The following is a 252,892-nucleotide window of genomic DNA, read 5'->3' as shown; positions in this document are numbered from 1 at the left end:
CAAGACCCACCTCAGTGGGCCTTGCTGTGCCCGGATACAAATTCCTCACATTACAATTTCCTCAAATATAATTTCCTTAAAACCATTAAGATCTTGACGACCTAGTGAGTTTGAGGAAATTTTAACTTTGCTCGCCTCAGCTAAAGTGTGGCTGAAGTGTTTTATTGTTTGTGACTTATTATTCTTCAGGTGAACTTCAGGTGAAATGGGCCCTACCATGCTGAATACGCCGGTTCTCGTCCGATCCCCGAAGCTAAGCAGCATTGGGCTCGGTCAGTACTTGGGAGGGAGACCACCTGGGAACACCGAGTGCTGATGGCACCCTTCTTTTTTTTTTGCGTGCTTCTGTGACGTTTTTTTTTCTTTTACACAACGTGTGGGTGGTGGCTGGTTGCATTCACTGTAACTTACGTTCAACTGGAGCCAACGCCGAAGTGTAAAAACAATACGCAGGCCACTACACGATATTGCACGCGGAATGACGGTCGTAAGCGGTATACATAATGATGGAAAATTTAGTCGCACAAGCTTCTAACCGCTTACCTATGACACCCGCATACAGCTCAATGACAACTCCTCAATAAATTAGCACATTTTGGGCTGCAACGCACGCCAAATGTTGCGCTCGCCCTCTTGTTTTTGTGAGCACGACTAGCACGCACGCATGCAGCGAACAACCACAAACGGAGTAATCTACGTACACGACGTGTGCGCGTATTGTTCGCGGAAAGACTGCCGCGTGCGTGCTGTAGCAATACATTCGGCGACTGCACATAGCACGATACAGGTGCAGTCATAAACAACGCATCCTTGCCATTTTTCGTTCTACAACAACGAGTGGCGTATTGTGTGCTTGTACGCGCCCCGTAAGGTGGAATTAAGGGCTCAGGTTTTTCACCACATTGAAGAGCGTCTATGCAAGGGAAGACAGCTCATAATAATGGGCAATTTCAACTGTGTCCTCAGTGCGCGGCATAAAACAAGCGTTCGTGGGTTTAGAGAAAAAAGCACTCAAGTGTTGTCGCGAATTGTAGAGAACTGGGACCTTGACGATGTGGCAAAGTGCCTTAAAAGAGCGCGTGCTGTGAAGTTGTGATAGGAGTTTAGAATGTTTGAATGTCGCGGCCGAATGCGCGTGATTGCTGTGCGGCGGCGACGGACGAAGAGGAAGAGAAGGACCGTTGGCTGGGCGGAGACGGCAGCCATGCGATCTGCATGAGCTGCCTGGGCTGGCCTTCCGAACGAGCCGAGCAGTCATCTACCCAAGGCCGGTGTTCCTGGGTGTGCTGGCAGAACAGGCCGGGCTGTCCTTGGTCGTCAACCGGCCTGCTCCACTGCTGGGCGTGCATCCGACACTGGCGTGTTCCGGTGCAGCTAAGCCTTCCGAACGGTCTACCCTGTGGCGGGCCGACGTCCCGACCCTGCTCTCGCGCGAGTGGCTCGTCGTGTGCCGGGCACCCGCCCCGGCCTCCAGCACCTGCGCCACTCGCCGCTCGAGATTCATCTCTGCGCCTCTTCGTGCCGTGAGTGTGTGATACCGACGCGCTATCGGACGCCTTCCTACATTGACGCTGAGCGTGACGATACTTACGCGACAGACATTTATGAAAGGAACTGTGTGTGTGTTATCGTGTACGTTATCCTAGTCCCGTCCCCGTGTCATTAAAGCCTCTCTGTGTTCATTGTGCCATCCCTGTGTGCTTGAGGCCTGGGCCCACATCTTCCTATCACAAATTTTGGCGAGCCTGCCAGGATTTTCTAACGCACAGGAGGAGCGATGGAGATCGAGAGGTTGTATGTCATAGGGAAGGAGCTAGGAATGACAGGGGCGGAGTTAAGGCGTTGGATTGATACAGAAATCGTGAGGGAACGCGACCAGCGCGCCCAACATCGGGAAGACGCGAAAGCGCAGGCAGAACAAGAGGTTCTACGATTAGATGCGGAAGAACGAGTGCTAAAGCTCAAGATCGAGCTCCAGAAAAAGACTGCTGGCGCACAAAGCGCACAGAGTGGCAGCACTACGGAACAGTCGATTACCAGGGCAGCTCCTGAGCTATTCAGTCCTCATAAGTTGATCCCGCCGTTTAACGAAGCCCGGGATGATTTAGACGCCTACTTGCAACGTTTTGAGCGAGTGGCAACAAGTCAGGAATGGCCCCGCACAAAATGGGCACTCTCCCTCAGCCTCTGCCTGACAGGAGAAGCGTTGATGGTCATAGGACGGCTTGATTCTAATGCAGCCTTAGACTATGACAAGCTGAAGACTACTCTCCTTCAGCGCTTTCGGTGCATTGCTGAGGGATACCGAGAAAAGTTTCGAAACGCAAGGCCCGAAGACAATGAGACTGGCCTACAATATGCAGGTAGAATATCGGGCTACTTTGACCACTGGCTTGAAATGTCCTATATTGACAGGACCTTCGACTCCCTCAGGGACACCATGATTGCTGAACAGTTTTTGAGAAGATGTTCTGCGTCGCTGCGAGTGTTCCTGAAAGAAAGGAACTGTAAGACCCTCGCTATGTAGTCAAAGAATGCCGATTGTTTTATAGAGGCACAAAGCCTGACCAATCTGGGTAGAGAAAAGTTATCCAAGGAGGTCGTGTTAGACTCTGCTCGCAATACTGAACCTCCAACAGCGATGCCGCGTGCAACTAATCGGTGCTTCCTTTGTGATAAAGCAGGACATCGAGCTTCGGAGTGCTGGTCCCGGACTAAAGAGAACTCTACAGGTCGCGGATGGTCCGGCAGAAAGAGACAACGAGGTGAAGCCTCAAGAAGGGAAAATCAAGGACAAGCTTCGTGTATTCTGGCTCCGTCGCAAGCCGAAAAGCCGACAGAAGAGAGTGGCGGATACGTAGTGCTTCAAGGTGGCGAAACGGTCCCAATAGTCAACATGACGTTAATGCGACAAGTTCCCAGATGTGACAGTGGAAATCTGCCAGTGGGAAGAGGCCTTCTCGAATCACAACCGGTGTCTGTCTTACGAGATACTGGCTGCAATACCGTGGTAGTGCGACTGTCTTTGGTACCTGAGGACAAAATGACAGGAACAAAAAGTCCAGTGTTCTTGCTGGACCGCTCAATCCACTACTTACCGGAAGCGATAGTTTACTTAGACAGTCCATTCTTTACCGGCGTCGCGCGAGTTAAATGTATGCGAGATCCCCTGTATGATGTGGTATTGGGAAACATTTAAGGTGCCCGTGCACCTGATGACCCGGCCAATTCATGGTCTCAGCAGAAACACAACAGCGACAAGACAAGTTACCCTGCCAACAGGATGTCATCCGCCGCTCAAGCAGAGCTACCAGACGTAGAGGGCCAAACGTCCACAGCAGCTAAAAACGCAGCCGCCTCCTCGAGACATATAGAAGACTACGAATCTGTTACCGAGCTCGTTGCTGTGACAAAGGAAACGAAGATACGGTCCCTGCCTACATGGGCTGTCCCGCAACCCGCATTCACTGGAATAGAGCAAGGCAAATTAAAAGCTTTACAGAGGGACTATGGGTCTCTGAGGACATGCTTCGAAAAGGTTGGCAAGATGATGGTCGCAGATGGTCGCGCAAGCGAATATTACTTAAAGGATGACATTTTATACAGGAAGCACACAGTGTCAGGTAGGAAAATACTAGATCAGCTAGTGGTGCCAAAAGACCTCAGGGAGATGGTGATGAAGTTGGCTCATGAAGGGATCCTCGCCGGTCACCAGGGTGTGACGAGAACGGTGGATCAAATTGTTGCTGAATTTTACTGGCCAGGGGTCCAGTCGGAGACGAAACGGTTTGTTAAATCGTGCGACGTCTGTCAACGAACGGTGCCGCGCCATTTAGTCGGACGCGTCCCACTGGGTACAGATGGCGCGACAGGTCTACAGCTTGGAGAGACAACGCCGCTTTACCCATCACTCGTCGGAACGCAGACATCAAAAGACATCGCCATTTCGAACCAACTGGCTATGGATCAGCACTCAAAGTTAAAGTCGAGAAGTCTCGGAGCAGTTCTTTTGCAAGAACCCGACGGGCGTTTCCATCCCGTGTCCTACGCTAGCCGGAAGCTTTTGCCACGTGAAGCTGCCTACTCCATAATTGAGAGGGAGTGCCTCGCCATAGTGTGGGCTGTACGAAAATTTCATGTGTACCTTTACGGTAAATCGTTCATCCTTCAGTCCGACCACCAACCGCTGCGATACCTAAATTCGGCGACGCACGTCAACAGTCGCGTACTAGGTTGGAGTTTACTCCTTATGGATTATGACTTTCATGTGGAGTATATTGGTGGATGTGATAACGTTGGTGCAGACTATTTAAGTAGAATAGCTACGGACCCGGACTAATGTGCCGTGAGACTAGTAGTTTGAACTGTGTGACTTGTGATACTCCATAGTGCTACCCTCCTCGACTTCTTGAACTTGGGGGGAAATGTGAGAGGAGTTTAGACTGTTTGAATGTCGCGGCCGAATGCGCGTGATTGCTGTGCGGCGGCGACGGACGAAGAGGAAGAGAAGGACCGTTGGCTGGGCGGATACGGCAGCCATGCGATCTGCCTGAGCTGCCTGGGCTGGCCTTCCGAACGAGCTGAGCAGTCATCTACCCAAGGCCGGTGTTCCTGGGTGTGCTGGCAGAACAGGCCGGGCTGTCCTTGGTCGTCAACCGGCCTGCTCCACTGCTGGGCGAGCATCCGACACCGGCATGTTCCGGTGCAGCTAAGCCTTCCGAACGGTCTACCCTGTGGCGGGCCGACGTCCCGACCCTGCTGTCGCGCGAGTGGCTCGTCGTGTGCCGGGCACCCGCCCCGGCCTCCAACACCTGCGCCACTCGCCGCTCGAGATTCATCTCTGCGCCTCTTCGTGCCGTGAGTGTGTGATACCGACGCGCTATCGGACGCCTTCCTACATTGACGCTGAGCGTGACGATACTTACGCGACAGACATTTATGAAAGGAACTGTGTGTGTGTTATCGTGTACGGTATCCTAGTCCCGTCCCCATGTCATTAAAGCCTCTCTGTGTTCATTGTGCCATCCCTGTGTGCTTGAGGCCTGGGCCCACATCTTCCTATCACAGAAGTACACACGGTTTGAGGGCTCCAGTCACGCACCCCAGGACCGCATTTATGCGTCTGTTGACATCCTTCCGGAATGTAACGGTTACGAAGTAGTGCTAGTGTCGTTTTTTGACCATTGTTTAGTTCAGTGCTGCATAGGAATTCCAAAGCGAGGTAACACTTTCTCATTGGAAACGTGGAAATTAAATAACAAGCTTCTTCAGGATGAACCGTTTAACCGAGCAGTAAGAGAAGAAATAAGGAAAATAGACCCCAGTAAAAACCTTCACGTATGGCAACAGTGGGAGCTGAGTAAGGAAACACTAAAAATAAAGGCAATAGAGAGGGCTACCTGTATTCGTGACGCAGAGAAACAAAAAGAGACCGAGTTAAAGACGCTTCTTCGTAAACTGCTCAGGCAGGAATCTCAGGCGCCGGGCAAATGGATAGAAGACATAAGAAAAGTGAAACAAGAGAGCAACTCGAAGAGCAACGCTATCGGGAAGCCCTGGTGAGGGCGAGGGCTGAAGACACAGCTGCAGGTGAAGCGCCTTCGAAGCGAGCGCTAGGGTGAGAAAAAGCACGCGCTGAAAGGAACCACGTCGACGGAATAGAATGGCGTGGGACCTTATCAACAGACACTGACGAAATCAAAGCAGCTTTTCATGAGTATTACCAGGCGCTATTCTCGTACCACAAAGTAGCCGCTACCACATTTGAGAATGAGTTTTTGCGTGCTATACCCCGACTGGATGACGAAAGAAAACAAAGATTGGAACTAGAGACAACAGTAACCGAAGTTGAACAGGCCATAGACCGCTTAAACCTCGGAAAATCGCCTGGAGCAGAAGGCTTTAGCGCCGGTATTTATGAAGAATTTAAGCACGAAATTAGCCCTGTATTGAATGTAATCCTTAACGAAGCTTAGAAATGGAACAAATCGCCTCCGTCTTATGGGTCGTCACACACAGTACTCATTCCTAAAACAGATAATGCAGCGAAATTAGGATATGTTACGGCGTATCGTGCCATAGCACTCACCAATATCGAGTATAATATCTTTATGAAGTTATTGGCGCGAAGTTTGCAGTCAGTAATACAGGACATCGTCGGGCCTCACCAGACATGTGGGATTAAAGGCCGGACTATTGTTACTAATATTCACAAAGCGCGCACTGTAGTTGGGTGCTGTGATGATTGTAATAGTCGGATTGCCATTTTACAGATTGACCTCGAGAAGGCTTTTGATTGCGTGGCTCATGAAATCTTGTTTGCCGTTTTAGGCTATGCCAATCTCGGATCTGTAATCTGCGAGGGTGTCACCCTGCGTACCGTCACTGCACGACCAGATTGATCGTGAATAAGAGTTTGGGGGCTCCCATTAGCCTGCAACGTTCTGTGCGTCAGGGCTGCCCACTCAGCCCTCTGTTGTTTTGTATCTACATGGAAACCCTGTGTATGAGATTGATTGAAAACAACAGACTTACGGGATTTAAGCTTCAAGCAGTTGAAGTGAAGCTGCTGGCTTATGCAGATGATGTCACTGTTGTTGCGGAGGATCAGGGGAGCATAATTGAGGCTGTCAAATGTGTCCGTAAATTTAGCCATGTCACTGGTAGTGGAGTTAACTGGTCAAAGTGCCTCGGCCTCTGGCATGGATCGTGGCCAACGATGCCAGATCATTTTGCTGGCGTGCATTGGGTGACGACCCCAGGCGAGTACTTGGGCGTACCGCTCGATACCTATCGTGATAGCGAGCAGTACTGGAAAGGGCAGGTCAAAGACACGGGAGAGAGCTGAGAAGTGGAAAGGCACTAACCTTTCTATTTTTGCCAGAGCCACCGTTTGTAACCTCTTCTTTTTCAGCAAGGTTTGGTACGTACTGCAAGTATTGCACTGTTCACGGTCAAATGTTCAGAAGCTACACAGGATTTTCGCCGCCTTTGTCTGGGAGTCGGAATGGGAGCGCTGCAGCCGGACCAACTTGTTCCGGCGGGTAAAAGACTGGGACTGGGCCATCTCTTTGTACGGCAGTTGGTAAACCGGTTCTGGTTCTTTAGGGACGCAACCGACCCTTTCTTGCGCACGGTATGTCAAATGAGGCTGAGTAGACGGCTGACAGAGTATGTGGTTTCAACCGAAGGGATTTCGGGAGAGATTCGAAGGTTTAACAAGGAAGTTGTATCGAGTGTCCGATTTCTTTGAGTGCGCTTCTCGAATGATTACCTGTCCGGTTTGAACAAAAAGAAACTGTATTGTGCTTTGTGCGACGTTCTTTTCCCAGTGCCATTGTGCAGGTCCTTGTACGGTGGAAGCCCAAGCACCGATGTTTTAAAGAGAGTAAAGAAAATGCAGATCCCGCCAGGAACCAAAACCTTCTTTTTCAAATTACACACGGGAACGTTACCAGTTAAGAAGTTTTTGGAGAGAAAAGGTGTATATTTAGCGTGGGGAACGCACTGTATAATTTGCAAGCAGACAGAGACAATAGATCATGTTTTTTTAAACTGTTGGGAAAGCGTGTTCTTCTGGGATGTATTGCAGAGGACACTAAAGAAAGAAGTTCCACTGGACCCGTATGGCATCCGTTACTTAAGCATTGATAATGAGGGTGGGGTGCCTTTTTATTTACTTATGCTCTTGGGCCTCCATTGTATTTGGCGTGCGAGAATGGCAGGATACCATGTCGATAAAGATGCGCAGCCTGCACGTATGTATTTCAGGGAAAACATGCACTGGTTTGTCGCTATCCATAAAGCGGCAGGGGAACCACCCGAGTGGCTCCCAAGAGTAGAAGCGTTGGTAGCATTGCGCGAATTTTGATTAGACTGAGCCAGAACAATGATGGCTAAATATGTGCACATAGAGAAAATGTATATTCTACTTTTGTATTCGTTTTGGTGAGCGTTGCCTCTTGTGAAACTATGTACCACAGCCAGGCAATAAAGAACAAAAATCGGCCATACCATGCTGAATACGCCAGTTCTCGTCCGATCTCCGAAGCTATGCAGCATTGGGCTCGGTCATTGGGCTTGGGAGGGAGACCACCTAGGAACGCCGAGTGCTGATGGCACCCATCTTTTTCCTTTTTTTTTGCGTGCTTCTGTGAAGTTTCTTTCTTCTTTTACACTAACGTGTGGGTGGTTGCATTTACTGTTACTTACGTTCAACTGGAGGCTGCTGGTAGAGCCAACGCCGAAGTGTAAAAACAATATGCAGGCCACTACGCGATATTGTACGCGGAATGACGGTGGTAAGCGGTATACGTAATGATGCAAAATTTAGTCGCGCAAGCTTCTAACCGCTTACCTATCAGACCCGCATACAGCGCAATGACAACACATCAATAAAGTGGCACATCGTGGGCTGCAACGCTCGCAAAATGTTGCGCTCGCCCTCTTGTTTTTGTGAGCACGACTAGCACGTACACATGCAGCGAACAACCACAAACGGAGTAATCCACGTACACGACGTGTGCGTATATTGTTCACGGAAAGACTGCCGCGTACGTGCTGTAGCAATACATTCGGCGAATGCACATCGCACGATAAAGGTGCAGTCATAAACAACGCATCCTTGCCAGCGGCCATACCACACATTCCGCGTTTGGCTTTCGAGGAGGACGGACGCGTGATGGCTCGCTCCGTGCGAGGTTCTTTGGCGGCCGCTGTTGGCCACGGTGACAGCTTTCCTTCTGCGCCCTCAGATTATACGATTTTGCTGCCAACACTGCCTTCAGGCGAGAGCATGCAACAGTGCGTTTTTTTTCGCACGGTGACCTGGCAAGGAGACCATATCGGCTGGAAGGTTTTTGAGAGCCATTGCAGGAAGCTAGTATCGTCAAGAATATCACGGGTATAGGAGCCTTCCAGATGAATCACATCTGGCTAGTGAAGTTGCGCAGCAAGGCGGACAAGGATGCTCTGGTGAAAACGGGTGGACTTCAGGTCAAGGGCGGCTTTTGCGCTGTCATTGACCCCGTCCAACAAGACGTCACCGTGGAAGTGCACGGGGTCGACTTTGCTGTCCAAAATGAGAGCTTTCGACAAGCGTTGAGCAGCTTTGGTGACATCCTTGACGTGTCGAATGACAACTGGTCCGTCGCCGGTTTTGGACATGCGACATCCACGACGAGAGTCGTGCGAATGAGACTTAAGGAAGGGGTTGAGCTTGATGACCTGCCTCATCTTTTCAAGTTGGGAAGTGGCACCGTCCTTCTTGTGGCCCCGGGCCGGTGCCCGCTATGTTTGAGGTGCCGCAGGCAAGGACACATTCGACGGGACTGCCAGACGACACGTTGTGGTGTGTGCCCGGCGTTCGGACACGAAAGCAATGATTGTGCGAGGAGCTACGCTAGAGTAACTAAAAGGCTTCTCCCAACAGAAGAAGTACAAGAGAACGTAATGGACGCGGAGGAGGCCTAACGGTCTGCCCCGAAAAGCAACGCCAAGGAATGCGAAGACAAGGCCCGGGAGACTGATGCCGAGAAAACTGGAGGGACGACACCTGACAGTCGGGACTTCACGAAGGCAACTGATGAACGCGCCGAAATAGGCTGCACGCAAGAGCCACTGCCCTTAAGTCAAGCAAGTGAAGAAGAAGACATGACAGCACCGAGATCACTACAGCCGAAGATCAGGCAGACGCTACAGGGGCGACCGCGAGACGCGGGAAGCGTCCCAGAACAGGCATTCCGAAGTTGGCGGGAACAGCACCGAACGCAAGGTTAAACGCCTGGGGCGTCAGTGGCACCGCGTTGCTGGCGCCAAGGGCAAAAAATATGTCCCCAAAGTCCCGTCGGCGTCATCGTCGCCGGTTCGGGGTCAAGGACGCGATAAGTAATACCCTGGTATTCCCATTGCAAGGTAGAGTCACGGTTAGCGTTGTACTGGTGGTTCGTGCTTACAATCACCATGATTAGTATACCTGCACCATTACGTGTCGGTACGCTCAATGTACGGGGTCTAGGGGCAGTCACAAGCAATATCAGGTCAAACGCATAATGCAAGAGACCTAGATTTGCTTGCGGTCCAGGAGACGAAGGTTAGCAGAGAGGAGGCTACCGAAGGCTTGGTAGCAAAATTTTCTTTAAGGTACAATGTATGCGTGAGCCATGCGGTGGGAACATCAGCCGGGTGTATGTTGTTTGTTAAAAATTCAATTGGTATTGTCGTTGAAACGGTTACAAATTGCTTGCAAGGACGCTTTGTTTTGTGCGATCTTTACTACGGGGAAGCGAAATTTATATTTATTTGTGTCTATGCAACTACAAAGCCGCATGAAAGATGTCTGTTCTTTCGCGAATTCAGTATGTATTTTGATTGTGAGAGGTTTTTGATTGTATTGGGTGACTACAATTGTGTCTTTAATCAGGAAGACCGTTCAACCACCGCTAGTGTAAATGGTGAAAGTGCTGCGTATCTTAAAGAATGCGTGAGCAAATTCTCTTTAAATGATGTGGCACAGTTCGCAAGAGGTGGAAATCACCAGCATTTCACGCACTTTCAAGGCACCAGCCATACACGACTACATCGAGTGTATGTGTGTTCCGAGATTGCGCCTTTGTGTCAGAACCACGATGTTGATGCTGTTTCTCTCAGTGATCATTGTTTAGTGACCTTCGAGATAGGCCAAAAGCAAAAAAGGAAACTTGAATGGGAAAGATGGAAATTGAATGCCAAGCTTATCAAGGATGACGTGTTCTTGGATAAAACCAAAAAAAGGAATACATCATTTTTTTAATGACACACTACGCAGTGCCGCAAAGAAATGGGAGTTATTTAAACAAAGGGTAAAATTGAACGCAATAGAAAGAGGTGGGCATATGAAGTATAAGGCTCAAAAACATGAACAAAGGCTGCGGCAGGAGCTCGAAGACTTGGTGCGAATCGAAACAGCTAATCCGGGTTTGGTGACACAAGAACTGCAATACATTAAAAGAAAACTAGAAAGCTTAGAGGAGGATAAATACAGAGGTGCAATCATACGAGCACGAGCTAAAAAATATCTCGCGGGGGATACCTACATCAGCCGGGTGTATGTTGTTCGTTAAAAATTCAATTAGTATTGTCGTTGAAAGCGGCGAAGGCGCGTCGGCACGAAAAGCAACTTCTCGACGACGATGGTATGAATGGTGCGAGAATCTTGGATGGGGCATTGGAAACCGAGCGCTTTGGCGTACGTTCCGATCAATGGAACGCGGTCATAAGCAACCTGACCCTGCAACGAGCGTTAGGTTAGCGATGCAGAGTTCGCCACAACAATTTGCAGAACACGCTGCTAGAACCTTTTTCCCGAAGTATGATCACGCGTCACCTATAAACTGCCCCGAAATTGATGAGTCTGACAGAACTTCCAAATCCGAAATATCCAGCCCTTTCAGCATGGCCGAACTAATAGCGGCGATTGAAACTTCGAAGCAACGAACACCTGGTCCCGATGGTATTCCTTATGAGGTTTTCAAGAACATGGAAGGAGCAGCTCTCGACGCACTTCTTCAGGCTATTAGCAAAGTATGGGAGACTGGAAACGTTCCACCTGATTGGAAGCATTCAATTGTTGTCGCGATTCCGAAACCAGGAAAGTCTCCAAATATCCTGCAGTCTTTACGCCCGATTTCATTAACCTCAACTGTCTGCAAGCTCGCTGAAAAGATGCTGGGCACACGTGTTTCCTGGTGGCTTGAACGCCACGATAAATATCATCCTGCTCAAATTGGATTCCGTTCTTACTTGGGAACTGAAGACGGACTTTCTATCTTATCAGACGATGTTTTACAGGTTTCACCATACAGTCACACTGTTCGCACGGTAGAAGCAACAGACATAATGAAAGCTTGTGACAATATAGACCATGAAATCATTATAGCCAACCTCATCAACCTGGGACTTCCACCGCGGGTGATAAGATTCATCTACTCTTCCTTCAGAATCGCACATTTGCGATTAGAGTAGATGGAAGGCAAGAAAGATACTTCACATCGAACAGAGGAGTTCCACAAGGTTCGGTTTTGGCTCCTCTTCTCTTCAACGTTGCTCTAATACCTCTAGCCTGGCAACTACATCGAATTCCAGACGTGAGGTTTTTAATCTATGCGGATTACGTCACTTTGTGGTCCGTGCATGAAGATATATCTAGACAAACTCAACAGCTTCAAGAAGCCCTTGATGTTCTGAACAACTACGCTCAGAAAGCAGGGTTGGACATTTCCGCCCAAACATCAAGCTATGTTGCCGTGGCCAACAAGAAAGGACTCACAAGAATCACGCAGCACCCCTTTACATTTAGACTCGGCGCAGTGACATTCTCTGAGGCTTCTGAGCTCCGCATACTGGGTCTCGATATTCACCTCTCCGGCAGTGGTGCACACTGGCTCCGTAAAACCAGACAGAGTTCGACAAAAACCCTTCACCCTATTCTTCGCATTGCAGCAAAAGCAGCTGGAGATCGTACTGACGTAGCTCGACGGTTGGTGCGTGGAGTCTTGCAGCCACGAATTTTATATCAGGCACAATTTCAACGGCTGATTTTGGCACAGCTGGCACACTTGGAGACGATTAATCGCGATGCTAAGCGCACAATCACATCACTGCCCCGCATCACCCAGATACTAACCTTACAGGAACATGCCCAGCTCAACACAATTGCGGAGCTAATTTTGCAAGCTGAAAAAGCACGTGAAATAAGAAAGCAACTTGTTCCAGCTGTCGCTGCGTTGCATGCTCATTTTCAACGCGGCTCTCGGATTGACAATCAGCCCTAACCAATGCCTGCCTGGGAATTCACCAGCGTCACAAGTAATAAGCCAACGAAGTTACGACGCAGCAATACAACAGGTATTATTGAGGAACACAATATCGTCGAAGCATCATGCGCTAACATCTGCAAAGCCTATACGGATGCTGCCGTTCTCCCAGACGGCGGAAGGACATTCCTGATTACTACACATAATTTCATCAACGGCCACCAGCGCTATTTATCTACGGAAGCCAGCGCTCTAGTAATGGAAGTTCAAGCCATCCACGACGCTGTGCAAGATGCGACATCTAAGCTGCCTACCATCAAGCAACTAGATATCTTCACTGATTCTTTAGCGGCTATTCAGAAACTCAAGAAGGTTGATAAGGCGATGGAAATCTGCGAGACAATACACACTATGAATAGTAGAACAGCTACTTGCGTCAAGGTACACTGGATTCAAGGCCATTCAGCGAACCCTCACAACATTGCTGCTGACCAGCAGGCACACTGCCCTCCTAATCCTGATCCTCCACCTATTCCCCTCCCACCCCAACCACGTAACTCGCTCCGAGCCCGTAAAAATGTTCTCCGGCAGGACACACACGCAGTTATCCCACCGTGTGTCTGCTTCCTCCCCCTTCACCTTACTAGGGCGCAGGAAGTTGTGCTTAGGAGGCTTCGGGCCGGGGTGGCCCTAACACCGGCTGTTGTCTCAAGGTGGTAACTGTTTAAGGCTAGTAGTGCCGCTCAGGACGAGCAAAAAAGGTAAGAGGTAGGGGTAATCAAAGGGAGCGGAAAACAGCGCTCACCCTGTTTTCCGCTCCCTTTGATTACCCCTACCTCTTACCTTTTTTGCTCGTCCTGAGCGGCGCAACTAGCCTTAAACAGTTATGACATACCAACTCGCCCAAACTGCCACGCGTTTGGTCTCAAGGTGGAACTGGTCGCATTTACCACTGGGTGCTACATGTCCATACTGCTCCGTTCCTGTGGTGGAAGCAGATGCATACCACCCAATATGGACATGTACGGGTTTACAATAGGAACGCTCGCGTCTCCTACTGCAAGCCGACCTGCGCTACAGTGTGACAAGCAGCTATGACCGCTGGATACATGACAACAGATTCCACAAAACACTACTTCAATTCATACCAACACAGGCCTCACAGCACACATATAATACACATATACGCTCCAAGAATTATGCCTTAAGGGCAAGTCTTTATCGCAATAAAAAAAGTACCTACAAAGCGAGCTTTGTCAGATGAAAAGGCGTACGCTCGAGCAAATGAAATATTGGAAATAGTATATAATGGTAAGATATTCAGAGAACAGAAAGTTATCATGACGGTATTTGAAGGTTACTATAGAGATTTGTTTGCTTGTCGTGAGCCAAAGGTGCCGGGCTACGAGGATGACTTTCTGGCAGAAATGTCGACGCTAGGCAAAGAGGAAACGAATTTATTAGAAATGAATATTAGTATGGAAGAGATTGAGAGGGCTATTGAGGAACTAAGCTCGGGCAAATCTCCTGGTCCGGATGCCATTACCACGGCATTTTACAAGGCGTTCAAGACGGACATGACAACAGCATTGCATGAAGTATTTTCAGACGCACTCGAGCGGGGGACTTTACCTCCATCGTTCAATCGTGCGCACACAGTACGAATCCCAAAAGGCAAAGCAAAAAATATACTACGTAAGGTAACGGGATACAGGCCAATTACGTTGAGTAATGTTAACTACAAGATTTTCATTAAAGTTCTTGCAGCAAGGCTGCAGGGAGTTATACGGAAGTTAGTTGGGCCGCATCATACATGCGGCATCAGAGGTAGGAAAATATTTACAAATATTCATACAGCTAGAAGCATTTTCGAATATTGCGATAGCGCTCTCCTCAAAGTAGCAATGCTGCAAATAGATCTAGGTAAGGCTTTTCATATGGTACCACATAGTGTTCTCTTTTTATTAAAAAATTATGAGGGGCTTGGTTCCGTCATGTATGAAGGTATCAAAATGGCATATCAAAGCTCATGTACCAATTTAATTGGTAATGGTGAACTATCACAACGCATACAAATACTCTCTTCCGTTCGACAGGGTGGTCCGTTAAGTCCTTTACTTTTTGCTTTATTTTTGGAGCCACTCTGTAGAAAAATAGTTAATAGTACAGAAATCAGGGGGTTTAAGATACAGACCTGTGAAGTACGTTTTCGAGCTCATGCCGATGACGTTGCCCTATTTGCTCCATATAGGGAGAGTGTTAGCTCATTATTAAGAATTACTGAAAGGTTTTGCGAGAAAAGCGGCAGTGAAATCAATAAGCAAAAGAGTATTGGTCTCTGGCATGGCCATTAGAATGCCACGCCCGGTGTTTTTGAAAATATTCGGTGGCTCACGACACCTAGCACTTACCTGGGGGTAGCTTTGGATGGGTATTGTGAGAACTAGTCACTCTGGCTCGAAAAAACGGATGAAATGCGTGCGATGGCCGAAGCATGGGGTGGCCGTGAATTGTAGATTTTTGCACGTGCCACTATTTGTAACGTTCGACTCGTTGCGAAAATTATGCATCTTCTGCAGGCACTGTATTGTACACTAAAGCACATTCAAAAATTTCACCAAATCTTTGCTACCTTTATCTGGTGTTCTACGTGGGAGCGAACATCAAGGACAAATTTGTTTCGTCAATTAAAGAAAGGTGGTTTGTCGGTGTGCCACCTGTTCCTTCAGCAAGTTGTATCAAGTTTTATATTGATAAGGGACGAAAGAGACCCGTTTCTGTGTTGTTGTTTTTTTCAAACTATGTTAACAATTTCTATGCCAGATTTTTTTGTTTCTTCAGCCATTGGCCCTCACTACACAATTTCAAGGTTCTTGCGTGAAGTTGTAACGTCCTATCGTTTCCTTAGGGTGAGATTTTCCCTTGAGTACCTCTCCAATGTAAAAAGAAAGCGTCTTATGAAGGATCTCATTGAAAGTGTGTTCCCTGTTCCATTGCAACCTTTAAGTTTTCAAGAAGGGCCTGGGCAAGACGTACTTAAAAGGGTTAAAAATATGTGTACGCCGGCGAACGTTAAAACATTCTTCTTCAAGCTTCACACGGGAACCTTGCCTGTTAAAACGTGGCTAGAGGAAAGAGGGATTTGTGTGCCATGGGGAAGCAGATGCTTTCTGTGCAACAAAGCTGAAACGATTGACCATGTTTTCATTCATTGTAATAATGCCATATTCTTTTGGGATATATTACAGAGGACGCTAAAGATAAACCTACTCCGCAATCCACATGGCATTCGTTTTTTATCCCCTGAACGCGATTTTGAACATATGGATGGAAATAAGACAAAAAAAGTCGGCCGTATGCTGAATACGCCGTTTCTCGTCCGATCCCCGAAGCTAAGCAGCATTGGGCTCGGTCAGTACATGGGAGGGAGACCACCTGGGAACACCGAGTGCTGACGGCACCCGTCTTTTTGCTTTTTTATTGCATGCTGCTGTGACGTATTTTAACGCGACAGCGTTAAGGAGCTCGTGTCGCAGAAAAGCCGGTGTCGTCGGCGTCGGTGTCAGTGTCGGCGTCGGCGGCGTTGGCCGTGAGCGATAAATCCTAGCAGGCACTTCATGAATAAAAAACAACTTGCAAGATGGGCTGGGTGGGAATCGAACCAGGGTCTCCGGAGTGTGAGACGGAGACGTTACCACTGAGCCACGAGTTTTTTTTTCGTTATTGCCGGAAGTTTCACCAAGCTAACAAAAAGGGCATCATTTCTTGAAATAAGGTAAGCGATATATAAATATACACTCACACACATTCAACTTTGTGCGCATGCATATTGTGCGGTCAGTCACATTGTGGCTGGCCATGTCAAGTTTAAAATTCCTTTAATGTGGCGAGGGGCTCAATCTTCGCCAGCCAATCCGGAGGACATTCTTGTTCTTTAATTACATCAATGAACTTGGAAATAGCTTCCCGGAAGAGCAGCCGCGTAGGCCGGCAGTCAGGCACACAAAAGAAACCGGCCATTCGAGCCCTCCATAAACAGTGGAGGCCCATTAGCATAATTAAGTCCAATGACATGCCATCCTCATTTTCTACCGTCAAAAATCTAATACCTAATGGGCTTAAAGGCAATTCTTTCTGTAGTGTTCTTTGAAGAACGTCCCAAAAGAAAACCCCTGCCCAACAATGCAAAAAAACATGGTCAATTGTTTCTAATTGTTTACATATAAGGCAGTTTGCTCCCCATGGTAAATAAAAACCCTTCTCTTGTAAAAAGGCCCGTACCGGCAAAGTTCCGGTATGGAACTTAAAGAAAAAGGATTTAGTGCTTGGCTGCACCTGCATTTTCTTAACACGCTTTAACACGTCGTTTCCCTGTCCTCCACTGTTTATGGCTCTGTACATCGGAACTGGCATAGTCATGTCAACTACATCCCTGTACAATTTCTTCCGCGACACCGAAAAGAGATAAGCATTAGAAAAATGTACGGACAGAAAACGGACACTGTCAACGACTTCCCTTAGGTACCCTCGAAGAGCACCAGGCATACTTAAATTGCAGACCACGTACATCGGCAGATGCTTGCTCAGTCGTAACTGGCACATTGTGCGCAGAAAGGGGTCATGCACGTCTCGAAAGAAAGAAAACCGGGTTACTAGCTGCTTCACAACAAGATGTCACAGGCCTAAGCCCCCGTCCTTGACTCTCCTAAACAAGTTCGTGCGGCTGCAGCTCTCCCATTCTGATGCCCAAATGAACACAGCAAAAACTCTGTGGAACCTTTGCACATTTAAACGAGAGCAACAGAAAACTTGCATAACGTACCATATTTTGCTTATTAAAAACAAGTTACATACAGTAGCTCTCGCAAACATCGAGAGATGAGCACCTTTTCAATCTGTTGTTTTTCCTTGAGTCGTTTGGCCTCTTCTAGCCAATAGTCCTCATTCCGCCGGTAATGGTCGAGCGGAACGCCCAAGTATTTAGCTGGCGCTTTAATCCATCCAATGTTGGCGAACATTTCCGGTGTTGACTGCCATTCACTATGCCGAAAACCGAGACACTTATTCCAATTTGCAAAGCTCCCTGTTGTGTTTCCGAAATGTTTAACAATGGTTGTTACCTCTGTAATGTTTTCTTTAGTTATACAGCACACCGCTACATCGTCTGCATATGCCAGGAGTTTCACTTCGGCTTCCATGAGTTTGAAGCCCTTTATGTTACTGTTTTGAATAATTGCCAAACATAAGCTTTCTAGATAGATGGCAAACAAAAGCGGGCTGAGAGGACACCTCTGGCGCACGGAATGCTCTATCTTAATGGGGCCCCCAGTGTCTTGTTAATAATCAGCCGTGTTGAGCAGTTCCGGTACGCAGAGCTACCCCATCAGCGATGATTGATCCTACATTCACGTACTCAAGAACTAATAACAAAATTTCATGTGGGACAAAATCAAAGGCTTCTTCTAAATCTATCTGCAGGATGGCAACGGCATATTGAAAATCGTCACAGCATTCCAAGACGCCTCTCATCGTGTGTACATTTGTCGCAATAGTGCGTCCCTTTATACCACAAGTCTGGTGTGGTCCTACAAGATACTTAATTATTGACTGTAATCGGCTTGCAAGAACTTTCATGAAAACTTTGTAATCCGTGTTGGTCAATGAAATGGGTCTGTATGCTGTGACTAGCCTCAGCATTGCTTTTTGGTTCGTCTTAGTAATAAGGACGGTATGGGCTTCAGAGAAAGACGGTGGTAATCTGTTGGTAGTAAAAACTTCGTCAAACAACACTTTCATCAAAGGCACCAACTCGTTCTTGAACGCTTTATAAAAGGCCGCGCCTAGACCATCCGGGCCTGGCGACTTATTAGGGCTCAGGTTATCTATAGCACTTTCTACTTCAGCATGCGTAATGGGTGCTTCTAGAAGTGACTTCGTTTCCGCTGATAGTTGAGGTATACGGGAAAGATAGTTTGCTCTGTATGCCTCGATATCGACTGGCTGGTATGCAAAGAGCCGCTCGTAATGCCGGTGAAAAGCACCTGCGATGCTCTCCCGGTCATTCAGTTCTTGGCCATTCTCTTCAATCACTTCTATTTCGCTTCGCCGCGCATGCGTCTTCTCGATACCTAGCGCCCGTATCGTGGGCGTTTCACCCACGGCCCATGATTGTGCTCTGGCTCGAACGAGCGCCCCGCGATAGCGGTTCTCCTCGAATTGTTCCAGCTGTTGCTTTATCCTAAGTAGGTCTTCTTTAAAAAGACGTGGCGCTTTGCTTTCCAGCGCAGTTAGATTCCGCAATGTTTCCTTCAGCCCGTTCTCATTTTTTCACGGTATTTCAAGACGCTGCTTCTTTCGATTGCCTTTACTTTAAAACTTTGTTTCAGTAATTCCCAATCAACACCTATCAGCTTATTACCGTCCAGTTTAACCTCGTTTATTTCTTCTGACACAAAACGGATAAAGTGCTCGTCGCGTAGTAGCGTCGCGTTAAATTTCCACAGATCCCAGTTAAAGCTATTACATCTTTTTTTTTTTCACCCACATTGCATTTCACTAAGCAATGGTCCGAGAAAGAGATGGGTAGTACAGTGTAAGTATTGCATGCAGGTATGATTTGAAGGGACACATAAATCCTGTCTAGCCGAGCATGGCTAGAGCCCTGAAAATGCGTGTACTGCACCTCGCGTTCCCCTTCCAGACATTCGGCAACGTCGGCAATATCATGCTCCTCTATCAGTTCTTTTAACAATACGGTGCTCTTGTCGTTCGGTCTCTTTTTTGTCGCTGTATCCCTCCCACTCAATACGCAATTAAAATCCCCTAGCAAAACCAGTTGTTTCGTGACATTGAGATGCTTCTTAATCTCCGAAAAGAAAAAGGTTCGGTCTTTATCCGCGTTTGGTGCATAAATACAAATGACCCGCCAGTCACGCTCGCCCAACGAAAAATCGCACCACACAATCCTACCCGACACACATGAGAAATAATTTTGTATCACAAGGCTTTGCAATTTTTTAACAAAAATGATGCAGCCAGCAGATGTTCCCACGGCATGGCTAACAAACACAAAATACTTAGACGTGAAACGAAGCACCATGCCTCCGGTTTCCTCCTCCCATTCAACTTTTGTTTCTTGTACTGCCAACACGTCAATGTCCTGGTCCACCAAGAGTCGATAGACCTGACTCTGCTTTTTCTTGGCAGCCAGTCATCGCACATTAAGTGTGGCGTAACTAAAAGACAGGTTGGAAGCCATCATTCACTAATATTTTTGAAGGGAAACCCGAAGCATGGTGCTTACCTTTAACGTCTAGCACAACGCTAGACGTCACCATGCTTGTCCGGTTGCCCAGTGTTGTTTTGTTGCGGCGCCGGATTGTCCCCGACACGCCTCCCTGCCCCGACGTTCGGCACTGGCTTGTAGCCGGAGCGTCTCCCCAGAGGCGCCTTTGCAGGCGGTTCATCCATCTTGTTTGCCTCATGGCTACCTTTGAGGTCTTCTTTTTCCAGCGGTCGCTTGACGGCCGCGCCAGCAACCGATGTATTGGTGGTCCCGTCAGCTGCCTCGTCCTTGCAGTCGGTCAGCGCGCCGACCACAACTTACGGAAAATACTCCCCTTTCTCAACGTCTTTCTCTGCCGTTGCCGGTGTCCTCGGAGATTTATTCGGGAGTTTAGGGGGGCGATTTGTCTTCTCTGCAGCACGTGCCACTGTAGTGGTGGTCTCCTGCAGTTTGGCCACGTCTCCTGTACCTCTGGCAGCTTCCTCAGCTTCAGCCACGTCCATGGCTTCCTCTGCTGTCTTCTCACCTTCAGGCTGACCTACCGCTGCGGCATCAGAACGCTCACATTTGGCGTCAACATGCCCGAAACGACGGCACAGAGAACATCGGGGTACTTTACAGTCGCGGCGTACGTGACCGTTTCCTTTGCAGCGCAAACACTGCAGCGGCCGTCCAGGGGCGACGACGAGGGCCAGCTCACCGGCGACCCGGATCTGATGGGGCAGGTCATCCACGGTGACACCACTCTTGAAGTTCAACAGCACGGTCCTCGTCGTCGAGCCTTTGTCACTGATGCCTTCAACGCGCCAGCGCTCCCGGCTGACCTCCAGCACCTTGCCGAAGCCCGCAAATGCCGTCTTCACATCCTCGTCGTCGACACCGTGGAGTAGCCAGTGCAGCCGCAACTTCACCGTCCGGCCCTGCGAATCGATGATGAGGCAGCGCCGCCCCTTCACCTGAAGCTCCCTGAAGGCCTGCAGACGCTTTGTTGCATCAGCGCCACACATGGTGACCGCCCAGACATGGTTTATCTGGTACGCTCCGAGCGCAACGACTTCAGGCAGCAATCCGGTAGGGCGCAGGGCGTCACGAAAATCTTCAACCTTAAAAGGCCTCGCCTGGATGTCGCCGTGTAAAAACACGGTGTTCAAAGCGACACGACCCGTAGGCAGCTGCGGCAAAACAATCTTATAATCACTATCATCGTTCTCGTTGAGCCTGTTACCGCGGGACACGCCCGCCTGAGCCGCTCCATAGGAGCTCATGATTGCACGTCCGTTCGCTGTGGTGGCCGGAAGTGGAATGACTGAGCCACGAGTTCGATGCTTCAAAGCGGTACAAAAGCGCGTCTAGTGAACGCGGTGTTGCCTTAGAAACGAGCTGTTTTTAAGGCTCAGGCGTGCGTCGCTTGCTCAGGCGCACATTTCGTTCTCGCGCCGAACGCTGCGTTGCTCCACGCTCACCGCGTCCCATGCGGGACGCGTAGTCGCTGCGCCGTAGCCCATTGTCTTACACCACTTGGTGGGTCGACGGGAACGCTGTCGCGCTCCACTCTTGAAGGCGAAGCTTAAGCGTCCTCTATTAACGCGATAGCGTTAAGGAGCTCGTGTCGCAGAAAAGCCGGTGTCGTCGGCGTCGGTGTCGGCGTCCGCGGCGTTGGCCGTGAGCGATAAATCCCGGCAGGCACTTCATAAATAAAAAGCAACTTCCAAGATCGGCTGGGTGGGAATCGAACCAGGGTCTCCGGAGTGTGAGACGGAGACGTTACCACTGAGCCACGAGTTCGATGCTTCAAAGCGGTACAAAAGCGCCTCTAGTGAACGCGGTGTTACCTTAGAAACGAGCTGTTTCTAAGGCTCAGGCGTGCGTCGCTTGCTGAGGCGCACATTTCGTTGTCGCGCCGAACGCTGCGTTTCTCGACGCTCACCGCGTCCGATGCGGGGCGCGTAGTCGCTGCGCCGTAGCCCAATACCCCTTGGTGGGTCGACGGGAACGCTGTCGCGTTCCACTCTTGAAGGCGAAGCTTAAGCGTCCTCCAATTTTTTTTTCTTTTGCACTAACGTGTGGGTGGTTGCATTTGCTGTTACTTACGTTCAACTGGAGCCTGCTGCTAGAGCCAACGCCGAAGTGCAAAAACAATATGCAGGCCACTACGCGATATTGTACGCGGAATGACGGTGGTAAGCAGTATACGTAATGATGCAAAATTTAGTCGCACAAGCTTCTAACCGCTTACCTATCACACCCGCATACAGCTCAATGACAACACATCAATAAAGTGGCCCATTGTGGGCTGCAACGCACGCAAAATGTTGCGCTCGCCCTCTTGTTTTTGTGAGCACGACCAGCACGCACGCATGCAGCGAACAACAAACGGAGTAACCCACGTACACGAAGTGTGCGTGTATTCTTCACAGAAATTATCTACATTCAGAGAATGCACATAGTACGATACAGGTGCAGTCGTAAACAGCGCATCCTTGCCATCGGCCATACCATGCTCATTCTACTTCCCGACGCTCTAGCAAACGGACGCAGGATCATGAGCTCCGCTGGAGCGGCGTTTGCGGCCCTTGCCGGCCGCGGAAACAGGAGCTGCGTCGAAGACGAAAAGGACTATGAGATCGTGCTGCCTACTCTGCCCACCGGTCCTGTTGCTTCAAACACGTTGTTTTTGCACGGCGACGTGCGGGTGAGGCCCTACAGGGTCGACGATTTCGGAGACGCCCTCGCCTACTCTGGTTTGCTCCCCGAGGTCGTGGCGTTGGGAGCGTACCAGATCAACCATGTGTGGGCGGTGACGTTCAACAGCGCAGAAGCCACAAGGAAACTGGCTGCTTTCAAGGAGCTGCAACTTAAAAGCCGCCGCTGCATTGTTATTGACCCTGACGACCTGAGTGCAAGATGAAGACATCCGTACTGCTTTTGCGGCGTTCGGGAATGTAACCGAGGTGACACGGCGACGCTGGCGCGTCCAAGGCATGAGAGAGAAGGGCTCAACCACAAGAACCGTGACGCTAAGCTCAAGCCGCGAATGAAGGTGGACGACCTGCCCCACCAGGTTCGAGTCGCCGGTGAGTTGGCACTTGTGGTGGTACCAGGGCGGCCCGTGCCTTGGCCTGCGCTGCCAAGGCTCGGGCCATGTTCGCCGCGACTGCAAGGTGCCCAGTTGCTCGAAGTGCAGACGCTACGGACACTCGGACGCTGACTGCGTCCGTACCTACGCACGGCTACCGGGCTGGGAAAGACAGACGAGTACGCGGAACTCATGGACGTCATTGAAGCCGAGGATGCAGCGAGGGGAATGGACGAGGCAGGCAAGCAGACGGGGCCACTCGATTCGTAAGCGTCTGCCGGCGGAGACGCCCTCAGTCGGGATGGTTCAGCGAGCCAACAACCAGCCAATGACTTGCCCAGGTCAATCGAGACAACCGGAAAGGATGAGGAGAACAATCCGGAGCCCAAGCTCGTCGAGCCCAAGGGTCCGAACGAGCTGCAACCGGACAAGAGTAGTGCCCGCACGCCGACCAGCGTCTCCGCTGCGGCGAAGCGTTCCCACGCCCAAACCAGCGCCGACGGTGACCAGATGGCGACGCCTGGAGCCGAGGGGCCCCCGGCAAAGGCGCCGCAAGGCTGGCGTTCATCGTTTCGGCTGCGCCCTAACGTTCCGGTAGAGAAGCGTGCCGGAAATTTGGAGTCGCTAGGACACGCTCACGTTCGTCCGCCGGACCGCACTGGCGGTGATGGCGGCGTCTAGCCTCGTGCTAGACGCGAGAGGTAAGCACCATATTGCCGGTCTCTTCCCCTACTGTTAAAAGGGCTCCAACACGTCCGTTGAAAGTCGCTACTCTAAATGTTCGACGACTGGCAGGGAAAAGAAAGCAAGGCCAGCTTTACCGGATTATAACGGAGCACGACATTGATGTTCTAGCCGTGCAGGAGACGAAAGTCGATGGTGAAGAAGAGACCGGCGTTATGGTGCCGCGTTTCACGTCTAGGTTTTCTGCCGTAGTCAGTCATGCGGTGGGCACAAACGCTGGCTGTGTCCTTTTTCTTAAGAAGTTGCCGGGGCTAGTGGTGCATGTAATTTATCCGTGTGTGTCGGTCCGGTGTGTTGTCGTCGATTTTTCGCTCAACAACGACGAGTGGCGTATTGTGTGCTTGTACGCGCCCAATAAGGTGGATGAAAGGGCTCAGTTTTTTCACCACATTGAAGAGCGTCGATGCAAGGAAAGACAGCTCATAGTAATGGGCGATTTCAACTGTGTCCTTAGTGCGCAGGCTAAAACAAGCGTTCGTGGGTTTAGAGGCAAAACCACTGATGTGTTGTCGCGAATTGTAGAGAACTGGAACATTGAGGATGTGGCAGAGTGCCTCGAAGGAGCGCGTCCTGTGAAGTACACACGGTTTGAGGGCTCTAGTCTCGCACGGCTCGATCGCATTTAGGCGTCTGTTGACATCCTTCCGGAATGTAACAGTTACGAAGTAGTGCCAGTGTCGTTTTCTGACCATTGTTTAGTTCAGTGCTGCATAGGAATTCCAAAGCGAGGTAACGTTTTCTCGTGGGAAACGTGGAAATTAAATAACAAGCTTCATCAGGATGAATCGTTTAACCGAGCAGTAAGAGAAGCAATAAGGAAAATAAACCGCAGTAAAAACCTTCACGTATGACAACAGTGGGAACTGAGTAAGGAAACCCTAAAAATAAAGGCAATAGAGAGGACTACTTGTATTCGTTACGCAGAGAAACCAAAAGGGACAGAGTTAATGACGCTTCTTCATAAACTGCTCAGGCAGGAATCTCAGGCCCTGGGCAAATGCATAGAAGACATAAGAAAAGTGAATCAACAGTTAGAGCTACTTCAAGAGCAACGCTATCGGGGAGCCCTGGTGAGGGCAAGGGCTGAAGACAGCTGCACTTGAAGCGCCTTCGAAAAGAGCGCTAGGGTTAGAAAAAGCACGCGCTGAAAGGAACCACCTCGACGGAATAGACTGCGTGGGACCTTATCAACAGACACTGACGACATCAAAGCAGATTTTCATGAGCATTACAAGGCGCTATTCTTGTACCACAAACTAGACGCTACCACATTTGGGAATGAGTTTTTGCGTGCTATACCCCGACTGGACGACGAAATAAAACGAAGATTGGAACTAGAGATAACAGAATCCGAAGTTGAACAGGCCATAGACAACTTAAACCCAGGAAAATCGCCTGGACCAGATGGCTTTAGCGCCGGTTTTTATAAAGAATTTAAGCACGAAATTAGCCCTGTATTGAATGTTATCATTAACGAAGCTTACAAATGGAACACATTGCCTCCGTCCTATGGGTCGTCACACGCAGTACTCAATACTAAAACTGATGATACAGCGAAAATAAGATATGTTACAGCGTATCGTCCCATAGCGCTCACCAATATCGAGTATAAGATGTTTATGAAGATGTTGGCGCGAAGATTGCAGTCAGTGATACAGGACATCCTCGGGCCTCACCAGACATGTGGGATAAAAGGCCGGACTTTGTTACTAATATTCACAAAGCGCGAAGTGTACTTGAGTGCTGTGATGATTGTAATAGTCGGATTGCCTTTTTACAGATTGACCTCGAGAAGGCTTTTGATTGCGTGGCTCAAGAAATCTTGTTTGCCGTTTTAGGCTATGCCAATCTCAGATCTGAAATCTGCGAGGGGGTTGCCCTGGCGTACCTTAACTGAACGACCATATTCATCGTGAATAAGAGTTTGGGGGCTCCCATTAGCCTGCAACGTTCTGTGCGTCAGGGTTGCCCCCTCAGCCCTCTGTTGTTTTCTATCTACATTGAAACCCTGTGTATGAGATTGATTGAAAACAACAGAATTACGGGATTTAAGCTTCAAGCAGTTGAAGTGAAGCTGCTGACTTATGCAGATGATGTCGCTGTTGTTGCGGAGGATCAGGTGAGCATAACTGAGGCTGTCAAATCTGTCCGTAAATTTAGCCATTTCACTGGTAATGGAGTTAACTGGTTGAAGTGCCTCGGGCTCTGGCATGGATCGTGGCCAACGAAGCCAGATCATTTTGCCAACGTGCATTGGGTGACGACCCCAGGCAAGTACTTGGGCGTCCCGCTCGATGCCTATCGTGATAGCGAGCAGTACTGGAAAGGGCAGGTCAAAGACACACGGGAGAGAGCTGAGAAGTGGAAAGGCACTAACCTTTCTATTTTTGCCAGAGCCACCGTTTGTAACCTTTTCTTTTTCAGCTAGCTTTGGAACGTAATGCAAGTATTGCAATGTTCACGGTCAAATGTTGAGAAGCTACACAGGATTTTTGCCGTCTTTATCTGGGCGTCGGAATGGGAGCGCTGCAGCCGGACCAACTTGTTCCGGCGGGTAAACGACGGGGCGCTGGGATTGGGCCATCTCTTTGTACGGCAGTTGGTAAACCGGTTCTTGTTCTTTAGGGACGCAACGGACCCTATCTCGCGCGATATGTCAAATGAGGCTGAGTAGACGGCTGCCAGAGTATGTGGTTTCAACGATGAGTTTTCGGGAGGGATTAGAGGTTATTGCAAAGAAGTTGTATCGAGTGTCCGATTTCTTTCAGCGCGCTTCTCGAATAATTGTCTGTTCGGTGTGGACAAAAAGAAACTGCATTGTGCATTGTGCGACGTTCTTTTCCCAGTGCCATTGTACAGGTCCGTGTACGGTGGAGGCCCAAGCAACGATGTTTTAAAGAGAATAAAGAAAATGCAGGTCCCGCCAGGAACAAAATCCTTCTTTTTTGAATTACACACCAGAACATTACCAGTTAAGAAGGTTTTGGAGGGAAAGGGAGTATTTTTACCATGGGGAACGCATTGTTTAATTTGTAAGCAGCCAGAGACAATAGATCACGTTTTTTTTTAAATGTTGGGAAGGCGTGTTCTTCTGGGATGTATTGCAGAGGACACAAAGGAAAGAATTTCCACTAGACCCGTATGGCATTCGTTACTTAGGCATAGATAATGAGGATGGGGTGCCTTTTGATCTAATTATGCTCTTTGCCCCCGACTTTATTTGGCGCGCGAGAATGGCGGGATATCATGTTGATAAAGGTGCGCGGCCTGCACGAATGTATTTCAGGGAACAGATAGACTGGTTTGTCGCTCTCCATAAAGCGACAGAGGAAACAACCCAGTGGCTCCCAAGAGTAGAGCCGTTGGTTGACTTGCGCGAATTTTGATTAGACTAAGCCAGTACGATACTGGTTGAATACGTGCACAACAGCAAATGTATGTTGTACTTTCTGTTTTGTGACGGTGGTTGTTTTCTCTTGTAAAAAGTTATGTACCAAAAATCAGGCAATAAAGAAAAAAATCGGCTATACCATGCTGAATACGCCAGTTCTCGTCCGATCCCCGAAGCTAAGCAGCATTGGGCTGGGTCAGTACTTGAGAGGGAGTCCACCTGGGAACACCGAGTGCTGATGGCACCCATCTTTTTTCTTTTTTATTGCGTGCTTCTGTGACTTTTTTTCTCTTTTACACTAAGGTGTGGGTGGTTGCATTTACTGTTAGTTACGTTCAAGTGGCGCCTGCTGGTAGAGCCAACGCCGAAATGTAAACACAGTATGCAGGCCACTACGCGATATTGTACGCGGAATGACGGTGGTAAGCGGTATACGTAATGTTGCAAAATTTAGTCGCTCAAGCCTCTAACCGCTTACCTATTGCACCCGCATACAGCTCAATGACAACACATCAATAAAGTAGCACATTGTGGGCTGCAACGCACGCAAAATGTTGCGCTCGCCCTCTTGTTTTTGTGAGCACGACTAGCACGCACGCATGCAGCGAACAACCACAAATGGAGTTACCCACGTACACGACGTGTGCGTGTATTGTTCAAGGAAATTATAATGTTACGTGTAGCTGATGTACAAGTCTATTTACAATATATTTACATGTAGACCAACGGTGGCAAAGATGGAGACGCTATATCAAGCTGGGCCACGTCGTCTTCTTTCTCCTCAAAGCAGCCACAATGGCGGCTTGAGGAGAAATGGCGGCTGTTCCGTTGCATCACCCCCGGCAGTAGAAGCACCGTCCCGGTGCTTAATCTACACATCGGCGATGAATGGTGTGTGGTATGGCTTTAGTCTCGCCACGTGAACGATGTCACTTACAGCTGATGATGACACTGAGAGATCGGCGGGGATGATTTCATACGTGAGGTTGGTCACTTGTCGAACCACACGGTAAGGGCCAGTGTAGCGCAACAGCAGCTTTTCGGAAAGGGCCACACGTCGAATGGGTGACCAGAGAAGCACCAGAGAACCCGGAGTAAAGCGCACGTCGCGATGGTGGCAATCATAGAGGCGTCTCTGATGCTCCTGTGAGGCCTCGAGACGGGTGCGGGCGGGCTGGTGCGCGTGGTCGGCGTGTGCGATCGCGTCGCGGGCGTATTCAGTGGCTGAACGTGTGGCCGAGGGCAACAAAGTGTCTAAGCATAACGCGGGTTCTCGGCCATATAGGAGATAGAATGGTGAATAGACGGCGGTATCGTGACGCGATGAATTATACGCGAACGTCACATATGGTAACTGAAGATCCCAGTCGTGGTGGCCGGTCGCAACGTACTTCGAAAGCATGTCGGTGATGGTCCGGTTGAGGCGCTCCGTGAGGCCGTTGGTCTGTGGGTGGTAGGACGCGCTGAACTTGTGTGTGTGTTGTGTTGTGTTTTGTTTTATGGCACATAGGCAACTAAGGCCATCATGCGCCAAGCTCGATGTATAGGGGAATTTTCCGTGTAATTTTATAAAAATGTAAATAACAGTCGGTGGTGTTGAGTGCTTAAATAGTTAGAGTTACCTCATGATGGAGTAAGAAAAAGCTAGTAACAATGGGTACAGGTAAAAATTTTTTAAAAGGGGTCGGGTAAGCTCAGCAGCCATCTTTGCCACAGCAAGGATCTCGAGGCTCCTAACCAATCAAATAAAGTCCTCTGCCTTTTTCTCAGGAATGAGAAATGGCAGTGGTGTATGAGGTGATGTACGGCGTGATGATTTACATATTTTTAAGAAAACCAGCTTCTGTTAAAAATCTAAAAACGCTAGACATATCCACAATTGCATTATCACTCAAGAGCAGTGCTCGGTGAAAAGGGATGCATTGGTTATAAAACGGGGAAAGGCAGTTTTTCCGTAGCTTTTTCAGTTTACAACATGAAATTAAGATGTTATTGACGGTAAGTTCATGTCCGCAAGTGCAAATTGGTTTGTCTTCTTTCTTCAGCAGAAAGTTGTGTGTAATGTGTGTGTGACGTATACGGAGACGGCAGATAATAACTTCCTTGAAACGCTTCTGGTGCACGCATGACTTCCGTTCACCTAGAACTGGTTTTATTAATTGTAGCTTGTTATTTAGTTAGCTGTTCCAAGTGGACTGCCATTTTTTCCTTGCGTTACTATGCAGTAAGTTCATGGAATCTCTATAGGGCATATTTACATTCTTAATTTGTTTACCGTAAGCTTGAGCGGCGCACAAATCCGCTCTTTCATTGCCTTTTATGCCGACATGACTTGGTACCCAGCATAGCCTGATGTTTTGGCCTTAAGCTGTGGCTGCTGTAATGCTGTGTATGAGGTCTCCAAGCAGAGGAGCCATTGTATTTCCAGAATGAAAGGCCCTGAGCACACTCAGTGAGTCTGTGTAAATAACACTGTTGGTGAGTCTCTCATTTACTATTTCTTCTATGGCTACACAGATGGCATAACATTCCGCACTGAAGATGGAAGCACACTGTGGAAGTCTTACTATTTAGTCTAATTCTCCTGTACAGCTGCGCTTCCTACATAAGCATCTGTTTTTGGACCGTCTGTGTAAAAAGCTGCAAAATTGCTCTACTTTTCCTCAAGTGCGAGGAACTCTTGTATTATATGTTGTTGCGGAATTTCTTTTTTACGGAAGTGTGTTAGAGTGAAATGACAGCTTTCAGGAAAATTGTGCCATGGCGGCAGTGGACCTCGCCTTTGGGCAATGTTTGGCAATATGTTTAGCATGCCGAGATTTTGGCACATCTTTTCGAAACGCAGGAGGAGTGGCCTAATAGTTTGTGGTTTGTTGTTAAACAGTGTTCTTGATGGGCACTTTGTAGCTGTGGGGAAACATAGGTGTTTGGGAAGCGAACGGATTTTTAGAATGTACGAGCTTGTGAGCATGGCTCTTCTATCTGTAAGTGATGGTTCATTGGTTTCTACATGGAGACTGTTTATGGGTGATGTCCTGTATGCACCAGTGGAGAGACACAAACCTAAATTATGTACAGGATCTAGCCGTTTCAGGTACGATGGTCTTGCTGACCCATACACTATACATCCATAATCCAGGGTAGAGCGTACTACAGAGCGGTAAATTTGTAAGAGACAAGTCCTATCGGCGCCCCAGTGTTTTCCCGATAGCACTTTGAGTATGTTCAGGGACTGACAAGCTTTCTTTTTCAAAGCATTTATGTGAGGCAGGAAGGTGAGCTTCCTGTCAAACGTTACACCTAGAAATTTATGTTCAATTTTTACAGGTAGATCTATTTCGTTCAGGTGTAGGGTGGGATCTATTTGTATGCCTCGTCTGAGTGAGAAAAGAACGGCCACCGGTTTCTGTGGGGAAAAACGGAAACCATTTCTGTCTGCCCATGTTGCTAGTTTGTTTATTGTTAGCTGTATTTGTCGTTCGCATGTTGATATGTTCGAGGATGTGCAAGCTATCTGGAGATCATCTACATAGAGAGAATACATAACGGATCTTGGAATTATTTTCCTGATAGAATTCATTTGTACAATGAAGGGTGTTGTGCTCAAAATACATCCCTGAGTACTCCATTTGCCAGGATAAAATTCCTTGAAAAGGTTGAGCCAAGGCGGACATGAAATGTACGGTTAGACAAGAAGTCCTTCAGACAGTTCAACATCCTGCCGCGGATGCCTAGTTCAGCCAGGTCCTGAATGATCCCAAACCTCCACGTTGTATCATATGCCCTCTCTAAATCGAAGAAGACAGATAGACAGTGTTGCCTGTGTATAAAAGCTTCACGAACAGTGTTTTCAAGACGGACAAGGTGGTCGGTGGTGGAGCAAGCCTTTTTAAAACCGCATTGATGGACATCTAGGAGCTCCCGGTCTTCTAACACAAATGTTAATCTGATATTCAACAGACTTTCAAAGCACTTTGCTAGGCAGCTAGTCAGAGCTATGGGCCTATAGCTGCTAGGAAGGGTGAATGGTTTTCCGGGTTTTAATAAAGGAACAATAATGGCCATCTTCCAGGCTTCGGGAAGTTTCCCCGATACCCAAACTTTGTTAAAAAATTTTAAAAGTGCTTCCACAGCCGGTTCAGAGAGATGAGCTAACATATGATAATGTATTTCGTCTGGGCCAGGTGCAGTTTGCTTACCAGCGGACAGTACTCTATTAATTTCCTGAACTGTAAGTAACTTATTATAGGATTCATTTGTACAGCCACTTGTCGGCAGTCTTTGTCTTTCAGCTGTGTTTTCGTATTTCAGGAATGATTCTGAATAGTGAGATGAACTGGAGACCGCAGAAAAATATTCACCCAGAATATCTGCCTGTTCTTCTATATTTGTCTGTGAACCAGGGTCAGAGAGAAATGGAACCGTGAATGGGGAGTAGCTGCCATTTATCTTTTTTACCATCTCCCACATTAGTTTTGATGTAATTGTGCTATTTATTGAGGACATGTAACCTTCCCATGAAGTTTTTTCTGCATTACGGCGAATATATCGGGCTTTTGCTCTGAACTTCGTGAACTTGATGAAATTTTCCTGTGTTGGGTACCTACGAAAAATTCTCCAGGCTTTGTTTTGTCTCCTTTTTGCGTCTCGGCATTTTTGTGTGTACCAAATTTTGTGATTCTCTTTTACTACTCCTGAAGACTGAGGAATTGCCAGGCGTGCAGCGGTTAAAATACAGTTGGTGATAGCTCCATTCAGTTCGTCTATGCTTAGATCATCTGAAACTATTTTATCCAAGCTGGCCCTTTCTTTAAAAAGTGCCCAGTCGGCTAAATGTAACTTCCACCGTCGTGGTTTTGTTGGGATGACTTGCGGTGGAGAGGTTAGGCTGATTAATACAGGCAGGTGATCGCTGCCGTATGGGTTGTCGATGACATCCCATTTAATATCGCTAAAAACAGAGGATGAACTAAAAGACAAATCTATGGAGCTCATTTTCCCGTGCTCGGAGAGCAGTATGTACTTTTGCCGGTGTTTAGGAGGCAAACATTATTACTTAAAATAAAATCTTCTAAAACACGGCCTCTCGCATCAGTGTGTGCACTTCCCCAAAAACCGGAGTGGGCGTTAAAATCACCAACTAGCAGGTACGGCTCCGGTAGCTGTTCTAAAAGGGTTTCTAAATCATTAAGTGTTACTGTTAGGTGTGGCTCAAGATATATATCGCATATTGTGATCGTCTTAAAATGCATGACAGTGACAGCCACAGCTTCGTATTTGGTTTTAAGTTTGATTTCTTGGGTTGCAACACCAGTCTTAATTACAATAGCAACACCTCCAGACAGTCTACTTGCGTGTTCTTGGTCAGACGGAAAGACATTGTACTTGTTTAAAATGTTTTTCTGTTTGGGACCTAAGTTGGTCTCCTGTAAGCATAAAGCCACCGGGGACAGTGTGTTTAACAGTTCTTTTATGTCACTGTAGTTATCTATTAGTCCTCGACAGTTCCACTGTATAAGGAACGCCATGTTTGATGAGTATAGTTAAAAATTAGGATGCTGTTTTTCGGGGTGACAATACTGGGGTTTTTTCTTTTCTTTTTCGCTCCAGGGAGCTGTGCTTCTGCTGCAGCAGAGGCGAGTTTTGTGTTATATCCATTGCCTCGCTAGAGGCTCTGGACTTCCGCGGTGAACCCGCGGGTGTACGATTTGTGGGCTTCTCTCGACTGGGGGAAGCCTTGCGGGCGGCTGACTGAGAGGCCGGCGCGCCTTTGTTCAGAGGTGGCAGAGCAGCATTCGCTGCGTCTGCCGGGGGCGGGAGTGGCCCTGCCTCAGGCTTTGCCTGGGCGGTGGCCGAGGCCTGGTGTGGTGCGCCGCCCCTGCGCACCACATCGGCGAAATTTGTTTTTGCTTTGAATTGAAATGTTGAGGAGTGTCGTTTTCGTGCCTCTTGATAAGTTATGTTTTCCTTGGTCTTGATCGTTATGATTTCTTTCTCTTTCTTCCAGATCGGACATGATCTCGAGTACGCGGGGTGATCCCCTTCACAGTTCGCGCACAGTGGTGCAGCGGTACAGTCCACAGATTCATGAGCATTTGAGGAACATTTGGCACATGCTTGGCGGCCACGACAGCTCTGAGAGCCATGGCCGAGTCTTTGACATTTGAAACATCGTCTCGGATTTGGAATGTATGGTCTTACAGTTATTCTAAGATAGCCTACTTCTATGGATTCAGGGAGTTGGCTGGAGGCAAAGGTCAGGATTACGTGTTTTGTAGGTATTTCCTTGTTGTCTTTTCGGATTTTGATACGACGGACTTCAGTGACATTCTGGTCTTTCAGACCATCCAACATCTCTTCTTCAGAAAGGTTCAGGAAATCGTGCTCAGATATTACTCCTTTGACTGTGTTTAGTGAGCGGTGAGTAGTTACGGTTACCCGGACGTCTCCAAAGGACACTACGGTTGGGAGTTTCGAGTATTGTGCTTTGTCTCGGATTTGGAGGAGTAGGTCGCCACTGGCTAGCTTCGTCACCTTGTAGCCAAGACCCAGGGCGTAAGTCAGAGATTTTGATACTATGCATGGGGACATTTTTCGAGCTGGTTGATCTGGATCTTCACTATGTATGACATGATACCTGGGGAAATGTTCGTTTGTTTTTTGGAAGCATTGGGAAGTTATGTCCTCGGTCCGCACTCTTTTTGGAGTGCGATCATTTTCTGAGAGAGGTGGAGCCATAAAGTGCGTTTAATGTTCGGTCATGGTGCCAGCCGCCCACCGTGGAGCCCAACGAGGGGACGGGACAGGAACTCGCAAGCAAGTCCTGCCGACGCCAGCTGTACACCTCAACTATAACCTAATACGACATAACCAAGGTAGGTTAGTCACACAAGGTTAACCCTTGCCACCTACGAAAAATTGAAGTGAACAGAAGATACAAGAAGACAGGACAGGTGTGAAAGACGAGGGTAAAGTAAAAGCGTTTAGAGGGAGAAGACAGGAAAAGGTGACTGCCGATTTCCCCCGGGTGGGTCAGTCCGGGGGTGCCGTCTACGTGAAGCAGAGGCCAAAGAGGTGTGTTGCCTCCGCCAGGGGACCTTAAAGGTCCAAACACCCGGCCTCAGCTCAAACCCCAGGATCCCCTTTTCCCCGGACACGGCTAAACCGCGCACGGCTACAAGCGGGAAGGTCCAACCCTCGTGTGCTCGGGTACGTGGTGTCGAAACACACCAAACGCCTGCTGACGCAGACGCCCCTGCGGGGCGCTGAACTTGTGCTTTGTCGAGCAGGAGCGGAGGATGTCCTCAACGACTGCCGGCAGAAAGCTGCGGCCACGGTCTGTGAGTAATTGGCGCGGAGCACCGTGCACTATAATGATGTCATAGAGCAGAAAGTCAGCAACGTCAGTAGCGCAACTTGTCGGGAGGGCTCTGGTGATTGCGTACCGCGTAGCATAATCAGTAGCGACGGCGACCCATTTATTTCCGGAGCCCTATAGAGGAAACGGTCCAAGAAGGTCTAGCCAACAAGGAAAAAGGGTTCCGGTGGGATGTCCAGCGGCTGGAGACATCCAGCTGGAGGTGTGGAGGGCTTCTTCCGGCGCTGACAGGCAGTGGCGTAGCCAGAAATCTCGTTCGCGGGGGGGCTCATGTTGCAGCTTGGCCTTCTCCTTAAGGGGAAGCTTTAGCTCATGCGCTCCTATCTAAATACATGGAGAAGGAGAATTCGCTTTTGTTGGCAACCACTGTACCAAATTTGGCGAAGTTTCTTGCATTTAAAAAACAGAAACTTAAATTCTAGGGACTGTTTGTTTTGAATTTTTTATTTAGGTTGTCAATTCTTTATTAAAATATGTCAAAAACCGCTAATTTTCAGTAAACGATACAGTCAAGTTTAAAACATTGTAACTCAACAAGAAAATATCATATCACAATTCTGCGAATTGCATCTAACAGTACATATAAAGCGGCAAAAAACTGATATGTTACACATGGATCTCAAAAAATTTAGTATTATGGAAATACGACTTTTGCAGAACCCTTGCTCACAACGTAACCAATTCACGTAAGAAACAAATTGACACACCAAATTTGTGGGCTTGGACTGTTATAATAGATGGCGCTTACAGAAGCGCGATATGTGTTCGTGATGCAGAGCTATTAGTTTGTAAACGCCGTGGTTCCATTTTTTCCCGAACTTTCGAATTTTTCAAAATATTTTATTCAAAATTCAGCCCCTAAATCAAAATTCCGCTTTCAACAGACACTACAATTCAAATTTCTCTCTCAATGCAACAAATTTTATTAAAAGCGATCCAGAGGTTATCTCAGAAAAGCGTTTCTGCGTTTTACATGTATTTGAATAAGCCGCGCCGGAGTTGGGCCCGAGGTACAGCTTCCTCATAAGCAAGTTGACGAGAGATCAAATAGATTAATAATAACTGAATTGCAATTGCCGAAGATGCTGCAACCGAATTTTTGAACGCTAGGCACTGTCAAAACAAGTAAGATATGTACTTTTGCCATAAAGGAATATACCCGTATGTGCCAAAAATTGTGTCCAAAATAACTGATATCAATGCTTTTATGTTTTGTCTATTTAATAACTAAATAAAATATCACACGAACTTTAGAACTATATAAGTTCGAAACCAGCTAAGCTGTGCATGCCGCTGATACGAAAAATTTAAAGCCCATGAAATGAACAAGCCTAGGACAAATATGGTAATGAAACTGTCATTGAACCACTTTGTTTACATTTTTGTACACATGAAACGGCCAGTGAAAAATCTCAATGACGCTGTCATTTGTTCCTATGTATTACGCAGGAGCAGCTGTCACCAGTCGTGTATCGTGAGTATCCCGAGGTTGCGTTATCACAGCGAGTATCATAGTCGCAACAGAGAGCACGTATAAGAAGCAGGATTCTGCGTAATATACGAGGGTGAGTCCAATGAAAGTGAGCCAATGCGAATATATGACAAACGGGGTACTTTATTTAAAGGTAGTCTCCATGAGCAGTCAAACATTTGTCCCATTGAGTAACGAGTTGCGCGATTCCCGTCTTACGATACTCCTTGGGTTGCTGCTTGAAAAAGTCTCCCACTAACTCTTTCACGTCATCGTGCGGCACGAATCTGGTTCCCTTGACCTGTTTCTTCAGGTGCCCCAAAATGTGGAATTCGCAAGGCGACAGCTTTGAGGTGTATGGCGGATGTTTCAGCGTTTCCCATTTAAGCTTTGCCAGTTTTGTATTAACCCCATCAGCGCCACGGGGACGGGCATTGTCGTGAAACAAGATGACCCCATTCGTCGATTTTTCACGTCCTTTGTTCTTAATTGCGACACGCAGTCGATCCGGCGTTTCACAATATCGGAAACAATTGATAGTCTCTTAAGATTTAGCAAATTCTATCAGTAATGGACCCTGATGATCGGAAAAAAAAGTCAACAACACCTTTCCGGCGGAAATGACTGCCTTTGCTTTCTTGGGGGTGGTAAATTCGGATGTTTCCACTGTAAGTTTTCCCATCGTGTTTCAGGCTCGTAGAAGTGGCACCATGGTTTGTCTCCGATCACAAGTGGAGACAAGAAATCGTCACCCTAATTCTCATACCGGATCGGATGAGTCAAGGAAGCGCCGAACTTCTCTTTCTTCTGGCGGTTGTTCAAAATCTTGGGCATCCATTGCGCACACGAGCCGATGACCAAGATGTTCATAAATTACGGCGTGCACCGAACCGTGACTGATGTTTACAAGCTCTGCCAGTTCACCAATTCTTATCTCCGTTCTTGTCTCATCAGCTCATCAACATTTGCAATCTTTGTTGGGGGTGATTGCCTGGTGGCTTTAGCCCCGCCTTAGATCGTCTTTGCAACTTTCACGTCCTTCTTTCAACCGTTTGCTCCAACGCTTCATAGTGGCCAGTGAAGTGCAATGTTCAATGTACACGGCAGCCATACGGCGACTAATTTCTTTCTGGGAAACACCTTCAGCTGTCAAAAACTTCACCGCTCCACGCTGCTCAACCTCTGGGGCGTGCATTGCGTGCCTAAATCATGTTACACCCAATGTATGAGAGCATTAAAGAACATTTATCCTCACACCTGTGTGTGACTTTTATATATGAGAGATGCCTGTGTGCTGCGCGCATGCCTCGCATATGACGAACCGAACCATTATTGCGCGGCGTGGGTAGGCTCACTTTCATTTGACTCATCCTCGTACATTATATATGCGAAAATACAATGGAATATAAAATGCGAAGATACAGCTTGATAGAGGGCAAACAATTGTCACTGCAAACAAAGTTCACTGTACGTATACACAAAACCTCGCAACAAGATATTTAAATATACGTATAAGTCGCCAATATACGTATGTAAGAAAAAGTCACTGTATATGATGCGCCAAACAAGGCTAATAAACATGTTGCTCAATCACACATTCGCAGAATCCTAGATCCTGCCCCCATTCCATTCACTCCCCCCGATGTTTCGCGTGCGACGAAAGGCGGCGCGTTTCCTTCCCGCTTCTTTCCTTTGCGCACACAAGACTGAGCCACATTGTCGACAGTCGCACATACAGCATGCGGCGCGCGGTCACAATGTTATCGCCCTTGGACTTTATACAGAACATGATGGCGACGACAGCAATCCACCTGGAGTGTCCATATAGTTGCAATGTCAATAATATAATAAATGTGTCCGGCAATTGAAGTGTCCCATGGCCCATTATTTTCCGCAAAAGAAGTAAAAAAAATCGAACTTTCACCATACGACAATTCGCTGCGCCGCAACATGCTTTTTATTTCCTTTTGTGGGCCTTGGCACCAAAATAAAGAATGCAAAGGAAAGTATCTTGGCCACAATAGAATGCGTATTTTGGGCACCTAATGTGGCTACCGAAGGAGGAATGAACGTTTATGGTGACAAACAGCGAGAAAGTGTACTTTCTTCGCCCAATAGGTGGGCGGCTCTCTTAGTCGAGAAACCCTTTGGCTAATGCCGCAGCCTGGGCCCGGTCCACCAGACTTCGCTAATCTTTTGCAGGCTCTGTGCCTTTAACATTGTCTCCCACGTTTCTTCTATCGCTTGTAGCGGTTCTGAGGCATCGTGTTGACTGTTTTTCTTGCGGTGTGGGCACACGAACACCACGTGTTGGAGGGTGTCTGCTACATCACAATATCGGCATGCGTATTATAATTTAGTGGAGTGTATCCGGTGCATGATAATTCCAAGGACATATCGAAGAAAACGTAAGCCGCTTGGTCCACCAAAAACCTTACGCACACTGCTTGGTATCCTGCACCGGCAAGACTAGACTTTCCGGAGAGGTTGCGCTTTAGCGAACACCGTGCAATCCGTCGAGTCCCCACAATGATGGCGGCGAGCGACCATTGTTTCTTTTTCTCGTCTGCTAGCCAGAAAGCGTCCGAAACTCTTCCCGGCGAAAATCCACTCGGCCAGAGACAACTGAACGCTCACCCAAGTACGCCGTGGGGTGGTCGGGGAAACACGATAAAAACGCATGCGCTCTGGTTGGCTCTGGCAGCCCGTGGGTAAGGTAGCCAGAACAAAACAAAATTGGGGAGGCTCAAGGTGTCCTCGCGAATTAAAGTGAACGTAGAAAAAATAAATAAGAGCATAGTTACCCTTGTTGGCTATATTATCTTCACATGGATGCTCTGGCGTAGGTAAAAAAAATTTTTGATAATTTTTTGTGTGATATGAGGGCGCAAATGAACCACCGCAACGCTTCGTCTCATCGGACCTAGATGCGTGCTTTGGCAACTTGTCTGATAATGCGATAATTTGGTTGGTCTCGTTGTATGTTCCTATGTACAACTTTAGAAAAGTTAATCACCTTCGGCGTGAAATTTTTATAACAACAATAAACCACGAAAGTTCCGCAAATGAATATCTAAAGCACAACTTTGAAAATTCCAATGCACCTTCAGCTGTCAAAAACTTCACCGCACAACGCTGCTCAACTTCTGGGGCGTGCATTACGTGCCTAAATCATGTTACACCCAGTGTATGAGAGCATTAAAGAACATGTATCCTCACACCTGCGTGTGACTTTTGTAAATGAAAGATGCCTGTGTGCTACGCGCATGCCTCGCATATAATGAACCGAACCACTATTGCGCGCGGGGGAGGGGGGGAGGGTAGAGAACTTTACCCATAAAGTTTCGGAATTGACATCCATGCGCTCCGTAGGTTCCGAGGACTCCGCGAGATGCCGCGGCGAACCAGTTCGCCATCAAAACGCCCTTGAAACTTTGTGCTCGGACGTGACTCGTTACGGACGTGACTTGCGTTACGTGACTCCCTGTGCATGGGCGTTGCCGTGAAATCCAGCTTGAGTTCGCAATGTTCGCGGTGAAATGTTTTTTCGAGCGTGAAAAAGACCATTTTAGACAAAATCCAGAATGATTTCCAGCGCCGGGGGTTGCTTTGGTCAGCGGTGCATGAACAGCACGGAAAAATTTCGGGGGGTGCTGAAGCCCCACAAGCCCCCCCCCCCTCCTCTGGCTACGCCCCTGCTGAGAGGACTCAAAAGCGGCAACGTAGTGCCGCACGGAGCGGACGAGACCCGGCCAAAAGAATCGACGGCGTACACGGTCGTATGTGCGCGAGACGCCCAAGTTTCCAGCCACGGGAGCGTCGTGAAGTAGTTGGAGGACAGTCGAACGCAGGTGTGAAGGAATTAGAAGCAGAAGGTCAAGGCCATGTGGATCGAGATTGCGGCGGTATAGTGTCCCCTTCTTAAGGAGAAACATCCGGACAGAGGCGTCGCCAGGCGTTGACTCCAGATGGTCGATGAGGGCTCGTAATGAAGGATTGCGGCATTGCTCGTTGCCGATTTGAAGTAACTAGGACACAGAGAAAACGCAAGCGATGGCGTCCGCATCTTCCGGGTCGTCGACGGGGTAGCGGAACAAACAATCGGCATCCTGGTGCAAGCGTCCCGTCTTATATACCACGGAGAAGGTATATTCTTGCAGGCGTAACGTCCAGCGAGCGAATCGTCCCGTGGGGTCCTTGAGCGAGGATAACCAGCAGAGAGCGTGGTGATCAGTGATGACAAAGAAGGGGCGTCCGTACAAGTATGGACGAAATTTCGCAACAGCCCACACAAGAGCGAGGCACTCGCGCTCTGTGATTGAATAATTGGGCTCGGCGGGTGATAGAAGTCGGCTGGCATAGGCTATAACGCGATCATGTCCACGCTGGCGTTGTGCTAACACTGCTCCTATGCCGTGACCACTGGCATCAGTTCGAACTTCCGTTGAGGCAGACGGGTCAAAATGGGCCAGAATTGGAGGCGTGGTAAGAAGAGTAGTGAGCTGCGAAAAAGATGCGGCATGGTCAGGACCCCAAGAAGAAGGGGCGTCTTTTTTCAAAGGTCGGTAAGGGGGCGTGCGATGGTCGCAAAATCCTACACAAAGGGTCGGAAATAAGAGCACAGCCCTACGAAACTACGAACGTCGTTGGTAGACTTCGGAACAGGAAAGTTCGTAACGGCGCGAATTTTGTCCGGATCAGGTCGCACGCCTCTGGCGTCCGCGAGGTGTCCAAGGACGGTGATTTGGCGGCGAGCGAAGTGACATTTTGACGAGTTCAACTGGAGAAAGGCGCGGCGGAACATGTCAAGAATCGCTGAAAGACTGTCTAGATGCGTGTCAAATGTGGGCGAATAAACGATGACATCGTCCAGATAGCACTAACAGATGGACCACTTGAACCCCTAAAGCAAAGAGTCTATCATTCGTTCGAAGGTGGCGGGCGCGTTACAGAGACCGAAAGGCATCACCTTGAACTGATAAAAGCCGTCAGCGCTAATAAATGCAGTCTTCTCTCGGTCCATGTCGTCGACGGATACCTGCCAGTAGCCGGACCGTAAGCCAATAGAAGAAAAATGGGTGGCACCGTACAGGCAATCGAGAGCGTCATTAATACTTGGCAGAGGGTACACGTCCTTTTTTGTGATTTTGTTAAGGTGGCAATAATCTACACAAAAACGCCACGTGCCATCCTTCTTTTTGACAAGTACGACGGGAGAAGCCCAGGGACTACAGGAAGGCTCGATAATGTCCTTTGCAAGCATCTTTCTGACTTCCTGTTGGATGACAGCTCGTTCGAACGCAGAAACACGATATGGACGTCGGTGAATAGGGTTCGCATCGCCAGTGTTTATGCGATGGGTGACGACGGACGTTTGACCTAAGGGTCGATTCTCAAAGTGAACAAATGTCGCGATAGCCTTCAAGAACGCGGCAAAGGGCTTCAGTTTGCACAGGTGTAAGGTCAGAGGAAACCATCTTTTCAATGTCGACGTCAGTACCATGCGATGCCGTCACGGTATGGGCTGAGCTTTCACCATCTTCCACTGTAAATGGCTCGATCTCACCATCCTGCAAAGCGCTAATTATAGCCAATTATAGTCAATAATTACAGCCCTGAGGCAGAACTTGCGCGGTTAGCGCGAAATTTACAAGGGGAAGGCAGGTGCGGTTACCAGTAATTGCCAGCACAGTGTGTGGCACGGTAACACCATGTGTAAGTACAACTGCCGGAATTGGTGCGACCACGTAATTACCGTCAGGTACAGCTGGTGAGCACAACAAGTCGACGTGTGTCACAAATTGAAGCAGTAGGCTAATAAAATCCATGCAGCTCAAACGGTTTGGAGGCGGGTACACAGGGTCGGCGAGAAGAGGCAAGTCAAGGCGAAGTGAGCAGGCCGAACAGTGAATGAGGGCAGAATGATTGGCAAGGAAATCTAGACCGAGAATGAGTTCGTGAGGGCTCGATGACGGTGAAGAGAACGACGGTTTGTCTCTCAGCAATGGTGAGGCGGGCAGAGCACGTGCCAACAATAGCGACAGTCCATCCGTCGACGACTTGTGCAGCTCGGTCCGGGGCGGGCGTAAGAACTTTCTTGAGCGACGGCGAAGAGCAGCACTCATAATGGACACATGCGCCCCGGTGTCAATCAACGCGCACACAGGAACATTGTCGACGAGAACGTCCAAAAGATTCTTGTTCGTGGGTAAAGTGAAGCGAGGATTTCGTGCCATTTTCGTCATTGCAGCTTCACCTCCAGAAGCTGCACTGTCTAGTTTTCCGGTCGGGGGTGCGGCGAGTAGGTCGGAGAAGGAGCAAGGCGTGACGTGGGCGAACGAGATTGACGACGGGAGGGAGAAGGCGAGCGGGAGTAGCGGTGTCATGTCAAAGGTGTCGCAGGGTCGGATGATGGAGCGGGCATAGAAGGGGAGAAGGAAAAGGACGCGCTAGAGGGGCGAGGGTGGTAATTAGGAGAATAGCGCACCGGAGAAGTCCAGCGGCTGCGGGAGTGGCGAGCGACATGTCCTATGCGTCGGCAGTTAAAACAGATCAGCTTGTCGTCCACGGTTCGCCATTCGGAGGGGTTGCGCTGTCCGTAAGAGGAGTAAGAAGAACGCGGGGGGTACTTGCGTGTAGAAAGAGGTTCCGAGCCTAAGGAACGAATGGATTGCAGGCCGACATTGGACTACTCTTGACGGACGACGGTCTGGATCAAGGAGACTGTCACCGGAGAATGATCAGGTGACGGGAATGAAGGGGCCGCCAGTTGTGCCGCTTCGACCTCACGACGAATGATGCGGGTGAAGTTGTCACATCGCGATGACTGATGGAAGAGGTCGTCACAGGATGACGTAGCAGCTGTGTTGCGAAGTCGCGTGATGTGCTGGGATACCCGGCGGCTTTTAGCATGCTCGAGACGGCGGCACTCCTTGAGCATGGTGGTGACGTTCGTAAACAGCAGTAAATTGAAGGCGTCGTCAGCAATGCCTTTGAGGACGTGATTAACCTTATCGTCCTCAGACATGGTCGGGTCAGCCTTGCGACAAAGGGCCAAGACGTCGAGAATGTAGGACACGTAGGATTCGGTCGACGTCTGTACACGTGTGGCAAGGGCTTTCTTGTCATGGACTTGAAGACCGAAAGGATTGCCAAAAATGTCGCGGAGCTTCTCTTTGAAGAGATCCCAGCTCGATATCTCCTCTTCGTGAGTCTGGAACCATGCAAGTGGAGCTCCGTCGAGGTAGAAAAGAACGTTCGCAAGCATAATAGTCGGATCCCACGTGTGACTGGTGCTGACACGTTCGTATAAGCGGAGCCAGTGGTCAACATCAGGATTGCCGACTCCGTTGAAAACACCAGGATCCTGAGGGGGGGAAACGGCGACGTAGGTCGGGGCTGCAGGCGGAGACCGTTGCGTAGATGAAGTGCCGCCAGCAGGAGACGAAGTTGCACTGTCGCCGTTGCGACCGCTGCGAAGCTCCATGACGGGTACGGGGAACGTCCACCTCCACCAAATAATGTTACGTGTAGCTGATGTACCAGTCTGTTTACAATATATTTACACGTAGACCAACGGTGGCAAAGATACCGACGCTATATCAAGCGGGCCTACGTCGTCTTCTTTCTCCTCAAAGCAGCCACAATGTGGCGGCTGTTCCGTAGCAATATACATTCGGCGAATACACATGGCACGATACAGGTGCAGTCGTAAACAACGCATCCTTGCCATCGGCCATACCATGCTCATTCTGCTTCCGGAAGCCGAGCTGTTCGGTCAGCAGAATCATGGGCTCCAGTGGAGCAGCGACAGCGGCCACTTTTGGTCGCGGAAACAGGATTACCGACGACGATAATGATTATCCGTTTATTCTGCCTCAGCTGCCGAAAGGACGAGTGGAATTGAACACCGTGTTTTTACACGGTGATGTACGCGCCAGACCTTACAAGGTCGAAGATTTTAGAGACGCCTTACTGCCGACGGGACTGATGCCTTAAGTGCTTTGCATAGGGGCGTACCAGATAAACCACGTCTGGGCACTGACCCTGACTGGTGCCACTACGACGAAACGCCTTCTGGCTTTCAAGGAAGTGCAAGTGAAGGGACGGCGGTGCGTCATCGTGGACCCGCAGGACCAGCAGGTGAAGCTTAGGCTTCACTGGCTGCTGTATGGCGTTGCAGACGAGGACATACGGGAGCCGAAGCCACTTCTGTACTCTTGTGTCCTGTCTATTTGCACTTCTATTTTGCATAATGAATCCTTACCAACTAGCTCAGCTTTCTGTCGTTCTAAGACATACGGACGGCGTTCATGGCTTTCGGCAAGGTGGAGGAGGTAAGCCCGGAACGGTGGCGCGCCCATGGCATGGGCGACAAGACATCGACTACAGGGACGGCGCTTCTCAAGCTAAAAAGCGGCGTCAAAGTGGAAGACCTTCCTCATCAGGTCCGCGTCGGCGGAGAGCTGGCCTTGGTGGTCGTCCCAGGTCGACCAATGCAGTGCCTGCGCTGCCAAGGCACGGGACGCGTTCGCCGTGAGTCTAAAGTCCCGCGTTGTTCACGCTGCAGAAGGTTCGGTCATGTTGACGCTGACTGCGTTAAATCCTACGCTGCCGTGACAGGCCCAGCTGAGAGCGACGTGGCCGCAGAGCACGTCATGAACGTGGTCGAGACGGAGGACGCCGCTAAGGGCACCGGAGACCTGGTACCGACAGCGACTGCCAGCGAGACGTCGACCGTCGGCGCAGAAGGCATGGGTGCTGAAGCTACCCAGAAGCCGAATGGAAAGGCGCATGGCCCGACTGCTGTGAGCCGGGCGACGGGGACCATTAGTGAAGACCCGCCCGACAGCGGCATGACGGCAATGGAGCAGGACGAGGCCGTCAAAGACGGCGACCGGACTGAGACTCTTGGTGCTCCGGTCAAACGCCCCCACGACGAGACCAAGGACCGGGGAGATGGTGCGACCAGCGCCAGCGAAGGGCCACCGACGAAGACGCCTCTCGGGAGGAGGATGGGCTTGAAAGCAAAGCCAAATGTGCCACCTGAGAGAAAGCCTGTGTTCAAAGCGTCGACGACAAGCAATGCCGGGAAGCCGGAAGGCCCCGGAGGCGGCTACCCGAAGGCTGGTCGTGAGCGGTAAGCACCATGCTCCGGGCCTACTTTTCTCATTAGATAAAGAAGTCTCAAATACCGTCTCTTAGTATTGCCACACTAAACGTGCGAGGGTTGGCGGCTAGTCGTAGACAATGTCAGGTCCTACGCTTGGTAACTGACCATGACATAGACGTACTAGCCGTCCAGGCAACTAAGGTTGACGGAAAGGAGGAGCATGGTGCGACGATTCACGACCAGGTATTTTGTGGTGGTCAGTCAAGCGGTAGGCACCTCCGGGGGGTGCATGCTTTTGGTGGAGAAGCTGCCTGGAGTACATATTCAAAGTGTGTGGTCGTGTCAGTCTGGAAGAATTGTTTTATGTGAGTTTACGATCTGTGACTTTGAGTTTCGGGTCATATGCGTATATGCGCCGAATTCTGTAGACGAGCGCGTCCTCTTTCTTTTGAACCCCTCACAATATGTTTGTTGTAATAAGCGCGTTTTGTTATTAGGGGACATCAATTGTGTTTTGAGTGCTAGAGACAGAGCCAACAATGCCGGCGTGCGTGATGGAAGTAGGGACGTTCTGTCAAAATTAATTAATGAAAATGAACTAGATGATGTTTTTCAGTGTCTGGAAGGGGGGCGGCAAGTGATATTTACGCGTTTTCAAGGCAATAGTCATGCGCGACTGGATCGCATGTACATTTCGTAGGACACGATTCCAAGATGCCACGGTTATTGCGTTGTACCCGTGTCATTTTCGGATCACTGCCTGGTAAAATGTAACATAGGTATAAGGAAGAGGGAACGTGCTTTTAATTCGCATCTATGGAAACTGAATGACTTGTTATTAAATGATGCATCTTTTGTAAAGGCAGTACGGGATGCGGTTAATGAAATACGCGAAGATGCAGCTGATACAACAGCAAAAAAGTGGGAATGTTTTAAACGAAAAGTTAAAATGAAAGCCTTAGAAAGGACAAAATGCCTGAAATTTGAGAGGGAAAATAAAGAAAAGGGTTTGCGAAGACTACTTCAGCAGCTGATAACGCTTGAGAGCAGAGAGCCTGGTCTGCACAAAGATGATATGCCGAACGTCAAGGAAAAACTCAAACAGTTCCACAAAGAGCGTTATCATGGTGCCATCGTGCGAGCAAGAGCAGATGCATCAGCGGCAGGGGAGACGCCCACTAAAAGTGCGCACAGTTTAGAGAAGGCGCACGGACGACGAAGCCATGTCGATCATCTTTGGAGCTGTTGTTGAAGACAACGAGAGTATAGCACACGCCTTCTTCCAGTACTACCAGTCGCTCTTGGCATTTCAGGAAGCGAATTTAGAGGGTTTCAAAGCAGACTCTCTGCACCGCATGCCGCGTTTGAGCGATGAAGCTAAGGAGCGATTACAAGAGAAAATAATGGAGAGGGAAGTCGAAAAAGCAATCGACGATTTGAACTTGGGAAAGTCACCGGGACCAGATGGACACAGCCCTGTGTTATATAAGGCATTTAGAAGAGAACTGGCCCCTTTATTAGTAGAAGTATTTAGTGGAGCGTACGAGCAGAAATCATTGCTACCTTCTTTTGGGAAAGCGCACACCATTCGAATTCCGAAGAACGATAAATTAGATAAACTGAGTTTCGTATCATCCTACGGGCCCATATCACTAACAAACATTGATTACAAGATATTTATGAAGATTTTTGCGACCAGACTTCAAGGTGTCATAAAGGAAATCGTCGCAGACCATCAAACTTGTGGAATCAAAAGGCGAACAATTTTTTCTAACATCCATAAGATGCGGTGTGTGCTCGAGTGCTGTGACGTCACCGGTGGCGGCGTTGCAGTTCTTCAGCTTGATCTTGAGAAAGCGTTCGATTGTGTCGCTCACGTTATTTTGTTTTCCATATTGGATCATGTTAATGTCGGTACCATCATCACTGAGGGTGTGGCCTTGGCGTACCAGAACTGCACTACAAGGTTAATTGTTAATAAGTCTGTGGGGGCCCCCATTAACATCATGCGGTCAGTGCGCCAATCCTGTCCCCTCAGCCCTATATTATTTGCTATCTACATAGAAGCAATGTGTGCGGCCATTACCGCAAATAACAATATACGTGGTTTTAGATTAGCAGAAACCGAAGTGAAGCTGCTAGCGTATGCTGATGACGTTGCAGTGTGGTGCACAGACAAACCAAGTGTGACCGAAACAATTGCTGTGGTAAAACATTTCTGTGACGTCACGGGCAGCAGAGTAAATTGGGGCAAATCGGTCGGGTTGCGGCACGGGGAGTGGTTTTCGGCACCGGAATACTTCGCGAATGTCAACTGGGTGAAAACTGCGACGATGTATCTGGGTGTTCCCCTCGACAGGTACAAGAGCAGCGATGAGTACTGGAGGAACCTAACTAATGAAACGAAAAAAAAAGTGGACAGATGGACAAGCACTAAAAAGAATATTTTTTCAAGAGCAACAAATTTTTATATGTTTTTTATAGCGAAGTTATGTTATGCAAGTGCCGCATTGTTCCAGGGTAAATGCGCAAAGGCTGCACAGAGTGTTTGCGGTCTTCATCTGGGGATCAGCATGGGAGAGATGAAGCCGAACCAATTTGTTTAGAAGAGTGAAGGACGTGGTTGGGGCTTGGCGCATCATTTTGCTCTTGCACTACTTTTTTTGTTTTTTCTAGATGTGCGCGTTCCTTTTCTGCGCACCGTATGTCAACTCAGGTTGAGCAACGCATTGCCTGCAAATGTTGTTAGTACGGCAAGCATGACCGTAACACTTCGTGGTTATCTTAAGGAGGTGGTCGACAGTGTGCGCTCCTTTTCAGTTCGTTTTTCAAACGATTATCTGTGTCACGTGAAAAGGAAAACACTGTATTATTATGTGTGCGACATTGTGTTCCCAGTGCCGTTATGCAGAGGCATATACAGTGGAGGGCCAGGACAGGACGTCCTTAAACGAGTGAAACGTATGCAGGTGCCACCAGGGATAAAAACGTTCTTTTTTTAAGCTCCACACGCAAACTCTCTCTCTGAAAACATTTGTGGCAGAACGAGGCTGTCTTGTGCTGTGGGGATCACACTGCTTCATCTGCAAGAAGCCGGAGAACATAGATCATGTTTTCTTGCATTGCTGGGCAGCAGTTTTCTTATGGGACGTATTAAAGCGAACGCTGAAATGGAGTTACTGTTCAACCCCCAAGGGATCAGGTATCTGTTAATTAAGGATGAAGACGGAGTTCCGTATGATTTTATTATGTTGACTGCTCTCCACTGCATATGGCGGGCTCGCATGGCCGCGTACCACTGCGATGCTGATGCGCGGCCTGCGCGTATATATTTCAGAGAGTGTATGTCGCAATTAATGAACTGCAGAAAATGCAAGAATGTGTACCGGATTGGCTGCTGAGGCTCGAACCTCTGACAGTCATGAAGGAATTTCAATATGACAACGTCAGTCCTATGCGGAGGGACCGCTTAAGTGCCCCCCTTCTTTTTCGTGCGTTTTCTTTTTCTTTGGCAGAGGCTTGCATTTGTGATATGAGTGCTGAACTTATATGTTCGATGTTATATTGAAAACCGCCAATAAGTAAAAAAGAAAAAAATCGACCATACCATGCTGATTACGGCGGTTTTCGTCCGATCCCCGAAGCTAAGCAGCATTGGGCTCGGTCAGTACTTGGAGGGAGACTACCTGGAAACACCGCGTGCTGATGGCACCCATCATTCTTCCTTTTTTATTGCGTGCTTCTGTGACGTTTCTTTTCTTCTACACTACCGTGTGGGTGGTTGCATTTACTGTAAATTACGTTCAACTGGAGCCTGCTGGTATGGTTAACGCCAAAGTGTAAAAACAATATGCAGGCCACTACGCGACATTGTACGCGGAATGACGGTGGTAAGCGGTATACGTAATGATGCAAAATTTAGTCGCACAAGCTTCTAACCGCTTACGTATCACACCCGCATACAGCTCAATGACAGCACATCAATAAAGTGGCACCTTGTGGGCTGCAACACGCGCAAAATGTTGCGCTCGCCCTCTTGTTTTTTTGCGCACTAGCACGCACGCATGCAGCGAACAACCACAAACGGAGTAATCAACGTACACGACGCGTGCGTGTATTGTTCACGGAAAGACTGCCGCGTACGTGCTGTAGCAATATATTCGGCGACTGCACAACATAGCACGATACAGGTGCAGTCGTAAACAACGCATCCTTGCCATCGGCCATACCATGCACGCATTTCATCCGTTTTTTCGAGCCAGAGTTTTTTTGAGCCCGATGGCCGAAGCATGGGGTGGCCGTGTATTGTCGATTTTTTTCCAGAGTTTTTTCGAGCCAGATGGCCGAAGCATGGGGTGGCCGTGAATTGTAGATTTTTGCACGTGCCACTATTTGTAACGTTCGTCTCGTTGCGAAAATTATGTATCGTCTGCAGGCACTGTATTGTACACGTAAGCACATTTAAAAATTTCACCGAATATTTGCCACCTTTATCTGGTGTTCTACGTGGGAGCGAACATCAAGGACAAATTTGTTTCGTCGATTTAAAGAAAGGTGGTTTGTCGGTGTGCCACCTGTTCCTTCAGCAAGTTGTATGACGTTTCATATTGATAAGGGACAAAAGAGACCCATTTCTGTGCTGTTTTTTTTTTTCAAACCATGTTAACAGTTTCTATGCCAGATTTCTTTGTTTCATCAGCCATTGGCCCTCACTACACAATTTCAAGGTTCTTGCATGAAGTTGTAAGGTCCTATCGTTTCCTTAGGGCGAGATTTTCCCTTGAGTACCTCTCCAATGTAAAAAGAAAGCTTCTTATGAAGGATCTGATTGAAAGTGTGTTCCCTGTTCCATTGAATCGGTTAATTCTTCAAGAAGGGCCTGGGCAAGACGTACTTAAAAGGGTTAAAAATATGTGTATACCGGCGAACGTTAAAACATTCTTCTTCAAGCTTCGCACGGGAGCCCTGCCTGTTAAAACGTGGCTAGAGGAAAGAGGGATTTATGTGCCATGGGGAAGCAGATGCTTTGTGTGCAACAAAGCTGAAACGATTGAACATGTTTTCATGGATTGTAGTAATGCCATATTCTTTTGGGATATATAACAGAGAACGCTAAAGATAGACGTACCCCTCAATCCACATGGCATTCGTTTTTTACCCCCTGAAGGCGATTTTCAACAGATGGATGTTATCTTTTTACTTGGACTGCACGCAGTACGGCGTAGTGTGCTGGCATATACACATTGTGATGTTAAAGGCCGAACTGTGTATGAATATTTTGTGGAAATGTTTGTGAAGGTACGTGACGTGTACAAGATGAATGACTGTGATGAAGCTGTGGTGTCATTGCTTGATACTTTGACACATATAACACGAATGTGGTCTATGATCACAAACACTTTTGAGGCTTGTAGCCAAGCTGGAAATAAGGGAAAAAAAAGTCGGCCATACCATGCTGAATATGCCGGTTCTCGTCCGATCCCCTAGGCTAAGCAGCACTGGTATCGGTCAGCACTTGGGAGTGAGACCACCTGGGAACAACGAGTGCTGATGGCACCCATCTTTTTGCTTTTCTATTGCGTGCTTCTGTGACGTTTTTTTTTTCTTTTACACTAACGTGTGGGTGGTTGCATTTACTGTTACTTACGTTCAACTGGAGCCTGCTGGTAGGGCCAACGCCGAAGTGTAAAAACAATATGCAGGCCACTACCCGATATTGTACGCGAAATGACGGTGGTAAGCGGTATACGTAATGATGCGAAATTGAGTCGCACAAGCTTCTAACCGCTTACCTATCACTCCCGCATACAGCTCCATGACAACGCATCAATAAAGTGGCCCATTGTGGGCTGCAACGCACGCAAAATGTTGCGCTCACCCTCTTGTTTTTGTGAGCACGACTAGCACGCACGCATGCAGCGAGCAACCACAAACCGCGTAATCCACGTACCCGACGTGTGCGTGTATTGTTCACGGAAATTATATACATTCGGCGAATGCACATAGCACGATACAGGTGCAGTCGTAAACAACGTTCTGGACTGGTCTTCCAGAGTGAAATCATGAGCGAAATGCTAAGGTTGGATGACGACGTTATAGAAAGTCTTGAGAGACCAATAGCTGTGTCCGAGATCGAAAGGGCGATAAAAGAATTGCTATCAGGCAAATCGTCAGGGCCGGACGGCCTAGGCGCCGCTTTTCACAAGGCATTCAGTCAGGAGTTTGCGTGTATATTGCACCGACTACTCTCAGAGGCGTATGAATTTAAAGGAGTACCACCGTCATTCCGGACTACACACATAGTATTAATTCCGAAAACCGATGACCTGGAAAAGCTCCTTTCAGTAGGTTCACACAGACAGATAAGTCTAACCAACACATGATCACAAAATATTTATGAAAGTACTGGCTCAACCATTTCAAAGCGTGATTCAGCAGCTTGTAGGGCCACACCAGACGCGTGGCATTAAAGGCCGCACCACTTTCACGAACACCCACATTGCAAGGAACTTGCTCGGATGTTGTGATGCCATTGGGAGTCGGGTGGCCATGATGCAGCTAGAACTTGCGAAGGCGTTCGACCGAGTGTTACATGAGGTGCTTTTCGCTATACTGCAGTACTGTAATGTTGGGAGCATCATTGTAGATGGCGTTAAAATGGCTTATGAAGACTGTTACACGCAGCTTATAGTTAATAAGTGTCTTAGTTCGCGGGTGCCAGTCCGCTCGTCTGTACGGCAAGACTGTCCCTTGTCTCCTTTGCTTTTTGCCCTGTACTTCGAACCCTTTTGTATGGCAGTCATACACGATGAAAACATTCGTGGTTTTAGGCTGCACGCCGCAGAAATTAAAATGCTAGCTTATGCAGATGACGTCGCCGTCTTTTGTGAAGACAGGGAAAGCGTGGTCGAGGCTGTCCGCCTTGCAAGATCCTTTTGTAGGTGCACTGGTGCCCAGATAAACTTCGAAAAAAGTGTTGGGATATAACATGGAAGCTGGGACGCGACACCCACAAAATTCGCCCGTATGCAGTGGACTACAGGGCCTTCACTGTATCTAGGAATGCCCCTCGAGCACTATAGGGACTCGACGCAGATGTGGACCGGACAAATAGAATCAATGAAAGAAAAGATAAAAGGATGGCAGGGCCAGGGATTGTCAGTGTTTGCACGTGCTTCAGCTGGCAATGTTTTTTTTATTGCCAAAGTTTGGTACATACTGCAAGTTATATTCATGTCCCGTGTAAAGGTTCAAAAATGCATCGAGTGTTTGCTATCCTCATCTGGAACTCCACTTGGGAGCGATCCAGCCGAACAAAGCTTTTTCGCACAGTTCGAAATATCGGCCTTGGGCTCTCACACATGTTCATTAGATAGATCGTATCGCGGTTCATGTTCCTGCGAGATGAAAGAAATGTTTTTCTCCGTACAGTCATTCAGGCGAAAATGGCAACAGAACTGCCTGAATTTGATGTGTCCACATCTAGTGTTATCATTAGAAGAGCGACTGGTTACTATCGTGAAGTCGTTGAATCTTTTAGAATACTCTGCGCACGTTTTTCGCTGGAGTATTTGTGCTCAGTGAGAAGAAAGAAACTGTACGCAGATTTAGTTGACACCATCTTACCTGTCCAACTGTATAGGAGTGTTCACTGTGAAGGCCCCGGAAAAGATGTACTGAAACGAGTCAAAAGCATGCCTGTAAGACCTGCTGCGAAAACTTTCATTTTCCACCTACACAAGAACACCCTCCACGTTAAAGTATCGCTAGAACAGAAAGGAATGTTCGTACCCTGGTCTACCAATTGCCTGTTGTGTAAAAAGCCTGAAATAATTGAACACGCCTTCATTGAGTGTTGGGACGCTGTGTTTCACTGGGACATCTTGCAGCGCACTCTTAAAAAAGAACTCCCCATAAACCCCTATGGAATTTGGTTCCTTCCAGTTGAAATTGATGACGGGCCACCGTTCGACATGTTCATGTTGCTGGGCCTCCACAGTTTGTGGAAGACAAGAATGGTTGTACGTCGTGCTGATGTGAATGTGTGCTCTGCGCCAGAGAACCTCATTGAAAGTATGTCACTATTACGAGAAGTGTATCGTGCACTAGGCGAAACACCAGACTGGGTTAATATCCTTGATGAGCTGGTGTGCTTCAAGAAATTTTAGCTACCATCCCACCTGATGTGATGTGGGTGCACTGTGTATATGAATTTGTTTTTTTGTGTGTTAGTGTCTAAGCAGGCAATAAAGAAAAAAAAATCGGCCATACCATGCTGAATACACCGGTTCTCGTCCGATCACCGAAGCTAAGCAGCATTGGGCTCGGTCAGTACATGGGAGGGAGACCACCTGGGAACATCGAGTGCTGATGGCACCCTTCTTTTTGCTTTTTTATTGGGTGCTTCTGTGACGTTCTTTTTTTTTCATTTACACAACGTGTGGGCGGTTGCATTTACTGTAACTTAGGTTCAACTGGAGCCTGCTGGTAGAGCCAACGCCGAAGTGTAAAACCAATATTCAGGCCACTACACGATATTGTGCGCGGAATGATGACGGTGGTAAGCGGTATACGTAATGATGCAAAATTTAGTCGCACAAGCTTCTAACCGCTTACCTGTCACACCTGCATACAGCTCAATGACAACGCCTCAATAAAGTGGCACTTTGTGGGCTGCAACGCGCGCAAAAAGAAATGTTGCGCTCGCCCTCTTGTTTTTGTGAGCACGACTAGCACGCACGCATGTGCAGCGAACAACCACAAACGGAGTAATCCACGTACACGACGTGTGCGTGTATTGTTCACGGAAATTATATACACTCGGCGAATGCACATAGCACGATACAGGTGCAGTCGTAAACAGCGCATCCTTGCCATCGGCCATACCATGCATTCTGCTTCCGTCAGCCGAGCTCAGCGGTCAGCAGGATCACGGGCTTCAGTGGAGCAGCGACAGCGGCCACTTTCGGCCGTGGAAACAGGCTCAACGACGATAAGGATTATGCATTTATTTAGCCGCAATTGCCTGAAGGACAAGTTGTGATTAATACCGTATTTTTGCACGGTGATGTACGTTCGAGACCGTACAAGGTGGAAGATTTCCTGGACGCCCTTCTGTAGACGGGCCTGCTGCCTGATGTGGTATGCATAGGGGCGTACTAGATCAACCACGTCTAGGCAGTGACCCTCAGGGATGCGACTGCCACAAAAAGGATGCTGGACCTCAAGGAACTTCAAGTCAAAGGACGACGGTGCGTCATCGTTGACCCGCAGGATCAACGGATGAAGCTAAGGCTTCACTGGCTGTACGGCGTTGCCGACGAGGACGTCCGGACGGCATTCGCGGCTTTTGGCAAGGTGGAGGAGATGAGCCGGGAGAGGTGGCGCGTCGAAGGCATGGCAACGAAGACCTCGACCACCAGGACCGTCATTCTCCAATTGAAAAGCGGCGTGAAAATGGAGGACCTGCCCCATCAGATCCGCGTCGTGGGAGAGTTGGCCTTGGTTGTCGTTCCCGGTCGACCGATGCAGTGCCTGCGTTGCCATGGCACGGGACACGTATGCCGCGACTGCAGAGTCCCCAGCTGTTCTCGATGCAGACTTTTCGTCCACGTCGACACAGACTGCGTAAAATCTTATGCCACCGTAACAGGCCCAGTAACTTGTGACGTTACGGCAGAGCACGTCATGGACGTGGCCGAGGCGGAGGACGCTGCTAAAGGAACTGTAGAGACGGTGTCGACAGCGAAGGCCAGTGGGACGACGACTTTGGGCGTGGACAGCAAGGTGGCTGAAACTACCCTGTAGGCGAATGGGACAGTACAGGTCGCGACTGCTATGAGCCAGTCTACGCGGAGCAGTAATGAAGACCCGCCCGACAACGGCACGACGGCGATGCAACTGGACGAGGCCGTCCACGACGGTGACCGGACAGCGACTCTTCGTGCCCTAGTCAAGCGCCCCCATGACCAGACAAAGGACCGAAACGAGGGTGCGGCCAGCACCAGCGAAGGGCCGCCGACAAAGACCCCTCTTGGGAGGCGGATGGGCTTAAAACCGAAGCCGAATGTCCCACCTAAGAGAAAGTCTGTTGACAAAGCGCCGCCCACAAACAATGCCGCGAAGCCGGGAGGTCCCGCAGACGGCTAGCCGAGGGCTAGTCGTGACTGGTGAGCACCAAGCTCCGGGCCTACTTTTCTCTTTAGCTCAACATGGCTCAGATACCGTCGCTTAATATTGCCACTTTAAACCTGAGAGTGTTGGCAGCTAGTCGTAGGCAAAGTCAGGTTCTACGGTTGGTCACTGACCACGATGTCGACGTACTAGCCGTCCAGGAAACTAAGGTTGACGCGGAGGAGGAGACCGGGAGCATGGCGCGCCGTTTCACGACTAGGTATTTTGCCGTGGTAAGCCATGCGTTAGGCACGGCTGGGGGGTGCATTCTTCTTGTGAAGAAACTGCCGGGACTGCACATTCAAAGTTTCTTTTCTTGTCAGTCTGGAAGGATGGTTTTTTGTGATATTGTTTTGTGTGATGTTGAGTTCCGCGTCATACGCGTATATGCGCCCAATTCAGTAGATGAGCGTGCCCTTTTCTTTTCGAATCTCTCGCAGTATGTTCGATGCGATAAGCGCGTTATGGTGCTAGGAGATTTTAATTGTGTAATGAGCGCTAGAGACAGAACCAATAATGCCGGTGTGCGTGGCAGACGCTGTGAAGTCTTATTAAAACTAATTAGTGAAAATGAACTCGACGACGTTGTTGAGTGTCTGGAAGGGGGGCGTGACGTGACTTTTACATGTTTTCAGGGCAGTAGCCATGCGCGATTGGACCCAATATACATTTCGCTGGGCTCAATTCCAAAATGCCACAGTTATCCTGTAGTGACCGTGTCGTTCTCAGATCATTGTCTCGTAAAATGTAGCGTAGGTATAGGGAAACGGAAACATGCGTTTAATTGGGAGATGTGGAAAATGAATGCCTTGTTACTTAATGATCAGTGGTTTTTAAAAGCAGTAGGGGATGCGGTTAATGAAATATTCGATGATGCAACGGAAACAATAACAGAGAAGTGGGAATGGTTTAAACAGAAGGTTAAAATTAAAGCTATAGAAAGATCGAGTTGCATAAAATTCGGGAGCGAAATGAAAGAAAAGGGCATAAGAAGACTGCATGAGCAGCTGCTAACGCTTGAGTGCAGAGAGCCTGGTGTGTACAAAGACGATGTGCGAAACATCAAGGAAAAACTTGAACAGTTCGACAAAGAGCGCTATCTAGGTGACATCGTGCGTGCGCGAGCAGATTCTCTAGCTGCAGGGGAGACGGCCACTAAAAGGGCGCTTGGTCTAGAAAAGGCGCAGGGAAGGCGAAACCACATCGATAAAATTCCAATGAACGGGGCTGTCGTAGAAGACAGTGAGAGCATTGGTCGCGCCTTCTTCGAGAACTACCAGTCCCTCTTTGCATATCAGGATACGAATATAGAGGGTTTTAAAGCGGATTTTCTTAATCGCATGCCACGAATAAGTGATGATACCAAAGAAGGGTTAGAAGCCAAAATAACCGAGAGGGAATTCGAAAAGGCAATCGACGATTTGAACCAGGGAAAGTCGCCCGGACCTGATGGCCTCTGCGCTGGATGGTATAAGGCGTTTAAGAGAGAATTGGCTCCATTGTTGGCAAAGGTATTCAATGACGCGTATGAGCAGAAATGTTTGCCCCCATCCTTTGGAAAAGCGCACACTATACTAATACCTAAGTTTATCTATTTGATCGCTCTTAAGTTAGTGTCACCCTATAGGCTAATTTCACTAACAAACGTCGATTATAAGACATTTATGAAGATTTTAGCTAGCAGGCTTCAAGGCGTCATCAAGGAAATAGTCGGAGACCATCAAACTTGTGGCATCAGAGAGCGAACTATATTTTCTAGTATTCATAAGATGCGATGTGTGCTAGAGTGCAGTGACGTCACCGGAGGCGGCGTTGCAATTCTTCAGCTCGATCTCGAGAAAGCTTTCGATTGTGTCGCTCACGTTATTTTGTTTGCCACCTTGGATGACGTTAATGTCGGTTCCATCATCACTGAGGGCGTAGCCTTGGCGTACCAGAACTGCACAACCAGATTAATTGTTAATAAGTCACTAAGGGCCGCCAATAATATCATGCGCTCAGTGCGCCAAGTCTGTCCCTTCAGCCCACTTTTGTTTGCTATCTACATAGAGGCCATGTGTGTGGCCATCAATAAAAATGACAAAATACGTGGTTTTAGATTGACAGCGACAGAACTGAAGCTACTGGCGTATGCCGACGACATTGCAGTGTGTTGCATAGATAAACCATACGTAACCCAAGCAATATCTGTAGTAAATAATTTCTGCGAAATTACGGGTGGCAGAGTGCATTGAGGCAAATCCCTCGGGCTGTGGCACGGGGACTGGGTTTCCGCACCGGACAATTTCGCGAGAGTGACCTGGGTGAAAACTCCGACGAGGTATCTCGGTGTTCCCCTAGACATGAAAGAAAACGTAGACAAATGGAAAGGTACTAACTTGTCTGTTCTTGCAAGAGCAACAGTTTGTAACATCTTTTAATTCGCCAAGTTATACTACGTTATGCAAGCGTTGGATTGTGCTAGAGTAAATGTGCAAAGACTGCACAGAGTGTTTGCGGTGTTCATCTGTGGTTCCACATGGGAAAGGTGCAGCCGAACAAATTTGTTCAGAAGAGTGGAAGACGGGGACATGGGGTTTGGCGCATCTGTTTGTTCGACAACTGGTCAACCGATTTTTCCTTTTCCGCGATGTGCGCGATCCTTTTCTTCGCACCGTATGTCAACTCAGATTGACCGACGCATTGCCGGCACATGTTGTCAGCACGGCCGGCATGAACGGAAGACTTCGTGGCTATTTGAAGGCAGTGGTAGACAGTGTGCGTTTTCTTACTGTTCGTTTCTCAAGCGATTACCTGTGTCAAGTGAAAAAGAAAACGCTGTATAAAGATGTGTGTGACATTGTTTTCCCAGTGCCATTATACAGAGCCATGTACAGTGGAGGGCCAAGTCAGGACGTCCTTAAACGGGTTAAACGCATGGAGGTGCCACCAGGGGTAAAATCCTTCTTTTTTAAGCTCCACACTGGAACCCTGTCCGTGAAGGCGTTTATGGAAGAACGACGCTGTCTCGTACCATGGGGTTCTCGCTGTTTGATTTGCAAGAAGCCCGAAACAATAGATCAAGCGTTCTTGCACTGCTGGGCTGCTGTGTTCTTCTCGCACGTCTTGAAGCGAACCCTGAAGAAAGAATTACCTGTAAATCCCCAAGGGATCAGGTATCTGCCTATTAAGGATGAACACGGGGTCCCATATGACTTCATTATGTTGAATGCTCTCCACTGTATATGGCGGTATCGGATGGCTGGGTACCACTGCTATCCCGACGCACGCCCGGTTCATATATATTTCAGAGAATGTATGTCGCGGTTTGTTGATGTACAGAAAATGCAAGAATGTGCACCGGATTGGCTGTCGAGGCTAGAAGCTCTGACAGCCATGAAGGAATTTTAATTTGACAACGCCGATCCCATGCGGACAGTCGGCATTATCGTAATTTTTTTCTTTTTTTCTTTTCCCCCTCAAGCTTGTATTCGTGACATTTGTGTAGTATTTGTACATTCAGTGTCATATCGAAGACCGGCAATAAATAAAGAAAGAATCGGCCATACCATGCTGAATACGCCGGTTCTCGTGCGATCCCCGAAGCTAAGCAGCATTGGATTCGGTCAGTACTTGGGAGGGAGTCCACCTGGGAACACCAAGTGCTGATCGCACCCATCTTTTTCCTTTTTTATTGCGTGCTTCTGTGACGGTTTTTTTACACTAACCGGTGGGTGGTTGCATTTACTGTTACTTCCATTCAACTGGAGCCTGCTGGTAGAGCCAACGCCGAAGTGTAAAATCAATATGCAGGTCACTACGCGATAATCTACGCAGAATGACGGTGCTAAGCGATATACGTAATGATGCAAAATTTAATCGCACAAGCTTCTAACCCCTTACCCATCACACCCGCATACAACTCAATGACAACACATCAATAATGTGGCACATTGTGGGCTGCAACGCACGCGAAATGTTGCGCTCGCCCTCTTGTTTTTGTGAGCACGACTAGCACGCGCGCATGCAGCGAACAACCACAAACGGAGCAATGAACGTACACGACGCGTGCGTCTATTGTTCACGGAAAGACTGCCGCGTACGTGCTGTAGCAATACATTCGGCGATTGCATGTAGCACGATAGAGGTGCAGTCGTAAACAACGCATCCTTGCCATCGGCCATACCATGCTGGATTCTAGTTCCGGCTACCGTACGGTACGGTCGCAGAATGTCTTGCTCCGTTGGGGCGGTTGAAGCGGCCCAGCAGGGCCGTGGAATCAGGCTTACGGATTCGACTACACAGGAATACCAGCTTCTTTTGCCTCATCTGCCTTCAGGTATGACGGTTTCTAAGACAGTGTTTTTGCACGGAGACTTAAAAGCAAGACCGTATCGCTTAGAACATTTTCGCGATGCGCTTGTCAGAGTATAGCTTATGCCGAAAGTGCTGGCCTTTGGGGCCTATCAAATGAATCATGTGTGGGCGATAACCTTCAAGGATGAAGACGCAAAGAAAAAGATACTTTCACTCGAGGCGTTCAGCGTCAAGGAGCACCGGTGCGTAGTTATTGACCCGTGCAAACAGGATTTGCGAATGAAGCTGCACTGGCTCATGCACACCATGCCCGACGACGAAGTTCGAACGGCTTTGGCACCTTTGAAAAAGTTACTGAAATTTCCAAAGAGAAGTGGCGTGTCTCAGGCTGTTACGAGAAGGGCTCTCACACACGTTTGATGTCCTTGCGCCTGAAGTCCGGTTTGACGGTCGAACACCTGCTGCACCAGTTGCGCGTAGGCGAAGACAGCGCACTTGTATTCGTATCTAGTAGAGCGCCGCTCTGCCACCGGTGCCACGGCACCGGTCACATACGGCGCGAGTGCCGGGTACCGCGCTGCGGTGCCTGCCGCCGCTATGGCCACGGGGAGAGCCAGCGTGTACGCAGCTATGCCAATGTAACCGGAACAGGTGGAAGCGACATTGTGCAAGAGCACCTTATGGACCAGGCCGACGCCGAAGAAGCTTCTGTGGGAAGTGGGCATCAGGCGAGCAGGCAAGAGAACCAGCCTGTAGCGTCTTCTTTTAAGGACAAAGAATTAGGAACGGAGTACGAAAAACAACATCCGGCTCACCCAAGTACACCCGAAAGAACTCCCGAGATGGAAACAAATCTTGGAGGTGGCGCATCGACTTCGCAGAATGACTCTGAGAACAAGGCACTCCCGAAAAGTGAAATACAAAGTCAACCTGCAACAGCTGTTACTAAGAGACCTCATGAGAAGGTGGCTAGCGACGAGGATTGCTCCGACCCAACGAGCGCTGTGGGACCACCGCCGCTGAAGTCAACGACCACTCGTAGGAGGAGCTTCAAGCCCAAGCCGACGGTCCCACCAGACCGGTGGCAAGGGCCGCGAGTGCCTCCGCGCTAGCGGGGGTATTTTTTTGTCTTCTTGTTCAACTGTATGCACGGGGAAAATCATGTAGAGACTTTGGTTGAGCTGAGTGTCTTCAAGGTAGAAGCCGGGTAATTACCACTGTGGACGAATCCGCCTGCTGTGCACACTGACCAGTGATGTAAGTCACCCTCTCCTGTCTTTGCGTAGCGTATTAGGTATAGTGAAAAAAAAATGAGACAATGGACCCAAATCTTTCTGCACTTCGTATTGCAACGTTGAATGTACGGGGATTGACAGCAAGACGACGGAAAGTGCAAGTTAGTCGCCTAATGCTCGATAATGACATAGATATTTTGGCAATTCAGGAGACAAAAATGGAGAGTCAGGAAGCAACAGAACGGATGTTCAAGACCTTTAAAGCAAGATATAACGTTTGTGTGTGTCATGCTGCTGGCAAGTGCGGAGGATGTGCCCTTTTTTTGCGCGATAGTATCAGAATATTAGAGGAAGCAGTCCTCACCAATGAAAATGGTCGGCTAGTCCTGTGGGATTTTTTTTTAATGAAGCTGAGTGGGGCCTTCTGTGCATCTACGCCCCGAATAGAGAGAGAGAGCGCAAGGTTTTCTTCGAGCATGTTGAACCGGTTTTGTCTTGTGAAAGGAAAGCTGTGCTTCTTGGTGATTTTAATTGTGTATGCTTGCCTGAAGACACAGTGAAAAATGTGCCTATTCGAGATGCGAGCGCTGACCTATTGAACACAATTACACAAGAAAAATATATGTTTGATGCGGGGGATGCACTACGTGGTAATTGTGTGTAGTATACGCATTTCCAAGGTGCGAGTCATGCCAGGTTAGATCGCGCATACATTTCAGCAAGCCTTATGCCATTATGCTTCAAATACATGGTAAAGCATGTAAGCTTCAGCGACCATAGCCTGGTCATGTTTGGAATAGGCACGAAACGAAAAATTTCACAGTTTAATTGGAATCTTTGGAAGCTTAACGAAAAGTTGCTACATGATGAAACTTTTATGCGGGCAGTGACAGAAAAAATTGAAGCTGTTAACTCTGATAAGTCTGACAGGATTGGTGTGTTGTGGGAACAATTTAAAATCGATGTTAAAATTACTGCTATTGATAGAGCATGCGCACTGCGACACAAATCTAAACAAGAAGAAAAAGGACTGCGAAATACTCTGGACTATCTTTTAAACGCTGAAACCGCAATACCTGGACTGTTCTCAAAAGAGATTAAAGAAGTTAAAGAAAAGATAGAAGCCATGGAAGCTGAAAAATATGGAGGGGCCGTGATAAGAGCGCGGGCTGAACGACTCTGGCTGGGGGAACCCCAACCAAGCGTGCACTGGGAGACGAAAGATGCTACGGCGCAAAGAACGAAATCAAAAGAGTTTGCCATCGTGATGAAGTCACTACTGATCAAAATGTGATCCAGAAAGCATTTGTTGAAAGATACACGAGTTTGCTGGGGTGTAAGACACCTGTATATGAAGGCTTCTTTACAGAATTTATGCCACTAATGCCGAGGTTGGACGACGATGCGAAAAAGACACTGGAAGCTCCCATTAGTGTTAATGAAATCAAAACAGCAATAAAGGAGTTAAGTGTAGGAAAGTCGCCTGGGCCTGATGGTCTTGGCGCGTAATTCTACAAAGCTTTTAAACAGGAATTGCCTGAAGTACTCTGCCATGTTATTTAATGAAGCGCATGATAGCCATGGAATGCCTCCATCTTTTAAAACAAGCAATATTGTACTAATACCTACAACAGATGACCCCTCGAAATTACTTTCAGTGGAAGCATATCGGCCGATAAGTCATGCAAATGTTGATTGCAGGATATTCATGAAAGTGTTAGCTAAAAGAGTGCAAAGTGTAATAACATTGGTAGTTGGTAAACACCAAACATGTGGCATAAAGGGGAGGACAATTTTACGAATGTTCATACAGCTCGAAGTGACTGGAGTGCTGTGATATGGTATGCGGGCACGTGGCTGGACCTTGAGAAAGCCTTTGATAGGGTAGCACACGAGGCGATCTTTAGAAAACTGGAATATGCTAACGTTGGCAAGGTAGTCCAAGATGGGGTAAAAATTGCATACACTGATTGTACTACGAATATATTAATTAATAAGGCATTAAGTGATCGAATATCAGTTCTAACTGTTGTGAAACAGGGAGATCCGATTTCAGCATTATTATTTGCAATGTTCTTCGAACCTTTTTGTCTTAAGGTGCAAAACAACCAGAATATACGAGGTTTCCGTTTCTTCACACATGAAATTAAAATCTTGTCTTACGCAGATGACATTGCAATATTTTGTGGAGACAACACAAGCATTAAAGAAGCCGTAAAAGATGCGAAAGAATTATGTAGCCTTACTGGCAGTGCCATAAACTGGCAGAAGCGTTCAGGTTTCTGGCACGGAGAATGGGAAGATAAGCCAGAATGCTATGAAAGCATAAAGTTCACAACTGTGCCATCCAGCTGCCTTGGTGTTCCGCTTCGATATTATAAATATGCAACGAGCCAGTGGTCAGAGCCAACTGAAAAAATGAAAGCACAAACATCAAAGTGCGGCGGACGAAGTATGTCTATATTCACCCGTGCGACGGTGTGTAACTTGTTTTTGGTAGCGAAGATGTTTTATATGTTACAAGTGTTGTGTGTGTCAAGGATTTGTGTGCAGAAATTGCACAGAATATTTGCTGTTTTTTTGTGGGCATCTGGTTGGGAAAGGATGAGTCGTGTAAAGTTGTTTCATGCGGTGGTGAATGGAGGCGTAGGTTTATCTCCTTTGTTCTTGAAACAGGTCGTGTCGAGATCTGTGTTTTTCAGCGACCAAAGAGACTCGTTCTTGCGCACTGTTATTCAAGTGCGATTGTGTGATGCATTGCCTGATTTTATTGTTACGTCACACACGCTTCGTAATGTAGCTGTGAAAGGATTTATATGTAAAGTTGTGGACAGTGTCCGTTTTCTCAGAGCGCATTTTTCAGTAGATTATCTTTCAAATGTTTCCAGAAAGAAGCTTTACAAGGACCTTATTTATGTCATGTGCCCTACACCGATTAATCGTTCAGCATATTATTTAGGACAAAAGCGGAATGTGCTGAAACGTGTAAAAGGTTTCCCTGTGAAGGCTTCTACATAAACATTCTTCTTTATGTTAGATTGTGGCGCACTCCCTGTCAAACCTTGGCTCCAGGAAAAAGGTATCTTTGTGCCTGGGAGCGTCAACTGCGTCATTTGTGAAAAGTCAGAGACAATAAACCACATTTTCTTGAATTCCTGGGCTTCCATATTCTTATGGGACATCCTACCGAGAACTCTTAAAAAAGATTTCCCATTAACACCTTTCGGGATAAGGTTTCTGCCTTTTGACCAAACAGAGATGGTGCCGTATGACATAATAATGTTGCTGTTCATGCACAGTCTCCGGAGGACGCGAATGGCGGTCAGAAATGCAGACCAAGTTACACGACCAGCAAAGCATTTTTATGTTGACAATATTGTATATATACGTGACGCATATAGGTCTTTATGCGAGCCCCCAGAATGACTATGGATCTTTGACCACCTCACAACAAAATACCTTTAACCAAGCTGTATATTATATAATACAGCCGGTGTTTCTGTCGCTTTTTTTTTCATTGTGAATGTGGTTTTCCTTTGAATTCAAAATTGTGAATTGAGCCATACCATGTTTTTTCGTATTGTATCGCTTACAGGCAATAAATAAATAAATAAATAAATGAAGATTGGCCATACCATGCTGAATACGCCGGTTCTCATCCAATCCCCGAAGCTAAGCAGCATTGGGCTCTGTCAGTACTTGGGAGGGAGACCACCTGGGAACACCGACTGCTGATGGCACCCATCTTTATTAGTGCGTGCTTCTGTGACGTTTTTTTTTATTTTACGCTAACGTGTGGGTGGTTGCATTTACTGTTTATTACGTTCAAATGGAGCCTGCTGGTAGAGCCAGCGCCGAAGTGTAAAAACAATATGCAAGCCACTACGCGATATTGTACGCGGAATGACGGAGGTAAGCGGTATACGTAATGAAGCAAAATTTAGTCGCACAAGCTTCTAACCATTTACCTATCACACCCGCATACAGCTCAATGACAACACATCAGTAAAGTGGCTCATTGTGGGCTGCAACGCACGCAAAATGTTTCGCTCGCCCTCTTGTTTTTGTGAGCACGACTAGTACGCACGCATGCAGCGAACAACCACAAACGGAGTAATACACGTACATGACGTGTGCGTGTATTCTTCATGGAAATTACCTACATTCAGAGAATGCACATAGCACGATACAGGTGCAGTCGTAAACAACGCATCCTTGCCATCGGCCATACCATGCTCATTCTGCATCCGGCAGCCGATCTGTTCGGATCGTAGGGTCATGGCCGCTTCCGGGGCAGCGTCAGCGGCCACTTTTGGTCGCGGAAACAGGAACACTAATCACGATATGGAGTATCCGTTTATTTTGCCTCAGCTGCCGAAAGGACAAGTGGCCTTTAACACCCAGTTTTTACACGGTGATGTATGCGCCAGACCTTACATGGTCGAGGATTTTAGAGACACCCTACTGCCGACGGGACTGCTGCCTGACGTGGTATGTATAGGGGCGTACCAGATAAACCACGTCTGGGCGGTGACTGTCTGACGCCAATGCGACGAAACGCCTCATGGCCCTTAAAGAACTGCAAGTGAAGGGAAGGCGCTGCGTCATCGTGGACCCGCAAGACCAGCAGGTGAAGCTTAGGCTTCACTGGCTGCTGTATGGCGTTGCAGACGAGAACATACGGACGGCGTTCATGGCTTTCGGCAAGGTGGAGGAGGTAAGCCGGGAAAGGTGGCGCGTCCATGGTATGGGCGACAAGACGTCCACAAGCAGGAATGTGCTTCTAAAGCTGAAAAGCGGCGTCAAAGTGGAAGACCTTCCCCACTAGGTAAGTGTCGGCGGAGAGCTGGCCTTGGTCGTCGTTCCTGGTCGACCCATGCAGTGCCTGCGCTGCCAAGGCATGGGGCACGTCCGCCGTGATTGTAATGTTCCGCGCTGTTCTCGCTGCAAACGTTTCGGTCATGCTGACGCCGACGGCGTCACGTCCTACGCAACTGTGACAGGCCCAGCAGTAAATTCCGTGGCCGCAGAGCACGTCATGGACGTGGTTGAGACGGAGGAAGCCTCTAAAGGTATCGGCGACCTGGTACCGACAGCGACAGTCAGCGAGACGCCGACCGTCGGCGCAGACGGCACGCCTGCTCAAAGTACAGAGAAGCGGAGTGTGAAGGCGCAGGTCGAGACTGCTCTCGGACCCGCGACAGGAATCATTAGTGAAGACCCATCCGACAACGGTATGACGGCAATGCAGCAGGACGAGGCCGTTAAAGACGGCGACCGGACTGAGACTCTTGGTGCTCCGGTCAAACGCCCCCACGACGAGACCAAGGACCGGGGCGAGGGTTCGACCAGTGCCAGCGAGGGGCCACCGACAAAGACGCCTCTTGGGAGAAGGATGGCCTTGAACCCAAAGCCGAATGTCCCACCTGAAAGAAAGCCTGTGGTCAAAGCGTCGACGAAAAACAACGCCGGGAAGTCGGACAGCCCCGGAGGCGGCTAGCCGAGGGCTAGTCGTGAACGGTAAGCACCATGCTCCAGGTCTACTTTTTTTTCGTTAGATGAAGATGGCTGGAATACCATCTCTAAGTATTGCCACACTAAATGTGCGAGGGTTGGCGGCAAGTCGTAGGCAATATCAGGTCCTACGCTTGGTAACTGACCATGACATAGACGTACTACCCGTCCAGGAAACCAATGTTGACTGAGAGAAGGAGACTGGGAGCATGGTGCGACGATTCACGGCTAGCTATTTTGTGGTGGTCAGTCATGCGGTAGGCAGCTCCGGGGGATGCATTCTTTTGGTGAAGAATGTGCCGGGGCTACATATTCAAAGAGTGTGGTCCTGTCTGTCTGGAAGAATTGTTTTATGTGAGTTTACGATCTGTGACTTTGAGTTTGTCCTCATATCCATATATGCGCCGAATTCTGTAGATGAGTGCGTCCTTTTTTTTCGAACCTCGCACAGTATGTTTGTTGTAATAGGCGCGTTGTATTATTAGGGGACTTCAATTGTGTGTAGAGTGCTAGAGACACAGCCAACAATGCCGGTACGCGTGATAGAAGTAGTGAGGTTTTGTCAACATTAATTAATGAAAATGAAATCGATGATGCTTTTGATTGTCTGGAAGGGGGGCGTCAAGTGACATTTACGCGTTTTCAAGGCAGTAGTCATGCGCGACTGGATCGCGTATGCATTTCGTTGGACACGATTCCAAGATGCCACGGTTATTGCATTGTACCCGCGTCATTTTCGGATCACTGCCTGGTAATATGTAATATAGGTATAAGGAAGAGGAAACATGCTTTTAGTTGGAATCTGTGAAAAATGAATACCTTGTTTTTAAATGACGAATATTTTGTAGAGGCAGTACGGGATGCGGTTAATGAAATACGGGAAGATGCAGCTGAAACAATAGCAGAAAAATTGGAATGTTTTAAACAAAAAGGTAAAATGAAAGCCTGAGAAAGGTCAAGCTGTCTCAAATTTGAAAGGGAATATAAAGAAAAGGGTTTGCGAAGACTACTTCAGCAGCTGATAACGCTTGAGTGCAGACAGCCTGGTCTGTACAAAGATGATGTGCGGAGCGTCAAGGAAAAGCTTGAAGAATTCGACAAAGAACGTTATCAAGGTGCCATCGTGCGATCAATAGCAGACGCGCTAGCGGCAGGGGAGACGCCCACTAAAAGGGCGCTCGGGTTAGAGAAGGCTCACGGACGACAAAACCACGTCGATAACCTTTTAATCAATGGAGCCGTTGTTGACGACAACGAGAGCATAGCACACGCCTTCTTCCAGTACTACCAGTCGCTCTTTGCATTTTAGGAAGCCAATTTAGAGGATTTCAAAGCAGACTTTCTGCACCGCATGCCACGTTTGAGTGACGAAGCTAAGGAGCGATTAGAAGGGAAAATAATGGAGAGCGAAGTCAAAAAGGCAATCGACGATTTGAACTTGGGCAAGTCACCGGGACCAGATGGACTCAGGGCTGCGTTATATAAGGCATTTAAAAGAGAACTGGCCCCTTTATTAGTAGAAGTATTTAGTGAAGCGTACGAGCAGAAATCATTGCCACCTTCTTTTGGGAAAGCGCACGCCATTCGAATTCCGAAGAACGATAAATTAGATAAACAGAGTTTCGTATCGTGCTACGGGCCCATATCACTAACAAACATTGATTACAAGAAATTGATGAAGATTTTAGCGACCAGACTGCAAGGAGTCATAAAGAAAATCGTCGAAGACCATCTAACTTGTGGAATCAAAGGACGATCAATTTTTTCGAACATCCATAATATGCGGTGTGTGCTCGAGTGCTGTGACGTCACCGGTGGTGGCGTTGCAGTTCTTCAGGTTGATCTTGAGAAAGCGTTCGATTGTGTCGCTCAGGTTATTTTGTTCGCCATACTGGATCATGTTAATGTCGGTACCATCATCACTGAGGGCGTGGCCTTAGCGTACTAGAGCTGCACTACAAGGTTAATTGTTAATAAGTCTCTGGGGGCCCCCATTAACATCATGCGGTCAGTGCGCCAAGGCTGTCCCCTCAGTCCTCTGTTATTTGCTATCTACATAGAAGCAATGTGTGTGGCCATTACCGCAAATAACAATATACGTGGTTTTAGATTAGCAGAAGCCGAAGTGAAGCTGCAAGCGTATGCTGATGATGTTGCAGTGTGTTGCACAGACAAACCAAGTGTAACCGAAACAATAGCTGTAGTAAAACATTTCTGTGACGTCAGGGGCAGCAGAGTAAATTGGGGCAAATCCCTCAGGCTATGGCACACGGAGTGGTTTCCGGCACCGGACTACTTCGCGAATGTTAACTGGGTGAAAACTCCAACGAGATACCTGGGTGTTCCCCACGAAAGGTACAAGAGCAGCGATGAGTACTGGAGGAACCAAACTAATGAAACGAAAGAAAAAGTGGACAGATGGAGAAGCACTAACCTGTCTATTTTCTCAAGAGCAACTATTTGTAATATGTTTATTATAGCGAAGTTATATTACGTTATGCAGGTGCTGCATTGTTCTAGAGCAAATGTGCAAAGGCTGCACAGAGCTTTTGCTGTATTCATCTGGGGTTTAGCATGGGAGTGATGCAGCTGAACACTTTTGTTCAAAAGAGTGAAAGATGGGGGTGTTGGCTTGGCGCATCTTTTTGTTCGACAACTTCTCAATCGCTTTTTATTTTTTCGCGATGTGCGCGATCCTTTTCTGCGCACGATATGTCAGCTCAGGTTGAGCAACGCATTGCCTGCAAATGTTAGTACGGCAAGCATGACCGGAACACTTCGTGGTTATTTTAAGGAAGTGGTACACAGTGGGGCGCTTCCTTTCAGTTCGTTTTTCAAATGACTATCTGTGTCACGTGAAAAGGAAAACACTGTATAAAGACGTGTGCGACATTGTGCTCCCACTGCCATTATACAGAGCAATGTGCAGTGGAGGGCCAGGACAGGACGACCTTAAACGAGTGAAACGCATGCAGGTGCCACCAGGGGGAAAACATTTTTTTTTAAGCTCCACACCGGAACGCTCCATGTCAAGACATTTGTGGACGAACGAGGGTTTCTTGTGCCGTGGGGATCACACTGCTTTATCTGCAAGAAGCCGGAGAACATAGATCATGTTTTCTTGCATTGCTGGGCGGCGGTTTTCTTATGGGACGTGTTAAAGCGAACGCTGAAGAAGGAGTTACCGGTGGACCCGCAAGGATCAGATATCTGCCAATTAAAGATGAAGACGGAGTGCCGTATGATTTTATTATGTTGAATGCTCTCCACTGTACATGGCGGGCTCGCATGGCCGGGTATCACTGTGACGCCGACGCTCGGCCAGTGCGTATATATTTCAGAGAGTGTATGTCAGTATTTACTGAACTGCAGAAAATGCAAGAGTGTGTACCGGATTGGCTGTCGAGGCTCCAACCTCGGACTGTCATGACGGAATTTTAGTTCGACGTCAGCACTATGTGGATGGACGCCTTCGTCGCGCCTTTTTTTTTCCTTGCCCTCTTTTTCCCTTTGCCAGAGGTTTACATTGGTGTCATGACTGTGAAATTCACTTGTGCGATGTTATATTGAAAACCGGCAATAAATAAAAAAAATCGGCCATACCATGCTGAATACGCCGGTTCTCGTCCGATCCCCGAAGCTAAGCAGCTTTGGGCTCGGTCAGTACTTGGGAGGGAGACCACCTGGGAACACCGAGTGCTGATGGCACCCATCTTTCTTCCTTTTTTATTGCGTGCTTCTGTGACGTTTCTTTTCTTTTACACTAACGTGTGGGTGGTTGCATTTACTGTTACTTACGTTCAACTGGAGCCTGCTGGTAGAGCCAACGCCGAAGTGTAAAAACAATATGCCGGCCACTACGCGATATTGTATGTGGAATGACGGTGGTAAGCGGTATACGTAATGATGCAAAAGTTAGTCGCACAAGCTTGTAACCGCTTACCTATCACACCCGCATACAGTTCAATGACAAGACATCAATAAAATGGCACTTTGTGGGCTGCAACGGGCGCAAAATGTTGCCATCGCCCTCTTGTTTTTGTGAGCACGGCTAGCACGCACGCATGAAGCCAACAACCACAAACGGAGTAATCCGCGTACACGACGTGTGCGTGTATTGTTCACGGAAATTATATACATTCGGCGAATGCACATAGCACGATACAGGTGCAGTCGTAAACAACGCATCCTTGCCATCGGCCATACCATGCTTAATACGCCGGTTCTCGTCTGATCCCCGAAGCTAAGCAGCATTGGGCTCGGTCAGTACATGGGAGGGAGACCACCTGGGAACAAACACCGAGCGCTGATGGCACCCTTCCTTTTAATGCGTGCTTCTGTGACGTTTGTTTGTTTTTTTCTTTTACACTAACGTGTGGGTTTTTGCACCGCGACGTGCGGGTGAGGCCCTACAGGGTCGAAGATTTCCGAGACACCCTCGCCAACGCCGGTGTGCTCCCTGAGGTCGTGGCGTTGGGAGCGTACCAGATCAACCATGTGTGGGCGGTGACGTTCAACAGCGCGGAAGCCACAAGCAAACTAGCTGCTTTCAAGGAGCTGCAAGCTAAAGGCCGCCGCTGCATTGTTATTGACTCTGAGGACCAGCAGGTTAAACTGCGCCTGCATTGGAAGCTCCCCGGAGTGCAAGATGAAGACATCCGGACTGCTTTTCCGGCGTTCGGGAACGTAACCGACGTGACGCGGGAGCGTTGGCGCGTCCAAGGCATGAGAGAGAAGGGCTCAACCACGAGAACCGTGCTGCTCAAGCTCAAGCCGGGAATGAAGGTGGACGACCTGCCCCACCAGGTTCGAGTCGCCGGTGAGTTGGCCCTTGTGGTGGTACCCGGGAGGCCGATGCAGTGCCTGCGCTGCCATGGCACGGGCCATGTTCGCCGCGACTGCAAGGTGCGCAGTTGCTCGAAGTGCAGACGCTACGGACACTCGGACGCTGACTGCGTCCGTACCTACGCGTCGGCTACCGGGCTGGGAAAGACCGACGAGAACGCGGAACTCATGGACGTCATTGAAGCCGAGGATGCAGCGAGGGGAACGGACGAGGCAGGCAAGCAGACGGGGCCACTCGATTCGTAAGCGTCTACCGGCGGAGACGCCCTCACTGGGGATGGTTCAGCGAGCCAACAACCAGCGGAAGCCTTGCCTAGGTCAAACGAGACAACCGGAAGGGATGAGGAGAACAATCCGGAGCCCATGGTCGTCGAGCCCAAGGGTACGAACGAACCGCAACCGGACAAGAGTGGTGCCCGCACGCCGACCAGCGTCTCCGCTGCGGCGAAGCATTCCCACGCCCAAACCAGCGCCGACGGTGACCAGATGGCGACGCCTGGAGCCAAGGAGCCCCGGCAAAGGCGCCTCAAGGCCGGCGTTCATCGTTTCGGCCGCGCCCTAACGTTCCGGTAGGCAAGCGTGCCGGAAATTCAGAGTCCCTAGGACACGCTCACGTTCTTCCGTCGGACCGCACTGGCGGCGATGGCGCGGTCTAGCCTAGTGCTAGACGCGAGAGGTAAGCACCAATTGCCGGTCTCTTCCCCTATTGTTAAAATGGCTCCAATGTGTCCGTTGAAAGTCGCTACTCTAAATGTTCGAGGACTGGCAGGGAAAAGAAAGCAAGGCCAGCTTTACCGGCTTGTAACGGAGCACGACATTGATGTACTAGCCGTGCAGGAGGCGAAAGTCGATGGTGAAGAAGAGACCGGCGTTATGGGGCCGCGTTTCACGTCTAGGTTTTCTGCCGTAGTCAATCATGCGGTTGGCACATCCGCTGGCTGTGTCCTTTTTAACGCGACAGCGGTAAGGAGCTCGTGTCGCAGAAAAGCCGGTGTCGTCGGCGTGGGCGTCTGCGGCGTTGGCCGTGAGCTATAAATCCCGGCAGGCACTTCATGAATAAAAAAGAACTTGCAAGATGGGCTGGGGGGTAATCGAACCAGTATCTCCGGAGTGTGAGACTGAGACGCTTCCACTCAGCCAAGAATTCGATGCTTCAAAGCGGTACAAAAGCGCCTCTAGTGAATGCGGTGTTGCCTTAGAAACGAGCCGTAGAAAGTTATACTGCGGTGTATATCGGTAAATATGAACATGTAACTTACAGAAGTCGCAGTTACACGAGTAGCGAAGTGCGTTTCCGCTACATTTCTTCTGCGCTTTCCGCACACACAGAGCCATCTTGGGGCAAACACAGAAGACCCCCACCTCTGAATGTACGGCGCTGCCCCGACAAATGGCGCGCCACGCGTGCATTGGGGTTGTGCGGGGACCGGTGCGAGGCGCGTCGCCGCCTGGACTCCCTCTCCCCTGACGACGTTTCGCCTTGCTCCCTCACGGGTTGCATAATCAAGCGTCCTTCCTTTCTTTAGATCACTATCTGTCTGTCTCTCTGCCCGTGCCGATCACGACGTTTGGCTGGCGTGCATCGTTTCCCCCTCCGAGACACTGAGTTCTTTGGTTCGTTCCGCTTGCTCAGGCGCACGTTTCGTTGCGCGCCGAACGCTGCGTTGCTCGACGGTCACCGCGTCCGATGCGGGGCGCCTCGTAAGTGATTGCTGCGCAGTAGCCCATTGTCTTACACACCTTGGCGGGTCGACGGGAACGCTGTCGCGTTCCCCTCTTGAAGGCGAAGCTTAAGCGTCCTCCAATTTTTGTTAACAAGATGCCGGTGCTAGAAGTGCATACAATTTATTCGTGTGTGTCGGGCCGGTGTGTCGTCGATTTTTCGTTCAACAACTAGTGGCGTATTGTGTGCTTGTACGCGCCCAATAAGGTGTATGAAAGGGCTCAGTTTTTTCACCACATTGAAGAGCGTCTATGCAAGGGAAGACAGCTCATAGTAATGGGCGATTACAACTGTGTGCTCAGTGCCCGGGATAAAACAAGCGTTCGTGGGTTTAGAGACAAAAGCACTGAAGTGTTGTCGCGAATTGTAGAGAACTGGGACCTTGAGGATGTGTCAGAGTGCCTCGAAGGAGCGCGTGCTGTGAAGTACACATGGTTTGAGGGCTGTAGTCACGCACGGCTCAACCGCATTTATGCGTCTGTTGACACCCTTCCGGAATGTAACAGTTACGAAGTAGTGCCAGTGTCGTTTTCTGACCATTGTTTAGTTCAGTGCTGCATAGCAATTCCAAAGCGAGGTAACGCTTTCTCATGGGAAACATGGAAATTAAATAACAAGCTTCTTCAGGATGAACCGTATAACCGAGCAGTAAGAGAAGAAATAAGGAAAATAGACCCCAGTAAAAACCTTCACGTATGGCAACAGTGGGAGCTGAGTAAGGAAACCCTAAAAATAAAGGCAATAGAGAGGGCTACCTGTATTCGTTACGCAGAGACACAAAAAGAGACCGAGTTAAAGACGCTTCTTCATAAACTGCTCAGGCAGGAATCTCAGGCACTGGGCAAATGGATAGAAGACATAAGAAAAGTGAAACAACAGTTGGAGCAACTCGAAGAGCAACGCTATCGGGGAGCCCTGCTAAGGGCGAGGGCTGAAGACACAGCTGCAGGTGAAGCTCCTTCGAAGCGAGCGCTAGGGTTAGAAAAAGGAGGCGCTGAAAGGAACCACATCGACGGAATAGAATGGCGTGGGACCTTATCAACAGACACTCACGACATCAAAGCAGCTTTTCATGAGCATTACCAGGCGCGATTCTCGTACCACAAAGTAGACGCTACCACATTTGGGAATGAATTTTTGCGTGCTATACCCCGACTGGATGACGAAAGAAAACGAAGATTGGAACTTGAGATAACAGAATCCGAAGTTGAACAGGCCATAGACAACTTAAACCCCGGAAAATCGCCTGTTCCAGACGGCTTTAGCGCCGGTTTTTATAAAGAACTTGAGCACGAAATCAGCCCTGTATTGAATGCAATCTTTAACGAAGCTTACAAATGGAACACATTGCCTCCGTCTTATGGGTCCATCACACACAGTACTCATTCCTAAAACTGATGATGCAGCGAAATTAAGATATGTTACGGCGTATCGTCCCATAGCACTCACCAATATCCAGTATAATATCTTTATTAAGATATTGGCGCGAAGATTGCTGTCAGTGATACAGGACATCGTCGGGCCTCACGAGACATGTGGGATTAAAGGCCTGACTATTGTTAATAATATTCACAAAGCGCGCAGTGTACTTGAGTGCTGTGATGATTGTAATAGTCGGATTGCCATTTTACAGATTGACCTCGAGGAGGCTTTAGATTGCGTGGCTCAAGAAATCTTGTTTGCCGTTTTAGGCTATGCCAATCTCAGATCTGAAATCTGCGAGGGGGTCGCCCTGGCGTACCGTAACTGCACGACCAGACTGATCGTGAATAAAAGTTTGGGGGCTCCCATTAGGCTGCAACGTTCTGTGCGTCAGGGCTGCGCCCTCAGCCCTCTGTTGTTTTCTATCTACATTGAAACCCTGTGTATGAGATTGATTGAAAACAACAGAATTACGGGATGTAAGCTTCAAGCAGTTGAAGTGAAGCTGCTGGCTTATGCAGATGATGTCGCTGTTGTAGCAAGGATCAGGTGAGCATAATTGAGGCTGTCAAATCTGTCCGTAAACTTAGCCATGTCACTGGTAGTGGAGTTAACTGGTTGAAGTGCCTCGGGCTCTGGCATGGATCGTGGCCGACGAAGCCACATCATTTTGCCAACGTGCATTGGGTGACGACCCCAGGCAAGTACTTGGGCGTCCCGCTCGATACCTATCGTGATAGCGAGCAGTACTGGAAAGGGCAGGTCAAAGAAACACGGGAGAGAGCTGAGAAGTGGAAAGGCACTAACCTTTCTATTTTTGCCAGAGCCACCGTTTGTAACGTTTTCTTTATCAGCAAGCTTTGGTACGTAATGCAGGTATTGCACTGTTCACGGTCAAATGTTCAGAAGCTACACAGTATTTTCGCCGCCTTTGTCTGGGAGTCGGAATGGGAGCGCGGCAGCCGGACCAACTTTTTCCGGCGGGTAAAAGACGGGGGGCTGGGATTGGGCCACCTTTTTGTACGGCAGTTGGAAAACCAGTTCTTGTTCTTTAGGGACGCAACGTACCCTTTCTCGCGCACGGTATGTCAAATGAGGCTGAGTAGACGGCTGCCAGAGTATGTGGTTTCAACCGAAGAGTTTTCGGGAGGGATTCGAGGGTTTTACAACGAAGTCGTATTGACTGTCAGATTTCTTTTAGTGCGCTTCTCGAATGATTACCTGTGCGGTGTGAACAAAAAGAAAGTGTATTGTGCATTGTGCGGCGTTCTTTTCCCAGTGCCATTGTACAGGTCCGTGTACGGTGGAGGCTCAAGCAGCGATGTTTTATAGAGAGTAAAGAAAATGCAGGTCCCGCCAGGAACAAAGTCCTCCTTTTTTTAAATTACACACGAGAACATTACCAGATAAGAAGTTTTTGGAGGGAAAGGGAGTATTTTTACCGTGGGGAACGCATTGTTTAATTTGCAAGCAGCCAGAGACAATAGATCATGTTTTTTTTAAACTCTTGGGAAGGCGTGTTCTTGTAGGATGTATTGCAGAGGACACTAAAGAAAGAATTTCTACTAGACCCGTATGGCATTCGTTACTTAAGCATAGATAACGAGCACGGAGTGCATTTTGATCTAATTATGCTCTTCGGCCTCAACTGTAGTTGGCGCGCGAGAATGGCGGGATACCATGTTGATAAAGATGCGTGGCCTGCACGAATGTATTTCAGGGAACAGATGCACTGGTTTGTCGCTCTCCATAAAGCGACAGATGAAACCCGAGTACCTCCCAAGAGTAGAGCCGTTGGTGGATTTGCGCGAATTTTGATTAGACTAAGCCAGAACGATACTGGTTGAATACGTGCACAACAGCAAATGTATGTTGTACTTTGTGTTTTGTTAAGGTGATTGTTTTCTCTTGTAAAAAGTTATGTACCGAAAATCAGGTAATAAAGAAAAAAAAATCGGCCATACCATGCTGAATACGCCAGTTCTCGTCCGATCCTCGAAGCTAAGCAGCATTGGGCTCGGTCAGTACTTGGGAGGGAGACCACCTGGGAACACCAAGTGCTGATTGCACCCTTGTTTTTGCTATTTTATTGCATGTTTCTGTGACCTCTTTTTTTTCTTTTACACTAACGTGCGGGTGGTTGCATTTACTGTTACTTACGTTCAACTGGAGCCTGCTGGTAGAGCCAACGCCGAAGCGTAAAAACAAAATGAAGGCGACTACGCGATATTGTACGCGGAATGACGGCGGTAAGCGGTATACGTTATGATGCAAAATTTAGTCGCACAAGCTTGTAACCGCTTACCTATCACAATCACACCCGCATACAGCTCAATGACAACACATCAATAAAGTGGCACATTGTGGTCTGCAACGCGCGCAAAAAAATGTTGCGCTCGGCCTCTTGTTTTTGTGAGCACCACCAGCACGCACACATACAGCGAACAACCACAAACGGAGTAGTCCACGTACACGACGTGTGCGTGTATTGTTCACGGAAAGACTGCCACGTACGTGCTGTAGCTATACATTCGGCGAATGCATATAGCACGATACAGGTGCTGTCGTAAACAACGCATCTTTGCCATCGGCCATACCATGCAGTTGACTTCCGATCACCGTAATGTACGGACGTGGCTGATTTGAGCTCCGTCGGAGCGGATGTAGCGGTCCACCATAGCCGCGGTGCAAGAAATGGAATGTCGCAGGGTTATGCAATCGTTTTGCCCCCACTGTCAACTGGGTACGTTGTTCAATATACCGTTTTTCTGCATGCTGATGTAAAAGGTAGACCATATCGCGCAGAACATTTTTGTGCGCCACTGTTTCAACCTCTTCCGCCCACCGAGGTTCCTGCGCTCGGCGCCTATCAAATGAATCATGTGTGGGCGGTTACCTACAAGACTACTGAAGGCGCGAAGAAGTTTTTGGCCGAAGCGGAATTGACGGTCAAGGGTCGGAGATGTATCGTAATTGTTCCAAGTCACCGCGACGTCCGTCTGAAGCTTCACTGGCTGCTCTACCATGTGCGCTAAGAAGACGTGCGAAACGCCCTGAACCCCTACGGAACCGTCTTGGTAATAGGACTGGATAAATGGCGTCTTGACGGCTACAGCCAACAGAACACCATGACACGCACAGTTGTGGTGCGACTGAAGGCTCACGTTACGTTGGATAATAAACCACATCAGCTGCGCGTCGGAGGTGAGCTAGCCCTTGTCGTAGCGCCCGGAAGAGCGCCAAGGTTGGCCACAACCGATTGGCCAGATAAGCAAGGACTGCCGCGTGCCGCGGTGCAGCGTCTGCAAACACTACGGACACGCCGTAGAAAACTGCTCGAGGACGTATGCGGCAGGTGCCATGGCCACGTTGAGCACGGAGAAATCCGAGTTCACCATGGACGAAGCGGAAGCAGGAGAATGCACGCATTCTGCAACAACATCAGGAGTACAAGGCACCAGCACCAAAGGAAGTAAGCAATCAGAAAATACTACTGCGGAAAATTTGACAGCCACTGTACAGGTAGAAATTGCAGCAGACGCAAAAGCCAAGATACAGGGCTCCGACTTCATCGAGGGTGGTGCCAACAACACAAGTGGAAATAAAGAGACAGCGGGAATTCACCAGAAGAGTGCCGAAGTGGACTCCATGGATTGCCGTGAAGCAGAAGACAGCAGTGCGCTGGGAAAGAGACCACGAGACGACGCCGGTGCAGAGACAAAGGAAGCCAACAGCAGTGAACCGCCGACGAAAGCGTTCACTATTCGCCGGCTGCGGCCCACCCCAAAGCCGAAGGTTCCGGAGAAGGAAAAGAGGGCGGCTAAGCTGCCCACTGGACAACACGGCTAACGCACCGAGGGTGTACCCCAATATCGGGGCACAGACTGTTTGGTGAGCGCATCCTTTTTAAAGATGAAGATGGCTGTTATACTTGAGAGAGCAGTTCGTTTCGCCACTCTAAATGTGCGCGGGCCTTCGTCTAGAAGACGCCAATACCAATTAAGTAGGCTATTTGCAGAACATGATTTAGAAGTGATCGCCATACAAGAAACAAAAATACACAGGGAGGACGAAACTGATTGAATGGTAGCGCCTTTCAGCACAACGTATAATGTTTGTGTGTCACATGCCGGTGGCTTATCGGGAGGGTGTGCAATTTTCACAAAAAGGTCGATTGACGCAATTGAGACAAGTATAAGAAGCAGTGAGAGCGGACGCTTCGTGGTTTGTGATTTTTCGTTAATCAATTTTGAATGGCACGTGATTTGCTTGTACGCCCCAAATCGTGACAACGAAAGAAAAGCATTCTTTGAAGAGATTGGTGGTTTCCTTGATTGTAGTAGATATGTGATATTAATTGGTGACTTCAACTGTGTGTGCGCAATTGAGGACCGCTCTAAACGTGTAAATTTGCGCGATCAAAGCGCACTGTTTTTGACGGAATTGATTGCAGAGAATGGACTAGAAGATGTGGCCCTCTGCAAGTCTAACGGCGGAGTTGATTTCACACATTTTCAGGGCCAAAGTCACGCGCGTTTGGATAGAGCCTACATCCCACTTGACCTTGTGATGTGTTGTGACGAATACGTTGTTATGCCAGTGTATTTTAGCGACCACTGTTTGGTAAAATTTGCGCTTGGGACAAAGGAAAGAATGCCTAAGGTCAACTGGCACCGCTGGAAATTCAATAATAGCATCATGAAAGATAAAATTTTTTCTCCCCGCAGGGGCGTCTGCGTAAGCAGGCGTTTGGTGTGTTGCGACACCACGTACCCGAGCACATGGGGGCTGGACGCTCCCGCGTCTAACCGTGCACGAATTAGCCATGTCCGGGGAAAGGGGGATCCTGGAGGTTGAGCCGATGCCGGGTGTTCGGACCTTTAAGGCCCCCCGGCGGAGCTAACACACCTCTTTGGCCTCTGCTTCACGCAGACGGCACCCCCGGACTGACCCACCCGGGGGAAATCGGTAGTTGCCTTTTCCTGTCTCTCTCTCACTACAACCTTCGTCTTTTCCTTAGTTTCCACCTTTCCTGTCTCCTTCTCATTTCTTTATTACTTCCGACCTTCCTGGCAGCAAGGGTTAACCTTGTGTGAGTAACCAACCTTGGTTATGTCATATTGGGTTATAGTGGCAACGTACAGCTGGCGTTTTCAGGCCCTGCAGCGTCCCCATGTTGGACTCCATGGTGGGTGGCTCGCATTCCTGCCGAAAACTACACGTCCACACATGGCTACTTCCTGCCCTCTGCAACCTGATCGCCCTCAGAAAAGAGGGCGCACCGATGAAGTCTTCCAGTTTTTTGGCCGCCAAAAAGAATCCTTCCCGCGTTTCCATGGGATTCATTCTGCAAAACCAGATAAACCAGTACCAACAATATCACCCTTCCTTGTTTCCAAGTCATTGACTGAAGTCCTTGGTCTTGGTTATAAGGCGTCGAGGATGGCAAGCGGGGATCTCCTCTTGGAGCTCCGCGATCAAAAACAATATGAAAAATTGTCAAAACTAGTGTCCTTTGGGGAAACCCAAATATATATAACCCCGCACCGCACGATGAACACCACCCCTGGTGTTGTCTCTGACGATGATTTGATGGAGCTCACTGAGGCTGAACTCTTGGAGGGCTGCAGTGACCAGAATGTTATCAATGTTAAACGAATTAAGATGAGGCGAGATGCAAAAGAGGTCAAGACGAAACACCTGATACTCACCTTCGGCTCAAGTGTCCTTCCCGAGTCCATCGAGGCCGGTTATATCAAACTTCGTGTTCGGCCATACGTACCCAATCCTCTCAGATGCTTTAAGTGCCAACGTTTCGGCCACAGTTCACAGAACTGTCGAGGGCGGCTGACTTGTGCCAAGTGCAGTGACAATGAACATTCCTCGGAAACGTGCCAAAACACTCCACATTGTGTTAATTGTGATGGCGAGCATGCCGCATACTCGCGGTCGTGCCCGTCTTGGAAAAGAGAAAAGGAAATCGTAACATTTAAAGTAAAGGAAAACATAAGTTTCAAGGAGGCACGCAGGCAGGTATCCTACCTGCCAAAGAAAACCTTTGCCGATGTGGCGCGTCAGGGGGCAGCGTCACAACGGCCTCCGGCGGCTGCCCGACCCACAAGCATTGAGTCGGCAGTTACACGATCTGCCCCCGCGGCGGTTGCAGCTAGCGCTGCTCCGCCAACCGAGGAGAAGGGACCATCGACCCCGAAGGTGGGCGCAGGCGAGGCTGCCTCAACCTCCCAGGTCCTTTCCAGTGCTGGCAACGGCCGGCGCAGCCAAATTTCCCAGGGAGCCCCATCGACCTCCGGGCTGTTGGGCGCAGGGTCTTGCCCTCCAAGGCGGGACCTTCCCTGGTAACTTCTCGCTCACAATAGCACGTGTGCGGCGCCTCACAAGAGGCAATGGACACTACAACTATCTCCACGGCGCGCCAAGCGCCTAAGGAGCGGCGAGGCTCCCTGGAACGCTCCAGAAAGGGCAAAACCCCAATTACAGGGCCTCGAAAGAGCTCTGGAATCTAACCTCTGAAACCTCTAATTAACACTTCTGTTTCTGTACACACAGCACCTATTGACTTCCAATATGGATACATAAATAATTCAATGGAACGTCAGATGTCTTTTTAGAAACCTTGATGATGTGCAGGAACTCATCCAAAAACAGACTCCGAAAGTGCTGAGTTTACAAGAAACACACTTGAAATCCAAACACAAACTTTCTCCGACAGTATATAACTTTTCGTAACAATCGCGATGATGCTGTCCCATCATCGGGCGGTGTCGCCATTGCTATCCATAAGAGCATTGCGTGTCAACTTTTACAGCTACTAACGCCTCTCGAAGCAGTGGTGGTTCGAGCTGTTCTCCTAAACAAACTCATCACCATTAGCTCTCTTTACATACCCCCATATTACAAATTAATGAAACATGAATTCCAATCCTTTATAGATCAATTGCCAGGACCTTATGTTGTTCTTGGCGATTTCAATGCGCACAGCTCCCTGTGGGGCGACTCTCGTATAGATGCGCGAGGTCGTCTTGTTGAACAGTTCCTTTTTTCTTCTGGTGCGTGCCTTCTGAATAAGAAGAAACACACATATTACTGTCTTGCAAACAATACGTTTTCTTCAATTGATCTGAGCATAGTTTCCCCGTCCATACTGCCTGAACTCGAATAGGAAGTTACGAACAATCCTTACGGAAGTGACCACTTCCTCATACTATTAAGAACACTTGAAGAAAACGAAAATCCACCACAGGCTACTAGGTGGAAGACTGACACAGCAGACAGGGAGAAATTCCGAAACTTACCTAGTATATCATGGGATGACATGTCTTCTTTAGAAATCGATACTGCTGTGAAGTACGTTACAGCCTTCATAATAGATGCCGCATCTAAATGCATACGTGAAGTAAGTGGGTCTGCATGCAAACGGCATGTCCCGTGGTGGAACAATGAATGCAGAATCGCACGTAGGAATGAGAACAAAGCGTGGGGGTTGCTACGCGCTTCGCCCACTGCAGAAAATCTTGTCAACGTTAAAAAAGTAAAGTCCCAAGGTAGGAGAACCCGCCGACAGGCCAGAAGAGAAAGCTGGCAGAAGTATTTATCGAGTATTAACTCGTTTACAGATGAGGCCAAAGTCTGGAACAGGGTAAACAGAATTAGAGGGCGACAAACTTATTCACTCCCTCTGGTAAATACACAGGGCGGTACACTGCAAGATCAGGCAGACTCACTTGGGGAGCACTTTGAGAGCGTATCAAGTTCAAATCATTATTCGCAATCCTCCCTGAAATATAAACAAATAGAAGATCGTAAGCCATTAACAAGAAAAAGTCGAGAGAATGAGCCTTACAACCGTCCTTTTAGTATTGCCGAATTGAGAACTCCCTTGAGCGTATGCAAGAGCTCCGCACCAGGATCTGATAGATTCATGTACGAAATGCTCAAAAACTTACACAATGACACGCAAGTTACACTACTCACACTTTTCAACACCATCTGGGATGCAGGGTACCTTCCAATCGCATGGAAGGAAGCCATTGTGGTCCCTGTTTTGAAACAAGGCAAGACCCTTCCTCAGTGGCAAGTTACCGCCCGATAGCCCTCACAAGTTGCATTTGTAAGGTGTTTGAAAAAATGATAAATCGGCGACTCATGCATTTTCTTGAATAGAGCAAAATTCTTGAACCTTATCAGTGCGGCTTCCGAGAAGGGCGCTCCAGAACTGATCACCTTGTAAGTATTGAAGCAAACATCCGTGACGCATTTGTACACAAACAGTTTTTCCTATCCATATTCCTCGATATGGAGAAGGCATACGACACAACTTGGCGCTATGGAATCTTGAGAGACTTGTCGAGAATGGGCATCCGTGGCAATATGCTAAATCTGATAGAAAGTTACCCGTCCAACCGCACCTTCCGCGTGAAAGTCTGGAATGTACTTTCACGTCCTTTTACGCAAGAAACGGGTGTACCCCAAGGAGGCGTGCTCAGCTGCACGCTCTTTATCGTGAAGATGGACACGCTTCGTGCTTCATTTGCGCCGGCCATCTTTTACTCTGTCTACGCGGATGACATTGAAATAGCTTTCAAATCTTGTAACCTCGCAGTCTGCGAGAGACAGGTACAGCATGGCCTGAACAAAAGTGTCGATGTGGGCAGACAAAAATCGTTATAAGATCAATCCTAACAAAAGTTGTTGTGTTCTTTTTACAAGAAAGAGAGGCCTGATCCCAGATCCTTGCTTAAAACTATGTGGACAACAAATAACTGTAAACAAATAACACAAATTTCTAGGTGTTATACTTGACTATAGAGTCACTTTCGTCCCCCACATTAAACAACATAAAGAAAAATGTCTGAAAACAATGAGCCTAATGAAACTTCTATCCCAGACTACGTGGGTTAGCGACAGGAAGTGCTTAATTAATCTCTATAAGTGCCTGATTCGTTCACGATTAGATTATGGTGCCGTGATCTATCATTCTGCCGCCCCGAGTGCGCTAAAGATGCTAGACCCTGTTCACCATCTAGATATCCGCTTACCCACGGGCGCTTTCAGGACAAGTCCCGTTGAAAGTTTATATGCAGAATCGAATGAGTGGGCACTTCATATCCAGAGAACATACATCAGCCAAACATATTTTCTAAAGGTCCACTCTAATCCTCAACATCCGTGTTATAATGCCGTTAACGAGATGACATATGCTACACTCTTTCATAATCGTCCCTCCGTAAGACAGCCTTTCTCGCTGCGTGTGAGGGAGCTTAGTCATGAAATGCATATTCCACTCCTCCAGCTTCGCCCAATGCATCCAGCCAAGCTGCTACCTCCTTGGGAGTGGCAGCTGATACAATGCGATATAATTTTCATGCAAGTTACAAAACACGCTCCAGAGATTGAAATCCAAATGCATTTCCGGGAACTCCAGCACAAATACTCCTGTAAGGAGTTCTACACAGACGCATCGAAGTCACACGACGGGGTGTCCTATGCAGCCGTCGGTCCATCCTTCTCGGAAGCCGATGTACTACATTCGGAAACTAGTAAGTTACGGCTGAGGCCTACGCACTGCTGTTGATCGTAAAGCATATAAATAAATCAAAACTCCCGAAATCAGTTATATATACGGACTCCCTTAGTGTTGTGAAGGCCTTGATGTCTCTGTAACCACAAAAATCCAACTGAAGCATAACTGCGAGTCAGCCTAGTTGGAACAGATTCATCTTAAAACTTTTTGTTCGCAAACAACCAGGGACGAAGAATAGGGGCAACACAAGGACGAGCGTTTTCTAACTGGTTTTATTTTTGAAGAACTGCCTGCTTAAATACCCACAGATCTGCGCGATCTAGTCAACAGAGCACGCCTATAGCGCATATGATACCCGCAGGTATCATATCATCATATGCGCTATAGGCGTGCTCTGTTGACTAGATCGCGCAGATCTGTGGGTATTTGAGCAGGTAGTTCTTCAAAAGTAAAAACCAGTTGTTAGAACGCTCTCGTCCTTGTGTTGCCCCTACTCTTTGTCCCTGTTTGCGCACAAGAAGTTTTAACACAAAAATCCGGTAATTAATGAACTCTACTCCGTCCTTTGTAAAGCATATATATCTAACCAACGTGTGATTATATGCTGGGTGCCTGGACATAGGCGCATCGAGGGTAACGTTCTAGCGTACCAGATGGCCACATCAATTTCATTGCATGCAGTTAATCCTACTGTTTCGGCCCCTGTCACAGACCTGAAGCCTTTCTTAAGAAGGAAACTGCGAAAACACTGGCAACGTATGTGGGACGCAGAAGTAAATTACAAACTGCACGTGATAAAGCCACCGTTAGGTTCTTGGCCCTCCGTAACAAAATCACGGCGAACAGATGTCCTATTCTGTCGCCTCAGAATAGGACACACATTTGGCACGCATAACTTCTTACTCACTGAAAATGATCCTCCAACCTGCGGTACATGCGGGGAGAGGCTGACCGTCCTCCACGTCCTCCTGGAGTGTCGGGCAGCCGAATCTGAGAGAAGGAAACATTTTTCTCTAGCATACCAGCAGCACATCCCCCTACATCCCGTAATGCTACTCGGCCCAGAACCTTTATTTGACACCAACGCAGTCCTAAGTTTTCTGAAAGATGCTGTCTTGCATGTTGTTAGCCCCACATGTTCGTAGCGGGTCCTCTCTTCAGGGGATGCCGCTGTGATAGCTCTTTCGTATAGCACATGCCTCTAGGCCCTTGTGTTTCAAGGGCTCTGGCGATGCATCAGTGCTCCAAGTAATTTTAACATCTTATATATTTTCTATTTTGCATCATTCTTCTACGATGGATTTTAATGTTCATAGTATTCGTCATTAGTGTCATCCCAATTATTTCATAGCACGTAGATTTTCCGCACTTTACAGCGACTATTTTAAGCCACTTTACAGCCAAGTCACACCTTCCATAATACATCGTCAACATTACCACTTGTCATGGCGCTCTTTGGCCAAACCTGGCCCTTACGCCATAAAACACCACACATCATCATCATCAAAATTTTTTCTAGAAAAGTAAGTGAAGCGTTAACGATGCTGTATGAAGTTGGAAAAGACGAGTGGGAAACGAGGTGGGAAGCTTTTAAACAAGATGGTAAATTGAGTGCTATATAGAACGTATGACTATCCTTAATTTTGAGAAGAAACAAGACGAGAAGAAATTGCAGTCGCAACTGCAAGCACTATTAAAGGAAGAGAGTGCGAAACCGGGCTCTTTCACTGAAGAAATCAAAAATACCAAAAACAAGCTGGAACTTTTCGATAAAGAAAAGCACAGAGGTGCTATTATTAGGTCAAGAACAGAAAAGCTTTGGATGGGCGAAACACCGACAAAGCGGGCACTAAGTGATGAAAAGCAATATGCACAAAGAAAAGAAGTTAAGGAAATAATGTACAATGGCAGACTGACGAAAGGAAAAAGTCAGATAATGAACGCGTTTGTTGAATAATATCCCGATTTGCTTGGAAAACGTATTCCAATGGCGAGTGCATTTAGTGAAGATTTCCTTTCATTAGTGCCCAAGTTTGACGACGAAACTAAAAAATGTTTGGAGGCCCGTATCAATATACAGGAGATTAAAAACGCTATTGATGACTTAAGCACTGGAAAGACACCTGGCCCAGATAGAATCGGAGCAGAATTCTATAAAATGTTTAAAGAAGAGATTGCCAGCGAGCTGTTCGAAGTTATCGAAGAGGGGTATAAAAAGAAGAAGCTACCACGGTCTTTCACTGAAGCGCACACTACTTTAATCCCCAAATCGGACGATTACATCAAACTTCAGTCAGTGATGTCATATCGCCCCATTAGCCTCTTGAATACGGATTACAAAATTTTCATGAAGGTGCTGGCCAAAAGAATGCAGAATGTCGTTCAAAACATTCTAGGACCGCACCAGACATGTGGCATAAAAGGTCGTAGCATTACGACAAACATACACGTAGTAAGAAGTGTCTTAGAGATTTGCGATGACTTTGGAGACCGAATAGCAATGATGCAATTAGACTTACAAAAAGTTTTTAACCGTGTCCCCCATGAAGTGTTGTTCAACGTGTTAGAACATGTTCAAGTTGGTACTGTGTTTCTTGATGGATTAAAGATGGCGTACTCGCAGTGCGTAACACGCCAGGTAGTTAATAGGACGCTCGGTGAAGAAATTGACATACTCAGTTCCATCTGACAAGGATGCCCGGCCTCAGCCTTACTTTTTGCCATATACCTAGAACCTTTTTGCTTATCAATTATGCAAAATTCAAACGTGCACGGATTTAGATTACAGAGTACTGAAGTAAAGATTCTTGGATATGCTGACGATGTGGCCGTACTCTGTCATGATAGGCAGAGGATATGTGAAGTTTTTCATACAGCCAAACAATTTTGTTTCATGACAGGTAGCATGATTAACTGGGTTTTGGTATGGTAATTGCGATATGAAGCCTGATGTATACGTAAATGTAAGATGGGAAACCCGCCCACCGAAGTACCTAGGGTTGCCACTCGAGGTTTATCGTGACAACAACGAGTACTGGAAGGACGAAGCAGAAACAATCAGGCAAAAAACAAACGCCTGGGGTGGGCGGGAGCTCTCTATTTTTTCACGGGCGTATGTATGCAACCTGTTTTTAATAGCCATAATATGGTATGTGTTCCAAGTCCTTTGTTGGTTGGTTGGTTGGTTAGTTTGGGTTTAATGGCACAAAGGCAACTAAGGCCATGCTGCGCCAGACACAAAACAAAATGAAATACAACGTTAGAGTAGGTAAACCTGTATTATACTATAGTTGGTGTAAATTGCCAGTTTTTTATAAAAAGTATAACAGGTTAGCAAATGGCACTAGGCGGTCATCTGCTAGTAATAGGGCAGAGTGTAATGGAGTGTGGGAATTATATAGGCTGTGTAAAAACCTCCGTCTCAGTGTGTCGATGTGTGGACATGTTATTAGGATGCGCATGACTGTGAGAGGTTCAAGGCATTTTTCGCAGGTTGGCGGGTTTTCTTTTCGGAGGAGAAAATTGTGCGTCAAATGTGTCTGTCCAATTCGAAGTCGACACAAGATCACCTCGTAGAACCGTTGTTGGTGCCTGCATGATTTCCACTCGCCGATTACAGGTTTATTAAAATGTAGCTTGTTTTCTGTACAACAGTCCCATTCGTGTTGCCACTTTGATGTTAAGGCCTTCTTAATGGCACGGATACTATCTTGATATGGAAGTGTTGTGTTTATTATGTCTTTGTGCGCTGCCATTGATGCGCACCTATGCGCTGCTTCGTTACCCGGTATACCAACATGGCTTGGTACCCAGCAAAACCTAATTCACCTGCCGTATTTGTTTATTATTATCATGTTTAACATATCCCCTATCAGAGGTTCACATTCGGATTTCATGTGAAGAGCCTTCAGCGTGCTTAATGAATCTGTGTATATGATTGTGTTTTAGTGTTTTCCAGCGATGATCTTTTTAACCACAGTCCACAATGCATAGACTTCAGCTGTGTAGACAGAGGCGTGCTGTGACGAACGAATACTTCTTTCCCAATGTTCTGTTACGACCTCCACACCCACGTGTTCTTTTGTTTTAGAGCCATCAGTGTAAAATTCCTCGTAATTTTGATATTTGTCCTGTAGAAAACGGAATTCTTGTTTAATGTGTTCGTGTGGGGTGTCTTTTTTCTTTAAATGTGTCAATGTCCAATCACATAACGGTGCGAAATCGTGCCACGGGGGCAAACGCTGTGGTTTTCTCGCAACCTGAAGGACTTCGCGAGGAATGTTATAATGCCGAATATATTCCTCACATCGTAGGATAAGCGGTTTAATCGTGTTTGGTTTGTTTGTGTAGTCTAAGCGTGAGTTACACTGTGTGACAATGTTGAAGCATATGTGTTGTGGTGAGCACTGAATTCTTAGTACGTAAGAAAAAGTTAGTAGCACTCTGCGTTGCTGTAGAGGAGGTTCATTACAGTCAACATACAAACTCTGGACAGGCGATGTTTTGTAAGCACCGCTTGCCAGTCGTAGTCCAAAGTTATGAACTGGATCAAGTCGTCGAACGTAAGATTGTCTGGCTGAACCGTATATGATGCTACCATAATCTAATATGCTGCGCACCAAAGTACGGTAGATGCGTAGCAGGCATCCACGGTCAGAGCCCCAGAGCTTCCCGGACGGGACTTTGAGGACGTTAAGTGCATTGTTCGCTTTTATTTTAAGGCTCTTCACGTGTGCCAGGAAGTTTAACTTTTTATCAAACAGAACACCCTGAAACTTGTGTTCTTGTTTTACTGGTAGTGTGGCTTCTTGTAGCTTAAGTGTGGGTTCTGGTTGTAGGCCCCTTTTTTGTGTAAAGACAACACATACTTTTTTCACTTGAGAAACTAAAACCGTTTTCAAACGCCCACTGTGTTAGCTTGTTTAATGTAATTTGAATTTGCCGCTCGCAGGATGTCAGGTTGGATGCACGACACGCAATTTGTAGATCATCCACAAATAACGAATGCATTACAGAGGATGGAATTACCCTATTGATCGAGTTCATTTTCAGCACAAACAATGTTCTGCTCAATACGCATCCTTGTGGCACACCATTTTCCTGAATGAACACACGTGATATGGTCGTACCTAAACGCACCTGGAATGTTCGGTCCGAAATGAAATCGGCTAGACATTTGAGCATTCTCCCTCAGATTCCTAAATCTGCTAAGTCCCTTAAGATACCAAACCTCCATGTTGTGTCCATACGCCTTTTCTAAATCAAAGAAAACAGTGAGACAATATTGTTTCTGTGGAAAGGTCGCACGTATCTCGTCTTCTAGTCGGACTAGGTGATCTGTTGTGGAGCAACCTTTCTTGTATCCACACTGATGGTTATCTAGCATGTTCTCTGATTCAAGGACGTATGTCAATCTTATGTTGATGACGGCTCCATAGGACTTTGCAAGACAACTTGTGAGTGCTATGGGTCTATAGCTGGTTGCTGTTGTGGGAGGTTTTCCAGCTTTCAAGAAAGGGATAATGATGGCTTTCTTCCACTCTTTCGTCATTTTCCCGTTCCCAGATTATATTAAAAAACCGAAGCAAGATTTCCACTGCATTAAGAGATAGATGAGCGAGCATCGCGTAATGTACTCTGTCTGGACCAGGTGTTGTCTTTTTGTCAGTTGTGAGTACTCTATTTATTTCCGGTAGTGTTAAAGCCGCATTATACAGTCTTTCTGAACTTCCTGTGGTCGCAAGCTTTAGTTTTTCTGTTGATTGCTAATGTTTTAGAAATGCAGCTGAATAGTTTACCGAGCTTGATATATCATGGAAATGTTGCCCTAATATGTCTGCTTGTTCTTCTATATTTGTTTGCGTGCCTGGAGGTGATAGTATGGGGATAGTGTAAGAAGCGTAATCACCTGTAAACTTACGAACCTGATCCGACATTCGTTTGGATGCTAATGAGCTATTTATAGACGAGACATAATTTTTCCAGGACTGTCTTTCGGCTTGTCTGCGCGTGTACCTGGCTTTCGCTTTTGCTTTTTTGAAAGAAAGTAGATTATCTTGTGTTGGGGTATCGCCGAAAGATACCCCCCGCTTTGTTTTGTAGTTTTTTTGTTTGTGTACATTCCTTCGTCCACCAGGGTTTCAGGTTTTTTTCTTAAGAATCCAGAGGATTGTGGGATTGTCTGTTCTGCTGCAGCGAGTATGCAGGCGGTAATCTTCTCATTCATTTCGTCTATTGGTAGCTCATCTGATATGTTATCCAGAGTGGCATTTTCAGTAAAGAGAGGCCAGTCTGCTAGATGGAGTTTCCAACGGGGTGGCCTCAGTGGGATGGTAGGAAAAGGAGATGTTCTTTTTATGATAACAGGCATATGGTCACTACCATAGGGGTTCTCAATAGTACCCCACTGAAAATCGCCAAAAAAAGATGGAGAGCACAGTGACAGATCTAAGCAACTCATAGCTCCTGTGCTTGGGCAATAGTAAGTTGCCGCACCAGTGTTTAAAAGGCATATGTTGTTTGTTAGAATAAAATCTTCAAGTGTTTGGCACCTGGTGTCAGTAGTTTTACTACCCCATAACGTGTTATGTGAATTAAAATCACCGCCTATTAAAAATGGTTCTGGTAGCAGGTCTAAAATTATTTCTAGATCTCTTACGGTAAAATGTGAGTATGGTGGAATGTACATTGAACAAATGGTGATGGTTTTATGAGATAAAACGGTGACTGCAACGGCTTCTATGTGAGTGGTAATGGGAACTTCTCTGGCTGCTATACCGCCTGGCAGAACAATGGCTACACCACCTGACAGCCGGTTTGCCTGAGTACGGTCGCGCCGTACAACAGTGAAACCTTTTAAAATGTTTTGTATTTTTCGCCTAGGTTTGTTTCCTGTAAACGCAGGGCCAGAGGAGAGAAGTTACTTAACAAGTCTTTGATGTCACTTAAGTTGTGTAAAAGCCCTCCACAATTCCAGTGCATAATAAAAGCCATCTCAAAATGGAAAGATCAGAAATGGCACCACGGAAAATTTAGGAGGTGAGGTATAGGTGACATGGGGGGGGAGGATTTAATAAGGCTAATGCAAATTAGCGATAACCTTTAGGTTAACACTTTCTTATTTTGAGTTGTTATTGGGATTTTGTCCCTCTTACCACGCTCGAGAGAGCGCTTGTCCTTCGGTGTCAATGACGCCGGGCTTTTTGTGTCGACCTCCATCGCTCTCTCTGAGGCGCTGAAGGAACGAGAGTTAGGCGCCGCGGAACTGCGGCGCCTAACTGCGGGACTGCGGCGCCGATTTTAGGGCCCTGCGGGACTGATGTCTGCAGGGCCGTCGAAGAGGGTGGAGCAGTACTGACTGCTTCCACCACGGGGGCGGGAGGAGTCACTGCGGCACCACTGTGCGTGGGCTCAGAGGACTCCGGAGGCCTCTGTGACGCTGCCCCTGCCTGCGTCACATCGGCATAACTTCTTCGCGGAAGATATGATAGCCGCTTTCTGGCTTCAAAGAAGGATATTTTTTTCTTTTACAATTAGTGCTATGATTTCCTTTTTCCAGCATGGGCAAGACCTCGAGTAAGCTGAATGATCTCCTTTACAGTTAACACAGTGTGGCGAAGAGGTGCAGTTGTCAGATTGGTGATCATTTGAGCTGCATTTAGCACAGGTTGCTTGGCCTCGGCATGCATGTGAAGCATGTCCGAACCTTTGACACTTGAAACATCGTCTGGGGTGCGGGATATATGGCCTTACATTGACTTTAACATAATCTGCATCGAGTGAAGTAGGCATTACGCTTGTTCCGAAGGTGAGTATAGCATGTTTGGTGGGGATTTCTTGGTCTTTTCGGCGGATTACTATTCTTTGTACCTTTGTCACATTTTGTTCTTGGAAACCCTCAAGGAGTTCCTCATCGCTCAAACCAATAAAGTCTTCTTCAGAAATCACTCCCCTGCTTGTGTTAAGTGTTCTGTGAGCTGAAACTGTCACTGTCGCGTCACCAATACTGGCAAGGTCAGAGAGCTTCTCTGCTTGATCTTTATCATTTAGTTATAGGAGGAGGTCCCCGCTAGACATTTTGGAGGCTTTGTATGTCGCTCCAATTTTTTCTTTCAGGCATTTGGCTACTAGGAACGGAGAGAGTTTTCTTACTGGCATGTTGCTTTCGATGTGTACTACATAGTAATTGGGGAAGGATGGAGCGTTGCTCCGAAAGGAGAAATGAAATGGTACTTCGTTGCGGCATCTTTTCAGACGCCGATCATAAACGATAGAGGTTTGTGCTGCCATAGAAAATGTATATGTTCGGTAACAGCGCCGACCGCCCACCACAGAGCCCAACGAGGGGACGCGGCAGGGCTGGTGTTCAAGCCTGCACGACGCCAGCCGTACGCCGTCACTATAACCCAATATGTGGTGTACCCAAGGTAGGATAGCCACACAAGGTTAACCCTTGCCGCCGTGGATAAGGAAGTAAATGGAAGAGAGAAGAAGACAGGAAAGATCAAAAAGTGAGCGAGAAAGACAAAGATTCGAGGAGAAAGAGAGAGGAAGAGGCGACTGCCGATTTCCCCCGGGTGGGTCTGTCCGGGGGTGCCGTTTACGTGAAGCAGAGGCCAAAGAGGTGTGTTGCCTCCGCCGGGGGACCTTAAAGGTCCAAACGCCCGGCATCGGCTCAACCCCCAGGATCCCCCTTTCCCCGGACACGGGTAAGCCGCGCACGGTTAGACGAGGGAGGGTCCAACCCTCGTGTGCTCGGGTACGTGGTGTCGCAACGCACCAAACGCCTGCTGACGCAGACGCCCGTGCGGGGCCAAGTCCTTTGTATTTCGCGGGTGAATGTGCAGAAATTTCACAGGATTTTCGCCGTGTTTGTGTGGAGATAGGCCTGGGGACGAACAAGTCGCTCAAATTTATTCTTACCGGTCCGAAACGGTGGATTGGGTTTTTTGTCATTTATTTATTAGGCAAGTTGTGTCTCGTTTTATTTGTCTCCGCGACCAAAGAAATTGCTTTTTACAAACTGTAATGAAATTAAGGCTGTGTTCACACGTTCCAGAATTTGTTGTGTCATCGAATAACAATATGTACCATTGTGTGACTGGATTCTTGCGTGAAGTAGTGCATTCTTTTCAATTTCTGAAAGTGCGCTTTTCACTAGAGTATTTGTCCTCTGCAAAATGGAAAACACTTTACAAAGACCTTGTCGACTGTTTGTTGCCAACACCGCGGTACAGAACTTTATTCAATGTCGGACCCGGCCAAGAGGTGCTAAGAAGGGTTAAAAAGATGAACGCAAAACTGGGAACAAAAACTTTCTTTATTAAACTTCAGTTTGGGACGCTCCCAGTAAAACAATGGTTAGCTGATAAGAGACTCTACGCTCCATGGACGACAAACTGTCTACTTTGTAAGACGCCCGAAACGGCAGAACACGTCTTTCTTTAGTGCTGGGACGCCGTTTTCCATTGGGACATTCTGCCGCGGACATTGAAAAAGGACCTACCCATCACGAGTTATGGCATTTGTTTTCTGAGTGTGGACAACGAAGACGGTGTCCCGTACGACATGTTCATGCTGATAGCACTTCACAGCATCTGGCAGACTACACGCACGTCCTGTCAGGGCAAATTTCATTGTAAACATGGATTATATACGCGAAATGTATAAAGCGCAACCAGAGCCTCCTGACTGGCTACCTCTCTTGGACGCATTGCTTAACTTGAAGAAATTTTAATGTGAACACACCGGATCAAGGCTTGGTCCAAGTGTCTCCTTTTATCATTCATATTTCTCTGTTTCCACGACCTGTAAAAGAAAACAGGCAATAAAGAAAAAAAATCGGCCATACCATGCTCAATACGCCGGTTCTCGTCCGATCCCCGAAGCTAAGCAGCATTGGGCTCCATCAGTACTTGAGAGGGAGACCACCTGGGAACACCGAGTGCTGATGGCACCCTTCTTTTTGCTTTTTTTATTGCGTGCTTCCCTGACCTTTTTTTTTCTTTCACACTAACGTGTGAGTGGTTGCATTTACTGTTACTTCCATTCAACTGGAGCCTGCTGGTAGAGACAACGTCTAAGTGCAAAAACAACATGCAGGCGACTACGCGAGTGTACGCGGAGTGACGGTGGTAACCGGTATGAGTAATGGGGCAACATTTACTCGCAGGAACTGCTAACCGCTTACCTATTACACCTGTATACAGCTCAATGAGAATACATCAATAAATTGACACATTGTTAGCGCCAAACGTGGGCTGCAACGCACGCCAAACATTGCGCTCGCCCTCTTGTTTTTGCGACAACGACTAGCACGCACGCATGCAACGAACAACCACAAACGGAGGAATGCACGTGCACGACGTGTGCTTGTATTCTCCACGGAAAGACTGTCGCGTATGCGCTGGAGCAATGTATTCGGCGAATGCACATAGGACGATATAGGTGCAGTCGTAAACAACGCATCCTTGCCATTGGCCATACCATGCGGTCGGTAGCACTCACGCGGCGTGGTGCAGATTTCCACTTCCGGCCGCCACAGCGTGCGGACGCGGAATGTCGGCTCCCGCAAGGGCGGCTTTTGCGGCCCAAAAGGGCCGCGGTATCAGATTTATGGATGCTGCTACACAGGACTACCAGATTATTTTAAGGTACGACCGTCTCTAATACCGTCTTTTTGCACGGGGATGTCAAGGCGAGGCCCTATAGCGTAGAACATTTTCGATACGCGCTAGGTCGTCTGAAGCTGATGCCGGAAGTGTTGGCTTTAGGAACCTATCAAATGAATGACGTATGGGCTATCACCTTCAAAGATGGAAAAGGAAAGCAGAAGTTGCTGTCTACGGAAGCGTTACTGTGAAGGGTAAGCGATGTTTGGTGATTGACCCACGCAACCAAGACGCACGGATGCAGCACTACTGGCTGCTGTACGCCACACCAGATGAGGATGTGCTAGCGGCGTTGGCACCCTTCGGAACAGTGACCGAGATGTCAAAGGAAAAGTGGCGCGTAGTCGGATGCAGTGACAAAGGGTCGCACACAAGACTCGTGTCCTTATGGTTGAAACCTGGCCTCACCACAGAAGATCTTGCGCATCAGCTACGTGTCGGCGAGGACCATCATGCACTCGTGTTGGTGCCTGGCAGAGCACCGCTCTGCCTCCGGTGTCACGGCACCGGTCATATACGGCGCGAGTGCCGCGTTCCACGTTGCGGGATCTGTCGTCGCTCCTGCCACAAAGATACCCAGTGCGTGCGAAGTTACGCGAACGTGACAGGGTTTGGCAAGAGCGACGTCGTAAACGAGCACCTAATGGACCAAGCTGACGCGGAGGACACCTATGGGGAAAGCGGGGCCCCGCCTAACTCTGACGATGCGCCAGCAGCAACGAGCCACGACAAAGAGCAGAATGAGGAAGCCCGCAAAAAAGACAACATGGCACAGGAGCAGGTGACAGAAAGCTGCAAAGATGGCGAGGATGTGCAGGGAAACGGCGCGGAAACTATGGACAACAGCCATGGAAGCGTCGGGCGCAGCGCGGAGGCGGTGAATAGCGCCCATTCAACCGCTGTCTCAAAAAGGCCGCGTGATGAAAGCGTGGAAATTGCTGGAAAAGAAGACCGTAGTGAAGCTGAAGGACCGCCTGCCACGACTACCACCTCTCGGCGGCTTTCGCTGAAGGCCAAACCGAACGTGCCACCGGACAAGAAGACACCGCCAGCAATGCCCCCGCCTTAGGGGACTGCTGGTTTGGTAGCAAAGAACGAATTAACTCAGTTTGGACGTGCCGGTTGCAGTTTCCGTGATGTGTGCCGACAGGGAAGACGCGAGAGCTTCGACCGGTGTGGCGGAGCCATTTAACGATTTCGTGCTGTCCAGGGATGTCAGTCCGTTAGCACTAAACCTGCATCAGTCGCCAAGCAGCCCGTCTATCCGCCAGCTTTCTAAACACGGCTTCAGAATAGGAACGCTCAATGTGCGTGGCCTGTCGACTAGAAAGCGGCAGGCTCAGATTAAACGGCTGTTAATTGACCATGATATTGATATTCTTGCAGTTCAGGAAACGAAAATTGAAAGTGAGGAACAGACGGATAGAATGGTTGAAATGTTTAAATCAAATCACAATGTTTGTGTTCTTGCTAATGGGAAGTCCGGTGGATGTGCTATTTTTCTGCGTAACACTGTCGGTATAATTGAGGAGACTGTAGTAGCGCTCGATAATGGCCTATTAGTTATGTGTGACCTATCTTGCAATGATGTAGCCTGGAGAATTATCTCTATTTACGCCCCGAACAAAGCAAGCGAACGAGAAGTGCATTTTGAATATATGGCCACCTTCGTAAATTGTAGTAGGAGTATTCATTTATTAGGTGATTTTAATTGTGTGTATTTGCCCGAGGACACCTCTAAAGATGTGTTGATGAAAGATAACAGTGCAGAAATGCTCAGATCCACCGTTCAAGAATATGACCTTGTTGATGTGGGTGACGTACTACGTGAAAACCGAGGAATTTTCACTCATTTTCAAGGGCGCAGCCACGCAAGGCTCGATAGAGTGTATGTGTCCGCGGAACTGCTACCAGCTTGTAATAAATATACTGTTAAGCATGTTAGCTTTCGTGACCACAGTTTGTGATGTTCACGATTGGTTCTAAAAAGAAGGAGTGCCGTTTTAATTGGCAGCTGTGGAAGCTGAATGAAAAGTTGCTACAGGACGGAAGATTCGTGGACGAAGTAACAGAAAAAATTTAAGAATTGCGCGCGAGGGAACCTACAAAACGGTTCTATGCTTGGGATCAATTCAAAAGTGAGGTAAAAATATAGCAATTCAAAGGGCGTGTGTATTAAGCGGTCAGGGTAAACAGCGCGAAAAGGAACTAAATAGTACGTTGAGGTATCTTGTAGATGTTGAAAGCGCAGTCCCTGGGCATTTTACAACTGAAATCAAAGAAACAAAACAGCAGCTGGAAGCAATTTAGGCTTAAAAATACGAGGCAGCTGTGATAAGATCACGCGCCGAGCGCATCTGGTTAGATGAAGCCCCGACGAAACGGGCACTCGGAGATGAAAAGAGATATGCGACAAAGAAACAAATTAAAGAAATTTGCCATCACGACGTTTTTTCACGTGATCAAGAAACCATTCAAAGCGCTTTTGAAGAAAGGCATTCTAATTCGTTTAACAGTAAAGTAGAAATAAATGAGGAATTCAAGGCGCACCTTTGGCCACTCGTGCCTGTACTGCAGGACGAAGTAAAGACGGGACTCTAGAGACCTATAAGTATTCAAGAGTTAGAACGAGTAATTGATGAGCTTGGTACCGCAAAGGCACCGGGGCCCGATGGCCTAGGGCCTAGCTTCTACAAGTTTTTCAAGCGTCAAATGGCGGAAATACTCTACACCATCATAACTCAAGCGTACGAAGTCAAACAACTACCTCCATCCTTCAGGTCCAGCCACATCGTCCTGATACCAAACACCGATGAACCAGCCAAGTTGCAGTCGGTGGAAGCATATCGACCAATTAGTCTCACGAATGTAGACTATAAGGTGTACATGAAGGTCCTGGCCAAAAGGTTCAGTCAGTTATTACATCTGTTCATGACCCACATCAGACGTGTCAAGGGAAGAACGATATTAACCACCATCCACACAGCGAGAAGCGTTCTTGAGTGCTGCGACGTAACCTTTGGACACGTGGCAATGGTACAGTTAGACCTCGAGAAAGCCTTTCATAAGGTTGCCCACAGCATATTGTTCGCTCTGCTTCAACACATCAACATCGGAGAAGTTCTTTAAGAAGGGGTGCGAATGGCATACGCCGACTCCAGTGCAAGGCTCATAATTAACAACAAGCTGAGTGCTAGTATACCGGTCCCCCGCACGGGCGTCTGCGAAAGCAGGCGTTTGGTGTGTTGCGACACCACGTACCCGAGCACACGAGGGTTGGCCCCTCCCGCGTGTAGGCATGCACGGCTTAGCCGTGTCTGGGGAAGGGGGGATCCTGGGGGTTGAGCCGATGCTGGGTGTTTGGACCTTTAAGGCCCCCCGGCGGAGGCAACACACCTCTTCGGCCTCGGCTTCACATAGACGGCACCTCCAGACTGACCCACCTGGAGGAAATCGGCAGTCGTATTTTCCTGTCCTCCTCTCCAATCTTCGTCTTTCTCTCTCGCCTTTTTCATCTTTCCTGTCTTCTCATCACTTCTCTTCACTTCCTAGTTTCGCGGCGGCAAGGGTTAAGCTTGTGTGGCTAGCCAGCCTTGGTTATGCTGTATTTGGTTATAGCAGCGATGTACGGCTGGCGTTGGCAGGGTTTCTCTAGCAGGAATTTCTGTCACGTCCTCCTGTTGGGCTCCAAGGTGGGCGGTCCGCATTGCGGCCAAAAACTCAACTGTACCTATGGAAAACGCTTTTCCTAAACTCCCTGAAAGCCCTCAGAAACGAGGGCGCACCGAAGAGGTCTTTCAGTTTTTCGAACGCCAAGTCCACAATTTCCCTCGTTTTCACGTGATCCACGTAGAAAAACCAGCTAAACAAGTGCGAACAATCTCACCGCTCCTTGTATTGAAGACTCTTACCGAAGTTTTTGGTCCAGGATATAAGGCGTCGAGGATGGCTAGCGGTAACCTCCTCTTGGGGCTCCGCGATCAGAAGCAATTTGAGAAACTGCCTAAACTAGTATCATTTGTGGAGACCCAAGTAGTAGTAACCCCGCACCGCACGATGAATACCTCCCGCGGCGTTTTTTCGGACGATGATTTGCTGGAGCTCACTGCGGCTGAGCTCTTGGAGGGCTTCAGTGAACAGAATGTCATAAATGTGAAAAGAATTAAGATGAGGCGAGATGGAAAAGAAATCCAAACCAAACACTCAATAATCACCTTCGGTTCGAGTGTCCTGCCCGAGTCAAGCGAAGCCGGGTACATAAAGCTCCGTGTTAGGCCGTACGTGCCAAATCCTCTCCGATGTTTCAAGTGCCGGCGTTTTGGCCACAATTCGCAGAGCAATTCGAGGCCGCCAAACTTGTGCGACATGCATCGCGCATGAACACACCTCTGAAGTTTGTGAGAATTCTCTCCACCATGTAAACTGTGATGGGGAGCACGCCGCGTACTCGCGGTCGTGTCCATCCTGGCAGAAAGGGACAGAAATCGTAACGATCAAAGTAAAAGAGAATATCTCATTCAAGGAGGCACGCAGACGGGTTTCATATCTGCCCAAGAAAAGTTTTGCCGATGTGACGCGTCAGGGGGCAGCGACACAACGGCCACCTGCGGCTGTCCGACCCACAACCAGCGAGTCGGCAGTTACGCCATCCGCCCCCGCGGCGGTTGCAGCTAGCGCTGCTCCGTCAACCCAGCACACGGGGCCACAGACCCCGAAGGTGGGCGCAGCCGAGGCTGCCCAACCTCCCCGGCCCCTTCCTGCGCTGGCAACAGCCGGCGCAGCCAAATCCCCCAGGGAGCCCCATCGACCTCCGGGCTGGTGGGCGCAGGGGTCTTGCCCTCCAAGGCGGGACCCTCGCTGGTAAATTCTCGCTCGCAAGAGCACGTGTACGGCGCCTCACTAGAGGCAATGGACACTACACCTATCCTCAAGGCGCACCAAGCGCCTAAGGAGCGGCGAGGCTCCCTCGAACGCTCCAGAAAGGGCAAAACCCCGATTACAGGGCCTCGAAAGAGCTCTGTAATCTCAGGCATAACTTCCGGTCCGTACACACAGCACTAATTTACGTTAAATATGTATACACAAATGTTACAATGTAACGTCAGGGGACTCCTACATAACCTCGATGATGTCAAGGAACTCCTGCTTAAATATAATCCAAAAGTGCTGTGCGTCCAAGAGGCCCGTTTAAAACCTACACAGACAGGCTTCCTACCACAATTTAACATTTTCCGCAAAGACCGGCACGATGCTCTCGCTTCGTCCGGTGGTGCCGCTATTATAGTGGATAAGCGTTTAGCATGTCAGGGCTTGGAACTCCGAACGCCTCTTGAGGCAGTTTCGGTCCGAGCTTTAATTTTAGAACTCGGTACAATCTCCTCTGTGTACATACCACCCCACTATTGACTCCAAAGAACAGAATTTCTTAGCCTAATCGATGACTTTCCTGAGCCCTACGTACTCGTTGCGGATTTCAACGCGCACCAATCTCTCTGGGGAGACTTTCGTTGCGATGTAAAAGGCCACTTAATAGAAAATTTTCTTGTTCCTTCAGGCGCATGCTTATTAAATAAAAAGGAGCCGACATTCTATAGCATAGCTCATGTCACGTCCTCTTCGACATATTTAGCTATCTGCTCGGCTACACTTGTACCATGCCTAGAATGGGAGGCGGTTCAAAACCGATATGGGAGTGATCATTTTCCCATCTGCCTCGAAACTTTAGAACAAAATGAATTCCTACCACAACCCCCTCAATCGAAAGTTGCATCCGCAGATTGGAAAAAAATTTGAGGAAATCACCCAGATGCAGCGAAACACTTTTAAAGATTTTAGTGTGAACGATGCTATTGCTTATTTTACCGTTTTTATAATTGACGCTGCAATAGAGTGCATTCCACAAACGAAGGGGACTACAAAAAAGAGGCGCGTGCCATGGTGGAATGAGCAATGCAAGAATGCGCGTAAGGAGCAAAACAAAGCCTGACGTTTACTACGTCAATCTCCAACGGCAGAAAACCTCATCAACTTAAGCACGTGAAATCCAAAGGCAGACGAACGCGTCGTATCGCTAAAAGAGAAAGCTGGGAAAAATACGTCACAAGCATAAATTCCTATACACAAGAAGCAAAAGTCCGGAACAGATTAAGAAAATTAATTTCTCGACAAACCTACAACATGCCATTGGCTGATGATGAAGGCCACAGCCTTCAAGACCTGGCGAACACTCTGGGAGAACACTTCGAGCGAGTTCCTAGCTCTGCGAACTACTCGCAATCATTCCAGCAACATAAACAGATAGCTGAAAGGAAGGCACTGAACCGTAAAGCTAGCGAAAGTGAACCGTACAATCATCCTTTTAGCATTGCTGAGTTCCGAGCTTCCTTGAACGGCTGCACGAAATCGGCACCAGGAGCCGACAGAGTCATGTACATAATGACATAACATCTTCACCCTGACACGCAGATGGCTCTATTGTCTATTTTCAACACTATCTGGGAAACAAACACAAGATATGACAGTCGTGTGTCGCCCCTTTATGGTACGTCTGCTCCATAGCGCAAAAATTGCACCTCTAACATAATGATAAAACATCTTCACCCTGACACGCAGATGGCTCTACTGTCTATTTTCAACACTATCTGGGAAACAGGAGAAATTCCATTGGCATGGAAAGAGGCGATTGTAGTCCCTGTCTTGAAACAAGGTAAAGATCCATCCTCTGTGGCAAGCTACCAGCCCATAGCGCTCACAAGTTGTCTATGTAAGCTATTTGAGAAAATCATAAATCGCAGGCTCTTGCACTTTCTTGAATCAAGAAAGCTCCTTGACCCATATCAGTGTCGTTTTAGGGAAGGACGATCGACGACAGACCACCTCGTTCGCATTGAAGCATATATTCACGACGCGTTCATACATAAACAGTTCTTCCTTTCTGTATTCTTAGACATGGAAAAGGCTTATGATACCTCGTAGCGGTATGGAACTCTACGTGATTTATCGGAAATAGGCATCCGTGGGAAAACGTTTTATGTAACAGAAAGCTATTTATCAAATCGCACGTTCCGTGTTAAAATTGGTAACATCCTCTCGAGGCTATTTCTACAGGAAACTAGGGTACCGCAGGGTGGCGTGCTTAGCTGCACACTTTTCATCATAAAAATGAGTTCTTTGCGCTCATCAATACCACGTAATATATCTTATTCGGTATATGTTGATGACGTTCAGAATGGATTTAAGTCATGTAATCTCGCTATCTGTGAGCGACAAGTACAGCTTTGTCTAAAGAAGGTGTCTAAGTGGGCCGATGAAAATGGCTTTACGTTCAATGTCAGCAAGAGTACCTGTCTTCTTTTTACACAAAAAAGAGGTCTTATAGCAAATCCTGAAGTTGAACTTCAGGGGCAGCACATACCTGTGAGCACAGAACCCAAATTTTTAGGCGTAATTTGAGACACGAAATTAACCTTTATTTCACACCTTAAATACCTCAGAAACAAATGCCTAAAAACCATAAACATTCTTAAAATTTTGTCACACACAACGTGGGGTAGTGATAGGAGATGCATAATGAACCTTTACAAGAGCCCCATTCGAACACGCTTAGATTATGGGGCAATCGTTCATCAATCGGCTAGCCCGAGTGCATTGAAGATGCTAGATCTGGTACATCACCAAGGTATCCGCCTGGCGACCGGTGCCTTCAGTACAAGTCCTGTGGAGAGTCTATACGTTGAAGCTAATGAGTGGTCGCTTTATCTTCAGAGGTCGTATTCAAGTTTTATGTATTTTCTGAAGGTAAATGCAAACCGTGGACTTCGCTCTTACTTAAGTGTAAGCAACATGACATCTGCAACTCTATTTAATAATCGACGGGCACTTAGAGAACCTTTCTCACTGCGCGTACAGAAACTGAGTCAAGAAATGGATATTCCACTTTTTGAAAACCCTCTAATGGCTCCTGTCACGCTATGTCCGCCGTGACAATGGCAGCTCGTTGAGTGTGATACTTCGTTCGTTGAAATAACGAAGAACGCTCCCCAGGTACACATTGAAATGCACCTTCTTGAACTTCAATCGAAGTAATCTTGCCAGGAATTTTACACAGATGCCTAAAAGTCGCATGCCGGCGTTTAGTATGCAGCCGTCGGTCCATCGTTTTCAGACTCTAACGTACTGCACCCAGAAACAAGCATATTCACTGCTGAGGCATATGCTGTACTGACAGCTGTTAAACATATCAAGAAAATGAAATTGCAGAAGGCCATTATATTCACAACTCCTCTACCACATGGTATGGGAATGTCAAGAAAACCCATCGACACCGCCTATCACCGGACCAACCGTCGAGCAGTGGGAGGCACAGCTGACAAGCTCGACCCCTGAAGACCAGCATCGCCTGGTGAGCAGGGCCAAGCTATCAGCTCAGGCCAACGGCATCCTGGACTAGGGACGCCGCCCACCTCGGACGATTTTACCGTCGGCTCATTTCAACTAATAAAGTTTATTCCTCCTCCTCCTCCCTTAGTGTCGTAAGATCTCTAATGTCACTCCAGAAACGCAACAATCCTGCACTCAATGAGCTATATTCGGTCCTGTGCACAGCATATACATCTAATGAGCACGTCATAGTATGTTGGGTACCTGGGCACAGAGGCATTAAGGGCAACATGCTTGCAGATCAAATTGCCACATCCATTGCAACGAAAGCTGGCAGCTGTTCCGTAGGTATCCCTGCCTCAGACTTAAAGCCGTTTTTGCGCAAAAAACTTCGAAGGCATTGGCAACACAAGTGGGACACCGAAACCTCGAGTAAACTCCATTTGATCGAGCCACAATTAGGAAACTTGCCGCCGATAACGAAAATAAGGCGAATCGAGGTCATTTTCTGCCGCCTTCGGATAGGTCATGCGTATGGCACACACTCTTATCTCTTGACCGGTAACGAACCTCCCATATACTGTAGATGTGGCGAGACACTAACCGTCCTCCATGTCTTGCTGGAGTATAGAGAAATGGAAACTGAAAGGAAAAAACACTTCCCTCTAGCCTACCAACAGAACATTCCTTTTCATCCTGCAATGTTGCTTGGTGCTGACCCATTTTTTCACAGAAAGTCAGTTTTTAACTTTCTGCAAGATGTTAATTCATTGCAAGTTATAGGCCGAAGAGATTCGTAGCACAGCATCTTACCAGACGCTGCTGCTGCGATAATAGTATTTTGTAGAGCACGTGCCTACAGGCCCTTGCATTTAAGGGCACCTTGAGGCAATAGTGCTATTGGCATTTACATATTTTATTTCCTCCTTCCATCAGAACATATCTTTTAAATTCATAGTACATCTGAAAAGTCATTGTGACAATTTTAATAGATATATATTTATTTTACGATTGTTTTAGGTCCCTATACAGCCAGGTTCCATTGTTATAGCCAACCACGACGTCATTGATCATTATTTGCGTCACTGACTCCATTAAAACATTGCTTGGCGCTCTTTGGCCATGGGTGGCCCTTGCGCCATAAAAACCCACATATAATCATCATCATCATCAGTATACCGGTTCGGTCGAATGTGCGTCAGGGATGCCCGGCCTCGCCCTTGCTTTTGGCCATATTTTTAGAGCCATTCTGTCTAAAGGTGTTGCACAATGAGAAGGTCAATTGATTACAACTTTATTTGCACGAAGTTAAAATCCTGTCATATGCTGATGACATGGCGATCTTTTGTGGCGACCTAGACAGCATTGTGGCGGAAGCGAAAGATGCAAAAAGGTTCTGTAGACTTACTGGCAGTGCCATAAGCTGGCAGAACAGCATCGGTTTTTGGCACGGAGAATGGGAAAGTACGCCAGCTTTTGTGGAAAACATCAAATTCATTGAGAGGCCGTCTATTTATCTCGGAGTCCCATTTGAACACTACCACCATGCAAATACGCATTGGGCAGGTGAAATAGAATAAGTCAAAGCACAGACGGTGAAGTGGGGTGGGCACAACCTGTCTATGTTCGGATGCGCAACAGTGTGTAATTTGTTTCTGGTAGCAAAGGTGTTCTACCTACGGCAAGTTCTATGTATGTCTAGAGTATGCGTGCAGGGATCGTGGGGATCGTCATGGGAGCGGACAACTCGTTTAAATTTGTTCTATCCATTGCGCAAAGGGGGATTGGGCCTATCTCATTTATTTCTGAAGCAGCTAGTTTCAAAGTTTGCTTTTCTACGACAACAAAGAGATGTTTTTGCGGTCCGTAATTCAATGGCGATTGCGTGATGCGTTGCTTGATTACATTGTGACGTCACATGCTGGACCTAAGGAAGCGATTAAAGGTTTCTGGTCAGAGGTGGTGAACGCTTATCTCCTCCTCAGGGCCCATTTTCCCGTAGATTACTTGCATACTGCAAAACGAAAACGATTGTATAAAGACTCACTAGATATTATGTGCCCAGTGCCTGTGTACCGAGCTCTGTATCATTTAGGCCGAGAAAAGGATGTATTGAACCTGGTCAAAAAGATGCCTGTGAAGGCGACCACGAAATAATTTTTCTTAATAATTTTTCTTCTGTTTACACACTGTTTTGTACGCTCCCTGTCAAGCCGTGGCTCCAAGAGAAAGAATTCTTCCTTCCCTGGGGCGTTAACTGCAACATTAGCCAAAAGCCTGAAACAATGGGGCACGTATTCCTAGACTGCTGGGATTCAGTATTTCTGTGGGACATTCTCTAGCGAACAATTCAGAAGAATTTTCCATTAACGAATTTTGGTATTAAATTCCTGCCGCTGACTGACCTAGAGGGCGTGCCGTGTGATATGGTGATGCTCCTCTGTATGCACAGCGTGTGGAAGACTTGGATGGCTGCAAGAAATCAGGAGATAGATCCTAGACCAGCCAGAGGTTATTTCATTGAAAATATTACTTATGTGCGCGAAGTGTTAAAAACCCAAACAGAGCCACCACACTGGCTGCCTATCTTTGATCAGCAAGCGACGATTAAGCAATTTTAACCAAGCTCTACATTTGAATATTCAGCGATTTCATTTTTTTTTACATCACAGCATCTGTTGAATTCAGAGATTGAATACGTGTCTTGCATATCAGTATATGTACATTTCTCAAAACAGGAAATAAAGGAAAGAAAATCGGCCATACCATGCTCAATACGCCGGTTCTCGTCCAATCCCCGAAGCTAAGCAGCATTGGGCTCGGTCAGTACTTGGGAGGGAGACCACCTGGGAACACCGAGTGCTGATGGCACCCTTCTTTTTGCTTTTTATTGCCTGATTGTGTGACCATTTTTTTTCTTTTACACTAGCGTGTGGGTGGTTGCATTTACTGTTACTTACGTTCAACTGGAGCCGGCTGGTAGAGCCAACGTCGAACTGCAAAAACAACATGCAGGCCACTACGCGATTGTACGCGGAGTGACGGTTGTAACCGCGAGCTGAGCGGTCAGCAGAATCGTGGGCTCCAGTGGAGTAGCGACAGCGGCCACTTTTGGCCGCAGAAACAGCCTAAACGACGATAAGGATGATGCATTAATTTTGCCGCAACTGCCTAAAGAACAAGTGGTGATTAATACGTCTTTTTGCACGGTGATGTACGTTCGAGACAGTACAAGGTGGAAGATTTCAGGGACGCCCTTCTGCCGACGTGCCTACTGCCTGTGATATGCATAGGGGCGTACCAGATCAACCACGTCTGGGCAGTGACCATCAGCGATGCGACTGCCACAAAAAGGATGCTGGACTTAAGGAACTTCAAGTTAAGGGACGATGGTGTGTCATCGTTCACCCGTAAGATCAGTAGGTGAAGCTAAGGCTTCACTGGCTGCTCTATGGCGTTGCCGACGAGGACGTCCGGACGGCATTCGCGGCTTTCGGCAAGGTGGAGGAGGTGAGCGGGGAGCGGTGGCGCTTCGAAGGCATGGGAACAAAGACCTCAACCACCAGGACCGTCATTCTGAAATTGAAAAGTGGCGTGAAAATGGAAGACCTGCCTCATCAGATCGGCGTCGGCGGGGAGTTGGCCTTGGTCGTCGTGCCCGGTCGAACAATGCAGTGCCTGCGCTGTCATGGCACGGGACACGTCCGCCGTGAGTGCAGAGTCCCCGGCTGTTCTCTATGCAGACGTTTCTGCCATGTCGACGCTGACTGCGTCAAGTCCTATGCCGCTGTGACAGGCCCACCAGCGATTGACGTGGCGGTAGAGCACGTGAAGGACGTGGCCGAGGCGGAGGAAGCGGCTAAAGGAACCAGTGACATGGTGTCGAAAGCGACAAGTAGTGGGACGACGACTCTGGAGGTAGACGGCAACGTGGCTGAGGCTACTCAAAAGCCGAGTAGAACAGAACACGTCGCTACGACCGTGGGGGCAGGCCACGGGAAGCGTCAGTGAAGACGCACCTGACGACGCGACCGCAATGCAGTAGGGCGAGGTCGTCACCGACGATGACCGTACTGGGGCTCTTCCTGCTTCCATCAAGCGCACCTACGACCAGACGAGGACCACGAGGATCGGGCGACGAGCACCAGGGAGGGACCGCCGACGGAGGCGCCTCATGGGAGGCGGATGGACTACAAACCAAAGCCCAATGTAACGCCTGAAAAGAAGCCTGTCGAGAAAGCGGCCACGCCTAAGGACACCAACAAGACGGGATGACCCGGAGGCGGCTAGCCGAGGGCTAGTCGTGAGCGGTAAGCACCATGCTACGGGCGTACTTTCCTTTTAGATCAAGATGGCTCAAATACCGTCCTTTAGTAATGCCACATTAAACGTGAGAGGGCTGGTGGCTCTACGGTTGGTCAGGTCCTATGGTTGGTCACTGACCACGACATAGACATACTAGCCATCCAGGAAACTAAGGTTGAAGGAGCGGAGGACACAGGGAGCATGGTGCGACGTTTCACGACTACATATTTTGCGCTGGTTAGCCATGCGGTAGGCACGGCTGGAGGGTGCGTTCTTCTTGTGAAGAAGCTGCCTGGACGCCAGATTCAAAGTATTTTTTCTTGTCAGGAAGGATTGTCGTTTGTGATAATGTTATGTGTGATGCTGAGTTCCGCGTCACATGCGTATATGCGCCGAATTCAGCAGATAAGCGCGTGCTCTCTTTTTCGAACCTTTCACAATATGTTTGTTGTAATATTGACACGTGTACTTATCTTTATCGGGCGACCACGTTTCGCCGACTAACAAATGTAATCGAACAGCGCGGGACGCGCCTGCATGTATACGAAATTTCTGGAAAGTTATCGATGCTTCTACCCGGCTGTCTGTTGTCGCCGAACCTTATGTTATCTGATTTCATCACCTGACGCGAATGGTATAGAACTTTGTGGAAGGCCCGTGGGTCCGAACGATTAGTCTGGAACATTCGACGACTGCTCTATAAGAGCCGACGCACTTGACCCGCTGATCAGATTTTCGACGATCGCCGACCGTGTTCGGCGCTATCGTTGTGCTATAAGTGTAGCCTGTTTTGTGGGCACAGGTTCGCCCAATAAAAGTTAGTTTTGTCGTTCACAGTATTGCTACTGTGTTATTCAACGTCACCACCACGTGACATCTGGTGGAGGTGCTTGTGCGTTCATGTACCGAACGCCCCCGCAAAGCCGCAGAATGCAAGGACTGCCTCCAGAGCACGGACTTCTACCTGAGTCGACAAAGAAGATCGTGGTCAAAGCAACCGCAATGGCTGCCCCAGCGTCCCCCGTTATCCTACAACAACCTCGGGACCCACCGACCTTCCATGGAGGAGCGACTGAAGACCCAGAATGCTGGCTGGAGACCAACGAGCGAATCGCGACGTTTAACAACTGGGACTCCGACGACAAGCTGCGGCATGTATACTTTGCCTTAAAAGATGCCGCCAGAACGTGGTTTGAGAACCAGGAGTCGACCTTGACGACATGGGACCTCTTCCGTAGCGGCGTCCTGCGCACCTTTACGAGCGTCGTGCGCAAGGATAGGGCCGAAGCCATGCTGGACGCCCGAGTGCAGCTACCTAACGAGAACGTTGCCATCTTCACGGAAGAAATGAACCGTCTCTTCCGCCACGCCGACCCGGATATGCCCGAGGAGAAGAAAGTCCGCCTTCTCATGCGTGGTGTGAAGGAAGAACTCTTCGGCGCAATGATACGAAGCCCACCTAAGACCGTAGAATAGTTCCTTCGCGAGGCCACTAGCATTGAGAAGACACTCGAAATGCGCAACCGGAAATTCAACCACCGTACAAGCTCTACCCACTACGCCGGAATTCAATCACTGGCCACGGACGATCTGCGCGAGGCCATCAGGGCGAGTGTTCGCGAAGAACTGCGCAAGTTCTTGCCTTCGTCGCAGCCTCAAGTGGCCTCGATCGCCGACATCGTGAAAGAAGAGGTGAACCGATCGCTTGGAGTTCCTGAGGTGCAACCAGAATCACCACAGCCCCAGCCGGAAGCGATGACCTACGCCGCCGTCGCACGCCGTCAAGGCACCCCTCCGCAACCGCGCCAGGGCCCTGTAACGCCGCAACTCCGTCGTCCGCCGCCGCCGCCACCGGCACGCCCACCCGTCGCCCACCGCCCGCTCTGCTATCACTGCGGAGAAACCGGCCATGTGTACCGCCGATGCCCATACCGCGACTTGGGACTGAGAGGGTTCGCCGTCAACGCGCCGCGTCCACAGCTTGGCGAGCGCCCACGTGACATCGCCGATTACCTCGCCGCTACTCAGTGGAGCCCTCGACGGCCGTCCCGTTCGCCGTCACCAGGCCGCTACCTGTCGCCGCAGCGCCGATCATGCACCGGCCCAGCCCACGGCCGCTCTACGAGCCCATATCCGGAAAACTAAAAGCAGTAACCGATGGAGGTGCGGTTGCTGTTCGTCGAACTGACGAAGATCCTCCGCCGCCGACGAAGACGCCGAAGAGACAATCTCGACGACATAACAACGACGACACACCGCCGTCCCAACGAAGTTAGGAAGCCAAGACTACACCGACGGAAGACGACTTGACGACGCGACGTTCCAGCTTCAGTTCAACACGACGCAGCCGTGATCCGACGCCAAGACCTAACTGCAACGCCAGACAAAGAACCACCGACCTCGACGTGCTTCTCGACGGCCACGCAGTTACCGCCTTAGTGGACACAGGGGCTGATTACTCCGTCATGAGTGGACACATCGCCGCCCAGTTGAAGAAAGTTAAAACTGCATGGGAAGGCCCTCAAATTCGCACCGCTGGAGGACACCTGATAACGCCGACTGGAATCTGCACAGCAAGAATAACCATTCATGACCGGACTTACCCTGCCATCTTCGTTATCCTCCAACAGTGTTCACGAGACGTCATTCTCGGTATGGACTTCCTGAACCAACACGGCGCAATCATCGACCTGAAGTCGAAGTCAATAACGCTGTCGGAAGATAAACCGATACCGCCGGAGAGCCTCGGTAGTCACCACGGTGCTCGAAGATCAAGTAAGCATCCCGCCTCGCTCCAGCATTGTTATTTCGGTCGGCATCAAAATACCCGCTGACGTAGAAGGTGTCATCGAAGGCGACCAACGTCTACTGCTAGACCGTGAAATTTGCGTCGCAAGAGGGATCGCTCGACTGCATGGAGGGAAAACTGAAGTGTTGCTGACAAACTTCAGCCAGGAGTTCAAGCACACCAACAAGGGTATGACGATCGCGTACATCGAGGAAATTCTGGAAGCCAGTAATGCGTTTGTCCTCTCGGATTCCGCAGCATCTACCCCGACGATCATTGTTCCCGAACCAGACTACGACATTAATCCAAGTCTCCCCGTGATTAAGCAACAGCAGCTCAGAAGTCTGCTCCGACGATACAAAGGCTGCTTTTCGACGTCATCGAGGATTCGACAAACACCAGTCGCCAAGCATCGCATAATCACCGAGGAGTACGCTCGACCACTCCGCCAGAGCCCTTACCGAGTTTCGCCGCGAGAACGAGAAGCTATAAGACAACAAGTCGACGAAATGCTGTGCGACGACATCATCCAGCCGTCGAAAAGCCCGTGGGCATCCCCTGTTGTCCTGGTGAGAAAAAGGATAGAACCCTACGTTTCTGCGTCGATTATCGTCGTCTGAACAAGATCACGAAGAAGGACGTATACCCCCTCCCACGGATAGACGACGCATTGGATCGGCTCTGCAACGCTAAATACTTCTCCTCGATGGACCTCAAGTCTAGCTATTGGCAAATAGAAGTCGACGAAAGAGATCGCGAGAAAACCGCCTTCATCACCCCCGACGGCCTCTACGAGTTCAAGGTTATGCCATTTGGACTGACTGTGCTCAGCGCCTGCAACGTTCCAGCGCGTGATGGACATGGTTTTAGCAGGATTGAAGTGGCAGACATGTCTCGTTTACTTGGATGACGTCGTTGTATTCGCCGGAAATTTCGACGATCGCCTTAGGCGGCTTGCCACAGTACTAGAGGCCATCAAGTCATGAGGGCTCACTCAGAAGCCAGAAAAGTGCCGCTTCGCTTACGATGAGCTTCTGTTCCTAGGCCACGTCATCAGCAAGTCTGGAGTCCGCCCTGACCCGCATAAGACCACTGCCATCGCAAAGTTCCCGCAGCCCACCGACAAGAAGGCAGTGCGTAGATTTCTTGGCATGTTTGCCTACTGCAGGCGATTTGTCAAGGACTTTTCACGCATCGCTGACACACAGCCGCTGACACAGCTAACTAAATGTGATGTCGAGTTCAAGTGGGAAACGCCACAGGCCGACGCATTTCAAGAACTCAAACGATGCATGCAGTCACCGCCCATACTTGCACACTGCGACGAGCACGCAGATACCGAAATCCACACTGACGCCAGTAGCCTAGGCCTCGGTGCCGTCCTAGTCCAGAGAAAAGATGGACATGAACACATGATAGCTTACGCTAGCCGGTCGTCGTCAAAAGCGGAAGGCAATTATTCTATAACCGAAAAGGAATGCCTCGCCATCGTTTGGGCTACAGCGAAATTTCGCCCTTACCTATATGGCAGGCCATTCAATGTGGTCAGCGACCATCACGGGTTGTGTTGGCTAGCTAACTTAAAGGACCCTTCAGGACGACTGGCACGGTGGAGCCTCAGACTACAAGAATACGACATCACTGTAACATACAAGTCTGGACGAAAACACTCAGATGCTGATTGCCTATCCCGCGCCCCCATTGACCCGCCGCCGCAAAATGACGAGGATGACGACGCCTTCCTTGGAATAATAAGCGCGGAAGGCTTCGCCGAACAGCAGCGATGAGACCCGGAGCTAAAAGCCCTAGTCGAGTATTTGGAAGGGCACACCGACGTTGTCCCTAGGGCATTTAAGCGTGGATTGTCTTCGTTCACGCTACAAAACAACCTGCTCGTGAAGAACTTCTCACCAGTCCGCGCCAGCTACCTTCTTGTTGTACCGTCAGCGCTGCGTCCAGAAATATTGCACGCCCTACACGGCGACCCAACCGCTGGGCACCTCGGATTCTCCCGGACGCTGTCGAGAATACAGGAAAGGTATTACTGGCCGCGTTTGACCGCCGACGTTGCCCATTACGTCAAGACATGCCGAGAGTGTCAGCGACGCAAGACACCACCAACAAGGCCAGCAGGATTACTACAGCCGATCGAACCTCCTCACCGACCATTCCAGCAGATTGGGATGGATTTGTTGGGGCCGTTTCCGATGTCAACATCCGGGAATAAGTAGATCGTCGTGGCGACGGACTATCTCACCCGCTTTGCTGAAACTAAAGCTCTACCAAAAGGCAGCGCAGCCGAAGTGGCGAAATTTTTCGTCGAGAACATCCTGCTGCGACATGGTGCCCCAGAAGTCCTCATCATCGACAGAGGAACGGCTTTTACAGCAGAGCTCGTTCAAGCCATTCTGCAGTACAGCCAGACAAGCCACGGGAGGACAACTCCCTACCATCCGCAGACGAATGGTCTCACGGAACGCCTGAACAAGACCCTCGCCGACATGCTGGCAATGTACGTCGACGTCCAGCACAAGGCGTGGGACGCGGCCCTGCCGTATGTAACCTTCGCTTACAACACGGCGGTGCAAGAAACAACACAGATCACGCCGTTTAAGCTGGTTTACGGCAGGAACCCGACGACGACGCTCGACGCCATGCTGCCCCACGTCACTGACGAAGAGAATGTTGACGTCGCTAGCTATCTACAGCGCGCCGAAGAAGCCCGACAGCTCGCCCGCCTACGGATCAAGAACCAACAGAGGACCGACAGCCGACACTACAACCTCCGACGACGCTTCGTCGAGTACCAGCCCGGCGACCGTGTTTGGGTTTGGACACCGATACGCCGACGAGGACTGAGTGAGAAACTATTGCGCCGCTATTTCGGACCCTACAAGGTCATTCGACGTATTGGCGCACTGGACTATGAGGTCGTGCCAGACGGAATTTCGCATTCACAGCGGCGCCATGGACGATCTGAAGTGGTCCACGTGGTGCGTCTGAAACCCTTTTACGGACGCTGACGAACTTCCTTATTTTTGTTTACTTTGTTACGGGTGTTTTTCTTTATTACTTTCATTTGTATGCAGCATCGGGTCGATGTTTTTAAGAGGGGGGTATTGACACGTGTACTTATCTTTATCGGGCGACCAAGTTTCGCCGCCTAACAAATGTAACCGAACAGCGCGGGACGCGCCTGCATGTATCCAAAGTTTCCGGAAAGTTATCGATGCTTCTACCCGGCTGTCTGTTGTCGCCGAACCTTATGTTATCTGATTTCATCACCTGACGCGAATGGTGTAGAACTTTGTGGAAGGCCCGTGGGTCCGAACGATTAGTCTGGAACATTCGACGACTGCTCTATAAAAGCCGACGCGCTTGACCCGCTGATCAGATTTTCGACGATCGCCGATCGTGTTCGCCGCTATCGTTGTGCTATAAGTGTAGCCTGTTTTGTGGGCACAGGTTCGCCCAATAAAAGTTAGTTTTGTCGTTCACAGTATTGCTACTGTGTTATTCAACGTCACACCACGTGACAATATGCGCGTGATACTGTTATGTTACTTTGTGTGTTGAGTGCTAGAGACAGAGTCAATAAGGCAGGTGTGCGTGACCCAAGCAGTCAAGTGATATGTAAACAAATATGCGAAATATGTCTGGAAGGGGGGCGTCAAGTGAATTTACACGTTTTCACGGCAGCAGCCATGCGCGTTTGGACCGAATGTACATTTCATTGGATACAATTCCAAGATGCCACGGTTATTGTGCAGTACCAGTGTCGTTTTCAGATCACTGCCTGGTGAAATGTAACGTAGGTATAATGAAAAGGAGACATGTATTTAAATGGGATATGTGGAAAATTAATGCCTTGTTACTAAATGACCAGCCCTTTCTACAGGTAGTACGGGATGTGGTTAATGAAGCTCAATGTGATGCAGCGGGAAAAATCGTCGAGAAGTAGGAATGTTTTAAACAAAAGGTTAAAATGAAACCGATAGAAAGATCCAGTTGCAAAACATTTGAGAGGGAAATGAAAGAAAGGGTTTCAGAACACTGCTTGGGCAGCTGCTAACGCTTGAGTGCAGAGCGCCTGGTGCGTACGACGACGATGTGTGAAACGTCAAAGAAAAACTTGAACTGTTTGACAAGGAACGCTATCAACGTGCCATCGTACGAGCACGAGCAGATGCACTAGTGGCAGGGGAGACGCCCACGAAAAGCGCGCTCGCTTTAGAGAAGGCGTATGGACGAAGAAACAATGTCGACCAGATCTTAGTGATCGGGAATGTCGTTGAAGACAGTGATAGCATTCGGCGCGCCTTCTTTGAGTACTACCAGTTGCTCTTCGCATTACAGGAAGCGAATGTTGAGAGTTTTAAAGCAGGTTTTCTGCACCGCATGCCACGTTTGAGTGATGACGTTAAAAAGCGATTAGAATAAAAAATAATGGAGAGGGAAGTCGAAAAGGCAGTCGGCGATTTGAACTTGGGTAAATCACCGGGACCTGATAGACTCAGCGCGAGTCTATATAAAGCCTTTAAAAGAGAGCCGGCGCCTTTGCTAGCACACGTATTTAATAATGCGTACGAGAAGAAATCATTACCACCTTACTTTGGAAAACGCACACTATTCTAATACCGAAGAGGGATCAAATAAACAAACTCAGATTCGTGTCATCCTACTGGCCAATTTCACTAACTAACGTCGATGATAAAATATTTACGAAGATTTTACCTAGCAGGCTTCAAGGCGTCATCAAAGAAACAGTCGCAGACGATCAAACTTGTGGCATCAAAGGGCGATCTATATTTTCGAACATCCATGAGTTGCGGTGCGTGCTCGAGTGCAGTTACGTCACCGGTGGCGGCGTTGCAGTTCTTCAGTTCGATCTGGAGAAAGCGTTCGATTGTGTCGCTCACGTTATTTTGTTTGCCATCTTGGATCATGTTAATGTCGGTTCCATGATCACTGAGGGCGTGGCCTAGGCGTACCAGTATTGATGATGATGATGAATTTGTTGTTTTATGGCGCAAGGATCAATTATGGCCAAAGAGCGCCAGCTCAGTGTTCATGGATTTGCAGTGTGTAGATGAATTCCCTAAGTTATTGTGACGTAGCTGCACATGGGCCTAAAAGCGATCTCCGTAAAGTGCATAAAAGCTATATCTAATAAAATTAGGGCAATGACTAATGAGTACTACTAAGAACACAAAAGATACATTGTGATAGATTCATCATATTTTAAAATACATGTACGCGAACGTTTGCAAGACGCACTACTGCCTTAGAGAGCCCTTGGAACGGAAGCGCCTGAAGTCATGTGCTGTACAAAAATAAATTGTCGCAGCGGCATCCTCTGGAGAGAGGATCTGCTACAAACTTGTAGGGCTAACAACATGTAAGACAACATCGTTTAAGAAACTTAGGACTGCTCTGGTGTCAAACAGCGGTTCTGTACCAAGAAACATTAGAGGATGAAGGGAGATGTGCTGCCGGTATGCTAGGGGAAAGTGTTTTTTTCTCTCTGTTTCTGCTTCCCGACATTCCAGGAGGTCGTGGAGGACGGTGAGCCTTTCACCGCATCTACCGCAGGATGGTGGCTCATATTCAGTTAACAGGAAACTGTGTGTGGCATATGTGTGTCCTATTCTGAGACGACAGAATAGGACTTCTGTACGTCGTGTTTTTATGACGGAGGACCAATAACCCAATTTTGGCTTAATCAAGTCAAGCTTATTATTTGTTTCAGCGCCCCATAAGCGCTGCCAGTGGCTTCTGAGTTTCTTTTGGATGAAAGGCTTTAGATATAAGGCACGTATTCCTATGATAGGATGGATATCTTGTGAAGCAATTGATGTGGAAATTTGGTCAGCCAGCATATTACCCTCAATGCCCCTATGTCCAGGTATCCGGCATATTATGATTTGCTGCTGAGATATGTACGATGTGCAAATGACGGAATAAAGCTGGGTAAGTACAGGGTTTCGATGACTGCGGAGGAACATTAGGGATTTTACGACGCTTAGAGAGTCCGTGAATATAATGGCGTTGTGCAACTTTGCTTTCTTGATTTGTTTACCAGCAGATAGAATTGCATATGCTTCCGTGGTGAATATGCTTGTTTCCGGATGCAGTCCATTGGACTCAGAGAAGGATGGTCCGATTGCAGCATAAAAACACGCCGGCATGTCACTCAGAAGCGTCAGTGTAAAACTCTATGCACGAGTACTTCGACTGAAGTTCCAAGAAATGCATTCGAATATGCGCCTCTGGGGCGTGCTTCGTCACCTCTACCAATGAAGTATCGCATTCTATGGGCTTCCACTGCCATGGCGGCAATGGCTTAGCTGGGACCATCAGGTTTTGCTGTAGAATTGAGACTTGCATTTCCTCAGAAAGCTTTCTAATGCGCAGAGAGAATGGTTCGCTAGCTGCAGGTCGATTATTAAAGAGCATTCCAGATGCCACGTCCTTTATGCTTACATAAGAGGGATGGTCGCGGTTTGCGTTCACTTTTAGAAAGTACATGAAACTGGAGTATGATCTCTGAAGATGAAGCGACCACTCATTAGCTTCAACGTAGAGACTTTCTACAAAACTTGTCCTCAAGGCACCGGTCGCCAAGCGGATACCTAAGTGGTGAACAGGGTCAAGCATCTTCAAGGCGCTTGGACTGGCAGATCGATATACTAAGGCCCCATAATCTAACCGTGTGCGTATAAGACTTTTTTACACGTTCATCAGACACTTCCTGTCGCTGCCCCATGTTGTATGTGATAAAAGTTTAAGAAGGTTCATTGTTTTTAGACATTTCTGTTCTGGGTGCTTTAAGTGTGGAATGAAGGTCAGTTTTGAATCTAATATTATTCCTAAAAATTTGTGTTGTGTGACAACTGGTATGTGCTGTCCATGTAGTTCGACAGTGGGCTCTGCAAAGAGGCTTCTTTTTTGTGTGAAAAAGACACATGAGCTTGTAACAAGATTCAGTTTAAAGCCGTTTTCCTCTGCCCATTTACACACTTTGTTCAAGCCAAGCTGGACATGTCGCTCACAAATAGAAAGATTACATGACTTGAAACCTAATTGTACGTCATCTACGTATACCGAATAAAACATGCTCTGCGGTCTAGATAAGCTTAAGGAATTCATTTTGATTATAAAAAGGGTACAGCTTAATACTCCTCCTTGCGGCACCCCTGCTTCTTGCGTAAATGGCCTGGATAGAGCGTTGCCCACCCTAACGCGAAATGTACGGTTTGATAGGTAACTTTCAATTACATTAAGCATATTCCCCCGAATACCCATTTCTGAGAGGTCTTGCAAAATCCCATATCTCCAAGTCATGTCATATGCCTTTTCCATGTCTAAGAAAACAGAAAGAAGGAACTGCTTATGGATAAAGGCGTTGCGAATGCCTGCCAAGATGCGCACGAGCTGGTCAGTAGTCGACCTACCCTCTCTGAAGCCGCACTGATAAGGGTCGAGCATTTTATTCGATTCAAGGAAATGTAAAAGACGACGATTTATCATTTTCTCGAAGAGTTTGCATAAGCAACTTGTGAGTGCTATTGGACGGTAACTTGAAACGTCGGATGGGTCCTTGCTTTGCTTCAAGACCGGTACTAAGATAGCTTCTTTCCATGAGGATGGGAGGTATCCAGCAGCCCAAACAGAGTTAAAAAGTGCCAGAAGTGTCGTCTGTGTATCAGTGTGTAGGTTTTTAATCATGTCATACATGATTTTGTCAACTCCAGGTGCAGAGTTCATGTACGAGCTCAACGCAGCTCTAAGCTCGGCAATATTAAAAGGACAGTTGTACGGTATATCTGGTCTGCCTTTACGGTTTATTGACTTAAGTTCCGCTATTTGCTTATATTTAAGGAATGTTTTTGAATAGTTGATGGAACTTGATATACGCGCAAAATGTAATCCAAGGGCATCGGCCTGGTTTTCCAAAGTATATCCTCGCTCATCAATCAAAGGTAATGGGTTGATCTGCTGCCATTTTAGCCTTCTCAGCCCATCCCATACTTCAGCCTCCTGTGTATACGAATTGATGCCTGAAAGAAACCTCTCCGAGCTTGCTCATCTGGCCTGCCGTCTCGTGCGCGGTCCTTGTGACTTGATGTGTTTAAATGCGATGTGATTTTCTGCTATAGGATATTGGCGCAATCTGCCCCATGCCTTATTTTGTCTGTTTCGTGCATCTCTGCAGTCTTCATTTCACCAAGGAACACGTTTGATAGATGAGTGACCATTTGTTTGTGGAATGAACGTTTCAGCTGCATCAATAAGAAAAGCGGTAAAATATGCTACAGCATCATCTATGCTAAAATCGCGTATAAGATATTTTGATAAGTAAGTACATTCCTTAAAACGCTTCCCAACAGCGGAGTCATGTTTCCAGCGAGGTACCTGTGGACGAGTGTCGGGTCGCGTTAGTAAGTTTAAAGTTATAGGAAAGTCATCACTCCCAAACGGATTTTCTATGACATTCCATTCTAAGTAGGAAGAAAATATCTATCAAGGAGTATGAATTATGCGCAATATTATAGTAGGTGGGTTTTTTCCTATTAAATAGGCATACACCGGACGTAAAAAGAAGATATTCGATCAGTCGTCCCCTCAAATCAGTCCTAGAATCTCCCCAGAGACTGTTATGCGCATTAAAATCCCCGACAATAACAAATGGCTCAGGATGTTGATTAATAAGTTCGTAGAATTCTATTTTGCTCATGTGATAGTTTGGAGGTAGGTATATAGAGCAGACTGCTACTAATTTACTAAAAAGAATTGCTCGAACTGCAACTGCCTCGAGGGACGTCCGAAGCGGCAAGTGTTGGCAAGCAACAGTTTTATTGACAATTATGGCTACACCGCCGGATGAGGTGTTCACCGCGTAACGATCTCTACGAAAAATAGTGTGTGACCGGAGAAAATTTGTCTGTGTAGCATTTAAGTGCGTTTCCTGAACACACAGTACCTTTGGATTAAATTTGCGAAGTTCGGTTAAGTCGTCAAGATTGTGGAAGAGACCTCTCACATTCCATTGCATAATTTGCGTATCCATTTTGATAGAGTTGGATACTGTGTGTTCTGGAAAGGAAAGGTTAGTTCACCGGCGTTTTGCAGGCGCCGTGACGGGAGCTTTATCTCTTTTGGAGCGATCGAGAGATCCTCGCCGCTCCTTAGACGCTGGCAGCGCCGTCTTGCTGGTGGCTGGTCAGAGCCACCAGCAAGACAGCGCCACTGAGCGCTTTGTTTGACGTGAAGGCCTCGGCACGTTGGACGAGACCTTCGAGGTCGCCTGGCCGGAGGTGGATGGCCCCGTCTGCTAGCTGCAACCACCGCGGGGGCAGGGGGCGTAACTGCCGACTCACTGCTTGTGGGTCGGACAGCCGCCGGAAGCCGTTGTGCCGCTACCCCCTGACGCGTCACATCCGCAAAGCTGCTCTCAGGCGGGTATGACACCCGCCTACGTGCCTCCTTGAAAGATGTTTTCTTTGACTTTGATTGACACAATTTCTTTTTCTCTTTTCCAAAACGGGCAGGACCGATCACGGTTGGCACAATGTGGAGTGTTCTGGCAAGTTTCGGAGGAATGTTCATTGTCACTGCACTTGGCACATGTCAGCCGGCCTCGACAGTTCTGTGAACTGTGGCCAAACCTTTGGCACTTAAAGCATCTAAGAGGATTGGGCACGTACGGCCTGACACGGAGCTTGGTGTGCCCGGCCTCGATTGACTCGGGCAGGACACTCGAACCGAAGGTGATTATCAAGTGTTTGGTTTGGATTTCTTAGCCATCTCGCCTCATCTTAATTCTTTAGACATTTATAACATTTTGTTCGCTGAAGTCCTCCAAGAGTTCAGCCTCAGTGAGCTCCAGCGAATCATCGTCCGAGACAACGCCACGGGTGGTAATGATCGTGCGGTGCGGGGTTACTACTACTTGGGTCTCCCCAAATGATACTAGTTTAAGCAGTTTCTCAAATTGCTCCTGATCGCGGTGCTCCAAGAGGAGGTCACCGCTAGCCATCCTCGACGCCTTATATCCTGGACCAAAAACTTCGGTAAGAGTCTTCGATACAAGGAATGGTGAGATTGCTCGCACTTGTTTAGCTGGTTTTTCTGCGTGGATCACATGAAAACGAGGAAAATTGTGGACTTGGCGTCCGAAAAACTGAAAGACCTCTTTGGCGCGCCCTCGTTTCTGAGGGTGATCAGGGAGTTTAGGAAAAGCATTTTCCATAAGTACAGTTGGGTTTTCGGCCACGATGCCAACCACCCACCATGGAGCCCAACAGGGTGACTTGACAGAAGTTCCTGCTAGAAAAACCCTGCCAACGCCAGCCGCACATCGCTGCTATAACCAAATACAGCATCACCAAGGCTGGCTAGCCACACAAGGTTAACTTAACCCTTGCCGCCGGGAAACTAGGAAGTGAGGAGAAGTGATGAGAAGACAGGAAAGATGAAAAAGGCGAGAGAGAAAGACGAAAATTGGAGAGGAGGACAGGAAAAGGCGACCGCCGATTTCGCCCGGGTGGGTTATTCCGGGGGTGCCGTCTATGTGAAGCAGAGGTCAAAGAGGTGTGTTGCCTCCGCCGGGGGGCCTTAAAGGTCCGAACACCCGGCATCGGCTCAACTCCCAGGATCCCCCTTTCCCCGGACACGGCTAAGCCGCGCACGGCTACACGCGGGAGGGTCGAACCCTCGTATGCTCGGGTACGTGGTGTCGCAACACACCAAACGCCTGCTGACGCAGACGCCCCTGCGGGGGGGGGGGGGGGGGTGCGTACCAGAATTTCACAAGATTAATTGTTAATAAGTCTCTGGGGGCCCCTATTAACATCATGCGTTCAGTGCACCGAAGCTGCCTCCTCAGTCCGCTGTTATTTGCTATCTACGTAGAAGCAATGTGTGTAGCCATTAATCAAAATGACAGAATACGTGGTTTCAGATTGGCAGCGACCGAAGTGAAGTTGTTCGCATATGCAGATGACATTGCAGCGTGTTGCACTGACAAACCGAGTGTAACGGAAACTATATCTGTAGTAAAACATTTCTGTGCCGTAACGGGTAGCAGAGTAAACTGGGGCAAATCGCTCGGGCTGTGGCACGGGGACTGGTTTTCTGCACCGGACTATTTCACGAACGTGAACTGGGTGAAAACTCCGACCAGGTATCTGAGTTCCCCTCGACAGGTACAAAGCAGCGACAAATACTGGTGGAACCAGACCAATGAACTGAAAGAAAAAGTAGGCAAATGGAAAGGTACTAACCTTTCCATTTTTGCAAGAGCGACAGTTTGTAACGTGTTTTAATACTAAGTTATATTACGTCTTGCAAACGCTGTGTTGTTCAAGAGTTAATGTGCGAAGGCTGCACAGAGTGTTTGTGGTCTTCATCTAGGGATCAACATCGGAAAGGTGAAGCCGAACAAATTTGTTCAGAAGAGTGAAGGATGGGGCTGTGGGGCCTGGCGCATCTTTTTGTTCGTCAAGTTGTAAACCGATTTTTGTTTTTCCGCGATGTGCGCGATCCTTTTCTGCGCACCGTATGTCAGCTAAGGTAGAGTAACGCTTTGCCGGCACACGTTGTTAGCACGGCAAGCATGACGGGAACGCTGCGTGGTTATTTCATGGAAGTGGTCGACAGTGTACACTTCCTTTCTGTTCGTTTTACAAATGATTACATTTGTGAAGTGAAAAGGAAAACTTTGTATAAAGATGTATGCGACATTGCTTTCCCAGTGCCCTTGTACAGAGCCAGGACAGGACGTACTTACACGAGTAAAACACATGCAGGTGCCACCCGGGGTAAAGACCTTCTTTAGGCTACACACACGAACGCTCTCCATGAACACGTTTCTGGAGGACCGGGATTGTCTCGTACCTTGGTGGTCGCACTGCTTGATATGCAAGACGCCCGAAACTATAGATCACGTTTTCCTACATTGCTTTGCGGCAGTTTTCTTCTGGGACGTCTTAAAGCGAACGCTAAAGAACCCCGGTGGACCCCCAAGGGATCAGGTATTTGGCCATTAAGGATGACGACGGGGTTCCCTATGACTTTGTTATGCTGAATGCTCTCCACTGTATATGGCGGGCTCGTTTGGCAGCTTACCATTGCGATCCTGACGCTAGGCCAGCTCGTGCTTATTTCAAAGAATGTATGATGATGATGGATATTGTTTATTGGCGCAAGGGCCAGAAATGGCCAAAGAGCGCCATGACATTTGGCGAAGAATGGCAATGAGTATCGATGAATATGGCGGGAATCGAGTGGCTGTATATTGACCTAAAATATTTGCTGCAAATGGTGTAAAATATGTATCTATTAAAATAATATCAATGAAAAGTTAGTCTTATGGTTGTGAAAGTACGTTGTGAAGGATTAGATACTAAAACATGTTAATTTATAGCAGCACCAGTGCCCCTGCAGAGCCCTTCAGCGCAAGGGATGCGAGGCATGTGCTCTGTAAGTGATTTCATTGCAGCTACAGCCTCTAGGCAGAGGCTGTGCAACAAATAGCCTGGCCAAATGATTTCTATGGTATTTGTTTCTTCTAAGAACTTGAGTACTGATTTAAAATTAAATAGAGTGTCATTGCCTAAAAAGAAGACTGGGTGCAGAGGTATATTATGACGGTATAAGGAAGGGAAGAGCTTTTTCTCTCCTCTTCTAATAATGGGCACTGAACAAGAATATGAAGGACTGTTAGTCTACTTCCACACCTAGTGCATGTCGGAGCGTTAGTTCCAGTTAGAATATACGAGTGGGTGCTATAGGTGTGCCCAATTCTTAACCTACAGAGCAGTACTTCCTGATGTCTTGTAGTTTTCTCGGAGATCCAGTTTCCTATTTTCACTTTGATTAGGTGCAGTTTGTTGCATACCTGAGTGTCACATAGCGTCTGCCAATATTTCCGTAGTTTATGCTGTAAAAATGGCTTAAGGTCTGTGTAGGGTACCGGTATATTATCGTTTGCATCACAAAAAAGTACGGATGTAGCCCTTTCGTCAGCAGTTACGCTGCCCTTTAGGCCCTGTGGCCAGGCACCCACCAAAGAACAATCATTTGGTTCGACATGTATGCTGAACATAGAAGGTTGTAGACTTCATTAAGGATAGAGTTTTAGTGTTTTCGTAGATTTGATATGCAACTAACAACGCTTAAGGAGCCTTTGAATATGACAGCCTCTATTATACCTGTTTGTTTTATATTGTTCACAGCAGAGAGGATCACGTATGCCTCCACTGTGAAAATGCTGGTGTTTGGATTTAATGCACCGGAAGTTGAAAATGAAGGTCCGAGAGCTGCATAGGCTACACCATAAGTAGACTTTGAAGCGTCTGTATAAAACTCCGCGCAGGAGTACTTCGCCTGGAGTTCGAGAAAGTGTGAATTTATATGCACCTCAGGCGCATGTTTTGTTATTGCGACGAAAGACATATCACACTGGATAGTCTGCCATTCCCAAGATGGTGCAAGGTTAGTGGGAGTCATTAGGACTGTTTCACGATGTTGAATACCGGTTTCATTAGCCAGTTGTTCTAAGCGCACAGACAGAGGAGCTCGAACAGATGGGCGGTTACGGTGAAGTCTTGCAGAAGATAAGTCAAGGACAATTGGGTAGCACGGATGTTCGACATTCGATTTACATTTTAAAAAGTTGCAGAAGCTTAGATATGTTCTGCGTAGGTGTAAAGACCATTCGTTCGCTTCGACATACACACATTCCACATGGCTTGTCCTAAATGCGCCTGTTGCCAGCCGTATCCTAGATTGTGGACTGGGTCGAGAATCTTAAGAGCACTGTCCTATGCGGATTGGTACACCACGGCTCCATAGTCGAGGAGTGATCATACAAGGCTCTTATAAAGGCTAAGAAAACACCTCCTGTCACTTCCCCAGTTTGTTCGAGAAAGTAGCTTCAGGAAATTCATAGTCTTCAGGCACTTCGCTTTAAGATATTTCAAGTGGGGAATGAAATTAAGTTTTGTGTCCAAAATAATACCTAAAAATTTATGTTCAAGGCTGACCGATAGTCGTTCTCCGTTAAGGTCAATGGCGGGTTCCGGTGACATGCCTCTCTTGTTTGAGAAGAGAAGACATGTGCTTTTTTGAGGGTTAAATTTAAAACCATTTTGTTCTGACCATTTTGAGAGTTTGTTTAGGCCAAGCTGTAGCTGTCTCTCGCAGATGCTGAGATTGCACGACCTAAAAGCTATCTGTACATCGTCCACATAAACCGAGTAAAAGAGTGCGCGAGGTATGATGGTAGGCAAGGAGTTCATTTTCACAATGAAGAGTGTACAGCTCAGCACTCCACCCTGCGGTACACCTGTCTCCTGTGAGAATGACCGAGACTGCACATTGCCAACTCTAACGCGAAATGTTCTGTCAGACAGGTAGCTCTCAATAATGGTCAGCAAGTTGCCGCGTATACCCATTCCAGAAAGATCGCGAAGGATCCTGAAGCTCCACGTAGTGTCGTATGCCTTTTCCATATCGAGGAATACAGATACGACAAGCTGTTTGTGGATAAAGACTTCACGGAGGTACATTTCCATGCAGACAAGCTGGTCTGTCGTCGACCTACCTTCCCTGTAACCACATTGGTATGGGTCTAATATTTTGTCGGTTTCAAGATAGCGGAGCAAGCGATTATTCACCATCTTTTCAAAGAGTTTCCATAGGCAGCTTGTCAACGCTATCAGCCTATAACTGTTTGCCAAGGAAGGGTCCTTACCCTGTTTCAGAATGGGAATTAATTATAATGGACTTTTTCCAGACAGAGGAAATCTGGCCAGAAGACCATATACCATTGTAAAGAAAAAGAGTTTTTTGTGTTTCAGATGGCAGGTGCTTTAACATTTCATATATTTGCGGTCACAGCCTGGGGCAGATTTGTTGCAGCCGTTTAGTGCTGCTTGAAGCTCTGCTATACCAAATGGTCTATTGTATGCCTCACATTTTGCACTAATGGCTGCCGTTATATTCGTGTTTTATGTCTTTGAAATGTGTCGGAATAGTGTGATGAACTGGATATGCGTTCAAAATGTGCGCCTAGATAGTTCGCCTGGTCTCCCATACTATCTCGCTGTGTATTTACTAAGGGTAGTGAGTACGGTTGTCGGCCTTCTTTTCTGTGCACTCTATTCCAGACCTTTGTCTCATCCGCGTAAGAGTTAATTCCTGATATATATTTTTGCCAACTCTCTCTTCTAGCTTGTCGGCGCGTTCTCCTTCCCTGAGATTTGACATGCTTGAAATTAACAAGGTTTACTGGAGCCGGAGAATCGCGGAGCAACCCGCATGCTTTGTTCGGCTTTTTACGTGCGTTACGACACTCGTTCCACCACGGAACACGGCGCTTGTTCGATGATCCCTTTGTTTCTGGGATACATTTGGTCGCGGCATCAATCAGAAAAAAGGTGAAGCATTCAACCGCAGCTTCCAGGCTTAGAGCAGAAACGTCAGCCCACGATATGAGAGTAATTTTTCGGAACTGTTCCCAGTCGGCTGAATCAGTTTTCCATCGAAGAAACTGTGGGGAACATCCATTCATCTTCGGTGTAGACAGAAATATTGAAAAATGGTCGCTTCCGTATGGATTTCTAATAACATTGCATTTAAGATCAGGTAAAATGGTGGGAGATGCAATACTGAGGTCTATAGAGCAATAGGTCTTATGTGCAGTATTATAATATGTAGGTGCCTTACTATTCAAAAGGCATGCACCAGATGAAAAGAGAAACTGTTCAATCAGTCAACCTCGCACATCGCAATGAGAGTCGCCCCATAGATTGCTGTGTGCATTGAAATCTCCTAGAACCAAATAGGGTTGGCGCAATTGATCTATTAAAGCATGGAATTCATGTTTATGGAGCTGATAATGCGGGGGTATATACAGAGAGCAGACGGTAATAAGTTTGTTTAGAAGTATGCATCGAACGGCCACTGCCTCTAGGGGCGTTTGTAGTTATAGATCTTGACACGCTATACATTTGTCGAGTATAATATCTACACCACCAGATGATGCGATGGCATCATCACGATCTTTACGAAAAATAACATAATGACGAAGAAAGTTAGTGTGTCTAGATTTAAGATGGGTTTCCTGCACACACAGCACTTTTGTAGTGGGTTCGTAGAGAAGTTCTTGAACATCATCAAGGTTTCTGAGGAGGCCTCTGATGGTCCACTGCATAACTAGCGTGTCCATAATGAAGTTAATTTGGTGCTGTGTGTACGGAAACAGAAGTTATGCCTTAGATTACAGAGCTCTTTCGAGGCCCTGTAATCGGGGTTTTGCCCTTTTTGAAGCGTTCGAGGGAGCCGAGGCGTTTGATGCGCCTTCAGGACAGGTGTAGTGTCCATTGCGTCTAATGAGGCTCCGGACACGTGCTCTTGCGAGAGAGAGGTTACCAGAGACAGTCCCGCCTTGGAAGACAAGACCCCTGCGCCCACCAGCCCGGAGTTCGATGGGGCTCCTTGAGGGATTTGGTTGCGCCGGCTGTTGCCAGCGCTGTAAGGGGCCGGGGAGGTTGGGGCAGCCTCGGCTGCGCCCACCTTCGGGGTCGATGGTCGCTTCTGCTCGGCTGGCGGAGCAGTGCTCGCTGCAACCACCATGGGGGCAGATGGCGTAACTGCCGACTCACTGTTTCTGGATCGGACAGCCGCCGGAGGCCGTTGTGACGCTGCCCCCTGACGCGCCACTTCGGCAAAGTTGGTCTTCGGAAGGTATGCTACCCGCCTGCGTGCCTCTTTGAATGATATGTTTTCCTTTACTTTGATTGTGACTATTTCTTTTGCTTTCTTCCAAGACGGGCATGACCGCGAGTATCCGGCATGCTCGCCATCACAGTTCACGAAGTGTGGAGCGTTTTCCCATGATTCAGAGGCATGGTCACGGGAACTACATTTTGCATATGTCTGCCGGCCTCACACATGTCTGCCAGTTTTGGGAACTATGGCCAAAACGTTGGCATTTGAAGCAGCCGAGAGGATATGGAACATACGGCCTGACCCGTAGCATTACATAGCCGGCCTCGAGTGTCTAAGGCAGATTGCTTGAGGAGAAAGTCAGTACCATATGCTTGGTTTTTATCTCCTTCCCGTCGCGCCTTAGCATGATTCCTTTAACATTGATCACGCTTTGCTCACTCAAGCCTTCCAACAGTTCGGCTTCTGTTAGCTCCATCAAATCGTCGTGAGAAACAACACCACGGCTGGTGTTCATAGTTCGGTGTGGGGTTACTGTTACTGGGATTTCCCCAAATGGTTCAACTTTAGGAAGATTTTCAAACTATTTCGGATCGCGGAGTTCGCAAAGGAGATCGCCGCTAGCCATTTTCGATGCTTTATAGCCTGTACCGAGAATTTCAGTGAGATACTTAGACACGAAGAAAGGAGAAATCATTCTCATGGTATTTTCAGGTTTGTTTGAATGAATTACATCGAATCGGGGGAAGTTTGGCTGTTTGTTGCCAAGAAATTGGAAAATATCTTCGGTGCGCCCTCGTTTCTGAGGGCGATCAGGTAGTCGGGGAAAAGAAGTGGCCATTAGAAGTGTGGTGTTTGCGGCAGGGATGGCCGCAGCCCACCATGGAGCCCAACCAGGGGACGACACTGGACGGAAATATTCAGTTCTGCGCACGCCAGCGGTACAACACCGCTATAGCCGAATACATATACCCAAGACTGCATATAATGCACAAGGTTAACCCTCGCTGCCTACGAAGCCGGAAGTAACACGAAAATAAAGAGAGGACAGGCAAGATGGAAAGTGAGAAAAAGACGAAGGTTGGAGGGAGAGAGAGACAGGAAAAGGCAACTACCGATTTCCCCCGGAGGGGGTCAGTCCGGGGGTGCCGTCTACGTGAAGCCGAGGCCAAAGGGATGTGTTGCCTCCGCCGAGGGGCCGTGAAAGTCCAAACACCCGACATCCGCTCCGTCCCCACGATCCCCTTTTCCCCGGGCACGGATAAGCCATGCACGGTTAAACGCGGGAGGGTCCAACCCTCGTGTGCTCGGGTACGTGGTGTCGCAACACGCCAAACGCCTGCTGACGCAGACACCCCTGCGGGGTCAAAGAATGCATGTCGCGATTTCTTGAAATGCAGAAAATAGAAGAATGTGTACCGGATTGGCTTTCGAGGCTTAAAACCCTGACGGCCATAAAGGAATTTTAGTTTGACAACGCCAGTCCAATATGGAGAGACGGCTCTATTGTGCGGTTTCCTTTCTTACGTACCTTCCATTGTTTCGTTTTCCTCCAATGGTTGGAATTTCTTATACATAAGTGTGTGCAAACTGTATGGTCTGAGTAATGTCGAAGACCGGCAATAAATAAAAAGAAAAATCGGCTATACCATGCCGAATACGCTGGTTCTCGTCCGATCCCCGAAGCTAAGCAGCATTAAGCTCGGTCAGTATTTGGGAGGGAGACCACCTGGGAACGCCGAGTGCTGATGGCACCCTTCTTTGTGCTTTTTTATTGCCTGCTTCTGTGACCTTTTTTTTCTTTTACAGTAACGTGTAGGTGGTTGCATTTACTGTTACTTACGTTCAACTGGACCCTGCTGGTAGAGCCAGCGTCGAAGTGCAAAAACAACATGCAGGCCACTATGCGATTGTACGCGCAGTGACGGTGGTAACCGGTATAAGTAATGGTGCAAAATTTACTCGCACAAGCTGCTAACCGCTTACCTATTACACCTGTATACAGCTCAACGATAATACAACAATAAATCCACGCATTCCGATCGCCAAACGTGGGCGGCAACGCACGCCAAGCGTTCCGCTCGCCCTCTTGTTTTTGTGGCCACGACTAGCACGCACGCATGCAGCGAACAACCACAAACCGAGTAATCCACGTACACGACGTGTGTGTGTATTGTTCACGGAAAGACTGCCGCGTACGTGCTGTAGCAATACATTCGGCGAATGCACAACATAGCACGATACAGGTGCAGTCGTAAACAACGCATCCTTGCCATCGGCCATACCATGCATTCTGCATCCGGCAGCCGAGCTGTTCGGATCGTAGGGTCATGGCCTCTTCCGGGGCAGTGACAGCGGTCAATTTTGGTCGCGGAAACAGGGTCACCGACGACGATAAGGATTATCCACTTATTTTGCCTCAGCTGGCGAAAAGCCGAGTGGCATTTAACACCGTGTTTTTGCACGTTGATGTACACGGCAGACCTTACAAGGTCCAAGATGTTATAGACGCCCTACTGCCGACGGGACTGCTGCCTGACGTGGTATGCATAGTTGCGTACCAGAAAAACCACGTCTGGGTGGTGACACTGTCTGACGCCACTGCGACGAAACGCCTCATCGCCCTTGAAGAACTGCAAGGGAAGACGATGCGTCATTGTGGACCCGCAAAACCAACAGATGAAGCTTAGGCTTCACTGGCTGCTCTATGGCGTTGCAGACGAGGGCATACGGACGGCGTTCATGGCTTTCGGCAAGGTGGAGGAGGTAAGCCGGGAAAGGTGGCGCGTCCATGGCATGGGCGACAAGACGTCGACTACCAGGACTGTGCTTCTAAAGATGAAAAGCGACGTAAAAGTGGAATACCTTCCTCATCAGGTCCGCGTCGGCGGAGAGCTGGCCTTGGTGGTCGTCCCTGGTCGACCCATGCAGCGCCTGCGCTGCCATGGCCCGGGGCACGTCCGCCGTGAGTGTAAAGTTCCGCGCTGTTCTCGCTGCCGACGGTTCGGTCATGTTGACGCCCACTGCGTCAAATCCTACGCTGCTGTGACAGGCCCAGCAGGGAATGACGTGGTCGCAGAGGACGTCATGGACGTGGTCGAGACGGAGGACGCCGCTAAAGGTATCGGAGACCTGGTACCAACAGCGACAGTCAGCGAGACGTCGACCGTCGGCGCAGAAGGCACGGCTGCTCAAGGTACTGAGAAGCAGAGCGGGAAGGCGCAGGTCGCGACTGCTGTGGGCCCCGCTACGGGATCCATTATGAAGACCCACCCGACAACGGTATAACGGCAATGCAGCAGGACGAGGCTGTCAAAGACGGCGACTGGACTGAGACTCTTGATGGCCCGGGCAAACGTCCCCACGACGAGACAAAGGACCGGGGCGAGCGTGCGACCAGCACCACCGATGGGCCACCGACAAAGACGCTTCTTGGGAAGCGGATTGGCTTGAAACCAAAGCCGAATGTGACGCCTGAAAGAATGCCTGTGTTCAAAGCGCCGACGACAAACAATGCCGGGAAGCCGGAAGGCCCCGGAGGCGCCTAGCCAAGGGCTAGTCGTGAACGGTAAGCACCATGCCCCGAGCCAACTTTTCTCGTTAGATGAAGATGGCTGAAATACCGTCTCTTAGTATTGCCACACTAAACGTGCGAGGGTTGGCGGCTAGTCGTAGGCAATGTCAGGTCCTACGGTTGGTAACTGACCATGACATAGACGTACTAGCTGTCCGGAAACCAAGGTTGATGGAGAGGAGGAGACCGGGAGCATGGTGCGACGATTGACGATTAGGCATTTTGTGGTGGTCACTCATGCGGTAGGCACCTCCGGGGGGTGCCTTTTTTTGGTGAAGAAGCTGCCGGGACTACATATTCAAGGTGTGTGGTACTGTCTGTCTGGAAGAATTGTTTTATGTGAGTTTACGATCAGTGACTGAGTTTCGCGTCATATGCGTATATGCGCCGAATTCTGTAGATGAGCGCGCCCTTTTTTTTCGAACCTCTCACAGCACGTTTGTTGTAATAAGCGCGTTGTATTATTAGGGGACTTCAATTGTGTGTTGAGTGCTAGAGACAGAGCCTACAATGCCGGTGTGCATGATAGAAGTAGTGAGGTCTTGCCAAAATTAATGAAAATGAACTCGATGGTGTTTTTGAGTGTCTGGATGGGGGGCGTCAAGGGCCATTTACGCGTTTTCAAGGCAGTAGTCATGCGCGACTGGATCGCATGTACATTTCCTTGGACACGATTCCAAGATGCCACGGTTATTGCATTGTGCCCGTGTCATTTTCGGATCACTGCCTGGTAAAATGTAACATAGGTATAAGGAAAAGGGAACATGCTTTGAATTGGCATCGATGGAAACTCAATGACTTGTTATTAAATGATGCATCTTTTGTAAAGGCAGTACGGGATGCGGTTAACGAAATACGCGAAAATGCAGCTGATACAGTAGCAGAAAAGTGGGAATGTTTTAAACAAAAAGGTAAAATGAAAGCCTTAGAAAGGTCAAGCTGCCTCAAATTTGAGAGGCAATATAAAGAAAAGGGTTTGCGAACACTACTTCAGCAGCTGATAACGCTTGAGTGCAGAGAGCCTGGTCTGTACAAAGACGATGTGCGGAGCGTCAAGGAAAAGCTTGAACAGATCGACAAAGAACGTTACCAAGGTGCCATCGAGCGAGCAAGAGCAGATGTACTAGCGGCACGGGAGACGCCCACTAAAAGGGCGCTCGGTTTAAAGAAGGCACACAGACGACGAAACCATGTCGATCACCTTTTAATGAATGGAGCTGCTGTTGACGACAACGAGAGCATAGCACACACCTTCTTCGAATACTACCAGTCGCTCTTTGCATTTCAGGAAGCGAATTTAGAGGGTTTCAAAGCAGACTTTCTGCACAGCATGCCGCGTTTGAGTGATAAAGCTAAGGAGCGATTAGAAGGAAAAATAATGGAGAGGGAAGTAGAAAAGGCAATCGACGATTTGAACTTGGGCAAGTCACCGGGACCAGATGGACTCAGCGCTGCGTTATATAAGGCATTTAAAAGAGAAGTGGCCCCTTTATTAGTACAAGCATTTAATGAAGCTCTTCTTTCCATAACTCGTTGCGTGGTCGTCAATTTGAGTAGAACTTTTTCGTAAGCCTCCAGGTTTCTTCCCTGTAGGTTAGTACTGGTGAGACACAGTATACACTTTCCTCTTGAGGTATAATGGCAACCGGCTGTTTATGATCTGAGAGCGCCTGCCAAGCGCACCCCAGCCATTTCTTATTCTTCTGATTATTTCAGTCTCATATGATCTGGATCCGCGGTCACTACCGGCCCTAAGTAAATGCTCTTACCACTTCCAGTGCCTCGCTACTTATCGTAAACTGCTGTTCTCTTCCGAGACTGTTACTACTTTAGTTTTCCGCACATTAACTTTAGACCCACCCTTCTGCTTTGCCTCTCCAGGACAGTGAGCATGCATTGCAGTTGGTCCCCTGAGTTACTAAGCAAGGCAATATCATCAACGAATTGCAAGTTACTAAGGTATTCTCCAATAACTGTTATCCCCAATTGTGAATAGCATTGGAGAGATCGTATCTCCCTGCCTGACGCCCTTCTTTATTGGGATTTTGTTGCTTTCTTTATGGAAGACAAAGGTGGCTGTGGTGCTGCTATGTTTCAGCATTTTACATAAGTCTCGTCTGCACCCTGATTCCGTAATGCCTGCATGACTGCTGAGGTTTCGACTGAATCGAACGCCTTCTCGTAATGAATGAAAGCTATATGTAAGGGTTGGTTACGTACCGCACATTTTTCTATCACGTGATTGATAGTATGAATATGGTCTATTGTTGAGAAGCCTTTACAATATCCTGCCTGGTCCTTTGTTTGACAGAAGTCTAAGGTGTTCCTGATTACATTTGCGATTACCCTAGTAAATATTTTGTAGGCAACGGAGAGTAAACTGAGCGGTCTATAATTTTTCAAGTCTTTGGCGCCCCCTTTCTTAGGGCTTAAGATTATGTTGACGTTCTTTCAAGATTTCGGTACGCTCGAGGTCATGAGGGATTGCGTATACAGTGTGGGCAGTATTTCTAGAACAATATGCCCACCACCCTTCAACAAGTCTATATGAATATGACCTCAACTGCATTAATGTTTAGCCTTCTATCTCATGTTGTTTGCCGAGCACGTTTTTCTTCAGCTGTCATGCGCGATAACAATGGGTTGTCTAAGCTAAGACGGAAGAAACTATTAAAAAAATGGCACGGAAACTTCACTGGAAATTGCTAAGTATGCTTAAGAATTGTGCCACTTGTTCATCTCCACGCATACTACGCGGCAGACCGTGACCGTTCAACTATCCGTAAATGTGCCCAAATCGATCGAACTTTATGTAACTGGTCAACCTGATTACCATCCACTATTTTTTGTCCTTATAACTTTATGAAACTTGATCACGGCTATTAACCTTAATCAACTCTTATCGATTCTTGTCGGCCTTAGATTTTATCAGACCCTTATCGGTCATTATCAGTGTTGTAAAACTTGATCCGACCACTATAAACCTTTATCAATCATAACCAGTCATTATCAACCTGATCCGTCTTGATCTGACCCTTATCAACTCTTATCTGCTGTTATCAAAGTTATCCGACTCGATCTGGCCTTTATCAGCCCTTACCGATCGTTATCAACCTTATCAGAATCGATCGACACTTATTGGACCCGACCCTTATCAACCCTTATCTGTCCTTATAAACCTTAGTAGAATTGTTCCGAGTATTAAAACCCCTTATCGCTCTTTAGCACGTTACCCATCCACGTTGAACAGTTATGAGACCGTGATGAGACCCATACAACCCTTTAACACTCCGCATGAACTCTCAGAGCGCGATGGCATTTCAGTCAGTGAAGGAATGCCCCGGCGGAAGGCACATCCTGGCGACTATCGAAACGCATCGGGGAAGTGGCGTGCTTGGCATAAAATTTTTGCCAAAACCGGAATTTTCCCAATGTCTGCAACGCTCTAAGTCAGCTCTACCTGCGGTCCTAGACATGGCTTTTATTGCTCATCACCAAATATTTCAACAAAACTTTCATAGAACAAGTTCTCCTTTGACGTTTGTGTTGTACCACCGCTACAAAACATTCATATGGTTCAGATATATTAAGCTTGTTCAAGCTTAGTCGCCTTCTCCAAACTTGTTCAAATATTTGTGTTGTGTGCATCCTGTGCATCATATGGTCTTGCGCTATAAATGTAAAATTTCACACAATCAAAGCTGGGCATCAAACCTTCCATTTCAAAGGCATTTTCGAATGCTAAACAGTTCTGCTAATAGGCATGTCCTGACAATAAATGTGCGCCACTTTCATTTCAGAGCGATGGAAAGGGATGTTTGTGCATAGTCACGCTGTTCTAGTGTGCCCGGAGGAATACAGCAGTGCCTGGTGGCACCATATAGTTCAGGCGCCACAGTGAACAAGAATAGAGCGACTGATACCAAGGTGACCCATATGTAGGAGCATTATATTGTCTAAGCCACACAAAAATTTGCTCTCAATGTTCTCATTACCACAGATTTAAATTTTCAGGTTATTTTACTCCACACGCACAGCGCTGCAATGGAATCGGAACACTGTAAACAATACAGGAAGAAACGAAAGCTTATTTGTGATGTATTAATTAGTACAGCATGTGGAAATGCATGCCCGATATGCCACTAAGTATGTATTCTTGTGGAAGAATTTTAGACTTGGCACAGAGGTTGAACCACTATGGCCTCTTCATTGCAATGTTCTGTGCTCTCTTTCGCAGAACTCAATGGGTACCATCTATTTGGTAACTAGAGTAGTGACTAAATAACAACACACAAATCTTTAGGCTTTACGCAGAACACATTGCACGCAAGTCACAAAGCTGAACCGAAGAAGCTATTCGTTGGCTTGTTATTAAAATAAAAAGTGCCAACAAATGTTTCCTCACTTTCTTGTGCGGCCTTGTCGTGCGCCATATGAACCTTCACACCATTGTCATGTGCCTGTTAAAGCAGCTACTAATTAAGAAAGACAAACACAGAACTACTTATAAGATGAATGTTTTCACACAATGTTAAGTCACTAAACTCTCTGCGAAGGTTACTCAATAGATAATCTTGGTTTGCTTTCAGATAAAATCCAGGTACTTAAAAGAAGTTTATGCTTCGCTATACATTTCTTCTTTTTCTTCACATGTGGCGGTGCATTAGCTGGCTAGGTCGTTACTACAGAAACAACACGCAGCCCATGCCCAACTCAATCAAATAACCTTAGTAGAGCTTACAATAGTTCACTAATCATGTACATCCTGTACGAGCTTATTTTTATATAGAAAAAAGAATCAAAATAGAGCACGCATGCCTGTGTGATGCTGACAGCATCAAACAGTCTCAAGTCGATCGTCCTTGTTCCTACTATGGCTGAGAGAGGGAGCATGTCAGCCATGGGCACTGCTTAATTTTTTCACACTATAGTATTGCGTCGTACATTGTTGAAATGCTGAATTAGGTATGTATAAGTAGCAAAATGGCCACATATTCACCAACCAGGCCATCAAGAAAAAATGTCATTATTTGATTTCACTCGAAAGGAGTTGTCTTTTCAGCAATATAAGTCATTATTTGCGTTCATATAAATATTCTACTTGAAAACATCTGATCAGTATATCTGTGTAAGGTGACATATGTGTTCATTTTATTACAGTCATAACGAATGGTACACTCACACTGCTTAACCTTTAATTCTTTGCTGCCTCGCGTTAACCGCTTATGCAAAACATTCTTATACACGGTAAGAACTTCATCCATGGCTGAGTACATGTTCATTTTTTCTGTTTCAGTTAGGGTTATATCGTGTTTGTAAAGTTTACAAGCAGCAAAACCAAATTTGTACCTTTACTATACATGGTTGCGCAGCATTCACGTAAAGTAAAGCATGGGACAAATTTGGTGGCATACCGCAACAATGTTGTGTACGAGATTTCCCTGTCATGCGGATCTTGTTACATCCGCCAAAGGGGCAGGTGTATAAACAAAAGGTTGCAAGAACATTCCTACAGGCTAAAGAACGCTGGTCTATCATATATGGCCACCCATTGCTCAGCTTGCAGTTGCAAGCCCATTTTTGATCGCACACACGCAATCTCGACAAACAAAAATGAAAAGGCCCGCCTCATTTCAGAGGCCCACCTGATCAATAAATATGGTGACAGGTGCGTAAGCCAGGCGTCACTTGCACTACACAAGAAGGAAAAAGCTTTTTTAGAAGCATATAATCGTTAAAAAGGATCCACAACTTGTTTTACCGCTCGTCTGTCTTGTTTCGCTTTTGGCTGAGGGAATGTATGGGGCGCGGGTGTACGCATGTGGTGAAATTTTCCTATATATATGGATGTTGGAATGCCATAAACTTCTAGTCGAGAGTCAGCGCTCGTGTTTCGTCTGTCTTCTTTGTCCGTGGTTGTAGTGCGCTCACTAAGCAACAATAGTACGGTCACTTTCACCTGACGCAGAACGCGGCACGTTCGATAATTCGAGACGTTTTCTCAAGCAGCCAATGTAGCGCGCACTGAAAGTGATCGTCCAAGAATAGGTCCCATGTTGCGACATGATGAGACTGCAATACATTTCTTAAAAGGTAACGCAGATGACTGTGCAGTGTTTCGAACAAGGATGACCGCGCCAATCCAACACATGTGGCTGCAGAACAGAATGCGACGAGTCACGTTTTCACCGCGACGCGGAAACTTAAACTCGCACCTGCAAAAATATGCCGGTATCGTCGGCTGTTAAACATAGGTGCCAACCTTGAACACCTTTCTTCCACCGAATGGTTGTCAGCTGTCAACACACCATCTCGTCCAATCGGAGTGCCTGTGCGACCCGACCCGTCGTGCCGACTCAGCGAACACCAAATTCTCCGACACGATCCGCCTTACCGGCTTACCGGTCCGCCAGCAGGCGGGACCCGGGCAGAGCGGAGGAGGGGATTGAACGGATTTGGGACCTAAGTACGCCAGCCGTCATCCTAAAACGGAGACGCAAGGTGTAGAAAATGAGGTGTGAGCACACAGTTGCACCCAAATGGGGAATTACAACCTATGTGCAAGATTTGAAAATTAAAGAACAAGAAGAGCTTCAGAAGAGTTCATGTTCTATATTAATAAAGTCAAGGAGCGCAATTCTTGGATGAAATCTTTTTTACGGGCGTGTGATCAATAATTAACATGATGCGCATTTGAGCTATGGCGGACCTCATGTAAAGCATTGATTAGAATCAATTCTTGGCTAAAAAACCTAACACTGTTGTATGCGCAAGCGTGAATGTTTCCACTTTCGATAAGTTGTTGTCTCAGCGTTATTTCTGTGGCAGTTCTTGCCCATCATACGTACGATTCGTTGTGAATAATCCCATAATATTCTTGCGCAATACGGTTAACAATGCCAGTGGCGCATATGTTAAGTAAGCTTGGAGAGTTGGTCGACCCGTCCTGTAAAACAACTATGAACATTTGAATTGGCGTCTAACGTGGCAATTATAATGAACAGTGATCAATGCTGTCAAGCAAAGGTCTAAAAGAAAGCTGAATATTCTATTGAATTTTCTCTTTCGTCCCTCCATTAACTATTTCATGTGGCTCACAGACGCATCTGGAACAGGTAACACAACGAAAACTGCCTTCACAATTACCGTCACAGTCCACGAACACCAATAATGAGTATTTAATAGACAGTTTATGGCAGAAAAAAATAAGATTTATGCACCTGCGTCAATTTCCGACAAGGCTAGGATCAAAATAAGCGGTTCCTCGAAAGCCTTATAACTTCTATTTGTGGTTGTTGACTAGGCTGGCCTTTCATAATTCTTCTACAATGCAGGTTTTTTACGCAGTCACTTGCGTTTCGCCAATTTAAGGGCAGGATATCACCCTGACGCCAATAACTCGTTCGACTGTCGGGAAGAACGCGAGAAAGCTACTAAAAAAAAGACTGCCCGTGAATAACATTTGTGTTTGAAGCTTACCCCACTTTTTTAGCTAGATGATTCTATTATATCTGGAGTGCAAGTACTTAGAATGCAAGTGGGTTAAAAAGGGAGTTTATGACGATAATCTTTAGACACTTGATTAACTTCGAGAAGTTACGACGCTACGTCAATGTTGTCACGTTTCGTTGTTTCATTTAAACATTTTTGTTTGTGAAATTCTTTGCTCAATATCGCGCTCCCACACACCCATAGACATGCCTCGAAGAGCCGACATGTCCGTGGTAGCAACACGCGCACACACATACACTTCATCGTCAATACCACGCACACTCAATACCATTCTGAATTGACTGAGGCGTCGCTTTTGAAAACACAAGAGGCCGAATAAAACAACATATGCGTCAGGACACTGGAAACGTAACACTGACCATCGCTTACCTCCGGTGCCCTATCAATAGCGTTTCCAGTTAACTTCAGCTCATATGAGAAGTAAACTGTGCGGCACACCAAAGAGGAAGATATATAGCACTGCAGCGGACACTGCGAAACACAAATTATTATTGGTGGTCGTTTTTGACTTCCCTGTCTTGGCAATGTGCCATGCCGTTTCCTTTTTCGCTTTCCTATTCTAGAAAGTAGCACAGGATAACGTAACGAGGTTTTGCACTGTTTCAACCGTCCAGTTCACACGGATGACATGTGTTTTTGCGAACTCGTTATTCAAAGATATCTATAATTTTTCTTGGGAAGTGCAAGATAGGAGCGCGTAAAAAGTGTTAATGCTAATTTTTAGTGACAACTTTCAAATACCAAGGCTGTACTCAGTTTATTTTTTATTTTTTTGCCTGCAATGTTCCATTAATCTTTCTCAACTAAAGAATGAACGATTTGCGCTAATAATTTGTCTTTAAATGAACAAGCACAAACAATCAAAATGACAGATCGCAGCGTTAATAAAAAAAAATAAGTCGCTGCAAATTCTACATTCTCGGGGGCACTCTGGTATAAAAGCCCCCTTATTCTCATATTAGTCACAAGAAGGAAGACGAGCAAATGAGAGCACGCAAACAGCTTCACGATAAGTTATATAATCTTCACAAACAGCATAGTCGGTGTTCGTATAACGTTGCAAGATCGAACAAATAAGTTCTCTTATATTTTTTTTTTCTGTACACGTAATTGAAGTACACGACGACCTTGGCTACTTTCGCTGCTCCAAGTTATCAATATAACTACAGTGACCATAAGGAATTTACCTATTATTTATTTCTCCTCTTTCTTTATGATGCTGCTTTGCACATTCATTGAAAGAATTGGTACTGTTCTTAAGACGAAGCTTTCGCTTAGGCGCAACTCCGACACCGCCTATTCAAATACATATAAAACGCAAAAACGTTTTTCTGAGATAACGCCTGGACCGATTTTAATGAAATCTGTTGCATTTTAGAGAGAAAGTTAAATTATAGTGACTGTTGTAAGCGGGATTTCGATTTAGGGCCTGAATTCTGTTAAAAAGATTTTCAAATATTTGACCGTTTGAAAAAAATATAGAAGCACAAAGTTTACAAATTCATAGCTCTGCATCAAGAACAAATATCGCGGTTTTGTAGACGGCACCCATTAGATCATTCAAAGCGGACAAATTCGGTATGTCATTTTACATCTTACGTGAATTTTTTACATTGGTTAGACGGATTTTGCAAAAGCTGTATTTTCATATTACTAAATTTCTTTGTATTCCTGTGTAACATATCAATTTTGTCCGCTTTAGATGTACTATTAGGTGCAATTCACAGAATTGCATTATCCTTTTTCGTTGTTGAGTTACAGAGTTGTAAACTTCATAGTTTTGTTCTTTGGAAGTTTTCGATATTTGCCGATGTTTAATAAAAAAACGGCGACCTACTCAAAAATTCGAAACCAACGGTCACTAGATATAAAGTTTTTCTTTTAAATGCAACAAACCTCGTCAAATTTGGTGCGGTGGTTGCCGAGAAAAGCGAATTTTTCTTTTACATGTATTTAGATAGGAGCACTGGAGCTAAAGCTTCCTCTTAACGGAGGTTGGCAGTAAAACTATATTGTGGTATTACTGTTGTTTTCTAGAGGCATTGTCACGTTTCGGGGTAAGTACGCATTTTGCCAAGCACTTGTTTGGTTTTCAAGCTTGCTTAGATGTTGCTCAGAGTGTACAACCTTCCAATTTTTAATAATATCGCGCGGGCGTCGACCGCTCCGCGTGTCACCCGGTCACAGTATGGAGTGGGCCAGTCGACTTGCAGTGGGAATGTATTTGCTGTGCTTTTCGCTTCAGGAACGCTCATCACCGCTACAAGGCCGCCGACGAGCCGTGCTTTCGGCGTTCGAGCGATAATCGTAGCAGTGGTTGTACAAGGATGTGCTTTTGCGCAACGCCCAATATTTTGCAAGCAGAGATGGGCGCTGTCTATGTGCCGTAAAATGTGGAAGGCCAAGGAGGCACACAGTAGACGTATTTAAAGCACTTATACTCCTTGGCACATTTTCTTTTGCCACCATTGGGAAGCTTACTTTATGCGTCAGCCTTCTGCGTAACTGGAGAGCTCGCCATGTGGGCGACTTCAGCCTAACCGTGGCCACCTGGAGTTCATTAAAGTGCGTCTAAATGTAAGAGAACAAGTATGTTTGTGTTTTGTCCGCCATCAAAATGCGCCCCTGAGGCCCGGATGAACCCGCGACCTACAGCTCAACAGCACAACGTCCCCACCACTGGGTTACTTGTGCGCGTTACTAATAGCAGGTTCGATTCCCGGGCAGGTTCGAATGGGGGCGGAACGCAAGACTGATCCCACGCCATGCTTTGGGTGACAATAATTGAGAGTCACTTTAGCATACGCCAAAGAGGGTGAAAGTGAAGCCTGCACGCGCAAGAGACGTTCAATAAATTACCTGACACTGACATTCGAATGCGTTCATACTTTGTATTATTTGATTATGACCGAAGGTCGCGGGTTCGAGTGCCTTAATTGATGTTACTTTAACTACATGTAGCTTCATGAACTTCGCCCTAATTGACACCAAAGATCGAAGGTGCGACTCCCACCAGAGGTCGTGGCTTCAAGTGCCTAAATTACCTCGATATTAATTAACTGTGTCTTAACCTTAACGCCGAAGGTCGTGGGTTCCAGTGGCTGGATTAACTCTATTTTAACACGTTCATGACGGTGACCCGCACTACTAAAATTGTTGCCTGAGCATTTGCATATAGGTAAGAAGTGCTGCCGCTGAGGTCACCTGACTTTTCCTGCCATTCGTGTTGACGGACAACTACGACAGTCACTTTTCGCCTTGATGAGACATAAGATTTCGCCTCAATAATTACTCGACCCGTCCATTAACCACGTCGCTCATAACCTGTTCTACAGTTTAGCGAGGTTAAACTCATAATTAAATGACTTCTTGCAATCCAGCGAGTACACTACAGAGAAGGAAAAACAACTCGAAGCAAATTAATTCTAACACCCGACGTTTCGGAGCCCGACCGCCTTCTTCTTCAGGGTGACATTGCGGCAGGCGTCGCACCGCTTATATGCGTTTTGGCCGCTTTCATAGGCTTGTAAACACTTTTCTTAGATCTTGACAACAAACGACGGGAAGTGCTCCTAACGATCGATTGATGTTACCCGGCACTTTCTGGATGTGCCAGGGCACCAAAAGGAGTTGCCGTCGGTGGTTGTCTTCTCTCTCCAGGACGACAGCGCCGTCGTGGCTAACGTGATCAAAAAGCAGTGCGCTCGCTGTTTAGGTGGCGAAGAATGACCTTCACAATGGCTTTCAAATGAAAACTATAAGCAGTCTGTGCCGACCAGTCTATGGATCAGATGAATGTTCCAAAGATTCCTAAATAAAGACGACGTAAGAGAGTTTTATAAGTCACATGGAAGCTAATTCCAGAACTTGGGGTCCATGAATTTTAACGCTCATTTTCTATCGGTTGTTTTCGCTTTAGGTAATAGCATATTCCTGTGCTAAAATTCTGTATGGTCAATGTTAGTAAGTGAAGAGTGGGGGGTTTGGCGAATATAAAGCTTGCTATGTAGAGTGGAATATAAAAGAAGTAAAATGCGCTACTGCTTCATCTATGCTAAAATCGATGGTAACATGCGATAAGTAAGTTGATTCCTTAAACTGATTCCATTCGGCGGAGGCTAGTTTCCAATGGGGGGTACGTGGGGGGAATTCGTGTTGAGGTATTGAATTTGACATTACATGGAAGTGGTCACTTTCATAGGGATGTTTTATTACATGCCATTGCAAGTCCGAGAAAATTGAAGCAGGGCCAATCGACAGGTCTATTGATGAATATGAATTATGCTGAACATTATAATACGTTGGGTCCTTCTTGTTGAAAAGACACGCATCGGAGCTCACAAGAAAATTTTCAATGAAACGACCTCTCGCGTCACATCGAGAATCTCCCCACATGGTGTTGTTGGCATTAAAATCGCCTGCGAGTATGTAGGGGTCCGGAAGCTGATCAATTAGGTTATAAAAATCCCTTTTTCGAGATGATACTTAGGGGGTATGTATATGCAAAATAAAGTGATAAAATAAAGAACTGCCGGAATTGACACTGCCTCAAGGTGCGTCTGAAGGGCAACATAGTGACAAGCTACGGACATGTCCACAACTATTGCTACTCCGCCAGACGAGGTATTCGCCTCGTTGCGGTCTTTACGGTAGATGGTGCACTGGCCAAGAAAGTTTGTTTGTGTACATTTAAAATGTGTTTCCTGAACCCACAGCACCTTTGGGTTATATTTGTGCAAGAGTTCTTATTGTCATCGAGGTTGTGGATAAGACTTCTAACGTTCCAGTGTATTATTTGTGTAGCCATAATCTTCGTGTTTTTTTGAAGTGTGTCAAGAGGAGTCAAGTTCGAGAAATGACTAACGGAGCCTTTTCAGGCCCCGTGATTCGGGTTTTGTCGTTCTTGGAGGGGTCGCGAGATACGCGCCGCTCCCGAGGCGCTGGATGCGCCTTTTGGTTCGGGGTTGTGTCCATCGACTCTTGGGAGGCGCGGACTTCCGCTCACACGAGCGGGATGTTTTCACCGTAGGCCTTGCCTCGAAAAGCAGGGCCTTGGAGGCCACCAACCCAGAGGTCGATGGGCCCTCCTAAGGGGACGGCGCAGCAGCGCTGACTGCTGACTCTAATGGGACTGGTGGCACGGCCGCAACCACACTCTTTGTGGGCCGGTCCGGAACCGGAGTCTGCTGCGACGTTGCCCCCTTGCGCGCCGCGTCAGCATACTCTGAGGTACGGAAAAAGGAAACACGTTTCTGACGGCTAAGCCGCGCACGGTTACAAGCGGGAGGGTCCAGCCCTCGTGTGCTCGGGTACGTGGTGTCGCAGCACACCAAACGCCTGCTGACGCAGACTCCCCTGCGGGGTTCATGGCTCACAGGGAGCGTTGTCGATTAAGGTAAATAGCGGGTTCAGGTAATGCACCTCTCATGTTCGAGAAGAAAACACACGTGCTTTTCTGTGGGTTTAATTTAAACCCATTCTCGTCAGCCCATTTTGACAATTTGTTTAGCCCAAGCTGCACGTGTCGCTCATAGATGGAAGTACTACATGATTAAAGCCTATTTGTACGTCATCCACATAGATAGAAAAAAAACATTGTACGTGGTATGATAGTATAAAGCGAGTTTATTTTTACAACGAAATGAGTGCACCTAAGCACGCGACCTTGCGGTACACCCGTTTCGTGTGTAAATAGACGAGATAGCACATTACCAACTCTGACGCGGAACGAGCGGTTAGACAGGTAACTCTGGATGACATTCAGCAAATTGCCTCGGACTCCCATTTCAGCCAAGTGCAGAATGCCGAAGCGCCACTTGGTGCCATAAGCCTTCTCCATGTCAATAAATACTGACAAAAAGAACTGCTTATGCCACAAAAGCATCGCGAATATTCGTCTCGCTGCGGACAAGGTGATCAGTTATGGATCTACCTTACCGGAAACCACACTGTAGGGGATTTAATAGTTCGTTACTTTCCAGAAAATGAAGGAGACGCCCTTTAACCATTTTCTCAAACAGTTTACATAGCCAACTTGTCAAGGCTTTAGGCCTCTAGCTGTTGACCGAAGTTGGGTCCTTGCCGTCTTTTAGTATTGGAATAATTATTGCTTCCTTCCAGGCAGATGGAGTGCACGCGGCCGAGAATGCAGTTGAAAGTGACGTAAGTGTTTCGTGGGTTTCATGGTGTAGGTGTTTGATCATTCCATACAATATTCTGTCACTTCCTGGAGCAGACTTGTTACGGCCATTTTGTGTAGCCTGAAATTGCGCCATGTTAAATGGACGGTTGTAAGGTTGATTACTATTTCCTTTCCGACCCAGAAGCAGTCGTTCCGCTTGTTGCCGGTATCTCAGAAATGTATCTGAGTAGTGAGATGAACTAGAATCTTTTCAGAATGTACCCCTAGGGAATCAGCTTGGTCAATAAGTATGTCTCCTTGTGTATTTACCAATGCTAGGCGATGAGTTCCGCTACCTCTTATTTTCTTTACCCTGTTCCAGGCTTTTCTTTCGTCTGTATATGAAATAATACTACAGATCTATTTTTGCCAGCTTTCCCTTTTGGCAAGGCGGCGCATTCTTCTACCCTCCGACTTTATTTTCTTGAAACTGATCAAGTTCTCAGTAGTTGGGCAGTCGCGAAGGCGACTCCGAGCCTTATTTTGATTTTTGCGAGCTTCCTTACATTGCTCATTGCACCAAGGTATACGTAGTTTAAGGGCGGTCCGTTCGTTTGAGGGATACATACTGATGTAGCATCAGTCATCATGATCATCATCAGCCTGATCACGCCCACTGTAGGGCAAAGGCCTCTCCCATACTTGCCCAACTACCCCGGTCATGTACTAATTGTGGCCATATTGTCCCTGCAAATTTCCTAATCTCATCCGCAAACCTAACTTTCTGCCGCCCCCTGCTGCGCTTCCCTTCCCTTGGAATCCAGTCCGTAACCCTTAATGACCATCGGTTATCTTCCCTCTCATTACTTGTCCTGTCTATGCCCCCCTTTCTTATTCTTGATTTAAACTAAGATGTCATTAACTCGCGTTTGTTCATTAACTCGTGTTTGTTCCCTCACACAATCTGCTCTTTTATCCCTTAACGTTATACCCATGATTCTTCTTTGCATAGCTCGTTGCGTCGTCCTCAATTTAAGTAGAACCCTTCTCGTAAGCCTCCAGGTTTCTGCCACGTACGTGAGTACTGGTAAGACGCAGCTGTTATACACTTTTCTTTTGAGGCATAATGGCAACCTGCTGTTCATGATCTGAGAATGCCTGCCAAGTGCAGCTCACCCCATTCTTATTGTTCTGATTATTTCTGTCTCATGATCAGGATCCGCGGTCACCCTGCCCTAAGTAGATGTATTCCTTTACCACTTCCAGTGCCTCGATACCTATCGTTAACTGCTGGTCTCTTCCGAGACTGTTAAACACTACTTTAGTTTTCTGCAGATTAATTTTAGACCCACCCTTCTGCTCTGCCTCTCCAGGTCAGTGAGCATGCATTGCAATTGGTGCCCTGAGTTACTAAGCAAGGCAATAACATCAGCGTATCGCAAGTTACTAAGATACAGTTAATTGCCTGGTTTCTAAGTAAAAGAATGCAAATTTGCCTGCGCTTAATCGGCTGCTTAACGAGCTGCTGCCGCGACGGCGCAAGCATTAAAGGGAAGCTGAAGAGTCTGTCGAATTCAATAAGACGCCCATATACGGATGCGGGAACCTTCTAAACCATGCAGGTAAAATTTGGGGGGGATTTTTCACTTAGGAGCGACGCAATCGTCGGTTAAAATTGCACTGTAGCTCCGCCCCCCGTCGAGCGCCGCGCGCTGCTGCTGACGCTGACGATGCGCGGACCGCCGAGTCGAATGGCGGGGTCAACCACCCCAACCACGAAACAGGGGTGGAGCAACGCGCCGGAGGCAATCGGCGCGTCGCGCTTGCACAAGGACAGCGGGGGCGCCCTAGCTCCGGAGCTGCAAGCGACGGGGCCCGTGACGCAATATTACCTACAGGAGAGAGAGCTATGAGACGACGCATGGCGGAAGGGGCCACCCACGCCGAAAAGCACCCCCTCTACCCAAGAATGACATGAAAATCATTATTAGACCGAAACCAGGATTGGCGATTCAGAATTGCGCACGCATGAGGTATCCAGAGCAATAGTCCAGGCGTGTGGCGGACCTGCAAACATCACAAAAGACGATTTCTTGCTGCGGATACGGCCGGGCTCTAACATCGTCATAGCAAGCACACCCGAAGAACGAACACCGGAACGGATCCTGAGGATCAAGGAGCTGGAGCTGCGAGGCAACAGACATTCTGTAAACACCTACATCTCCACGCCTGACAACCTCCTTAAGGGAGTCATACACGGACTGGAGCCTGGAACTACAGAAGACGAACTCATCAACAAGCTAAGAGTGTGGACGCAAGGGGTACGAATACTCTACGCCCGTATGCTTGGCAAATCGAGGACGGCAGTGCTGATGTTCGATGGCCCCATTATGCCACGCTACGCTACGGTGGCGAGACGCCATGTATACCTTACCAACCCACTCGACAATACTGCAAGATATGCCAAAATCAAGGACATAGGACGGATGTCTGTCCAAGGCCAACTATCAAGGCTTGTGCGAAATGTGGCCTCCGCGACCCACTAGCGGACCATGAGTGTGAGCCCAAGTGTGTCCTGTGCGGGGGAGCTCATCCTACAGCGGCACCAGAGTGCACCAAAAAACTGAAGCGCATCCCGCAAAGGGGAAGACAGCGTATAAGACAACATAACCAGGTCACAGGGACCCTCAAGAAGAGGTGGCTCAGTTCGGACCTAGCGAACTCTGACTCGCCGGAGAGGTCCCGCTCGCGTACCAGGTCGGCCTCCCGAGGCCGATCCAACTCCCGGGGCAGAAAACAGGAGGAGAAGTAAAGCACCAGCGAACAGAAGAGCAAGAAACAATCTCCAAAGAATAAAGGCGACAAAAACAAGGTGAGCTGGTCAGCAATAACCTCCCAACACACACCTCAAACAACTGCACAGATAGCGCGCCTAGAACGAGAGCTAGAACTCACGAGACTTCGCTTAGGCGACTTAGAGCGTGAGAATGCGATGCTAAAGCAAATGCAGTCGCAGCAACAGAGCACACAGGCTAAACCGGCGCAATCAGAGCAAGCTTCGGGGCAAGCTGTACAAGCACCCCAAAAGCGGCCTAGAATACAGTCGATCGAAACACTCCAGACACAAATCCAAGAGACTTTCGAACACCTATTACCCTCAATAGAGCAACAGATCACCCAACAGGTGTCAGCCCAAATAACACAACAACTAACGCAACAAATTACTGAGTTTCAAGTGAAGTCCGACAAAAAACTCCAGGCGCTGCAAATTAAAATCATAAAAACGGTGCGTAAGCAAATTACCGGAGCTAACATCAGAGAGAGAGCCGAGAAGCCATACGCCAGACCAGGGCTGGCAGCCATTGCACAAGAAAGCAACCATGCCTAAACATAAACCAACTATAACAGAAAATTGCGAAATCTGGCAGTGGAACTGTCGTGGATACCGGCGGAAAAGGGGACTTTTAACACAGCTGGTGAGCTCACACAGCGAGCCACCAGCTGTCATAGCCCTTCAGGAAGTCGGATCCCCTCCAACCCTTCAGGGATACGAGGTGTACACACAGCCCGATTCGGAGAAAGCAATAGCAACTTTGGTAGCGAAATCGATTACCGCAATCAAACACGATCCTTTTACCGACACGGATATTAAGCATTTACTAATAGAAATCATATATAAAGGCCTGAACAAAAACAGTTCCTTTATACTAAACATTTACAGTCCACCAAGCCAGAGAAAGAAAAAAGTTTGACAGACTCTTGCAGGAAACTGCCCGCCTGGTAAAGGGAAGACCACTGGTAATAGTAGGTGATTTCAATGCAAAAGATCCTAGTTGGGGATACCCGAAACAGGACGCTAAGGGTAGAAACATTCTGGAACAAACAGAACAACTCGACATGACAATTATAACGGATCCTGCAGTGCCCACTAGACAGGGCAACAGTGTGAGCATGGACACCAGCCCCGACCTCATGATAGTGCAGAATTGTGAAGATGCGCAATGGATAAACAGGCTAAATGATTTAGGCAGCGACCATTACATCATCAGCACCACAATTCGGACTGAGAAAATCAAACGACACATAGGAATAGCCAAAATTACTGACTGGGTGAAATACCGCCGGATACAGAGCCAGCAAAGCACCACAATCGATGATTTAAGTAAATGGTGTGAAAGTTCACGAACACAAAAGGATAAAGTCACAAAAGAAATAGCCCGCACATGTGAGATACCTGAGATAGACCCTCACTTACTGCATCTCTGGGACGCACGCAGAGGACTAACAAAAAGATTAAAGCGACAGACATAGAACCGGAAGCTAAAAGTACGCTTTGCAGAAATCACCCGCAAAGCGGAAGAGTACGCAACGCAACTAACTACGTCCAATTGGGAACGCTTCTGTGACTCCCTTAATGACACACTGAGTACCGCAAAAACTTGGCGCATACTAAGAGCAGTTATGGAACCAACAAAAACCAAGAACGAGGGCTGTAAAGCGGTGGAACGGCTAATAAATACGTACCCAGGGACGGAACAAGAACTCAAAGAAGAATTATATAACAAGTGCTTCGGAACAGACCCATCTCCCCCACACTGTGTGACCAAATACGGGGGGCGCCTCACCCTGAAATCGATGAACCCATCTCCATCGAAGAAGTTAGAGCTGCCATATCGAAAATGACCCGAAACACAGCGGCAGGCAAAGACCGGATAACTAATCCCATGGTTCGAAACACAAGCGATGAGGCGTTACAGGCCTATACTACCTTTATAAATGAACATTGGCAACAGGGTTCTATTCCAAGGGAGTGGAAGCACGCTGAAATAGTTTTAATTCCCAAGTCTGGCAAGAAATTAGCAATTAGTAACATTCGACCAATCTCCGTAACTTCCTGTCTGGGGAAACTATTTGAAATAGTAAACTCTAGACTACAAAACTACTTTGAGGACAATGAAATCATTCCAGACACTATGTTTGGATTCAGACCCAAGCGCTCAACTCAAGACATCCTCCTACAGTTGAAGGAAGAAGTCCTGACAAATATACCAAAATCAAGCGAACACGTTGTCATGGCCATCGACATAAAAGGAGTTTTTGATAACGTAAGCCACCAAGGAATACTCGATGGCCTGGCTGCAACAAACTGCGGAGAGCGGATATACAACTATGTTCGCAGCTTTTTAAACCAACGAACCGCTGAGATTTAATTTGGCGCAGTAGAAATCAAGACTTTCAACGCACCCAACAAGGGTACTCCCCAGGGCGCAGTGATCTCGCCAACGCTATTTAACGTGGCGATGATAGGCCTTGCAAGGAAACTACAAGCCATCCCGGGTATCCAGCACGCCCTATACGCGGATGACATTACAGTCTGCTGTGTCACCGGGTCGCTACGTGAAAAAGAAGAACGATTACAAGCAGCTGCCTGTGAAATCGAGACATACGTGCGAGCCAGAGGGCTGCAATGCGCGTCAGAGAAATCGGAGATTATACGAATCTGGAAAGGCAAAGGGAATCGTAACGTCCCGATGGATCCTGCCCTTAAATTGGAAATCAGACTTGGCAATGATGCAATACCTGAGAAGACCACAATCCGGGTACTAGGCGTGTGGCTACAATCAAATCAACACTGCCAACGCGGGCTTAACCTCATCAAGACGGCAACACAACAAGTCGCGAGAATAATAAAGCGGGTAGCCACGAAAAGGACGGGGATGAAGGAATCAGACACCCTTGGCCTAATCAGAAGTCTGGTGCTTAGCCGTTTCATTTACAGCTTGCCGTATTACCAGCTACCGAAAACGGAGAGGGATGCGATCAATTCGTGCTTAAGGAAAGCCTACAAGATCGCCCTACAAATTCCGCAGTGCGCCCCAACCGAAAAACTCATGTCTCTAGGGATTCATAATACATTCGAGGAACTGGCAGAAGTTCAACTGATAACTCAAAGAAACAGACTTGCACAAGCAACCACGGGTGGGAAACTCCTTGGTAGACTCGGGTATCACGAGCTCCTTGAAAAACACAACCAAACTAAGCCAATCCCCACAATTATCAGAAACTGCATCAAAGTGGCGCCAATACCCAGAAATATGGACCCAACTCTACATGCAGGCAGAAGAGAAGCCAGAGCTGCATACATTGAAAAAACGCACGGCGACAAACAAAACTCCCGCTTCGTGGAAGCGGCAAGATACCCAGGCAGGCAGAAAAGAACGGTAGCTGCTGTCACTGACTACAGGGGCAGAGAAATCATTAGCGCCTCCACTCACAACACTACTATCGTGGAAGCAGAAGAAATCGCAATAGCCCTTGCTATCAAAGTGACGGAACCAAACCAACAACAAATAACCATCCTATCAGACTCTCAAGTGGCATGCAGAAGCTACCTCAGGGGACGAGTATGCACCGCAGTCTATAGGATTATACGAGATATAAAACCACGAGCCAGATTTCACCTTTTATGGGTACCCGGTCATGAGGGAATCAGGGGAAACGAAGAGGCTGATAGAGTAGCTCGTGCGCATGCTACACCCCACGGGTGCTCACAGGACGTCTCTGACGACCCGATCCCGATTGACCAGAACTACTCTGCAATTTTAAACTATCACAGAGGAAATAGAATGAAGCTATCACCCCCAGATAAGAATCTCAGTAAGGAAGAACAGGTTACATGGAGAAAGCTGCAAACCTATACATATAACAACCTGCACATTCTCCGTAAAATTCATCCGGAAAGATATACGGACACATGCCCATGGTGCGGAGCCACGCCAACCTTAGACCACATCTCATGGGCATGCACGGCATATCCACAAAAGACAAACACACAAATTACAGAGCATACACAATGGGAGGCGGCGCTGTCCAGCTCACCGGAAGAGGTCCAAAGGGCCATCATCCGACAAGCAAGACGGCGCGCGGAAGCCACTGGGGCCCTTGTCTAGGGGCTCCACCCATTGAGCGTTTTAGTCTGCAATAAAGTTGTTCTTCTAGCTTTTAACAGACTAAGTACTATTTAAGAATGTTCATTCAGAGCGACTGTCTAAAGTAGCGGCTGTCATCAGAGGACAGGTGAGACACGATAACTCCACTAATCAACTGAGCTCACTTAACTTTCACAATTGGGCTTAGATGACTCTTTGCAGTGGCAAAATAGAATTAAGTTCTACAAATTTTTATTGCTCCTGCTCTTACAATGTGACAAATTGGGCTGTCTGTGCATATGAAACAGACTGTGAGGCTGAGCACAAACAGCCATTTCCTCGAGCATACATCCCTCAGTAGCAGGAAGCCAGGACACTGTTCAAGTGGCTAGCTCTGTTCAAAACAGCACCATCCTTCAATGTCTGTTCATTGTGTCTCTTTAGTGTTGCCGTGGCTAGAGCAATGGCTATACGATTTTCGGCTACTGAAAACATTGACATGGTTGCTGCTTATGTAGCTGTGAATACACATGCCTATTTAGCTGTGTGTTTGTATGAAGCTGCACATTCTCGTCGACATGTGCTTTCCCTTGCTGTGATTACAAGCGTATTCATTTGCTTTCCAACCAACCGGGGCTGCACTTCCTCAAAAACAACATGCTTCCACTGCCATTGAGCAATTTGTAACTTACAGTGGTCTTGCGTCTATCTAGTAACTGTTTCGAAAAGCTCTTCCCACCATTGCCAAGCTATGCCTCTTCATGCTGTGTATAATTATACCCTCCATCTCATGCATAGCAGGCAGCACTACAAAAGCTAGCAGAACTTTTCTTGCTGCTCACATTCATGACGGAATTGTGTATCGCATATGAAAGTTACAGGTCTTTGACAAGCAAATCTGTGTAACATTGCCTGTCATTCGTACTTTTGTCTCAGTATATGCACAATCTTATATGAACTCTCTCGCATTTCAACCTATTTAGTACCACCGGAAGAGCAGAATGACGTGTTTCTTCAATCAGCAGCGCCAGCACACCACTTGCGCAATGCGACTAAAAAATGCAAAAATATTGCATGATTCAACTTAGCCTTACGTCCCCAAGTTGTACTCGCTGGTCTGAAGAAAGCGTCTTACTAGAAAACTGCCCTGAAAAATGCAGAGTGGGACTTCTACGACCACATTACTTGCATAGCTTGTGCAGCATTACCTGCTTATTAGGAAATGGAGCAAAATCACTTGAGCAGTACAATGCTGATGGTGGTGTGCTGGCTTCATGCAGCAGAGTTACACTACCTAGTTAAGTCTCCCCGAGGGTGTGGCTCCTTGCACTAATGAACCTCCAAGCCAAAGTTTTCTGTAATCACAGTTTTTGATATCTAAATGCTTATGTGGCACACACAAACTGCTTCTTTCAATTTCTCATTAGGATGAGCTGTGCAAAATTTATTTTCGTTATTAATTGCAACCTGTATTCTAACGAATATAAAAAAGTCATGTTTCTGCCTTGACAAACCTATTACAGGGCTTTCTAAATTGAGGCTGTCAGTAACTATCAAAGGCTACGCTAACTATGAAAATGCTGCTTGTGTATGTGGTTTATTCACTTTGTCAGATAAAATCATTACACACAAGCGAAGTCAGGAAATTAAAAATTGCATGTCTGCAAGGGGAAGTCCATTATATTCGAAGACAACTGTATCTTATGTTATACTTCTAGAGCACTTGTGCGTCACTAATCAAGCTCAGTTTAATCCTCGGCCCACTAATCAATCAAGCTTGAAGCTTTCAATGTCTGCTAGTCACTAGAACTGCACCGGAGCTCACCCTGTGTCAAGGGATGACACAGCAAAGAAATTACTCGCGTTTACTTAGATCTAAGCAGATGCATGACGTTCTTTTGCATTGAAGTTCCTGATATTTCCTAGTCTTAGGCGAGAGTGCACAGATATGCACAATGCATGCATGGTATACGTGAGGCTGCTTTGTTCCTTAAACTGAATCAGCAAGAAGCAGCTGGTTCCATTTTTGCAAAGCTTAGCCTATTTTGTAGTCATTCCTTGATCAAAAGGTTCAAAAATGAATCTGCACTTGTTCTATGGTTTCACAGGTAGACATCGGTGACGCAGTATGCGTTGAAGAAAGGCTGCTAAAGAGGCTGCGCTTGCATGTAAATAATTCAGGCTGGCGGTTCGCAAGGGGCATCCTTAAAGCTCTGTTTAACAAAGAAGAGCTTGAAGAGAGGTCCCTCGTTGGGTGGCCCTCAAATGCGCATAAAGGGCTTCCGCAAGAGGTGCCACTAGACTTCAACAAAGTCAACGCCATATTGGGTATATGTGCGAAAAAGGAGCACCTGAATATTCTTTGTGCAGTTTTAAACAATTTCTTTTCATGACAATATCAGCACTGTATGTTAGGGTAGTGCTTGCTGTCCTGGTAAAATAGCTATTAACCTTATTATAATAGCATATTATAATACAAGCTTTTCCAACATAACTAACAAACATACATTACTGTTGACAGATGCATTTTTGTGATAGAGGCCTTGGTCACATGAATGGATTAATAATACAATGTCCTGTCTTGTGGAAGGCTAAGCTGTTTAGTTAGTAACAAGCTTACATTGGCAATGTCTGCGTGCACATCGAAGCATTTAATAATATTGCTGTAGAACGTTCATAATGCCTGTCCATCTCCTTACATGTTGCTTGTGTCATTTCGTGGTCCTTAAGTGCCGCACTCAACTCGTCTGTGTACTTGTGCCGAAGCAAAGCTGCGACACAGTTTGTACTGGCGCCTTGCCTTTTCTAAGATAATTCACACGCATGAAACTTCCATGCACTGGTCACGATATGAATGAGGAAGTTCATTAAGTTGAAGTTGATTAGCAGCTTTTGTTTGCCTTCGACAATTGGTATGACAGAGCTTCAATGACTTGCATCTGTTGATGTTGCGCACATCCATCATGATCCCAGTTCTATTGCACTAATTCAGCCATTTCATGCACTTTAGATGTACCTTGCACAAAATCGATGGAGATGTATAGAGCTCACACGGTTGACAGCTTGCAACTTGTGCACTTCCTTTCTCAGAAACAGATGTATGGTGTGCTGCGATGTCACAGTAATGAAACCAACATATTGCCGTTTTTTCTCTATTTTCTAGACTACACGACGCAACATTTCACCGTACTTCCAAGACAACTGGAGAACTCGACGAGCACATCATAATTGGATTTCTCCGTTCTTTCTGCGCATGGGCGAGGAGCAATGGTCGCGAGAGAGAAAGGTGGGGACTTTCGGTCCTTGGAGATTTCTCTTCGCCTAGGTACTACGGAGAAGAAAGTTGTCAGCTCCGTTCGTCCCTAGCCGAGCTGGCAATGCAATCGACAGAATGCGTGGCCGGCAAGGCAAAGAAGCCGTGGTCCAAGGTGAGTTTGTTGCTATTTTGTTGCGACGGTACCATATTAAATTTTTATAGTCGCAGGGGGATACGTTTGGAAGTGAGGTGTCTTCTCGGATGACTTTAGTGGCAAAGCATTGTTTCGCCCACAAAGAGCTTCCCGTATATGAGCTAGACATCGTAACAGCAAGGATTAGCAATACGCGCTCCTTCATTAATTACCCTTGCGCACCAGCACCTCAGAATCGCTACGGATCTGCACCACGTAGCCGATATCAGTGTTACTGTACAGCTTTTCAAGGGTCTACTGCTACGAAATTGCATGACGACCATTTTTCTGTAGCATACATTTGTTCCGTATTCATCCGCATGGCGTAGTGTTTTGCCAGTGTGGCTGTACAGCTTTCACAACGATTTACGGCTCAGATTGCATTGGCGACGCAAGTTCTAGTACTTTCACATACAGAGTACAAAACGTTCCATTCCCAGGGATCTTCAAGTGTGTTGTATGCTCAGTTGCATTAAGAACTAATTCATCTGCACGGCAGTTGAATTCGCAAACTGTTTCTGTTCTCGCGATTCCCCTGAAGTGTGTGGTAAGCTTAACGACACTAATGAACAATGTATCTGTTGTGTCCGTGATTACTTCGGGTTTCGGTCCTCGGATGCCGACGGGTGCAGCCGCATAGTGGCAGTGTCCGGAACTACATGTGAACGTTCCCCACTGTGCCGATGGGTAGAGCCACATCCTTGGCAAGCCCTGTTGCGGGACAATCACGTGGACAGTGTGTTCGCGCCAAGTGATGTAGTGTGGTCGCCACCTCCACGACAAGGCTGCGTTCTTTATGTGTACTATGTGCGGAATCAAGTAATTCCCAGTACATAACATTGGCGACGAGGCGGATCACCTGTGGCAGGGAAGCCCAGAGGGCATCGTGGAGCACCCAGTGAGTCATGACCGAGCGCCAGCATGATTTTTCCGCACGTTTGGAGGAGTTTACTGGCTCCAACTGGGCATCGTGGTTCGGCCGGCTACAGTTTTTCTTCGAGGCCAACGATGTGACTGACCCTGTCAAGCAACGAGCACACTTGCTTACACTGTGCGGTGCTCAAACTTACGACGTGGTTTGTGCGCTGCTTCAACCGAAGACGCCCGACCAAGTGAGCTATGCCGAGATCGTGGCCGCACTTCAGGCACACTACGACCCTCGACCGTCCGAATTCTACAGTCGTGCGATGTTCCAAAGGCGAGATCAGCTCCCAGGCAAGTTGGTAAACGACTACGTGGCCGCTCTACGCAAGTTGGCTACGAGCTGCAATTTCGGCACGCTGCCGACTGCAACAACAGCTACGGCGACGCCAGCTGAGGGAACGGCATCAGCAACACAGCAGGGAGCTACGGGCTGCAATCCAGCGCTTCTGCCGTTAGATCTGATGTTGCGCGATCGCTTCGTGTGTGGTTTCCGCGACCAGAATCTTCAACAGCGACTGTTTGCAGAGAAGGATCTGACATTTTGCAAGGCTTATGATTTCGCTATTCGAGCGGAAAGCGCCCTCCAGCAGCAACGACAGATAAAAAGCTGATGATGCGGAAGCCAACAAGGCGGCTACGCGCGCCGGCTACAGCGCTTCGACGTCCAAGACGCATTCTCACCAAGGGCAACGCTGCTGGCATTGTGACGGTTCGCACAGTCCCAAGACGTGTAAGTTCAGCACAACTATTTGCAATTATTGCCGGAAACAAGGGCACATTGCCAAGGCTTGTATTTCCAGGAAGAAGGCTGAGAAAGACATGCCAGCGTAGCATCTCCTTAGAAACTTCACGGACTGCGGAAGTGACTAACGAAACCAAACATGAGGTTTCAACGTTGCATGACCTCTGTGCAGTGGCAGACGGATTCAGCACCCCGAAGTTTACTCTGACGCTTACAGTGCACGGCAAACCTGTGACTTTTGAGGTCGACTCTGGTGCAGCGTGTACCATGGTTAGCAGAGACACATTTCAAACCGTATGGCATGCACACCCACCCTCTCTGAGGCAGGACGACATCTGCGCACCTGGTCAGGTCAGCAACTGCAGGTTGTCGGAACGGCAACAGTAATGGTTCGTCACAAGAACACAGCTAGCAAGCTACCACTTCTCGTTGTCGAGGGCACTGGATGTAGCTTGTTGGGACGCAATCGGTTTGACAAGCTGGGCATCGAGCTTCAAGGCGTTCACCAGACAACGGTGGAAGGCTGTTTGACCAAGTCGCTACAGAAGCATGAAGATATTTTTTGTTACGGCACCACAGGACACACGGGTGCGCCAGTGAATCTGGAACTGAAGGAGGGGGCAAGCCCCAAGTTTTTGAAGGCACCGCCTGTGCCCTTTGCCATGCGCGCATCAACAGAGGCACAGATTGACAAGTACGTAGAAGACGGTATTTGGGAGCCGGTCCAACACTCAGACTGGGCTACAACGCTAGTATGGGTGCGGAAAAAAGACGGAAGCTTGCGCGCCTGCGGTGACTACCGCTGTACAGTAAACGAGGCTGCTAAAAAGGCTTCATACCCGCTGCCCACAACAGAGGAAGCACTTTGAAAGGTGGCCGGGTTTTTAGCACCTTGGACTTAGCTCAAGCTTACACTCAACTTCATGTGACCCCAGCGACAGCACAGATTCTCACAGTAATCACTACAAAAGGGCTGTACAAGGTAAACAGGCTTCCTTTTAGTGTTCCAGCTGCCCCAGCAATTTTGCAGCGGTTTATGGAGGCCACTTTGAGCGGCTTGCCGGGAGGTTGTGTTTATCTGGACGATATCATCGTGAGTGGAGCAACCGCAAAAGAGCACAAGGACCGCCTAGCGTCAGTTCTCCAGCGGCTGGCTCAGGGAAACCTACGATTGTGCAAATCCAAGTGTCAGTTTGGTGTGGCGGAGGTTAAATTCCTGGGTCACAAGATTGATGCAGCAGGGATTCACACATCTGAGGAAAAAGTGGAAGCTATCGTGAAGGCGCCAGCGCCCACAAGTAAGCAGACACTGCAGTCATTTTTAGGCATGTTGGCCTTCTATGATCGCTTTCTGGAGCGCCGTGCTACAGTGGCAGCAACCCTGTATGAACTTCTGGCAAAGGATAAGACTCGCAAGTGGGAGCAACGGCATCAAAAGGCGTTTGATGAGCACAAACGGTGCTTGTTGTCGAGGACTGTCCTGCCACACTATGACGAAAACAAGCCCCTCTTGATTTCATGTGATGCTTCACCTTATGGTGTAGGTGCTGTGCTTGCTCAGCTGGACAGCAAAGGCAGAGAGGCACCGATTGCGTTTGCATCCCGGACATTGGGTGCTGCTGAACGTAACTATGCACAACTTGACCGTGAGGTCTTGCTGTAGTCTTTGCAGCCACACACTTCCACAAGTACATTGTGGGTCGAGAAGTCACGTTCGTGACTGACCACCAGCCGTTACTGAGGATTCTCGGACAACGGAAGCCGGTACCAGAAATGCTTTCGCCCCGAATGAGAAGGTGGTGCCTTAAACTGTCAGCATACAACTACAACCTGCAGCATCGTGCGGTAGTCTTCATCAGAATGCAGATGCGCGGAGTAGACTGCCTCTGCCAGACCGCATTGAAAAGCCTAACCCACCTGGAGACGTGCTCATGTTCGAGGCGTTACCACAACCGCCCTTGACAACTGAGGTTGTGGCCACACTAACGCAAGAGGATCCAATTCAAGCAGATGTCTTTTCAGCAGTACAGAATGGCACCGTGCAGCGTCTGCAGCGAGACAGTTTCACCCCATACCACAGAAGAGGCACTGAACTTGCTATCCACCGAGGATGCATCAGCTGGGGCTCAAGAATTGTCATACCTGCACGAGCACGCGAACAGGCCATTTCATTGGTTCACGCAGGCCATTGTGGAATTGTAGCCATGAAAGCTTGTGCGCGTAGTTATCTTTGGTAGCCTGGCTTGGACGCCCAGATCGAAACTGTCAAGTCATGCGACCAGTGCCAGCGCACCCAGAGCGATCCAAAAAAGGCTCCAGTTCCAAATTGGACGCAGCCAACGACACCATGGCCCACATTGCACGTGGACTTTGCAGGTCCGGTGAAAGGACATACCTTTTTGGTTGTTGTCAACGCTTTCACCAAGTGGGTAGAGGTGCGACCGGTGAACAGCCCAACATCAACAGCAGTCATTAGTGTGCTGCGCTCTTTGTTTGCCACGTTTGGCATACCACGCAAGGTTGTGTCGGACAATGGGGCTGCATTTGTGTCTTCCGAGATACAAGACTTCTACCAGAGAAATGGCATTCGAAGCGTAACGTCAGCCCTTTACCATCCTGCTACAAACGGGCAAGCAGAACGTTATGTTGGAGAATTGAAGAGGGCACTGGCCAGAGAACCATCCGGTTCGCTCAGTGTTCGCTTGTCACGTTTCCTGTTTCGGCAGCATACCACTGTACATCAGTCAACCGGGCTAACACCGGCTAAAGCCATGTTCGGGCGGGAGCTGCCAAACCGGTTGGACCTCATCACTGCATCGGAAGGACTGGAGGCTGCACAACCTGACCTACCCAAGAGTCGTCAGCTCATGCAAGGAGAAGCCGTATGGGTAAAACAATTCGGCAAGGGGCCAGACTGGGCAGAAGGAACTCTGGTTAAAAGGATGGGCCACAGATCCTGGCTTGTGAAATGCGCAGGAAGAACAGTTAGACGCCATCTAAACCAGCTCAGGAAGCGCGCCGGCGAAGTAAAGCTGGACAGACAAGCCTCAGCAACGCTCACGTGGGGCATGGACAGTAATCCAGCGGAAAGCACACCAGCTTCACGTCCACTCGAATTCGAATCGAGCATACCGAAACGACCAGCACGGATCAGACGGCAGCCTACTTGGTACAAGGCATCCTTCTAAGGGGGGGAAAAGTGTTGTGTCCGTGATTACTTCGGGTTTCGGTCCTCGGATGCCGACGGGTGCAGCCGCATAGTGGCAGTGTCCGGAACTACATGTGAACATTCCCCACTGTGCCGATGGGTGGACACACATCCCTGGCAAGCTCTGTTGCGGGACAATCACGTGGACAGTGTGTTCGCGCCAAGTGATGTAGTGTGGTCGCCATCCCCACGACAAGGCTACGTTCTTTATGTGTACTATGTGCGGAATAAAGTAATTCCCAGTACATAACAGTATCAGCACGACGTAATGCTTTGCCATTAAAGGCATCCGAGAAAACGCCTCACGTCCAACCGTATCCCCCTGCGACTATCAAAATTTAATATGAAGCCGCAGCAAAAAAAAGCAACAAAACACGCATCGGCACGGCAGTCGAATTCATAAGCTGTTTCCTTTGCCGCGAATCTCCTGAAGTGTGTGGTATGCTGACCTTGCTCAACGACACTAATGCACAATGGCACATCGGCACTATGTAATGGTTTGCCACTAAAGTCATCCGAGAAGACACCTCACTGCCAAACGTAACCCCCTGCGACTATAAAAATTTAACATGCTACCGGCGCAACAAAATAGCAACAAACTCACTTTGGACACGGCTTCTTTGCCTTGCCGGCCGCGCATTCTGTCGATTGTGTTACCAGCTCAGCTAGGGACGAACGGAGCTAAAGGCCAGAATACATGGAGCGAATATGCGACGAATTGTCGGCGTTCGACGCCCGGCGGCGTACGCGCGACGCGCGGCGGCGGCGAAAACGTCGTTCGCCGCCGATCCAGCTGGCGCAGAAAAGTTCGTCGGGCGGCGACGATACCGGAAGCGGCAAACGAGCGGCGCCCCGAAGCGAGCCAATCAGGTCTCACTATCCGCCCCGACTTCCGTCTAGGCTTCCCCGCTTGTCCGTGTATCCCGATCCCGCTCTATCGTTCACGCCGGTCTCCCGCTTTTCGTATTCATGGCATCCAAAGCGGCGCGGCTGGAATTTAACAAGTTAATTACAGCCATGGTTAGACAAGCTCACGTGCGCTACTTTCGGGTCTGCTTGCTTCGGCCGCGCACCGGCCGCGCGCGCGTTGAGCCACAGAACAGAGCCGCGGAGTTAAAGGAGCCAAAAGTTGTTTACCCGCCCAGTGTTGCCACAACGCATAGCATCGCCGCTTTCTTTAAACTACATCGGCACATGAATGTCTCAAACACATAAAAAAGACTAGAAATCATTTCTAAACAAAATTTTACGCGTTTTTAGAGTGTTCCGTAATTCAAAAGCGATAATAATTGTCGTTAAAGTTCTTTTTTTTTGTCATGTGTTTCACGACAACGCATTTGCCTCGTCTAGCCACACTGTTAACAACGCAGCGATTCGCCGGCGGCGGCCGGCCTGTCTTCGCTCCATGTAGCGCAGCCCGACGAACATACGGCGTCGCGCCGCGGCAGATTTTCTGCCGGCCGAACTTCGTCGTGAAAGTTCGCTCCATGTATTCTGGCCTTAACACCTTTCTTCTCCATAGTACCTAGGCGAAGAGAAATCTCAAGGACCGAAAGTCCCCACATTTCTCTCTCGCGACCACTGCTCCTCGCGCATGCGTAAAAACGGAGAAATCCAATTATGAAGTGCTCGTAGAACTAGTTGTCGTCATTACTAGCACGGGGATATTAAATGGATGTGTTCAAACACAGATGTAAACCTGTCTTCTTCAGTTGCATGCCGCACTTAGCCACTTGGCAACGTCTGCCACCTGCCTTTGTTTAGTGCCTGCTTCTATCAGGGAAACAATTCCTGTACGTAGTCACTATATACCTTGCAATTGCCAGCATTCTAAAGTTTCTTGCAAATGTGAAGCTAAATAATGCTGCATCAGTATGGATATTAAGTAGCTTTTATTAAAGTTTGCATGCTATTTACGAAATAATTACTGCAGTCAGTTGAATGGTATACACTTTTTAAACCGGCAACAAATGTACGTTACTCAGAACGTCATTATAATGCTCATTGAAGTCTGGCAAGGAGTTCTTGGACTACTGAAAACAGGTTTTCAGGAAGTACATAAAAATTCATTCAAGGAATAGGAAAACAGTTGTCAATGCTTGCAACATATCCGTGGCCAATAGTTGACAGTATGTTACTAGCAAGCTCTTAGTGTGTATAAAGGTGGTCAATGAATAGTCGCTTTACAGTTTTTAGGAAATTCATAAAATTTTATTCAGAGATAAAGTTATTTTTGCAATAGATAATATCAAAAATAATTATCTCTGAATAAAATTTTTATGTACTTCCTAACAACTGTAAAGCGACAATTTATTAACCACTTTTATACATCCTAACAACTTGCTAGTAACATCCTGTCAACTATACACATGTGGCGAATAGTCTACAGGATGTTACTAGCAAATTGTTATGATGTATAAAGGTGGTTAATAAATAGTCGCTTTACAGTAGACATATTCTACCAACATAATATAATAAACAGTCGTAAGAATTCAATCGACATTTTATATCTATATCTTTAATATCGGCGGCTAATAGTCGGTAGGAGGTTACTACGAGGTTGTTACGGTGTCTAAACACGGTTTATTGACTGTCGACAGGTTCTCTTAGCATTTGTGTAATGATGGTTTATTCAATGTTACTAAAAATTTTTGTAACCAGCAGTTCGTAGAACACGGAGGTGGAGCATCTGTAGAATACAGTGTTCTATCACAAATACACAGCTGGAGTGGCCACGAGTACGTGCAGATCTAAGCCACATGGAAAACCTGTGGGGGTTGATCAAGAAGCAATTTGCGGCCCGGATCTCCGCACGGCTACAGCTGATCAACTGTGGGCTGCCGTGAAACAAGAATGGAAGTCTCTCCGTGCTCGCCCGGGCGTTGTATCATCACTGCATGATTCCATGCCGCGCCGAGCTGCTGGTGTAATTGCCGTTAATGGCAACTTCACTAAGTATTAGTTGAATGTTACGTTCAGATTATTTCTCACGGCAATAAAGAGCCTGTGAGTGCCAAACATTTTGATATTTCTTTGAAGGGAGTGATTGATTGATGGATATTTTTTTTTTGGCGCAAAGGGCAGAAATGGCCAAAGAGCGCGATGACACTTGGTGATGAATGACAATGGTTGAATACGGTGGAAATCGAGTGGCTGTAGATTGGCTTAATATATTCGTTGTAAATGGTGCAAAATATGTGTATAATAAAATAATGTCAATTAAAAGTGAGTCCTATGGTTATAAAAGTACGTTGTGAAGGATTATGTACTAAAACGCGTTAATCTATAGCAGCACTAGTGCCCCTGCTGAGCCCTTCAGCGCAAGAACTGCGAGGCGTGTACACTGCATTGCAGCTACAGCCTCTAAGCAGAGGCTGTGCTACAAATAGCAAATGATTTTTATGGTATTCGTTTCCTCTTAGAACTTGAGTGCGGATTTAAAATTAAACAGATGGTCATTGCTTAAAAAGAAGACTGGTTTGGGTGCAAAGGTATATTATGAAGGTATAAGGAAGAGAAGAACTTTTTTTCTCTACTCTTCTAATAATGGGCACTGAACGAGAACATAAAGGACTGTAAGTCTACTGCCACACCTAGTGCATGTCGGACGGTTAGTTCCAAATAGAATATACGAGTGAGTGCTGTAGGCGGGCCCAATTCTTAATCTACAGAGCAGTACTTCCTGGCGTATTGCTGTTTTCTCCGAGATCCAGTTCCCTATTTTTGGTGTGATTAGGCGCAGTTTGTTGCATACCTGAGTGTCACATAGCGTCTGCCAATATTTCCGTAGTTTATATCGTAAGTATGGCTTAATGAATGAATGAATGAATGCATATTTAGTGGCGCAAGGGCCATGTACGGCCAAAGAGCGCCATGACTGATAATGTGTTAAATGCTGATTGGTGAGTTGCGATACTAGGATGTAACGTGGCTGTAAACTGGGCAAAAATGGATCACTATCATAGACGCGTAAAACAATATATAGCATAATATTGTGATAGCGATACATATAGTGGGCTATGGGTATCGCACGCATGATAAGTGATCATGAGACTACAATGCAAGAATATGGAAATAGCACGTCTGCCTCCTGAAGGCCTTTAAGCCCAAAGGCAGGGAGGTGGGTGTTTTCTTTTAATGCAGCTACCGCAGCAGAAACCTCTGTTAAGAGGCTACGGATTTCCTGGGGCTATAACATGAAAACTATGTACATCGTTTAAAAATTCTAACAAGGATTGATATTTAAAGAGAGGTTCTATCCTATGATCATTAGAGGATAGAGTGAAATTTGCTGCCGGCGTGGTAATCGAAAATGCTTTTTTTCCCTATTAGCGTCTAATCCAATTCATTGCAGCAGGATGTGAAGCAAGGTAAGTGTCTCATTCCATTTATCACACGTGGGTGGATCACCGCCGGACAAGAGGTATGCGTGTGTCCTGTATGTGTGTCCTATCCTGAGTCTGCACAGTGTTACTTCTGTACGGCGCTTCTATAGCGGTGGCCAGTTCCCAAGATATGGCTTGATATCATCATCATCATCATACGCCTGGCTACGCCCGCTGCAGGGCAAAGGCCTCTCCCATACTTCTCCAACTACCCCGGTCATCTGCTGATTGTGGCCAAGTTGTCCCTGCAAACTTCTCAATCTCATCCGCCCACCTAACTTTCTGCCCCCCCCTGCTACGCATCCCTTCCCTTGGAATCCAGTCCGTAACCCTTAGTGACCATCGGTTATCTTCCCTCCTCATTACATGTCCTGCCCCTGCCCCTTTATTTTTCTTGATTGCAATTAAAATGTCATTAACTCGCGCTTGTTCCCTCACCCAACCTGCTCTTTTCTTAACCCTTAACGTTACACCCATCATTCTTCTTTCCATAGCTCGTTGCGTCGTCCTCAATTTAAGTAGACCCTTTTCGTAAGCCTCCAGGTTTCTGCCCCGTACGTGAGTACTGGTAAGACGCAGCTGTTATACACTTGTCTCTTGAGGGATAATGGCAACCTGCTGTTCATGATCTGAGAATGCCTGCCAAACGCACCCCAGCCCTTTCTTATTCTTCTGATTATTTGAGTCTCAGGATCCGGATCCGCGGTCACTACCTGCCCTAAGTAGATGCATTCCTTTACCACTTCCAGTGCCTCGATACCTATCGTCAACTGCTGTTCTCTTCCGAGACTGTTAAACACTACTTTAGTTTTCTGCAGATTAATTTTAGACCCACCCTTCTGCTCTGCCTCTCCAGGTCAGTGAGCATGCATTGCAATTGATCCCGTGAGTTACTAAGCAAGGTAATATCATCAGCGAATCGCAAGTTACTAAGGTATCCTCCATTAACTCTTATCCCCAATTCTTCCCAATCCAGGTCTCTGAATACCTCCTGTAAACACGCTGTGAATAGCATTGGAGATATCGTATCTCCCTGTCTGACGCCTTTCTTTACAGGGATTTTGTTGCTTTCTTTATATAGGAGTACGGTGGTTGTGGCGCCGCTATATAAATGTTTCATTATTTTAACATACCGCTCTTCTAACCCCTAGTTCCGTAATGCCTGCATGACTGCTGACGTTTCGACTGAATCAAACGCTTTATCGTAATCAATGAAAACTATATGCAAGGCTTGGTTATATTCTGCCCATTTCTCTATCACCTGATTCATAGTGTGAATATGGTCTATTGTTGAGTAGCCTTTACGAAATCCTGCCTGATCCTTTGGTTGACAGAAGTATAATGTGTTCCTGATTCTATTAGCGATTACTTTAGTAAATGCTTTGTAGACTTGATAATACTTGATAACACGTAGTTTAGTTTCTGTTTCTTTATCCCACAAGCGCTGCCAGTAAGACCTGATCTTTCTGCTTAGGGAGGCCTTGAGGTCCATTACAGGCACAGTCCTAGAAGCGTTGGAAGCGTTTGCGTGGTCGGATGTGGCTAGCTGGTCAGCCAACACGTTTCCTTCAATCGATCGGTGCCCCGGCACCCAGCATACCACGATATGCCGCTTGGGCGCATAGATGGTGCATAATACTAAGTAAAGATACAATTACAGGGTTTTTATATATTCTGACAGTGTTCAAAGCGTTTACGACGCTCAAAGCGTCTGTGTATATAACTGCCTTTGAGAAATTAAATTCTTTATTGTGTTTAGCGGCGGCCAATATCGCGTATGCCTCTGCTGTGAATGTACTTGTGAAGATACACCGGCATCCGAAAAGGATGGACCGACCGATGCGTAGGACACGCCTGAATAATACTTCGATGCGTCTGTAAAAAATTCAGGACAGGAGTATTTGTGCTATAATTCGAGAAAGTACACTCGGACATGCGCGACAGGCGCGCGCTTTGTAACAGCTACGAAAGATGTATCACAGTGCATAGGTTGCCACTGCCACAGTGGTGGCCGTATAGCAGCCGACATAAGGTGGTATTCAAGCAGTGGGACCCTTGTTTCTTCATGTGTCTCTAACACGCAGTGAGGAAGGCTGTGCCACTGTGGGCCGGTAGTGTTAAGGGGGAATTATACGATCTCTCTGAACTTCGCGTGGTCGAAAGCTTCAGTTTTTCCGCTGATTTCTTGCATTTTAGAAGTGTAGAATAGTTTACTGAGCTGGATATATCGTGAAGATGCTGCCCTAATATGTCTGCTTGGTCTACTAAATTTCTTTGTCTGCCTGGGGGGTGAAAATATGGGAATCATGCAAGGTGCGTAGTCGCCTCTAAACTTACGAGCACATCCCACATTGTTTTGGAAGTTATCGAGCTATTTATTGACGAGGCAATTTTTCCAGGACTGTCTTTCGGCTTGTCTGCGTGTGTACCTGGCTTTGGCTTTTGCTTTTTTGAAAGAGTAGATTATCTTGTGTTGGGGGTATCATGGAAAGATACCCCAAGCTTTGTTCTGTAGTTTTTTTTGTTTGCGTACATTGCTTCGCCCACGAGGCTTTTAGGTTTTTTCTTACGAAACCAGAGGATTATGGGATTGTCTGTTCTTCTGTACCAAGTATACAGGTGATAATCTTATCATTCATTTCGTCTATGGTTAACTCATCCGATATGTTACCCAGACTGGTCTTTTCGCTGAAGAGAGGGCAGTGTGCTAGATGGAGTTTCCAACGAGGTGGTCTTAGTGGTACTCTAGGGAAAGAAGATGCTGTTTTAATAGTGCCAGGCATGCAATCACTACCATAAGGATTGCCAGTAACACTCCATTTAAAATCAATAAAGAGAGATGGAGTGCACAGCGCCAGATCTGGACAGCTCCTGTGCTTGGGGAGCAGTAGGTTGCCGCACCAGCGTTTAAAAGCCATATGTCGTTTGCCAGGATAAAAACCACACGTGTTTGTCCCCTGGTGTCAGTTGTTTTGCTACCCCATAATATGTTATGAGCGCTAAATTACCCGCTATTAAAGAAGGTCTGGGTATCTGCTTTAAAATTACCTCCAGATCTCTTACAGTAAAATATGAATGTGTTGGAACGTATATTGAACAAATGGTAATGGTTTTCTGTGCTAAAACAGTAACAGCAACTGCTTCTAAGTGAGTATTAATGACAACTTCTGTAGCTGCAATGCCGGTCTGCAGAACAATGGCTATACCACCCGAAAACCGGTTCGCCTGTGTACGTAGGGTCGCGCCGTACAACAGTGAAGCCTTTTAAAATGTTTTTGTGCTTTTCGCCTAAGTTTGTTTCTTGTAAGCACAAGGCCACAGGAGAGAAGTTACTTAATATGTCTTTGACGGCACTTAAGCTGTGTAAAAGCCCTCTACAATTCCAATGAATAATAAAAGTCATTTTGAAACTGAAAGGTAAAAAATGGCGTTAAGAGTAAATGAGAATAAGAAAGATGTTAGGTGACACAGATCTAAAAAAAAATGGTAATACAAGGAAGCGACAACCTTTCGATTATCGCTTTCTTGTTTAACGTGGTGGTTGGGAATTTGTACCTCTTTCCGCTCTCGACAGAGCGCTTGTCCTTTGGCGTCGATCACACCGGGGTTCTCGGGTCGACCTCCATCGCTCTCTCTGAAGCCCTGGTGGACCGAGAATCGGGCGCCGAGATACGTACCTCGGGCCTTGGAGTTCGACTGATTTTAGGGCCCTGCGAGAGTGGTGTCTGCAGGGTCTTTGAAGAGGACGGAGCAGCTCTGGCTGCTTCCACCACGGAGGCGGGAGGGGTCACTGCGGGGCCACTATGCGTGAGTTCGGAAGACTCCTGATACCTCTGTGACACTGCCCCCATCTGCGTCACATCGGCATAACTTCTTCGTGAAAGGTACGACAATCGTTTTCGCACTTCAAACAATGAAATTTTGTCTTTGACAGTTAGTGCAGTTACTTCTTTTTCTTTTTTCCAGCAAGGGCAAGAGCGCGAGTAAGCTGGATGATATCCGTTGCAGTTAACACAATGTGGGGAAGAGGTGCGATTGTCGGTGATCGTTGGAGCTGCATTTGGCATAAGTTGTTTGTCCTCGGCATGCACCGGAAGCATGTACAAACCTTTTGTATTTGAAATATCGTCTGGGGTTCGGGATATATGGTCTAACATTTACCTCTACATAATCTGCATCCAGCGAGGTAGGTATTGCACTTGTTCCGAAGGTGAGTATAACATTTTTTATCGGGGTTTCTTGGTCGTTCCTAAGGATGATAACTTTTTGGACTTTAGGAACATTTTGGTCATGGAAACAAAAATTCCATTCTTTTTAGCCTTTCGTCGATTTATTTCGCGCTGTGGTTTGCCATGTTTAATTTATTCTGACAATGCTTTAACGTTTAAGGCAGCCGGTCGCGAACTTAAGCTCACATATGGACTTCTACGTTGGATGTTGGTACAGAACTTTTGTGCTTCGAGTAACATCACATGGAAGTTCATTGCTGAGCGCGCTTCATGGTGGGGAGGATTTTGGGAAAGAATGATTCGAACAGTGAAGAAGTGCCTCAGGAAAACACTAGGAAAAGGATGCTTCAGCTTCGAACAGCTCCACACTTTACTAACAGAGGTCGACGCAGTGATAAATTGTAGACCACTCACACACACTTCTGATGATAATACCGAAGCGGAAGTACTAACTCCTTCGCACTTTTTGTCAGGTAGACGTCTCGCTGTACTTCCACAGGCGCAAGTTAGCGAGCACTCGGGAGGTCGCACAGACACACTGCGCGCGTGGAGACGTCGACAACAAAAATTAAACGACTTTTGGCAGCGCTGGTATAAATAATACATCTTGACACTCAGAAGCGCGCACAGCACGTCACAGAAGCTCGACAACTGTTAAAGAATGATGACTTTGTCATCATGAGAGATAGCAAAGTACCCATTCGGTTTGCAAATTAGGTAATGTTGTTAAAATCTTTAAGGGGAGCGATGGGTACGTACACGATGGGTACCCACACTTCCGGGATATGAAACAATTGCCGTTCCACCAATAAAAGCCTGCAGCGGCGTAGCGACGTTTGTCAGTAACAGGCTCGCGTGGGACGAAATTGACAGAAGTAATCTGGACAGCAAATGCGAGCACTTGTTCATCAAAGTCTTTCCCAAAGGCAAAAAGACTAAGAGCATACTAGTACTGAACATGTACAGCAGCCCGAACCACAGAACGCAAAGTTTCAGAAGACTGTTGAAGAAGGCCAGGGACAAAACCGGGGATAACCCACTCATTATTGCCGGAGATTTCAACGCCCCAAACGTAGAATGGGGCTACGGCGTCACCAGCGCCAAAGGCAAAAATCTTGCCACCGATGCGGAAGAGATGGGCCTCAGCCTGATCACGTCCGCGCTCTACCCTACCAGGATGGGCAACTCGGTCTCGAGCGACACCACCCCAGACCTCACGTTCGTCCTCAACACCGAAGGGGCCACCTGGCATAATACCGGCGACGACCTCGGCAGCGACCATTACATTGTGGAAACGTCAATAGCAATCGCCTTGAAACCACTACGAAAGGGGAGATACACGGATTGGGATGCGTTTTATTACAGAACAAGTGTTTAGCATTGCGAATGGTGTTCAAGTACTACTCCTCAGATTCATTTTATCTTGGGGCACCATTAGCACAAATGTTTATTCCGAAATCACAAAGGCAAGACCAAGTCAAAGCTTTATGCACAGGAATATTCTGATAGAATGTTTCTAAAATACTGTCTGAAGTACTGCTTGTGTAATATCTAAGCTCAAGCAACAGCACGCGACATACATTTTAGCTTCAAATACTCCTTATGTACCGTTACAGCAGCCTAAATGGAAATAAATGTTATTGAAGCTGCATGCATCAGTTTGCCTGAAAACAAGGGTCTGGGTTAATGTCCAGTCATTGTGTTTACAAAAGCTTGTTGTGGCAAGGCAGAAACACTAATTTTCAGTTACTCGCTTTCACTTATGCCAAGAACTACTGTGTAGACAACCCGTTAAGCAGTACTCTCAAATATTACGTGATGCTCTCTTCTCTGATGCAAGTTTGTTATGCACATGTTCTTCATGGTTATTTGATTTTATTATTACTGCTTCCTGTATATATCTGTACTGCTCTATATATATTTCATTTTTTGTCTATTATTGCTGTTTTATGTCCTATCCTGGTTCTGAAGCTATTGCTCAGTGTATCCTTTTATACTTTATACGTGCTTTTTTATACGTGCAATGTGCTGTGACAATGGCCCCATTGGATTCGGCAAGAACCCACACCATCAGCTGGGGGTCCCGTACCCTCTGGGAATGGTTGACCTGAAAATAAAGGGACAAATAAAAGAAACTGCATATTAAGCATGTTTCTTGCTGTGGTTATTCACGATGCAAAGTGAGCACAACTCACCCTCTGCAGTGAGGACATGAGCACTGGCGTACTAGCTAGAAAGGCCATTCCCCCCCCCCACACACACACACTTCCCCGTAAAAACATTCCTGATATGCCACTGCTCATGCCCAAGCAAGAAACCAAATTAAATGAGAAATCGTTCGTGGTAAATTCAACCTCTCGAAGTCTCGCTCCGACAACATGAAAAGAAAAATCATTAAGGGCATACTTTAGTGCAAGCGGAAGTAAAAGTAGCTTGCATAGCGAATGCTTTTTAAACGTTAGCTTGCAGCGATCACACAGCTACGCTGCGTTTATTCGGGCGGTGGCCATACCGTGGAACATAGCAGCGACAGGTAAACGGGCCGCATTCGTACACTAACGCTGCTAGCTTTCGCAGAGGGAATCGCGTTGTTAAAAGGGACGAGTACGCTCTGCAAAACGCCCCCTCTTTTGAGAACTCACCTCGCTGAGCACCACAACACGCTTTGAAGGCAGTTGCTTCGCTGCGAGGCCTCTAACCCATCCACTTGTGAAGAAGTTATGGGCCACCAAACACTTCACCATTCTCGTCTGATCCTGTGTGGCGTAGTTCGTCGAAAGAGCAAGGTAATTATAAATGTCCGGGTACGTCGTGGCTGGCAGAAAATCCGCGTCCGTGGTGGCATCGGTTCCGACGCATAACGTGTACGGGTCGATGTTGTCACACATGTTCACTTTTAATTCGTACCTGGTTCGCGCAGGGCCGCCAAGTTCGTTGAAATACGTTGGGCAAAGCACGGCACGATTCATTTTCGCCATCACTGCCTGAAACACGCTGCAGCTACTGTGACGGAGGCCACAAAAAATGACGACGTGATAACCGCGCGCCTGTTGATAAGGTACCCTAAGATGGCGAAAGGTAGTGGAAGCAGACGACAGCAGCGGATGTGACGTCACGTGTATACTATGTATATGGCTGTGTGTAAATCGTGCATGACATATTTTAAGAGGCTATTGTTGATGGGCGGAGATAGTGAAAGCAACCCCGGACCTGACCTCATGAAGTCACTGCCCCAAACTACGTACTCGTTCGAAAAGATAGGCAATCACGTGGTGAAGGCATGGCGTTAACAATAGAGAAATCAATCCCACTGGTCATTCTTCCAGAGGTAGCTGATGCTGAGGAAATCTTTCGTAAGATTAACACTAACGGCACAAGTATAGTTGTTGGCTGCCTATAACAAAACCCCGTATGTGGACACGAATGCATAATTGCCATACAAGAATATTTGCACGAACATGCTCGAAATTGTCGTGTTATTCTTATGGGTGATTTTAACCTTACCGACCTTAACTGGCCTACCATGCAGTACACAACAAAGGCTTCAGAAGCCCTGCAAAGGACTTCTGAAGCCTTTGTTGCAGCCTTTGTTTGAAGGCTGCAAAACGAGTCTCGAGTATACTTGACCTGATCTTGCTAAGTCGTAACTTTCTCTTAGAACAAGTGAAGGTACAAGTAATAGAAGGAATATTCCAATGTGTATCTTACGCCTAGATTACAAAATATTATTGCAAACCGCAGCCCAAGATTTAATGAATTTTGACAAAGCAGACGACGCCCACATACAAACCTATTTAGCTCACGAATTCCAAGAGTTTTTGGCATTGGCCTCAGATCCTTTGACTGATGTAAATGTTGTTTGGATGCGTTTTAAAGACACAGTGTCCCACTGTGTAACGAATTTTATTCCTGCTAAATAAAAAAGATATTGAAAAGTAACCCATGGATTACTCGGGAAGTAATACATGCAAAATGCCAACTCAAAAGGTTACGCAAAGCCCCAAGGCAACAGACAATACCACATCTAAGACCCCTAGGCTAGCCCTTGCAGCAAAAAATTTCAAACAGAAATCCAAAGAAGCGAAACACCGGTACTTGAACACTGTACCCGCAGTTTTATAAAGAACAACCCACATAGATTCTGGAACCATTTTCGCCAAGAAAACACACTCGCAACTCAGCTCTCGTAAAGTGAAAAAGCGGATAAAGCCAACAGATATAACCAATTGTTTGGTCCGGACTTCACAAAAGATAATGGCGTCAAGTCGGACTTAGTTACACGGACTGTTTCCACTATCGACCCACTCGTTATCAGAGACGCTGGCCTTCTTAACCTTCTTCTTGCCCTAGACACTAAAAAGCATGTGGTCCGGACAATATACCCAACCAATTTCTTAAAAGGTACGCACAGTGGTGCAGCAGATACCTCGGCCTTATTTTCCGTAAATCCCTTTCAACATCAAAGCTACCCAAAGATTGGAAAATAGCTAAAATTATTCTGATCTACAAATCGGGAGATAAATCCGTTGAATCAAATTTCAGGCCAATATCGTTAACAAGCACGGCATGCAAACTACTCGAACATATAATTCTAAAACACTTAACTATTCTTTTTTAAATGAAGGCATCCTGTCCCCTAACCAGCCTGGTTTTCGCAGGGGTGTATCGACATTAACTCAACAGAAGTCACACACGATCTCGCGCTGGGTATTGGCAATCACGGCCAAACGGACATAATCCTACTTGATTTTTCTAAAGCGTTTGATTGTGTTTGTCACACCAAGCCAATAAATAAACTAAAAAAACATTATCGGAGACGCAGAAATTGTTACTTGGGTTCGTCCGCTTTTGTTTAATAGGTGTCAGTTTGTTATTTACGAACATACATCAGATGTAGTAATAGTTACGTCAGGAGTGCCCCAGGGCTCCGTGCTTGGGCCCTAGTTATTTCTCGTGTATATTAATGATATAACCACTAACATAGAGTGTAAAATAAAGTTATTCGAGGATGACTCTATCATTTATAGACAAATTAAAAATGATCACGATCACTACTCCCTTAACAAATCCCTTAGTACTATTACAGAACAGTGCTAGGACTGGCAGATGATAATCAATGTAAAAAAATCAGCATGTATGACTATAACGACGAAAAAAGAACCTTCAAACTTTTGCTACACCATAAATGGTACAGCTCTGACTAAAGTACAGAAATATAAATAACTAGGTTTAACAATAACGTCCGACCTAAGGTGGGACGAGCATATTCACCAGATTACTTCATCTTCTATGAAAAAGTTACTTTTTCTTCGCAGATCACTTCAACTCGCACCCTTGTCAACTCCTAGCACACAAAACATTCGTAAGGCCGATCCTCGAATACGGAAACACTGTATGGTTTCCTCATATCCAGACTAACATAAAGAAAATAGAAACAGAACAAAGGAAGGCCATTCAATTTATCCATAACAAGTTTAGACGGGAAGAATCTCCCTCTAACCTTCTAGCAATTTCTGGGCTCCTTACGTTCACAGCACGAGCGAAACAGGCACGTTTGAAATTTCTTTATGAACTCCTGCATAATTACTTCAAAATTGGCATTTCAAATTACATTTCTTATTCACAAACACGACCAACCAGGCACAAACACACAAAAACCTTAGTAGAATATAAATGTAATAGTGATGTGTTTAAATATTCCCTTTTTCCGGTTGCCACCCGTGAATGGAATATGTTAACGCCTCTCTCCACTAACACTGAGTCACTGTCTCAGTTTGAATAAAAAATTGCAAAAAAAATTTCAGCAGGTTAAAATTGCTAGTACTATTATTAGATCATGCAAATCACCATGTACTTGTACCCTGTGTGACTGGTCGCGTATGCAGCATACAATACCTAAATAGCCATTTTATTCTATTTTGAAGATTAGCATGGGGGGGTACTTGTGCTTGGTGTATACATTATGTAGTGTAAATTGTTGCTGTAAAGTGCAAAACTGACGTTATACATGTAATAATCCTTAACATTATGAGTGTTTTTGTATATATACATATATATAGTGCCCGCCTGCTATGGTCTCAGTAGAGACTGGCAGAATTGTAAATAAATAAATCAAATAAATAAATAAAGCAATACAGTTTTCCTCTTAACATGAAGCTTTAGCTCGGGCCCAACTCCGACGCGGCCTATTCAAATACATGTAAAACGCAGAAACGTTTTTATGAGATAACCCCTGGACCGATTTTGATGAAATTTGTTGCATTTGACAGAGAAAGTTAAATTCTAGTGACTGTTGGAAGCGGAATTTCGATTTAGGGCTTGATTTTTCTTTAAACGATTTTCAAATATTTGACCGTTTGAAGAAAATAGAAGCACGAAGTTTATAAATTTATAGCTCTGCATCAAGAACTGATATCGCGGTTCTGTAAACTGCATCCATTAGATCATTCAAAGCGGACAAATTAAATATGTCATTTTACATCTTACGTGAATTTGTTACGTTGGTTACAACGGTTTTGCAAAAGTTGTATTTCTCTATGATTAAACTTTCTTTATATTCATGTGTAACATATCAATTTTGTCCGCTTTAGATGTACTATTAGATGCAATTCAGAGAATTGTATTATCATTTTTAGTGGTTAAGTTACAGAGTTGTAAACTTGATAGTTTCGTTTTTTGAAAATTTTCGATTTTTGCCAATTTTTAATAAAAAATTGACGATCTAACCCAAGAATTCGAAACCAACAGTCACTAGATTTTAAGTTTGTCTTTTAAATGCAACAAACCTCGTCAAATTTGGTGCAGTGGTTGCCGAGAAAAACGAATTCTCCTTTTACATGTATTTAGATAGGAGCAATTGAGCTAAAGCTTCCTCTTAAGTAACAATAATGCAGCTAGCTGAAAGCGCATGATTATTCCCTCGAAAACGCTACAAGCTTCCGTCGTCTGGTGCTTACAAGACGTCGTCTGCTTCATTAGCTGGGATGTGTGTCCCGGGAACCGGAATAAGCCGTGCTATATGACGCCAACGCACTTGTTTTCTGCCTTGATACAACATACGCGACCTAGCAGTGGTGATGAGCGCACGTTCTAGGCTGCGTTATCGCTATCTCACGAAACGCAAGTGACTCAGCCCGACACCTACCGACACGGCTGGCTCAGAAACGGCTTGAATAACCCATTGCGCGGCGCGCGCCAGAGGTACCTGCTCGCGCGACGTAAGCGCCTGCGCTGACATCACTTGTTCACTTCGTTGCTTAGTCGGACCGCGTGAGGAAACTTCAAGGCGTCGCCTTGCGCATATCTTCATGGATTAAAAAGCCGCCGTTGTCATAACTTCTCATGATGTGAAGAGTCCTTCATTTTGATTGCAATAAAAACGCAGCAGCGAAAAGACGACAACGTCGCAGACGGCGTACAATGTTCAACCTATAAATCACTTTTGGCTGATGAATTGATAACACCATCAGAATACAAATTTCTTAAACCAAGCAACAAAACTGCCGGACGTTTTTACCTTCTTCCGAAAATTCATAAAATTCCATCCGCTGAACTATACACTGCTATTATCCCAGGCCGTCCGATAGTATCAAACAACAACACCCCGACAGAGAGCATCTCCACATTCCTTAACCACTACCTTGGTGACTTGCCAAAAGCACTTCCGTCATTTGTACAAGATACGCCCCACCTGCTGAGAATTATAGAAGACATTAATACTAATGGCACACTACCCCACAACACAATTCTCGCAACACTAGACGTTACGGCGCTGTACACCAACATTCAAATCCCTGATGGTTTATCTTCAATAAAACAAACGCTGTCTAAACACAGTGCACAACACTCTACTGAAGTCTACCTGTCTCTCCTTGAATTAGTTCTCACACATAACTACTTCGAATTTGAAGAGAGTTACTACCTACAGATACATGGTACAAGCATGGGTACGCCTTTTGCACCAACCTACGCGAACATATTTATGGGGATTCTAGAAACAGATTTCCTATCGCGCTGCGCTACCAAACCCCACACATACCTACGATACATAGACGACATACTCATAATCTGGGGACATGGTCAAGACAGTCTAGATAAATATGTAGCCTTTCTAAATTCTGTTCACCCAACAATAAAATTCACATCAGAATCCTCAACTGAGCGCATAAACTTTCTGGACACAACAATATACATTGACAATGGTGAACTAAAGACAACGCTGTATAGGAAACCTTTCGACAAACAACAGTACCTAGAATATACCAGCCACCATCCCAGACATTGCAAACAAGGTATCTTTAAAGGCCAAGCCACACGACTACGTCGCATTTGCGTTTAAAACCAAGACTACATAGATAGACTCGATCACCTTAAAGAAACGCTGTCAAACAGGAACCACCCAAACAGTGACCTTCAAACAGCTTACATCGCTGCAACCAAACTTGATCGAGCCGAGGCCCTCAAGCCCCGCCCGAGGATCACAAGAACAACAACGCCTCTTCTTACTACTAAATTCTCAAACGCACTCCCAAACGTGAATAACATCCTAAGTAAATACTACCCGATTCTCACCAGCAACCAGAAACTTAAGAAGATTTTTCCCGACCCTCCCAGAGTGGCCTACAGACGCAACACTAATTTTAAAGATGTTCTTGTGCAGGCCAAACTACAGAAAAAGAAGAAGTTGGGAACCAATCCCTGTGGCCGCCCCAGGTGCTCTACATGCAAACACATTCAATCTACTACTACAGTAAAAAGTACAGCGTCGAATTACACACACAAGGTAACTTCGGCTTTCACCTGCACATCAAGCAACGTAGTCTACTGTCTAGAATGCGCCGCTTGTAGCAAACAATACATAGGTGAGACTGGACAACAAATTAATACAAGACTCAATGGTCACCGCGCGGACACAAAACACAATTTACTCAAAGCAGTAGCCAGCCACTTTAATGAACATGGACATATGTTTGACAAAGCAAGGCTCTATATACTACAAAGAAATTGCCGTTCCCCTCGCGAAAGGAAGTATACGGAATCATACCTCATACACAAGTTTAATTGCCTACAGCCGACAGGAATTAATTTGGCACGCGGCAACTTAGAATCCTTAAAAGCTGTAACTTAAATCTGAAACTCTCATATCATCAACCAATACACAAAACACATTAGGCCACCAGCCAACTTTAATTCTTAACCTCACCTACTCTTCCATTTCGAAAAAATTTTTTCCTGCCTACTACTCAATTTAATGTACTCTTTCAGGTTTTTACGTCTATACCAACTGTACGATCCCCTTCTTCCATGTACACTTGCCCCCTTCTGCGCGCGTCACCCTCCTGTTTGTTATACCGGTTTCAGCCCCCCTCCCCCTCTCCCTTCCCTCCCCCCCTTTTTCTTTAATCTTTTTTTTTTTCTTGAAATCCCCTCGACAACACACTCCGAAGTCAATATGCCTTTTTCGGCGCCTCAACCCAGAGTATCGCCATCTCTGGATGCCGCCGTAACGACACCTACGTTAAGCGCGTGGGGCAGTGCCCCTTGAAAGACGATGCCGCTGCCTTTCAGTCACCCCATACATTGCACCGCAGACTCCTCGTCGCCACCTTAACTATTTCAAAGTTACTCGACATATTACTACTATGCTACTCAAGTCACTTTCAACTCATGTTTTTTTTGTGTGTCTGGGTTTTCTCCTTTCTCCCTTTTTTTTGTCTTTTGTGTTACTCGCGCGCTGACCGCTTGACCGGCCGTTTTAATGCCTCAAAAACATGCCGCCAACGGCTCCCCCTGAATACCTCCTAACCTTTCGCATCCCCAACACGCTCCCAAGCCCCCGTATTTCTTAAAGATTTCACTTTTCTCTTTCTTTTTCTTTCACTCCCCCCTTTTCTGTCTGTCTTGTTGCCGCCCTGGTTTCCCCCCCCCTTTTTTTTCTTTTTTTCCCCCTTTTTTTCTGCTTCTATTTCTTTTCTTTTCTCCCCGCGTGCCCACTCTCACGCTCTTGTCCCCTCGTCTTGAGAATGAAGCTCACAGACGTCGGACGACAGCGCTTGTTTCCTCTTGTAATCTCTCTCTTTAAATCCAGCCGCCAGCGACAACACCCGCACGTGACGTCACTGCACTAACCCTTTAAAACTAACACGCCGAGGATGACGAGGCCGCCTTTGACGAAGATAGGTCCTCCTATCGAAACGTTGGCTAGCCTGTCTGAGGCACTTCATCCCTGTTTACAAACTTTATACCACAATATAATTTCAAGTAAGCGTGGTATTTTTTTAATGATGGCCGAAGACACAAATGCCAGCACGACTCTAGAGCGATAGAAATGCTATGAGCACGTGTTATAAACAAAATATTTTCATGTCCCCGAACTACAGGGAAAATACCTCGACATACGCATGCCTCTCGAAGCCCATTGCATATGACAGCTCATTAGCATAATTCGCGTGGCTCGTCACACCACAAATTATGGCGAAAAGTCTCTGCAATGGCGACCTAGCGCAAGGTCATGCAACGTTACATTGATGTTTACGAAACGGCCCTTCCTGTGACACTCCTCGGGGTTCTTCGGCCAATCAGCAAGCTAACATGGCGTATATTTAAGCCCATCAAGTTACAAAAACAAATAAAAATGAGGGAAACCCGCACCACCAAGGTATAGCAGTTTGAAGCCAATCGAAAATAAATGAGGAAGGGTAGAAACCCAAATTATAATTTGAGAAAAGCCAATAGTAGAAAAAGAAAGAAAACCGAGGTAAGTCGACATAAAGTGAAGATATATGAGAAGTAGGGAGCAGGAGGTAACGCGAAGTATAAGTCTGCATAGGCATGGCATGTGGCGACTCGGGATTCCGACCAGCTTTTTATTGAGTCACAGAGCAGAAGTATAGAGAGTAAAATTGAGGGAGAGAAGGAAGAGCAAGAGAAAACGAAAGCAGAAAGAATCAGGGTGGCAGAAGAGGGTAGGGCCTAAGGAGTTCTAAGCAGGCCCTGCAGGATGCCGGAGAGCAGGAGCAGATGTTCGGGTGAGCCGGGTTGCCGGAGGCTTGGGACGGACTGGCACTTGGTAGGCGCCTCGCGGTGACTGACACAGTGGTATAGGCAAAGGCTCGTGGGGCGGCGCGCACCTGGCACATGTGGTCTGAAGTCTCAGCGAGTTCCGACAGTGCGCCTCGCAGCAGAAGCAGAGCACAGGGGCCACTTGACTGAATATCTGCAAGAGGCTTGAAAGTGGTAGCAAATCAGTTTCAGTAAGTGTATATTAGGCAATTAGCAGAGGAGACAGACTGGAAAAGGAGGGAAAACAAAAGGGACTGAATCGGGAGCGCAAGCATTCCGTCTAGTGTCCCCGGAGACGAGCTCCACCTTAGTTGGCGTAACTAAGGACGCTACAGAGCGAAAGGCGAAGAGCAAGGAGGGAGGAAGAGGAGAGGGAAAGAGAATATAATGGAGAAGGAAAAAGCCAATGAACAATTATTGTTAGTAGGGGTCAGGAAAAGTGAACGAAGAGATGACGCGATAAAGACAAATAAGGAGTGCCCGGCTTCGTTGGTCGGTAAGAAGAGAGTTATAGAGATCAGGTGTCACGGTAGTCTGGTGATTATCTTTAAGGAGATGAGCAATATGAGACGTGAGAGGACAGTCGTTGAAATTATGTAGCAAGTCAGAGCATGGACGCCACATGCGCAATTACGGGTAGATGAGAGATGAGAGCGGAACCAGTAAAAAAGGAAGCGGCCATGAGGGGTGATGAGGGGAATGATGGGTCTTTTTGGCGGGAAGAAAGGGGGAATGCGTGTAACGTTTTTGATCCATTTAAAAATCCAGTTTCACTGTTTCCTCGCGTCCAGTGAGCATTCCACTTGGCGAAGGAATAGGCACGCATCTTAGATTTTATGGAAGAAGGAGTGGCCAGGAGGAACCGAGAAACACCGTGGGAGGCGACGGAGTTAGCAAGGAAGTCCGCCATCTCATTGCCATCGACGCCCTGATATGCCGGCATATCAAAAAGAGACACCCGTTGCCGGGTAGAAATGAAAAGGAGGAGCTTCTTGATGTCCCGGACATAGGTATTGGTGGTTGTGAAGGAGTTCAATGCAGATTGACAGGCAATCAGCGAACTGAGGCAGAGTCTGTATGTAGGCTAGTGCCTCTAGTAAAGCGACGGTTTCGGTGGCGTAAGAAGAAGCGGCACCGATGAGTTTAAACTCGCCGACCTTACTGATGTGGCCTGTCGGATTATAAAGTATGAAAGCCGCACCAGCAGAGTGGGAAGTGTATGAGCCGTCAGTATACAGGTGGTAGGCCGGCATAGCTGTAACAGAGCGTATCTCTTGAAGTGAAAGGCGGTGATGAGAAAAACGAGATTTAAGGCTGGGATGACAGTCCCAAGGGTTCAGGGGGTATTGGACTAGTGTCAGATGGTACGTGTCCGGGCCATAAAAGTTAAGGGCCTTAAGCGCTAATAAAAAAAAGTGTGCGTTTAAGAGGTCGAGTTCAATGGGGAGCGGTAGTGCATTAGCCAAGATCTGAAGAGATGAAGTACGCGTCGTACGGAAAGCACCGGTGATTGTAAGGAGAAGAGTAAGTTGGATAGAGGTAATCTTGAGTTTAAACTGTGACGCAGGAAAAGTCGGCCACCAGACAGGAGAAGCATATGTTATGGAAGGAAGCAGAACCTGATTATAGAGGAGACAGAGAGCGGAGGTAGGCATCGAATAGTGCATTCGAAGGAACAGGAGAAGACGGGAAGAGAGAAGGTCTCCTTTAGTACGGAGATACGTTAAGTGCGCGTTAAATGTAAGATGTGTGTCAAAGATGACGCCACGAATTTTAATACTCGACTGAGATTTGAGGGCGAAACCGTTAAGGCGAACGATGGGAAGACGGGCGCGTGAAGAGGAAGAGCAGTGGCTATTCGGGAAGTAGAGGAAAGAGGATTTGTCGGTACTGATTGTGAGCTTGGTGCGCGTTGCCCAGGTCGAAATAAGATTGAGAGTCAGATGCCTTAGGTTCTAAGGCGCGACGATTGGCTGCAGAGAGCACGATAACAGTGTCGTTTGCGTAGGCCTGCGCAACCACGTCCGGGGAAAAGGGGCGATGAAGTAGTCCGTAAATGACAATATTACAGGGCATCGGACTGAGGGGTGACCCTTGAGGGCTGCCCAAAGTAGGCGCAGCAGACACCTCACCAGCCTGCTATCGGAAAGTGACCACGCGGTGCTCTAGCAAAGATTTTAGGAGGTAGTAGAGGTTGGAAGGACAATTGTGTGAGCGTAAAAAGTGGAGAACGACCGGGTGCCGAACACTGTCGAAAGCTCCTTTGAAGTCTAGGCAGATGAGAATGGCATGCTTTTTCAAGCCTTTGTAGGTGATTAAAGTTTTTCGAAGGCGGTACAAAGCGGTGGACGCACTCTTCCCATGCGTAAAACCGAATTGATGCGGATGAAGTAAGTTATTGGAGTGGAGAAAAAAGTAGAGCCGGGAATTTAGAAGACGTTCGAGAATTTTACTAAACAAAGAATTCATAACAATAGCGCGGTAGGATGAAGGAGAGTCGGGAGGGCGGTTGGGTTTAGCAATAAAGCTGACAAGTCCTTTACGCCAATGAGCTGGGAAGTAAGATAGAGACATTGGTTAAAATGAAGAGGAAGAAGGACGGGTGGTAGGAAAAAAGCGTTTTGAGTATGGGAATAGTTAGTCCGTCAAGGCCTAGAGTGGCGTTGGTGTTGCCTGAATTGATGGCATGTTGAATCTCGCCGATGGTGAAAGGGAGGTCGGTAGTCCTGGAGGAGTAAGGCGTGTCGGTTATAGTACGCAAGCGGACGTAGTCGCCATCATCTGTTCAGGGGGAGTCTTTATAGACGTGAACAGTGAGGAGAAAGCGGGCAGGTTCAAGCACGCTGCATGTGTAACTACCATCGGGTAAAAGGAGGGAGGGGAGTTGGTTGGTGCGGGAAAGTTTTCCGAAGCAGATGCGGAAAGGAAGGCCGAAAAGATTACGTTTGGAAAGATCGGAGCAGATAGATTTGGAGGCAGCAGATTTGGCCTGGTCGATGTGCATATTATAGTTGGCATGGGCATCGTAATATTGAGCCTTAAACGTCTGTCGGAGGAGAGGGTCAGTGGTGCGTTGGAAGCGCCGACGAAGAGCACGGATGCGTTTGCATTCAATAGTGAGTTCGGGAGTCCACCTTGAATTAGTAGGTGAGGGGCGCGGCTTTATCCAGCGAAAATAGAGATGATAAAGCTGGTGAAAGAGAGTATAGAACTTCGCTAAAACCAAATCGACTGCGTTGGGTGATAGCAAAGTCGTCTGCTGTACCATCGAAAACCATGGAGAAGTGACGAGTGAATGCAGAATATGAGATGTAGTCGATTTGGTTAAGCGTTTGTGGCGATGTTTGGTATGGCCAAAGAAGGAAAACAAGATATATTTGTGGTCGGAGAACGTTTCTGACTCGTCAACCGACCAGCTGTAGCCGCATGAGGCGTGACGAACCGATGCAAAGGAGACATCGATCTAACTCTCAGCAAGGTGGGATTGAAAGGTAGGCGGCGAGCGAGGATCATTCAATGCTTTAAAGTGGTTTGCGGCAGCAGATTGAGCGAGCTGCGCGCCCCGGATATCTCCTTCCACTGGGCCCCACAGTAAGTGTTTCGCATTGAAATCTCCCGCCATCACCAGAAATGGTTGAGTGATACCGGACAGGTGAGCCTGTAGGGCATCAAAAAGTGGTTCCAGTGGTTCGTGAGGGGGAGCGTAAACGGCGAGGATGACGAAAGAGACAGAAGGGGCGACACAGGAGACCATGACATACAGAGGATGGGAATGGATTAGGAAGAGATCATAGGTATGTTTAGGTGCTAAGAAAGCGACACGAGCAGTAACTGGTGAAGCGAAGGCTATGTGCGTGTGAGGTAGGTGCGGAAGAGAGTTGCCTCGTCTATATGGTTCAGAAATGATGATGAAATCAATGTGGTGCTGCTGAATAAAATCCGACAACAGCAATGTTGGTTGTCGGGAATGCGCCAGATTTGCCTGCAAAAATTTAATAGGTGTGGAATGGGCCATGGTTTATAGTATACGAGAAACGGGAAGAGAGCGTTAAGATGAATATAGGAGCGCAGATGGCATAAATGAAGGAAGGCAGACAGCACGGAGTAAAGAGGAGACAAAAGTTGACAGATAAAGGCGAAAATGGAGGAAAGAGAGATAGAAGAAAGGAAAGAAGCAAATAGAGAGAATGAAACCACAGGAAGGAAAAGAGGGATATGGTGAGCAACAAAATACGAACGAAGATGGAAGAGGAGGGAGGGGCGTACGCACCCGCCCTGGGAGGAAAAGGGCTGCGCAGTGGCGAACCGACACTAGTGTCAGGTTCGGAAGCCGAGGGATATTGAGCAGGCAGATGCGTCTGATGGGAGGAGGTATAGATGGGAAGAGCGACCGCGCAGCCCCCAAGGGGCAAGAGAAGGTGGTGCGTGTTATTCTAGCCATAGTCCGTGCGCATGCGCATACGTGCATTCGACCAAAACCGGGCAAGTCGCATCGCCCGTGGGATGCGACGACGCCCTAGCCATCCTTCGGCACTCGGCGCACGACACCGCAGCATCCCCCGTGCGGACCGAGCACGTTTCCGCGAGATGTGACTCTGCGCATTTCGTGCACACCATCCGCGAGGGGTCCGACTTATGCGGGCAGGCGCGTTTAGAGTGCCCGTATGTCGAGCAGTAGGTGCAGGTGGGGACATGCAAATCTTGCCGCACCGCAACCGAACTCCATCCAATGATTGACCGTCCGAGGGCGGTAAGGGAGCGGAAAGAAGCTGCATCGACGGCTAGGACGTGGGTGAAGTTACCGGACCGTTCGCGGAAAGAGGCCCGCACTTTACAGGATTCAGGTTCGAGCTGGACAGATGGGTTACGCACATTCATGGCGGCGAGGAGGCCATGAGCGGGTACGTCAGGATCGACGCCTGAAATGCGAACATGGGGTTGTCGTTTTTCGGCCACCTTGATGGAGATCGCTTTACGAGTTAGCGGGTTCCTCTCAATTCTGCTCGATGCAGCCTTAAGATGTTCGAAGGAGTGTCGCTCATTAGTGAGGATTGTGATGCCGTATCGTGTACGGCGCATCGAGACGTAACCTGTTCCCTAAGTGATCGGGTCTATATTTGCCTTCAGAAGGGCCACGACATCGCGTGCAGGCGAGACGGAAGGAGCAATAGGGGTCAGAAACATGATAAAATCCTGCTCTCGCCTGATTGCATCGTGTCGTGGAGGAAGTACAGTCGGTTCCGGGTCAGTTTGCAGAACCTCTGCAGGAGCCCTCGTTGGGGGCTGTCGGGTCGCCAGCGGAGCAGCCTGCATCCCAAGATGCGCCGCAGCCGCGTATGTCCTGGGCTGGCAGGGAGGAGGCGTGGAGCCGCCAGCGTATCACCAGCAAGGCGCCTCGCCTGCTGCAGCTGGTCCCGCAACTCTTCGACGCGACCCGACTGATTGGTGGCGATTGCGCGCACATCGGAACATTCCTGCCATATCTCAGCCAGCCAGGATACAATTTGCGAGCGGTGAGCGTTCGGCACTTTGGAAGAGGGATGGAAAATCAAGTCGGTGATTCGTTTTTGCCTCTCAGCTATACGATGGATACAGGCGGTAATCCGTTGCGCGGGATGCGGTTGATCAGTGAAAACCGAGTTGCCAAAAACGGAAGGCGGGGAACTGCTGGCAGCAACAACAGGGGGTAAAAGCGCGGTAGTGCGGACATCCCTTCCAGGCAGGTCGCGTTCCCCTCCAGGTATCTCGGCTGCGCGAACTAACGCGTCGCCTTCAGCAGAGAAGACTGACTCATTTGAACCGTTCGAGCGAGGCGTTTTTACCCCATTAGGGGAGCCTCGCAAGGACGTCTGCTCGTCATGGGGAACCTCAGGCTTAGGCATGGCCGCGTACACAGGCGGCCATGGCCACCAGCCGGCCGGCCAGCTCACGGTACTAGAAGGTCCCGGAAAGCAAAAGGAAGGCACAAGAAGCCCCAATCGCGCGACGGAGCGAGTCCTGACAGTCTTAGAAAGAGCCTCAAAGCAAGGTTGGGTTGGTGGGGCCGAAAAAAACCTCACCTTTTTCGAGAAAATCCAGGAACCGAGAGAGCCGCAGACCCGCTTGCCAAGCCTTGGCAATCGAACACTCCAAGCCACAGTGATGGCGCAACACGTCACCCCTTGCGTTAGGATTAAGCAGCAAATTCGAGATTTGCCGAGACATTTGGTTGTCGGTAGTTTTTATTCGGTGCGCGCTCGGCCCGCAGCTGCTAGCTGCTCACATGGCTACTCAGCTGCTGTGCCTGTATCTCTGGTCACATTTTTCTCTGAATGCTTGCTCTACTTCGGTCGCTTCCTGAAAGGCATGTGTTCCGGACTTTGGGCGTATTGTGAGGGGCTTACAATCCAATTTCAGCGCATTTAGGCTATAGCACAAGTAAACAGACCGTTGTGAGCGATAAGCAATATGTACGCGCCACATTTTTGACCGAGGCCTTGCCCGTGTGTACTTTGCCCTGTTATGCCAGCTTTGTTGATTTGCATGGTCGCTGGATCAGTGGCATCTTACGTATGAGGATTTGCATGCATGCGATTCATCGCGTTGTGAGAGTGGAGTCATCCCTGTTGGCCAAACGTGGTGAAGCTGGTTGCCTCAGATGACGCTGACTTCCGCAAGGAACCACGAGTTGTATTTGCTACGTACGTGCTATGTTGCTTTATTGTGAAATGCGGTGCGCTGTCAATTTATCTGCTCCCAAGAAAAGCAGCGCCAACTGCAAACAGCGCTTGTTCCAGCTTTTGGAGTTTGAGACCCATATACGGCCGGGTGAAGCGGTCTCCGCTATGTTCCCAAGCACTGGCCCTGCTTCGACCACTGCGAACACGAACAAGCGGCAGGTCATCGGACGCATACGATCTTATTAGAAAAAAATATGGGGTTTTAGGTGCCAAAACCACGATCTCATTATGAGGCACTCCGTAGTGGAGTACCCCAGAATAATTCGGGCCGCCCTGAGTTCTCTAACGTGCACGTAAACCGAAGTACACGGGTGCTTTCGCTTTCCGCCCCAGCCGAAATGCAGCCGCCGCGGTCGGCATTCGATGTCGCGATCTCGTGCTTAGCAGTCCAACATCATAGCCATTAAGCGACCACGGCAGGTAAAACTGATAACATATATCGGCGAACGAAAGAGAAATGTGGACTCCAAGTGATAAACTCTGCTTTATCAACCAAATGAGAACTGACAAGCTTACAATACAGCTTTTAGCCTCCCTTTATAAGTGAAGGATATGTGTGATTAGCTTTTGAAAGTACAACAGACATTCCTATGAAATTTACTACAACACGAACCGCCGCGCACACTTAACCACAAAAGCAGTCAGCAGTGTAGAAATACCGCGCACCTTTCAGGGAGGCCTGCAACATTTGCCTTCAACTTTCTCTCCGATGTGGCTCGCCGAACGGACACGCATAGGCAACACCGCGATTCGATGCCACAATCCAGAAGCTTGAGCGCGGCATTAAGAGAAAGTGCCGCGGTGGTAGCCATGTTTTTGTTTATTTGAAGAGTTTCAAAAGGTTCGGGATGTGTATCGGGAAAAAAAAAAGAAAAAGATTAACGGGGAATATTAAAACCTACCGCGCGCTCTAGTGTTTTTAAAAAGCACGCATTCGGCTGCCACATTGGCTTCAATCGCGTTCCGGCGTGCTCCCTCCTATTATTTCCTTCCTGCACGTTGCAGGTGCATTGCACTGGCTTCTGTACGCTACCGCTCATTTTCTTATTCAAGCGTAACCTAGCAATATCGCTGCCAAGGACCAGAAAAATCTGTTCACGCTTCGTAATCTTGAGGAAAAAGCAAAATTGCATTTTGCAACACTTCCGTTCCCGGGCACAAACTTCAAGACACGTACGTGAGCACTCGACAGCCAATCGAATTCAACATGGCGGATAATGGCGGCCGTGCAGCCGCCATGCGTGTCGAGAATAGAGCCTATGCTCTCCGCTGCGTCCTGTTCGGCTTCTTTTGCAGCGCTGGCCCCGAAAGCGGTTCCAGATTGACGAAGACTTGTGTTCGCGGCGTGAAGTGGGACCTGCCGACCCCTACCAAAACCCCGCTGCCTGAGATGAAGTACTTCGGAGTGTAGTGCTTGCCGTTAAGGCGATATCTTACTATTCGCGCTACAAAGGAGCGCGTGAATCTGAATTAATGTTTCATGTTTAATGGCGCAAGGGCCAAGTATATATATGACCAAAGAGCGCCATGCCCACGGTAATGAGTTCGCATTGTAGTTATGAGTTATACGACGTTGGTGTGATGTGGCTGTAAAAGGGCCTTAAAAATAGTCGTCTAGAGTGCGTAAAATTTGCATATTAAGATCATGTCGTTGACATATGACTTGTAATATGAACATTAAGAAGTATTTCAAAAGAATGATACGATGTGTAAAATATATCACATTCTAAAATTGGCTAGTGCACTACTGCCTCCTTAGAGCCCTTAAAATGCAAGGGCCTGGAGGCATGTGCTATGCAAAACAATTATCGCAGCAGCATCCTATGGAACGAGGATGCTCTACGAATTCGATGGACTTATACCATGTAAGATAACATCATTTAAGAAACCGAGGACTGCTTTGGTGCTGAATAGAAGTTCCTGGCCAAGAAACATAGCCGGGTGAAGAGGGATGTGATAACGATATCCCAGAGGAAAATATTTCTTTCAGCTTCGGCCTCCCGACACTCCAGGAGGACGTGGAGGACGGTCAGCCTCTCCCCGCATCTGCCACAGGTTGGAGATTCATTTCTAGTAAGTAGAAAATCATGAGTGCCAAATGTGTTTCCTATTCTGAGACGACAGAATAGGACATCTGTTCGCCATGATTTTGTTGCGGAGGGCCAAGAACGTAACTGTTGCTTTATAGAGTGCAGTATATTATTTATTTCTGCGTCCCACATGCGTTGCCAGCGGTTTCGCAGTTTCCTTTGTAATAAGAGTTTTAGATCTGTGACAGAGACTGCAGCGGTAGGATTAACAGCTTGCGATGCGATGGACGTGGCCATCTCGTCCGCCAGTACGTTACCCTCGATGCCCCTATGGCCAGGCACCCACCATATAATGATATGCTGGTTAGATGTGTACGCTTTACACAAGACGGAATAGAGTTCATTAAATACTGGATTTTTTTATAGAACACCCCGGCATTTGACTTCGAAGCGTCTGTGTAGAACACTGTGCAGGAGTGCTTGTGCTGGAGTTCTAGGAAATGCCTTCGGATTTCGACCTCTGGTGCGTGCTTTGTAACTGCTAGAAAGGATATGTCACATTCTACCACCTGCCACTACCAAGGTGGTAACAGCTTGGTTGGCTGCATTAACCGAAGTTTGAGGAGTGGGGCATGCATTTCATCACTAAGCTTCCTCACATGCAGCGGGAAAGGCTGTCTTACAGAGGGACGATTATAGAAAAGTGTAGCACACGTCATATCGTTAACGGTGTTAAAATATGGATGTTGATGACGGGAATGTATGTTCAGGAAATATGTGGGTCTCATATAAGTTCTCTGCAGATGGAGTGACCACTCGTTTGATTCTGCGTATAAGCTTTCATAGCGCTTGACCTGAAAGCGCCAGTGGCTACGCGGATACCTAGATGGTGGACAGGATCTAGAACCTTTAGAGCGCTCGAAGCGGCAGAGTTATATACAACGGCACCATAGTCCAATCGTGATCGAATTAGGCTCCTATAAACATTCATTCGACATTTCCTGTCGATACGCTATGTTGTGGGATAGAATTTTAAGTAAGTTCATTGTCTTTAGACATATTTCTTTAAGATATTTAATGTGTGGAATAAAAGTGAGCCTGTAGTCAAGTATAATACCTAGAAATTTATGTTCTTTGTTGATAGATATTTGATGTCCACAGAGTTGAACACAAGTGTCTGGGACCAGGGCTCTCTTTCTTGTAAAAAGAACACAAGAACTTTTGTGGGGGTTGATTTTAAATCCGTTTTTGTCTGCCCACTTGGGCATCTTGTTCAAGCCCTGCTGTTCCTGTCTCTCCCATACTGCGAGGTTACATGATTTGAAGCCGATTTGAATGTCGTCCACGTAGACGGAATAAAAAATGGCAGGTGGTTATGAAGGACGAAGCGTGTTCATCTTCACCATAAAGAGCGTGCAACTAAGCACGCCTCCCTGGGGTACACCAGTTTCTTGTGTAAAAGGTTGCGACAATACGTTGCTGATTTTCACGCGGAAGATGCGATTTCATAACTAGCTTTCAATCATTTTCAGCATACTTTCACAGATGCCAATTCCCGACAAGTCTCTCAAGATCCCGTAACGCCATGTTGTGTCATAAGCCTTCTAAATATCGAGGAATATCGATAAGAAAAACTGTTTATGTGCAAATGTATCGCACATATATCCTTCAATGCGCACACGATGACCTGTTGTTGACCGCCCTTCTATGAAGCCACACTGATAGGGATCAAGTATATAGTTGAGTTCAAAGAAATATATGAGTCTGCGATTAATCATTGTTCCAAAAGCTTACACAGGCAGCTTGTAAGAACTAACGGGCGATAACTTGCCGCCATGGAAGGGTTTTTCCCCTGCTTCAAAACAGGGACCACAATCGCTTCTTTCCATGTGTGTGGAAGGTATCCGGCAGCCCGAATAGTGTTGGAGAGTGCGAGTAGTGTAACTTGTGTGTCAGTTTTTGATTATGTCACACATGACTCGGTCAGGTCCCGGTGCAGTGCTCTTGCGCGAGGCCAAGGCAGCTCTCAACTCAGCAATACTGAATGGCCGGTTATACGCTTCGTCGTGTCTGCATTTACGTACGTATGGCTTATGTTCTTCTATTTCTTTGTATTTGAGGAAATATTGAAAATAGTGGATTGAGCTCGACGCACGCTCAAAGTGTTCCCCAAGAGAGTCTGCCTGGTCTTGTAAGGTATTCCCTTGGTCGTTCACCAGAAGCAACGGATGGATTTGTTGCCTTCTTAGCTTTCTTAAGCCATTCCACAATTTTGCCTCCTGCGTTTATGAATTAATGCCGGAGAGGAACCTCACCCAACTTTCTCTCTTTGCTTGACGTCGCGTCCGCCTCCCCTGCGATTTATTTGTTTAAACTGAATTAGATTTTCGGCATTAGACGAACTACGCAATAGGCCCCTTGCCTTGTTCTGTCTCTTTCGCGCCTTTCTACAGTCCTCGTTCCACCAGGGAACACGTCTTGTAAGTGAACCACCATTCGTCTGCGGGATAAACTTTTTGGCTGCATCACTAATAAAAGCGGTAAAATATGCAACAGCATCATCTATAACAAAATGATTTATAAAACCTCTTGGTAAATAAGATGATTGTTTAATATGCTCCTAATCCGCCGATGCTAATTTCCATCGAGGAATATGCGGAGGGTTCTCACGCAGAGTTATCAGGTTTAAAGTTACAGCAAAGTGGTCACTTCATACAATTTATTAATCACGGACCATTCTAGGTGAAGCAGAAGATAAGATCCGATTCCTACGTCTATCGCTGAATATGTGTTATCTTGAACACTGCACTACGTCGGCTCCTTCTTGTTAAACAGGAAGGCACTAGAGGTCACAAGAAACTTTTCAATCAATCGACCTCTCGCGTCGCACCGCAAATCTCCCCACATGGTGCTGTGGGCATTAAAATCTCCCACGAGTATGTAGGGGTCAGGAAGCTATTTAGGTTATATAAATATGTCTTTCTCAGATGATAGTTAAGCGGTATGTATATAGAACACACAGTCACCAGTTTGTTAAAAAGGGTTGCGCGAACTGAGACTGCCTCAAGGGGCGTCTGGAGGGCAATCTGTTGACAAGCTACATACTTGTCCGCAACTATTGCAACACCGCCGGAAGCATTAGCCTCGTTGCGGTCTTTACGATAGATTATGCACTGACGTAGAAAGTTTGTCTGTGGGTTTCAGATGTGTCTCTTGAGCACACATCAACCTTTATGTTTGTGTACTAGTGCTCTAATGTCGTCGAGGTTATGTAGAAGTCCTCGTACATTGCACTGTAGTATTTGCGTTTCCATTATGATAAATGTGTTGGGTGCTGTTTGTTTAAGAGATTGAGATTAGTTCACGGGCCTTTTGGAGGCGCCGTGCCGCGAGTTTTGTCTTTTTTGGAGTGATCGAGAGAGCCTCGCTGCTCCTTAGGCGCTGGTGGCGCCCTCTTCTTGGGTGGTTGGGTCCGTCGCCTCTCGCGAGGCGCTGGACACGCGCTAATGATTCGTGTAGCACTGACTTATATCGCTAGTCAGGTGTACTCGTGCTCAGCGCACAAAATGGTGCACGAAACGAGACAATCACAACAGCTTGCAGTACCGTCAGCAGAGGTGTGCCGTGCCACAAAAAATAAAGCGAGGAGAAAAGAAATGAAGGCGGGGCACGTGACATGCGTCACGCGATCCTCGAGGTCCGGGAGAGCGCAGGGATTTCGCTGGCAGAGGCTGGACGAGGCGAGCGGAGAGAGCGTCTCGCTTGGCAGTGGAGCTCGCCTCTTGAAATCATGGGTTCGCCGCACAGAAATATTTCTATCTCGGCTATTAATGAGCAGATTTGAAAATTGTTTTGCGGCAGAACGCTTCCTAGAGGACACGTGACAACTTACAGTGTATAACCGAAATTTGCGACGGGGCTTATGGTTATGCAATATGCAGAATTCTGCCTTATTGATCGTAGGCTTCTCAATTCATTTCACTGGCGTGCTCTCGATCATTTGGTTGTCATGGTGGTTGCTCTGCAAATGCTTATCAAGCATGATTCTTTTAAATATTCTACATAAATAAATGTGTAACATATTCAACTAACACTTAAAAATGTTAGTTGAAAGCATTACATCATTTCTTTTTCTGTTCTCTTTATGCTAAGCATCATTAGGCTGACTTATTTTGTTCTTACTTATTCGTATTCTTATGATTGCAATAAAATTTAGCGTAACCAGTTTCACGCAATAGACAGAATAACATGCTACCCTCAACGGACAATTTTCATTGGGCAACCCATGTACTTATAAAGGATTCATGCATAAAATGTACGTACAGTACTCACGGATTGAAATAGGACATTCGGAGCCCGTCGCCGTCGCTACATGCAGCGCCGCTCGTGGATGCTCATGGAACCAAAGTGCTGCATTGTGGTATAGCGCGAGGGGGAGAACATCTACGGAACAGAATTTCTCGTTCCGGTCGCTAACGAGCCGGCCTGTGGTTTAACACACTGCCAGTGTGGCGCTGCAAGGCTTGCGCGCCTTCGTGTGCCGACCGAAATGGCTCGACGGTGTGCACCTGCGCGAGCAGACGACGCTCTCGGTTTATCTTTCTTTACATTCTCGTAGCGCATGATAGATGGGATAGATGGTACGTGGCGGCTATAAGCATGCGTTTTCATCAAAAACTACGTTTTATATTCCGTGCACTCCGCTATCACGAGGAGAGAGCACACGCCGAAAAACTTTTCACCGGCGCCTTGTTTCGTGCGTCGGACACAAGCAGTTCGTAGAAATGGTCTCTAAAGGCAGTGCATTCTGCCAACAGTCAAGAGCAGGACCCCCTGTCGTTGCGGCTATCAATCGCAGTGAAGTAAAATAATGTCTTGTGTTCTTTCCGCTTCCTTCACCCAGGTTCGACGCCCCCAATCTGCATCGTGTTGCAAGCAGCGGTCGATGCAGCGTCAAAGTGTGGGGCTGTATTTCCAAAGACGGCTTTGGTCCGCTTGTGAGCCTGGACGGCCGCTTTAATGCCGCAGCATACTTAGACCTCCTCGACACCGTCCTTATGCCGTACGCCCTGGATGGCCCATTTAAGGATGGCTTGTTTTACTTGCAGCACGACCGGAGCCCAGTTCACACCGCAGCACCCGTGACTCGCCTGCTGGAAGACAGGTGTGTAATGGTGTTGAACTGGCCTCCGCAACGTGCGGACATGAATATTATTGAGAATGTATGGGCTGAAATAAAGAAGGCCCTGTCTCGTCGGCCGCTCCACGGGTGTTTTTTGGATATGCTGTGGGCGGCTGTTCAAGAAGAATTGGAGACGCTAGCGCGTTCTTCCTTGGCTGATAGCCTCTACGAAAGCTTGCCACGCAGAATGTCTGCCGTATTCGCTGCTAAGGGCGAACCAACAAAATACTGAGACTTCGTTTAAACGTTGCACGAGGACAGACCTGTGACTGCTTCTTTCTTTTTTGTCGTTACGACACGAACGAAATAAGCTTTCTTTTCTTTGGTGCAAGTGTTGATCATGTCTAGGAAGGCACATACGGCGCTATCTCGTAGCTGAACCCTATGTCTGAATTGTACAGCTTGCGTGCCGCATCGCCAAACGCGTGTAACGAGAGCGTCGTCTGCTCGCGCACATGCGCAAGCAGACGACGCCGCAAAACGAGCAGTGCATACCGCCGAATCATTTCGGTCGGCACACGAAGGCACCCAAGCCTTGCAGCGCCACGCAGGCAATGTGGTAAACCACAGGCCGGCTCGTTGGCGACCGGAAGGAGCAATTCTGCTTTGTAGATGTTCTCCCCCTCGCGCTATACCACAATGCATCACCTTGGTTCCATGAGCATCCACGGGCGGCGCTTCATGTAGCGACGGCCACGCGCTCCGAATGTCCTATTTCAATCCGTGAGTACTGTACACAGCAACCAAGTGAGCACTTCACTGACACAAATCAATACCAACACAACACTGCCACGTTCTGAGCCAATATATTTAGAAATATTGTGCAAATTTCTCGCAATGTGGAAACCTTTGTTAGGCAAAGCATTTTCCAGGTAGCTGGCTATCGAGTATTGTTCGGTGCTCCGTAAAAGCTTACGAGGCGGACCAATCTGGCAACGATTGTCTTCCAGAATAACCAATGTATAAATGAGCACTTGAAAGGCCATCTGTGGTCATTATTGATCAGAACTATCTCCTAACTTCCTCACCATAACAAAAAAGAGTACGTGAAAGCAGTTTTCTGGGAAACTCACCCAATAAGAAAAGCCTAGGCACTAGTGTCTATAAAATGCAAGAAACTATACAAGATAGGGCTCAGGCTGTCATTGATGCTTTTGTTACATTCTGCCTAATCGATCGTAGGCTTCTAAATTCATTTCACTCGCGTGCTCTCGATCATTTGGTTGTCATGGTGGTTGCTCTGCAAATGCTTATCAAGCATGATTCTTTTAAATATTCTACATAATTGAATGTGTAACATATTCAACTAACATTTAAAAATGTTAGTTGAAAGCATTACATCTTTTGTTTTTCTGTTCTCTTTATGCTAAGCATCATTAGGCTGACCTATTTTGTTCTTAGCCTCTGACCTACACAGTGGCTGGTAACAACCTCTCTGTCATAACTATTCAACACCTCTACTACACAGAAGCCGTACCTACACCTTCTGACATCATCTTAGACATCTCCACTAAGCAAGCACATAATCCTGCTGGTATTTTTATTACAGAGGTTTTCACTAAAGATCTTCCAAGCAAGAACTCTTTAGCATCTGATCATTTAGATGCTTTAACAGGAACACGGTGAATGCATCGTGCTTAACAGAACTTTAGCTATTTGAATCAAAACACAGTTAAAGCCTTTGATGTATGAAGTTTGTGATCATCTGCTTTCACTTCATCTTGCTGGTTATCTAATAGCGATTTATGCTTAGATCAAACATTCTAATGACCAACATCTTTCATCTGTGAAGCGCCGAAAACTGTGCAGCACTTGTCAGTGTTGTTACGGCATTCTCAAATTGGATGATTAGGCTACTGTCTGTTTAGCACTATAGTAGCATTGTGCAGGGTGATCAATTTTAAGTTTTATGGAATTTTTAAAAATTTCCTGTGGCAGATGGCATACTTCTTGTTCTTGAGCTAGATTATTTGAGGGGGCGGACATTACTAGCATGAGAAATTGAAACACATGTTCGACTAATTAACAATGATTCAATAATTACCTTAATTATTTTACTGCACATATTTCAGTTTACGAATTGTAGCCAATGAGCTTGGAAGACGTATGCACTTGAACTTCTAGGATGACACCAATTAAGAAATATTTCCCAAATTATAGAACAAATACAAGAGTGTTCGAGTTACTTTTGTGCATCAGTGCATAAAAGCGCATTTTGTTAAAAAAGTAAGTGGAACAGCGCATTTTTACAGCAAGTTTGGCGGTGCATATCTCCAAACTGGCGCCATTCTGTAAATCAATCCCAAGTGGATACACCTTGGAATCTCACTGGCTATGATTCGTAAATTACTACATGTACCGTAAAGTAATTCATCCGAAAGATAATTATACAATTTTTGTTAATTTGTTGAATACATGTTTCAATTTCTAGTGCTAAATATGTCTGCCTGCCAGAATATTCCTGCTCAAGGACTAGAAGTATGCTATCTGCAACAGGATACATTTAAAAATTCCATAAAACTTAAAACCATCACCCTGTATAAAGACTCTGAATTAAAAACAAGCTTCAGTGGACCTTACTGAATCAGCAAATGGCCATTGTAACTAGCCTGATCATCCTGGAAATATTTTGTAGCTTATAAGCATAGTGCACTTCAATTCCACATTTAGGAGCGCAAATTTTTTTTGAAATGAGCCCTTTCTTTTTAACAGCTACCATTCCTTCCAGTTTAGTTAAACATAATGTTGCATGACTTCAATAGTACTGCACAATCAGATTTCTTTTTCTGCTCACAGTGCCTAGTGATGTCTCTTTAGCAGCTGAGATAATGTTCCTGCAGGTAAATATCAGAAAACATTGCGATAACTGCCAAGCAAATCCAAGCATGTGTCTTGTTTACAATAGAGCATGTGCTCTAACTTCTGCCAGGTTTGCTGACCATTTCAGGCCAGCATGCAACTTGCACAAGAGGCACCTTTCGCATGCATGGAAATATTTTATGAGGTTACGGCGGTGTCAAAACATGACATCAACCATAATGCTTTAAACTATAATATGAAACACTTATCTGTAAAAATCTAGAAAAGGCACCAATTTTGAATGTATCACATTTGATTTACAGTGCCATAATAGAAATGGCTCAACTAGTGCACGTATGCAACCGGCTAGTTTGTACTGGTCCATCATGTTTGACAGCGTGAACTCGACAAAGGATGGCGAAAGAGACGATAGCGTTTGCCTCCATTTGTCGCTACTTTCGCCGTCCTTTGTACAAGTCCGCGCTGTCAAACATCATGGATCAACTAGTACAGCTTGAAAACGATATGTCATGAAAGAAAACTAGGCTTTCAACAGCAAGACGATTTTGTCTCTCAAGTATTATGGTTTCTTCAGAACTTATTTCTTTATACCAAGTCAAACCCATCAAGTAAAGCTTATTGAGAAAGAAATGAAGAACAACATCAACACCTCTCAATGCACATGCATCAAAGCAGTCAGAGCACCATACACATTACCTTTAAGTGCAAGAGCATTCTTTTTCTTAGACAAACTGCATTTATAGCTTCTTAAAGCCTATATATTTATTTGTCACAGCTATAGGAAAATCACAAAATGAAAAAAGATGTGCTGGTGCAATTTCAACTATTATGCATAACAACAAAAGGTAAAGCATAGGAAGTCTCACTGCTCTTCCGCCTAAATGACATTCAGTTTCATTTATCATGTCCACTTCCATCCTTATCGTAACAGGAACAGGAAGACAGCAGTGTGGCTCAGAAAGCAGACGAAGGAAATGATATCCTAGCTGACATAAAGAGTAAAAAAGGGTGCTGGTCAGGCCATGACATGCAGACTTAAGACATCATTAATTAGCTCTAAGAAGATAACGGACGACAGCTGGAAGCACATGGGACAGAACTCTGGGCTTCAACTGCAGTTTTTGCTACACAGAAACATAGGATTCACGGGATGCGCGGAACCTCGATGCACGGAAGCAACATTCATCTTTCCCTTTCCCCGTCTGACACAGGAGGTATCTGAGCAAATCGATGGACAGGTTAATTTTGAGATCCGAACACTCTTATTTTGTGAGGACCAGGGACGGGGGGGCTTACACACTTATCACCCGCTTTTTTGATACAAAATGATTCGAATATTTTCATATCGACCTGTTTCTAGAGCCGCCTGAGCATACGAGTGCTCTGAAACTGCACGGTGCACGAGCACCTACTGCAATGATCGGCCAGACGGCCACCAGCCACTGACAGCTGCCCTATCTATGTTCCCTCAAGCGGTCATTTAAACACCGACCTGTCTGGCTTGAGGGAACATAGGGAAGTACTTTAGTGGCTGGTGGCCACCTGGCCGATCATCGCCATAGGTGCTCCTGCACTGAGCAGTTTCAAAGCATTCGTGTACTTGGGCGGCTCCGGAAGCAGGTTCATAGAAAAATATACGAACCGCTTTGCATATAAAAAAGGCGAAATAGGTGTGTAAGCACCCGTCTCTGGCTCTTACCAAGAGTGTTCGTATGCGCAATTAACCTGTTCACTGATTTGTTCCGATAGCTGCTGTGTTGTTTCCGTGCGTCAACATTATGCACATCCCTTGAATCCCGTGTTTCTGTGTAGCAAAAATTTCAGTTGAAGTCTATAGAGTTCTGTCTTATGTGCTTTTTGATGTCGTCTGTCGTCTTTTTTGCGCTAGTTAACGATGTCTCAAGTTGGTAATGACAACCGACTAGCCCAAGTGTATTCTTTAACCATTTAATGCATAGGGCAGATAATCGGCGCCATATTCGAGTTACATAATGAATGCCAAGGGGAGAGAAGGGTAGTCGAGGACGATAGAAAATTGGACAGCATGATGAAGTCAGGAAATTTGCAGGCTTCACTTCGAATCAGCTAGCGCAAGACAGAGGTAATTGGAGATCAGTAGGAGAGGTCTTCACCGTCCAGTGGGAAAAAAAATGTAGGCCAATTGTAATGAAAAAAGTATACCTGTCGGCTCAAACGTCTTCACTGTCTTTTCAGTAATGTGTAGGACCAAGACGGTCAGTCGGTTAGCATGCGATTGCTTCATGCTGACTGTAACTGCTTGGGCACAGGAAAACTCATTGTGAATACCACCCGACATCGACCACTTAATAAATGAACCTCTCAAAACTGCAAATACAATTAAGCATTTACCACCTATTAAAGCCAAGAATAGTTACAATAACCATAATCTTTATAACTAGATATAAGAATAAGGTAGTGAAACATACAGTAGCCGTAGGACGTTCAGTGAAATTTCTTTCTGAAATACTGTCGACCACTGACAGGACGCCTTAGGCAGGGTTCGGTCACACAACAAGAAAACATAAATAGGAGTGGAAATAAGCATGCCTACGTGAAACCAAGAAACGAATTCAAGGACGACAAAAAAATTTATTAGGCTCCGTGTACTTGTAAAAAAGATAAATTTATAAACAAATCGCGTAACCGCGCGTTCATCCGCAACAGCACGAGAGCTACTAAGCGAATGAGCACAACTGAAAATGAAGGATAGGTACATAGTCGGGATAGTCGTGGTTCTTTTGTTCTGTATTAGTTATAGTGATGAAAGCACAAGCACTCTAAGCCACCTGCGCCATTACCTACCACGCGACCTTCGACAAAAAAAATTGAGTGCAATTACACAAGGGACGTTTAATACGGTTGTCACACTGTACATTTTTGGCCGCGATCAATCCTGACTGAGATCGAATTTCTGGTCGCGTTTGGCTTCCTTACTCAATCTGCGGACGGAAGCCAATCGCGGTCGAAAATTTCGATTAGAACGCACTGAATCGTGATCGAAAGTGACCGTGTGACACCGGTATAAGTCTGCACCCATCTTTAATTACAGAATAAGCTAATTATCCAAACGAAATATTATTTACCTGCCTGCGCCGAATACTGACGCGTAGCAAAACTTAATTCTCTACAACTCTATGTGCTGTTACAATTGGTTGAGGACACGAGAACAATGACATTTCTTTTTCACATTCGGTGCCCGTAGGCACCGCCTGAGGTACACATAATTCACTCACATTTAACACACCTTGTGCTTTAAAGAAATCACGCGAAAATTAATGCCACAATGACGCACCGCAATAACGCGACGCTGAGCGTGACTACGTGCATACGTACCTTTTATCCGAGCAGGCCGTGCGCATCAGTTTGAAGGCGGAGCGCTGTCACGATGTGTTCTCTGTGCACGTCATTTCGTCTAAGTAGTGGAAGGACGACGTTGACGATAGATTCCGCCGAAACAAAAGCGTCCACTTCATCACTGTTCAGGCCGAATGGAAGGCGTTTTCTCCTTTGTCCCGAATCACGGCCGTCGTAGGCATAGTAAACCCACGATCACAAAGAGACGCCGATGTTGTAGGCCACTGCAGCCTTTCTTTCTCATGCATATTCTCGTCGCCTTTAGTACGGACGCTCGCTTCACGTCAATGAGCACAAAAGTACACGAAAAAAAACCAGGTGTTGCAACTAAACGCAGCAATAAACTTATCTAATTACTCACCACTTCAAGACTGTCACGGAGAACACACAACCATGCACCCGGCGACCCGCCGCGAGACTCAACAGCGATAGCGGCGATACCCGTCGGTGGAAGTTCTGCAATTTCGTTTTCGTTTTCAAGGCATAAAAGCAAATATTATTTTGAACTACGTGTGTATATTACTTTCCAAGCTATTTATTTTACGCTACGTCTAAGCCTTTTTCTGTGTCTACGGCTAGTTTCATTGGAAATTTATTTGCACTAGCATTGGCTGATATCAATATTAATGGAACGGTAAGAGTGGGCTGGTGGTAGCCGCGTGGAACTCTATGTAACGGATAAGTGAATTCACTTTCTCGCTTTCTTTTTCTTTGCTTGGACGTTCATTTGTAAAAAGAGGCGGCCCTTTGTGATTGTATAAGATGCAGAGGTACTTGCGAGTCTGTCTTTTCTTTTTTGCACAGAGAAAGAGAGAGAGAAAGAAAGCTTTAATTTGCATTTTCTAGAAGTCCATAATGCTCATATTTCTGAACTGGAGTGCTCACGCAAATTTTAAATAGCTTGGACGAACGACAGATATAGAAGTACTTGCATGATAGCTTGTACTTGCATGGACGAAAGCACGAAATTTAGCATGTACAGAATTACACGAAAACCTTAAGTTTCCAAGTACGAAAAGTATTTCTTTCTTTGCGTGGTGTCATGATTGTGCAGCCAGAGCGGATCCAGTTCTCGCTTTTTTTCTTTTTTTTTAGAGCGGGTGAGCGAGTGGGGCAGATGACAGCTCAAACGACAGAAAAAATATAACGACTGCCAAAGGTGGACAGCACAGTGATTTGTCGTTGTTATAAGCTGGTGTCGGTCTTTGTCTTATTTCAGTTGCTTAGAATGCCAGTTGGACGGGTAATGAGGAAGATATATTCACAATCGAGGTATTTTGTGCATACGGTAGACAAGCCATTTTCAACCCAATTACTCTCGCCCTCAAACTACCACTAGAATCGCAATTTAGTATTGTTCTCATTCAATAGCTTCGCCTATACCATCACCGAACCCCTTTGCACTGCGAGGATGCAGCTGTGGTAAAGGCTATTGAATGACAACAATTGATTCCTTCTTAGCAAAGTATGGGAACTGTGATGACTGACAGAATGATACGCTAAACATATTCGTGCTCCCTCTTCCTCCCTGGATATGGTCAACTAAAAAAGCAGGCCATTCTGACACCTCCAACCAAAAACTCTCGTCCATAGACTACGTACGTCCTGCGCGCGCGTCCTCCCAAGGCACGTAAGTTTTTTTTCTGCAATGTCCCCCCTAGCCACAGGAAACCTATAACTACCAGTAAAAACAAACAATGTAATAATAATAATAATAACAATAAAAAGAAGAGGCAGATCCCGCGCTCTGTGGGAATCGATATAAGCTCAGCTTGCTGGTCTATTTGCGTACACTGAAGATATTTGGCGATGATGTTCACGGCCTACCACAGTCGTGATGTGATGTGTAATGTTATAATGCAGAGTATTTGCTCCAGGCGCGGTTGTGCGCCATTGTTCGTAACTTCCGAGAAAGTTAACGCTCTAATTCCCTCACACGAGCGCATCGCATCGAGGCTGAAGCGTTGATTTGCATGACAGCCGCTTGCGTGTTGTCTTGACGCTGCGGTGCTTTAGTGCTGCTTTGCGTCAGTTATCCACATGGCAAAATTACACGGTGTTTGTTTTCTTTAGAAATAGCAGAAACGTGCCCTATCACACATTCAAGTAAATTACTACTGTTTGCCCGCAACTGTTGCCATGTCTAGTCGTAGTGTTTCTTTTATTGAGGAGACCTCAAACGAAGCATGCTTTGTGATAGAGCCCTTCCCTTCTCCGGCGATCATCCCATGTATGCGAGCTGCCACGTGCGAAAAGTGCCTATTATTCACCCATTTCGTCTGAGTGTTGGCTTTAGGCATTCTCTTGTCTCCTCTTAGTATCCTGCTATCTCTCCTCTGGGCTGATGCACATCAGCACAAAAGTAGGCGCTGCACCGTCTGCAATATTTCTGCAAGGGGGGGGGGGGGGGGGAGTTACATCGTAGTTACAGTCTTCCAGAGGGCGTTGTGTCAATGGCCAGGGTGTTTCAGTGGGCATTGTGACGACGACCAAGCAGCTCCAGAGAATATTGTAGCGACGCTTACGAAGTTTTCGCTAAAAGTGCTCGCACACGTCTCCTCCACATCCCTCTCATGTACATTATACACGCTCTCAAACCACCCACTGACGCGGCTCGCAAGGCAGTGACAACAGCAGCAGCAGAATTGGAAAGGTCCAGGGAGGAGACATAGAGAGCTTCGCTTCAAAATCTGGCAGAACGCCCCTGTGCACACTGCAACCTGTCATCCAGAGCTCCGCTGTTTTGACCGAGTTCAATTTCCTTCTACAAAGTAGTTCTTTCCCGTATTCAGCATGTGCGCCTGTCCTACCCGTCTCGCGAAGGGAGACGGGCGGGTCTCGCGCGAGTCTGCATATGCTAAGACATGTCTCGACACTGTTCCGTGTGCAAAGATGGGTCTGCAAATGCCCCGCCAATTTCTGGAATCTTATCATATCTACATTGATTGGCCTAATGTCATATTCATGCATGCACTAATACTGTCTCCAACTTGCGAGAGGAAATATTTGAGAGAATAGCGCTACCAGTCGGTGTTGTAAATATTGTATGCATCGCAAATTATACGTTGGTTCTCTATGCTTTCTCACATTATTCTGCTTTTCTTCTTGAGCACTCCGTTCTGGCAGGTTTCTGTAAGCCCCCCCCCCCACCCCGATAGAACTTTCCTTTCCTACAACTACTAAATTAATAGCTTCTTTGTGTACAGCCAGCTTCGCAAATTGACGCGGACGCGAAGCCATGAGCGTTTTGCACGGCTCTTTCTGTAGATGCTGCTTGAGCAAAGAATTGTGGTGGGTGAGAAGGCTCAAGTTTGCCTACGAAGCTACCTTGTTTATAAATGTGAGAGAAGCAGAACGGACTAGGTTTATTGACTCGGCGAAAGAATGTCAGGTGGGGTCAAAGCTTTCCGAGTCGGCGTATCTTGTGTCCGCGTTGGCAATTATAAGCTATGGTTAGTCACGCCCTTTTCTTCCTGTGCTGTCGTGCTTGACAGAAAGCTAGACGACCGCATTGCTTTGGAGCAATTCTGGCGAGCCCAACTGCATGCTGCCACGTGGCCTGTTCATTTTGCTGGATTCCTGGCGTCCCAAAAGCAAGAGCTGCAGTAGTTCTGCCTTGCTGAATACGTTTTCAACATTTTTCTTTTGGTTAAATATTCAATACTAGAAAAATTACGTGCGCGTTTTTAAATCCCGTGGAATTTGCGCGTGACGACATTTGAAATCTGTGTGCCACCTAGCCCATTATGACATAATAGATAGTACTACTCCAGCAACAGGTTTTTCGCAGGACATATCTAAATGGCTCATCGAAACAGACAGTGAAACGGGGGGGGGGGGGCCTATCTTCAGGAATCTTGTCGGCATTGAAAGCCCTACATGTCTCGGGGGGAAGGGGTTGGGGCGGGGGAGGGCCCGCTTTTTGGATCCGCCACTGGTTTCTATTGCCGTGGCGCACGCTGTATCTTCGTACAGCTGTATGCTTGCGAATGTAATAAAAATAAATAAGAACACCCTTGCACCCTCCTCCAATATTCTTAGTCAGTGCACCCTTTTGGTAGGTTTAAGGGTGCTGTGACATCTAGAACTGCTTTATGTTCCGCAAAAAGTCATGATGACGGGATGTTTCTTGAATGAAAACACCCTTCAAGGGTGCTATGATTTGCAATTCTCACCATCAAGGGTGTAAATTATTTTACTGTGTACATGACGAAGCCTTATACTATGCGGCAATAAACGAATGCAGCCGTATATCTTTCAAAGGTTGCTGGGAGCTGCTTGGGTAGCAGCGCGCGAGCGCGCATCTGTTTCATATTTAGCGGATTTCACGGGCTTTACTTTCTTTAAGCGAAGCTTTCTATGTTTCACTGATTCGTCCGTGACCGCCGAAAACGCAGTGCAGGAAAGCGAACTTATACATCTGCGCATGAACACTACAGTTTACATTCGCAGTACCACGCCAGCGTCGACTGGCCGGTTCGTCAGTGCCTGATAACGGCGCGAAGCGACGAGCTCAGTAAGATTAGCGCATGCACACAAAGTTCACTGGAAGTGCAAGTTGCGCCTGCTAAACATGACACCACCCCTGTCGCGATTAACTGAGCTTGCCTGCTTATCGGAGACAGCAAGCGCGCTTGAACACGGGCTCGTCTTAGGATCTGGAAAAGCAAAATCAAAGCCCTTTTCTTACAGAAATGTGGTTATCGCCACGCTAACCAGACGACCTGTATATATCTGCACTGCAGTACGCGCGTCACGCAACGCATTCGCCGCCGTCACCATGGATAGGCCGCCTATGCAGCGCACGGCAGAAGAGGCTGCCGTACGCGAACGTAAGCGCGATCATGCCCGTCAGGCCGATCCCGTGTATCGGCAACGCTACAGAACTGCTTGTTGGACTAGCTGGTGCTTGCTAAAAGACATGCTTTTCGCCGCAATTAAACACTCACAAAAGGAAGACACATAAAGACAACACGGGCGGCACTCCCACATGGCTTCTGCAACGCCATGCAGAAGCCATGTGCGAGACGCTTGTGCAGTCGAGATGCCTACTGGCCTTGTGATCGACGGCGTGTATATCAGACGGAAGACGTTTCGTTGTGACGCGGTAGCGTTCCTGGCAGAAACGTTGAAGACGTTAAAGCCACATAGTACGCTGATCCTCGTGTGCTGTGACTTTAACATCGATGTGGTGAAAGAGCACGCAAATGGATCTATAGTTTCATGCTAGGTCGCTACTCGTTGAAACTGAACATGCTACAGACACCCACGACGCAACACCGTTCCTGCATTGATCTCACGCTTGCAAGCTGGCTGTGTCACGCTGCGATGGCAGAGCCTCTCTGAGCGTCTACCACAGCGATCACAAGGTCGCTGTGGTAGTCATTCGTGCAATTGTGAGTGTGTGAGGCTACAAGATCTAGTATAAAGGCTATGCAAATTAACGAAATGTTCTTTCAACGTCAACGTTCGAAAAGTACAATCCTATATAAGCAATAAATCACATATACATAGCATCGGGTCCCTAAGCATTTCCTGGGTTCGTTGCGTAGTCGTTGGTTTTGGACTTTGATTAAGTTCGCATTGGGGGAAAGCTTCGTGTTCAGCCATCTTTCTTTACGAAAGTGGCTTTGATTTGCTTGGGAAAAACAACCAGGCCCGCTTCATGACCAAATAAATGTTTGATTCGGGGGTTACTTAAGGTGCCCTACAACTTTGTAATTGACATGTGTGCGATTGAAGCAATAATTAAAAGTTCCCAGATTAAAAGATTAAAAGCAATTATTTGATGCTTCGTGATGAAACAAATTCTGGCTGTTAATACATACGACTTCCGCTACTATGCACTCTGTACGTTTTCTCTAGAGTTTTTTTTTTTCGTTTTTTAATCTTCATTCAAGTTAACTGGGACACCCGGTATATTGCGACTGCGTGCTGGCAATGTCCCCTGAAACATATGTTTTGTCTGGTCATCTGTATTGGTTTCATTATTCTAGACCAATAAAAGTAACGTTGCTTTTGAAACCACTCTGGCACTGTCACTTTTTTTCATCGCATTCGCTTATTTTCTTATGTGCGCCATGCGCTATTAGTACAGTTTAATGACACGCTGCCGCGTCACCTTAGGCGAGTCGCTACCAGTTCATATATAACTTAGCCTTCATGCATGTCTAGAGACACTGACGTCAGCAAAACTTGATTTGGCGGTCTCGCGGCACCAAACACCATAGATGCGAGCGCACACACGCAAACACTCGCGTGCGCACATACACACAATCAGGCTTAAGCGACAGAGCCATTGTATGACCTTCAGGCGTGCGTCTATTTGTCGTACAAAAATCCCTCACGTGACCTCATCCTAGGTGCCTAGGGACAGCATCGTTTAGGGATTTTCGAGAAGGCGCGATGCTGGCGCCGAGCTACGCCGTAGTGGCGTGTTCGTCCTCGGCGTGATCGTTCTCTGGACCGCGCGTTGTTCAACATTGCTCATGTGATTGCGCGTGCGTTGCTTGTGTGTTGGTTGTAGGTTCTGTGTTACTTGGCGGAAAGCCGTGAGTAGTGGCGGTGCGGCAGTGCGGCAGTGCGGCTTTGGCCTCGGTGAGCTCTGGCAGTACAGAATCTGCGTTGTGTGACCGGTGCTTTCTGAGAACCCGGCGGTGGTGACAATTGAAATATCGAAGTTTCCTAGCGCCTCGGCAGCGAAGTTCTGCGAACCGCGATGTGGCGTCGCCGTGTCTGACTTTGCTTAACGGACATCGAGGGATGTGCTGCTCGCTGCAAGTCATGCAAATGCAACTGCGTCGAGCGCCCACTGTTCAGCGCTGAATGTGTGTTTGGTGTGCTGTGCTTGAAACGAGTGGTTCAGCCGTGCAGCGGGGGTGGCGGAGGAGCAGAGTGGCTTAGGGGCTCCGTTTGCGCGTTCACAGACATGTGCTCCCGTCTTGGTCTCATTAGCGGCTGTCGTGGGACTGTGGTTGTGCTAGCTCCTTGCCTAGAAGGAAGCTTACGACGCTAACACACAGCATGTGCACGTTCTTCCGCGCTCTATGTCCTTTGCATGACGGCCCAGTGGAAGACGAGACATATGTCTGTGTTCTTTGCGTTTGTGTGTTGTAAATTACTTTATATTGTGGAAGTCCTGGGAGCCTTATTACGCAAGGTGTGCGAACGTAAACATAAACACATATGTGTCGGAAATTTTGAATTGCCCATAATACGCTTTACGACTGATAAGCGAGGTACACGGCCTGTGTGAATCAGCTACCGTATGTTGCGACGCTCTTCTGTGTGGTAGACTGATGCATGGTGCGCGTTTATTTCTGTACTGTTGTAAAAACCATTTGTTTATTCACTCAATACAAATGTACGGTATCTTCGCTGCAGTACACTTTAGTTACGCGGTGAAGCATACTTAAAGTGGGAGGGGGCCGCTATCAGCCAGCATAGTATGTCTACTTAGGCGACCTGAGAGGCGGCGGGTGCTCGAGTGTATCGTTGAAGAACTCTTATTATGTCCACTGACAGTGGCCCCTTTTCACTTTTAGTATGCTTCGCCGCTGTACATTGCTTAGGCTTCACCGCGAAATATTAGTGTATTGCGATAAAAATAATCGTAAAAAGCCTGATTATGCAACGTTTCTTTTGTAGCTTGCTAAACCGCAATACAGGGGTGTAAATAAGCATCGTGCAGTAAACCATACTAAGAGTGGAAAGGGCACATAGGTTTACACTGTGCTCATTATTTTCAATTGTGACATAATTTGCAAGTGCATCTGTGCTCGTGGTAAGCTTCATTGACAATCCTGTGTACATTACAAATTCATAATGCAGGGAAGCTTACTAAAGTACATTCGCCATTTTGTAACGTTATTCACCTTCAATGCAGGAGCACAATGCGGATTCATGCCCATGATTTTGGCTGGACTGCACGTGCTCATTGAGAATTGAGTCATCGTTCATAAGTGAACTGGTACTTTGGTCTAAACTGGATGGCTCAAGTTGATATGGAAGTACAATTTTTATTAAGGCGACAAGATGTTGCCGAGATGGTTGCAGCACAGCTTTTTTTTTCTTCCAGGCACCTTTTCTACTTGAAGCTTCCATTGCAGTGTTTCGAGCCTCTTTGAACCAGCACATAGCGTGTATAAAAATTGGACACTGATTGGGAAGATCACCTAAGTTCATGCCTATCTATAGTAAACAGACGTAGCACGACCAGACAAAATAAAAGAAGGGGGCGGGCTGCAGCAATACTAAGTGTTAAATGGTGCTTTATCCTTTCCCTTGAGTTTTCTGTTCTTATGGATCCTTCACAGTAACCATGCGAGTGCCGAACTTGAGCTTGTTGGTTTCAAGTCTCATGGTTGTTACTAACAGAACAGTGTGATAAACGAACAAGGGCTTGGAGGCATCCGTTCACCTTGCTTGCCGCATGGTGCTGCTCCATAAGCACCGTGAGCGTCCAGGCCAACTAGGAAGGGAGGTTTGTTGCAATTGCTTCTGAACTGTATTGCCACCAAACCAACAGTGCTCTCAATGACAGCTTTTAGACAGTAGAATGCTTGCACCCAGCAAAGTCGTAAGAAGGAAGTATTCAGGAGGTGCAAAGTGGGCTTTTCAAGCTCGCAGCATTACTGAAGGGGCTTTGCCCATCTGCCCTCTTTATGGATACACAAAGATGATTTCCTCTTTAAGAGGGATTGTTTCAGAGGTTGTTACATGGCAACAGTGTTGGGTGTTTAGTAGCTTGTCTTTGCCCACTTTTAATAATCTGTTCCTTCTCCAGTGCCCCTGTGAAGTGCCTACTTTTTGGACACAATGTGCTCTCCATGCATGCATGCATTTTTAGCTTGTAAAGACATCTATTACCGCTTGCCTCAAGCTGGCCCTTGCTGATGTCACCCAAGAAGGCATTGGGGAGTGTGGTAATGTACACTTACAAAACACTGTTGATACCAGTGAAACCAAATTAATGGAGCTGCTGTTCTTTTTTTGTCCACTCCATCCTGGTTAGCTACAATAAGCAATGTCCGAACAGAAGGCATATGTAGTTGGTTGTGCACAGCCTGCACACTAAGACTTGTTTGCATATTATGACCTTAGCACAGTGCTTATATGTAAAACCTTCCGATGTGTTGATGACTTCATTCGCTTTATCGTACTTTGCCTGATGGATCCAGCAAGTGCCTGAGCCAGCAAGTGGGTCAACCAGATGTTCAACAGGCTTCCCAGTAGTTTTCCCAGAGTCTCCTTTACCAGGGTGCTGCTCATAGATATCTGTTTTCTTGACCTTGCACTGCACTTCAACTATGGCCACACCTGCTAAACCTGTAGTATGCGATCAAAAAAGTGCTATACATCATGTTGCTCCAAACACGTGACATATGCTACAAGGCCTTGAGGAACACCCTCATTTACGCCCTCATCATACTGTACGGTGCTTCGCATGATAAGAGCAATGATTAACATCTGCTGGTTTTTCAGTGTTTCTCCAGCGTTTCTCCAGTGTTTTTCCAGTGTTTCTCCAGTGTTTTTCAGCTTCTCCAGTTTGCTGAAAGATATGCCGAGTGTTTCATATGCAATAGACTGCAGCCGGAGAAGTGCATAAAACAAGCGTCACTATAACCACATATGTCACAATATGAAAGAAGGGCACTGAGTGTACAGGCGGTTTACTTCATGTCCAACAAGCTTGGTTCTCCCTTTGCTAGTGAGTAAACTCAACTTGGCATGAATACATGGCCTCTGACAAACTATGTGCCAGATGCTGTGTCCCCTGCAAAGCTGAAGATGTGTATGAGATTCTGACACCCTGCACCGGCTTTTACACTGGGCAAACAGGCTACTATAAAAACAACTGCCTTTACTAATATGCTAATAACATGAAAACGGGCAGAAATTTGGCTATTCATTGGACCCAACTGCAGGGGCAAGCCACTCTTCCACCAGATGTGTGTTTTTCACAGAAACTGGAGCTATACAAATGCAGATAAAAACAATGATGTTTGAACGTAGTAGAGTTGAACTATATTCTGCACAAGCAGTGCTACCTGCAGCACTGGTACCTTATAGCCACAATTCATGGATGCACCACCATGCAAAGGCACTATTCTTGAATTATTATCATCTATTATATTTATGGTGGCCATATATTGCAATTACATATCATCCACATTGTGTGCAATATAGTTAAATGTCAATTATGATAGCCATTCCTAATCTGAAATGCAACAAAAGAGCAAATATAGGCAACAAATTGCAATTCAAAGAGACAAAAGACAACCAGTGCACAGGATAAGTGAGAGACTTCCGTTTATTGAAAAAGATATATCACATGTGTCATGCCACCAGCAGTGGGTAGCAATCTTTCAAGCTTGGGTGACAGAGGCAAAACTTAGGAAAATACTACAATCACGCTGTAAAACGGCTTTGGACACACAAAACCGACATCATATTGTACAGAATGAAAGGGCAAGACTCCATCTAAGAACAGTCTATGGCACCACATAGTTGACATGGTGTAAAAATGTTGCAATGCCGTACCCATAAAGAAAAAGGAACAAACACAGAAAAGAGCCTTAAAATGCAATGTGCATAGTCTGAAACCAAGAAAAAACAACTCGAAAAAGGTTTCGCTAAGTCTTTCAACGATTAAAATTGTCAAACTGTCTCATCACTTCTTAATGAACCTACACAGCTGAAAAGGAAGGAAGGAAGGAAAGCCGAATATCAGGGCTGCAGAAAATGTCACCGAATAAATATACTTTGTTTACCAACGATACCTGTCGTTTAGTTGTGGTCTGTGTATAAACTTTTTCTGTTTAGAATGGTTTAGCGGATAGGGAAAAAATGATCATAAGAGCGCCAGGTGTATGCATAGTCTACGCATAAAAAGCCACTGCTTTCTGGCTTTTTTTTCACTTTACTACTATTCATGAGTGCTTAAGTGCCCTAATAGCACTGCTAACATCCTACTACAAAACACAAAATTGGGCAAGTTGAGGCATAAAGAAAATTGCAGTTTCACTCATAATGTAAAACAATGATGCAGTAGCTAGTGAAATATGTGCAAGCTTACTTCATGCAGTGTTTGTTGAAGTGAACACTTGCCAATGCAAGTCGGTAATCTCCTTAAAAAAGTCAAATAAGTAAGAGTGGCATTTATTTGTGGGAGTTTTGCCTCCCAGTGTTGAAGTGGAAAGACTCGGCTTTTCTTCCTCCTCTTTCATATGCGGACTTGGCCACTGGTCTACACCGAAACAATCCTTTAGCTTCTTACTGCTGAATTCGTTTTGGTTTTCTCAAATTTATATTTAGGCTACCCATTGCTAGGTCTCGCGCTTAATCAAAGAATGAATCAATTCTCAAAGAGTATGTGCAGTGCAGCTAAAAGCAGGGGCAAGAATCCCCATTGTGCTCCTGCATTGAAGGTGAATAACACCTACCATAGTGGCGAATGTGCTTTAATAAGCTTCCCTGCAATATAAATTTGTAATGTACAAAGAATTGTTAATGAAGCTTAACACGAGCACAGATGCACTTGCAAATTATGTCACAATTGAAAATAATGAGCACAGTGTAAACCTATGTGCCCTTTCCACTCTTAGTATGCTTTACTGCACAATGCTTATTTACACCTGTATTGCGGTGTAGCAAGCTACGAAAGAAACGTTGCATAATCAGGCTTTTTACGATGATCTTTCTCGCAATAGACTAATATCACGCGGTGAAGCCTAAGCAATGTACTGCGGCGAAGCATACTAAAAGTGAAAAGGGGCCACTGTCAGTGGACATAATAAGAGTTCTTCAATGATACACTCGCGCACCCGCCGCCTCTCAGGTCGCCTAAGTAGACATACTATGCTGGCTGATAGCGGTCCCCTCCCACTTTTAGTATGCTTCACCGCTTAACTAAAATGTACTGCGGCGAAGAAGCCGTACATTTGTACTGAGTGAATAAACAAATGGTTTTTACAACAGTACAGAAATAAACGCGCACCATGCATCAGTCTACCACACGGAAGAGCGTCGCAACATACGGCAGCTGACTCACACAGGCCGTGTAGCCCGCTTATCAGTCGTAAAGGGTATTATGGGTAATTCAAAATTTCAGACACATGTGTTTATGTTTACGTTCGCACTCCTTGCGCAACAAGACTCCCAAAACTTCCACAATAGAAAGTAATTTACAACACACAAACTCAAAGAACACAGACATATGTCTTGTTTTCCACTCGGCTGTCATGCAATTAACATATAGCGCGGAAAAACGTGAACATGCTGTGTGTTAGCGTTGTAAACTCCATACTCGGCAAGGAGCTAGCACACCAAAATCCCGCGACAGCCGCTAATGAGACCAAGACGGGAGCACATGTCTGTGAACGCGCAAACGGAGCCCCTAAGCCACTCTGCTCCTCCGCCACCCCCGCTGCACGGCTGAACCACTCGTTTCAAGCACAGCACACCAAACACACATTCAGCGCTGAACAGTGGGCGGTCGACGCAGTTGCATTTGCATGACTTGCAGCGAGCAGCACATCCCTCGATGTCCGTTAAGCAAAGTCGGAGACGGCGACGCCACATCGCGGTTCGCAGAACTTCGCAGCCGAGGCGCTAGGTCACTGCGATATTTCAACTGTCACCACCGCCGGGTTCTCAAGAAAGCACGGGTCACACAACGCAGATTCTGTACTGCCAGAGCTCACCGACGCCAAAGCCGCACCGCCACTACTCACGGCTTTCCGCCAAGTAAGACGGACCCTACAACCAACACACAAGCAACACACGCACAATCACATGAGCAATATTGAACAACGCGCGGTCCAGAGAACGATCACGCCGAGGACGAACACGCCACCACTACGGCGTCGCTCGGCGCCAGCATCGTGCCTTCTCAAACATCCCTAAACGATGCTGTCTCTAGGCGCCTAGGATCAGGTCACGTGAGGGATTTTTGTACGACAAATAGACGCACACGACCTTCAGCGACCTCCAGAACTTTGCCGGCGCACCATAGAGAAAGAAATTTCAACAAGAGCGGACACTCCCATATAGCCCAGCGGCCGAATTGACTGTAGCGCACAAAGCGGATGACTCCTTCCGGTTTCGGTTTTGGGCGCGCGCGTTTTGAACACCAGTTGGTACACGCCGCGCCGGCTCCGCTGCTCGGCGCGGCATTTTTTTTTTTTTCGCTTCTGCTGAAGCTCGCGTGGCCTTGGCGTGGAATCGTTTCATTATTAAGTAAAAATCATTGCGATTGAGCTTTACAAGACTGCGCCGAATCTGTCAGCTGCAATTTCATAAAGAAAACGAAAGACGTCTTCTGAAATGATGAAATGTTTATTTTGCTCCACATAAATGCTCGTTCCGGGCTTCTTCTGCATTCATCCAAAGCTGTGGCACCAGGTAAACAGCAGTCGTTGCCGTGCGATGCTCCACCGGATGCCATCAGCTGAAAGAAAGTAAATTACAAGCATGTATCATTTAGGTATATTGACCTAACAGGAGTATTGCTTGTAGAGGCGAAACGTGCGTAAGTGGTGAATGAGCGGCATTACAGATAAATTCACTTTTAGGTACATTTCGCAGCAAAGACTCCTCCCAAACAATGCCATAAAATTTGAACATACGATTTTCAAGCGCCCCTTCTTTCCCGGGCATTATTTCCTGCACTTTAAGTGCACAAATACACGGGTGACTGCGCGTTTCCAAAACAATGTGGCCTCAGCCGACACGATGGTACGCCAAGTACACAAAGGTGGCTACAACACAGGCTCAGCGAGACCATGTTACACGCTCGCAGAATGCCTTCTAATCGCACTCAAGTCAGACTCGTGGGTGCAACGCCTGTTTTCAGTCGCTCAGAATACATAAATGTCATGCTCTTGAGCTCCTCCGTGTTATCTTTTACACGTCCTGCCGGCGCATGCAACATTCCCGTGTTATCACTCTCACCAATCGCTCGTCGCGTTTTCGAGATGCGTGAGTACCGAAATAAGGTATATGTTGTTGCAGGGCTCTAAAATGCGTCACAACCTTGTCCCACTAAAATTTAGTACACGCAAAACTAACTCACTATGGCCGGCTTGCTTTTTTGCTAACAGCTTCACAACCCCAGGCGCGGCGAGCAAGCCTCAAGATATCCCAAAAAGTTACCAAAGAAATTACAATACTTTTTCGGGTCAGAGAATGCATCACGAACTTCTACCAGTAAGATTCAGTACACGCGAAACTAACTGCGGCACACAGCCGAGCTGCTTTTCGCTAACTGCGTCAATAAGCCGGGCGCGGCAACCGTGCTTCTAAACTACCCCAAATATAACGACGTTAGTTACAATAATGTTGGGGGCCACAGAATGCGCGACAACTTGTCTGTCTTAGGCGCTACGACGTAGTACACGCATGTACGTACACGCGCAAATGCGTCACACGGCCGAGCCGGTTTTCGCCTACTGCGTCAATAAGCCGGGCGCGACAAGCGTGCCCAAAAACTACAGAAATAAGTTACAGTAATGTTGGGGCGCATAGAAAGCGTCGCAGACATCTCCCAGGACGAGGCATTAACTCAAATTAACTGCGCCAGGACGGCGGTGCTGTTTTTCGCTAACTGCGCCACTCGAACTAAGCCTAAATGTGATTAAAATGCGCCGCACACTGTCAAACACAATTTCTCACCTTGCCGTAGTCCAGTAGTGCAGTGGTGCCGTGTCGAAAGGCAGACGACACACAAGAGAAGCATAGAGAACGCCGGGAGCCCAATAAAATGGGCTATATCTAAAACAGACGGGTCGCCGAGCACGTACGACCGTCCTCGCTCACTCCTGCGGCTTGTCTCATTGGCTTGTCTGGCGCATGACGTATGCACGCGCGTCTGGCCTGCCGCTAGCTTGTTGCTAGGCAACGCAACAAAAAGTTGCAAAACATAAGTTCATTTACACGCAAAACTTTTTCACTTTTAGTGGGAAGGAATAAAAAAAATAAAACGTCTGGAAGTTTATTTCACATTCTTTTTTTCTGATGCTCGCGTCAACTAACGGATGTTGTTGAAACTAGGCGTGACGTGTTTCCTGTTGCCAGTTTTTGAAGAGTGTCCCCTCTTGTTGAATTTCTTTCTCTATGGGCGCACTCTTGAAATGATTGTGATAGCACCAGTGACGTCATCAGCTTCCTTTTCACATTCGAGGCCGGCAGTGCAGTATGCGCGGGCTTCAACGGGTCGAATAGAAGGTGTAATTCATGGTGACGCCCTCATGGAACTGAGGCTTCGTGCCACAAATGTGTAGTCACAGCTACGTAAAAAATAGCAGAACAGATAACGTTGGTGTCAGCGGTCCCTTAAAATGCACTCGGAAATTTCACTGCTATGGTGCCAAAAAACATCTTACCGTGAGCAAGCCTCGAAAGACGAATAACGCAAAAACAAGCGACCACACCTCGAAATATAGTTCCCGCGACGTCACCGACTATACCGGTTCTTCTGGATGCTAGTTTTGACGATCTAAACAAAAAATTACGCTACGTTAGCCAGGAACATCGGCACCTATTTCGTCGTACTACTATCGGTTTCGCTGAGCCCATAGCAGACGTTGCTGAATGATTTGCGTCTGTGACGAAGGAGAACCCAGCTCAGACACTCAGCAATATCCACATCAATTCAGACCTCTCGGAGGAAAAGTAGAAAGCGCTGTGCGAGTTGCTCCTTCGGTTGAAGGAGCGCTTCGCATTTTCTTCTAAGGTACGCCAGACGCCCATCACGAGACACCGAATAATCACGTATGACGATGCTCGTCCCATACGACAAGTGCCTTATCGCGTATCGGCGAAAGAGCGTCACGTGATTAATGCACAAGTGAAAGAAATACTTGACGATGACGCCATACAACCATCCCAAAGCCCTTGGTCATCGCCGGTGGTCCTCGTCAAAAAGAAAGACGGAACGCTTAGGTTCTGCGTTGACTATAGAAAGTTGAATAACGTCACAAAAGAAGACGTTTATCCGCTTCCGCGGATCGATGATTCGTTAGATCGACTCCGGCGAACCAGGTATTTTAGAGCGCAGCTCTTTGGCGTCCGTTCCTGGGTTTCGCGTCGTCGTCGGCGTCGTCGTCGGCGTCGGCCTCGTAACCAGCTCCGCCCCCCTTTCATCCCCCCAGCGCTAGCAGCGACCGACTGATACCGCTGGATGCCGCTGACGCCGCTAGAGAGTCAAGATAACGTGACTGCATAGAACACCGTCGCCGCCATGCAGAAAGAGGAGGAAAGGGTCCCCCCCCCCCTGTTCTTGTGTGGCGGATAGCTGGGGTTGACTCACTATCGCCGTCAGCGGCATCAGTCAGTCGCTGCTATCTCTTCCCTCCTCCCTTTATCGTGTTGTCCGCTTGCTGCGCGCGCTTCTGCCCCCATCGTTTGCCGCTGGGTGTACACGCCGCCCCCCTCCGCTTCCGCTTACTGCTGGTTGCTCTCGACGGCGGCGATGAGCCTCCGCTTCGGCGGCGCGAACTGCAGGGTCTTCTCGGCGGCGGCGATGAGCTTCTGCTTCAGCCTCGCTTACTGCTGGTTGCTCTCGACGGCGGCGATGAGCCTCCGCTTCGGCGGCGCGAACGGCAGGGTCTTCTCGGCGGCGGCGCTTAGCCTCTGCTTCCCCCACGGCTGTGACAACCTCGCGAGGCACTTGTATAGATCTCGTCTTTGAGAATCAAGCATTGGTGTACCAAGTCGAACATATATCAGTCTATTTCTCCGACCACAAAGCTTCCTTCATGACTGTCAAGAACTGTTAGTGGAGTCTTTGTTAAAGGAATACGTGTGAAAAATAAAAAAAAATTATGTGATAGCGCATACATGTGTTGCTCGATTTCTTTGCCTCAATCTATCCAAAAGGTGAAACAGCTTATTTGCTGCGCTCAAATTTCGCATTAGGAAGTAACGTAATCGTCGGTAATTTTTCATCCATAGATCTGAATAGCGGATATTGGTAAATCAAAGTTGACGAACGAGATCGCAAGAAAACTGCCTTTGTTACCCCGGATGGACTGTACGAATTTAAAGTACTTCCATTCGGCCTGTGTTTTGCACCGGCCACATTCCAGCGAATGATGGACACTGTTCTGACGGGTCTGAAGTGGCACAGCTGTTTAGTATACTTAGATAACGTCGTCGTATTTGCGGCGACCTTCGAAGAACATCTGAAACGTTTAGAGGCGGTACTTGAGGCGCTCCGCGCCGCTAATCTCACACTAAAGCCAGAAAAGTGTCACTTCGGTTACGAAGAGCTGAAATTCCTCGGGCATGTCATGAATGCCGACGGCGTCCAGCCTGACCCAGACAAAACATTTGCTGTTGCTGCTTTTCCGAATCTTCGAGACAAGAAAGCAGTACGCCCCTTTCTTGGTCTGTGTGTGTACTATCGTCGCTTCATCGCCAATTTCTCGCGCATCGCTGAACCGCTCATACGCCTCATGCGAAAAAACACGCCCTTTGTTTGGACGGATGAGCAGGACGCAGCTTTCACCGAGTTACGGCAACGCCTGCAGGAATCACCCGTCCTCGTTCACTTTGACGATGACGCTGACACCGAGGTGCATACCGATGCAAGCAACATCGGTCTTGGCGCTGTACTCGTTCAAGACCAGGAAGGCATCGAGCGAGTCATCGCTTACGCCAGTCGCACCCTTTCACGCGCCGAAATCAACTACTCTACCTCCGAGAAAGGGTGTCTAGCGGTTGTGTGGGCCATCATGGAATTTCGGCCTTATCTCTACGGTCGCCCTTTCAAGGTGGTGACAGACCACCATTCCCTGTGTTGGTTAGCCAACTTACGAGACCCGTCCGGGCGACTTGCTCGATGGAGTCTCCGTCTGCAGAAGTTCGATGTTACCGTTGTCTACAAATCGGGCCGAAAACACGAAGATGCCGACACGTTGTCGCGCGCTCTCGTCAAAACTTGCGCTAAAGATATGGACGAAGATGGCGCATTCCTTGGGGCCCTCACCGCATCTGACTTGATCATACGGCAGTGCGAGGACGCCGAAATACGCCCTCTCATCGCTCACCTAGAAGGCAAGAATGCTACAATCCCACGACACATTTCTCGCAGTCTCTCGACCTTCTGCCTGCGAAAGGGTGTCCTCTACAAGAAAAACTCGAGTGCCAGCGAGAAAGAGTATCTATTGGTAGTACCTGCCACCCTTCGTGATGACATTCTCCTAGCCTGCCATGATGAGCCCACGTTTGGACACTTGGGATTTTCACGCACTCTTGCAAGAGTACGCCAGACGTGCTACTGGCCCAGACTTTCTACCACGGTGAAGCGTTATGTGCAAAGCTGCCGTGAGTTTCAACGCAGAAAGTCGCCGTCTTTGAAGCCCGGAGGGTTACGCCAACACATCGCACCACTTAACGCGCCCTTTGATCAAATCGGCATGGATCTTCTGGGACCCTTTCCCTTGTCAGCCAGCGGAAACAAGTGGATTATAGTCGCCAAGGACTATCTTACACGCTAGGTCGAGACGAAAGCTGTACAACGTGCCATGGCCTACGAAGTTGCCCAGTTCTTTATCGACCACATAGTACTTAGACATGGTGCTCTCTCACATGTCATCACCGACAGAGGCACTGCCTTTACAGCTCAACTTATAGAGGACATATTCGAGCTGAGCTGCACGCAGCATCGCAAGGCGACTGCCTATCATCCGCAGACCAACGGACTGACGGAACGTCTAAACAAACCATTGCTGACATGCTCTCTATGTATGTGGACGTCCAGCATAAAACATGGGATCAAGTCCTGCCGTACGTTACATTCGCGTACAATACCGCCATTAAGGAAACCACACACTTCACACCATTCCGTCTTGTCTACGGGCGCGAGGTCCAGAGCACGCTAGACGCTATGCTCCCGCATGACACCGACGCATCACTTACTGCCGACGCCGAGCAACTTACTCAACACGCAGAGGAAGCTCGTCAACTCGCGCGCATACACATCGCGAAGCAGCAGAGTACAGACGCACGACGCTACAACCTTCGACATCGGCAAGTCGAGTACCAGCCAGGTGACCAAGTCTGGGTGTGGACTCCAGTCCGTCGCCAGGGGTTGTCTGAGAAGCTCCTTAGTAGATACTTTGGAACCTACAAAGTGATACGCCGCGTTAGTGAACTATGAGGTCATTCCCAACGGTGCCGCGTCACCTCGGCGTCGACAGCGTCACTCAGAGATTGTGCATGTTATTCGCCTCAAGCCGTATTTCGCGCGTTAAGGCGACGCCAGTCCGATATCATACGACCTCCACACTTCCTCTTTCTAGTTTAGTAAGCATCCGGTCGATGGGCGGGGGGAATATTGCCGCTAAGTGTCCCGAGCCAGCGCTGAGAAAGAAGTTGGGACTGGAACACGCGCTCAGCAAGAGACGGGCGCTTAAGTAGAAGAGGTAGAAGCTGAGGACGCCGGCTTGAATTATTGCACGCCATCTTGTACAACTGCCTTCCTCGCCGACGCCGGGCACATCGTCCATTGTCTTTTCGTGACAATATGATATCAATACATCCTCTATAGAAAATTTATAGAGGGCGAATGGAGAGCCATTCTATAGACAGGTCGCGTTAGAAGTTTTGAAGACAGTCTATAAAAATTACTTCATAGAATTCAGTACATATGACGTCAATACACCCTCTATTCTACATTTATTGTGTGTGAAATGACTTGTTTCTATAGACAGGTTTCTTTAGACTAATAGAGATCCTATGCAGACGACTCTATAGCTCGCGAGTTCCTATACATTCCCTTTTGACTCCATAGCAGCTCATTGGGAGTTCTAAAGGAACTCTAAATCCGTTTTCATAAGGGCAAGGTGTACAAGTGCTCGCGTTCCAGCGCGGCTGTGCCTCTCCATAATCGCAACACGTCTCAGTGTGCTATGCATTTTCTTTTGCTAATTTATATAATAGGTTATATACAATCTTGTTAATAATATAAAAGCATGCGTCGCATGGTATAGCCCGTTTTCCTGTTTCTAGCTTGCGCATACGCAGGCTTTTTTAAAAAGGCAATCTTCCATTTCTATAAGAACAGCAACGTTAAAGGTATCCTACAAGTCAACGATAGATTAGTTTATGTTGATAAAATGATGTAAAAAAATTACCTCTTCGCTTATTTGAGGGACAATAATTGATAGTTAGACGAGCAAATTAGCGCAAGTTTCTATTTTTGGAATTGTGTGGCCAAAGAGCAGTCAGTGTTTGTTTGATGTCACAGGTTTGATTGTATTTTCACGTATTTCAGCCATCTTAAACTTATGAGGTAAAACATCCTAAAAGTTGCTGGAGTGACTCTTTTCTCTATAACGTAGCGTAATTTTTTGTTTAGATCGTCAAAACTAGCATCCAGGAGAACCGGTATAGTCGGTGACGTCGCGGGAACTATATTTCGAGGTGTGGTCGCTTGTTTTTGCGTTATTCGTCTTTCGAGGAATGCTCACGGTAAGATGTTTTTTGGCACCATAGCAGTGAAATTTCCGAGTGCATTTTAAGGGACCGCTGACACCAACGTTATCTGTTCTGCTATTTTTTACGTAGCTGTGACTACAGATTTGTGGCACGAAGCCTCAGTTCCATGAAGGCGTCACCATGAATTACACCTTCTATTCGACCCGTTGAAGCCCGCGCAAACTGCACTGCCGGCCTCGAATGTGAAAAGGAAGCTTATGACGTCACTGGTGCTATCACAATCATTTCAAGAGTGCGCCCATAGAGAAAGAAATTCAATAAGAGGGGACACTCTTCAAAAACTGGCAACAGGAAACACGTCACGCCTAGTTTCAACAACATCCGTTAGTTGACGCGAGCATAAGAAAAAAAGAATGTGAAATAAACTTCCAGACGTTTTATTTTTTTTATTCCTTCCCACTAAAAGTGAAAAAGTTTTGCGTGTAAATGAACTTATGTTTTGCAACTTTTTGTTGCGTTGCCTAGCAACAAGCTAGCGGCACGCCAGACGCGCGTGCATACGTCATGCGCCAGACAAGCCAATGAGACAAGCCGCAGGAGTGAGCGAGGACGGTCGTACGTGCGAAGCTCGCGTGCTCGGCGACCCGTCTGTTTTAGACATAGCCCAGTTTATTGGACTCCCGGCGTTCTCTATGCTTCTCTTGTGTGTCGTCTGCCTTTCGACACGGCACCACTTCACTACTGGACTACGGCAAGGTGAGAAATTGTGTTTGACAGTGTGCGGCGCATTTTAATCACATTTAGGCTTAGTTCGAGTGGCGCAGTTAGCGAAAAACAGCACCGCCGTCCTGGCGCAGTTAATTTGAGTTAATGCCTCGTCCTGGGAGATGTTTGCGACGCTTTCTATGCGCCCCAACATTACTGTAACTTATTTCTGTAGTTTTTGGGCACGCTTGTCGCGCCCGGCTTATTGACGCAGTAGGCGAAAACCGGCTCGGCCGTGTGACGCATTTGCGCGTGTACGTACATGCGTGTACTACGTCGTAGCGCCTAAGACAGACAAGTTGTCGCGCATTCTGTGGCCCCCAACATTATTGTAACTAACGTCGTTATATTTGGGGTAGTTTAGAAGCACGGTTGCCGCGCCCGGCTTATTGACGCAGTTAGCGAAAAGCAGCTCGGCTGTGTGCCGCAGTTAGTTTCGCGTGTACTGAATCTTACTGGTAGAAGTTCGTGATGCATTCTCTGACCCGAAAAAGTATTGTAATTTCTTTGGTAACTTTTTGGGATATCTTGAGGCTTGCTCGCCGCGCCTGGGGTTGTGAAGCTGTTAGCAAAAAAGCAAGCCGGCCATAGTGAGTTAGTTTTGCGTGTACTAAATTTTAGTGGGACAAGGTTGTGTCGCATTTTAGAGCCCTCCAACAACATATACCTTATTTCGGTACTCACGCTTCTCGAAAACGCGACGAGCGATTGGCGAGAGTGATAACACGGGAATGTTGCATGCGCCGGCAGGACGTGTAAAAGATAACACGGAGGTAACACGCGAAGATATTGAAGTTAGTGCCATGAATGTGTGCTGTGAAAACACAGGTTGTGAGCCGGACCTGATTGTGCAACATATGTGCAGCCAGCATGCACAACAGTTTGAGGAACTTCTCTTCTATGAAGTCGCGTTCAGAGACTGGGACAAGTTAAGAATTTACAGAGCTGATATGAACCATTTGAGTGCTCGGCTAGCAAAATTTTTATAAGGACACGATTGCTGTGAGCTCAGCACAAGCAGTTAGAATTTGTACTGAGACTGCTCGGCAAAACAATACACAGTGGCAAAGAGAGCAAATGCTCAGAATAACAGGAAGCAAGTGCCACACATTGTACAGATTTGTGCCATCGCCACAAACAGCTGGCAAAACAAAATCGAAAAACTACTGACGCAAAACTTTCAAGGAAACGCCACCACGACATATGGCAAGGCGTGCGAGAAGCCAGCTTTCGAAGAGTATGCACTTAACACTAGCAATGCAGTGTCGACAGTGGGCCTTGTGAACCCTATAGTCCCGTGGCTCGGCTTTAGCCCATATGGGATTGTTTTCAGGCATGGAAAGCCAGCCATGTTGCTGGAAAATAAAGAGTCCAACACGTGGCAAAACTGAAAGCAGTGCACAACTTGTAAGCAAAAGAAACTGCCATACATTGTGTTCCAAGGCGAAATTTATACCTTGAGACCTACACATTCCTACTACACACAAGTGCAATTGGGGTTGTTTCTTTTGCATTTGAAGCAAGTAGACCTTATTGTGTACAGTGAAGTGGAATCTTTTGTTATCCATGTGAAAAAATGCGTATCGTTTATTGATAGCTTGATTCAGCGGCTGCAGTATGTGTATTTTACGCACTATTTGCCAGAGCTTGTTAAGTATGTGCAGTAAGAAGCCATAAAAATGAACATGAAAGAATGTGTGCATTTTCATGGTCAATCACATAAGACTCAAAACAAACAATCCCGCTGTACTATTAAGCAAGAGAAGCATGCAATTGGGAAGCTGCACTGACATTTATGATAAGTTTATTTCCAATCAAAAAAGATGGAGGCGGCTGCAGGTAAAAGCTGCCTGAGCAAACGGCAGCTTGACAGGGGCCCACAGCCCCCTCCACAAGACGGCAGTGAAAAAAGGTTGCAGGAACAAAACCGATTTCGAAAAAATACATAGGCACCGAAATGGATACAAGGAGTCAACGCAAGTATCAACCAATGAGAAAGTTTAGATACCTCGTACAGTGTTGCCGTATTACAGCTTTAGTTATTTTTAAAATGTCAATGGTACTTTTGTAATTATTCAGAAGAGTGGGCAGGATGAAGGACAGTTTTTCTCTGGAGTAGTTAGTCCAAGGGGTCATAACTTCCCTTTTTTGTGACGAGTACTGTGTACGGAACTGTTCTCTTTTAGTGATAAGTTGTGTAAAAACATCCTATCTTCAAGTACTTCACGCTTGAAGGTTAGTGTTAGCTTAGAGATTGTTTTGGTTTTGGTTTTGTTTGTTCTTTGAAAAAAAGATGTGCGTATGGCTGTTATATGCGAATCATAAAGCAGTCTGACAAACTTTTTCAGGAGGACAAAAAGGTTTTGTCAATTAGATTGAGTACTGGTGCCCCAAACCAATAAACAGTAATTTAGATGCGAGTACAAAAAAGCAAAGAAGTTTGACATTGAATGGTAGATATGTTCTAAGGCGGGATAAAACTCCCACTAAATGAGTTAACCTTGCCAGTGTCAATGTGGTTATCCCAAAGCATATTAGAAAAATGTTACTCCAAAAATTTTAATTTGATCAGTTGTTTCCAGTGGTTCGCCCCCATACGTTAAATTTACTGGAACGTCGAACTGCTTTGATTTTAGTCTGAATATAACAGCTTTTGTTTGATTAACACTTATTTTCAGCTGGTTTGCTATTGACCATTTTTTCGGGTTTATAGGGAGCGAGTTTGCCACATTTAACGGTTCATTAATATCTAGAGCTGTTATAAAAGTACTGGCGCCATCCGCATATAGAACATATTTTGGTATAGTACAGACATTTGTAAGGTCGTTGATATAAATATCAACAACACAGTTTGCTGCATTGATTGCAGCAATGTTATTCAAACGCTAGCAAGAGGAGCCAACAGTTTTTTGCACACTCCTAGTGCTTTTCCATGCCACCTTCCTGCAAATATACCGGCATATAACGGCGCACGCCTTAAACATGTTCCTCCGATTTCCTACTTTTCTCCATGCATGTGCATATCAATGTGCCACGACGTACAGTAGACTTCTGTTAACACGAACAATGTGAGACATTTGGTTGGTTTCCTATAGGCCTCAATAGAAAAAATATCCTCCTAAGACGAACTGAATTGTGTGCAGTTTGGTTCAAACTTCCACAGAAATCACAAATCACGGCAACCCCACTCAATGGCAATGGTGGAAGTGTTCATGGAGCACCATCAAGGGAAGGAAAAAAAATAAAATGCTTCCGCACAAGAAAGCACATCCACACAATATGGCTTCCGCACATTGTCGTGCCTTAGGTTGAGTAGGTGTGGGGAAGCCATCTTACAAAAGCGCGCTTTCTTGAGGGCAGCTTTCTTGCCAGTGCAGGAAAGGGCAGGGCACTTTTGTGCCTGTGCTAGTGTAGGAATATGACATGGCCAGATCTCAGCATTGCGCACATCACATGCCGCAAGTTGCTTCCCAAAGTGCACTCACTCGACCCCTGACTTGGGTCTTAAAAACTCAGCGGCCACACTTTCCGCTTAGCGTTACAACACATGTTACCGCGGTGAAGAGGTGGCTAGATATCAGTGCCATGCGCATCACCTGCAGCATGGTGCGCCCACTAGTGACATAGGTAACGGCCACAATGTCAACTGTTACCAAGATAAAAGGGACGCAGCATTGCTTTGCTGGGTACCTTTCACATGCTTGGAGCAGAATGGAAAGCAAAAATCAGAAGAAAATAAAACAAACAGGCACTGTGGGATACAGTCAGAAAAAAAGATGGCAAAATAAAAAGAATAAAACTAGACCATTACATTTAGAGGTAGGATAATGCAGACTTGGTTCATGCGCTAACTCTTCAGCTTACTTCAAACATATTGCAGTAGATGCTCTGTTTGGAATTGTCCTCTCTCTGAAAGGCTATGTTACTCACAGTTTTCATGTAACATATATTTATAGTTCCTTAGCATGCTAACATATCTTTTTTAGGGCACTTCTGTTAAGACAAATTTTCTGGTCCTTTCAGGTTTGCCTTAAAAGGTGTATACTGTAATAGGCACGGTACTTGTTCTCACTTACACTTATATTGGACGAAAATTCCACATATTTATGGTTCTGAGGTGAGCAACTGGCTGGAATCGTTGAGCCATAGCCTCACATACACATGATTGCCTGTATGCTCATGTGAATCTTTGTCTGCAAGCACAGGTGCAGACAGATTAACGATTCCAGCTATTATTATCATTATGTCGTCAACAACAACCAGCGTCTCCCAAGGCAATGGGCCCTTCAGTATTCTAAAGAGCGTCAACCCCTGAATTGCTCTTTCAACATGGACAACGTGCTCGTGCAACCTGCAGCGATTTGGTAGCATCCTCAGGGGAAAACTGTGTCTGCTTCCGCAGAAATGCAGGCTGCACAACACCGATCCCCAAAGCAGCACATCTACTGTCAATATTAAAGCCCTTGTCTACCATGATGTCATTCTTAAAAGGCTCTAGTCTGCCCAAGATATTTGAATTATCCACACACGCTTTATCAGAGGCACGACCTCCAAAACAATCACTGACGAATGTGATGAGTGCACCTGGAGATACTCCAATCAAAACTTTAACTGTGTGTACCCCTTTGTAGTGGGAATAGGTCAGAATACGGCAAGATGCACAGTGAGATTTTTCAACCTCTACTTCTGTGCATTCAAGCACAATTCTGACAGCCCTGTACGCTACAAAGCACTGAGGCTGGTTCTGTTGCACTTCTGCCTTCCTCGGCCATGGGATAGCTGCTTCCAGGACAGATGCCAAGGGGAGTATTGTGCCATAAAAATACCGGTGTACTGTAGCCTCAGATACTGAAAATAATGTCGCTAAGCACCTAAAAGACAGAAATGTCTTAAGGCGATCAAGCAACATTGTTACTCGCTCTAATACACTTCTTTCTGCATTCAGTTCATCAAATTCGGCTACAGCATCAGCAATAGTCCTGCGAAGATTCATATCTTCTAGACCTGTGAAGGCTTTAACACAAGCGTCATTGTGAAACAGATCAATTAGAGTTCTGCTAGCAGGGGGTGCTGTATCTGTATTAACCTTCACCGCCTTGTGAGAAGCAGCAGTCTGGCTCTCGTTGAACTGCAGGAGGGTCTCGACTGCAGCGCTTTCCAGGTTTCCAAACTCTATTGCGTGGGCACTACGGAAGACAAGAGCCTCAGCGGCATCATCTTTCCTTGTATGTTCAGTGACGTTTCCGCTGCTTTCGTATTCCGATGCTTCCTGATAATACAGACAGATAATGGAATGACAAGTTCCGCGGAAAAAGGCAATAGAAACAACTTTTTTTTTCGCTGCATGCAATAAATACATATTTAGAATACAAAATTACACACTGCAAATGTTTCTGAATAACTGTTTCTGAATCTTGTATTACAGCATATTGAAAAAGTTTGCACGGAGACACGAGGACAAGCCGAGAAAAACGTTTGAGCGCGAACTCGCAACTGAAGTTTATTCAAACGCATGCATGATTAAATAGGAAAATCGAAACAAAACAAGGCTGTCATTATGAACATCACGAGTTAGCCCGTGTGAGTTGGCCAAGAACCGAAGCTCTCTATCACAGAACCAGACAGAAGCTTCTCATAAAAGTATCAGCGGAGATGTGTGCGTCAGTCAGACTTCCGTCCGCTTCTCTAACAGGGAATTTCGCTTCTTGGCCAACTCACACAGGGTAACACGTGATGTTCACAATGACTGTCTTGTTTTGTTTTGGTTTTCCTATTTATTCATGCATGTGTTAGAATAAACATCGGTTGTGAGTTACCGCTCGTCCTTGTTTTCCTTGGCTTGCCCTCGTGTCTCTGCACAATCTTTTTCAATATGCATTTCAACCAACTAGCCAAACTCTCTGCTCTTTGTAAACAGCTCATGCTAAAGTGAGTTACGCATTTCAGAATGCAATAGTGTTTTAGCCACTCTTGACTTCGTTTGGGTATCGAATTGGTTTGCCTTATGTGCTCAGTTGTGAAGCACGCCATATGAAGCTTTGCAAACTTTGCTACATGAAGTTGAGTTCAAACACACACAGGCTGGGCTTGCACTTTGTGAATTATCCTGCGGTGATGAGCAAGGAATCCTCGGTGCGACATTATGGGAGTTGAGAGTAGGGAGTCCTGAAAGAAGCAGCGTGAAAATGTCACACTCATTAAGTGTAGTTTTTTTGCCTGCAAATAAAAATAATGGCTATAGCTAGTTTAATTCACATCACGAGTGAAATTAGTGGCTAACAACTGATTCACCAATAAGAAAAAGAATGTTGCCCACTTTGCAGAAAATGAGAATGTACAAAATTTAGAAGGGTGTTTTCATGAACTTAGTGTATAAGAAGCATCATATCCCATGTGTGCTAAGAATAAAATTTATTTGAGTAAAAACCGCTCTAACCTTGCAGGCCAGGCAAGAAAGTGCGTTGCACATAGAAATTTGAGAACTTATTTTCACACACCATAATAAATTCAATCGAGTTAAAGGGAGCCTTTAAATTGCATAACAAGTGACACGTGCCCTAGCACTCCCTCAGTAAACCTAACGTGCGATGAAATTGATTTTCTTGATGCCACTTGCTTTCGCCTTGTCTTTTGCTTGGTGATAATGTGCAAAGCTTTGCTTTGGGCTGTCGTACGTGTGTGTGTTTCAAATGCCTGATTAGGATATCTGATGAAGCTACATCATTTCCTTCTTTGCCTGTTTTCTTTGTATTTTGACCTCTTTTCATATATAATTGCAGTTTTTCAAATAAACGTTCAGTTGCGAGTGAGCGCTTGTGTCGTGCTGTTACCTTCTTCTATGTCTTCGTCTTTAAGCGCTCGTCTAATATGAATATGTACCAACTGCCCAATTCCTCACGTTAAAACAAGTTGCCATTTCACTTCATAACCATTTCAAGACAATTTGTCAATTGATATTTTGCAAAATGTGGCCTACTTGCTGCTCTTGCTGATGCCCGGAAGGCTCTCTCAGCCGATGCCTGGCTCCTGGCTAGATCTATGCTTTCAAGGCTCCGCACTGGTAGGCACCGTGATGGTGCTTCCGTTTCCTTCAATCGTCTCCGGGCTGGTCGCCACATATCTGGTGCTTTGAAATATGAGATCACGGTCTTAGTAACATATTTCCCACGGTGCCATATGGAGGCACACATTCTGTATGCAACCAAGATGGGCAGATAAATACAACCGCTACTGAAATCAAGGGCACAAAATAGTAAAAGGTTATAAAAGGGAAAGTAAGAAAAGGAATAAAAAGATTTTTTCAATTTCAAATGTACCATAAATCTGTACTCAGTTCGAATGTGTGTATGGGTAGACTTTGAATACCTTTTAAGGACTTCTACTGAAAAGTTACAATTGTATCACAGAAAGTTCCCATGATAGCACACACAGCGACACTTTTTGATCTTCACAGCTCTATTTCAAAAATGATAGCAATGGCCAAATGAATCCTGCCATCACTAAGTGGATATTGGGCTCAGCAAAGACTGGACAACAGCCACAGTTATGCAACTAGGTAGCCAATACTTAACAACTATCTGCTAATTTTCATCCTCCCTAATTATTTTCAATGATTTTAACCTTTATGAAATATATTATCCTCTGTTATTTTTAACTTTGATAACAGTTTGCAAGTATAATAATCCATCTTACAGAACCTGTTTAGGTCTCAAAACATTCACATGCACCCAGTTCTGGTGCATGCTGAACAACACAGCAGAAAGAGTGGCAAAATATCATGTAATTGATTGAAAAATATTCAAGAAGCATTGCACATAGGAAGGTTTTGCAGACTGGATTAGTTTCGAATCAATAGTTTTCAAGATTGTGATTGCAATGTGCGCCATAAGTCAATAATTAGAACAATAATTGACAAAATAACTCGCACTCTGAATTCTGCACAAAGCTGTAAGAATGAAAAATAAATCATACAGGGAAATGTGCTCACACTTGTGTATGTAGTAATACCAGCACATCAACCGAACTAAATATCTTCACCACTACACGCATTTCAACTGATCCCCTATATATATATATATATATATATATATATATATATATATATATATATATATATATATACATATATATATATATATATATATATATATATATATATATATATATATATATATATATATATATATACTTCTTCCATTTCACTTGAAAGCACGAGCTCAGCCTGCGAGCGCCTCCACAACCATCGAGTAGCGGCCTCTAGAAATTCTGATTTGATCTAATAACTCTACAAGGACGTGCTGCAATAAAAGCATTTCTCCTGGCTCCATTGCTTAGATGGTCAAACGTAAAGCACAAGTTAGCTCACAGCTGCTGCACTTCGATACAACCGAAGGGAGAAAACGCTGGCGCCTAGCATAAATGTTTTAGTGCGCGTTAAAAACATGAAGTAATCAAAATTTATCTACTAAGGCATGTTTGGAGCCATTATGTTTTTCTGGCAGGTAAAAGCCCAGTAATCCAAGCAATTTCAACGCGTGCATACTAACGGCGACTGTGAGGCGGTCTGGCGGTTCGTCACAGCTGACAGCCAGCAGTGATGTTCATCGGACAGTAAAAGAGCGCTATCGAACGCGACATAAGGTGCCCCACGAAAGAAAATGTTCTCCAGCTAAAACACCGCTCAACGCATAAGTGGTGACGGTGTGCGCCCCTACATAATATAATGCAAGTAGAAAATATTCACTTACCAGTTGTACCCCAGAAGAAACCTTCGAGGACAAAGTGAGCGCTGCACACCTTCATTGTTTTCGTGACCGGCTTCCCAATACGCAATTTGACTGTCCACTCTTTTTCATTCGTTCGTCGCAAAGAAACGAGTGAAGGCTTACCTCGCCTTTGACTGCACGGTGTGTGCACTGAGGCACACAGCACATTTTGTTGCTCTTGTACGTCTTGACCATTTCAGGAAGCACGTAACCCGTGAAAACAGTGTCACTGCGAAAGGCAACCTGTGCCTCAGCTGCGTAGATAACTGCAGAGCTTGAAATACCGCTGTAAAAAGCGACCGAAATCAAATACAAAACAAAGGCTCCAGCGCACCATACTAACTGTGTGTGTGAAGTGATTTTAGAAAAAAGAAACGGAAGAGATAAGTGCAGCGCCGTAACTGTCTCTCACAGGAGGACACCTCAACAGCACTGCACGGGGAAGGGGGGAATTCGAAGAAAAAGATGAAGGAGAGAAAGACGGGACGAACGTGGCAAGGGGAAAAAAAAGTGAGTGCGGGGTTCAGAGCCGCGCTCTCAAGTGCGTCGCATTGCAGTAGTCTAGCAGTGCCGAAAAAGCGTGCTTCACGATGGACGAGTGGGCTGCAGGGAATAGCAGCGCGGTCGCCGTATCGCAAGTCAGTCCCAATCGCCGATGGACTGTACACAAGTCCGTGCGCTCCACATCGAAGGCAGGGCATTGAAGTAGCAAGTGGTCGAGCGTCTCCAAATCGGCGCAGTTGCTGCACGCGGAGTCGCCAATTCCCTGCAGCCTGTGTGTTCTAGCAGCCGTCTTGTAGCAGCCGACGCGCAGGAGAAGCAGGAAAGAGCGGTCCGCCCGGGAGAAGCCCACGCGGGGGAGGAGTCGAAGTGACGTACCTGCGGCGACGCGCTGGTCCGGGTGTTGCGCACGGAGCGTTCGCAGAATGGTTGTTTTGGCCACGTCGAAGCCGGTGACCGAGGTGGCGAGGGGGAAGCGCAGGGAGTGAGCCTGCTTTGCGAGAGCGTCGGCGGCTTCGTTCCCTTGCAGGCCGATGTGCGCTGGAACCCATTGCAACGCCAAATCGCAGCCCTGGCTGACGAGATGGCGGAGCTTTGAGCCGACGCGCTGCACCAACGGAGGTCCAAGGTAATCCTTCGCCAGCATACACAGTGCCGCGCGCGAGTCCGAAAGGATCGCGGCAGAAACAACACTGCGCTGTTGAAGCAGGAGATCAGCTGCTAGGTCGATCGCAGCAAGCTCGGCCACCGTCGACGACCACACAACACGAAGGCGGCACTGCCGTGCAGCGCAAATATCCGGCGCCGTGCACGCTGCAGCACCGGAAACATCACTCGCCACGGAGCCGTCGGTGTAAACGAGCAGCCGGCCCCCTAGGCGCTCGTGTAGCAGTGCGGCCGTTTCCTGCTGCATTGCACAAACAGCTGTTTGATGCTTGGACTTGACGCCTGGCACCGTGGTGTTTACATCGAGTAGCGCGGAGGCGTGCGGCGATACCGGCAGAGGTAGGAGTTGCGGCGTCGACGCGACGAGTGCGCTGAACTCGGTGGCACGCTGGCCCATGCCCGAGCCCTCGAGGGTGTGGAGGCGACAAACGAGGCGTTGTCCCTGTGGCGAACGTTGAAGGCGCTCGATGTGGTTCATCGCTTGCTTCCGTGCGCGAAGTGAGGGCGGCCAGTCTCCCGCTTCGGCGAGAGTTGCTCCTACTTGCGAGTTGCGAGGAAGCCCGTAAAGTTGGCGAATTACAGTGCGGTGCTCCATGTCGATGGCGTTCCAGTTGGTGGCTCTGGCGTTCGTGAGGGGAAGCGCATAGAGTGCTCGCGTTGTTGCGACCGAGTTGTAAACTCGAAGCGCAAGTTGCGGTGTACAACCACGACCACGGGCGAGCAGGGAGCGTGCGGCGCCAGCCACCTTCTTAGAATTCTTGCAGAGCTGGGAGACGGCGGCGTTAAAGTTGACCCGGCAGTCGATGTCAAGTCCGAGATAGCGCACTTTTTTCTGCCACGGGAGGGGGCTTCCGCGCAGCGTGAGACAAGGCATTTCGAAGCGCGCACGAGCACGGGGGTGAACTAACAGCGCCTCAGTTTTTGACGCCGAGAGCTGGAGCCCTATGCTGGCGAGATATTCATCGACGGCGTTGATCGCCGACTGCAGGGATTCTCGCACTTGGAAGCCGAGGTCCGTGGGCCCGCACGCAAACAGTACAATGTCATCGGCGTAGATCGCCACGCGCACTTCGTGGGCTGTCATCTTGGGGATGTAGTCAGGTAGTCTTGCCAGAGCCAAGTTAAAAAGAAATGGGCTGATCACGCTGCCCTGGGGAACCCCGGAGGTCACGCTGCGAGGGGCACTGAGCGTGTCGCCAACTCGCACTCTGAGCGTGCGGTCACTGAGGAAGGCCGCGATGTAGTCAAAGAGGCGGCCGCTGACACGTAGCTCACGGAGGGCTTGAATGATGGTGGTGTGAGGGAGACCATCAAATGCGCGTTGCACATCGAGCAACACGAGATACCCGGCTTCTTGGCGACTTGCTGCGTGCTCGAGCGTAGCCACGACGTAGCGTAGCCACGACGTAGCGTAGCCACGACGTAGCCGCGAGCGAGTCAGCTGCTGAGCGCAGTCGCCGGAAACCACTCTGTTCAGGGGCGAAAGCGTCGAGGGCGGAGGCAATCCACTCAAGGCGGCGCAAAGCCATGGCCTCCAGAGTTTTGCCGGCTACCGAAGTAAGCGACACTGGGCGATAGGAGCTGACGCTCGTGGCAGCTTTGCCGCGCTTGAGAATAGGGACGACTATCGCCTCTTTCCAGTCAGCAGGAATAATGCCACTGCGCCAGACGCCGTTGAAGGCCTCGAGTAGCAAGGGAGCTGCGCGGCATCGACGTTCCTGAGGACCTGATGTGTTAGTCCGTCGGCACCAGGCGCCGAGCGTCGTTTACGCGTGTTCAAAACAAGGCGCAACTCACTGAGGGTAAACTCGGCCGAGCAAAGCACCTCAACGTGCTCCAAGATTGCCCTCGTAGGAAAGTAGCGCAGGGGAGCGAGGAGTTCAGCCTTGTTGTGCGGCGGTAGTTCGCAGGGTGCACTGACTGGGCGCACAGACGGTGGCGGTGGAGCGAAGGCATCGGCGAAGAGTTCGGCCAGTTGCTCTGTGCTCAAGCCCGTAGCCACCGCGATGGAGAGTGCAGGATGGCGAGGGATCTTGGGACGGAGGAGGGAAGCGAGGATGCGCCAAGGGCGCGACTTGTCGCGAGTGTCCTCCAATGACACGCAGAGACTTTGCCAGCTCTGATTGCGGCGCTGCCTGGCGTGACGGCGACACGCAGCGTCCAGGCGGTTGTATAAAGTCCAATGCTCCACCTTGTCGCTCTTGATGGCACGGCGTTCGGCGCGACGACGGACAGCGCGCAGATTGAGAATCTTGATATCGGGGACCGGCGTTCCAGCAGGCACTGCGCACGATTTTGTAGCGGCATCCAAACACCTCGTAAGATGCGTAAGAAAGTTTGTATTTGCCGGAGGGGGTATGGCACAGAGGGACCGAAAATGAGACCAGTCCGTGACGCGGTACGTACATGTCCTCGTGCTGTTCCGGCCGAGCGGGTCGAGAGAGATCGGATAGTGATCCGACCCCTGCGTGTCAGGGCTGCGAACCCACTCGTAGTGGCATCGCTCACTCGCGAGCGACAAGTCTATCGCACTCCCGTGTACCCTCAGACGCAAAAAAGTGGGACTTCCGGTGTTGATGATTAGCAGGCCCGAAGCATGGATGGAACTTAGCAGGTGCCTGCCGTTCGGCTCACTGTGGGCGCTGCCCCACGCCGTGTGGTGGAAGTTGAAATCACCGCACACGACACAGTCACCACCGATGCGCGCGGTGAGGCTCTCGATGAAGGTCGTATCCCACCGTCGTACGGGTTGCACGTACACGCTGGCAACACAAGTGTCGGCCCCCCCAACGCGCACGGTCACAGCCACACACTCTACGGAGGTGGGAACAATGTCGGCCACACGAACGACGGCTTGGGCAAGACGCGCACGGACGTAAATAGACGCGCGGGAGCGACCGGGTGGATGGAGCGGATCACAGCACTGCACGTTGGCGCAAGTCCGTAACTCGCAGGTGGTCGCACTGTGGTATCCCACGAATCCCGGAAGGTTGCAGTCCCCGTCGCGCGTGTATATCTCTTGCAACGCGAGCACGTCATACTCGTGCAGAAGTAGGTGTTCGGAAAGTTCGGCGTGTCGTCGGCGCAGCGAGCGCACGTTCCACTGCAGGATGCGCGGCCGACGTTTTGCTGTGCGACTAGCCATGCTGATTATATTGCTGTTGACATGCCACTGCCTGCAGGCAGATGGCCCGGAGCGGATGGTCAGCTGGCAGCATGGTGCTGACTGCTTGCATGGTGAGCAGCAGGTTTTCTACCAGCTGATCCATAGTAGTTTGGGAGGGTGGAGCAGCAGTATCCTGTGTCTGCTGGCGTTGAGAGGCACGAGGGGCTGGTACCGGATGCCTGGGTGCAGGACTGGGGCCCTTCAGCACGCTCGCATAGGACCGCGCCGGAGATGAGAAGGACTGCTGTGGCTGCTTCTCCTCCCGGACTGCTGGCCTGACAGCACGCCTCGACAATGCCGAGGTGGAGGAAGCCATGATGGTGGCCACCTCCCGTTCTTCCTGCCATTTGGGGCAGGCGGGAGTGTCGGCCCTATGGGGCCCCCCGCAGTTCCTGCAGCGGACTTTCTGGCAGGAGGCGCCCTCCACGTGGCTTTTGCCGCAGGAGATGCAGTCGGTCGGCCATCTGCAGGACTCCAGCACGTGCCCGAAGCGACCGCACTGCCGACATTGCACTGGACGGGGCCCGGCAGGTCTCACCCTGAATCCGAGCTTGAAAAGGCGCACGTGTTCAGGGGGGACCGGTCCCGCGAATCGGATGGTGATGGTGCTCTCCTCCCTCGTTGCCGACAGCACGGGAACGCTCGACTCGATGGCTCCCAGCAGGTCTGCGTCCGCGGGTAACCCGACCACCCCGTGCAGGAAGCCGGTGCTCTTGCCGCGCTCGGCTGGTAGTCGGGCAGTCACTGGAATTCCGTGCAGCTCAGTGACTGCCAGCAGCTCCTCCAGGCACTCCCGGGTGGTAGTATCGGCGGCCACGATGTTGCGCTTATGGTTAACGCGAACCACTGCAACACCGGGCCGCGAAGAGAGGGTTGCAGCGAGTGAGAGGCGCGGTGCTCCTCGGAAGGTTCCGCCAGGCGCCGAGGGACGGAAGAGCACCGTACCGATGACCGCGGGGTCAACCGGGAGTGCAGCAGTCTCCAGGGCTCGTGCACGGCGCCGGTCCCTCTTTGACTGCACCAGCGTGAAGTCGTACGTGGTGGACTCGCGGGCGGATGGTGTCACTCTCTGTACTGCGGCTGTAGGCACACTGGGGGTGACCAGGGTAGCGGGTGGGCGCCGCGAGTCGTCCGTTGCCCCGGGAGACGAACGGGAAACATGGGCAGGCTCCTTCCTCTTGTTCTGCTTCTTCTTCTGCCCCTTTGGCTTCGGCCGCGAAGCAGGCTGGCATGGTGGGTCCTTTAGGAACCGCGCCGCGGGGTGATCAGGGCCCTGATGTGACGAAACAGTGGGTGTTGCGTCCGTCACCTCCATCTCGTCGGCAGCGCTTTCGTTTGTAGCTGATTCGCTAGCAGACGCTGCAGGGGACGCGCCGCCATCAGGAGCAGACGGCGCGTCGAGGATGGTTCCGGGCGCGCCCTTGCTCGGAGGGGGCGCGGAGGCGGCGGCTGTAGACTCGGCGGGATGTCGAGAGGTGGCGCTCGACCTTCTTCGAGGGCCTCCGTCTTGTGCGGCAGGCGGAGAGGAGGTGGCGGCTGGTTCGCCCGAGTGTGGGGAAATGGCGCTGCCGTGGTCCGGTTGCTGCACGTGGCTGCTGGCTGCCGTGTGCTGCTCCGGGCTGGGGGGAGAGCTCGACGGCTGCTTACGTCGCCCGGTTGGCTCCTCGTCCTCGCTCTCAGTCTCGCGGGCGCGTTTCCGGGAGCTGGACATATCCATGTCCTCGTCGTCGGAGGGGGGGAGCGGGACCGAATCATGGGGCTCTTGTACTGGGTGGCCGTCCTGGAGAGGCTTCGAAGCGGTAGTAGGCAGGGGGGGATCCACAGGGAGATAGAGGCTGGGGCCCGTTGACTGAGCCACTGGCCCAGCATACGAGTGGCACGAAGTTCCAGGTCCTCCCTTGCCCGGAGTTCGTCGAGGGATGTAGGTCCGAGTGTCACCAGGCTCAAACTGGCATGGCGACGGTGGCGCACGCGTGGCGGGCGCTCTCCGGGCGAAGCGAAAACCATCTTGGCCCGAGACTTCAGAGCGACACGCAGCCTATCATATCTTCCGCGAGACGACCCTCGGGCGTTGGACGCGTCGGCTTCGGCTCACAGTGCACGTGCAACGCCTGTTGCTCGTGCGGCATCGAGCGGTGTCGGACTCCTTTCACGCGCCTTGTGCCTGCTGCACGTGCGACAGGTGTTCTGCCCGGCGGACCGCCGTGGTCTTGCGCGGCTTTAGGCGTAGCAAGGCGCGGGGTGGTCGAAGATGAAGCTCGATATCTTGACCAAAACGCACTCACATTTAATGTAGGTGGTATCCGCTGGTTCCTTGAATCTTGCCGATTCTATCGGTGCAAAATGAAAGGGGTGGGAGGCCTTTCTAGTAGAAATGAACGCAGGACGCAGGAGCCCATATGAGGCACGTCAGTACTCCCCATACTAACTGAACACGGGCGACGTGGGTACGAAACGCGGACATCTCCTCGTTGAGGCTTACGACGGCTGCCGCATGGCGTCGCTACCCTCTGTGAAAGTTGCGAATAGAGTACCTTCTCTGGCGTGCGCCTATTTGTCGTACAAAAATCCCTCACGTGACCTGATCCTAGGTGCCTAGGGACAGCATCGTTTAGGGATTTTTGAGAAGGCGCGATGCTGGCGCCGAGCGACGCCGTGGCGTGTTCGTCCTCGGCGTGATCGTTCTCTGGACCCCGCGTTGTTCAACATTGCTCATGTGATTGTACGTGCGTTGCTTGTGTGTTGGTTGAAGGTTCTGCGTTACTTGGCCGAAAGACACGAGTAGTGGTGGTGCGGCAGTGCGGCTTTCGCCTCGGTGAGCTCTGGCAGTAGAGAATCTGCGTTGTGTAACCCGTGCTTCCTTGACAATTGAAATGTCGAAGTGGCCTAGCGCATCGGCAGCGAAGTTCTGCGAACCGCGATGTGGCGTCGCCGTGTCCGACTTTGCTTAACGGACATCGAGGGATGTGCTGCTCGCTATAAGTCATGTAAATGCGACTGCGTCGACCGCCCACTGTTCAGTGCTGAATGTGTGTTAGGTGTGCTGTGCTTGAAACGAGTGGTTCAGCCGTGCAGCGGGGTGTGGTGGAGGAGCAGAGCGGCTTAGGGTCTCCATTTGCACGTTCAAAGATATGTGCTCCCGTTTTGGTCTCATTAGCGGCTGTCGCGGGATTGTGGTGTGCTCCTTGCCTAGTATGAAGTTTACGATGCTAACACACAGCATGTTCACGTTTTTCCGTGCTATATGTCATTTGCATGACGACCGAGTTGAAAACAAGGCATATGTATCTGTTGTTTTCGTTTGTGTTGTAAATTACTTCCTGTTGTGGAAGTTCTGGAAGTCTTATTACGCAAGGAGTACGAACGTAAATATATAAACATATTTCTGTGTCTGTGAAATTATGAATTACCCAGAATAGCCTTTACGACTGATAGGTGGGCTACACAGCCTGTGTGAATCAGCTACCTTTTGTTGCGACGCTCTTCCATGTGGTAGACTGATGCATGGTGCGCGTTTATTTCTGTACTGTTGTAAAAACCATTTGTTTATTCACTCAATACAAATGTACTGCTTCTTCGCCGCAGTGCATTTTAGTTACGCGGTAAAGGATACTAAAAGTGGGAGGGGGCCGCTATCACTCAGCATAGTATGTCCACTCAGGCGACCTGAGAGGCGGCGGTTGCGCGAGTGTATAATCATAGGGTATCATTAAAGAACTCTTTTTATGTCCAGTGACAGTGGCCCCTTTCCACTTTTAGTATGCTTCAACGCAGTAAATTGCTTAGGCTTCACCGTAGAACATAGTTGTATTGCAAAATATGTAATCTTAAAATGCTCAGTTATGCAACGTTTCTTTCGTAGCTTGCTACACCGCAATACAGAGGTGGAAATAAGCATCGTGCAGTAAAGCATACTAATAGTGGAAAGGGCACATAGGTTTGCTCATTATTTTCAATTCTGATATAATTTGCAAGTGCACCTGTGCTCTTGGTAAGCTTAATTGACAATTCTTTGTACGTTACAAATTCATATTGCAGGGAAGCTTACTAAGGCACATTCGCCATATTGTAACGCATTATTCACCTTCAATGCAGGAGCACAATGCGGATTCATGCCTATGCTTCTGGCTGGACTGCACATGCTCTTTCAGGATTGATTCGTTGTTCATAAGTGCACTGGTACTTTACTCTAAACTGGAGAGCTGAAGTTTATACGGAAGCACAATTTTTATTAAGTGGACAAGATGTTGCCAAGATGGTTGCAGCACAGCTTTTTTTTCTTCCAGGCACCTTTTCTATTAGAAGCTTCCATTGCAGTGTTTCGAGCCTCTTTGAGCCAGCACATAGTGTATATAAAAATCGGACACCGATTGGGAACATCACCTATGCTCTCTGCAGTAAGCTGTGCACAGGATAAGTTCATGCCTATCTATAGAAAAAAATGTAGCATGACCAGACAAAATAAAAAGGGGTGGGCTGCAGCAATACTAGGTGTTAAATGGTGCCTTATCCTTTCCCTTCAGTTTTCTGTTTTGTGCTTTTTATTATGGATCCTCCACAGTAACCACACAAGTGCTGAACTTGAGCTTGTTGGTTTCAGATCTGATGGTTGTTACTAACAGAACAGTGTGATACACGAACAAGGGCTTGGAGGCATCCGGTCACATTGCTTGTCCCATGGTGTCGCTTTGTGAGCACCATGAGCCTCCAGACCAACTCGGAAGGGAGGTTTCTTGCAATCGCATCTGAACTGTATTGCCACCAAACCAACAGTGCTCTCAATGACAACTTTTGGACAGTAGTAGAATGCTTGCACCCAGCAAAGTCTAAGAAGGAAGCATTCAGGATGTGCCAAGTGGGCCTTTTGAAGCTGGCAGCATTGCTGTAGGGGCTTTGCCTATCCGCCCTCTTTATGGATGCACAAGGATGATTTCTTCTTTCAGAAGGATTGTTTCAGAGGTGTCACATGGCAACAGTGTTGGGTGTTTAGTAGCAGATAATCTTGCCTTTGGCCACCGTCAATAATCTGTTTCTTCTCCAGTGCCCCTGTGAAGTGCCTACTTTTTGGACACAATGTGCTCTCCATGCATGCATGCATTTTTAGCTTGTAAAGATGTCTATTACCCCTTGCCTCAAGCCGGTCCTTGCTGATGTCAACCAAGAAGGCAGTGGGGAGTATGGCGATGCATACTTACAAACCACTGCTGATACCAGTGAAACCAGATTAGTGGAGCTGCCGTTTTTTTGTCCACGCCATCTTCATCAGTTACAATGAGCAGTTCTTTGTCCAAACAGAAGGCATATGTAGTTGTTCAAGCATGGCCTGCGCACTAAGATTTGTTGGCATGTTACAAGAGACATGCCTGAGAACCTTAGCAGTGTCTATACGCAAAAACCTTCTGATGTGTTGATGACTTCCTTCTCTTTATCACAGTTTGCCTGATGAAGCCAGCAAAGTGGTCAATTAGTTGTTCAACAGGCTTCCCACTAGTTTTCCCAGCGTCTCCTTTGCCAGTGTGCTGCTGATATCAGTTTTCTTGACCTTGCACTGCACTTCAACCATGGCCACACCTGCTGAACTTATAATATGCGATCAGAAAAGTGCTATGCATCACGTTGCTCCAAACTCATGACAAGCTAGAAGGCCTTGAGGAACACCTTCATTAATTTCCGTCCTCATCACACTGTAGGAAGCTTCGCATGACAAGTGCGACAATTAACATCTGCTGGTTTTTCAGTGCTATTCCTGTCCAGCTTGCTGAAAGCTATCCTGAGTGTTTCAAAAGCAAAACTGCTGCCGGACAAGAAGTGCATAAAGCAAGGGTAGCTATAACCATATATGTCACACAAAATGAAGAAGGCCACCGAGTGTACAGGCGGTTTAATTCATATCCAACAAGCTTGGTTCTCCTTTTGCTAGTGAGTAAACTCAACTTGGCATGAATACATGGCCTCTGACAAACTATGTGCCAGATGCTGTGTCCCCTGCAAAGCTGAAGGTGTGTATGAGATTCTGACACCCTGCAGCGGCTTCTACACTGGGCAAACAGACTACTATAAAAACAACTACCTTTACTAATATGCTAATAACATGAAAACGGGCAGAAATTTGGCTATTCATTGGGCCCAACTGCAGGTGCAAGCCACTCTTCCGCCAGATGCGTGTTGTTCACAGGAACTGGAGCTATACAAATGCAGATAAAAACAATGATGTTTGAAAGTAGTAGAGTTGAACTATATTCTGCACAAACGGTGCTACTTGCTGTGCTGGTAACTTATAGCTACAATTCATGGCTGCCCCACCATGCAAAGGCACTATTCTTGAATTAACTTCTATTTATGGTGGCCATATATTGCAAGTACATATCATCCACATTGTGTGCAATATGGTTGAATGATGTTAACTGTGATAGCCATTCCTAATCTGAGATACAACAAAAGAACTAATATAGGCAACAAATTGTAATTCAAAAAGACAACCAGTGCACAGGATAAGTGACAGACTTCCTTTTATTGAACAAAAGTCACATGTGTGTCACATGTCAACAGCAGTGGGTAGCAAACTTGCAAGCTTGGGTGACAGAGGCAAAACTTAGCGAAATGCTACACTCGTACTCAAATGTAATGTAAAACGGCCTACGACACAAAAAACGACATTATATTGTACTGAATGAAAGGGCAAGACTCCATCCAAGAACACACTATGGCACCACATAATTGACATGGTGTAAAAGATGTTAACATGCCCTCTCCATAAAAAAAAGAAACACTTAAAACATGCCTTAAAAGGCAATGTGCAGAGTCTGAAAGCAAGGAAAAACAACCAAAAAAAGGTTTTGCTAAGTCTTTCAATGAATAAAATTGTCAAACTGTCTTGTCAGTTCTTAATGAATCTGCACAGTGGAAAAGGATGAAAAGAAAGCCCAATAGTAGGGCCGTAGAAAATGTCACCAAATAAATAAACCTTGCTTAGTTGTCTGACTCTGCACAATAATTGCGTATGAGCTTTTCTTGTTTAGAATGGTTTAGCAGATAGCGGAAAAAATGGACATGAGAGCATCAGGTGCATGCATAGTCGATGCACAAAAAACCACTGTTTTCTTACTTTTTTTTCTCTACTACTATTCACGAATATGTAAGTGCCTTAATAGCACTGCTAACATCCTACTGCAAAACACAAGGTTGGGCAAGTTGTGGCATAACAAAAATTGGAGTTTCACTCATAATGTGAAAGTGATGCAATAAATGGTGAAATATGCGCAGGAAGCTTGCTTCATTCGGTGTTTGTTGAAGTGAACACTTGCCAGTGCAAGTCAGTAATCTCCTTTAAAGAAGTAAAATAAGTGGGAGTTGTGGCTCCCAGTGTTGACGTGGAAAGACTAGTTTTCTTCCTCCTCTTTCACATCCAGACATGGTCACTGGTCTCCAGAAAAACAACCCTTTAGCTTCTTACTGCTGAATTAATTTGGTTTTCTCAAATCTATATTTGAGCTACCCATTGCTAGGTCTCGCGCTCTGCCCCATCAACCAGCCCCATCCAGTAAATCTGAGAAGCCAAGCACTAGAAGATTAATAAAGCAGATGCACCCAATCACTGTCATTACACATAAGAAGAAAAATTAACATAGTACTGCCTTCACAAGTGGGGAAAGTGATGAGTAAGCATTTGAAGGCGTGGACGCGAGCTCTATATACAGCACGCAGACATTGAACAGGTTTTAGCCAATCATGGCACCTGTTTGCTAGATCGCACTCTCCAGGATCAGTATTCGCCACGACGGTACCTTCAGCAGAGTGGCTGGAATGTAGAATTGTGGACTGCCAATCTTTTGATCATACGTTTGAATCCACACATCACAATGAGAACTTTATCTGCAATATTCTAGCAATAAATTTGGGAATTAGACTGACAACACCAGTAGACATCAGAACCAGGGGAGTTGGCCTATAGCAGCTATTGGTGTAAAGAAGACTGGCATAAGAAGAATTGAGATGTGCACGCTACAGGCCTTTGTTCGGTAGTGTTTCACTACTTTGGTGCTACAGTTAATGATCTCGAATGAGTTAAAGGAGCAAGAATTTAGTCCAGAAAAAATATTACGCATAACAGCTGTATCTAGTTGTATCATATGCCTATGCCGCTTTATATAACCCTGTCCACACTGCTAGGAAGGGAAGCGTAGCAGAGGGCGGCAGGAAGTTGGGTGGGGGGATGAGGTTAAGTAATTTGCAGGGACAACATGGCCACAATTAGTACATGACCGGGGTAGTCGGAGAAGCATGGGAGAGGCCTTTGCGCTGCAGTGGGTGTAACCAGACTGATGATGATGATGTCCACACTTACCTAAAGCACATGAGTGGCATCCTAAACAAAATTGAGCTTTTGATATTGCTTTGGAGAAAATTAATCTGTTTCAGCCTAACAGTATGTATGCATACTGCGCATACCTGCATTCGGTGTACCTTATCACCAACTGTTAAGTCACGTTCTTACCTCATCAGCGAATCACTCCTGCAACCAAGTGTGCTGGTCCGGGTTTTACCTGCATTTCCACTTGTGCAGTTGGTAAAAGTCTTTGGCTGTTTACTATAACTTCATATTCAAACATATGGTTGCATAAGAGGCTTTCGCAACACTAATGCCTGGGCAGGCTTCACGAAAGGCCACCAGTACCTCCTCATTGCAGACCGTGCTCAACATCCTTCTTGGTTGGACTGTGACTAAGAACCCATACATCTTTCCTCCAAAGCGGCTGGCATTGGCGATGGTTTGATGCAGAAAGAGGCTATTGTGGCACATGTCAACCTTAGGTCAGAAACCAATCTGGCACAGGTGGAAATCGTCTTGTCTTTCCCAGATGCTGGTTCAGCCTCGCGAGGCACATTCCTTCAGTCAATATGCACACTGTCAATGTGAGTGAGACTAATCAAAGGTTGTCTATGGTGTCAGGTTTCTTGCCTGGTTTCGGTAGTGGCATCATGACCAAGTGTTTCCACTCTGTGGGGAATTCCAATATTCCAGATTTCATTGATTACAAGCAATAGTGCTTGCTTCCTTGCTTCGGCAAGATTCCTCAACATCTGAAAAATGATTCCATCTTTGCCATGTGCACTTTAAGTGTTGACGTGCTCGAGAGGAACAACAGGTTCTGCCATCGTATATAGAGGCTTTCCATTCCTTCCTTGGCAAGTGGTCATTAAGGTGCGGACAACTCAGGTGACGGTCAGTCACTGTGAGGTGGTCAGGGAAAACATCTGCAGCTTGTTCCTCAAATTTCTCAGATGTGCACTGAAAATCGAGCAGCATGTTTTCAATAGTATTACAGTATTTGGTGCATCCTTTAATAGCCAAGAATGTGTTACAGCTTACTGAGGCCTATATGTTTATATGACGCGCCCAGTAAGCTCTAGTTAGCATGTCGCTCTTTGCAGTGTGTAAAGGATGCGTGTTGCTAGCGATTCTTCAACACCTTCACATTCTGCACACTCAAGTGCATCACGGAAATGGGCCCAGCCTGAAACCCCGATTTTGTGAATCTGGCACAATTTCGCCCCTACATCAAGTATTATATCACATAATGGTCGCTGCCTCTTGGGGCAGAGTCGCATTGATACTCTGGATAAAGGCCCTAGTTGCCCATGCTAGGTAAGTGTACTGCCCTTCTGGTTTGAATGGAGGGTATACCAGTTGAGATAGTTGGTGTCATTTGTTAATTCGAGGTCTGTGGTGTCTGCTTCGTCAAGGTGGCATCCTCTTGGCCGTATGTCTTTGCATTCCCAGTGTGGGTGATGTGCATTGAGCTCACCTCGACTGAGTATTACGTGCTTGTTAAAGCGAATTTGAAGCTGTCAAAGCCAAGTGAAGTCGCCTTGGCTGCGGTGCCTGGTTTTGGGACAGAGGTAGACCACTGCCAAAACGGCTTTTAGCCTGCAGCACACCACCGCAACTTTCTGATGAGACATATGTTTATTCAAGCCGTTTCTTCCTTGCCCTAATTCAATAATAGCCAATTTTAGCAGCTGCAAATCAAGCCGACTTCAGAAGACTGCTGATGTTTTAGCCACTTCTAGTAGATTATTGCGTGGTTAATTTTCTAGTTAGGCATGACATGCTTCGTGCTTAAAAAAGGAACTGTTTAAAGAATTATTGGAGTAATATTAGGACAGGCAACTCTGACTGAATCATCACTGCTTTTGTCTCAATATGTGGCAATGAGCTAGGCAAATGCTGTCACGAAACCACAGGTTGTATAAGTACAGAAGAAACAAAATTGGAGCTCTGAAATTCAAAGCCATATTTTTACAGCCTCTCTTTATACTGCTGACATTAGAGAGCTTTAGATTAGTGGACGCAAGCAGCGTGTGTAAACAAGCACCATGTTTGGGTATTTCTGGCACCCATGTGGTTTGCATAACCAAGCAGCACACGAGTCGCTTGCGTCCTCTTATGCAGTACTATTATTTTCATTGTAAAACAACCAATATCAAAGTAAGTCTGATCAGCCTGCATCAATATGCTAGAAATTTTTATGCACTTAAGGTGTGTTGGTTGAATGTTTAAAGCACTTCACCACACCCTTGGTCACTAGACTTGAACTTTCCAGTATTAGTTGCTAATCAACTCTTGATGTGTTTACGTTGCTTTTCTATGCTGTAAGATTAGTTTGACAGTCCTAAGAGAATTGTTAAAGTGAAGGTATGAGCTGTTGTATTGGCCATGTCATTCTATAACTGTTAGATCTGACACTGTCAAAGCATTGGGCAACATTAATCAGCTTCACATCACTATATATATGTAGTGCGGTAGGACCATTCAGCACGTGAAAATAAAAATACCGGCAAATAGAGAGTTCGAGAGCACCTGAGATTATAGTAAAGCAGGCGGGGCAGTATGTTCAGGGTAACAAATGTGTTGCGGTGAAGTTATTGCAGACGTATATACACATTCATTCGTCGCAACTTTACCCCGAACCCTGCGTCCCGTTGCTAAAACTAAGAGCGCGAAAAACGGGCACAAATGCAGCTGAACATTACAGGGCACAGTATTAAGCTCCACCTCACTGTGTTTATCGCGCCCTTAGTACGAATAATATTAAACATCTACTCTGCATTTCGTGGAATTCTGGCAGATCATGTGACATCACTAATGCTCCGTTATGTTCACAGCACTACGCGATAATTGTCGTAAAGCCCATGATAAAAGTAAATCACATGAAGTCACGGATAGTGCACTAGCGCTGAACACGATTGAAAATATGCGCGGCCCTATTTCAAGGACGCGTGAACAGTTGTGAGCAAACACCACCTTAAGCATTATATTACTTACGTAAGTCGTGGCGAAAAACACGTGCAATACCTCCGCCTACGAGTCCCGTCAAGTAAAGGTGCATGTGCGATGTGGTGACGCTGCCGAAAAGGGGCGAACACGACGACGCTGCTGCACAGCGCCGGTTCGCAAATTGCATTGCCGAGGCGCTACACCACTTGAATATTTCAATCGTAAGCACCAATGAATTCTTCAGAAATACGGATCTCACACCACCAGAGTTCGCCGAGACTTAAAACCGACATGCCATACCACTACTACTGCGCGACTTTTAGCCAACAAATACTGAACCCACTGCGGAGACACGCGACCAGCGGTCGGCGTGGGCCGGAGATTCAACGCACGCCACGGCATCGCGGTTCGCAGAACTTCGCTGCCGAGGCGCTAGGCCACTTCGACATTTCAATTGTCAAGGAAGCACGGGTCGCACAACGCAGATTCTGTACTGCCAGAGCTCACCGAGGCGAAAGCACAGGTGGCGAAAGCCGCACTGTCGCATCACCACTACTCGCGGCTTTCCCGCTAAGTACCTACAACCAACACACAAGTAACGCAAGCACAATCACATAAGCAACGTTGAACAACGCGCGGTGCGCGCCAGCCGGTGAATGATCAAGCCGAGAACGAACACGCCACGGCGTCGCTCGGCGCAACCATCATGCCTTCTCAAAAGTCCCTAAACAATCCTTTCCCTAGGCACCTAGGATTAGGTCACGTGAGGGATTTTTGTACGACAATTAGACGCACGCCCTTCTCTGCCACTTCCACACGCAGCGCACTGCTCCGTGAGCTACTATTCGCCGCTAGGACGAAGTATGGAATGAAAGAAACCTGGGCGGGTTGGTCCCAGCCAGGTCTTTTCGGTTTCGTGATGAGTCGATTTGAAATATACACGTCTTATCTAAGCCTGAATGATATTAATAGAGGCGAAGTGAGTTGCGCTAGCTCGAGGGTTTGGATTAACGACCCCCTTTAGGCAGCACTTTCGTCTTATGCGTGTTTGCGAATCGGAGTGAAAGGCAGGACGGTAACATGCCTTCCTGAAGTGAAACATTCGGTTTGACGGTTGGGCATATGTAGAGAGCCCAAGATACGAACCACCTTCAAGTCGGTATCAACTTGCAAAAGGGGAACTCAGATGAAACGTTGTCAAGCGGATAGGTTTTGAATTATCATAAGAATTTCTTTATTGAATTTTTTTTTACCACGAGGTGAAAGGCAACTAATAAGCACTGAAATGTTCTGCATTGTTAAGATTTCCTATTAATATAAGGTTGCTGTCTCTTACAACCTCCTAAATTAAAAAGAAAGTTATGAACAATAAATTGTTGCGTTAATTGTGCAAACGCACACGCAAAAAAATCCTAGTCCATTTCCCAGTATTCACTCATTAAAGATGTAGCACGTCTATACTGTCACGTTGTAGTGATGTGAAGAACAAAACAGTTCCAAAAGAGTGAGTAACAAATATAACGCATAAGGCGAGCTTGCGCTGGAAAAGAAAACACCCAAAGTACAACGATCGCTGCGCGCAAAGTAGCGGTTCCTTTGAATCTGATATACGGATCAAGGCATCGGTTCGTCAGATTGGAATGCTCCTACACTGCAGCGCAATCTCGGGTCCTCAAAGGTGATGAAGAATGTACTTGGAATGTACGCCCGTATTCGCTTCACGCGCGCAACGGTATGAGGTAACGCTCTTTCGCTATTGAATCCGTGACAACATACTGGATATTAGAAACACATGCAGGCGCATCTTGAGCTAACGGATAACTTTGGAACTGTAGTTACATGCTAAAAAAAAGCTATCCCCCTCCACTCCAAAAAAAAACTAAGTACAATTGCTTTGAATATTAGCTGAAACAGTGTTCGTGGTAGAAAGGGCCCCCAAGACTGCACCGCGGCCCCGACATACCAAAAGTCAAGAGCTAAACACTTTCTAATTGCTGGTATTTATCAAACTAGCATGTCGTGGTTCAATGTAGCCGTGTATTGCAGGGGCCAGTTCCACCACGGTTACTCTGTCGGAGCTCATATTTCACGTGACTGTACGTATGTCAGCATTAATTGCCACAAAATCACAGGATTTTCTTCTTAAGGTCTTTACATTAGGCAGCCAAAATATATGCAGCAAAACCCTCATCCTAATGTTGTAATGATTTTCGTTCTAACTTACATGTCCGCGAAGTTACACATGTTACAAAGTACTGAAGATATCTCCGATGCTTTCCCGCCGACAGCTGTTTTTATTCTTAATAAGGACGCCAGGAAACCAAGCCTGATGCCACCAACGCTCAGAAATCTAATCGGGAGCGCGCACAATGTTCTCGCACACCTTGCGTGATATACCATATAGCGCTGAGGTACTTCTTGTATAATGAAGTATAGTCCATTGAAAAGGTAGAAGTGCACGGTTGAGCACATGTGCTTAAGCTCATAAACATGATTTGCGCCAAGCAAACCTGTCCAACCTTTCACACATGCTTTATAAGAAACCTAAAGCACAAGCAATATGCCGGCTGCTTTTAACTGCACCAAACAAAACTATTAAACCAACTCAAGTATTGGTGACATCATTTTATCATTCGAGTGTTCACATTGGTAACCTATGGATGCGGAGTAAGTTCAAAAGTTATGTGCGTAACCCGCCGGGGTTGCTCACTGGCTAAGGTGTTAGGCTGCTGAGCACGAGGTCGCGGGATCGAATCCCGGCCACGGCGGCCATATTTCGATGGGGGAGAAATGCGAAAACACCCGCGTACTTAGATTTACGTGCACATTAAAGAACCCCAGGTGATCGAAATTTCTGGAGTCCTCCACTACGGCGTGCCTCATAATCAGAAAGTGGTTTTGGCACGTAAAACCGCATAACTTTAAGAAAACTTCTGTGCGTAATTAGCTAAGCTACATTAATTAAATTTTCAGTAACTGATCTTAGGTGGCTAAGGAAGACGAGCAGTTTGGAGCCCGTCCTCGAGATTATCTAGCCGAGCGCAGAAATCTTGAGTAAACATACTTCTCCAAGAACTAGCGAACAAAAACTTTGCAATTAAAGGGGGCGAAACCATTTTATCCTGTCGTGTGACATAACCACCCATCCCCGTCCAAAACACTGCTTTAACGCACCACCAAGATTCAGACTAAGTGCCATAAATGCATATGTTTTTACAAAGGACTACCCTCTTGGCGCAGACAGTTGAAACTTGTTGATATATTAAATAAACTCCTTCGATATATTAAAATAAAATGTTCTAAAATTTCGCCCACTCAGTTACGCATGTGCATTGTCGTGAAGTTCCACAGGATGGTGAAGGTGCTATATCCAGAATTCCTGACTAGGTAGAAGAACAAGCCCCTCCGAGCGGCCGCTGCGTCTTCGGTGAGATATTATTTTCTGTTTTCTTCGAATAATCAGTGCTGTGTTGAGACTTCGCTGTTGTCCAGAGAGAACAGACATCCCGTGGAACACCTATGTGCTAAAGATCACGCATAACATCGCGTTGTTTTGCTGCGCTCCACAGCGCATCTACCCCTACCACGGCTCATAGTACCTTGCTGGTGAAGCAGCGCACAAACACGGACACAGTGGAGACAAGCAGGAATAGACGACACTCGTCGTCTAGTGTCGTCTATTCCTGCTTGTCTCCACTGTGTCCGTGTTTGTGCGCTGCTTCACCAGCAAGGTACTATGATCACTCACCAACTAGCCCAACTTTCCACGTTACTGAACCTACCACGGCTGTAGGCGGCAAAGAAAACCGGCACGAGCCACATGTCCGACAGCGCGTTTCTAGGCGCATGAGTGCCACAGAATCAGCGCCGCACTCGGAAGTGCCACAACACGCGCTTAATGTCATCAAGCCGGTGACGCTAGTTTTGAACGCTGCCCTACCTTCCAGCACACCTTCAGTGAATATGACTGAGACAAGCGAATGTGAAGTCAAGAAACCACGGGTTGACGACGACAGGACATCTACCTATGAGCGAAGCGAGGATGAAGACATAGACTGCGATGAAACGCCGTTCTCCTTGGTAACGTATAAAAAGAAGTGGCCTGAGGTAATTCCAGTTGTTTTTTGACCCTCACAGGAAGGACGCAACTTCTGGCAAGTGAATCCAAACCGAGCTGTGTCGGAAATTGTCTCCGCGGCAAAAGAAAAGGTACAGTCATTCCGCGTGAATAGAGATGGAAGTTTCTTTGTCAACGTTACTTCAGTCTCATCTGCAAGACATCTACTGTCGATGAGCGAAGTAGCTGGTTTGGAAGTCAAGCCATTCATTCCGGCGTCTTATACCAAGAATTTTGGCAAGATACGCCATGTGCCAGTTGAGTATACGGAAGCACAACTGGTTGACTTCCTGAAGGATTTTGGCGCTACATCTGCCCGTCGTCAGGCGCGCTACAATCGCCAAGAAGACGGAGCGGTAGAATCACACCCTCTGATAACCCCTCATTCTCCATTTCAGGGAAGACAAACCAATGCTGCAACGCGTGCATTTAGGATTCACGAGTCATCTCGTCGAAGAATATCATGGCCCTGCTCTGAAATGGCACAACTGCCAGAGATTTGGACATCTATCGAAGAACTGCCGCAGTCAGCGTCTCTGCAAGATATTCTCTGAAGACCACAACCATTCACAGTGCAATTCTGTGTGTCAGCCAAAGTGGGCCAACTGTGTCGGAAACCATGCAGCTTCTTACTCCGGGTGCCCTCAGAGCAGAGCTGCCTCAAGGTTACGCAGACATGAATTGAAATACGGAAGGCTGCCTCCCCGCAATGCGCCCCCACCCAACCTTGATGCTGTAAGATGCGTGCCTCTAACTCCTAGCAAAGAAAAAGAGCAAGGGGTCCATATATGAGCTATTCTGCTGCTCTAAAGCACTCAGGTCGACAACGTTCTGACAGCGAGCGATACGATCCACCTTCAGAGAATACTACTCATCTTGCCCAGGCTTCGAGTGAAATTCGCCGAGATTCTCAGCAACGCCCTCTGCTATTGACACAGCAACCTCGTCTAACATCTGAAAAACTACCTCAGCATACGCCTCAACTACACCAGTCATCCCAGCGACCATCTCAGTACGCTCTTCAGCGACCTGATTCGAGCACACGTGGAGCTTCAGCGTCGTTTGGTGATTACGCATCTTTACCCGTGGCACAGATGATGCTATGCTATTCACAGCTCTGCGTGCAATTCTCAGTGCCATTCCACAGGCAAACAACCTAACAGAGGTAAAGCACTGCTTTCTATGGAATCATTGGTGCTTCCGCAACCACCAACAGCTCCACGGCAGGCTTACACTGAATAATCGTTACAACAATGTTTTCATATTTCAGTTTTCGTGACCATCTAAGTAACTCATTGGGCGAAAATTTGAACTTTGAATGTTTTGTGAATATAGTGTACGAGTCTTACAAGATCCACACAAAGCAAGTCATTGTTCCAAATGATTACGATGCAGGCGACGGGGAATATGAATGTCTAAGAAGAATTAGAAGACGCGCAGAACGGGCTTACCGCCGCAGTGGAAAGCTGGATGACTACAAGATGGCCCAGAAAGTTCAGTAAACTTCGCGCAGACGCTTACAAAAGTTAGGTACGAGAAGATGGCGAGAATACTGCGCGTCGTTGTCTCCATTTACTCCCGTTCCGAGAGTATGGTCAGTTGTCCGATCTTCTAGTGGTCCAGTTACCCAGAGCCATCCCTTCTGAGCCCTTGCCGTAGCTCGAAGCACTCCGGAAACATCTGTTGCTGACGAATTCTGCCAACTTATACCCAGACCAGGAATTCTGTTTACTTGCCTACAACTTGCAAGTTGGGCAATACTAGCAGAACAGAATATTGGTGCGTACGTTGTGTCAGAACAATGTCACCTTGACTGAGAGTTTAGTTTAAATGAATTGTAATCTGCTCTTTCGTCATGTCGTACTAAAGCAACCGCACGCCCAGATGGTGTTACGTATGTGATGTTAAAGAACCTAGGTCCAGTAGGAAGAATGGCTCTTTTGGAGATAGTTAATGATATCTGGATAAGAGAGACTCTTCCATATTCATGGAAATTAGCTCGGGTAATTCCAGTACTAAAACCAGGAAAGACTCCCCTTTGTCTTGCCTCCTACCGACCCGTCAGTCTCACAAGCTGTTTTTCCAAACTAATGGAGATGCTAGACAGTCGACTGCTATGGTGGTCTGAACACACAAATGTGTTTTCCAAATACATGACCTGTTTTCGACAAAATAGCTGTAGAATGGATGCAGTATTAGACATTGCCACATGCGTCGAACATGAACGATTTCGTGGAAATGTGACAGTAGCAGTATTCTTAGACATTCAAAGAGCATTCGTCACTGTAAGTCACATACACGTCCTTGCTGGTATGTTAGAGCTTGGCCTACACGGTCGAGCACTGCGGTGGCTATCAAATTTCTTGAAAGATAGAAACATCTTTAAGGAAACAATCGAAGGAGAGAGTAATTATCACAGCATCACGCCGGGCGTTCCGCAGGGCAGTGCTCTCAGTCCGTTTCATGGCAGCCTTGCCGCAAAAACTCCCGTCTGGTCTACAGCACTCTTTGTACCCAGATGACATCTGCATACGGGCCTCTGGATCTCATATGCAAGACATTCAAACAACGCTGGAAGAGGGTCTTGATAGTATCGACACCTTTTTAAATGAAACAGGCATGAGTTTCATACGCAAAGACAGCGGTTCTTTCTTTCACTAGACGACAGCTGAATAATTTCCAACTTACGCTTAATGGGCAAACTTTGATGTTTGTGAAAGAGCATAAATTTCTTGTAGTTATTCTTGAGCGCCAGCTAACATATGCATCACACATCCGCGCAATTGAAAAGCAGACCAATGCAGTAATAAACGTACTTCGGCGACTCGCTGGCCCAACGTGGGGGCGATCAGTTTCATCACTACTACAAGTTCATAACGCACTCATAAAACAAAAAATTGCTCACTCGCACCTATTTTCCATGGTTTATCGCAAACTTCTGAGGAACGTCTTCAACGTTTACTAGCAAGGGGGCTACGAGTGTTTTGGGGTTCCGCAGGCTACCTCCCGTTCCCTAGTGATTGCTGAAGCTCGTCACCCACCATTTCCAGTCATACGAACGGTTGAAACATACCGACATATTTATCGCCTCTTAACCCAACACGAGACGCATCCATTAAACCTCGCGCTTACCGAAAGAAACAAAAGCAATATTCACGATGTTGTTCGAGAACATAAAGCGATATTACCAAGATTTAAATTATGCAAAGTGGATGTTAGTTACCCTCCCTTGATGCTAACATGTCCTAAAATAGAATTATCGGTAGACGGGATTATATCTAAGAGCGATATGTTCATAATAGCGGCACAACAACTGGCACTCTTCCAAATTTACTCAGTATATCCCCAGTATATCCACGTTTATACAGATTGTTCGTGCAATAAAAACTCCTCCACTTCAGCATTCGTCATTCCACATTTAGCGTTAGAGCAAATATTTAAATTATCCCGAGAGACATCTTCCACCGTGGCAGAACTGTTTGCAATCATGTGTGCTTTGCGTTTCATAACATCAGAAAAGCATTCGCAAGAATGGGTTATCTTTAGCGATTCGCAAGCCGCTCTCACATTACTGCAGAACAATAAGAAAAATTCTTTAAACAATGTGGGATCCAATGCGGGATTTCCCGGAGTAAATCTCAGTTGAAATCCCGGGCCTGACCTGTGTGTTTCCTTCTTTGTCCTTTGTTATTTGCGCGGTTACGTGATGCATTCCAATAAAGACCACCAACTAGCCCGCCTATCCCTGTTAAATATGTTCTTTAAACACTTTGCTATTGTATGAGACGCCCAAAAAACTTACAAAAGCAAGCGCGATGAACCACGTAATTGCATTTCAATGGATACCAGAGCACTGCAACATTCCCGGTAATACTGCAGTGGACGCAGCTGCGAATCGGGCGCACAATAACGCAGAAACAACCAATCTTCCCCTATTGCGTAGTGAAGTCCGTCTGATCCTGAGACAGATTTCCTGTCGCCTCAGCGAAATTACCTGGTTTTATCAGCAAACTAAAAACTCAGAGTTATACTTTATAGACCCATGTATAAACTTATCAA

General features: G+C 47.3%; 1 long non-coding RNA gene and 10 pseudogenes across 1 annotated transcript; 10 read left to right on the top strand and 1 right to left on the bottom strand.

Moving 5' to 3' along the window:
* Nucleotides 1–202: 202 nt before the first annotated feature.
* Nucleotides 203–321, top strand: LOC142580526 (5S ribosomal RNA; annotated as a pseudogene).
* A 27,091-nt stretch (nucleotides 322–27,412) lies between these two features.
* LOC142580542 (5S ribosomal RNA) lies at nucleotides 27,413–27,531 on the top strand (annotated as a pseudogene).
* Nucleotides 27,532–53,505: 25,974 nt separating this feature from the next.
* LOC142580477 (5S ribosomal RNA) lies at nucleotides 53,506–53,624 on the top strand (annotated as a pseudogene).
* Nucleotides 53,625–58,955: 5,331 nt separating this feature from the next.
* On the top strand, nucleotides 58,956–59,074 carry LOC142580553 (5S ribosomal RNA; annotated as a pseudogene).
* A 5,499-nt stretch (nucleotides 59,075–64,573) lies between these two features.
* On the top strand, nucleotides 64,574–64,692 carry LOC142580560 (5S ribosomal RNA; annotated as a pseudogene).
* A 5,363-nt stretch (nucleotides 64,693–70,055) lies between these two features.
* Nucleotides 70,056–70,174, top strand: LOC142580519 (5S ribosomal RNA; annotated as a pseudogene).
* A 484-nt stretch (nucleotides 70,175–70,658) lies between these two features.
* LOC142580545 (5S ribosomal RNA) lies at nucleotides 70,659–70,781 on the top strand (annotated as a pseudogene).
* A 5,625-nt stretch (nucleotides 70,782–76,406) lies between these two features.
* LOC142580518 (5S ribosomal RNA) lies at nucleotides 76,407–76,525 on the top strand (annotated as a pseudogene).
* Nucleotides 76,526–82,469: 5,944 nt separating this feature from the next.
* LOC142578142 (uncharacterized) lies at nucleotides 82,470–199,135 on the bottom strand. The gene is made up of 3 exons (XR_012827186.1): nucleotides 199,113–199,135; nucleotides 84,905–84,987; nucleotides 82,470–82,513 (listed from the first exon to the last, which is right to left on the bottom strand). It is a non-coding gene; the product is annotated as an uncharacterized LOC142578142 (long non-coding RNA).
* LOC142580555 (5S ribosomal RNA) lies at nucleotides 93,834–93,952 on the top strand (annotated as a pseudogene).
* On the top strand, nucleotides 105,799–105,917 carry LOC142580547 (5S ribosomal RNA; annotated as a pseudogene).
* Nucleotides 199,136–252,892: the final 53,757 nt, after the last annotated feature.

This window comes from Dermacentor variabilis, chromosome 4 (genome assembly GCF_050947875.1).
Source record: "Dermacentor variabilis isolate Ectoservices chromosome 4, ASM5094787v1, whole genome shotgun sequence".
NCBI classification, from domain to species: Eukaryota; Metazoa; Arthropoda; class Arachnida; order Ixodida; family Ixodidae; genus Dermacentor; species Dermacentor variabilis.
This window is presented reverse-complemented; position numbering and strand designations above follow the sequence as displayed.